The sequence below is a fragment of the Podarcis cretensis genome (assembly GCF_951804945.1).
Source record: "Podarcis cretensis genome assembly, chromosome: 1".
Taxonomy (NCBI): Eukaryota; Metazoa; Chordata; class Lepidosauria; order Squamata; family Lacertidae; genus Podarcis; species Podarcis cretensis.
In genome coordinates this window covers 20828717-21117074 of record NC_137170.1, presented here as the reverse complement: position 1 = coordinate 21117074, position 288358 = coordinate 20828717, and the positions used below count along the sequence as shown (strand labels likewise).

Below are 288358 nucleotides of genomic sequence, written 5' to 3'. Positions count from 1 at the left end.
TGACATGTTGGACTATATGCAGGCCATAGATCCATAACATCCACCCAGGTATTCTGCTTGCTGGTTCCAGGCCTGATTGCACTAGAATTTTTGGTCTACTAGATGCGCGTTTATATGCAAGTCAACCGGATTCAAGATACATTGAGCCAAGAATTCCAGAGAGCCAGGAAAGTGGGCTACAAGCCGAAGAACTCTGCTGAACACAACAGCAAAGTTGGAACTTGGCTCAAAACAGGACTTTTTAAAAGGTGATGTGGAGAATCCATTAGTGAAAGCGTCCCTTCCAAACCCTGCAGTCACGTTCCTCCACAATACAGATAGGTAGCCGTGTTGGTCTGCCATAGTCAAAACAAAAAAAATTCCTTCCAGTAGCACCTTAAAGACCAACTAAGTTAGTTCTTGGTATGAGCTTTCGTGTGCATGCACACTTCTTCAGATATCTGAAGAAGTGTGCATGCACACGAAAGCTCATACCAAGAACTAACTTAGTTGGTCTTTAAGGTGCTACTGGAAGGAATTTTTTTTGTTCCTCCACAATGTTTATGATTGAAGCGCCAAATTGGAAAGGGCTCAGAACTGAGAAACAAACATGAAGAATTTGGGAGGCGAAGCTTGTAAGGAACGTTGGCTACGAATCATTTTGTTAAGTGCTGCAAACTGAGTGGAGGGTAAGCTGATTTATTGATGATCCCAGGAAGGGATGCCAAAAGGACCGCCTCAAACTAACTGATGAAGGATTGGTGAAATAAATACCTTTATTTTCTAAGCCATGGAAGGGACCGTAGCTCAGTGCTGTAGCAATGCTGTGTCTGCAAAAGGTCCCCTCACAGAGTTACCATTCCCAGAGTTCCCTGGGAAGAGGGATTGATTGTTATATCATGGTTAATTGTAGCTCTGCAAACGGCATTGTAGGAGATGATATAAACAGAAAGGATTGTAAGTTGTCTTTATAAGCAATGATGGCAGCAAGAATATTGTTGTTGTTGTTGTTTAGTCGTTTAGTCGTGTCCGACTCTTCGTGACCCCATGGACACCAGGCACTCCTGTCTTCCACTGCCTCCCACAGTTTGGTCAAACTCATGCTGGTAGCTTCGCGAACACTATCCAACCATCTCATCCTCTGTCGTCCCCTTCTCCTTGTGCCCTCCATCTTTCCCAACATCAGGGTCTTTTCCAGGGAGTCTTCTCTTCTCATTAGGTGGCCAAAGTATTGGAGCCTCAGCTTCAGGATCTGCCCTTCCAGTGAGCACTCAGGGCTGATTTCCTTAAGAATGGAGAGGTTTGATCTTCTTGCAGTCCATGGGACTCTCAAGAGTCTCCTCCAGCACCATAATTCAAAAGCATCAATTCTTCGGCGATCAGCCTTCTTTATGGTCCAGCTTTCACTTCCATACATCACTACTGGGAAAACCATAGCTTTTACTATACGGACCTTTGTTGGCAAGGTGATGTCTCTACTTTTTAAGATGCTGTATAGGTTTGTCATTGCTTTTCTCCAAAGAAGCAGGCGTCTTTTAATTTCGTGGCTGCTGTCACCATCTGCAGTGATTATTGGCAAAAAAATGGAAGCAAGAAGAATTACCGACAAAAGAAGAATGGAGGATGAAATTGATGGACTATGCAGAATTAGATAAACTAACAGGTAGGATTCGAAACCTGTGGGACCAGAGATTCTTAGAAGACTGGAGTAAATTTACGGACTATTTGAAAAGTAATTGTGATGAACAGATTACACTAGTAGGTTTGCAAGAAGTTTTGTAAGGTGAACTATTTCAAATTTTGCAAAAAAAAAAGACAATGAGGAGAATTATTAGTTAAGGATATTAAAAGTAATATGAAATTAAGAAATGCATAATATGTGATAAATAATGGGGAATCATCAGAGGCGTTGACAGAAGTCCAAAAATATTGTATAGGATGAGAAGTTATGTTGTATGAATGTTAGAATTAATATGTTAAAACATTAATAAAAATGTATATATATAAAAAATTGTACCTCTGCAAACTGCAACTCCCATGATTCTTTGGGGGAAGCCATGATTGTTTAAAGTGATATAATACTTTTTAACGTGGTATAATACACGGCCTTAGTTAGCCCCAATATCCACCTGGTAAGATGGGTCACTTTTATACATTGTAGAACATCGTATAAATTTCCCCAGACACTGGTCCAACAGTCCAGCAATTTTTCAGTTAATATGATTTCTTTACCACCCCAGCCAAACTTTGAGCTGTACCACAGGGTGCCTGTTCCCTTTTTTTCTACTGAGGAGAAACTTGAGGAATTCCTCCTTTGCAAATTCTAGTGTGAACTGATGTGCTCAGCACTCATGGATTAATGAGCATATTGGATGGCAGTTAAGCTGAGGGTAGGATTAGTGTGTAGATTAGAAGCAATTAATACTAAGAACAGGACTCTTCTGTGGTGTCTCCCCAACTGCAGGATGCCCTTCCCAGAAAGGCTCACTTCACACCAATTTCATCATCCTTGCAACACCAGATGAAGACATTTTTATTCTCCTGGGTATTTGCACAGTTCTAATGGTATGGCCGGGACAGGGGTGGCGCTGTGGGTCACAGAGCCTAGGACTTGCCGATCAGAAGGTCAGCGGTTTGAATCCCTGCGATGTGGGTCAGCTCCCGTTGCTTGGTCCCTGCTCCTGCCAACCTAGCAGTTCGAAAGCACAACAAAGTGCAAGTAGATAAATAGGTACTGCTCCGGCGGGAAGGTAAACGGTGTTTCCGTGTGCTGCTCTGGTTCACCAGAAGTGGCTTAGTCATGCTGGCCACATGACCCGGAAGCTGTACGCTGGCTCCCTCGGCCAATAAAGCAAGATGAGCGCTGCAACCCCAGAGTCGGTCACGACTGAACCTAATGGTCAGGGGTCCCTTTACCTTAATGGTATGGCCTTTGGTCATTGATTTTTGTTGTTTGTGCTTATTGTTATTTTACGTTTTGGGTGGTTTTTGTGGGTGAACACTTTTAGTATATTTTCTTCATTACTGTATAAGGAAATCTGTTTTGAAATGTATGGTGTCCTGCAAATCGCTTCAAGGCCCCATTTGCATGAAATAAGATATACACTGAATCAATCTAATCTGATCCAAATTTTGTGTTGCAGTTCTCGGCTCAGAAAAAGACGCTACTGTAAAATGTATTTTAAGAGGAGAAAATACATAGCTTAGAAAAGAAGTTGTATGGAAATGCAAACTTCATGGGGAAAAAATATGTTCAAAACATTTTTTTTTTTATTTAACCAAATGTATATGTAGCTTACTAGAACAGAAGATGTCTAAATATTATTTATAATGCTAAATAAATAAATAAATAAATAAATAAATAAATAAATAATATGCTGCTTACTTGCCAAAATGGCAAATCCATCCATTCCTACTAATGATTTAAGTATATAGTTAAAGGCTAAGAATTAGCCCCACAGTTGGATTTCTATCAAGCTTTGGCTTGGCTTCTGGTCTCAGTTTACATGCCTTTAGGATATATCAGCTCTATGACAACCAAGCCCTGAAATCCCCAATTTACCTTCTTTTCTTGGAACTACTGACACCCCCTTTGCAGCAACAGCAGTAACTTAGCAGAGATTCACTATCTTAAAGGACAAAGAAGAAAAAAATACTAAAGTGTGAAATGTTCATCTTGATTTGATGCTCCTGTGCTGGCAACAAATGCTCAGCAATATGAAAACGCTTTCGACCCTGGATTCTTTCTGGAACCGTGCATTTGTGCACTCCTCATTTGTCTCTCTCCACCCCAGGGAGTGCTGTGGTTTGGCTGGCATTCTCCGTCACAGAGTGTTGAAGAACCACAGTAAATAATTTGAAGGAAAATGGGGCACTTTGGGGCATGTTTAGTGGGACCTCTGCCTTCCTGCAAGTGTCTCTGGTGTCTGGATTGTTGAGATCACCAGCAGTGAATATGGAAAGCCACCTTATGCAAGGTTGGACTATAAGGATGTAAGGAGATCCCTGCTGGATCAGGCCAAAGGCCCATCTAGTCTAGCATCCTGTTCTCACCGTGGACAATCAGATACCCAGGGAAAGTTCACAAACAGAACCTGAGCGCGCAACAACACCCTCCTCACCTGCAATTCCCAGCAACTGCTCTTCAGGGGCGTGCTAGTTGCGTGTCAACCACCCCCTCATTGAAATGAAACACACAGGACACCAATATTAGGTTAATGTTATTGGGCAAATTTTGGCCACAACTTTATTGATTACAGAATGTGAGCGGTATTGGCTTAGGCACTGAATGGACCTGACTATATCTGACTCCTGCCTGTTGCACAGGGATAAACCACCAGAAGGGGGAGCCCCCATTGATGCAGACCAACTTGAGCTCCCCCATGTGTTCCTGACGGGGTCGTGTCATGGCCCTAGCCCCACCCCAGGCTTCAGACAAGATCCACAGCCCTGGATTCCTTTAACGGAATACCCTTAAGCTTGGAGGGGCAGGTGATGGCCACACCTCACTTCCCCTATCAAAAGGTCAAACAATGCCTAACCGCGAAATCTTACAAAGTTGTGACGATTGCTACGAGGTAGGCGAAAACCAAATGGCTAGAATATAAAGCAAGGGGTCTTCCTCACCAGCCCCAACCTATTTAAATCATAGAATCATAAAACTGTAGAGTTGGAAGGGACCCTGAGGCTCATCTCGTCCAATTCCCTGCGTCTCAACTAAAGCATCCATGATGGATGGCCATCCAACCTCTGATTAAAAACCTCCAAGGAAGGAGAGTCCACAACCACCCAAGGGAGACCATTCCACTTTTTTCATTTTAGCTTGGGGTGTCAGAGATTGAATCTAGGACCTTAGCTACAGCATGTGCCTAACTTCTCAGATATGGCACCAGATGTAGGTGGAGTTCAGGGACCTCCTTGGGGAGGGCCCTTCTGGCATCCCATAGCTCAGTAAAAGACAGAGCTTGGGCAGATCCACACCATACATTTGAAGTTCTTTCAACTCACATTCAACCTGCAGTCCAAGCGTCCAAATAGGTGCCTAAATAAAACTGATTGTGTGCATTGGTAACCTCACATCTTGACTACTGCAATGCATTCTACATGGTGCTGGCCCACGAGGTCAGTCCAGTTCTGCTGCTGGTGCAGAACACATCAGCTGGGTGGCATGTGGGGACAAACGACCACTGGCAATATAACACCTTGTTTGTGGGATTTGCACTGGTTGCCACTCTGCTACCGGGCCGAGTTCAAGGTGTTGGTGCTAACATATAAGACCCTACGCAGCTCAGGAGCCAGTTATGTGAGAGATTGTCTTGTCACTTATATACCCAGTAGTTCCCAGTAGGTCAGCAGGAAAGCTTCGTCTGCAAATCCCAAAGGTCTCAGAAGCTCACTCTGCAGTAGCTTGGAGCTGGGACTTTAGTATGGCTTCCCCTATAAAAGAGCCTTTCTGCAACAAGTGCCCACTATCTGCACTTTCCTGAAACAACTGCAGACATTTTTGTCTTGCTGAATAAATGAGTCTTTGCAATGAGTCTCTGTTTTGTATTCTTTTACTTTTGTTTTAAATGCATCTGCTGCTTCTTGTGGTTTTATCTGTTTGTTTGCTGTTTTTATTGTACATCACCTTAACACGCTTGCGTAGGAGAGAAGAAGAAGAAGAAGAAGAAGAAGAAGAAGAAGAAGAAGAAGAAGAAGAAGAAGAAGCAGCATATTGTCAGGGGTTCAGGAGCAGAGGCACAGGGGAGAGAGGAAGCGGAGAGCGAAGGGAAACAATCCGAGGGCAGCGTAGGGGAGTATGACAGTGGGCCGAGAGATTCCATGAGCTTCTCCAGCGATTCGGAAGACTCCCAGAAGGGGGCACCGATGGCCAGGGCAAGGGGGGTCCCGGGAAGGACGCACCAGAAGCAAGGGGCCAGCGGCGACTCCCAAAGCAGCAGCTGGAGATCGGGACCAGCTTCCCCACCAGGGTGTAGCGGGGGGGAAGAGTCACATGTGTCAGGGCCGGCTTCCCCTCCAGTGGGGAGAGAAGATGAGGCAGGGCTGACCACGCCCATATCGCTGAGTGAGGGAACGGAGGGGAAGTCAGACCCAGCCAACCCCCCCGAAGGGGGAAGCAGTGACAGGAGCAGTGTAACGGTCAGGAGGAAGGTTGCCGGCTGGGCGCGCGCGCCAAGTTCAAATGTACAGGAGCGCGGGACAGCAGGGAGGTCGGATTGGGAGCCAGGTCCTAAAGCATGCCGGAAGCAGGGGGAAGAATCCGGGGAATCAGCATCAGAAGAGTCCAGAAAGGGCGACACCCCAGAGGGCAGAAGGACCCAGAGGAGAAAGGAGCAGAGGAGGAGGTGGAGCAAGGCTAGGGTCTTGAACTGGTGTCGAGGGGGAGGAGATTCAGATGGAGCTTCAGCGGTCTAGGGTTGAGACGTAGAGCTGCACGCCGCGGATTGGAAATGGAAACTGAACCTTAATAAAGACTTTTGTATATAGTAAGAACTGGCGTTGGTCCTTTGTGAGCTGGGACCTTGGGCAGCTCTGACACATATGTTCAAACATAGAAAGGGCAGTGAGATCTTCAGATCACTAGGTGAGAGATGGTGGGTGTTTCAGCCTTCCAGTATAAATATCTTAGGCATCATAAGAGCAAAGCTAAGGGTTAATTATTTCTCCTTAGGGTTTTTAATTCAGCTAGTGGGTGTAATATCGGGGGTCACTCAAGGTGCAAGGATAATTAACAGCTCTGCTTTCATCCAGAGAACCCTGACTGCAAAGGGCAGACGTTGCTTAGCAACTGGGGAGAACCAGTGCGGCCTTCAGGTTTCTTGTATATAAATAGGATGTCCAGTATGTGTACTAATTCCAGTTGTGCTCTTTGTTTCTGGAACAGTCAACAAATGAGTTCCAACTTTATTAAGTTGCCTTTCTCTCCCTTGTCAGAATCAAATTGAATGCACAAGTTTTAACCATATGGATTGTACCACCCAAATCTCACTCACCGATTTTTTTTCTCAGTGGCCTGAGAAAAGCTGCTACTCTCCTAGCTGTAATAAACAAGTTTGTCACCAATTCTTGTTTTCTGTCACATACTAACAGCACAATTCTGTGTGCTCTTACATACCCTCCAACATTTCTCTGATGAAAATAGGGGCATCTTATTTCATCATCATCATCATCAATCCCCACCCATTTGACTGGGTTGCCCCAGCCACACTGGGTGGCTTCTAACCTATATAAAAACATAATAAAACATTAAAAATTCCAAAAAACCCCTCTACAGGATGGCCTTCAGACGTCTTCTAAAGGTTGCCTAGTTACTTATTTCCTTGGCTCAGGGGCCGCATAACTCCATACCCTCCAATATTTCTCCAATGAAAATAGGGACATCATAAGGAAAAGTGGGACATTCCGGGATCAAATCCGAAACCAGGACAGCTTCTGTAAATCTGGGACTATCCCTGGAAAATAGAGACATTTGTAAGGTCTGCACCTACAGGGAAGTAAGCCTGTTGTCATGGACTGGCTGGATACAGAGGAGTGGTGGGAGGCACCGGTTGGGGAATCCCAAGGGAATCCCCAGGGGAAGAAGGCTTAGAGCCAGGGGATTGGTGGTGAGACACTGATGAGTGGTCAGAAGGAGAAGAGGGAGCAGACTGGGAGGAGGTGGTGTCGGAAGCTGATGCTCACCTAATACTATACCTCCCATTCAACTCCCACACTTCATACACTTCCTTTCTCCCATCCAGGCCCCAACTACAGACATCTTCAAGCTGGATTGCTGGATGATATGTGATGTGCGGCTTGCAAGGTGATTGAGCGAGTGGTTGCTGAACATCTCCAGGCATGCCTGGAAGAAGCAGACCACTTGGATCCCTTCCCGTCGGGATTCAGGCCTCATCGTGGGACTGAAACTGCCTTGGTCACACTGGTCGATGATCTCTGGCAGGTTAGGGACAAAGGTGAGAGCTGTTTCCTAGTTCTGCTGGATCTCTCAGCAGATTTTGACACCATCGACCATAACATCCTTCTAGACCTTCTAGAGGGGCTGGGAGCTTGGGGGCACTGTTATACAGTGGTTCCGCTCCTTCCTCCTGGGCCATGTTCAGAAAGTTGGGGGGGGAATGAGTGTTCAGACCCCTGGGCTCTCACTTGTGGGGTGCCTCAGGGTTCTGTCCTCTCCCCCATGCTTTTCAACAACTACATGCAGCCACTGGGAGAGATCATCAGGGGGTTTGGGTTGGGTGTTCATCAGTATGCGGATGATACCCAGCTATACCTCTCTTTCAAATCAGAACCAGTGAAGGTCCTGTGTGAGTGTCTGGAGGCAGCTGGAGGATGGATGGTGGCTAACAGATTGAGGTTGAATCCTGACAAGACAGAAGTACTGTTTTTGGGAGACAGGAGATGGGTGGGTGTGGAGGACTCTGGTGCTGAATGGGGTAACTGTGCCCCTGAAGGACCAGGTGCGCAGTCTGGGAGTCATTTTGGACTCACAGCTGTCCATGGAGGCACAGGTCAATTCTATGTCCAGGGCAACTGTTTACCAGCTCCATCTGGTACGCAGGCTGACTCCCTATCTGCCCGCAGACTGTCTCCCCAGAGTGGTGCATGCTCTAGGTATCTCTCGCTTGGACTACTGCAATGTGCTCTACGTGGGGCTACCTTTGAAGGTGACCCAGAAACTACAACTAATCCAGAATGCGGCAGCTAGACTGGTGACTGTGAGCAGCCGCTGAGACCACATAACACCGATCTTGAAAGACCTACATGGGCTCCCAGTACATTTTCGAGCACAATTCAAAGTGTTGGTGCTGACCTTTAAAGCCCTAAATGGCCTCAGTCCAGTATACCTGAAGGAGCGTCTCCACTCCCATTGTTCTGCCAGGATACTGAGGTTCAGCGCCGAGGGCCTTCTGGTGGTTCCCTCGCTGCAAGAAGCCAAGTTACAGGGAACCAGGCAGAGGGCCTTCTCAGTAGTGGCACCCGCCCTGTGGAACGCCCTCCCATCAGATGTTAAAGAGAAAGACAACTACCAGACTTTTAGAAGACATCTGAAGGCAGCCCTGTTTATGGTAGCTTTTAATGTTTAACAGACTATTGTATTTCAATATTTTGTTGGAAGCTGCCCAGAGTGGCTGGGGAAACCCAGCCAGATGGGTGGGGTATAAATAATAAACTATTATTATTATTATTATTATTATTATTATTATTATTATTATCCACAGCTGAATTTAATGAGTATTTGAAAATGTTTGCATTCCCATTTTAGTAGGATCATCCACACAACATTCCCCTCAAACAAATCCTGTCCTGCTGCTCCCCCCCCCCCCCCCCGCATTCAGATTTCCCTGATCCAGTGAAAATCCTGGTAATTTTTGAAAAATGTGACTCCAAACTGTCAGGGACTGGGCAGAGAAGGAAGACGACACTGGAGAGAGGGGTGATGTCAGGGATTGAGAAGAGGAGGAGGAGCGGTGGAAATCGCCTCCCCCTCCTGACCCTTCCAGGGAGAAGGAAGAGGAAGAGGAAGACAGTATAGATTTACAACAGGGGTTTGTGGAAGGTCACAGCTCAGAGGCAGATGAGGAGAAAAGTTGGGAAATAATGGGAGAGGAGGAGCAGGCAGAGCTGGAGCAGCAGCTGGCTGACACGTTATCACTAGAAAGCATTCCAGACCCTCTATCTCCCAGAACCCAGCAAGCCTTAAAAGTAGGAGAGCAAAGAGCTCAAAGGCAGAGGGCACTTAGCGGTACCATGATGATGATGACGAATGATGGAGTGGGAGAGATGGGGGGGTGGAGATTCACTCGGGACAATACCATTATCCAAGAGGCTGGGCTCTATAGCTTTTCTGTGTAAAGTTTGAAATCAAAAAAGGAATGTAAGCAACTTTTCCTTGTCTTTATACTTTCCTGGGCAACCAGCCGGGAGCCTCTGACAGTACCCTGACACAAACCAAGCCTCTCTACAGCAGATACATTGCCTTGATTTTTTTCCTGGGGATGGGTCAAGCATCCATGTTTGCTTCTCCCCTTACAGAACTCTAAGGGCAGAAGTGCTCCCACAGCAGTATATTTCCACCGATCCTGGTGTCCCTATCCCCTCAAAACAGATTTGTGCAATTCAGGAACACAGAAAGAAAGAAAGAAAGAAAGAAAGAAAGAAAGAACTAATGCTTTCTCCAGGTCTCCCTGCTTCGTGTTTTTCTTTTGATTTCATTGTATTAATAATAATAATAATAATAATAATTTATTATTTATACCCCGCCCATCTGGCTGGGCCTCCCCAGCCACTCTGGGCGGCTTCCATAAAAAGCAAAAATACAATAAAATATCACACGTTAAAAACTTCCCTGAACAGGGCTGCCTTAAGATGTCTTCTGAATGTCAGGTAGTTGTTAATCGCTTTGACATCTGCTGGAAGGGCGTTCCACAGGGCGGGCGCCACTACCGAGAAGGCCCTCTGCCTGGTTCCCTGTAGCTTTACTTCTCGCAGTGAGGGAACCGCCAGAAGGCCCTCGGCGCTAGACCTCAGCGTCCGGGCAGAATGATGGGGGTGGAGACGCTCCTTCAGGTATACTGGACCGAGGCCGTTTAGGGCTTTAAAGGTCAGCACCAACACTTTGAATTGTGCTCGGAAACGTACTGGGAGCCAATGTAGGTCTTTCAAGACCGGTGTTATATGGTCTCGGCGGCCGCTCCCAGTCACCAGTCTAGCTGCCGCATTCTGGATTAGTTGTAGTTTCCGAGTCACCTTCAAAGGTAGCCCCACGTAGAGTGCATTGCAGTAGTCCAAGCGGGAGATAACCAGAGCATGCACCACTCTGGCGAGACAGTCCACAGGCAGATAGGGTCTCAGCCTACGTACCAGATGGAGCTGGTAAACAGCTGCCCTGGACACAGATTTGATCTGTGCCTCCATGGACAGCTGTGAGTCCAAAATGACTCCCAGGCTGCGCACCTGGTCCTTCAGGGGCACAGTTACCCCATTCAGGACCAGGGAATTCTCCACACCTGCCCGCCCCCTGTCCCCCAAAAACAGCACTTCTGTCTTGTCAGGATTCAACCTCAATCTGTTAGCCGCCATCCATCCTCCAACCGCCTCCAGACACTCACACAGGACCTCCACCGCCCTCACTGGTTCTGATTTAAAGGAGAGGTAGAGCTGGGTATCATCCGCATACTGATGAACACCCAGCCCAAACCTCCTGATGATCTCTCCCAGCGGCTGCATGTAAATGTTGAAAAGCATGGGGGAGAGGACAGAACCCTGAGGCACCCCACAAGTGAGAGCCCAGGGGTCTGAACACTCATCCCCCACCACCACTTTCTGAACACGGCCCAGGAGGAAGGAGCGGAACCACTGTATGACAGTGCCCCTAGCTCCCAGCCCCTCAAGACGGTCCAGAAGGATGTTATGGTCGATGGTATCAAACGCCGCTGAGAGATCCAGCAGAACTAGGAAACAGCTCTCACCTTTGTCCCTAGCCCGCCGAAGATCATCAACCAGTGCGACCAAGGCAGTTTCAGTCCCATGATGAGGCCTGAATCCCGACTGGAAGGGATCCAAATGGTCCGCTTCCTCCAGGCGTGCCTGGAGTTGTTCGGCCACCGCTCGCTCAATTGTATTGTTATGCATTTGTTGCTTCTTTAAAAAAAAAAACCAGCTAGAGAGGTGGGGCAGCTGGATGCACTGTACTCCGAGGGGCTGAGGCTCCAGGCACATATCTCATCTTCATTTCCCAAGGGAAAAGAAAGTTCTTCTCTGCACAGTCTGCCCAGCCACCTGATCCTTTGAACTGTTATAAAATGTGAAGGGATCCCTTCCCAGATCCCACTGCTATTTAGTAAACTGGGCAGGGTGGTTGCACTGGGTAGAGATAGAAACCAATGGAGCAGGAAAGCAGTGCCAGGGACAATGCGGAAAGTGGGGGGGGGGGGAGTGCCCAGGCTGGCACAGGGGTCCCTGGAGGGCACCATGCCCAGCCCCCCCAACCTAGCAGTACTCTACTCCTACAAGAGTCTGGCTGTGGCAACCTGCTCCCCACCTCCCAGTCTCCCAGATCCCAAAGAGGTATGAAGAGAGCAGAACAAAGGCAGACAAGGCGAAGGAGCCTCAGATTGCTTGGAAATGGACCAGGGGAGGAGGAGATTTAGGGAGCTTTGGCAAGGCCTTCAGTCCTCATAACTGCCTCATAGGTGCTAGATCTACCAGGAAGAGTTGCTGTGCTCACTAGGCCTGTGTTCCCTAGCTTTGAATGCTGCTATTGGGTTTGCACCAACATCATGTTTATTTCACTGACTCTGTGTGAGTTGTTGCTGACTTGCTCCTGGCTCCCACCATGACAGGCAGATTGCAGCTCTACTTTTTAAAATTATTATAAAAATATATACAACTTGTTATTCCTAGCTGGTGAACAGAAAGTTTCCTGAATAAATATATTGTCTGCCAAGTAAACACACATATGGAGTTTTGAGCCAACCAGTGGGTGGATTTTATAATACAATACTAAATATTTGGAAATCACTTGCTTCCAGTTTTGCTTCTCCGTCAGCATTAGTCATTGGCTTAGGTCTGTGATGCAGCCACTTAGACAACACAGAGAGAGAGAGGGGGGGGGGATTTCCAATTTGTCGAAATGTAGCATCTTAGCCAAACATAATGAAAGGAATCAAAAAGGCAAGCAATATCTGGAGTACAAACTGCAGGTTGAAATTCAAGAATGTGTTTAGAGGAAGTCCCTCCCACATGCATGAGTCTGCTGCAGAGTAATTTACATTATTGCTGCTGTTATTGTTTTACTAAGAGAGTGGCTTTTTCAGAAAGTTGTTGTTGTTTAGTCATTTAGTTGTGTCCGGCTCTTCGTGACCCCATGGACCAGAGCACGCCAGGCACTCCTGTCTTCCACTGCCTCCCTCAGTTTGGTCAAACTCATGCTGGTAGCTTCGAGAACACTATCCAACCATCTCATCCTCTGTCATCCCCTTCTCCTTGTGCCCTCCATCTTTCCCAACATCAGGGAGTCCTCTCTTCTCATGAGGTGGCCAAAGTATTGGAGCCTCAGCTTCAGGATCTGTCCTTCCAGTGAGCACTCAGGGCTGACTTCCTTAAGAATGGATAGGTTTGATCTTCTTGCAGTCCATGGGACTCTCAAGAGTCTCCTCCAGCACCATAATTCAAAAGCAACAATTCTTCGGCGATCAGCCTTCTTTATGGTCCAGCTTTCACTTCCATACATCACTACTGGGAAAACCATAGCTTTTACTATACAGACCTTTGTTGGCAAGGTGATGTCTCTGCTTTTTAAGATGCTGTCTAGGTTTGTCATTGCTTTTGTCCCAAGAAGCAGGCGTCTTTTAATTTCATGGCTGCCGTCACCATCTGCAGTGATCATGGAGCCCAAGAAAGTAAAATTTCTTCCCCTTCTATTTGCCAGGAGGTGATGGGACCAGTGGCCATGATCTTCGTTTTTTTGATGTCCAGAAAGTAAGTTTTTTTGATGTTTCAGAAAGTAAGATTTATTTATTTATATACAACATTTAGAACCTGCCCCTTGCCCAAAGGTCCCAGGAAGAGAAAATGTACATATTGAAACAGTGTCGATATAATTAACCATAGAACCAAAACAGAAGTAAATCCACAACCGCGGAGAGATTTTCTCCATACTTAATACTTCAAGCAAGATCAAGAATAATTAAACAACAATATTTTTTGTGCCAATACAAGGAAGGGTTGCAGCACTCAGTGCTTTTCAGTTTAGAGAAAAGTCAAGTAGGAGATACCATGATAGAAGTTTATAAAATTGCACAAGGCATAGAGAAAGTGGATTAGAGAAAGGTTTTGCTCCCTCATAACCAATGAAGGTGAAGGCTGGAAGATTCAGGACAGATAAAGGAAAGCACTTCTCCACACTGTGCATAAACGATGCAACTCACTCACAGAGGAAGCAGTGAGGGCCACCAACTTGGATGACTTTAAAAGAGGATTTGACGCATTCATGAAGGAGAAAGCCAATAATGGCTATTAAACATGATGGCTATGGTTGGAGGCAGCAATGCTTCTGAATACCAGTTACTGGAAGCCACAGGAAGGGAGAATGCTCTTGTGCTCAGATCCTGCTTGCTGGTTTCCCACTGAGGCATCTGCTTGGCCACTGTGAGAACAGGATGCTGGACTAAATGGGCCATTGGCCTGATTCAACAAGCTCTTATGATATGAGTTTTGGCCAATAAACAGCTGGAGACTCCTGAGAGTCTCATGGACTGCAAGAAGATCAAACCTATCCATTCTTAAGGAAATCAGCTCTGAGTGCTCACTGGAAGGACAGATCCTGAAGCTGAGGCTCCAATACTTTGGCCACCTCATGAGAAGAGAAGACTGCCTGGAAAAGACCCTGATGTTGGGAAAGATTGAGGGCACAAGGAGAAGGGGACAACAGAGGACAAGATGGTTGGACAGTGTTCTTGAAGCTACCAACATGAGTTTGACCAAGTTGCAGGAGGCAGTGGAAGACAGTAGTGCCTGGCGTGCTCTGGTCCATGGGGTCACAAAGAGTCAGACACGACTAAACTACAACAGCAACAATAGTCTGTGTTGAAAGGTTCACATTCAAAACATTCTCTGATTGCACGCTCAACTCCTCCTCCTCCGTCTTCCCTCACCTTTCCACAAATTCTCATTTGCCCTGGGGCAGCAGCCACAATTGGTTTGCCCAGTGGGTCCCTGATGTTTTCCAGATGGGAGAGGGGCAAGGGGAAGTTGGCGCAGTGCAAATGTATCAGTGGAGTCTGCCCAGTTCTCCTGCTATTGGGTTTGCACCAAGCCAATCTCCCCACTGCACCACCCTTCTAACTCCTGATAAGCAACAGTGTCCCACCAACCGGGAAACAGGCAACTGGGAAACTCTGCCCCATCCTCAAGCCACTTCTGGCTACAGAGCAAACCTGTGGTCTCTGTAGTCAGGAGATCATGGACCACTGGGAGTTTGTACCTCCTGCCTCACAGCAACAAGAAGACAGAACCTGGGCCCGCACATCAACCAAAGATGCTTGCTTCCCCACTTCACAATGGAGAGAATAGAATGCTCTGCTTCAACTGAACTGCCTGTTGTCCTGCAACTGAAGAAGTACGGGGAGGCCCATCTCAGCTTCCAGCCAGAGGAACAAGGGTCTGTTGGGTCAGATGCAGCAGCTCTGTTCATGCCAGACCACCATCAAGGGAAGATAAGCCTGGCCCTAAATGGATGTACACAAAGGCCTGCTGACAGCTCACTACATTGTTCTGGTGCTGTCAAACTGGTCTCCCGCCTGTAACTTTTCCCACCACTGCCCTTCTCTTCTTTTTATTGTGTGAGCCTTCTCTCTCCTGCCCTTAGAATTGATGTGAGCCACTTTGGGAAAAGACAGTGTTCAGCTGAAAAATGAGATGAAAATATAACTGCATGAATTTGACAAATACTGCGTCCCATCCAGATGTTACATGAGGAGTCAGACACATGGATTTCGTAAGTGGAATTCACTCAGGGCCAGACTACACATGAGGTAGAAGATCTGTGACTTGACTGCCTTACTTGTTTAAAAAACTGAAATGGTGGTGGTTGCTGTTGTTAATATTGGAGGAAGGAGACGTTTTATCCATTTCCCTCACACTGTTTTCCTGTTAATAATCCCTCCATCTCCAGCTGGTGTTTACTGTTTGAATGGGGGAAATACAGACCCTCCAAGTGTCCCTATTTTCCAGAGACATCCCTGATTTAGAGAAGGTGCCCTGGTTTCTGATTTGATGCTGGAATGTCCCACTTTTCCTTAGGATGTCCCTATTTTCAGTGGAATAATGTTGGAGGGTATGGAGTTATCCGACACCTGAACCGTCTGATGGCAATCCTGTATAGTAGGGTTGCCATGTGTCCTCTTTTCCCAGGACACGTCCTCTTTTTCATGGGTAGAGTCATCATAGTGATCCATAGTTAAAAGTAGAAGTCGGCAAATGTGTCCTCTTTTCTGCTCTTCAAAATATGGCAACACTCTAGGGAAGTTTTTTTAAATGTTTACTGTTTTATTATGTTTTTATATATGTTGGAAGCTGCCAAGAGTGGCTGGGGCAACCCAGTAAGATGCGTGGGTTATAAATAGTAAAAATATCATTATGGAATGGGATGTGCCTATTTTCAAAGGAGAAATGTTGAAGGGTATGGAAATACATGGAAGCAATTTAATCGGGGGGGGGGGGATGCCACAGAAGACACCTCTCTCTCTCTCTCTCTCTCTCACACACACACACACACAGTGTCCCCCACCCCCTGAACATTTTGTGCATACAGTTGTATTTCAGGAAACAAAGAATGATGAAAAACTAAGCACACAATATGCAAGCCACAAGCTTCTGGGTGCAGAATTTTGATCCATTTCCTTAACGCAGATTACGTATAGCCTTGTAACCACTTATTGATTCATGAACTTTGCTGTTGACTAATCCAACATGGAGCTTTGGGATCAATTCTGGGTGAGCCTTGACTCATTAGCCTTCCCCTCAGTGCGTCTGGCACACATCCCCCTTCTGATATAGGTTCATTCAAACCACTCTTACGCCTCTGGCTCGCTGGCCTTCCTGTTTCCTGCATCCATACAACAATGGGGTCATAACTGATTATAGCTTCAGTATTGTTATATTAAACAATTCTGTCCTTGCCCTTACAGTGGTACCTCAGGTTACATACGCTTCAGGTTACATACGCTTCAGGTTACAGACTCCGCTAACCCAGAAATATTACCTCGGGTTAAGAACTTTGCTTCAGGATGAGAACAGAAATTGTGCCGTGGTGGCACAGCAGCAGCAGGAGGCCCCATTAGCTAAAGTGGTGCTTCAGGTTAAGAACAGTTTCAGGTTAAGAACGGAGCTCCAGAACAAATTAAGTTCTTAACCCGAGGTACCACTGTATTTTTAGTTTTTAGATTATGTTCGGGTTAATCAGGAGGAAGTAGAGACAGGAAGCATCATAAAAAGAATTTAATGAAAGTGGTTGGTGATTCTGTGCATAGTCATAAGGCCATTATTTTGTGCTGTAATAACCATTAATATTGTATTCATGAAGCTGTGACAGCATGTTTACATGTCTCTTCTGGGAAGCTTAAGATGTGTCTGGCTTTTTGACCTTCATTCACTTTCCATCTATTTGTAATTTATGACTGGTTCTGTTATCGTTTTCTATTAGTTACTGGATGGTAACTAAGGTCAGGGGTTGTTGTTGTTGTTGTTTAGTCGTTTAGTCGTGTCCGACTCTTCGTGACCCCATGGACCAGAGAACGCCAGGCACTCCTATCCTCCACTGCCCCCCGCAGCTTGGTCAGACTCATGCTGGTAACCTCGAAAACACTATCCAACCATCTCGTCCTCTGTCGCCCCCTTCTCCTTGTGTCCTCCATCTTTCCCAACATCAGGGTCTTCTCCAGGGAGTCTTCTCTTCTCATGAGGTGGCCAAAGTACTGGAGCCTCAGCTTCACAATCTGTCCTTCCAGTGAGCACTCAGGGCTGATTTCCCTGAGGTCAGGGGTGGGCTCCTCCAACTCCTAATGCAATTGTTTTTTTCCTGCAAACACCATAGCAGCCAGAGAAGTATGATTCACTCTAAGATTTCCAAATAGGAGGAACCCCCCCTTTTTTTTTAGCTTCTACACTTGTTGCAGGATGTAGGGTTCTCTGCAAAAGACAACCTTTGCCAGAATTTTCAAAGAAAGCGGGAGTATGTTTGTTTAGTGTATGCTTTGGCTATATAAGAGATCCATGCATGCAGTTCTAAGGTTGGCTGCCACAACCTTCTGAGCTGTTGCTCATCAGGGTGCAGAATTCTGGCTTTCGTCTCTAGTTATTACCAAAATGTTGCCATGTGGAAGGCTCCTCTTCTTTAATCCCCACTTTTTTTTTTTCATGCCTCCCCAACAGCCAGTCGGCATCCTGAGGATGCTCAGTTCCCATTGGACAGTTTGTGGATCACCCTCTTAGGATTTCCACCGCTAAAGAATGTTTGTATTTTTGCAGAAATGTAGATTTTCTCCAGTCCTGTCGACACTTCCCTTTTGTATGTGAGTAGTGCCTCTTAGTTGCATAAATGCGCAGCACTTGGAGAACTGAGTTCACTGTTAGATTATATAGTAGCCTTCGCCAACCTGATGCCCACTAAAGGTTTTGAACTACAACTCCCATCAGCCCCAGACAGCATGGTGTAGGCTGCTATATATGATGGCAGAAAGCGTGGAAATTCCATTTCTAGTTCTGCTTCCTCTCAAAGTGGTGCTGTGCATTATGGGCTCACCTCAGCAGCGGCCTTTCCAGCGCTTGCCTCCGGAGAGAGCTGTCTGTTCACATTCCTTCAAGAACTTCTATCCCCCACTACAAAATAATACATGTGAGGACCAGCTTCTTCTTCGTCCAGAGAGGTATGTATCTTGGGAACCAATGAGTAAGAAGAAAACAAAGTCCACTTCCCTGGAGTAACAATCAGTGACTTGCCATCTTTAAAAGGTCAGGCCTTTTTTTGTTGTTGTTCAGCCATAACATATTGTGTGCAAGAAGTGCTTCAGATTGGTGGATTCTTCTTTGCCTGAAGTTTGGAAGTGCTGTAGATTCCTACCTTGACAAAGATCACTTATGAAGTCCGGCTGACCTTGGGGTGCTGAGTTCCACGTTCAGACCCACATTCAGCAGCACAGAATGGTGTCAGCAAGGGGCTTGAGGGCAGTAGGTATTGAGATTATTAATATTGCACTTGCGGAAGCTACTGGGTGAATAAATACTGACTCTCATGCTGAAATAAAAATTATCCAGTCCAAAAATATGGTTCAAAAGCTTTACTCACAGGACTTAATTTCAAAACAACTTAAAACAATAAAAACTGCAACCAGTTAGTTTCATATTTCTTATATAGTGGTACCTTGGGTTATAGACGCTTCAGGTTACAGACGCTTTAGGTTACAGACTCCGCTAACCCAGAAATAGTACCTTGGGTTAAGAACTTTGCTTCAGGATGAGAACAGAAATAGTGCGGTGGCAGTGGGAGGCCCCATTATCTAAAGTGGTGCCTCAGGTTAAGAACAGTTTCAGGTTAAGAACGGACCTCCAGAACGAATTAAGTTCTTAACCCCAGGTACCACTGTACTGATCCCAGCTTAAGGCATACTTCATTAAATATATGTTGCATTCTGTGCTAAAAATCAAAGCGCTCTCTCTCTCTCTCTCTCTCTCTCTCTCTCTCTCTCTTCTCCATTGCAGCCTCTATTAGCCTCAGGCTGGTTGCTGGAGACAGAGAATCGCACATCCATTCTCTTTGGTAGCTTAGAACAAAAGGAACACCACACGCAACATGGATGCCTACCAGATTAGTATATGCATAGACCTGAAATACTATTTTTTTCTTGTGACTGTGAGCTAATGACCTTGTGACAGAGCCACAAAGATACAGTTCCGTTACACAACACCATTAATGATTAAGCTGGTAGGCTCTTCTTCAACTTCATGGGAACTTCCAGCCATGCTTCACAGTATGTAATGCAAGCACATTATGTAATTCCCATTTCAACATACATTAAACAATTATATTGGTTAATGACAAACCTATGGCCTTTCTTATGTCGTTTGAGTCCATCTCCCATCAGCTCCCAGCCAGCATGATCAATAATCAGGGATTATAGTTGTTGGAGTCCCACAACATATGGATAGCCACAAATTCCTGACCACTGTTCTAGGGCTTGAATTAGGATCCTTGTGGTGTGAAACAGGGATCTAAACTTCCATATACTGTTTATGCTTGGTTCTGAAACCCCTTGTCAAGCACAGAAGGAAACCGCTGTTTCCGTTTCTCATTTTTCTCAAGGAGTCTGAGTTGGAGAACACCAGTTCCATTTACCTGAACTTGTATCAAGTTGCTGGTGATGGAAAGAGAATGAAGTGAAGCGTTTTCTCAACATTTCAAACGCATTTAAGATTCAAGTGCACTTGAAACTCCTGTGCTCCTGTGGTGAGTTTTACCCCTCTGGTTTCAGGTGCTGCCAGTAGACACTGGAGAGAAATGTTGCATAAAGACTGACTCCATGAACAGCTTATTGTGGTCTCCCTGAATTTGCTCTCAGGCATAATAACTTCTACTGTAAGATAAAAAAAGGTAAAGGACCCCTGGACGGTTAAGTCCAGTCAAAGGTGACTATGGGGTTGCGGCGCTCATCTCGCTTTCAGGCCAAGGGCAGCCTGAAATTTCTGCTGTACTTTTTGCACAAGCCTAAGACATTTTACAAAGCACAGGGTGCCATGCACACACACCCATTCCTTGTGCAGGATGTACCCAGTCTGGCAGAATCCTATCTTACCTCAACAGTGGCAATGAGATAACATTGCTCAAGGTAACCGAGGGCAGCAGGCTAACTGATGGGATCCAAGCGAATGGTGGGAGCTGTTTGGCAGGGCTGGCCGGCTCTGCTTTTGCAAACCACAAATTGTTGTTCATCTAAGGTAGGCACCCTCAAACTCGGCCCTCCAGATGTTTTGGGACTAAATTCCCATCATCCCTGACCACTGGTCCTGTTAGCTAGGGATGATGGGAGTTGTAGTCCCAAAACATCTGGAGGGCCGAGTTTGTGGGTGCCTGATCTAAGGAATCGTCCACACTTACCTTTCCTCTGCATTTCTCAGCACAGGTTTGGGCTTTCTAGGTTCATGAAAACCCGCTCATTATAGTTAAACCAGAGTAAACAGCAAACTGCTGAAAACTAATTTGCTGTTTGCTCCAATTCAGTAGTAAAGATTGGGTTTTCCTGGGGAAAGTGGCAGGGCAAAAAATAGAGCACTCAGACACAGACCAGAAAAACGCAGACCTGTACCTAGAAAGTGTGAGGCAAAATGTAAGTGTGGGTGAGCCTTAACACTCAGGAAACTTTACCTACTCAGCCCAGTGCTCTGCGGGTCAGCACCATGACAACAACAGCATCAACCAAAATGATATCCCACTCTTCTACTAAGTGTACCCAGAGTGGCATATAACAACATCCTAAAACCCTAAATGTCAGTACAATAAGCATATTCTAAGCAGTAACAAAACCAACACTTAAACCGAAAACATGAGATCAGTCAACCATTTGACTTCTTGGAAAAACCAAGGCAACTGAGTGACTTGAAAAGTTGGGGACTCCCTCGCCCCATTTGAGATGCCTTGTTAATGGAGTGGCCCGGCTGAGGAACATGAGAGTTTGCCCAGAACTGCCGCAATTTGCCTAGTTATTAGGGTTACACACATAGCTGATGCACACCTCTAACAAATACTATGCCCAACGTAGCTCTCAGCAAGAAGAAAAGAGAATACCTTTGACTGCGCACCTTTAAATAAATGATGTCCTCCTCAAGTGATATCATAGTAACGAAATCATTTTGCCAAAACTAGGAGCACTATGGGAACTGTAGTGCGAAAAGAAAAGAAAAGGAGGACTAACCATCCTAATTATTGTTGGGCATCTCAAACACAAATATTGAACCTCACAAAAATTGGGGACACCACTAGCTTAATCTCTGAGATCTCATTAGCCTCCTTTACAATATGCATTTCTGCAATTACATTGTCCGATAGCACTCCACCTTCCTCCCTTTACGCTCCCAGCCCCATGAATTTTAATGTGATGCTCAGCACTTATAAAAAGCTAGAATCTTCAAGATTTCCTTGTTAATGGATGTTTTATGTTCTCCTCTCTTATTTTTGAAATGTGTTAATGCTTTACTTATGCAAGCTACAGGATGCGCCCTACCACAGGGATGTTTTGGTGAATACAGCACTCATCACTGCAAAGTATTTTGGAGAGTTTGCTGCAAAGTTGCCATTCCAATTCATTAGAGCCAAGGAACATAATTACCATTGGAACACCCTAAAACTTTCACTTCTTGACATTGAGAAGACAGCTTTTAATGGATGACCGGGGCCTCTCAGCTTGTCAAGTAAAAGTGGTTCTGCGATTTTTATTTATTGCTTATAATTCAATGGACGCCAGAGTGGGCAGAGGGCATAAAAGGGAAAGAACAACTAATTAGGATGGGGTAAAACAGGAAGCTCACGGTGGCAGGATTTGTTGTTTTTAGTACTCTCCCTTCCTCATTTTCCCAGTCTTAAATTCAATGGTCTGCAATTTGCAGCATTGTTCTATTTTAAAAATTGTAAGCCTGTTTTCCCCACCTTCCTAGTCTTCCATGATACCGCTAGATTATGTCAGTTAAGAATTCTAATGCGTATCAGTTTTGTTTCATTGTGCAACTTGGAGTAATTGGTCTGGGTGGAATTTCACTTGTCCATCACAGTGGACATGAAAAGAGCCACAAACCTGTTGCAGGACTTCAAAGCACATTGCATGTGACATCATTCTGATGCCATGGAAACAGAAAGGTAGGCGGCACTACCCACCTGTCAAATGTGACTTGCAAGGCTGATCCTGATAAGGATCTGGCCCACTGAGCCAAAAAAAGTTGCCTGCCCCTTATCTACGTTAACCGTGTGTTAACATTCTGGTGCTCACCTGGGCCCCACTGAAATAGGTGTGTGCAGGGGTGCCAACTCATGGGGGTTAAGCCCTTGGGGGGGGCATGACCCTGCAATGTCCCAAAAAATCAGAGCTGGAGGAAGCTTAGTGGAGAGCTGAGTGTGGTGTGGCTTCAGTGGTCAGCTCCTTCTCCTCCTCTGCCAGTGGTGGTGGCAGGAGGAGGAGGAGCCACTGCCCAATGAAGCCGTGCGGCTCTGCCCCCGACTCCTCCCAACATCCTGATGTTGCATGTGTGTGATGTCACAGGTGACTTCACGCATGCGTGGCGTCAGATCCCCCAATCACCCTCGCAAGCTGGTGCCTCTGAGTGTGTGTCTTTCTTTTTTTGTTCATGGGGAGTGGGTGGATAGTGCCATTATATGGTTTAGTCACTAGATGGCACTGGACTCGGTTGCATCTGAGTGGAACCAGGAGTTTCCTATGTCTGTTCTATTCTTGTTTCAGCAAGACTGTAAAAGTTCTTAGACAGGAAGCTGTCATCTACCGAGTCAGACCACTGATTTGTTTAGCTCTGAGTAGCCGCAGTTCTCCAGGGTTTCAGACAGACATCTCTCCCAACCCTAACTGAAGATGCCATGGACTGAAGCTGGGATTTCTGCATGCAAGGCAAATACTGTGCCACCGATGTGTCCACAGAACCCTTATTTTCTCTTCACACCTTTATGAACAGCGGAGCTTAGATGAAATGCTGTGAGCTTCAGAGTTAGACTGTGTGCCCAACAGGACTCCCTCAAAGAGCGCCTGAGCACAGAGGGACTCCTCAGACCTGTCAGCTGTGTCATAAAATCCCCATGTGGTTGAAACCTGCAAAGCTCAGAGAAGATGTTAGCAGCTGAATTTAACAGCTGTCTAAACAGCCCAGTTTGCAGGCAACATTCCCTTGACTTTCCTGCTTCACTTTATTCTCCTCAGAATAATATCTATTAGTTTGTCAACCCTGCTGGCTGCCACACAATTAAAATGCCACTTGTCATTTTCCGAGTGTCTTTTTTTTATTAAAAAAAAATTCCTCTCAGGATTGAAAGGATTGCAACTTAATTGCTTGGCCTAAATTCCCTTGAAATCATCAAGCTTTCACTTTCTATCTCTTCAGAGCCACTGAAGGTGGCTGTTTTGCAAAAATATATTCGTTTCATATTTCAAGTGCGTGCTCAAGAGCTTGCTCCTTTATCCTCTCTAGTGTATGGTGGTTTCTATTGTTTCTCATTTATTTATTTCATAATGCATAGACCTGAAATACTATTTGGCAGAGTTGGCTGTCTGCCCCGGGCAGCTGCTTTTGAGTTTCATGCAAGGGCAAGAAATGGTTAGTCTACATGTAATGTTTTTCACTGCCAGGAAGAGGGAGAGGCATTTGTGGGTTTCTCCCAGATAAAACCCATTTATCTGGGAGTAATGGGCGGCTGTCATTGAGTAATCTGGATCATTTTCTAGGGAGCCTTGTATACCCCCTTCCAGCAACTCCTGCAGCCAAGCTGGTGCCAGTCATATTGCTCCCTTTCCTTGGGACCGCATCAGTGAGTCCGAGAGGGGGGTCTTGTCACTGGGCAGCCCAGGAACCCCATACACAATGCCCAGGCTTGTGCCCTGGGGAGATCACTTCAGTGTTGCTAACCCAGCAGTTTGACTTCTTCACCCAAAGGTGCACTCCATTGTCTCTTGAGACAGATGGATGCCATCAACATGCCATTGGACCTACGCAATTGCATCTAAGTGGAGTTGGGAGTTTCCTGCACCAATTCTAGTCTTGTTTAAGAGAGGCAATACGAGTAAGAGCTCTTGGAACATAGGAAGCTGTCATATACCAATTCAGACCATTGGTTCATCTCACTCAGTATTGTCAACATGGCCAGCAGTGGTTCTCTAGGGTATCAGTCAGGGCATCTTTCTCAGCCCTGGGGGAGCATTCTGCCCCTGAGCTACAGCTCTTCCCCTTCTTACTTAGCTTCCTGACTGGCATGTCCTCCAAGCTTTCCATGAAAATTCCCACCCAGAGATATTAATGTTTGCATATTACCTGTACATTACTGTCTTGATATAACAGATCTGGGGAACTTGTGGCCTTCCAGATGTTGACGAATGCCAATTCCTATGAGACCCAGCCATCATGTCCCATGACCAGGGCTGATAGGAGAATGAATCCATCAACATCAGGAGAACCACAGGTTCTCCAATTTCAGACACATGTGTACTATTTATAAGCAATGCTGTGTGCAAAACTGTATACTGATAAATCCGTTCCCAAGTACAACTGGTACACATGAAACATCTCTCTGATTCCCTGCCTTTCTTTCTCTTATGCTGGTTTTGAGCCATGAAAGCAGATGCAACAAGGCAGCACGACATTCCTTCTGCCTGATAACAGAGCACAAGAGCTCTCTTCCTTATAAAGTGTTGTCGTCTTAGGCAGCCTCCTGCATCACTCTGTCGCAAACCCAGATGAGTGTTTGACCATTAATAACTTGATAACCAAGCCAGCCTTGCCTTTCCACTGTAGCTCAGAAACATTGGCAGGACCCAAGTAAGGCAACATTTATTTATTGGGTGCAACCGTGAACCAAGCGACGAACATCTTACAGTGTTCTTTGCTTGAGGAATTTCCCCCGACACAGATTTAAATCTTACTAATTTTATTAGATACAAGCGAAAGAAATGGCACCGAGCTTGTTTAAAGGGCTTCGGGCCAGACACTCCACACTCCATTACGCTGCACAGCTCAGTGGAATTCATCTGAGCTATGCCAGTGTAAAATTGATCCAACGGAGAGGAAAATCAGGCCTGTTAACAACCATTCCTCATTAAGAATTTCTCTTTCCTGGGTTGAACAGTAGGGGAGAATCTCGGCTTGTGCAAACGGGTCTCTTTCTGCTGTGGTGAGGTTTCACAGGAAAATGAAATAGGAAGGGACTGAGGTAATTTTTTTTGCCAAGGAACAAGAATGGGGCCTCCACTCCCCTTTCCCCTCAACCATTAAACAGAACTAACTTGCCTCAAGCCAAGAATGTCCCCAACTCCATGACCTTCCAACTTGTATGTCTAAATACCCTTGTATTTCTGAATTAATGTGTCCTGATCTGCCTGAATAGTTTCCTAGTCTTTCCTGTATGGTTGGCAGGTTGCAAACTAAATGAAAAAATAATGTGCATTTATCTTTAAAAGGAATCGATGGCACAAGTGATGAGATAGCTACGGCTGCTGGGTTTGTACCTTCTAACTGAAGTCCTTGTTCTGCAGTCAAATTGGCCCTGGTGAGTCACACTGATGCCATGCATGGTCCCCCCACCCCCACCCTCAACTGGTCTCTGGATGTGTGATTCAAGGAAAGGCATTGAAAGACATTTTCTAAAAGGCCACAGAATTTCCTGCACAGGAAAGGAAGTGAAGGAGATGGATGGATGGATGGATGGATGGATGGATGGATGGATAGCAGAAAGATAGCAGATGATGATGATAGATAGATAGCTAGATGATAGATAGATAGATAGATAGATAGATAGATGATAGATAGATAGATAGAAGATAGATAGATAGATAGATAGATAGATAGATAGATAGAAGATAGATAGATAGATAGATAGATAGATAGATAGATAGATAGATAGATGATAGATAGATAGATAGATAGATAGATAGATAGATAGATAGATAGAGATAGATAGATGATAGGTAGATGATAGATAGATGATAGATAGATGATAGATTAGATAGATGATAGATATATAGATAATGATAGATAGATGATAGATAGATAGATAGATAGATAGATAGATAGATAGATAGATAGACGATAGATCTAGATAGATACCAAATCTTGAGGGGCCACACCTTGTTGGGCCTCTCCACAGTGGAGGCATTTCATAGGTGGGCCTTAAACTTGATTGAAATGGATCCTGATTGTACCAATCTGTACCATGCAGAGAAACTATCTGCTTATTTTTTGTTACTCCATTTTTAATTTTCCAGCTTGTGCTAAAGGCAGACAGTGCTTCTTCCACTCCCATTATGCATTTCCCTTCCTGCACCATATTTAGCATAAAACCTACCCTGCTCTTAAAGTGAAAGTGTGCGCAAGCACATGCACACACACACACACACAGAGAGAGAGAGAGAGAGAGAGAGAGAGAGAGAGAGAGAGAGAGTACCCAGTTCTGTGTCATTAATTAAAAGTCGTGTGATGTTGATGGAAACAGTTCTGATTTGTCTAGAACCATAGAACCACAGAACAGTTGAATTGGAAGGGACCCCAAGGGTCATCCAGCCCAACCCTCTGCAATACTTATGATTTTTCTTAATGAAGAAGCCACAGGAGCCAGCTTTTAATACACTCCTTAGAAACTTCCACAATCAAGCAGTATATAAGCAGCTGCGGTAAATAAAAAATAAGTAAATTAGTCTCAATGTGCACAAACTATGCACATTTAAAGCAACAGATGTGGCCAGTTCCCACAGCACACACTTGCTCAGTCTCAGCGGATGTGAAGGAAGCCCTGGAGAAAGACTGGCCTTCCATCGGACGTGTCTGAACAGACCTGAAAGGAGTTGATGTGCCCTTTCCACTTGGGTCAACAATATTCAGATGCAGGAAAAGGAACATAAAACAGACCCAGATAGGCTATATCAGGGAAGTCCTGGTCGATCGTGTGATCCTGATTGATGGCCCCCCCAAAAAATATCACCAATCTTGGGGGTCTCCCTCCCCCCAAAAAGTTCAACTTTGGTCAATACAATGGGTAGATCACTGCCAGTTGTTTCTTTTAGTGGGAGTAGATCACAGTCTCTTTGAAGTTGGACATCCCTGGGCTATATAATGCCATCATCCACCATCATTTTATTATTCAGGCTGAGCAACAGGAAAGAAATGTTACTGAAACCTTCACTTTCTACCTTGTGTCAGTTCCGCTTCAATGTAGGCTGCCACCCTTTCTAGTTAGCGCTCTCTCTGTGCTATATAGTCTGCCAGTTTCCCCACAGGGATAAGCAGGAAGAAAATCAAACTGAGACTGAAGTCTTCTAGTGAGTGGGAGAGACACTATAATCCCACTGCTACCCGATTCCTCCTGGATTCTGCCAGCACTGAATTTCCATGGTGCCCACTGTTTCTGTACTCTGCAAGTGGGTGGTACATTTTTACAAGGCCCGTAGAGTAGTTGGTTCCAGTTATTAATCATGACTGTGGATTTCCACAACAACAACAATCAAATGCCCCTTAAAGATGAGCTTTTAGTAAACTCATTAAATCATCAGTGATGGCAAAAATTTCCATATTTGGTGGTGCATTGGGAAGGATAAATAATGCATCAATTTCTCGACAGGCAAGGGCCCATCAGCTACTTGCGTGCAAACTTGCTGCCAAATATATACAGAACATTTCAAAGGAGACTGGGTCATGTCATGTAACGGTTCCCACCTGTGTGATTTCACTAGGAAAATCGGTGCCAGAACTCATCATGAACTCGCTCTCTTAGAATGGCCATGGTGGCCACCTGAGAGGTGCCGGAGCTGAGTTCTGGTGAGTTCCAGCTGAAAGAAAGCTCTGCTTCCCACATACTGGGCAGTGTTGGGGTTACAGAGTGCTTACTTAACATATTCAGAATCTATGGCTTCCACAATGTCATAGAATCATAGAACTAAAGTTGGAAGCACAATTCAAAGTGTTGGTGCTGGCCTTTAAAGCCCTAAATGGCCTCGGTCCAGTATACCTGAAGGAGCGTCTCCACCTCCATCGTTCAGCCCGGACACTGAGGTCCAGCGCCGAGGGCCTTCTGGCAGTTCCCTTGTTGCGAGAAGCCAAGTTACAGGGTACCAGGCAGAGGGCCTTCTTGGTAGTGGCACCCACCCTGCAGAACGCCCACCCATCAGATGTCAAAGAGAAAAATAACTACCAAACTTTTAGAAGACATCTGAAGGCAGCCCTGTTTAGGGAAGCTTTTAATGTTTAATAGGTTATTTTATTTTAGTGTTTTGTTGGAAGCCGCCCAGAGTGGCTGAGGAAACCCAGCCAGATTGGCGGGGTATAAATAATAAATTATTATTGTCGTTGTTGTTGTTATGGCTGATAGGTGTGGTAAACCAGTTGATGACTGTTAATGACTGCAATTAGTCCTACAGGAAAAAGCAAGGGATAGTATGCAGATGACCAAAAATAGCTTTAGCATGTATAATGAGACAAGAATCCAATATCTCTATTCAGACCCGGTCTCTCCATAGTTTTCAGTTTAGTAATAAGTTGTAATTCAGCAACTTCTCTTATAAAGACTTGAAAGAGAAGTTGCTGAATTACAAACTTAGTTGGTCTCTGAGGTGCTACTGGACAATTTTTTAATATGTTTTAAATTTCTTTATTGAGATTCCTGCATTGCAGGGGTGGACTAGATGATCCCCTTGGGATCCCGCCCAACTCTCCAATTCTAGGATTCTCCATTTACCTACCGAAAGCTTTTCTGTGTTCAGGCTAAAAAGATCGCTGCAATTTGATTCACTCAGGAAGCCTTTAACCGGAAAACAAGGGTCCTGCATGTGTAAAAACAGATGTTGAACAAGTACAGCAATAATTGAATTTATTTTCTTTTTCTTTTCCTTTATTTAGGGCCTCTGGTAAAAAAATATAAAAGTGGAAGCAAATTTGCTTCCTAGTCCTTCATTATCTAGAGCCTGTTGCTGTTGTGCATTGCCATTAATCTAAATGGGATATGGAAGATGGTATCTTGACCTGTATGAGCAGAATAAACATGAGGCTCGCCTGGGGGAATACTCTTTTTTCCAATCCCCTGTGCTCTCTCCATTATTTTTGGAGATAAAAAAGGAAGCTTGTCATTCTTCTTGACCTTATTTTTTACTGTTTCCTACACAGAAGTCTCCTCAGCAGCCTTGCCTCTGCAATACAGGAATCTTGCCTTCAGCACATCCCATGTCTTGATAATAATTAAGAGTTGGAGTGGTTCAGTTAGGGTTTTAATGCAATTAAAATATGTGAATTGAAACACAGCCATCTCTCGAAATTCCCATTTCTCTGAATCCTGCAATTCAATATAGGAAAATGCACATATTTGGGGGAAGCATGCAGAAATTCATCTCTTAGTGAAAATAACATGCAAAAATACATGAGGAAATTGATTGTAGAAATGTGTGTGTTGGGGAAAATATGCACCAAAATGCATATTTTTCAAGGGGACTTCTAAAAGAAAATCACAAACTGATGTGGAAATGTGATGAACTAAAGATTGGAAAAGTGAAGAATGGAGAGAAATAAAAGTGGACAGATCCGCCCAACTCTAATAACAGCAGACACTTTCACTAGCATGTGTGTGGAGCTAAAGTGACAACGTGCTTGATGTCTAAATTTCTCCATAATTCTCAGTACCAAGACCCATGAATACATCACTTATAATGAATTACATGGTCAGGACTCCTTGACTTTGGCCTGGCAATAATAAATGTCTCCTACATCTATGTCATCTGAGTTTTGCAGCCCAGTGTTTCTGACTCATCCTGTTCAAGAAGTTTGAGAAGCATTTTGAGTGAAGAATGGAAGGCCGTGGATGCAAACTGAAGAATCACTCCCTCAGGCTAGTTGCCACAGCTATGCGCAAGGCATTCAACCTCTCGGAAGCAGTGGAAACAGTCGACCCGCCATAAGTGTTCCAGCAGGATTCAGAAAACAACCTCTTTCCTTTGGCAAATTTCCAAAGAAGCACGCCATTTTCAGGCTGTTTTCAGCTGCCTTCTCTCATCTCCCCTGGCAACAGTGATGGGGAAAACAAAATTATCCAGAGACTACTTGGAATACTCTTTGCCTGGAGGGACCATGAAAGGGAGGGGGGTTGTTTCCTGACTTTGAAATTCTTGTTGAAGACCAAGAAGGAAGGAAACGAAGGATGCTTCCTCTGCTTGACAATCCAAGAGTTTCAGAGTCATCCCAAAGCTGGCATGGACTTAGACTCAGGTGTATAATTAAAGTCTTGTTTACTTTTAAAACACACAGTAAGTATCAGGAAGCAAGAGGCGGGGGGTAAGGGTTCTTTCGACTGAACTTTCTCAAGGAGACAATGAAAGACACTGCAGACATGAGACATGCCCTGGGCTGATCAGGTAGGAAGAACAAGCAAGCATCTGGCTCTCTTGTTGTACGTACCTTCCAGTGTCATCAGCTTACCATTTCTTGGCAAGGGCACATACTCGTTTTTGCCTCCTTTCCCCAACTCCCCCCATTCCTATAGCAACACACACATTTAAATTTGCTCATGTGGGCGATTATAAAAAATAAGATTCAAAAGTGACAAGAAACAGGAGTTTCTTCTGGGTGGATCTCTCTATGGAAAGCAATGGGCTAAAAACTGAGGAAAGTGAGGAACAGTTAGCACAGCTGCTCCGAATACAAGTTTTCATCGCTTGAAGGATGGACTGCTTCTAGCCATATCCACCCCCATCAACTGCCCTTGGAAAAACTGGGACATCCCATTTTTCCCTTGCGAGAGTATGGCAGCCATTTTGTATGAAGCGATTTTGGACCGAGATCTCTCGTTGAAAAAAGCCCAGTGTTTTGTATTGATTGATGTTTTCTTTTTTCTTTGGTGTGAGTTGTTTATTTTTGTTTTTCTTTTTTGTGTGTGATTTGGTTATAGAAAATGAATAAAAAAATGTAAAAAAGAAAATAAAGAAAAAAACTTTGTCGGGGTCTACAATCTCATGCAGTGCCCCCAAATACAATTTTGTGTGTGTGTGGCATGTCTGAAAAAACACTTTTTCTGAGACCATGATCTCATGTGGGTCACGTGACTCATGCAGGATTTTGGACCTGGAAGATGGCATCCCAGATTTGGGCCACATCGTGTTGGAGGGTATGCCATATCTAGTCATGACTCTTATACCAGAGGTATCCAAAATGGTGCTCTCAAGATACTCCCAGAATCCCTGACCATTGACCATGCTGACAGGAGCAGATAAGAGCTGTTTTCCAGGAACATCAGGCAGGTGCCATGTTCACTACCTCTGAGAACATGTGCTTGCCACCAGGCTATGACCTCTGCCTGCAATTCTGCATGGTCAAGGACCTTAAGGATGTAACATAAGACGAGCCCAACTAGATCAGACCTATGGCCTATCTAGACCAGATGCCTGTGAGAAGCTCACAAGCTTTGGCCTGTTCCTCACAATTGCTTCCCAGCAACCAATAGATGTTTGGCCCTCACCATGATCATCCAAGCTGGAATAAACAAATGTTACTTCTTCAGGTCACATTGTAGAGAAATTCTTCATGCAGTTCCAGAGAGGTAGCCATGTTGATTACATGGTCAGACTCTGCAAGTGTTCCTATTTCCCAGGGACAGAACTGTATGTACAGAAGCCGTTCCGGTTTCTGATTTGATCTTAGACAGTCCCGCATTTCCTTAGGACGTCCCTGTTTTCATTGGAGAAAGCCACTTCCGAGCTTGGGAGGAGGTGGGATTGCGGGCTTCACGCCCACCCCACGTGCGCGGGGGCTGTTTCCAACCCCCGCGAGATCCAGGGGAATCCTCGGCCACATCATTCTCCCCGCCAGCCAATCGGCTGGCTGGGGTAGGGGGCATGGTTCATCCTATTTAGAGTTGGCACGGCCGAGGCTCCCCCTCTTTGCATCCGCGCCAGCTCGAGTGGCGGTTAGGCATTGGCAAGGGAGGGTTAAGTGTACGTGAGGGGGGGAGGGAAGCGCCATCGCCTCCCCCCACAGAAAAAGGGTAGACCGATAAAGGACTCCGGGGGGCGTGGCGCTGTCCGAAGCCTATGGAGGTGAGGGCCCAAGGCACGCCCCCAAGCAGTGACTCCGGGGGAGTTCCTAGTTGATGTGCCTCAGCAGGACTCCCTCTACTGGTGGTTAACCCTTGCTGGTCTTCATGCAATCGGGCTGAAGCCGGCTAGTCGATAGGGGCTAATGCCCAAGCCAATACCGCTCATTCCTGTAATCAATAAAGTTGTGGCCTATTTTGCCCATTAACCTTCATTCTTGGTGTCCTGTGTCTTTATTTCTTCCTGGGAGGAGGCAGGAACTCGCCACGCAAATGTTGGAGGGTATGTACGGTACATAGTTAAACTATGGAACTCACCATAGCTGTCAACGTTTCCCTTTTTTAAAAGGAAATTCCCTTATTCCGAATAGGATTCCTCACAAGAAAAGTTGACAGCTATAGAACTCACCCCCACAGGATGCAGTGATAGCTACCAACTTGGATGTCTTTAGAAGAGAATTGGACTAATTTGTGGAGGACAAGGCTATCAACAGCTTCTAATCACAATGGCTGTGTTCTTCGTAGACTGTCAGAGGCATCGTGCCTCTGAAGACTAATTTCTGGGAATCGCAAGTGCTGTTGTGCTCAGGTCCAGAATGCAGGCTTCCCCCAGACATCTGGTCAGTCACTGCGAGGACAGAATGCTTAACTGGATAGATCACTGGTCGGATCCAACAAGCTCATCCTATGTTTCCATGAAGTCCTGTGTCATGGTAAATAAATGTGTTCATCTTTCAGGTGACGCAAGACTCTTGGTTGCTTTTGCTTCTTTATGCCTACTTCTTATTCCTTTATTATTATTTTGAAGGTCCAAAGTGCACAGTACTGGCTACGATGAGATAATGTCTCATAGAAAATATTACCGCATCCGCTGCTGTTAGACAAATAGTGGTTGATATTCTACTAATAAGGCTTACTAACAATTTGGAAGTGTGTGTTAGGGACCAGTGCTGAAATGCATCTGACAGTCCACTGGATGTGCATCACCGGATGTCCACAGATGTCCTTCGTGCCCCCAGGAGAATCCTAATAGCCCTATCAATATGAGACAAATGGACTCTGAAGTCGCCTGCCATGTGTTCCCACACTTAATAAGCTGTGAAACCTACTTTCGCAATGCCAAAAGGAATTAATGGATCTGCCATGACAACCTCTCGAAGCTTTTAAGAAGGCAAGCCCTTTTTCTTTTTTTAACTTGTGGAATGTAGAGAAAGATAGAACCAGTCAGAGGAGAGATGTGTCTGAATAACTGAGATTGCAGTGATTGAGGGCCGGGGATTGCACAGTTGGCTTACCTTCCTGGCACGGAATGGAACAGTTATCAAATTCCGAAAGGATTAGACCCTTTGGCTAAACAAGCAAGTGGGATATTCCAAAGGGGTAAGGCTACAATTTCCCCATTACTTTGTTTAGAAAGAAAGAAGAAAAAGAACAATACATCAGTACAGAGGTGCATCTGGTGCCTTCATTATACAGTTTTTAGTGAATGCTGAAGACACACCTTTTTATTCTGACTTTTAACACTTGAGGTTAAAACGTGATGTTTCTAAGACCCACCTGCCTCCTTTTTGTGGTTGTGAGTTGCTTTGAATTGTTTTTAATATTCTTTTTATTGCTGTATCCCACCCTGAGACCATACAGTGAAAGACTGGTAATTAATTGCTGAGTAATAGATCTACAGATTATGATCTGTACAAATGAAGCTATTCAACAAACTAAAGCAATTTGCACCATTGATAAAAGATATCCATCAATTGTTTAATAATATATATTTTCGTATCCCACCTTTTCCTCCAAGGAGCTCGAAGGTGGCCTACATGGTTCTCCCTCTCCTTATTCAATCTCCACAACAACCCTGTGAGGTAGGTTAAGCTGAGAGATAGTGAATTGCCCAAGGTCACCCCATGACCTTCATGACCGGGTGCAGATTTGAATCCTGGTTGCCTAGGTTCTAATCCAACATTCAGTGGCATCTTTGCACATTAACTTGAGACATTCCCAGAGTCCTTTGGAGAGTCCTTACTCTTCTTGGCTCAGTTGTAAATGGATTTGACTAGTTTCACCAGCTTAGCCATAGGGATTCAGTCCACCATAATCAATAGCTGCCATTACCTTGTCTGAGATATAGCATAGGGCAAGTCTGGGATTGCTATAGAAACAATGCACATCTAGGATAAGCCAAATATCTAGAAATGACAGCTGCATTCAGTTTTGCCCCTAGAACTGGACACCACTTGGCCAACAGAAAAACTGTATATCAGGTCCTCCCTTAAAGAGGGCACGTATTGCGGTGAGACCTGGACCACCGACACCCTATACTGTGGGTGGGAACATTTGGTAAGCCACAACACCCAATTGGTAGGTTCCTCGAAGCTGGGTACAATCTGGCCAATGGGATGCAGTCCAAACGGTTCAATGCACGTGACCCAGAGCTTCCTCTTTCAGCACGTGCATTCAGAACACCCACCCACCTCTCCCTAATTTTAGGGCATTGTGCGCTTGACCTTGCTATGCCGTTGTGTGTCGTCTGTCGTTGGGACAGGGGCACGGCAGGAATTTCCCCCACTTGGCTGATTGGCTGTTGCCATTTGGGTTTCACCTGCCACGTAGCAAATCATCACAACTTGTAAGGTTGCGGATAGGCTCTGGTTCAGGTGATAGGGATGGGAGAACACTTTTGCCATCCCTATGTGAAGGGTATTCCGTTAAAAGAATCCAGGGACTCAATGGTTTTGTCAACCCCTGTGAGGGGGTTGTGCCCGTGCCTGAGTTCAGGGGGACATTTGGGTGGAGGAGTTAGCTCGTTCCCGGCTTTCCGCTCATCCAGGTGTTCACCCTTGGCTGACCTATGCTAGTGCCCTGGGTCAGTGCTACCTGCATGGCAGGGAGCTAGTCGAACCAGAGCCTATGCAACCAGTCACTTTCTGTAATCAATAAAGTTGTGACCTAAATTCTGCCAAAAACCAAACCAAAAATTTGAGTCAAGTGTGAATTTATTTGGGGGGGAGGTTTCTGGGTCTGAACACGCAATTAATTTTGGCAATTTAGCACAGAGATTCCTATCTCTCATACAGGGAAACATTAATTCAGAGCTGCAGATGCACATAGCTGAATTGGGGCCTTTTGCTTGTTGCAGTCAGTAGTCCAAACTACTAATCTATGATGCTTCAACTCCACAAAGGTTGGTATTGCCTTTCTCAATTATCAACATGTTTGAAACGTTTCTATGATGCTTGCCAGAGGAGTGGAAGTTGAAGGCAACTTTGGCAAGAGTTTGTTTCCTATGGAGGAAAGCACTGTGGAGATGTTTGTTGTCTTTATAATAATCTGTCTATCTCTGCACATGGACAGAATGAGAACAGAAACGTCAAGAGTCCAATAGCAAACACAGCTGGCTCTGAAACAATTCAGGTTCCTTCAAATCCAATGGGCTTTTTGGAGTCTAGCAGGAAGTCTAGGTGTGCTGAAACAAGCACACGGGGTTTTCCTATTTATAGGCAAAAAGTGGAGAGAGGAGTCAACATTAAATAAGGGGAAATGGATCTTGTTGCACCCCTGCCCACCAGCTCTTAAGAATTTGTAAGTGTGGTGCATTTAGGTAATTTTAGACAGTGGTCTTCATGGTCTCATTGTGTGTAGTTCTTCACTCACTTCAATATGTAACAAAACAGCCATGCAGCACTGGGGGGCGGGGAATGACTCCTGCTCAATCTGTTGAGTGTGGCCCTGGCCGTTCACCCAAAAGCCCTGCCCCAAAGGCACTGCCGTTGTAACCCTCACCTCCAGATGATGGACTACAGCTCCCATCATACCCAGCATAGCCAATGGTCAGGAGCAGAAGTTCAGAAACAGCTACAGGACAGGATGGTGGCAACACCTGGTCTATAGCAAAGCCTAAAAGAAAACCCATTTCTACCATTTACGTAACACAGCAGCATGGCTCCCAAGACCACCGTATGCCATAAAGGATTTTTATGTCAACATCACATAATAATGCTTAGTTTTTCAAACTGAAGCTCAATTTTGTGAAGGTTTTTTTAAAAAACCCAAAAACCAAACTAGAAGCCCCATCCTACTATCTACTAAGAAGTAAGTCCCACTATTTCAGTGGGGCTTAGCTAGTCTAAATTAGTTGACCTTACTTAAATATTGTTGAAATTAATGGAACAGGTCAGTCACAACTTAGGCTGAAGCAAAAGGGAACGGGAACAGTTCCCTCTCCTCAGGAAAGAACGCCTCCCTTTCAGAATTCCCTCCCTGCAGACTGACTTATTTATTTATTAGATCTGAATACCACCCATCTGCAAACCACCAGATAAAAGCACAAATAAATGGTAACAGGAACAACGAAACAATAACCCAGGGCAGAAAGCGTTCATACCTTCAGCATGTTTTGCCCTCACTCTCAATGAGCTTTGCCTCGTCATAAAGCCAAATCTGATGCCATAGCAACCTTATACTATTCACGGGATCCCTGACAGGCTGGGAATACTATCTGTAGAAGGAAGATACAGTTTTTTAAACAAAAACAAAAAACACAACAGTGTCAAAGCAAGTACTGAGGGTTAGTGAACAGCATCTTAAGCAGTCAAGGGAGGGAATTGAACACCTGACCAGGGCCAGCCCTGTCATTAGATGATGTGAGGCAGCTGCTTCAAGGCGGCAAATGTTGGGGGTCAAGAAGCAGCAATGAGGTACTGAAGGATGGAGCCGTGTGTGCTGCGCAGTCTGTTTCCATTTTCCTATACCAGCTGCTGTTTACAGCTCACTGCCCTATTGCCAAAACTGAAGTGAGAATTAGCTGACTGTCCAATTGGCTTCTGTACATTTACTGGGAGTGGCAGGGGGTATCTTGACCAAAATGCCTTAGGTTGGCCCTGCTCCTGGAAAGGTAAAAGGTAAAGGACCCCTGGACGGTTAAGTCCAGTCAAAGGCGACGATGAGGTGTGGGGCTCATCAGTCGTGCTGGCCACATGACCTGGAAAGCTGTCTGTGGACAAACTCCTAAAAATAAGCCCTCCCTTTAGCACACACACCAACTGCAAACTTTATATTGTTCCACTGACCTGGGTATCACTGGTTTTCTATGGGCATGGTCTAAAAAGCGAAATTGGCCACCTTTATGTTTTTCCTGAGAAAAGAAAGAGTTACATTTAAGTCTGTCTGGAAAACCACAGTGAAAAAGATGCTTGCATAAATAAAGATTTTTATTATTATCTTCTGCTTTAAATTTTTTTTTTTACAAAAATCACGTCAGAGCATACTTAGTCCAGCACAGTGAAGTGACCATACTGGGCTGCCAAATTAGTTTATCAACATCCTGGGAGTGATTTGGGTGTTATTTATTCCTGCTATGAAGTCAAATGCCGGTGACTTCATCATGCCAAAAGCAGTTGCATTAAAAGGGGTGGGTGTGGAAGTGTGTAATAGTCTCAACGACAGAGGGAGCAGCTGCTTCAGTACTCTTCGGAAACCACAAGAAAACTCCTCAGAAACATTCACAAAGGCACTCCGCAGCCAGCCCCAGTGCTCCCAGAGCCACCCAAGTCTTTGCTAGAAAGGTATGTACTTCTGCTTTTCTCTGACTTCATAACTCTGTTAATGGTGGAATTTCCCCAAAAGTTTTCTTAGCTCCCGGTTGCAGTTACTAATGAACTTTTCTTTTTCTGTGTTACAAAAATTCTGCTTTATTTAGAAACATTGGAAGCTGTCTCATCCCAGGTTAGACCATGGGTCCATGATGTTTTCAGACAGGGAGCACTCTACCTGGAGATGGCAGGGATCAAACTGGAGACCTTGCGCATGCAAAGCAGATGCTGTACCACTGAGCTACAGCCTTTCCTCAGTGTGTCCCTTTGTTCCCAAAGGGCTTGTTATTTCTACTTACTGCATTGCAGTGGCAGGTTTTCTCAATGAATGCAATTACTTGTTGGGAGTCAACATGCACACAGACGCGCACACAGTCCCTTTGCCTCTGACACAATGGATGTGCACACACAGCTGATTTAAGTAGTATTAAAGTTAGGGTGCCAAGGCAGGACTTGCCAGTGGGTTACATAAATGTCCGAGGCATGGGTCACTAAAGTTACAGTTCTAAACACGATTGTAAAAGGCAGTGAGGCCCGCTGAACACAGGGGGACTTACTTCTGAGTAAGCATGCACAGGATTGCTCTGCTAGTTACTAAGAGGTGATTGGCTGGTGATGACAGCCAGTTTCAAGGAGTTGTGGACCCTTCATGTTTGGGATGATGCATGTAGAATGATGATCTTTAACTGCTGGATCAGGACCCATATGGGTTGTGCTTGCAGCATTGCCAGGACCATTTCCTTTTGTTGTCCTTTAGGTTTTCCTTTTTTTCAAATGAGAGAGACAAGAGGAGGAAAACAGAGAGATAAAAGTGTAAAAATAATTGAAGTGGCTCCCAAGTTGCAGGCTGGAAAGACAGATCCTAGCTTTGAAAAGGCTGCAGAAGACAGTTATGGTTATGAAAAGAAACAACAGTTGCGTGTGTAGGTCCCCAGGCCACCCCTCAAATAACTTCACACATAACACGTAATTTTAGTTTTGGTTTTTGGGCACTATTTTGGCCACAACTTTATTAAAACACAAAATCAGTGAGTGGTTGTTTAGACATTGGTTATGACTATCTGTCCCCCCGCCTGGGACAGAACTGACATCCCGAGGTCCGATCGGTAGCCAGTAGAAGAGAAAGTCAAACTGGGGGTGATTTGAGCTAAGCGTCGGACCCACGCCGCTCACCCCAGCAGCTCCCCGAAAGCTTGCCTGCCCGGTCCTATAACAAGGATTCCCATAACAGGGATTGGGCGGCCCTGGTCCCATAACAGGGATTGGACGAAATCATGGCAAGCCCCAGGATTCCTTTAACGGAATTCCCTTCAGCGCAATAGGAGGGGCAGGCACCGCCTGAACCCCTCCACCACCAGCATATTATAACCAATGCCTAACCGCAACCTTACAAGTTGTGACGAATTGCTGAGTAGTAGGCAAAAACCAAATGGCACAGCCAATCACCAAATGGCAAAATTCCTACTAGGCCCCTGCTCCAAGGCAGATGACCCCATGACAGGCAAAGCAGGGTCAACCGGAAAGAGGGCGGGCGGGCGGGTGATCCGATGCACTCTGCAAAGAGAAAGAGAAACCAGAGTGCACCAATATTTAAAGACTATGGTCCCTCCCACCCAATTTGCAACATAGAATTTGCCCCAGCAACCCGGTTACCCAATCATGATGCCAGGCAACAATTATTAACCTGCCTGGCAACAAGAGGCCTGGCCTGGTGGCCCACACCGCAACACGTGCTCTCATTTATTGGAGAACACGCTTTATCTGGTTCCTAGTGCAATTGCTTGTTGTAGGAAATGTGACATAGGGAGTAGACAGGAGCGGAAATACCCTAGCGTGCGTACTTGGGAGTAAGTCTCGTTGACCTCACTGGAACTTAGCTCTGAATAAAAATGCAAAAGAACATGTTATGAAACAAAGTGACAACTAGGTAGAGAACTTTATTTCTCCTTATATGCATACATAAATGTCTCTGGGCTGGTGGACTAATATGTTTTACTAATATATTTGCAAGTTGGCAATAGCACTAGTACATGTGTCTGAGCAGGTGAGCAACTAAATTTCATGAATATATTTGCAAGTTTGTAATAGTAGCAGCAGTACTACTACTAGTAGTATATGTGTCTGGGCAGGTGGGCTAATAAATTTTATGGAGTTTGCAGTTGTAGTAGTATTAATGGCAGGGGCAGTAGCAATAGCACTGGAACTCCAGACCACCACTTCATTGTTGCCATTTTCCAAGTGAGTATTTGCCTGCAGCATATGTGTTTTGTGCAGGGCAGCTGTGTGACAAATTACAGTGGTGCTTGCTCCCCAATGCAATCTGCAGAAACTGGTCCTACCTGGTTTCAGGACATTAGGTGTCCTGTGTGCTCTCCCCAAGTCCCATTCCTTAACTCATAATTCCCCTTCCCTGAATTGCAGTTGTGTTGGGACTCCTGCTTCTGAAAAATATTGCAATGCTAAGCTGTCTCCAAGCAGAGTTCCCCACAGTGATGATAGTACCAGTCTAGAAGAAGATAGTTCTAGGGAAGGAGATACTACCCATGCTGATCATACAAGTCACTTTGAATTGGTAGCCATCAATATGAGGTCATAAAATTCTCAGTGTGGCTTGCAGATAGCTGCTCACCTGCAGAAGTCTGGAAAGGCCATGAAATGTGTGTGCAAAGTAAAGGTAAAGGTAAAGGGATCCCTGACCATTAGGTCCAGTCGTGGCCGACTCTGGGGTTGCGGCGCTCATCTCGCTCTATAGGCCGAGGGAGCCGGCGTTTGTCCGCAGACAGCTTCCGGATCATGTGGCCAGCATGACTAAGCCGCTTCTGGCGAACCAGAGCAGGGCACGGAAATGCCGTTTACCTTCCCACCTATTTATCTACTTGCACTTTGATGTGCTTTCGAACTGCTAGGTTAGCAGGAGCAGGGATCGAGCAACGGGAACTCACCCCATCGCGGGGATTCAAACTGCCAACTTTCTGATTGGGAAGTCCTAGGCTCTGTGGTTTAACCCACAGTGCCACCCACGTCCCATGCAAAGTAGCATTTCCTTAAAAGATGGAGAACCTGTGGCCCTCCAGATGTTGTTGAACTCCAGCTCCCACCAGCATGGTCAATTGTCAGAATGGTAGGCATTGTAGTCCAACAGAGGGCCACAGGTTCTCTACTCCAGTTTTTAATTGCTAGAAGGGAAAACAAAATCAAACGAACAAAAATCCCACACTGATATAAAGAAATGGAAAGAGGGGGACACAGGGCCCATGAGACAAGATGAAGCAACCACCTCAGGCAACAGGGTCCACTGTGGGCAGCAGATCCTGATGTCAATCTCTTCTCTGTTCCTGATGTAGATCTTCCCTGCCCCTCATGTTCTTTGGTGGGGAGGCATCATTTTGGAGGTCCGCTTCAGGTACTGAAATGTCTTTGGCTGGCCTAGTGTGGGTGGGCATAAATACCCCATTAAATCTCTAATGCATGTTCAGCTGCAAAGAACCTATTAAGCTGCAAATAACCTTTTATGTAAGGGAAAAACTCCTACGTAAAAGCTTCTCTTTCCTGAGGGAATCTGCAGGAAGAAATAGATAGGGTTTGTTTTCCTGGCAGCTTTGTCTTCTATTGGGAGTATGGGAGATGTGCTCAAGCTTGATTACGAAAAGGATCATAGAACTGTAGAGTTAGTCCAATCCCCTGAAAAGCAACAATCACAGCTAAAGAATTCCATTTAAAATCCAACCTCTGCTTAAAAACCTCCAGTGGTGGAGGGTTCACCACCTTCCAAGGTGGTCCATTCTACTGGTCCCAACTGGGAGATTCTGGAATCAGACAGTTGATGAGAAGAAGGACCGTTTCAATTGACCTCAACTCTCACTGGAATACAAGTGGCAGCCTTATACCAGGCCAGAACATTGCTGCACCTAACTCAACACTGTCTGCATTGACTGGCTGTGGTTCTCCAGGGCTTCAGATGGGACTTTCATTGTCCTAGTTGAAGATACCAGGGCAGTGAAGTTAGGAGATTAGGTGGTATCCACCTAATCCATCAGTACAAGCATTTCAACTTGCACAACAAAGCAACATTTGTCCTGCGAGTTCCTCCAACCTTCTACAGCAGAGGACAGGGAGACGAGTGGGGGAAGTTCCATTGTACAAGTGGAAACTCTTCCATTGAATGAATGAGTTAGCTGGATACTGCTCTGTGTCTGCAAAACATGTGAGACATGGTCCATGCCACTGAGATATGGTCCTTATATTTAGTTATCTCTTCCCAAAGGTTTTGGTTTTTTTAAGCTGCAAAAACCCACTTTTATTCAAATTTCCAAAGGTAATTTTTAAACCACATGGAAACTGTGGGCAGGGGTAGGGGGGAAATTGTTTCACTTCACCCTTAAAGGCAAAGCTACTTAACTTGCACATTCCAAACCAATACATAAATTGAAACACAACCGTCTTTCGAAATTTCCACGTCGGTGAATTTTGCAGTGCAGGTCTCCAGCCAAGTAGTGTGTATAAAAATGCATATACTAAGATAAAATGTGCATAAAAATAAAAAATAGTAGGGAAAATATTAATAAACAAAAGTACATTATATTAGGGAAAATTTCTTTGCAAAAATGTATATAAGGCAAAATTTAATTTTAAAATTTATATATTGTGAGAAACTTCCATTGAAATGTCAATGGAGAGAGAGAGAGAGAGAGAGAGAGAGAGAGAGAGAGAGCTGTACACTGTCCTGAGATCTTTTGATAAAGGGTGGTATATAAATTGAATAAATTGTGTGTGTTCAGTTCTCCACATTTCTGCATCAGTTTGTAATATATATCACAAACAGATGTAGAAATGTGGAGCACTGAATAGTGGAAAAATGAGAAACGGAGAGCAACTGAAATTGACAGATTTGCCCAGTCCTAATGGTGGATGTTTTCTGATTTTGTTAGTTTCCAAAGACTGCTGAGGCACCTGCCATTAGGCCTTGCTTCCACTTCCTGTAGGTGGGCTCACTTGAGCTGTGTTCTTATTTCAGTCCCATTTGTATACTACCCATACAAATGTATCCCAGAGCAGTTCACAATGAGAATTTGCAAGTACTATACAGTCATACCTCAGGATGAATACGCTTCAGGTTAAGCATTTTCAGGTTGTGCTCCGCAGCGACCTGGAAGTAATGGAACGTGTAGCATGGGTTGTCAGCACCCAGGGCAAGGCAAGTAATTTGTGCCCCCTAACCCATGGATTTGCACCCCCTAACCCGTGGATTTGCGCCCCCTAACCCTAACCACCAGATGTTGCGCCCGGTGCGACCGGCCCCACCTGCACCCCCCATGCCACGCCACTCGCGCATGTGCAGACGCTCAAAATGACGTCACACACATGCATGGAAATGGTGAAACACGACCTGCGCATGTGCAGTCGTGCAGTCACGTGTTACATTCGCTTCAGGATGTGAACGTGGCTCCAGAATGGATCCTGTTCGCATCCAGAGGTACCTCTGTAATGCAATTAAACTACTGCAAAAAGCAGGGGTTAGCAAACTTTTTCAGCAGGGAGACCATCTGCGGGCCGGATTTAGAAAGCGATTGGGCCAGATCTGGCCCCAGGGCCTCAGTTTGCCTACCCATGGCATAAAGCATACTGTATTTTTTGCCCTATAGGGCGCACCGGCCCATAGGATGCACTTATTTTGGGGTGGGGGAATAAAGAAAAAAAATTATTATGCCCCCCGCCCATCCCCAAAGAGCAAAGAAGCCATGACAGCAAGAGGGATGGATCCCGCTCGCTGTCCTGGCTTCGTTTTTAGCCTAGGGGCTGGGGGTCCGAGAGCTTGCTTGCGGGGCTGGGGGCGGGGGAAGCCCGAGCTTTCCCCGACCCCAGCCCCCAGAACAGGCTGCTATCCGCAAGCCTTGCAAGCCTTGCGGAGTTCCCGCCGGGCTCCCCAGGCTTGCGGATAGCTTCCAGAAGCCTGGAGAGCGAGAGGGATCGGTGCGCACCGACGCCTCTCGCTCTCCAGGCTTCAGCGAAAGCCTGCATTCACCCCATAGGACGCACACACATTTCCCCTTCATTTTTGGAGGGGGAAAAGTGTGTCCTATAGGGCGAAAAATACGGTAGTTAAAATTAAAGCACTTTCCAAAGTCATCACAAGCCTCAGACCACAGAATGGGCAACTCAGTTACTGCCCTTTAGATACCCCGGTAATTTCCTTTCCCCTCTGATCTTAAAACGCCTGCAGCAGGAACACTTGACGCAATCAGCAAAAACATGTTTCATAAACACAGGAGGCAAAAAGTGCTGTTTTGGAAACCTCGGGTTGTGCCCTGGAAGCCTCTTCTCTTAATCCCAGATGTGAAGATGTAATGATAAGGAAGAGCACTTCCTATGTTCTCAAGTGTGGAAACGCCAGCAGGCCTAAGAGCATTCAGTGAAATTAGTGCCAACAAGTCTACTTTAACATCCCAGCAATGCAAGATACAGTAGTACCTCGGGTTAAGAACTTAATTCCTTCTGGAGGTCCGTTCTTAACCTGAACCTGTTCTTAACCTGAGGTACCACTTTAGCTAATGGGGCCTCCCGCTACCACCGCGCCGCCAGAGCACGATTTCTGTTCTCATCCTGAAGCAAAGTTCTTAACCCAGGTACTATTTCTGGGTTAGCAGAGTCTGTAACCTGAAGCGTCTGTAACCTGAGGTACCACTGTACTGAGACAGGTGGTAGGGATTACGCAAACTCAAGGACATTGTCTCCAGCAAAAGTAGCTCATTCACTTCAGTTGGCTGATCAATGAGCAGGCTGAGTGCTGCTGAGCTTACTTAGCGCCTTGCTGAGATTAATGATATTGGGGTAAATGATCTTACAATAATGAGAGCTTCTACCAGGTGTTTCACTCTGTAAAATAATAATAAAAAGTTGGATTTTCTGAGCCTGGGGGTCAGGGGGAACCCAGAAGTTGAGCAGGGAAAACATGGGAGCAGAATGTTTTGTAATAATAATAATAATAATAATAATAATAATAATAATAATAATGTACTGTTTTAGTGTTGTTAGCCGCCCTGAGCCCGGCTTCGGCTGGGGAGGGTGGGATATAAATAAAAATTATTATTATTATTATTATTAATAATAATAAAAATTTATTTATACCCCGCCCTCCCCGACCAGAGCCGGGCTCAGAGCGGCTAACACCAATAAAATCACAGTAAAAAACATGATAGGGGAAAAAGAAAAAAAGGAAAAAAACCAATTTAAAATACAGATTAAAATGCAATTTAAATTGCAGCCTCATTTTAAAAGTAGCCGATAAATCAAGACCATAAGGGGAGGGAAACATAAGGGTCAGACTGAGTCCAAACCAAAGGCCAGGCGGAACATCTCTGTCTTGCAGGCCCTGCAGAAAGATGTCAAGTCCTGCAGGGCCCTAGTCTCTTGTGACAAAACATTCCACCAAGTCGGGGCCAGTACTGAAAAGGCCCTGGCCCTAGTTGAGACCAATCTAACCACCTTGTGACCTTGCAATTGCCTCATGAAAAGTATGTGAATCTAGCATGGTTCTCTCCCCCCCCCCCCCGGCTGCCACCCGCATTGCTGCCACCCCCAAATGGCCAGTTTGGAAGCAGTCAAGTCTCTACAGCATCCAAGAAGCCTCTCCAAAGAAACTTGTTGATGAGACATCTCCATTCCTTTCTCCTCCATGCCAAACAAATGATGTCATGGTGACCTTAAGCACCTTCAATCAAATGTTTGCATTCTGGAAGTAACTGAAAATATAATCAATTATGCTTACAAGTGAGCCAGTCTTTCACCTGACCTAGGTAGCATTCACCAGTGAAAAAAGAAAATCTGGTTTACTTCGCTCTTATGCCCTTAACAGCAGCTTGACATGCAGAAATCAGCACATGAAGCTTCTAAATGCATGGACATAAACATTCTTACTTGGTGATATGTGCACATCAAGCAGCTATTAAAGACACGAGAAAAATACAAAAAATGGTCAACACCACCCCTTGGCAGATGTGTCCAAATACTTTCCCTAGATTCCAACTTTAGGCTCTTTGGAGAGTGTGGACTGCTAATGGGAGGCAATGTAATATTATCTGAGTGTAGAACCCAAACCATTGTCTTGGCTCTTTAGCAGAAAACATTGGGAGTTTTGCTCAGAAAGTTTGTTTTGGAGTTGAGGTGCTTCCAGGGCTGAAGCCTCTGAGCCATAACCAGGCTTCACACCTGTGTAAACCAATGAATGTAACCTTCTCCTTGAGATTACTAATGGGAGCTGAATACAATAGAGCCCCTCTGGTTAATGCTGGCCAGTGGAAGATGTCAAAGGACAGACAACATTCTTTCTCTTAGAGACTTTTACAGGCTGGTGTGTGTGACTTTAGGCAGGAAACAAGAGGCAGATGTTTGTTCTGCTTTTTGCCACAAGCTGCATCTCTCTGGCAGAAGAATGCAAGTTGTAACCAGAAAATTCTGCTTTGTCTACCTGACCACTCCATTCTCCACCTCCTGAAGGAGATTTTCCTATCTCTGGCTTTTAATTTCATGTGATGACTTATCAAGTAGCACTTATTTGGGGAGGAACAGCCTGCCACACTGGGGAAAATGCTCACAAAACTGCACTGAGAAGGGGCACGCTCCCTGCCAATTTCAGGCAATAAAGTGGTGTATCCTGCAAAAGAGAAAATGATGAGTTCCCCTGAACCTCGGCATAGCTCATTCCTCCTATGAAGCTGGTGATTAACAGCTTAGCTTGTAATGAGAAGCCTAATATGTGAAGCACCATCCATAAGTTGCTTCACTCTGTTCTGGCACCTCTCAGGTGGGCACCATTGCCATTCTAGGAGAATGAGGGAGGTGTTCATGCTGAGTTCCGGCACCTCTTTTTCTAGAAAAGTCGCACTGGTTCTAAGTATTAAAAAACAAAGCCCCAAGTTGCTTTTTTCCATTCTTTTTTACTCAGCTCACTCTTGAAAAAGCATGTTTTTTAAACCTTCAGAGCGTGTCTTTATCATGGACTGTTTCTAAAGCATGTTTTACAGTACAAAGTGCTTTACAGTCCTTGTTTCTGTTTGGCCTCCTTTACAGGGATGATACTTTGTATTTACTTCCTCAGGAGGAAATAGGTAAATCTCACTCCTCAACTGCTATAGTCTTGATAATTATCTGCCCCTCCTGTTGATTAAAAAAATCTGCAGGGTAACTATAGTAGGCCCTGACATTTGAGAAAAATTGAGACTTAAGGAAAATGGCAGTGGCTTCGCTTAGTGTTACATGCAGTCAGGACACATATGTGTTGCTATCCATCTGTGAAACTTGGAGCTCATTCCATTCACCAACTCTCCTGCCACTCCCCCCCCCAATTAAATCCCTAGAACTTTCCCTTCCCACCCAACTAAGTTCGCTTTTCAGCTTCCCAGCCTGATTTCTTCATGCAAATCCAGGATTGTGATGTGGCACTACAAAGCCTCCAATGGGGCATGCGTGATGACAGCCTTACATTTTTATGTATATAGGAAGATACACACACACATTCATTCATTCTCGTTTGTATTAGGGCAGGGGTCAAATCCAGCTCTATCAAGTGAAGCCACCAAGTTACCGTATTTTCCCGTGTATAAGACTAGGTTTTTTCCCTAAAAAATAATGTCAAAAATTAGGGGGCGTCTTATACTCTGTGCTACCTCCCCCCATTTTCTTAAATCTGAGCCCCCCAAAATAGGGGGCATCTTATAGATGGAAAAATACAGTATATGGCTTCACTAGGCGATGAAACAAATGTATGGAGGGCAAGGTTATAAGGATGACTATGTACTTCCTGAAGTATCAGAGGCAGCCTGCTGGGGAACAACAGCAGGAGAGGGCTGTTGTCTTCCCATCATCTTTGTGGGCTTCCCAGAAGCATCTAGTTGGCCACTGCAGGAAAGATGATGCTAGGCAGGCCTTTGGTCTAATCCAACAGGGCTCTCCTTATTTCCTTATCCTTGGTATCTGCAAAGGGTGAGTGAACTGCCTCTGCCTTTGGACACTCCCCGCTCCACCAGACATTAGAAATATATTAAATTGGATGACGTGAAGGGAAGCAAAATGGCAGGCAGACAAGTCCTACAAGTCACAGGGGAAATTGCCCTCTTTGATAAAGATCTCCGGCGCAGACAGACATTTTTCTGGCACACTGTCAGAAAGGTACGTTATGTGGTCATTTGGATGGCCACATAATTGTATTGTACAAGAAACCCACTGCCTACAGTATTCAATTTATCTTTTGAGCTAGTTGCATGGCAGCTTCATCAGACGATGCCAGTGGCATCTCTGCAGTTTACTGCTTCTTTCCTGATGCAGGCAAAAACTATTCTGCTTGTTAAAAAGAGATCAGGAATTATTTTCATCAGATGAAGCTGATGTTGCTTTCCATTAGGATCAAGACTGTTTTCTTCTTTTAAAAAAACAACCCCAGAAAAGACCCAGAAACATAAACAACCTAGTTTGAAGCATAGGCTCCTTTATTTTTCTTAGAGGTTTCTGAAATCCTTGCTGCAAAATAGTGAATGGTGTTGCATTCTGACCTACAGGCCTTCAATAACCTGATTGTAGGATTGCCTTTATACTGAATAAATCTAGTGGTACATGTAGTCCAATATTGTCTACATCAGAACTGCGGAGCCTCAGCAAGCATGGCCAGGGATGATGGCAGGTGTTGTCCCACAATACCTGGAAAGCATTGTGCTAAGAAAAGGCACCTTGGGAGCACTATGAATCTCGTCAACCCTTAAGATTATCTAAACCAGGCAAAGGCAAACTCAGTCCTCCAGATGTTTTGGGACTACAATTCCCATCATCCCTGACCACTGGTATCTTCCCTTTTTTTACATTTCCAGCATGTATTTGTACTAGTTCTATACATTCTTGCTAACTTACTAGGAGTCAAATACCACCGGTACATCATTTTCATATAATTTTCTTTCAGCGTACAACATGCCACAAATTTCAAATCTGTTTTCCATAACCTTTCCCAGTCTGCCATCTGGATATTATGTCCCAAATCCTTTGCCCAGTGTATCATTACAGATTTAACCTGTTCATCTTTCGTATAATAATAATATAATAATTTATTATTTGTACCCCGCCCATCTGGCTGGGTTTCCCCAGCCACTCTGGGCGGCTTCCATAAAAACCAAAAATACACTAAAATATCACAGATTAAAAACTTCCCTGAACAGGACTGCCTTAAGATGTCTTCTGAATGTCAGGTAGTTATTTATCGCTTTGACATCTGATGGGAGGGCGTTCCACAGGGCGGGTGCCACTACCGAGAAGGCCCTCTGCCTGGTTCCCTGTAGCTTTGCTTCTCGCAATGAGGGAACTGCCAGAAGGCCCTCGGCGCTGGACCTCAGCGTCCAGGCAAACTGTACATTTTCGGCAACAATTTAATGTTATTTTCTAACCACTCTTTAACTAAAGCCGTTCTTGTTATCCATCTTAAAAATATCATTTAATTGGTGAAACTGTAACCACTCTGTTAATAACTCCCTTATCTTGTCATAACTAGCTAGCTTCTACTTTCTTATCTTTACTGCCTTCCCTTGCCCTTAACCTTGAAAGTAATCGCGACTGCACACATGTTGTTTGGTCCTTTTCTCACAGTTATCTTGCAAACACAATCTTCAAATTCCAACCTTCACTTGCTCATTCTTTCTCACGCCCATTTCAACCTTCTTTAATTCTTTAATTCCTTCATAATTTTATTCTTCTACAGTCAGGGCCTGCCACAACTTTAGTGTTTCAACTGCAACATCAGTTCTTATCCACCTAGGACAGATGATCCAATTCTGTTTCCCCCCCGTTCAGTGAATCCCATATGTTTTCCCCACAGTAGCTCTTCCCTGCCTTCCTTATTTTGCCTAAATAATGCTCTTAAGGTTCAATCAAGGCCGGATTTAGGTTTGATGAGGCCCTAAGCTACTAAAGGTAATGAGGCCCTTTATATGTCCAGCTGTCCTTTGTCAACAACAAATTGTCGCTTTTTTGTGTGTGTTTGAATATATGCTATATGGTAATTTATGGACCTAATAGGTATCTAAAGCCATTTGCACATAACAAAATATGTATTTTATCAAAGTAATTATTGAACTGATATACAATTAAGAAGTATATTAATACAATTAAGAAGAAGAATATTAATAGTGAAATAATTACCAGTGACATTTTAGGGAGCAGGCTAGCAGGCAGGGCCCATTACTTACACCATAGGAGCCTACACAACACAAAACACTTTTGCTGTATGTAGGTTTTATTTGTTTTTTAACTTATATTTGGAAATGTACATCCGGCGTTTTTTTTCCTTTAATTTTTTGGGGGGCACCCCAAGAGAGTGGGGCCCTAAGCTGTAGCTTGTTTAGCTTATATGTAAATCTAGCACTGGGTTCAATTCAGTAGCATAGTAACATTTTTGTTATCCCAAGGTCTCTGTGTGTCAGACATGTTTGTTGTGGGTCAATAAAGAGGCATCCTAATCAAGTAATAATAGATAAGGCCAAGTTTTTACTGCCAAACTTTATCTGAGTTACTTACTTGATACTTTCTGTGGCGCCATCTTACCTTAGGGATACCTGCTGTGGGTTAATCCCCTGGACCAGCCTGAACTACTATGGGGAAATACACAGCTCCTAGAAATAGGTTGCTAAATTGAATGGAATTGGCACGAGAAGATTTGACCTGTTCTCAGACAGATACAGTGGTACCTCGGGTTACATACGCTTCAGGTTACATACGCTTCAGGTTACAGACTCTGTTAACCCAGAAATAGTGCTTCAGGTTAAGAACTTTGCTTCAGGTTGAGAACAGAAATTGTGGACTTCCGGGTTAGCGCCTCCGGCAATGGCTGAATTCCTCTGATCGGGAGGAACTTGTTCCGTGGATTTTAGGGTCTGACCGCCACGGCGAAGGCGGAGACCCACTAAAAACCACAGGCGGGAGAAGCCTGTGGATGTGGGATTCGGCTGGCACCTTTTGCGCCTCCCCTACTCGCGGGGAAACCCGTTTCGGGGATCCGGAGCGACGTGGGGTGAGTGGCGCGGTGCTTTGAATCGACTGCTTTTTTCATGGAGTGAAGCCGCATTGCTGTTGCCGGAGAGCGCTGACTTTTTCCTGTGGACAATTTGATCTTGAAACAACTACCTGTGAGTAGAACGGAAAATTGGATTTTTAAACGTCTTAATTTGGCATCGAACGGGGGAGGTTTTAAACAGGAAGTCTGCGTCCCCTTTTTGTAAATAGACTAAAGCAAAGAGGTTGCAAGCTAAAGTCTTGGAAAGTCTTTTGTAAAAATTAAATTTCCATCGGCTAAAATTGTTAAACCCCCCTTGGAAGCAGGAGAAGAGGGGGGAAATTTTAGATCGTCTAAGCCTGCAGGAGAGAGAGCGAAGAAAGATAAATTATCACCGTTTTGAACCTGGAAAAGGGCTGCCAATAAAAGTGATGTTCTGGGAAAGTTCATTGACTGTGAATAAAACCTATGTGGACAGATAGCTAAACAAGAGAAATATATTGTTTCCATTGTTTCCTTCTGCGCTCAAAAAGGAGCAAAAGTAACTGAAAATTGAAACTAATTTTGTTGCTGGATCTGCGTTTAAAAGGATTGATACAAATAGAAATTGTTTCCTCTAGAGGGAGTCTTTGAAACTGTTACAGGAGTGGATCTTGGGAATTTCCCAGCTGCAGAGATAAAAGACCGTGAGAATCAGGGATTGACCTTGAACAGGTAAGAATGTCGACAGAAGAAGCTTTAGTGACTGCATTTTGTAAGATAAGTGCTTTATTGGATCAGCTTCATAAGAAGACAGATGTTATGATTATTAAAATTGATAATCTGGGACAAGATGTGACTGACTTGGGACAAAAAGTGAACATCTATACAGAAACTACGACATGGCAAGTTGTGGAGAAGGCGAGGGAGGAAGTGGTTGTTGAACCTCAAGTAATACAAGTGGAGAGAGCCCCAGCCTTACAGAGGCAATTTGATGAATATAAGTTGTTGCCTTCTATGACTGAATTTAGAGAAAGTCAGATTTTGAGGATCGGAGCCTCGCTTGGACTGGAGAAGGAAAGATGGACAGATCCCCTTATACAGGGATGTTCTGGCTTTTGGGATTTGGATTTGGGTCAGGAGGAGATCAGAGTTGTGGGGGCCTCCAGCTTTGGAGGGATTTTGAAACATGTCCTGAAATATCTTTTGGACTTTAATTTTGACTACGAAGAATGGGCTGACCTGTTGAGAAGGAATAAAGACATTGTTAGGTTGGAGCTTCCCCGAGATCTACTCCTCAGCGCCAAAGGAAGGAAATTAAGAACAAGATCAGCAGAAGATAAAGTAAAGCGTATGTATAAATATGAAGAAGATCCGCAGAAGAGACATGGAAAAGAGTTAAGAGCCTCGGACAGAAGATCACCAGGCTGATGGACCATATGGAATTGACAGAAAGGACTGGCAGAATCCGAGACCAGGGAGAAGAGACGGTGGAAGAAGATTGGAAAAAAAGTTTAAAAGTTATTTATAGAAATATTGTAAAATTAATAAGTGTTAGAAAAACGTTGGAATGAAATTACATGGCTTTAGTAGAAATGATATAAGGAGTTAAGTACAAATAAGCTTTATGGTATTAATGGTAAGATAAGGATAAAATAAATTAAGATAAGAATGGATTTGCTGAAATAATTAATAACTAGAATATAAAAAAGGGAGGTGTGAGGAGGTTGATGAAACAAGTAAATGAAAGACAAAGAAATGGAAAAATTGGGTGTGTTCTTAACTGTTTTTGCTTTTATTTTTGTTTTGGATGTATTGGGTTTTTTTGTTTGTTTTTGTGTATTGTAGTGTATTGATTTGTTTTGCTTAATTTTTTTAATTTTTTTTCTTTCTTCTTCTTTCTGTAATCTTTAAACTTTTAATAAATATCATTTAAAAAAATAAAAATAAAAAAGAGAACAGAAATTGTGCTCTGGCGGCACAGCAGCAGCGGGAGGCCCCATTAGCTAAAGTGGTGCTTCAGGTTAAGAACAGTTTCAGGTTAAGTACAGATCTCCGGAACGAATTAAGTACTCAACCCGAGGTACCACTGTATTGGGTTATCTGATCATCACAATGCTTCCGATTCCTTGTTAACCTTTTGTAAGCGAGGCGGGAGGAAGAAGAGTGATACATCTCACACTGTGGTGTTTATAGTTATATCCACATTACTTAGCCCCCAAAGAATGACCATCAGCGAGTGAAAACATGCTGATATCTATCACTCGAAAAGCCCTGTGGCTTCACGTCTGTGCCGGTGGCTGAGAGAAAAGCACAGGCAATGGAGCTGAAAATTTGAAGCACCAAACCATGAGATTGCTCCCAGAAAAATGCACTGAAAGAAAGTCAACAAAATCCATTCCATTCCTATACTGGCCTGATTAGAATGAACAAAACTGCATTGCTATTTTTTTGAGAAGGTGAGGGGGATCTGATTCCACACCATAATAACACTCGTCAGAAAATAAACAACAGGTAGCATTTAACAGGAAGCCACAGTGCAGCGGCAAAGCTATGCAAGGAATCCAGGGCATGCCTGGTCCAGCCCCTGGTATCTCCAGCTGAAAAGTAGCTGGGAAAGGACTGCTCAGTTCCCTGGAGAGCTGATGCCAGTCTGAGCAGACAGAACTGGGAGAGATGGGTCAGCACAAATCTCCTTTTAAGTTGTAATATTCCAAGCTTGTGATACCACCCTCCCCCACCTTGCTGTGGCAAAGCATCATAGCAAATGTGCCAACATCACCTCATTACTCCCACTTCATCCAAAGCTCTTGCACTCCTCTGATACAGTGGTACCTCGGGTTACATACGCTTCAGGTTACATACGCTTCAGGTTACACACTCCGCTAACCTAGAAATAGTGCTTCAGGTTAAGAACTTTGCTTCAGGATAAGAACAGAAATCAGGCTCCGGCAGCGTGGCGGCAGCAGGAGGCCCCATTAGCTAAAGTGGTGCTTCAGGTTAAGAACAGTTTCAGGTTAAGTACGGACCTCCGGAACAAATTAAGTACTTAACCTGAGGTACCACTGTAAATTTAACCTCCTCCTCCCTCTAGCCTGCTATTTGCCCTGGAAAGGAGGCTATTGTGGGTGCAAGTAGCAGATTTATTCTTGGTTTTATAGCAGCTTAGGTGGTAAGTTCTTAGGGCAAATGGCAAGAGGGGAAAGGGATTAGATCCATTTTCTCCTGTATTATGGTCTTATTTCAGAATTGGGGTGACCTTTTGCTGTTACTCCTTTAAAAAAAAAATCAATGTAACTACTATCGGATATATCCCATAATGTCCAGTTTGGCCTGAATGCTTTGATCAGTTTTTAAATCTTGCTTCCTTTCTGGGGATCCGGGCCAAAAAAAATTGTAGGTGGACAGAAAGAAATCCCCTCCACAGTTAGCTGATGCCAGGAAGTGCAGCGTATTGATGGGCTGAGCTGCCGTCGGCACGCAATTGTGCACTGACCTTTGCCTCCCCCACAACAGCTTTCAGAACTGTTGTGATGATAAATGGGACTCCCATATGGCTAGGCATGGCTCCAGGAAACAAAAAACAAACAGAACAGTGAGGCGAAGCCTGTTAATTACATACAGACTGGATCTGTGCTAGCAAGGTCTGTGAAGGCACGATGAAAGGCATGCATGCAGCCTTTAAGGAACTACTAGGATTAAATCTTATGACATGTTTGGGGACCTTTGGCCCTCCAGATATTGCTGAACTACAACTCCTATCAGCCTCAGCATGCATGGCCAGGGATGACGGGACGAGGAGCTGCGCGAGGAGGTGGAACCTGGCCTGATTTAAATACTCAAGAGTGGACCAGAGTGAGACCTACAGCTCAGTCTGGTCCACCCCCAGGGGCAGAGCCAGTCAAGTAGCCCTCCCACAATTGGCCAATTTGGGGGCAGGCTACAATAAACTTCCCCGGATAGCGTGAGGATCATTTTAAGTGTCACACCATCCCACAATGCCGGGTCGGTTAAGCAGACATCTGAACAAGACTTTATCTGTCAGTTTGATTCCATGGGTTTAAGACTCGGTCACATTCCTAGCCTAAAGTTAGCAAAGCAAAGCTGGATTTGTACAATGGGGCAGGTGGGAGTTGGGAATTCAACAAGATCTTAAGGGTCATGTGTTAGCTACCTCTGGTCTAAGTGATTCATACAAATAAATCACGGGCTGTACTTTGGCATTAACTCTCACCCTTGTTTAGGAGATAGCCATTTTTGTGCATATATTCATCATGAAGAAGTATCCAGTGCATCCTTGAGAAAGCAAGAGAAAACAACTGCTCTGACATCCTCCCACACTTGCCAGGTGTCTTCTTTCTAAGCAGGTGAAGCTTCTGCTTCTCATTAAACCCGCAATAGTATTTATTTTCACAAGGAATCGCCATGATGAGATGAGATGAGAAAGAGCAAAGAGGGCTACTGGATAAGTGCATCACACAGGGTCAGAGACATTCTTTTCATGCAACCCTCTAGTTTTATTGGGATTCTTTGCTAAATATTTATAAGAATATCATAAGAGCCTTGCAAGATTAGGCCAAAAGCCCACCTAGTCTGACATCCTGCTTTCAAAGTGGCCAGCCAAAAGCCTCCGAGAAGCCCACAAGCAGAATTTGTCATTCCCAGATGGAGATACAGTGGTACCTCTAGTTAAGAACTTAATTCCTTCTGGAGATCTGTTCTTAACCTGAACCTGTTCTTAACCTGAGGTACCACTTTAGCTAATGGGGCCTCCTGCTGCGGCCACACGATTTCTGTTCTCATCCTGAAGCAAAGTTCTTAACCTGAGGTACTATTTCTGGGTTAGCCGAGTCTGTAACCTGAAGCGTCTGTAACCTGAGGTACCACAGCTATCTTGGCAAGCAGCCATCTCCTTATCCTCCATGAATCTGTCTAACCCCCTCCTGTAGGCATCCATAGGTGCCAACTCCCAGGAGCCCAGCTCATTCCCCACCTCCTCATGTACAGAACGATCAGGGGTCAGAGAAAGTTGAGCATGGAGGGGCTTCAGTGGCCAGCGCCTCCTCCTTTTGCCATGGAGGAGAAAGAGCGAGGAAGCAGCCTCCAGCCAGTGGCAGCAGCAGTAGGAAAAAGAGGAGGCCGATTGTGGAGATGGGCGTGGCTTCAATAGTCAACGGTTCCTCCTGCTGCTGCTGTCACATAAGGGAAAGATGGGAGAAGCATCCACTGGTGGTGGCAGTGGTAGGAGAAGGAGGCCGAGCACAAGAAAGGAGGAGCTGTTGGCCATTTAAGCTGCACTCCTGCCACGTTCAGCTCCACCACCTTGCTATGGTTTTGCCTGTCACTGTATTCTGGGCCGATGAGGAATTTATCCTTCAGACTAATTGAGCCTGTCTGTGGGTTTTGCCCTCCTCATAGTAATTGTCACAACTTGGGCAGATTAGGCATTGGGTGTAGCCTTAGTCATGATCAGAGGGGAGGTTGTAGGCCTCTGCCTGCCTCTCCAAGGGAACGGGGTATCCTGTTAAAGGGACCCAGGAGAAGGTGCTTCTGTCCAAGAAGGTCTTCTGCCCAGGCAGGTGCTAGGGCCACAGGGTCCCAGCAATCCTGATGAGGTCACTCCTATTTGTTGTATGCATGCCGTAGGACCCCCTTCCCTCAGAATCAATAAAATGGTGGCCTAATTTGAACCGAAGAACGTTGTCTTGTGTGGTCTTGTCAGGGCGGCGGGCCCTCGGCGCCTGGGCACACAAAACTTGTTACTACAAGCAGCCAGTAACTGCCCCTGCTAAAAGGTTGAAAGGACAGGCTTTTTATAGACTCAGTAAAATTAAATGATGTAATGGCAGGAACACTCCACTTAACATTGTCGGCACCTTTTTTTGGTTGCCCTGAACAAAACTAACCTCACAACTCAGCTGGAGTTGAGTAAACATACAGGGGTTAGCCTGGGAGTCCTTCCCTGACAGCTTGTTTTGTTTTGCTTTTTTATATTCTAACTGCTTCTTTTGGGGTTGTGTTTGTCAATTTTAATATAAACACATACAGGGAAAAGGCATAATGACACGAGAGAAGACAAGTATCGAATGAGAAAAGCAATATCTGTTTGCTGGTGTGGAAACTGGTTACTCCTTAATTCACTTCAGCCATCCTCATGTTGAAACAACAGATGATAGAAACTGAGAGGTGATTTGTCATCTATATTAGTAACAAAATGGAGGACATGTGGTTGATCCTATACTTATGAATTAAAAACTCATTCTTGGGGCAACAATCCTTACATTCCCAAAACCTTAGGTTGTATCCCATGTACATGAATGTTCAATCGGCGCAAGGATTTCAGCTTGTGCAACAAGAGGTTGTCCCCCCTCTTTTCCCCCCACATGTCCCCTAAATCTGTTGCCCCAACTCTCTGGAGCAGATTTAGGGAGGGAGCATGGGGGAGGGAGGGAGCATGGGGGAGGGAGAGACCCAGGGGAAGAGGAAGGGGGGGCAGTCTGCCCTGGGTGCCATCACTGAGGGAGGCGACATTTGGTGTGCTGCCCACCCACGACTCCCAAGCCTACCCCGAGCCATTGAGGGAAGGGCCAGAGCTGCGCAACTTTGCCAGCGTCCTTCCCCCTTCTTTTTGACAGCTCAGAGGAGGCTTGGGAGTCACGGGGGGCGGCGCACCGTTGCCCCCTGCTCCTGGGCTGCTTCCGGGGGGAAGCCTCCCCCGAGCTGTCAAAAGGAAGAGGGAATGAGCATCTCCACCCCCATCTTTCTGCCTGGACACTGAGGTCCAGTGCCGAGGGCCTTCTGGTGGTTCCCTCACTGCAAGAAGCCAAGTTACAGGGAACCAGGCAGAGGGCCTTCTCGGTAGTGGCACCCGCTCTGTGGAACGCCCTCCCACAAGATGTCAAAGAGAAAAACAACTACCAGACTTTTAGAAGACATCTGAAGGCAGCCCTGTTTAGGGAAGCTTTTAATGTTTAATAGACTATTGTATTTTAGTGTTCTGTTGGAAACTGCCCAGAGTGGCTGGGGAAACCCAGCCATATGGGCAGCGTATAAATAAATTATTATTATTATTATTATTATTATGAAGGAAGGCTGCTGGGAAAGTGGTGCAGCTCCCTCCCACTCCCCCCCCCAGGAAGCAGCCCGCCATGGGCAGCTTGCTCCACCACCCATGGGTGGCTCTCTCTGCCCCCATGGGTGTCTTGCCCCCAGGACACTTGCCACGGTGTCCCCCTTGGATGCTCCCCCCCTCCCCATGGTCCCACCCCTGGGTGCACAGTGGCTAGCTTCGCCTCTGGAGAGACCACCATTATGCAAGCTGAAATCTTTGCACTGACGGGACACATTTGTTGAACCCAACACACTTTGCACACAAATAAGCTATCGGGTATCTTAGGGGAACCCCGGGGTATGCAGAAGAACTAAAGGTATTTAGGGGAGAAAATCCCTCAGCTACCAAAAACATTCCAGTGAAGAGTTTTCAGTTCTCTGTGCAGGAATGTCCAGGCAAACCTGCCCTTTTCCAGAATGCTGGACTGCATCCCACGCCCAATTCTTGGTATATTTACTGTAGTTGTGAAAGCATCCTGCCATTACGTGGTTGATGCAGTTGGGCTGTGTGGAACTGCCAAAGGAGTCTCCTTCCATTTCCTTTGTCCTTGTTATGTTGCCATAAATAGGTGAGAGAGGAGAGCATCTCGTGCACACGACAGCTGTCTTTGTTTTGCTACTAATAAATTTGTCCACTGTTAAAGGTAAAGGTAAAGGTACCCCTGCCCGTACGGGCCAGTCGTGTCCGGCTCTGGGGTTGCGCGCCCATCTCGCTTAAGAGGCCGTGAGCCAGTGCTGTCCGGAGACACTTCCGGGTAACGTGGCCAGCGTGACGAAGCTGCTCTGGCGAGCCTGCACCAGCACAGCACACGGAAAAGCCGTTTACCTTCCTGCTATAAAGCGGTACCTATTTATCTACTTGCACCCGGAGGTGCTTTCGAACTGCTAGGTGGGCAGGAGCTGGGACCGAAAGACGGGAGCTCACCCCGCCACGGGGATTCGAACCGCTGACCATGAGATCGGCAAGCCCTAGGCGCTGAGGTTTTACCCACAGCACCACCCGCGTCCCTTGTCCACTGTTAGTTGCCCCCAAATCAATAGAGATCACATGCAATGTGTTTCTTTGGCTTTAGTTTTAGTAAGCAGCGTTAAAAAAGAAGAAGTATGTGCCGCTTAGTTTTATGTACTGTTTAAAAATCCACAAAGTTTTTCCAGTTACCAAAAGGAATTAAATTGAAATATTTGACTAGGAGAAAAAAAAGTGTGGGGGGGGGGGGTGTTGCGAGCTGCTGGGACTGTTTACATGCTTGGGTAAATCTGTTTGTTTTAGGAGGAGACAAGATGCAAAGGGATCCTGGGATCCTGTGCGTTTAATATTTGTGCAGAAGACAGAATTTCAGCAGGTGAAATTTGTCAAATAAGGGCAAGGAATGCTGCAATTGTTGTAATTCTCTCTTCCATGCAATAATGAACAGCAGCAGAGTAACCCTGCCTGCTTTGCATCTGTCCTCTCTGGTTTCTTTTATAGCCTGTGTGATTCCCTAAAACCTCTCTCTGCCTGTCAGTTTTTAACTGTCTGCTCGTACTTTCTTTTCTGTCTGGTTAACGGCAGAGACAGACTTATACAGTGGTGCCCCACAAGACGAATGCCTCGCAAGACGAAAAACCCGCTAGACGAAAGGGTTTTCCGTTTTGGAGGCGCTTCGCAAAACGAATTTCCCTATGGGCTTGCTTCGGAAGACGAAATGTCTTGCGAGTTTTTCCGACATTTTCCCCCTTCCCCCCCCTTTTTCTAAGCTGCTAAGCCGCTTATCCGCTTATCCGCTAAGCTGATAAGCCGCTAAAAGCCGCTAAACCGCTAATAGCGCTAATCCGCTAAGCCGTCAATGGGCTTGCTTTGCAAGACGAAAAAACTGCTAGACGAAGAGAATCGCGGAACGGATTCTTTTCGTCTTGCGAGGCACCACTGTAATCGGTTCAAGGTACTGTGAACACCCTTTGATACCACTTTTTAAGGCACATGTGACTGCAGCATGGTAGCAAACAGAAACTTCCTTTACTATTTTGACCAGGAGCACTTTTTCGGAATGAGAGTGCAACCCAAAATCGTGGCACCCAAAATGGCTGCAGTTATCCTTTGTGAAAAAACAGGACGTCCCATTTTTTTCTGGGGCACTTTGCAGGTATGAAATTGTCAGCTCTGGGCAGCTGTGAAGTGGAGAGACTTCTAAATGTCACAATCGAAGGTGCAAACCAGAAGTCCATTGGAAAGGAATTATGTGGCTTTGGGGCCACCATCAATAAGGCCCTGCCCATTTTGTGTTCCAACCTAACTGATGGTGGAGCATATGGGCAGGATTAAATGGGTGAAGTTGGCCCACTGCTAATCTGGACCCCAGTTGTTTGGGACTTTAAAGCTTAAGGCTAGAACTCTGAATTGCACCCAAAATTGGGCACAAAACTTGGCTGCCTGCTATTCACTTTTCCTGGCAATGCCTCTCTCTTTCCGGCTTCTGGGAAAGGAAGTGCCCTCAAGGCCACTTAACATTCTCCCACCTAAAGCAAGCATCCGGGGGATGTTTCACTCCCCAAAAGAAGGAAGAAGTAGTGACAGCATAGATAGCTAAATGGTTGTAGCACAGCAGCTTTTGATTCACAGCTATGCGCAAGCATGCCTTCCTGAAAATGGTGGCTTCCGCATGTTTTGTTTTACAAATCCCATCTAGAGACATACCTAGGGTCCCTTGTGCCCTTGGCAAGGAGCTGTATTGCTGCCCTCCCCCTGGAAAAAAACATCACTTTACCACACATCTTTACCATAATAAATTATTATAATAATAATTTTTTTATTTATACCCTGCCCTTCCCAGTTCAGAAAATCGGGCTCAGGGCGGCTAGCAACAAATTTAAAACACTTAACTGATGCAACAGAAAACAGCATAAAATACAATATAAAACGTGAATAACAATAAATTCAGAATTCAAAAATCAATTTGGGGGGAAATCCATCCAATAAACATTAGATAATCACCAGGGCTAGCTGGCTAAATTAGTCCTATTTGGGCCAGTGAGGAGACATGGGGAGAATTAGCTGTGGGATCCCAGAGCAGCTAATCTTCATAAAAAGGGGACGGGGAGGGAAGGAAGGGGAATAAAAGATCAGGCTAAGTTCAAATTGAAAACCACTTCTCCCGCGTTTGATCTCGTTATGGCCGTGGTGGTGCGTCACCACACATCATACACCCCATTAGTCTCATAGGTGATTTTTGTGCCCCCCCCCCAGGCCTTAACTGCCAGCAGGGGCTAGTTTCTCCCACCCCTCGGTTAGCCGTTGCTTCCATCAGCCCCAGCCAGCCTGCTTAAACAAGGCCATTGCAGTACATTTAAAAAGGTTGTCCCTGTTGGCTATTTGCAGTATGGTAGCGCTGCAGAGAGCTTGCTGGGGAGACCATGCATTAAAAAGGGACTCAAAAATAACTTAAACAAGGTTTTAATTACAAAAAACAAAAACTCCTTATACACTAAATACATTAACAACAAACCAGACCCAACCACCAACCCAACCCCCAGGGTAATGGTAGAGCTAGGTGCTGCTCCTTATATACTCCATGCAAATGCTGACACACCTTAATCAATGCAACTCAGCAGCACCTGCTATGTTTCACAGCTGTAAAGCTGGGTCTCGTTATCTTGCTCTGGCCCTTGCTCTGGCCCCTTAAAGACATACACATTAGGTGGAACAATGATGAACCTTTACATTTAAAGTAATCATTCAACAGTCCCAAGGCTTGTTCACAGTGTTCTTTTTGATAGATGCCTGTCCCTTTCCGACACTGACTGCCGGCTGGGAGTGTGTCACCTATGCACAACACATCACCGTGTGGGGACTTAGCCTACAAACCCTGATCAATCTCAAATGCCTCAGCGCTAGCAGTCCAGCAACAAAATGCATCTTTCATCTTAGCAGCAGTTTTTCATCTTTTTAATGAACTGCCCAGCCTGACTGTAACGCAACGCTTTCCTCAATCTGTTCTGATGGGGTCCCCTAGCCTTCCACAGCAGATTGGGGGTGGTGCAAGGTGTGTGCAGCGGGGTGTGTGTGTGGAGGACTCCTGTTGCACTGGTGAAAATCCTTGCACTGGCTCCTGCTAGTTGATTATGCACCTCAAAAGCCAGCTTGGTGTAGTGGTTAAGAGTGGTAGACTCGTAATCTGGTGAACCAGGTTCGATTCCCCGCTCCTCCACATGCAGCTGCTGGGTGACCTTGCACCAGTCACACTTCTTTGAAGTCTCTCAGCCTCACTCACCTCACAGAGTGTTTGTTGTGGGGGAGGAAGGGAAAGGAGAATGTTAGCCGCTTTGAGACTCCTTAGGGTAGTGATAAAGCGGGATATCAAATCCAAACTCTTCTTCTCCTCTTCTTCAAAAATCTGGCCCTTGGTTTTTAATTGCATATTGAGCTTCTGCATATTGCACCAAAGACTGGTCTAAATTTACCTCCTTGTTTTCCAGCCCCCACGTGGACCACTGTCATGGCCGAAAACAACACAGCTCTTTATGATGTCACAACTGCCTGGAACTCTGGGGTGAGCCACAACACGACAAATAACTCCTCCTGCGGCTGGCCGCAGGAATGGAACTGGCTACTTGACATCCAGCCAGTCTTCCTCTGGTTTCTTGCCACGGTGGGAATTGTGGAGAACATCTTTATCCTCAGTGTCTTTTGCTTCCACAAGAGCCGCTGCACGGTGGCCGAAGTTTACTTGGCAAACTTAGCAGCTGCTGACCTCCTCCTCCTCTGTGGTTTGCCTTTCTGGGCAATCACGATAAGCAGTAACTTCCATTGGGTGTTTGGGCTGCCCCTCTGCAAAGCCGTCAATGCCAACGTTTCTATGAACTTGTACTCCAGCATTTACTTCCTGGTGATGGTGAGCATTGATCGCTACCTGGCCTTGGTGAAAACAATGTCTCTGGGACGCCTGCGCCGGCCTTCTTGTGCAAAGTGGAACTGCCTCGCCATTTGGGTCTCTGCGCTGTTCTTGAGCTCTCCTGCTCTCCTCTTTAGAGCATTGGAAGATGATGAAAAAAACAATGTCACCGCCTGCATTCTGAATTATCCATCAATTGTGCAATGGACAGTGATCACAAACACTTTGCTGAACACAGTGGGCTTTGTGATGCCTCTCTGCATCATAACCTACTGCACAGTGCAAATCATCCATGCTTTACAAAACAGCACATTTCAAAAGATCAGAGCTATCCAGACAGAGAAAAAAGCCACTGCCTTGGTTCTCTTCGTCCTTCTTCTCTTCATTGTCTGCTGGCTTCCTTTCCAGATCACCACGTTCTTGGATACGTTGATTCGCACTGGGGTTATTCTTGATTGTGGGGCTGAACAAGCCAATGATGTGGCTAGCCAGATTGCCGCCTACTGCAGCTTCAGCAACAGCTGCCTTAACCCAATTCTGTTTGTCCTGGTAGGCAAACACTTCCGAAGGAAATCCAAGGAGGTCTACTGTGGAATGCTCCAGAGAAGACCTAGCGCAGCACCATCCATCCAGACAGTGACAACCCTGGAAACTCTCCGAACATCCTTTTCAGTTGAAAACCACCGGAAAAAGTCTGCTGTTAATTTGCAATAGCGCCACTTGCTTGTTACCATAAGGAAAAAACACACATAAAGTGTTGAATGTAGCAGGCTTAAGCAGAGGGTTTGATATGGTGCCCACATTGGATTAATTGGTGGATTAATTCATTGCTGATGAAACTTTGGAGAAAACAGATATCAGCTGTAAAGTTTGCATTGACCACCTGCTCCAGCCAATGAATAAATGCTATTTTTATTTCTAGGACTGAAATCTGTATACATATACATTTGCACTTTCAGGAGCAATCTTTCTTGGGCCTTTTTCTGTCATTTGAACTTGTGCAATTGCTCAAGCTAAGGGAGTGATTTCGGTGTGTCATTGATCCAAATCTTGGTCCTTGGTGCTATCCTGCTTCTCTTGGTACCTACACTATTCAGATCTGCAACACAGAGACCTCATTCAGATGAGATATTTGTGCAGGAAAAAATATGCATGGCTATTATTGGAATGAAATTCTAGGGCTCATCCAAAGAACAGCACCCCATTGCTCCTGGCTGGGAGAGTTAGAGGCAGCAAAAAGCCCCAGAAGTGTGTCTTGGTGCAAAATTAGGACATTCTGTCCTGATGCACCCCATGCTTTTGTCCTGAGACATTTGCACATTTGTGCCATGGACACGGCAGCCATTGACTGCTGCAGGAGTGGGGGTACGTGTAGCACTTATTATATTGTTGGATTCAAAATCCCCTTAGTCCCAGCTAGCATAGGCAATGGTCAGGACTTGGACTACTGCAATGCGCTCTATGTGGGGCTACCTTTGAAGGTGACCCGGAAACTGCAACTAATCCAGAATGCAGCAGCTAGACTGGTGACTGGGAACGGCCGCTGAGACCATATAACACCAGTCTTGAAAGACCTACACTGGCTCCCAGTACGTTTCCGAGCACAATTCAAAGTGTTGGTGCTGACCTTTAAAGCCCTAAATGGACTTGGTCCAGTATACGTGAAGGAGCGTCACCACCTCCATCATTCTGCCCGGACACTGAGGTCCAGCGCCGAGGGCCTTCTAGCGGTCCCCTCGCTATGAGAAGCCAAGTTACAGGGAACCAGGCAGAGGGCCTTCTCGGTAGTGGCATCCACCCTGTGGAACGCCCTCCCACCAGATGTCAAAGAGAAAAATAACTACCAAACTTTTAGAAGACATCTGAAGGCAGCCCTGTTTAGGGAAGCTTTTAATGTTTAATAGGTTATTGTATTTTAGTGTTTTGTTGGAAGCCGCCCAGAGTGGCTGGGGAAACCTTGCTAGATGGGCGGGTTATAAATAATAAATTATTATTATTATCAGGGATGTTGTAATTCAACAACCACAAAAGACTGCCTCCTCTATACAGATGAAAAGCTGAGTTCACAGAAATGCACCAGTGCATCAAGACCAGTTTCTCCTCTGTAAGTTCCTTGTAACATGGGAGAAAGGATATAGAGTAGGGGATAAGAGAGTCAACTGATTAAAATATTGCACCCACTGACAACGTGGAATTAGGCAAGCCACAATTCTCTTCATCATAGTCCTGTCCCCCATTCACCCCATCTAAAATATGAGGATAATAAGCTGCCCTGTCTTACAGGGTTGATCTGAGAGAATGTATGGGAAATGCTTTGCCGTTTCTGAAGTGCTATGTAGATGGCAATTGTCACATGCCACCCCAGTCTCTGTGAGAAATCCCACAGGTTCCAGGCGAGGGATTAGCCAAAGTTGAGTTTCCTTAACTTTGAGGGATGGCGGACATTGTGGTGTATTCAGGATATATGATTTATTTGCACACATGTATAACCTGAGCCTAAGGTGGAGGGGCTCACAGCATTAACTCCCCAAAAGGTTTTGCTTCTCCCATAGTCAAAGCCTAGGAATTAAACACAAATCAAGCATGGCTCTGGCTCAGCTTCTCAGCCTGCAGCCTGCTCTCAGCTCAGCTCAGCCACAACTCTGGCTCTTCAAAACAAAACAAAACAAAACAAAACAAAACAAAACAAAACAAAACAAAACAAAACAAAACAAAACAAAACAAAACAGAGCAAGTGCATTTTAAAATCACAAAGGATTTTAGACACAAGCTGAACTTCAAAATAAACGAGAATGTTCTCCAAAATGTGCATATGTACGAATATATCATCAGGACATTTGCTGTATGGTATTGTAAAATACGTTCTTCTACAGAATAAAACTCTTGTGCAGCTTAAACTGGAAGTCCAGCATTTGTTTTGTTACTGCAGCAGATTGGAGAAAAGGTGGTTAGTTCAGCAGTGAAATGCAAAGGGAAACCTGCAACAGAGTGTTGTTGTTTTTCCTCATTTCTAGCCACACCCTCTTCTAGGAAATTTCACCTCACTTCAGATTTCCATCTTTCTGCTCACAACTGACAACCATCACTACTGAGCATGCTCAGTCCTCACTGGATGTGTGTGAGAAAGGCATTGCTCACTTAGGGTGTTCCTTATATGATTTATTGCAAACCTCAGGTGTCTCCCCCTGAGCATGATGGGACAAAAAATTGGGTGTTGAGGAGGGTCAGTTGAGGAGTGAGAAATGTCCCAGTTTTCATCTGTGGAATGTTGGAGGTTAGGCCATTGGGACTCACCGCTTGAGTTTGTTGGGAATTCCTTGCTGCAGATATGTGGGATTGTTACATTTCACATGTTTGTTTACATTCCAGCACAGAGAGCTGGAGTCCCGTGAGCGGAACATCCGCTCTGTATTGCTTTTGTTTTCTCTCTCCCTGAGAAGAACAACAAGGAGAGAGGCCATGTTTTCTTTGCCCTGATTTATGTATAATAAATGCGTAGTTTAGTATTGTATCCACGCCTCAAGCCTGATCTTTTGTGTGTTTACTCTGCTGAGTAATGTGTACTCTTGCATGCACAGCAGCTTGAGTTGCAGACACATGTCGGAGGAGGATAACTGATGGATCTCCGAGAAGGAAGACACTCTGGCTGGGGCCAAGCCAGCTGGCTTTCCATCCCATGGTTCCGACAGAGTTTGCTATTATCGGGATAGAGCTTGTGCTGTTATAGGGAACAATGTTACACACTAATAGCTTGAATTTGTTATTAGGGGGAATGATGCTTAGGCTGTGCCTCAACAGTGGGAGTCAGTAATGCTCCTGAATACCAGTTGCTGCAAACTGCAGAATGGGATGTCTGGATCCTGCCTTTGGGCTTCCCTGGCAGCTGGTTAGCCACTGTGACAACAGGAGATTGGATAACATGGACCATTGGCCTGATCCAGCAGTGCTCTTCTTAGGTTTTCAGGTCTTGGCTTTGTTAATCTCATGTGCTACCTGAGAACCAAACGAAACAGGACAGCAGCAGCTGCATGAGTGTAAATACAGAGCTGACCTAGTCACATAAAACGAGAAGGATAGGAGCCTCTGCACCATAGAAGGTCAGATTTTGCACCCATTGTTTCTTTGGCCCAGCATCAGGCATTATGTGAGTTTTATAGTGGAAAATATTCCCCGTAATTCCCCCCTTCCCTCATGAAAACCCCAGGCACAGCTGAAATATTTCAGTCATGATTCTTATGCAGTGAATGTTCCCAGCTAGGAATGCTTTATTCCAAAAGGAGGCCAGAAGTCTTCTCAACTAAGACAGGTTGTTTTTGTACAAATATCTTTGAACCTGGAATAATTGCTAAGCGCAGGAATGTTAACAGTCAGTGTTGGCGATGGGGAGACATGGCAAGCCTTCTCACGAAGGCCTCCTCTTCAGCCAAGCTTGCCTTGTATGAGTTGTTAAGTGGGATGAAACAATTGCATCAATCACGGATGCATCCTGCAGCCAGAAGACCTACTACTAGAACACGGTGGTACTGCCACCATAGCTCTTGAGGATAAGCATCATTCTGAGAACTGAGAACCGAAAAGGTGAGTTGGGTTTTTCCCATAGTCAAAGCTGTTGCTTGTGCAGTGGTAGTAAGTCACCTTGTGCTGGAAGTTTCCATGATGCATGACAGAAATCGCTTCAAAACAAGTGTTTTTCCAAAGTTTTAAAGGAACCTGTCCCAGATCCATGTGACTGCATGACTGTTATGGGACATGTTCTAGGGTGCACACATTTCATGTAGAGGCCTTTTGCTCTGTGTGAACTGAGACTACATTCAAGAGCACATCCAGTGCTTACCGGAAGATGGCAGAAGAAGAAGAAGAAGAAGAGTTTGGATTTGATATCCCGCCTTTCACTCCCCTTCAGGAGTCTCAAAGCGGCTAACATTCTCCTTTCCCTTCCTCCCCCACAACAAACACTCTGTGAGGTGAGTGGGGCTGAGAGACTTCACAGAAGTGAGACTAGCCCAAGGTCACCCAGCAGCTGCATGTGGAGGAGCGGAGACGCGAACCCGGTTACCCAGATTACGAGACTACCGCTCTTAACCACTACACCACACTGGCTCTCTGGCAGCTGGATGAGCACACAATTTGCAAGCAGAAGGTCCGAGATTCAGCCCCTGTCATCACCATGTAAGACTGGGAAGGACTCCTTTGTTTTTATCCCTTCAGGCAGAAGAAAAAGATTCTAACAATCCTTAAAGAGGACTTTATTGATAACGTCCAGTCACATTCCTGTTTTCAGGCTCTCTTCCTCCTTCTACCTCTTTCTTCAGTTATTGATTACCACTAAGGACGAACGTCTCAACACTCAATGCACCACTGTATGTAGGGAAACTGAGAAGGAAGCTCCTTTCTCTGCTCTCCATCACTTTAAGTGCTGCCACAATTCTGCAGGTGGGATTTAATTACGTGCCAGCAAATTCAGGTTGGGCAGTTATCGTTGGTTGGGAAGCCTTGTGCTTCCCCTGCAAAACTCCTCTTCCTCAGGACTTCGGACTTTATGCTATAAGGAAAATAACAGCTAAATGTGTGAGGTAACACTTGTTTTGATATGGTGTCACCTAAACTCCCAGCAAACAGATCAGGATGAATACTCAATAAACAGGTTGTCTGGAAGTGCCCTGCGTGTGGATGGGTTATGTGACTGGAGCTCTCCTTTGCACAGGAAATCATCCCTAACTGGGGCTACAAGGGTAGTAACTCAGAGTAAACTTTCGTTCCAACCTGTAGAAGACCTGTCAAACTTGCATCTCTCTCCTTGAATACAAGCTTGCTCCCCACGAACTCAGCAGAGGACCAATGACCTCCCATTCAGCATCACCAGATTCAGCATTTGCCATCTGCGGGAGTTGTCATCTTTCATGGTTGCACCATTCAGTCTCTCAGAGTTCAAGTAAAGTTGAAGTGCTCAGAAGTCACACAAGCCCAGCGCCTGGTGCCACTTCGCTGTTTATCTCCTTCATTGAGTTGCTTACATTCCTGCCGTGCTGAGATCCCTCCCGTCTGTTCTTTCCCCTGGATTTCTTGTTCTGTATGAAAGCTGCTGAGGGACTTTCGTGGGGGAAGTTGCTCGTTTTTGCAACCAGGTTTTCTGCATGCTTGGCTTTTACAAACAGCTGTCTCAATAGGGTGGCCATTGAAGGAGATTAACAAAATGGAGAACGGCACTTTGTCATAAGCCCCTAGAGCAGGGTTCAGCAAACGTTTTCAGCAGGGTGCCGGTCCACTGTCCCTCAGACCTTGTGGAGGACTGGACTATATTTTGGGCAGGGTGAATGAACCATTTTCGCCCACCCGCAAAGAGGCCTGAAGATGCTTCTCTTTACGTGTCCCAGTTGTCGTCCCAATAGCCGCAGTTGGGCTTCTCCAGCCAGCCAGCCGCCGTTGCGGGGTAGGAGGCTTGGTTGGCTGGCAAAGACAGAAGTAGCAGCCCTGGCGGAGGAGCTGTGGTCGGAGGTTAGGATATTGTTCTGTTCCACCTTTAGAACAGGCATGTGGAGTTGCTGTATGTCACATGTCTGTTTACTTCCAGCACAGCCTGCTGGGAACTTCATTGTGTATAGCTTTTGCTTATGCTGTTTGCTTGGACACGAAGAGAAGCAGACATGTTTTTCCTTTGTCCTGTTGCTGAGTACAATGCTTGTAAATATGCTTACATATGCCTCTGTCTGCCCTTCTGTTGCAAAGAGTTCTTATCACTGCTGGTTTGCGTGCTCAGTCTCTAAAGGTCTCTGAGGCTTGAGTTGCAGTTTTGATGCTGTTCCGAGAACCGGAGTTCACCCGGCTGCCGGCCAGTGGGCTGGAGCCAGCTGGGGGCCTGCCAATTGCCCCCGTCTCCCTGGAAGCATCCCAACAGGGGAACCGGGGCGTCACAGGAGCTTTTACCCACCACCTGCTGCTGCTGCTGCCCCAGAGGCACCGCAGAGAAGAAGACAGAGCCGCCCACCAACCTGCAAGTGGCAGCCGCAGCCCCCGCAACAACCAGCCTGAATGCCATGGGAGGAATGAAGGAGGGAGGGAGGGAGGGAGGCAGGAGGTGACAAAGAAAGCTTGCGAGGAAGCGGCATGGAGAAGGGGTGCAGAGAAGGAAGGAAGGAAGGAAGGGCAAACAGAGGGAGAAGGAGGGAGAGTAGGAGGAAAATGCAGCAGCAGCAACTGGCATCACACGCCCCCTTCACAGCACCTCCCTGCTGAGGCAGGCAGGCGGGCAAGCCGACTCTCGCCGTCGACGGCGCCCGGGGTGGGACAAGATTGCTCCGTCCCTGAGGAGAAAAGTGCCGCAATGTGAGGGAGAGGGAAAGAACATGCGCGCTGGCGATCCATGTGGCAATTCCGGGACTGTCTGCGGGCTGGATCTAGAAGGCAATTGGGCCTGATCCGGCCCATGGGCCTTAGTTTGCCTACCCATGTCCTTGAGCATAAACCATCATGTTTCTATGATGGCATTTCAGACAACTTCCTTCCTTCCTCCCTTCCTTCCTGATGACCCCCTCATAGCTTCAGCAAGCTTGGGTCTGAAGCAGCAGTCAGTCGTGGCTTCCATTCTCTCAGTGCATCCTCCTCCAGCCAGCACTAAGATGGTTCTGCCTCTCATGGCCTCCGCCAGGTGTTCTATCTATTTCCTCCATCATCTTCCCAGCAGCCTTTGCAGAAAACAACCCTTTCACATCCAGCATTCTCCCTGTCTCTCTGTGGCCTCCATTTCAAAAGCCTCCTGAAAAAGGCACTTTTTTCACACACCCTGCAATCTTGGCAGCCTCCCCCTTTCTTCTCTGATGCTGAATGTCTCACCTTTTGTATTTGTTGTTGGGTGGCACCTCTCAAAGTCTAGCTCTTGGGGAAGCTGGCTTGACTTCAAACCCCATGTTCACTAGTTTCAGAAATTATGGGCAGAATCTGGCACCTAAGAATTTTAGGGGATCCTGGCTCCCTGCAAACCCATAACAGTACCTATATGCTTTCCCTCAAAAGGTAAATAGTGACTACAGGGGGTGACATTTTGGTCATCTAGCACTGTGATTCTGATATGATTCAGCACACATATATTCTGCTGTCCCACCTGCAGAATATGGAACACTAGATCTCCTGATGTTATGCCTGAATTTTATTTGCCCTAAGACCAGAATCACTGAGACATGGAGGAAATGAGGCACAGAGTGCTGATGTTAAAGCCTTTTGCAACTTGCACATGGAAAACCCTTTTGGACGGAATTGAGGAATGTGAGCAGAAAATCCCTCTGATGTGCAATACTCATTCTAGTGAGTCATCTGTGAGCAACAACCCGCCCTGCTCAGCTAGAATGCTTCTGTCTGTGACCATGATAAACGATTCCACAATTCTCATTCCATTTCTTTAAAAATAAAATAAAAAAGCACAAAGACAGAAGGAAAAAGAGTTGCAATACTGGAATAATATTTTTTTAAAGGACTAGATAAATGAATCCTTCTCCAGTTTCTGGCATTCTTCTGCACTGGGATCTGAAAATCAACTCTCGCACAGGCTGACTGAATAGTCTTTCCTTATAAAGCTGCAAATGGGAAAACCTGCAGCCACCATCAGGCTATCCTGGACCTTCTTTCCTCTCTGGAGCCCTTGTCTGTGTTGGTGCTCATTTCCCTCTTTCTCTCTGACCTTAAGGCAGCCATACGGGAACAATAAACTTCAAAAGGAGACTGTAACATGAAACTGCTGCATTACAATTCATCAAAGGACTCAGTGTTATTACTGACAGACTGAAACAGCTCAAAGCTTTCATTTAAATGTTAAAATAACACTTCATGTGCTCACTGGCTCACCAATGCCAGAATGTCTGTGTTATCAACAACTGTGTTTTGTTTTGGTGAATAGCAATCGCTACTAATATAATTATCACTGTCTGTGCTTTTTTTTTTTTTTGCATTTTGTTTCCTTCTGACCTCAGTATTTCCAGCCCCAGCCACATGTATGTATGCCTACAGCTCAGGATAATGTGTCATTGAATCTGATGAAGTGGGCCATAGTACACTAATAAATGCTTCAATCTATTATTATCAAATGACTAACAAAATAATTGTTAGTCTTTTGATAATCAAAGACTAACAATAGAATCCTTAGTCTTTTAATAACCAAAGACTAACAAAAGGGGTTATTAGTTAGACTAATATTATTTTGCTGCTTTCGCATGCATACTTGTGTTTCTGTGTGTGAGGCGAGGGGGGAATAAGTTGGCAGCCTCCATTTAGTGAGTGCCGAAAGATTAAGAAAAAGTTTCCTTGCCCTGAAAACCAAGAAGCAGGCAAGATCTGGCTTTAAATGATAAACAGAAAATGATAAACAGAAAAATTTGAGTGGATTTTGTAGCCCGCAGTCACCATCTTAGATTGTCTATGCTTTCTTCCTCTTTCCCCCATCCCCTTTTTAAAATTTTGTGTTGTGTCTTTTACATTGCAATTCCATGGGTAGGAACTACCTTTTTAATCTTTGTGCAGCTGCTTAGAAACATGTAGATGGATTTATAAATGAATAACAATTCTCACGCTCGTTTATAAGTACTGCTCCTAGTTTCCTTTCTCCGCTTTACAACTGTAAAAAAAAGTAAAGGGACCTCTTACCATTAGGTCCAGTCGCTAACGACTCTGGGGATGCAGGGCTCATCTCGCTTTATTGGCCGAAGGAGCCGGCGTACAGCTTCCGGGTCATGTGGCCAGCATGACTAAGCCGCTTCTGGCAAACCAGAGCAGCGCATGGAAACAGCATTTACCTTCCCACCAGAGCGGTACCTATTTATCTACTTGCACTTTGACATGCTTTTGAACTGCTGGGTTGGCAGGAGCTGGGACCGAGCAACAGGAGCGCACCCTGTCGCAGGGATTCAAACCGCCAACCTTCTGATCGGTAAGCCCTAGGCTCTGTGGTTTAACCCACAGCGCCCTTAACATCCAATACAAGATGAGAGGGCTCTCAGCCATGTTCTCTGGGATGCAGTGGGAAAGAGCCGGCCAGCAAACCTACTTTCATGTGCCTCTGTCCAAAAGTAAATCCAAATACTCTCCCCAGTAAGATTTTGGCGCTCTTCCTAGTGTGCAGAGTGGTCCTGCTGGCATCTCGGCTTGTGAGCGCCTGTTTCCAAGCTAGTGGGTCACCTGCTCCTCTCGCTGCCACAAATCCTCAGATAATAAAAGGTTTAGCATCGGCATGTCAGTCACTGTAAGTTCACACAAATTGAAGTCGGCGGAGCTAGGCTTACATGTACCGGCAGAGTCTCTGTCAAAGAACAGAGGCAGCAATGCTCTTTATACCGTAGTTCATTAGTGTTTTAAGGCAGCCGTCTGATTTGAAAAGGGCTAGTTAGACCAAGCATGAAATCAGTATGGAAAGAGTGGGAAAGGAGCCCAGATTACCTAGCATTTTCCATCATTGCTTTGGCTTCTTGTTGTGTCCTGGATGCACTGTGTCTTTCTGAGAAAAGACCATTGAAGCTGAATAAAGAAGCAATGGGTGTTGACTGTTGTGAGGAACTATAATTTGAGCCTCCCCCACCCCCCAGAGTCAAATCAAAAGAGATTGTGGTGAAATAGAAAAAGAGGCAGAGATCATTTCTTTGCAGAGCTCGCAATGCCAGTGTTGGTAAAGTGCTAAGAGAGTCTCATGTAGACCAGGGTGGAATCTACACACATATAAAAAAACGCTTTGAATTTTTTATTTTTTTAAAAAAAACTGTTTTGAAAAATACATTGAATTTGCCATAGCTCACCATTGCCATCTAGTGTCATGTTTGTAGACTGCATTTTACAACACACTTGTAAACATTTTTTTTGCAGCTGTATAGCTGAGTCTCAGGTGTGGGGAAACCTTTGGTACTCCAGATTGTTGCTGAACTACAACTCCCATCATCCCTAGCTATGAGCTATGTGGCTGATGGGAGTTGTAGTTCAGCTCCCCATGCTTGATATAAATGGTGGAACACTATTCTGTAGTGCAGTGTTTCCCAACCTTGGGCCTCCAGCTGTTTTTGAACTACAATTCCCATCATCCCTGACCACTGGTCTTGCTAGCTAGGGATGATGGGAGTTGTAGTTCAGCAACAATCTGGAGGCCCAAGGTTGGGAAACACTGCTGTAGTGGATGGCATGATGGGGTGCCACCTCTCACCGGACCAACAGGCCTATAACTTCCAGGAATCTCTTGGGATCACTTTTTTAAAATTGTGTTACACAGACTATTTTCCAATTCTCAGGTATGGAAGCTCATGGACAAGTTATGTTTTTTGTTTTTGTTTGTTCACATTTGAGTTCTTTGAGAACTCTCACAGGGAGGTAATCTGCTAACATCTGCAGATCAAACTGAGTCAAGAAAGTTGGCCCACTATGCACGACTCGTCCCATTTCATGATTCACAGCAGAATATGGATTGGAAAGGAAGAATAGGATGTTCTTGTACAGGGAAGCAAGCCAGCCCTGTTTTGAAAAACATAATTAAAAATGCTCTGTACGCGTAGCTGTCATTTCACTCTGCAGACTCCTGCTTTGACATAACCATTCATATAGCAGACTAAAATAAATAAGCAAATGTCCTTTGCCCAAAAGAGTATGGAAGTAAGTGTCCCAACATATTTAAGTCAATGAAATAAATCTATACAAGGTTGGTTCATCAGCAGGAATGCCAAGCACAGAATGACTGGCTCACCACAAGAAGTGCTCATAGAATGAATTACTCATGAGCAGCCTCATGCATTGTTGCAATGCAAGCCGAGACTCATGGGAAAACAGCGAACAGGCTCCAACCAGAATAAAGCCAATCTGGAGGAACTGCAGTGAGGAATGGTAAGGTAAAGGTAAAGGTCCCCCTGCCCGTACGGGCCAGTCTTGACAGACTCTGGGGTTGTGCGCCCATCTCACTTAAGAGGCCAGGGGCCAGCGCTGTCCGGAGACACTTCCGGGTCACGTGGAGTGAGGAATGGACTGCTCTGCAAATGCAGAGGGAAGTAATAGTACCACTCTATTATGCCTTGGTCAGACCACACCTGGAATCCTGTGTCCAATTCTGGGCACCACAATTTAAGAAGGATATTGACAAGCTGGAACGTGCGCAGAGGAGGGCAGCCAAAATGATCAAGGGTCTGGAAAGTGGAAACTAAGCCTTACAAGGAACACTTGAAGGAGCTGGGTATGTTTAGCCTGGAAAAGAGGATATGTGATAGGCATCTTCCAATATCTTAAGGGCTGTCACATGGAAGAAGGAGCATGCTTGTTGTTCGACAGTGGAACAGACTCCCACGAGAGGTGGTGGATTAGCCAGTGTGGTGTAGTGCTTAAGAGCAGTAGATTCGTAATCTGGTGAACTGGGTTTGCATCTCCGCTCCTCCACATGCAGCTGCTGGTTGACCTTGGGCTAGTCACACTTTTCTCTCAGTCTCTCAGCCTCACTCACCTCAGAGTGTTTGTTGTGGGGAAGGAAGGGAAAGGAGATTGTTAGCCGCTTTGAGACTCCTCAGGGTAGTGATAAAGTGGGATATCAAATCCAAACTCTTCTTCTTCCAACCTTGGAGGTTTTTAGCAGAGGTCGGATGGTCCCCTGTCATGGATGCTTTAGCTAAGATTCCTGCATTGCAGGGGTTGGACTAGATGACCCTTGGGTCCCTTCTATGATTCTATGAGTTCAGCAACCATGACCTTTGCAGATTCAGAGTTAACGCATTTCATATGCTTATCACTGCTGTGTGAGGGAGATCATTTTCATTTAACTTTAATATGTTTCTTCATATTGTTGTTGGAGAGGGTTCCAGAAGTCGGTTTGAGTATAGGGAGGCTTGAGCCAAGGAGACGGTTACTGAGCGCCCTCTACTGACTAGAACCATTAGCTGTCAAGGAAAAAAATGGAAATCAAAGTTTCTTAGCAGCACGACGGGTGCCAGAGATCTGCGGGCTGTTTGCTGTAGAAACCTTGCCACTTTAAGGTTATGGAAATTGTAGGGATTCCACAGGGAAACTGTTGTGTAAGACACATACAAGAGCTACAAAGAACTCCTCAAAATTAGGATACAAAGATTGGTACAGTATTTTCATTTCATTTCCTTATTTGAACTTCCAGCCTGCTCTTCGTACACATGATCAGGGTGGGTTACAGAAGTGTATTGAAAGCATTGTAAAATAACTTGTACAGTGGTACCTCAGGTTACATACGCTTCAGGTTACATAAGCTTCAGGTTACAGACTCTGCTAACCCAGAAATATTACCTCGGGTTAAGAACTTTGCTTCAGGATGAGAATAGAAATCGTGCTCCGGCGGCACGGCAGCAGCAGGAGGCCCCATCAGCTAAAGTGGTCTTCAGGTTAAGAACAGTTTCAGGTTAAGAACGGACCTCCAGAATGAATTAAGTACTTAACCTGAAGTACCACTGTACATTAAAGAACAACAAAAAACAGCAAATTGAAAAGAGTTGGAAAGGTCCACAAAAGCAATCTAATACAGCTCCCTGCAGTGCAGGAATCTTTTGCCCAACACGGGGCTCAAACCCACAACCCTGGGTTTAAGAGTTTCCTGCTGTAGTGACAGAGCTATGGATCAAATAGCACAGACAAGAAAGGGAAGTGGGGTGGGGTGGGGGGCTCTTTAGCTAAATGAACCGGTCTTTCTGCTTCCAGCCCCCAATGTGCTTCTGAGGCGTTTGGAGCTTACACTTCACAAGAAGCAGCATCGGCGAACAAACCTCGGCTCGGATGACGACGTGAAAGACTCTGAAGCAAATTGCCTTTGAAGGCCCACTCTCTGGATGTCAGCACGGATCGTCATATTAAATGGTACACGGAGCTTGAGGAAATGCTGTGCGGGCTGCACTAGGGGATGCAGGGAAACACGATCCACCACAATTGCCTCCTGTCAACCCAGCAGTTGGGTTAGGCCAAACCGACAGGGCCCTGTTCAAGCTACAGTGCCGAGGAAACATCCCACCCCCCAAAAAATGACCGTTTTTTGCAATCCTTTCCTTGTGGCTTGCATTGCCCTTTTTAAAACAAATAAAGTTGGAATCTGCCACCTCGGTGGTCCCATTCTCAGGAAAGAAGTTGCAGGATACAAATTTAGGAATTGCTTTGGTTTGGATTAGTTGTCCGAGCAAAAGTTAGTCAACTCACACCAATGAGGCATACACACCAACTCCTCTGTATCATAGACTCCCACCGCTTAAATGAAAAGTGTCTCCTTCTGATTTTCACTGATTTTCCCATCATATCCCAGGCCTTTACTGAAGGTTCCCCAAGAAAGGCTTTTGGGGTACATGGGCGCTTTCATGGAGAGTAAAAGAAAAAGCCCAACTCTAATCCACTGGCTAGTATCTATTATTATCATTATTATTATTTATTATACTACCCTCAGGTGGCATATAAATTTAATAAATACCCACAGGTCTCAGGGCGGTTCACAGAATAAAACCACAATATAAAAACACAAAATATATAATCAAAATCAAAACAGTATCTATCAACACACTTTAACTTACCCTGAAGTTCCGCACTCCGGATAACTGCTTTAGCATTTTAGTGGCTGTCTTCAGGCAATGAAAACTGGTTATCCCTGAAAGGTGTAAATTTGTAGTGCCTGCTTTTAAGCGCAAGACATGGGAGGCCATAAGTAAGCGCAGCGATGAAGCTTTGCTCTCTCAGTTAATCATATCCCCATGTTGTGTGCATCCCCCCCCCCCCCCGCAAAAAAGGTAAAAAAATCAAATGACTTATGGGTGATCACCTCAGTCGCTTGAGTGCAGTTAACTGGTTCAGACATGTCTACCTTAATTTCTCATTGATAACTAGCAGCTGTGTGATCACAAGGGGATGTGGAAACTCAGTGGTGTTTTACAATGTCTGTTTACACATTCCTGTCACCATCTGAGGGTGCAGTCATGGACCAAGGCACACATTTGGGATCCAGCCAATACTGCAGTGTGCTAGTCCTTTGGGCACGTTGTGGGCCTGGACTTTACAGTATATTTGGGAATCTAGTATTTGGGGTGACTTTTGCTAAGAGTCAAAGGACTGGTTTTGGTTTCCTTATCATATAATTGTAGCGTTCCTGCTGATTTGGACGCTACCAAAGAAAACTGCAGGAGACAGTGGAAGACAGGAGTGCCTGGCGTGCTCTGGTCTGTGGGGTCATGAAGAGTAGGACACGACTAAAGAACAACAAAGGGGAAAAAAGATTGGCTATGTGCATCAGACCTTTTTACAGTTCCAATGATAAGTGGACACAAGAAAACCCACACAAAACATCAGTTTAGACTGTTTATTTTGATGACAGTAGCTGACAAAAATCATGAATTAATTGCATCGAACAGAACACCGTATTTGTGTAAGGCCTTTACTAGTCGATATACATCAAAATTGGTACCAAGAAACTATGCTGGAAGCATAGCTGGGGGTGGGGGGAACTACAGTGTTTGAAGCCAAATAAGGGTAAAAGAAAAAGAGGAAAAAGGACTACAGCAGCTCTCTTCCAGAGTAGCTTCTAGTTTTCATATGATTCTACAGTTTGGTTTTGCATTTATTTATTTTTTACAATATCAGGCTATATACAAAATTATACCACACAAAGTGAAGTACATGTGTACTAATGAGTTCAACTTGATTTCAAAATGTAAACACAAACCAGCATTTGCAAAAAGTTCCATTTCCTGTCAGAATCGTAAGCTGTAGAAGGCTGGTGATGGACGAGGCAAGGTTATAAACAACAGCAATTCAAGAGAACGTATACCCGCATGTTTGTCACTGTTGAAAAATACTCTATTGCTATGAGGCCTGGCATGTTTCACATGTAAAACAGATTTCTACTAAATTAACCACTTCTTCCTATTTTACAAATACAGTACGTAGAAAAAGAATGAGGTGTCCCATTGGCAGGCTGTCTAGCTCAAGTCCGTTTCCAAGAGATTCGGATACTTTTACATCAGCAGCTGCTGATATATAGAGCTTCAAGGATGCAGCTTACGGTTTATAATGTTCACTAAATGGTGGTTAATGCAACGTAATATTAATCCAAAATCAAAAGAACACCAGCTCACAGCAAAGCGTTAGGGACAGGCAAGAAAGATAGCATGTGAAGCAGAGAGGGAGGGAAAGTAGCAAAGAACTAGCCTGAGTAGTAGTTGAAGAAGCTGAAGGGATGGTTGACATGATAGTGGCCCACTTTCAAAGTGTTAATTCCTGCCTTGAGGTGAATGTGGTGCCGTAACCCATTCTACCAGCCCTGCAAGCCAAAGGGAAACCTTTTCTGTGTCACTTTCCTCATAGTCAAGGAGGACTGTGGTGGCAGTTGGTTTTTAGAAGGAAAAGTGGGATTTCTAGCTAGGAAAGCATGTTCACAGGATACCACAACTGTGTGCAAATGATGCCTGAGCAAAACTGGGACTGTGCAAGACTTTTGATGTGAATTCATTGGAGAAGAGCCATAGCTTAGCATAAGAACATCTGCTTTGCATGCAGAAGGTGCCAGTTTCAGCTACTGGCATCTCCACTCTTCGAAAGATAGATGGACTTGGTATGAGGCAGCTTCCTATGTTCCTCTGCCATTGCGAAACAGACGACCCCACAGATCATCTATGTGAAGCAAGTGGGTTTAATTGTACATATTATTTTACACCGACATAGAACACCTTGCCTTCTGCAAAGTAGCAAGTTGCAAAATGTTAGTTATTTGGTTCTTATATGTTCCAGAAAAAAATATGTTCTTGACACTTCCTTCTGTTGATCAAGGGAAACAGATAGGGTATCAGCAACTACCAGAAGGATGTAGACACATATTGCAACCTGCCTGAATCAGGACACTGAATACACAACAATGGTTGCACGAGTTAACCACTCCAAACCAGCTGCATTAGGATCCAAATGCAAGGGCTTGCTTGTAGCTTCTTTTCCTCTAGAGAAGTTTTCAAAAGTTGGTTCAAAATCTGTTTCTACACCTAGATCAGCACCCAATGGGCCATTACCATGCTAAAATCTCACTGACTCATTACCAGTTTTCCTTCTCATCTTGCAGACATTAAAGGTAAAGGTAAAGGTACCCCTGCCCGTACGGGCCAGTCTTGACAGACTCTGGGGTTGTGCGCCCATCTCACTTAAGAGGCCAGGGGCCAGCGCTGTCCGGAGACACTTCCGGGTCACGTGGCCAGCGTGACATCGCTGCTCTGGCCAGAGCCAGAGCCAGAGCCAGAGCCGCACACGGAAACGCCGTTTACCTTCCCGCTGGTAAGCGGTCCCTATTTATCTACTTGCACCCGGAGGTGCTTTCGAACTTCTAGGTTGGCAGGCGCTGGGACCGAGCAGCGGGAGCGCACCCCGCCGCAGGGATTCGAACCGCCGACCTTTCGATCGGCAAGCCCTAGGCGCTGAGGCTTTAACCCACAGTGCCACCTGCGTCCCAGACATTAGACTACCACAAAGGCTTTGGCGTAGTTGGCTAGAGGCTAACGAAGGAGCTCCGATGAGAAGCTACTCGAGTTGAATTGGCACAAATTAGCTTTCAACCCTGGTTCTTCTGCGTTTGACCATTTGTGTCACGCAGTCAAGAGATTAAGGACAGATCTAGACCAAGTGGCACCACTTATTTAAAATGTGTACTTTAGATTAATGCATCTTAGAATCATAGAATCATAGAGTTAGAAGAGACCACAAGGGCCATCGAGTCCAACCCCCTGCCAAGCAGGAAACACCATCAGAGCACTCCTGCTTAAAGACCTCCAAAGAAGGAGACCCCACCACACTCCTTGGCAGCAAATTCCACTGTCGAACAGCTCTTACTGTCAGGAAGTTCTTCCTAATGTTTAGGTGGAATCTTCTTTCTTGTAGTTTGGATCCATTGCTCCGTGTCCGCTTCTCTGGAGCAGCAGAAAACCTTTCTCCCTCCTCTATGTGACATCCTTTTATATATTTGAACATGGCTATCATATCACCCCTTAACCTCCTCTTCTCCAGGCTAAACATGCCCAGCTCCCTTAGCCGTTCCTCATAAGGCATCGTTTCCAGGCCTTTGACCATTTTGGTTGCCCTCCTCTGGACACGTTCCAGTTTGTCAGTGTCCTTCTTGAACTGTGGTGCCCAGAACTGGACACAGTACTCCAAGTGAGGTCTGACCAGAGCAGAATACAGTGGCACTATTACTTCCCTTGATCTAGATGCTATACTCCTACTGATGCAGCCCAGAATTGCATTGGCTTTTTTAGCTGCCGCGTCACACTGTTGGCTCATGTCAAGTTTGTGGTCAACCAAGACTCCTAGATCCTTTTCACATGTACTGCTCTCAAGCCAGGTGTCACCCATCTTGTATTTGTGCCTCTCATTTTTTTTGCCCAAGTGCAATACTTTACATTTCTCCTTGTTAAAATTCATCTTGTTTGTTTTGGCCCAGTTCTCTAATCTGTCAAGGTTGTTTTGAAGTGTGATCCTGTCCTCTGGGGTGTTAGCCACCCCTCCCAGTTTGGTGTCATCTGCAAATTTGATCAGGATGCCCTTGAGTCCATCATCCAAGTCGTTGATAAAGATGTTGAATAAGACCGGGCCCAAGACAGAACCCTGTGGCACCCCACTAGTCACTCTTCTCCAGGATGAAGAGGAACCATTGATGAGCACCCTTTGGGTTCGGTCAGTCAGCCAGTTACAAATCCACTGAGTGGTAGCACAGTCAAGTCCGCATTTTACCAGCTTCTTTACAAGAATATCATGGGGCACCTTGTCAAATGCCTTGCTGAAATCAAGGTAGGCTACATCCACTGCGTTCCCTTCATCTACCAGGCTTGTAATTCTGTCAAAAAACGAGATCAGGTTAGTCTTCTTTTGCCTTTTCTGCACAGCACTGTATTGAGAAATGTGGGGTATTCTTATTGGATGGACATGTTAAAGGAAGTTTATGATGGGATGGTTTGGTCTATCTGTTTACTTCACGAGAAGCCTGTAAGTGCCACTGTTCCTTTATCTTCAGTGCATGTGATGGAAGAGCAGATAAAGCACCTGCAGGGTCAGCAAACCTTTTCAGCCGGAGGCCGGTCCACTATCCCTCAGACCTTGTGGGGGGCCAGACAATTTTTTTTTTTTGGGGGGGGGAATGAACAAATTCCTATGCCCCACAGATAACCCAGAGATGCATTTTAAATAAAAGGACACATTCTACTCATGTAAAAACACACTGATACCTGAACCATCCGCGGGCCGGATTTGGAAGGTGACTGGGCCGGATCCGGCCTCCGGGCCTTAGTTTGCCTACCCATGACCTAAAGGGAAACTGGCAAATAAGAAACAGCATTGCTTTGCCTCTGCAAAAAAGGCATCACAATACACAAAGCGCAACAGGCTGAATAATAATAACCGTAAACATTTTATTGGTTATTTCCTAACGTAAAGGTTCTAGCCCAGTATGTGCAATATATACAGTTCATATGTACGGTATATACAATAAAATGTTTACAGTTATTATTGTTCAGCCTGTTGCGCTTTGTGTATTGTGATAACTGTATTTGCGTAGCAAGGTATTGAATATGTTTTGCAAAAAAGGCAGCAACACACCAACGTGCTATTTCTGCAATAAATATCAATTAGCATTTTGATTTAAGTCCTTCGTAGTAATGTCTGTTTGTTAATGGAAGCACTCCCAAGAAGGCAGTCAGTCTGATTATTCTTATGCACTGTGGGTCTAATCTTTAAGTTGTTCTAGGTCCAGCCATCTGTATCAATTACTACCATTATTTAAGCTGCAAAATACTGCCAACAGTGCACTCAGGACAAGTGAAACTGTGTTTATTCCCAACACATCAGTAAATGTATTGACTTTACTTCTTCTCAACTCATTGTCATCATGTTAACATAGCAATCAGCAATGTGAAGTGGAGAAAGATTACTTTGCATTAAGTGCTGTTAGACAAGGTGCCCAGAACATCCATCCTAATAGCTTGGTGAAGTTCGTAAGTAACTTAAGTTAGGGATGGGCAATATTTTTGAACCAAAAATAAATAATCCAGGGTCATAGTGTCAAATGGCATGCATACAGAGCCATGGTATCCCAAAGGAAAGAAAGATGGGGAATGAATGCTGTAAACACTTGTAGCCAATGTCAGAAATAAAAATACGAGCCTCAGAAGAGTGGGGTAGATTGCAATTTCCCTTGTGCATTAGAGCAGGGGTGAGGAACCAAAATATCTGGAGGGTCAAAGATTCCCTACCCCTGGTTTAGCGACAGCTGATTGTAATGTTATTGCTTAGCTTACTGGTGCTTGTTCTTTGCTCTATTAGCACCTATCTCCAAATATCTCACTCATTCACCCAAACACTAGCTGGATACCTCTGCCCAGAGGACCTTTATTCAAATGTACACATTGCTTTTAACTATGTTAAGAAAGCAGCTTTTAAATGACAGCAACTTATTTCATTGCTGAATGTCTCCATGAAGAACCCCAAAATGCAGAGTTTATTTTGAAGAAGCTGCAGTTGCCACTGTGTGTCAGAAAAGAAGCTTAATATGAATCTGCATACCCTTCTCAGGGTACAATATTTCTGAGCTCTGTTTCCAATGAAAAAGTGTACACAAATTAGGTTTTGGAATCAATTAAGAACATTAAGATCACAGTAGAACAGCAGCTTGTCAAATCAATCAAAAAATATTCTGATATCTGAACAAGTTTTAAATAACTTTGTTGTGAAAATTGGAAAAAATGACTATCAAGATGTAACTTGCATAGCATTTAAACTGAATGAACTCATGTCAACATATACAAGTCCCAATATTCCTTTCACAAGACACCTTTCCCCACAAACTGTATTCTCTCTGTGTGTATTCAGAACCAACTGCTCACTAGACCCCTTTTTCCTATGCAGCAATAACTGAATAACTGCAAGCACTGCAATCCATTTTTAATGTCACTGATGATCTTGTAGTGTTCTGCCCCTTTAAGTGATTTGCATAAGTTTTAAAACTACGTAAGGACAAAATGCACATTTATTAACAACTATTTTAAAAAGGCAATATACAGGCAAAATTCTTTAAGGTGCAACACAACAGAACATGTCTGCAACATTCAGATTGCTCAAATCTCCACAAAAGGAGGAATTCATTATGAAGGGGAAACAATTAGTGTCCACAGTTGTCTGAAAACAATTTTCTGACCAGGTATCAAGACAGATTGTCCTTGTTGCTAAGTGCCACATGTGAGACACTCACAATTAGCAAAATAATTGAAATCCCCTTTTCCTTTTAGTATCCTGTAGTGTCCATGTCTCACGCCAGACATCAACCCTGTTACAGAAGGGCACTAATGTAACCCTTTGCTTTTTTAAACATATTTCAATCATGGTTGGGGAACCCCTTTATATACAAGTAGACTGATAAGAATGGGAAGTGTGGTTGCTTCAAAAGAAGGACAAAAATACCCTGCCAACAACAAATATCAAGATACCACGGAGGACATAGCGCCCAGTCTAAAGCAAGCATTTTTCCTGGATTTGGCCGTAATATTTTTTTTGAAGGTGCCACTCCATTTGGCACTGACCAAACTTGCTTTCAGGTTTTGCCATCAAATTGCTTTCCAATCGCTTGTGTTCCTGAGATAAGCATATTAAAAGGATACGTCCCATCTAAAGCTGCCATGAGGATAAACGATTTATGCTTCCAGTTTCCCAGTGTCTGTACGTCAACCACGCTTTTAAAGCTATCAGTCCTCTCCAAGGCGCCACTTCTGGGACTCTTCCTGACGCACGTCAGGCCTGATTTGGTTTCTCATGCCGCCCAACACATTTGACGTCGCCTCCGTTGCCATTATGAGAGGTTTCACCACAGTTGGCGGGATCTGGCGGAGGACACCTCCCACCGCTCCAGTGACTCCTTTGTTCTCATGTTCTCGAGCAGCAGTTTCATAGATGGTATGCGCCGTATCGGTAATCCCCTTAAGAGAGTCCCAGACACACAAAACAGAGTGTTAAGAACTGCACCATCTCCCTTTAGTGAAGTAAACTGCTTGGGGAAGGGGGGGGCGGTGGGTTGGGTCATCAGTCTTTATAAGCCCCAGAATCCCTGTCAATTACATCCCATTATTCACCGCAATGAAACAGGGAAGCCCTTCCCACAGAGCAGCAAAACGGTGAATTCCGTTCTTGCAAACCCACACTGGCTAAGTAGCTTGATGCCCACGTGAGTCGCCTAAGCTCCAGAAGCTGGTTACAAGGCAAGTAGATACAACCAGTGGTGAAATGCAGTGTGTGGCCTGCTGGGCCGCACATTGGGCAGAGAAACAAAACGTCAAGCATGGATTTAAATCTGTTTCTAGTCGTTGGAAAGAAACCAACGACAGAGCAATCAGAGCCAGCAGTGGTTAGGGGTTCCAGCGCGTCACAAAGGGCAGCTGAAATGCCACATTCCACAGATACCAAGCAACTGCAACCCTCTCTTGGGTGTCCACCTGAGAAACCAACATGGAGAAAATACCACTCCCCTAAGGAGAATTAAAATTATTGTGCAGAAAAATGAAGGATATATAGCCTCATTAAAGCCATAGCAATATCCTAAAAATGGCATCTATCCCTCCCTCAGTGAATGCAATGCAGATGGCCAGAAGACAATGGTAATGCTCCTTACCTCTTTTACAACACTGTATGCTTTGGCCACACCTTCACGAAGGTCCACAGGTTGATGAGCCAGGCGGTAGCGAGAAAGTCGTTTGATCTTCTTTGTCTCAATTAAACTAGGCCCGGGGGAAACCATGTCATAAGCTGTTTCTGCAGCTGCCTAAGTATCAGTTTCAATAAATAAATCAAAAACACATTCTCTTATCACGTGTGGTGAGCCAGTAAAAACCTAGATATGGCCATAATATCCAATTATTTGTACATTATGATAAACCTCGTAGCTTTTTAAAACACAAGCCAATGCTAAATATTAAGAATACATTCTCATCTCCCAGGGCTCCTTGTAATCTATCTATCCACTCCTGCCGATTCCCAACATACACTAAGACATGGTCCAAAAAAGAGCAAATTATGGCATTCAAAGGGACCAATTAGAGCACACCTTCATTTTCTCTCAACTAAGTTAATTATTGACATTCACTTCTGTAGAGATATAATATTTCATGGGGGTATTACTGTGGTGTGGATAAAATCAGTCTTTCATCTCCAACCCTACGCTACCTAGGCTCTGCTGACATGATTTCCATGGGGAGCTGCAATACGCATTCCCACAGTCTCTTTACAATATAGAAGCCCTCCTCTCTCACACAACGCCTGTTGCATCTACAGATATTTTGCCAGCAATGAATAGACATGACTTCCAAAGGGAAAAAAACCCCAGTGTGTTCAGATTTCAGCATTCATGCCTAACTCTTTAAAATGCTATTCCAAATACCAAGCTACCGAAACATCACAGGCCACACCTTCCCTCCTCTTAATTAAGGATGAAACAAGAGAGATCTCAGTTAGCAATGTAATTGTAGGCTTTAGTTGACTTCTGAAACCATTTTCCAAAATCTTGTTTGCTTCAAATAAGATTAGAACTCCTTTGCCTATCCCCATCGATAAAGGGAAAACATACCTGTATGGTCTGAACCATTCTGTTTGTCAGTTCCAACGCTGCCATTGCAGTAGATGTACCAAAAGAAGCTGCACCTCTCTGAAAGCCTCTTACAATGCGGCCGTCTTTTCGGTATTGTTCTATTGGTAACCACACCAAGTCTTTTAGACCCTGCACTGTAATTAAAGATAGCATGCCATGGATAATCGCTCAGGAAAAATATTCATTCATATGAATGCATGTGCATAGAATAAAAAACAGAGAGGCTTAAAAAATACTGCAGGAACGTACCTAATTGAACCAATGAATGCATTGGCCCGACTCCTCCTAGAATACCTGGTAGCTGGTTTTTCTTGATGTCGTTAATCCATTCTGAGATGGCGTAAGAGAAAAGCTTATCCACACCTAGCAACCTGTGTGTGAACAAAAGTAACATTTTGTTACCTAAAGAATGATAGGAAGGTATGATGGAGAGACTACATCACTTATTGCTACTAAAATCTGTGAATTACTTTGGCCAATTACCAACCAAACAGTTCTGCTAGAGCAAGCACCGTTGGCTGCACTACAGAACTTCCTTCCCTCTCCATGTGCACCTCTAAATATGTTTTGGGGTTCCCCCAGCTCTCTGGGGCAATTTAGGGGGCACACAGGGGTTTCACAGAAACAGGAGAGGGAGGGAAAATTCAGCTTTGCAGCCCAAATGCTTGAACTAGTGAAATTGTTCTGTTTGTCTTTCCTTCACAGCAAACACAGGGCAGGAGTCACCTCACCAGCCCCGTCAGCAGAAGTCCTGCTCAAGGACTTCCGCCCTCTTGCTTTCCTCCCCCTGTGCACCCCCCCCCCCAAATTGTCTTAGTGGTTTCAAGAGAACCCGCAGAACGGTGCACAGGGGGAGGCGAGTGGGGATAGTTCTGTATAGCAAGTTGTAATGCTTGTACAGATAGAACCATTGGAAGAGTGCAACACTGAATTCCACCCACCATTACAATGCTCGGTGTTGGTTTTCCTGGAGCAGACAGTCTAACACACAGCAACTCCATTAGAACAACTGGGGAAACTTACCCATGTCTATAGCAAAGCCTCTTCAGTTTCAATTCTGAGCAGTTTAACTGAGCAAGCCCAATCAGAATCCCAGCTAATGTACCCTGAAAGTTAAAAGGGTCAAACAGTTCATAAGCAGCAAATAAACACCAAAGTATTCTTGACTGCTTTTCATCATTTCTTTACTGAATTAACTATATTTATAAGCTGCCTCCCAAAATAAAGTCCCTGGGTGTTGTATAGAAAAGTAATGCTAGAATAAGACTTCACAATAAGCTTCAGAAAGTCGACTGGCGCAAAAGTCAAACACAAAATATAATAAAAACGGGAAAAAATACAACCAAAAGCATAGAAGCTGGCATCACCATCAAGTTACAGGAGGTTAGAAGCCACCAACCATAACAACAGGGACTAAAGTACATGATCTTAAATGGCCTGGGAGAACAAAGGCAGTCTAGGCCTGGCATTGAAAGGACAACTTTAGCTTTCCTAGAGTAAGTATTCCACAGCCATCACTATGAGGGCCCACCAATGAAATTATGCCTGTTTTGCAGTTAGGTATGTAAGTTTTACCAAAAGGTCTTTCACTACTACCTACTGCAGAATGCCATCTGAAATTTGATGGCATATTGGGTTCTGGCTGCTTTAATGAAAGTGAAACTTTAATGCAAGTTGCCTGCAGTGAACAAGAATCTCCTCCAGGTGACAAAGCAGAAAGTTGGTGATTTAATTTTTTTAAACCACAAATGACCCTCAAAATGGATGTGTGGGCGAATGGACTGGTAAGAATCTTTGCAGGCTACCAGCTCTTCTGGACTTATTTGCAAGACCGTAAGTTTAGCAATCTTTTGATTTATTTGAAGATTTTGAGCATAAACGTTTCATCTTTCCAAAATAAAGAAAGAACTATTGAATGTGACACTCCAAAAGGCTAATTTTATCAACAAAAGTCAACAAACCTGATCCATAGAAACATGCTTGCCATGGTAATCAAGACGTATTGGAACTTCTGATGTAAATCGAAATTCTCTAAAAGGAAAAATATGTTGATAACATGTTACATAGAAATAAAGATTGGGATCAACAGATAAAACCTAAGATGGTAAAAAGTAAAACTAATATCCCTGAGCTCCATATTTTTTTTAGGATCACTAACCTCCACCTATATTTCCTAAATCCCCAACTTCATAGGGGATTTAAAAGTTGCCAGACCTACTGGTCATCTTAATCTCACAAGATACAGTCTCATACTTCTATTCTTTTTGATAATGTTTATACTCAGAAAAGTCACCTTTAGGAAAAATAAAGTGCAGTTCTACTGTGTAGCATTTTTAAGGAAACAGTCATACCTTGGATCTTGAACGGCTTAGTTGCTGAACGTTTGGCTCCCGAACGATCGAAAACCGGAAGTGAGTGTTCTGGTTTCTGAACGTTTTTTTGGAAGCCAAATGTCCGAAGGGGCTTCTGAGGCTTCCGATTGGCTGCAGGAGCTTTCTGCAGCCAATCAGAAGTCACGCTTTGGTTTCTGAACATTTTGGAAGTCGAACAGACTTCCAAAACCAATTCTGTTTGACTTCCAAGGTACGACTGTACTACATGCAAGCAAGGCTTGGTCCTGTGAAGGAAACTTGTATTTCCTACTATCTTTTTACTTTAGCATCAGATGAAAACAGTCACATAATATACACTGTGGGGGAAGTATGAATACGATGAGCTTAAACATCAGGTGGGCAATCTTTTTACCCCCAGGAGCTACTTTCCAGTGGATGGGACCAGACTCAGTAGTGAGTGTGGCTAAGGCTGAAATCCCCTGCACACCTTTTTACGTTAATGAGTGTTTGTTTAATACACACATCCTTCCCAACGTTACACAGAAGGCACAAAGACAAACAACTGCCCCCTTACATGCAGGTGCATTTACGTGCGCACACGCAATCTTCCACTTCTCTCTTTTTCACACACTAACACACACTAACCACTCACTATCAATGCAGTCAAGATCAGGGGTGCTATTAAAAGTGCAAGGACTGTGATCTTTACCCCACTGCCCATGGATAGCCTTACATATGCAGGAGGTTCCTTATATATACATGCATATATGCTTTGCTACACATATAGGGTTCTGGACTGGGGCTACCGATGGAAGAAGTCCACTGATTATAAAATAGATGCTTCTGGACTGCAGAAATTAAGAGTTTACCAAATGAGTGAAATAAGAGGTGACTGTAACTTCTCTAGACTAGAGCATCTCATGGATCTAAGGTGGTGGTGGTGGGGGGGGGGAATCTGTGGTCCTCCAGATTTGCTCAACTACAGCTCCCATCATTCCTGCCCATTGGTCATGCATGCTGTGGCTGATGGGAGCCGGAGTCCAACAGCACCCGAAGCCACCTGTGATCTACGTCTCAAGGTACCTGAAAAAGATTGGCTGGTCACTGAATGGTGCCTCTTCGTGCACAAAATTATGGTCATCCCCATTGAGCATATCCACAGAATCGACACTTCCGTTCTGGCTCGCTCGCTTGTGTAAGGAGAAAGAAATGACTGGACTTGGCTCTTTGAAACTGCTGTGGTGCCTGGGCAAGGTACATGTCACTTCTGCACCAGGAGGCTTCTTAACTGCAAACAGATAAATAAACGAATGCTGAAATCTAAGGCTGCCTGCCAATGAAAGAGTTATTTGTTTGCAGCTCTGCTGTCCATGTATATGTTTCTATGAATTCATTACCAAAAAAAAAGGACAAATCATTTACCCTCGGGATCTGGAGTCATTAGGACTTCTACTTCTGTAGACAGGCTAGTGAAAAAATCCTTCAAGAAAAACAGGGCATCCTGAAACATAAAAGTAGCATATAAATCACAAACAAGTGAAACCGCCTTATATACCAGGGTGGATAAACTGTGGCCCTCCAGATGTTACTGAAATACAACTCCCATTACCTTTGGGTGATTGGCTATGCTGCCTGAGACTGATGGGAGCTGTGGTTCAGCAACGTCAGGATAGACACAGCTTGACCATCCCTGTTAAGACACTTTTTTGAGTTCAACAGAAGGAAGGGATAAGAGAAAGTGTTTTCGCATTTTTATATACATCACACATGCCTATAATAAGCCAATCTTCTGCCATGATAAAAAGGGGAATGCAGAGAAAAGGAATGGATTATTCTGACACAGGCTGGCTCAATTCTCAATGGCTCCCATCAACATCTATGGGTGAGAGTAAATGGGCTGCCAGCCAGGCAAGTTGAGAAAGAGCAAAACAGGCCCTCAGGCAGCTACTGGCTCCATGAGTGGAAGGGTTAGGTTGAGTTGCAGTGGTTTCCCATGAGCCCCTTTTACTTTCTCCTATGCTTTCCATTCATATTGAGGAAAATAAAAGTGCTGCATCTAGAAGCACTGTTGCAATGAAGGCAAAAGATCCTTACTGCCTGTCAGTGAGTGGACCACACAAGCAGGTGCAAAGATACACTATGCACAAGGCACAAAAATACACACTGAACATACATCCCTGGAGGAACCTCCATCCATAAATACCCTGCCCACCACGATTATGAGATTTTCTCCAATGATTAACAAAAACATTTTGGCTGTAAGTTGTTTTGGGTTACCTTTGGCAAGAGAAAACAACCAATAAATTCAATAAATAGCAACAACAACCATCTGTACTTCATAAATGGTTCTCTTTCTTCCACCGAAGCAAGCTACTTATGCAATAAAGGTAACTTTGCACAACTATAGTTGCAAACTTAATCAAATCACAACTTTGCAATTCACACCCACAAAATGTTTACAACAGATTATAGGAATGAGTGATTAAGGAATCATTACACTGCATAAGATATATATATAGATAGATAGATAGATAGATAGATAGATAGATAGATATAGATATATATATATATATATTCTCCTAATAAGTGTTGCTTGCTAAACCAACCTGGTCAATGTTGAGACGAAGTGGCATTAATGACACTCGCAAACAACACTCCTGGGGTGATCTGCCCGACTCTGGACGAACATGCAAAGCTTTGACCGTCAACTGAAGTAACAAGTGAAGAGAGAAAGAACAGCTGAATAAAAATGAAAGTATATTTGCGAATTGCTCTGACAGCATATATAAAAGATAAATAATCTTTACAGCAGAATCATTACTGATATGTTTCTAACTGGGTGTTTTGAACTTGTGTCAAAATTAGGTAAAGGTAAAGGTACCCCTGCCCATACGGGCCAGTCTTGACAGACTCTGGGGTTGTGCGCCCATCTCACTTAAGAGGCCAGGGGCCAGCGCTGTCCGGAGACACTTCCAGGTCACGTGGCCAGCGTGACATCGCTGCTCTGGCGAGCCAGAGCCGCACACGGAAACGCCGTTTACCTTCCCGCTGGTAAGCGGTCCCTATTTATCTACTTGCACCCGGAGGTGCTTTCGAACTGCTAGGTTGGCAGGCGCTGGGACCGAGCAGCGGGAGCGCACCCCGCCGCAGGGATTCGAACCGCCGACCTTTCGATCGGCAAGTCCTAGGCGCTGAGGCTTTAACCCACAGCGCCACCTGTCACTCTAATTCAATGCAACATGCAGTAAAGGTTGCAGCCATTGTGTATGTGAATTTTTATGGACTGTTTTTCAAGTCCCAGTGGAGGTCAGACACAACTTTAGTGGAACACAAACTTCTATGCTGCATGTGGACGCCGCATCTATTCTCAGCCCCATCATTTCCACATTTAGCAAGTTGTTACACGGCCTTACCATATTAGAATGTGCCTTCCTAGGCATCTCCTTACTGCAGTAGAGGTAGAGAAATTTATTCATCTGTGATGTAGCCAAGCGATCTCTGATCTCAAGATCTTGAACCACAAACACTTGACGAGACACGGGTTGCTCCAGCAGGTTGACCTCACACTCTGCTTCACCAGATGGATATACCTCATGCTGGAATTTGACCTTATAACCAGGAAAGGCAAAAGGCAAGAAGTCTATTAAGATGTGCCCCCCTTGTAGCATTTGCAATGCTTCTTGATACAGAGTTGTCACTTATAAGTTCAGGTGGCTTCAGTGGCAAGGAGTGCCTGTTTCCAGCTGTGGCCCATTCACCAGCTATGGCCATTCCACTCTCTGCCCTTTCTAAGTTCAAAAGGTCCAAGTATATACTGCTATGGCTCACAAAAAGGTCCTTAGATTTTAGAGCCTGAGGAAAAGGTCACATTGCCTCTGTATTTTTGTAATGCTTCATATCCTATAAAGGTAAAGGTACCCCTGCCCATACGGGCCAGTCTTGACAGACTCTGGGGTTGTGCGCCCATCTCACTCAAGAGGCATGGGGCCAGCGCTGTCCGGAGACACTTCCGGGTCACGTGGCCAGCGTGACAAAGCCGCATCTGGCGAGCCAGAGCCGCACACGGAAACGCCGTTTACCTTCCCGCTGGTAAGCGGTCCCTATTTATCTACTTGCACCCGGAGGTGCTTTCGAACTGCTAGGTTGGCAGGCGCTGGGACAGCGGGAGCGCACCCCGCCGCAGGAATTCGAACCGCCGACCTTTCGATCGGCAAGTCCTAGGCGCTGAGGCTTTAACCCACAGCGCCACCTGCGTTATCCTATGGATGCCAAACAAATGGGCAAATACGGTCCCCATCAGTTGTAGAGAACTTCCCAGCAATAAAGAAAAACTGTCGCCATTTCAGTTATTCTTACCTTACTTAACTGTATTTCCATCAAGAAATCTGGGTTCCTTCCTCTTCCACCACAGACTGTGTTGCGCCCATGCCTTGTTGGTGTGTGAGAAGGAGAGCTCTGAGGACTACTGGAATAGGAGAAAGGGTATTATTTTTCCATTTAAACTTTAAGTTTGGCTTGCAACAACTGTTTCAGTGCTCAACTGGTCATTTTTTGGTGCTGTATTACAGTGGTACTTCGGAAGTCGAACAGAATCCGTTCCGGAAGTCCGTTCAGCTTCTGAAACGTTCTGACTTCCAAAGCACGGCTTCTGATTGGCTGCAGGAAGCTCCTGCAGCCAATCGGAAGCCTTGGAAGCCCTGTCCGATGTTCTGCCGAGGTGCGACTGAATTATTATAACTTTTATTCTCAGTGTATTCTCAACACTACTCTGACATTTTGTAAGGCGAAGATTTTTATAAATATTTTTATAAATAGTAAACAAACTGAAGAGCAAAGAAAGAAAAGAAAATCAACTTGCTGCCACTGTTAACCAGACTGCATTTTCCTCTTCAAAAGAACTCAATAGACAAGCATTCTATAAGTATTAGGAAAATGTAAAGTGGCTTTTTAAAAAACCAAACCTTTCAGAATACACTCACTGAAAGTACATTGTCTCCTTTTACCACCAACAATTAATCACATGCTTCAAGGGAATGCCAGGTAGGAAGAGAAAAAAACCATGTTTGAGTGCATACTTTTAAGCTGCCATTTCCACTTGCTCAGATGGAGCTCCAGGGGAAACTGAATGAGATGATGTCCTGACACATAAATAATATCCATTTTATTTATTACAATTATTAATATCCTGCTTTTAGGATACAAGTTACCCCAAGACAGCATATAAGAAATCGTAAATCATGTTAGGGACGGGGGGATAATAAAAGCTGCAGTGAACGGTATCATTTTTAAAAAAAATCCAGTTCCTCGCAGAACACCTTGTCTGAAGGTGTGGAGGAGGGGAAAGTCTAGCTGGAACTAAGCTAAAGTGGGATTTTTTCCCCTTTATGCACTAGCCCAGTGAGTTTATGTTCTGAAGAAAAATGCATCTTTTTCCTATGTAAGAAGGTAACAAACAATTTTCTGCCATGTTTAAGAAGTGGAATGCAGAGAAAAGCAATGGACTATTCTGAGGAAGAGAAAATGAGAAAGGGCAAAACAACCCCTCACTTGGACACGGGGTTCAGTTTTATGTTTTGAAGACAAATGCATCTTTTCCCTATGGTATGAATTAATAAACTAATACCAGAAGTACTTACATGTAACTCTTAGCTGGAGATGTAGGGGGTGCATTTCCAAAGTCCTTTCCCCCATAAAGGTGCCAAATGAGTGAGATTTCTTTCACAACGTAGCGCACCAAGGGGATAGGAAATCTCAAGGGACCTTTGTTTGTGTCTGCTTTGTTTACCGGCAGACTGAAATGGTTCTCTTTTATCAGGATCGCATCATCAACCATCGTTTTCACTACTGGCTCTTCTACTTTATCCTAAAAGGTTACAGGATATTAAGTGCATGCACATTAAATGCTATTTATTTTTTTAAGTTATTAAGTTTACTGTAGGTTTGTAAATAGGCACTTGCCTGTGGCCAGTGGCAAGAAAGAACGGCCTTCAAAACAACCAATTCTGCTAATTAGAAGGTAAGGTAAAGGTAAAGGTACCCCTGCCCGTACGGGCCAGTCTTGACAGACTCTAGGGTTGTGCGCCATCTCACTTAAGAGGCCAGGGGCCAGCGCTGTCCGCAGACACTTCCGGGTCACATGGCCAGCGTGACAAGCTGCATCTGGCGAGCCAGAGCCGCACACGGAAACGCCGTTTACCTTCCCGCTGGTAAGCGGTCCCTATTTATCTACTTGCACCTGGGGGTGCTTTCGAACTGCTAGGTTGGCAGGCGCTGGGACTGAACGAGGGGAGCGCACCCCGCCGCGGGGATTCGAACCGCCGACCATGCGATCGGCAAGTCCTAGGCGCTGAGGTTTTACCCACAGCGCCACCCGCGTCCCATAATTAGAAGGTAGCTGGAGACTAACATAGGTAAAATTTGGGGGCTAGCATTTTCTATTGATTTAGCTTGACTCTGCTTTAATCAAACAGAAGGGCTCCTTTCCCTTGCCCTAAGATAACTTCTAATTCTAACATTAAAAATACTGAAAACAGCACTTCTAATGCATATATAACATATAGCAGCAGACTTCATGCTATATTTTGCACAACATGGCAACTACCCATTTCTCTATATATACAGCATGCTGGAGTTATTGCGCAATTTGAGCAACTGCCTTTAAGGTCGTTTAGCAATTGCATTATCAACCTGCTCTGCATGGATTTGTCATGTCACATTCCAAAGGATGACCCAGTGAGAAGCTCTCCAGATCCAACACAGACTGTCTTCATGCAACAGTTGTTAACCAAATCAGTTAACCTATGAGTTTTAAAAGTATTTTTTCCCCTCACATTAGATTTCTTATTAACATTAGGTTTTCCTTACAGAGACAACAGCTTTTGGTGCAAAAAGAATACAGAAGTCATCATTTTCAGAAGGTACATCTCCTATCGCTTCATTAATCATATGGGGAGTGAATGAAGCATAAGTAGGACTTGGCTCCTGAGAGAGGTTCCCACTTTCATCAGGAAACAGGAAAAGATCTGAGCAAGTTGGTGCTGGCGTTTGTGTCTTTTCATCCAAAACTCCTGGGAGAAGAGAAACAAGACATTTCTATCAGGATTAAGCAGGTGAAGTACGAGCAGAAGGCATTTAACATACAGTTGCCAGATTTCAAACAGTGAAAATCAGGACAGAAAAAGTTTTGCCCAAAGTTGTTCAGCTTTTTTTTTTGGCAAATCTGCAAAAACCGTTTTTGAGCTACTTTTAGGGAAAATCGGGGAAAACAGCACTGCCCACAGATTTTCATGGAAATATTTCTGATTTCCACCCAGACACTGCTAGAGATAGCAGTATTCCGCATAAGTCTGGGAAATTCCAGATGTATGGCAACCCTAATTTAACAGGATTCATTTGAAATACTGTTTTTAAATGGCATCTCTTTAAAAACAGAAGAAACCTGGAAAGATCTACCATTAGTTTGTGGCTTAGAGGGGGAAGTAAATTGCTGGGTTTCAATCTCTTCCATAGCATCACTCATTAAATCCCGTAAAATCTGTTGGTCAGCTTCTGCCAGGACTGGACCTTGGGATGATGGCCGGCTAGAGAAATCTGCCTGGAAGATAAGAAATACACCAATCTAAACTTATAAAGGAAATACAGTGTAGTTCTTTATAAATATCTGTAGCTGTGATGCATGCTAACTTAGTTTGTTACAAGAGTGTTGTTTCTCAACTTAACAAAAGTGATCTAGACCAGTGATGCCTTTTCATACCTTAACATTTTGCTTGGTCGCTCCACAAGTATTCTCTATCTTTGCAGGTGGATTCAGATCACCGTAACTTGCAATATACTGGATAAGATTCATTAACGCAGCACAGGAATCTGAGCATGTTCTAATGTGGATAACATCACTGGAACAATGGAGTTCAAAACGTGGCTTACTCTAAACAGATAATAATTCAAAATCATGTCCGACACCAGCAGAAGATGCACTTTTCTTAAGTCAGTCCTGAATGTATGATCAAGGAACCAGACATGTGTTTAGAAAATGACCCAGTATGTTTAAGAGCCAAATCAATTTCAATCACACTTTTTTGAACAAATATCTCAAAGTCCAAAGCTTTATTATAGGTAAAGGTAAAGGTACCCCTGCCCGTACGGGCCAGTCTTGACAGACTCTGGGGTTGTGCGCCCATCTCACTTAAGAGGCCAGGGGGCAGCGCTGTCCGGAGACACTTCCAGGTCACGTGGCCAGCGTGACATCGCTGCTCTGGCGAGCCAGAGTCGCACACGGAAACGCCGTTTACCTTCCCGCTGGTAAGAGGTCCCTATTTATCTACTTGCACCCGGAGGTGCTTTCGAACTGCTAGGTTGGCAGGCGCTGGGACCGAGCAGCGGGAGCGCACCCCGCCGCAGGGATTCGAACTGCCGACCTTTCGATCGGCAAGTCCTAGGCGCTGAGGCTTTAACCCACAGCGCCACCTACTATTACTTAAAAACACACACACACTCCAAAACTTAAACCACACATAATTTAGCTTTTATATTTTAACTCAGTTCCTTACTCTCTCTCCATCAGATCCAGGTTTCACTGCCCTTATAGTCAGTTCTAAGAGTCCCATGTCCATAACTCGAACATAATCTGAAGAAAACAAAATAATTATCTGCTAAACTCCTGAATTGTTGCTTATGCCTCATATTTAAGACCGCAAATGCCCTCATGATGATGGACTGTTTTACGACTGAAGCTCAAGCCCTTTCTAAACTACAGAAAATGAGCAGACAGCGCTCCCACCCCAGCAATGTTTCTATCTGCTTTTTTTTGTCTTATGAATGGGAATGATTTTAGAATGACTATTTTAGTGGCCAATTTTGTCTTGTGCTTCCATGGACAACTTTACAGTTGTCCAGCAATAAATCCAGAATTCATTAATATACTGGGATGCAGGTTGGCTATTTGATTCTGATATGTTGACCATAACTGGACAACAATCACATGCATGGGAAATTCAGAACGACAAAGCTTCTTTCCTCCATCATGCTACATCAGACAATCGTGTCCCGCTCAGCTAACAGTTGCTTAACATAAAAGCACCTTTTAATATCCTTACTAGTTACTTGGAATTGTATGAATCCCTTTAAAAGCTGAAATGCACTTACCTCTTTGGAGGTTCACTGCAACATTACACTTGTCAGACAGATGCAAAGCAGCCTCATCCAAGATTATTCTATAACAAAAATGATGTTTTTTAAAGGAATTACATGTTCCAACAATTTTGTAAGTGTTGAAAGAAATATAAGTTAAATGTGGGATTTGTTAAAGTTCTTAACAAACTTTACCTGAGAGTAGAAGATGATTTATCCAGTGCCACACTACTTGAAATGCTAAATGTTTCAACGGTAAGAAGTGATCTAGTTGGCAAAAACAGAGGCCTACCCAAAAATAAAAAAATAAAAATATTTGAAACATATTTGGAAAGCAAGCAGTTCAGAAATTCAAGTGACCATAAATAAACTTGACAAACTGAATATTAAAGCAACTGGTTCAGGACAACAGTTGACTTAATAGGCTGATACAAACACTTTATTTGTTTAGCTTACCTATAATTCAGGGCACAACTCCAGAGATGGACGTGAAAAGTTGTAACAGAAGCTGGAGGATTATATCCCAACACAGGCTCATCAGAAATGTTCAAAAAATACAAAATCTACAATTACAAAAGTGTAAAGATAGGCCCACTGTATTCTAATCAAGTAAGGTAACATCAGCTGTCACTGAAAGATTTTGCGGACTATATAAAAAGGAAAAGAGATGGATAATATTTTACCCAGAAGGATGGGGATTCCCAGTTATACAGGACTGAGGCACACAAAGCAAGCTTACAGGAACTCCAATACTCAGTAGGAATACTCTAAGTTAGAACATACACCCCCCCTCCAGAATGATCTCCAGATAGACCATAGAACATTTAGCAAATTAACATACCTGTTCATGCCAGCTTAAACCTGAAGGAAGTACTCTGTGTTGAAGAGTGGCTCCTCTTAGTCCAACAGCAACTAAAAACTCCTACAAAAACAAGTTCATCCAAAGTATTCATGTAAATACTTTCAGAGCATATACAGATATAGATATATAGATATTAATTTCTAAATACAAACCTTTGTATTGGTTTCCAACTTATTTGATTGTATCTTAACTGCAACAGACAACATGCTTAAGCACTCCACTCCCACATCATCTGAGGAAGCTCTACTGAGACCTTCTTCTTCCGAAAAGTAAATAGTAGGCTCTAACCAATGGGGTGGCGTTGCACTTGGCAGCCTTACTTCAGATGGACAGACAACTCCATCCACCACACCTGCAGAAAGACGGCTTTGTGGTTAGATGGTCCTTCAAAGACATTTTGAATTGAGATACAAAAAAAATCCACATATTTTACTCTAAAACTTGCTAACATCTGGCTGATGCTCTAAACACCCAAACTTTGTTAAGTAAAACTGCAGGGAAGATTTCTAAAATCTTATCAATCGTCAACAATTTCTTCTGTTATGTATACTGACAAACGGAAATACTATACTTATTTTAAAAACAGAACAATGCATTTTGGAGTAGTTCTCTTCTAGGAAAGGGGCCTTCAGAAATACCTGCAGACATCCAACACAACTTTCTTAATGTACAAATAGAAGGTTTTGCAACCATAGGTGTACTTAGAAAAAACTTTCTATATGTCAGCTCTGAATTGGTTGTCATTAGCAATTCACCCTCCTGTGTTTCACATAAGCACCAAGACTAGCTCCTTAGACATATTATGAGTACATTTCTTTCCATATGCTTACGGAATGCAATTGTGGTGGATAAATTGGACTGCAGCAGACTTACATTTGTAAAGAAGTAATAATTCCCAATTTGGATTCATATATTTGTAATTGGGGGGAGGACTGAAAGGCAAGTGCTCTAGAATATTAAATCAAATCAAATCAAATCAAAATTATTTGTGGAACATATATTGGAAGGAGGAGTTGCTTCTCACTGATCTTCAAACTGTAAGGCCCACAAACCCTAGCTGTCAAGGTTTTGTATAACTTGCTAGATGACAATCACTCATTTTCTCCCTTACTCAACCCCTTACCTTTTTATAGCTTGGAACACAAACATTATTTCTACACTGACATTTCATACCTTGATGATATAAGCTGAGGCTACTGGAATGGAGACAGATGTAATGCTGGTCTTCAAAGCCTTCATACTTTGTCACACAGAACAGCGACCCACTACTGAATTCAAACCAAAATTCCCCATGTTTGTCTTCACATACACTCCCATCGTCCTGCTGGAGAAAGAATCAGAGAATTATAGGTTGTCTGAAAAGATTCCTCTGCTTAGTCCACACTTTATCTGAAGGAATCCCATCCTTTAAAACAAAAACCAACATCATCCTTAACATACTATGAACGATCAACGTGCTACCATAGTGGTTTATGCAGTATAGTCAAAATAACAAGTCTAGTCAAGCTATTATGGGTTCTCTCACCCTAGATGTCATACCTTGACATCAGTGAATATTGACACTAATCCATGGTTAATGTTCAAAAGAACTGACAGAAAACTCTGCGTGTTCCTGTTCTGGGATTCAGTTTTTTTCTTTCTCCGGGAACAGTAGTTTGGATCAACGGTGGAAAAATATTGGAGTGTTTCTTCCTCAGACCCACTATCATCATCTACAAAAGGCAAAGCAAAAAACAAGTGAATCTTTAACCATCCACAATAAACAGCTTATCACAGAAAGTGAAACCACATTTTTTAGAAAATAAGGATGCTAAAAAATAAGCAGATTTTAAAATTTCCCTCAGTAACAGCAAGTAACCCCTTTATGTATAGTTTCTCCCTCTATCAATTCAGTAGCTTCAGCTGTATTAGAGATACACTTGGACTTTTATATGCTTAAATATAATAATTTAGTAAGATGTTTATAGTATATTACCATAGTGAATAGTAGATCTGAACTGACTGTCTTTACTGAATGTGTTGATCAGCTGGCTGGCCACTGAAAGTCCAACACCGTAAGAAATATTTTCAAATGTTTCTACAGGAGATGGAGCTGTGGGTTCCCACAGTAATAAATCATTACTGATCCTAGAAAGGGGAAAATACCGGCATATATTAATCTGAACCTGGAAGAACTTGAACAAAGGCAGGTCTGTGATCTGGAAAAATGAACTGATAATGGGTTTATTTTATTTTATTTAACTTAACGAAATGTATATGATGCTTGATTACAGTAAAGCACCTAAGTGGTTTACAAGCAATATTTAAATTACCGATGCGAAGCTGAAAACAAATACTTAAAAACATTTAAGAGAGAATAAAAAGTAACAGGAAAAGATTGAAGCACATCAGCTACTATGTATCTGGATGGGCTTGCCTAAGCAAAAATGTCTAAAGCAGGCACCCAAAAGACTACATTGAAAGCACCTGCCTGATGTCAACAGGCTGGGCAGACTAGAATACAGTCAAATCTTGGTTCTTGAATGGCTCCCTTTTCAAACGTTTTGGCTCCCGAATGCCGAAAACCCGGAAGTAAATGATCCGGTTTTCAAACATTTTTCAGAACCCGAACACCCAACGTGGCTTCTGCTCGAGTGCAAGAAGCTCTTGCAACCAATCGGAAGCCGCGCCTCGGTTGTCGAAGGTTTCGGAAGTCAAGCGGTCTTCGGGAACTGATTACCGAGGTTTGACTGTTTGGATTTCTTACAACTATGGAACAGGCATTATGTGGAACTGTAAAGGGGCTAAGAAAGGTTATCCTAGCCCAAAGCAGGAAAGGTGGCATTAGCTGTAGGGTGGAAGTGGTGGAAAGAGCTTTCCCCTGCCTTCTGCTCAAAAAAGGCCTCCTCTGGATCCAAATCATGGGTCACGCAAACCATGAAAGCTAGTGCTTATACTTACCGATTATATAGCTTTTCATAAAAGGTCTTGTTTGGGAATGTTAAATACACATTTGGTAACATGAGCTCCAGTACATAATGAGAATTGCTGATTGCTTTATCCTGAAACTCAGTCATCTCCAGTGCGTCTCCTGGCATCACCATCTAGAAATAAAAACATCATTTCAGGTATAATCTGTGGTTATTATTAGCCTTCCTCAAACATGTCTCAGTGCATTATACAAAATGCAGTGACAGAGCAGCTAAAAACAACACAGGAAATAACAACAGAGTAAATAACAGCATATTACTTCATATCGTTTTTAGATGCTCATGTAAGTTACACAGGCTTGCCTTGGGGAAATGGTTTGCCATGATTTGTTGAGACCATGCCAACTAACCAAACAGTGTAAGTTGAGCAATTTAAGATGGCTAATTATTTGTTGAAACTGAATACAGCAACCGGATGCAAAAAAAATGCCATATGGATAAGCCCTTTGTGCTTACTTCTTCATTCTCAAACATGACTCGACGTGAGGAAAAGGGAGATGGCTTTGGTCTTCTAAGATCACACACATCCTTCAGGGAGTGAGATCCTCCTTCTTCCTCTTCTTGAAAATGACCATCAACCTCCTCTTCATCCTCAGGAGCTATCCTTTCCAGAATAGAGTGCACAGCCAGTGGGTTTATTTTAAGTACAATCCTAATAGTCAAACAAGAGGAGGAAACTGTGACTAATTCCAGAAATAGTTACGCATTTTGTGGCAATGAAAAGGTTGTCATAAAAGTTTCTACAGCTATATCCGACACACACAAAATCTATTTCCATGTTATATAAATGTACTTCCCCTAAGTAGGCGGAATATGTGTATTAAGAGTGAGGAAGACCAGTCTCCTGGGCAGCACTGAAACACTAGACGTGACTATATAACTGATTTTAAGAAACTGTACGTGCTTATAATGGTGGAAATAAGAGTACTTTTAGTAACCCTTAGTCCTGCAGTAGAAAGAGACAAGCATGGGTTTATGCTGGATTAATAAAACCTCCTCCTGAGTGTTCTCATTTTATTTTAGATATTTAATATCTTTTCCAAATGAGACCCACACTGCTGTCTTTTCATTATAGTTCTGTTATTTCTGCTGTTTTGCTAAGTACTGTCAAAAATAGTTTTTAAATGTCTACATATTATAGATGTTTTTAGTAGTGGTTATGATGGCCTTGGGTCTATGGAAGAGCAAGAGTGGTCATATTCAAGCCATAATCATTCATGGGGGGAAAACACCATTCCAACATCCAGAGTACTTAATTACCAGACCAACACAACCTAGATTTGATTTAACTCTGCTCTAAACGGTTACAGTTTTTTCAGCAGCAGCACATCATAAGCGGTTAGGATTTACACAGAGAACAAATAGTATTTTGTTTTACCGTGGCCAGTCAAAGTTGTCTGATGAGATCATCTCTCCAACTACACCACTGGAAACTTGAAAAAATTGTACAGCTGATTCCTCTTTCCCTTCTTCAAATGATGCTATGGTGAAACCAGAGAAGATTATGTTGTGCATGCCTAGGACTAACTGCATAGCCATTTAATCATGAAGAGATTACATTCTTCATTTAGCAGTGACACAAAATCAGCCTTTTTGAAACAATTTTTCCTTTTCCATCACAAAGAATGGAAAAGTAGCTCCTTGTTAGCTCTGAAAATAATTTAGATAGTGAACTCCTCCGGCATCAAAAGAGAATTGCAAACTACTATGATTACTGAAAACCAAATATCTCTAATTATCATGTAACAGTTGTGTCTCAAATGCCAAAGATTTATTGGGCTTTGTCTAAAGTTGCAAAAAAAAGAAGTAACAAGCAAATTTCCCTGTAATCTCATATGCTATATATATAAAAACTGTCTTCCTTTCCATTCTCTCCGAAGAAAATCTGAATATTCCTATAATAACAGAAACTGGAACAATAAATAAGTATCATCTTACTAATAGGTCCCTCATATTGCCCAGGAACAACGTAGCTACAACCAGGATTTTGGGTGGGTAGGTGCAACAGTACTAAGTGGTGCTGAGTACCAGCAACCCTTTTTTTCACTTCCCATGCCAGCCATTTTGTGCTGGCATCCACTGCACTTTTATCGATATATGGCACCTCAAACGAAAAGCACTGGCTACAACCATCTATTGCAACCAATAGAGATCCCTTCACTTACCAGTTAGCTCTTTAAAAGTGAGCTCTAATTTAACTTGCTCTGGAGTTGGTCCTCCTGTAAACTCGGTTTTGAGTTCCATATCTGCAAATTCTAAATGAAGAATTTCTTTCTGAAGCGACTTCTTGAACCAAGGTCCTCGTTCTGGGTCTGACCGCAGGTCAGGAATTGGGAAGCGAACTGAGAGCTTCAAAGCTGGTGCAGTCACTTGTACCGACATTTTGCAATTTGCAGGAGTACGGGAATCGTCCAGGAAAACTTCAGCAAATGCCTTGTGCTGAAACAATTGCAAAGTAAGGGGAGGGCAAACAAATATTTTTAGAACAATTCTGAGGGGCAAAAAACACAACTTAAGGGGCAACATCCAATGTCACATGAGTGGGTTTTCATAAATTCAATAGAGCTTCCCATCCCACTCTTCCTGCCTACAGCCCACTGCACCCCCTTCCAAATTTTCTTTGGAGCACACACACCAAACTTTCTGGAGTGGATTTTGGAGGTGTGCAGGGAAAGGAAGAATCTATTCCAGCAATGGTGTCCATTCTGCTGGCTAACAGACACAGCTGAATTTCACATCTTACAAAGTTTTGGATCGCCTCCCACCTTCAAGAGAAGCTTTGATGAGGATTCAAGCACGGCAGTCATAAGCAGTTATTTCCACAGTCCATTGCATTACAGCAAACATGTACAATTTAGTCGAAATTATAGAAAACAGACGTTTTTAATGCTTCATTGTACATTTCAAACATTCTTAACAGTGTTTGTTGTTTAATGTGGGAGCATTGGCTAAAGTCAATTAACAAAGGTCTAAGCCAAACAGCTGTTCTATTGCAAAAAATGGTTCATCATAGATCAAATACCACTGGTATAACTTTTGTTCCATCTCGCCTCCCTAAACTTTTCAATGAAGTTCACACACTGAGTTGCAATTAATCAACTTCTGAGTGGGACAAAACCATGCACTGTAAAATTATTTATTAAATCATTAACATGGAAGTGTGAACCTGACAGATAAAAGCTGCCACATGCCATCTTGTCATTTTCCTTTTATCAGTGATAAAATTACAATTACTTTACCAGGCTAATGTGTTTGTTGTAGGAGGTGTACATGTGTGATGCCATCATCTCCACTGTGGTTAACTTCTGCGGCTGAAGCAGTGAATTTAGTCTGTCTACAATGCTGATATCTAATTCACAGAAAGCTGGACTCAACTTGATTTGTAAATCTGCTTTCTGGGGGACAGAGCTCAATCTCCCTTGGCTACCCTGTCACAAAAAAGTAAAATAAATAGTCAGTGGCAAAATACAGAATTTTCTACAGAGCAACATACACACAACTTGGAATAAAGATTTCAATTGTTTTTATTCAAAAGATAAGAAGAAATAATATATTCTAATCTACCTGAGGCCCTCTGTTATCCGTGTGCTTGTAATGGAGCTGAAGGCAGGAGAGAGGGTGCAGCTTGTTTCCTTGTCTTTCAGAATTAAACATTAGCAGCTATAGCAAAATAAAGGGTAGTGATGAAATGCAAGTATATTTCACAAGCAATTAAAATCCCTGCATTGTAGGGGGTTGGACTAGATGACCCTCAGGGTCCCTCCCAACTCTACAATTCTACGGAAAGCAAATACATTGATTAGGGAGGAAGACAAAATTATCTACTAGAAGCTCACCTCATTTAATTTGTTTCTCTACCAGATGATCTGCTGTGGTCTAATCCATTACAGACCTTCAGTATTTTTTGACATTTTATGAGTTGTCTAGAGAAACTTGCAGTGATGCAACAATTGTATTGCCAAGATGCCATCTCTCTTTACACTACCAGCTGGATGTGTAAAGAGAGAATATGGAACTTTGGGAAATTTAAAAGACAAAGGAGAAGTAGTCCAGCAGAACCAGTGGTCTTCTTATCATGCTCTGGTCAGTGATGTCAAGAGCATCCTGAAAGGGATGGAGTAATTCTGGAGTATTATGCACCAGGGGCATCCCTAAACCCCATCACCAGGGTCAACAAAAATGACCTTTACCTGGAGCCAACTTTTATATATCCTAGTAGCTGTAGCCTTGCGCTGACAGCAGGCCCTTTGATCCAATGGAGGCTTCTGCCAGCAGAAATGGGAGGTTAATTTTTTTTGCTGATTCCCTCTTCACCTGCAGTGCTGTGCCACCTGCCACACTGTTCTAAATAGTCCCCAACACTCTGGAGCAGGTTTTGGGGACACGCAGAGGGGGCGGGTGGGCGGGCTGAGGATAACTCAGCAAAAATCACCTCTCTCCATTCTGTTGACAGAAGCCTCTGCTGGAGCAAAGAACCTTCTGTCAGCACAGGCGATAACACTGGACATAGCCCTCGGGATGAAAATATATCATTTGCAGCTGACAAGAGAAACTCTTGCTGAGCTACAGTGCTGATAAAACATGCACTCGGGCTATCCAACTGCTTCTTTAATACCAGAACATGGAGTGACCCCAATTCCACAAACAGTACCTATGGCACATAGTACAAAAGCTTGCAATATGTGAGATCCTTCCCACTAACCTGAAGGAAGAGATATTTAATCTCCGAGCCTAATTTAAAGTGAAATTTCCAATCGAACGGCTCAAGTTACTGAAAAATTCCAGTTGTAGCACAAAGCGCCAGGTTCAACTAACTGGTCCCACTAGCGGAAGCCCATGCAAGGATTGCCACTAGTGCAATGTGGTCCGTCCCCACCCCTGCAAAATTGGCCCAGTGTGGAGGTGTCAGAAGGACCTCCAGAACAGCATGTGAAGGGAGGAGAGGGGGATTCATTCTGCCAGTCTAGCTGAAATTCTTGTGCTGATTGACCATCTGGAAAAGTGTGACATTGAATTCCTCTCCAAATAAGCATTCCTATGGAACACTTGGCCAATGAACTCAGTTTACGTGAAAGCAAATATTCACAGGACAGAACTATTGGAGCATTAAAAGTTTTTGCAATGCATTTTAATAGCTTGTGTTAAGTCATAAGAATTTCTACCTCTGTATAGTGAGGTATGTCAGAATGAGAGTCCATGGAAAAGAGGCACTCCAGAAGTTCCATCTGTCCAATATATAAATCTGTACTCAAACAACGGGAAGCCGATCTCTGTCTCTGTTCATAGGACACTTTGATGTCTGTGCCTATAAACCTATGGCGAGAAACAGTGGTATAAAACTGCATAAACTGAACACCTATAGTCATTCTGCATTGGAAATTATTTAAAATATTATAAAAATACAAGTCATTAAATTGCCAATATCACTGAAATAAAACAAGGAGAAAGATGCAATTTTGAAATCTTATTCCAACACATGCTCATGCTTAATTCCTTGCAAAACATACAAAGATGTGTTAAAACTGCAAGGTACAAGATAAATAAGGAAAATAATTTATTTATGTAATACCCCCACACTAGTGACATCTTAATTCACATTGCCAAACAAACATCCATGTCCTTCCTCCATTGTAGGAAACTTTTGAAATTAAATGCAGTGATTTCCAATACAACATTGCCCTAAACCAGCTTTCTGGCAGCTGATGCACACACAAGGGTAATCATTATTTTCACTCAAGAAAGAGGTTCTGCGAATGCTACAGGATGCTGAACCCTCTACTAAAGTCAATGGCAAACCTCACTTCTTGTAGGAGTTGTGTGCACATTGGAGGGCAAATGAATTTCTGAAACTGAAATTATTCAAGAGATCTGCTTGTGATCACACCAATCTATATTTTTCATGGTTCAGTACGAATCTTCTAATGCCTATATAGAAGCCTATACAGTCGTACCTTGGTTCTTGAACAGAATGTGTTCCGGTTCGACTCCTGGAACTGTTCAAAAACCAAGATACGGCTTCTGATTGGCTACAGGAGCGTCCTGCAGCCAATTGGAAGCTGCAGGAGCCATGCTGGATGTTCAGCTTCCGAAAATCGTTCGAAAACCGGGACACTCACTTCTGGTTTTTGATCGCTTGGGAGCCGAAACGTACAAGCTCCAAGGTGTTTGGCAGCCAAGGCACGACTCCATAGAGAAATAACAGCTGTGCTTACACAAAGCAGCAACCATCAGTTAACTCAGACATCTTGCAAAGACTCATCCTTTCCCTGATCCATAAGATTGGAATCTGTTTAATATGTGTAAATTTCCTGAATTCCCATATTATTAGATTTCATTTGCTTTTCTGCTGCTGTCTTACTGGCTTTAGGTTGTATTGGTGTTTGAATGACACTAATTGTCCTTACATTGTACGCTGCTTAGAGCTCTTACAAATATTAAGCGCTTTATAAATGCTTTTAAATAAATAATTAATCCTGCATAGAGAGAAAAAGAATTCTAACTTATTTTGTGGTGGTGACTTGAAGTGCACCAGGCACAACCCCACCAACCTACAGTGTCTACTGCTGCAATAATTAAGGGATGGTGGGAACTACCCCTTTATCTACCAGGTATACCTTAGCCTCTCAAGTATGTTCCAACAACACTCATATCAAATATTTACTGAGCAAGCTCATGTTGTCACAGAATTTATGCATTTTGTTTGCTATGTTAGCAGATGAATAAGCAAAGTTATACCTAAGGTGATCATGTGAACAAGCCTTTGCAAATACTTCTCGGAGGGACAGAAAATCTTCTGTTGGAAACTTAACTGGATCAACCTTTTCTATGCGGGTAAAAAAATCCTGTGCCATTGGTGTAAGTGGACTGGCGTTCAGTGACGTTTCAGGGGGTGGCAAAGGATCAATATGAAGTACCGATACTGAGAAAGCACCCACTGCTAGTCGAAAAAGAAGTTCAGGCCTGGATTCATCCACTGAGACAGATCTGGATGGAAGAGCTAAAGGGAAGGGAAAAAATGTTTAAAGGTAATATACAGTAGGTTTCAGCGTATGTATGTGTATAAACACACTTTTTTATATATAGTGCAGTCCCAATGAGTTCAACAGGACTAATTTACAGGTAAGTGTATGAAGGATTGTATCTCTGACTAGTACAAAAGTTGTTAAGTATTAAATTTGCTACAAAGATACAAAATTTTTTTAAAACGTCTCCATTTAAAATAATAAGTTGCTCTGATTTGCAGAACGTATTTTGACACAAATTACAAATAAGAATAACACTTTCAAACATATGGTGGATTTCAATATGCTCAGATCTCCTTACAGATTACAGATAATAAAACGTGCAAAATTAACACCGACTTCTTGCTTAACGTTCTGTTCTGAATGTATTCCCACAAAAGTAATACTCTCCTTTTAAACCAAGGCCACAGAAAGATGTGGAGACTCTCAGGCCCAGGGGCCAAAAATGGGCCTCTCTTTCTGGCCCTTGGGTCTGCCACACCCTTATTGGTCCTGCAGACTTTTGCCAGGTGGGAAGAAAGCTGGAGACACGAGCCCCACCCCACCCAGGACACAGATGAGTCATTGGTTTCATTGGAATGCTCTGTCACAAGAGACTAGGGCCCTGCGGGACCTGACATCTTTCCTCAGGGCCTGCAAGACAGAGCTGTTCCACCAGGCCTTTGGTCAGGGTGCAGCCTGACCCCCCTCCTCTGGCAATCTGCACAGAATTTTGCTTACTGGTTGCCATCAATTTGATTTTAATTAATTTTTATAATAAAATGTTTTTAGAATCGTTGGATTATTTTGATTGTTGTTAGCCGCCCTGAGCCCAGCTTCGGCTGGGGAGGGCAGGATATAAATAAAATTTATTATTATTATTATTTATTATTGTTGTTGTTTGGTTGTCTTTGCTTTTGAGGAACCACTGGAACCCTTGCCTTCCTTGAAAACATTGGCGAAAGGGCTGGGATTGGAATCTAAAGTGCCACTGCCTATTTTGGATTCGAAAGGGGCAAAAGGACTGAAATTGAGAAGCGTTTGGTGAAAAACGACTGGCTGTTTGTTTGTCATCTCTCTGGGTTAGCAAAACTTTCCTTTTATCCTTTTATTCAGTAAGGACATCTTTCCTGCTCTACATCCTCCTGAAGTGTTTCTGCTTGGCTGAAGTGTGTCCTTGAACTGATAATGTCTCTTGGTTGCCCGGTGTGAGTGGTAACCACTGACTTATTCATTCCTGGAAAGCAGTCTTATTATACTAAGGTAAAAGGGGGTGGCGCTGTGGGTTAAACCACAGAGCCTACGACTTGCCGATCAGAAAGTTGGCAGTTCAAATCCCCGCGGCGGGGTGAGCTCCCGTCGCTTGGTCCCTGCTCCTGCCAACCTAGCAGTTCGAAAGCACGTCAAAGTGCAAGTAGATAAATAGGTACCGCTCCGGCGGGCAGGTAAACGGCGTTTCCGTGCACTGCTCTGGTTCGCCAGAAGCGGCTTAGTCATGCTGGCCACATGACCTGGAAGCTGTACGCCGGCTCCCTCGGCCAAAAAGTGAGATAAGCGCCGCAACCCCAGAGTCGGTCACAACTGGGCCTAATGGTCAGGGATCCCTTTACCTTTACCTAAAAGTCACATTCGCTTCTGACCCCAACCACCTTGACTTATTTACTTACAAGTCCTTCGCAGTGGAGCTGAGTGGATGACACTAGGTGTAAAGGATGAACCTCTTATGTGTGGCGGTTCCTGTTTGTTTTGATCAAAACAGTCTCCCCAGGCTGGCTGCTGCTAAAAGGAAAAAGAGAGAGCTGGTTGTTACACCTGTACATCACCTCAACTTAACTAATGTAACAGAAAATGAACCTCAACATACAGTGGTACCTCTGGATATGAACACTTCTGGTTGCGCAAGCATCAGGTTATGAGCTGCGCTAACCTGAAAGTAGTTGCTCCCGGATGTGAACTTTGCCCCGGGATGCGAGCAGAAATCGTGCGCAGGAGGCATGCTTACACTTAATGGCGCCTCATGTTACAAACAGTTTCAGGATAAGAACAGACCTCCGGAATGAATTAAGTTCGTAACCAGAGGTACCACTGCATATTATCGTTATGACATGTCATTTTGTAGTTCCGCTGTTTCCATACTTTAAAAAAACCCACTCAAAGGTTGCTACATGTTGCCTACAGGGAAAGATCAGTGGTCCTCTTTACCTAGTGCCATAGATGTGCACAGCAATTTGCAGAGGACAAGTTTTTGCCCCGAGAAGCTTGTACCCTAACATGGCTTCCCCCTGGGTCTAGAGAAAGGAAAGCAGGGGAAGAATATTTAGTTAATTCAGTAATATGTACTTAGAAATAGTTTCAGTAGGTCATGGGAATTGGGGGCTGTGCTGTGCCAAAGGCTTCACAGGAAAAGTAGCTTTACAACGTGGGAGGACGTAGGATACTAGTTGCCACCGTGAGATCAATATGTGCATCTAAAGGGGAAGGGTCAAAACTCAGTGGTAGAAAGCAGGCTCTGCATGCAAATGGTCCTAAGTTTAATTCCTTATATCTCTATCAGGACTGGGAAAGATTCCTGCCTGACACATCCTACAGCCTCTGCCAGTCAGTGTAAACAATACTAAACTAGATGAGCCAATAGCCTGACTTGGAGTGATGCTACTGTTCATTTTGTCAAATATATATTTTGTCAAATATAGTCAATACATAGAATTTCGCAGAGCTTTAAACTGAAGCATTTCTTGGTTGCATTGTCAAATTATCTCACCCACCGGCACTGGACCTATTGACATCACAGCAAATGATGTCACACATGACATCATAGTGTCATGGTGAATTAGCGGAAAGATGTGAGGTTTCAATGTAGCTATAGTGCCTTCATGGAGATGCTGTTAAAAAAAAAATCATCCTGTAGCAGACACTCTTTGGGATGATGGCTATAAGGGTATGAAACTGGAAGGAAGACAGCCATGCACAACAGAGATTAGTGCCACTGTTTTAAAAAGCCTTTTAAAAAGGCTTTCAGACACGACATATTCCCCTCCCTTCCTGCAGATCCTGGGGACTGAACCTGGGCCTTTCTGCATACAAGCAAACTGCTCTACCACTGACCTATGACCTTTCCCCTCTTCATTTGCTCAAAGACAAACAGTTAAAGACAACCTACCACTGCAGCGCCATGGGGAGATCCTGCGGGCGTATTAGTGTATGTACTAGTCAAAGAAAGGTCTAAATCCATAGTAGGTGGGTCTCCAAGCGGTGGCAGAGAGGAAAGACTGTGAGACATCTCCATGTCAGCCATTGAGAAAAACACTTCTTCCTCTAATAGGAAAAAAATATATATCATCTTGTGTGATCTGTTCACAATGAAAAACATTTAGGTCAACTACAGCACACCAAAGCATGAATGAGATGGTAATGCTTCTTTTGCCTATCCCACCTTTCCCTGGAAGGTGCCTGCATCACCTCTCATTCCGCCCCCGCCCCCACTCTCAAAAGCAAATTTACAGGGTGCTGCAGCGAGAAGGGAGAATCTGTGACCATCACCTACCGGCTCCATCCTCTAAGTCAGCAGTTCTCAACCTGTGGGTCCCCAGATGTTGTTGGACTACAACTCCCATCATCCCTGAGCTCTGGCCTTGCCAGCTAGGGGTGATAGGAGTTGTATTTCAAGAACATCTGGGGACCCACAGGTAGAGAAAGGCTGCTCTAAGTTGAGCTGTACTACAACCAAGAGCAAGTCTTGCTCCAAAGCAAAGAGGAAACCAAAAAGCACCCTAAGATGTTCAATTGCTCACCCCGGCTTGAAGGAGTTCTGGCTGCCTCCGTCTCATAGAAACTCGGATCAGACTGTGCTCCTGTTGGCAATGTGTCTTTTCTTAAGTAGCGTTTGAGCTCCATCTGAATCCGATATTCATCTTCCTGCTGCATTGGCCGGTTTCTCCTATCTTTATTGCACAATTCTATTCTGCTAGGATTCTCTGTAATTGAAAACAGGGTGTGGCAACTTGACCTCCACTTCAATTCCCAAGCCCCAGAGATATCCAAGCACCAAATAATTCCCCCCAAACAACACCTTGTTTAGCTGTAATAAAAATCACACTTTTAAAAAAATGCTACCTAAAAGAAAACTAACTCCAAGCAACACTTCCATTTCACAAAGAAAGGCACTCAACAGAATTTGTGTGAACATTTTGAGCCCTTTAGGTTAAAATGTTTTTCTCCCAATTTCAACCTAAATTAGACGGAGGGCTATTTTAGGGTTCGTTTGGGGGTTTTTTAGAAGACAGGAAGAAATATGTTAGAAATTTGTGTACAAAAGGAACAATCTGGCATATAAGGAGGGAATTAAAATTTCCTGATTTGAGAATTTCTCTGTTTAAGAAAAATCTATCAAGCATTACTTTAAAATACACTATTTACTTTTTGGCCAGAGATCTTGAATCTTCTTTTGTTGCCTAAACAACTAGCCCTCTGCATGGAAGTGTATGAGGAAGAAGAAAGGGAAACAAACATTTATCATGCCTTACGGGCTTTCAAAAAAATCACAACAACACTAATTGATGAAGACTAGATAAAGTCTGCATGAGAAAAATATGTTACTAATATTAATCACAATTATGGAGCTACTAAACTGGTTTCAGATCCTTTTGACTATTTCCAATTCTTATTAGCTGCTTTCAGAAGGAGGAACAATACAAATCTACTTATGAGAAAGTTCCCCCCAACGTAAGATTTTCTTTAGACTTTTTGAAATAAAAGTAACGCTTCAGTAATTTAGGGCCAATCTAGTCAAAGCGTTTTAAAAAACCTTGGGTTTCAAAGGAAGAGTTCTAAGCATGTGCTTTCCCCTTTGCAGTTCAACATATGGGATTTAAGAGTGTTTAACTTTAAAGGTACACTTTTGATACTGCCCTTAGTCTAGAGATTATTCAAAACCTTGGAAATAGTGCAACGTGTTTAATGCAGTGCTCAAACTCTTTCTAACCACACAAGGCAATGCAACTTTGGCTCACCTGGTCCAGCGATTGCTGCTAACATATCCAGCAGAAGATGTACCTGTCTGGGTGACAGGAATAGGTGTATCGAATCTATCTCTCCATCTACATCCAACTTAAGAAGAATAAAGAATATATTCAAGAAATATGGATCAGAAGAATTCTTTCTTTCCAATTCTCGGATTATGTACTGTCTCACCATTGAACCAAAACAGACATTTCATTCCCAGCTTTAATTCCTTATTATTATTGGTCTGTATACACACTATATTCACCCAAAGACTGATAGGGTATCACAACACAACATTTAAATTGTTCTGGATACCAGTATTAGGTCCACACTTGGATGCTTATAATGCTTACTTTGACATCTCTGCATTGAACAAGGGCCATTTGCATACTCAGAATCTACAAGGCAGTTTGTGCTTCTGGGCCTGTTTGTACAATTGCCTGACAATTTTAAATCTGCAGCTGAGGTTTTCAATATTGGACTGGACACCTGTGAGATCTCTTCCCAGATCCTCGCCTACTACCACAGAAAGGTGAGCTTGAAAGGCTGATTCACACTGTAAGTTTTTTAATTCATCTCTTTTAAATGTTTGTAACCTGCTATACAGATACAACACATGAAACAGGCCAGCCATACAATCATTAGTAATGAAATTAAAAACACAACATTCAAAATAAACAGAGGCAGAATACTTGACTAACCCTGGTAGCTAAGATTGCATTGACAAAATGTTACAAAATGTACTGGAATATGCTGAAAAGACCTGGACTTTCAGTTCAACAGTAAAATATGCTCTATATTACAACAGCACTGCAGCAGTTCCCAACTGCTGACATATAAAACTCTTGGCAGTTGCAGTATATGTCAGTTGCCAGACATAGCACAAAATTGTATGAAGATGCACAGAGGCAAACCACTGTTTCCTCTTTAGTCGAATTCCATCTCATTCCCACTCTGTAGAAATCAGAGCATATTCTAATACCAACAGACTTTCTACAATAAAAACGAACAATATTCTGGGTCTTTATGACAGGATAAATTCTCTGTCTCTTGTTTTCCTTTGACCTAGTAATTTCTTCTTTTACTGCCTGCTCCTGCGACAGATGCCACTGCCAGCATATCCTGCCAAAAGGAAGCCCAAAAGAAGCTCTAAAAAGTAACCAATTCCTTCCAAATGGCTTCCAAAACATTTCATCTCACCATCTTTAAGCAACAGGGATCACTTAACTGAGTGTATCTTAGAGACAGCATTAGTTGTCTGTGAGCAGCAATTCCTCAAAGGATTGCTTATGTTTACATCAGAAGCCTTATCGCTTTCCTGTTACATGTAGACTTATGTAATGATGCTTTCTTGTTTTGGTTGATTTACACAATGAGCTAAATCCTAACTTGTCTGTTCATCCAAACCTAATCCAAGTTCATTATAACTTGTTAGGAGCAAAAATACTTCATGATCTATACCGTGCTTTGACACTGGTTTATGAATCTTGGCTTGCACTATCTGTGGTTTGTTATTATGCCTGAACTCTGCATCCAAATTTAATCCTATTTATTTACTCATTTATTTCTCACCTTTCCTCCAAAGAGCTAAAGGTGGTGTACATGGTTCTCTCCCTTTCCATTTTATCCTCATAACAGCCCTGTGAGGAACATTAGACTGAAAGATAGTGACTGGACAAGGTCACCAAGTGAGCTTCATGACTGTGTGGGGAATTGAACTCTGCCTGGCTACAGAAATGGAATGTGAGAGAGACGAGAAAATCAAACCCATCACATGGCTAAGAGATTCTTCCCAGGTATCCTTTCCCCACCTGCCTCTTTACTCACAAGCTCTCTATATCTCTGCATCTTAGCTGCCTAGTTCCACAGTAACCTTCTGAGGAAATTATTCTTATTTCTCTTAAAGGACGAAGGGCACTTTCTCCCAATTCTAATAATGATATATATATATATATATATATATATATATATATATAAACTGGGGTTTTTCCTCCCTCTTACCAAGTTGTTATCAGCAGTTCAACAGATACAATTACAGTTTCATCTAAAAGCTTCCCCTAAACACCAATGCCAACCCCATACCCATTTCCCACTAAAGTATTTTTGCAGCAACCCGTCTACCTCCTTTTAGATCCCAAGGACTCCAGTTATTGTTTTTCTGCTTGCTCACTAATTTGACTACTGAAAAAAATGAACCATTATTGAAAGAGCAGGCACAAAATGAAGAAATTTTGTTCAGGACTGTTGTGGGGAGAGGACTAATACAAAAAGCTAGCAATCCTTCATAGGGAGGTACTTAGGAATGGGGAAGAGAGGGTCATTTTTTGACTTTGTTTTGGCTCAGGGTCATCCTCCAAGCCACCAAGGATTTTGGAGGTGATGAGTTTCTTACTTCCCCACCCTGTTTTTGCAGGTGGCCAACCATTAGAGAACTGGCGATCCTTTGGACCCCATAAAATACTTTCATATAGCAGCTATCCATTCACAGGGGCAGTGCAGGGTTGGGTGGAAGACAACAAACCACCAAAGGCGACAGCTGTATATTAGGTTTGCTTGAATGTGAGCTGGATTCCAGCCTCTTCAATGTACAAAGTATGACTTAGCTTTCTATCAGAATGCAGCCACTGATGTATTAGGAAATCAAACAAAAACAAAGGTCACAGGGTGAATACAATCTGTGCCTGGCCATCAACTGACTAAAAGGAACATTCAGTAGCAGCAGGAGCACCTGCATAAAGAGTGGCAGAGTGGCAGCTTCCAGGTGCCCACACTATGGTTACCTTGCTTCTGTCCTGGGCTGGCCTTTATGCTGAATCCAGGAGAGAGGAAGCAAAAACTAGCATGCAGCAGTTGCTTCCATGCTCTGGAAATTTTCTAGATGCTTATAAATGTCAGTTGTGGAATTGCCTGGAGATCTAAACATGCCTACCCTTCTCCCTTTTTCAGGCCCACCAAATTAGCCAGGAGAGCTCAGCTGTGTGCATCAAGGAAAAAGAGGAATAGTGAATAAACCAAGGTATCACCTCAAGCCTTGGTGTAAAGGGGGAAACGCATGACTGCAATTTTTGTCTACAACTGAACTCCTGCCCTGGCAATCTGAACACATGTCTTTTACCTGTAATGCATGAAGCTACAACTAACCTTTGCTCCTGGAAGCACTTCATTTTGCTTTAATGTAAGGCTCAGTTCCATCCTTCCAATCAGCTTACATATTTGCACAGGATCAGATGGAGAAACCTCTGGCAAGTTTCTTGCTAATTGTGGGTGTGGTTCATACACAATTTTTGGGTTCCAGCTAGGTGAAAGCTTTGGTTCTGTTGCCTTTAAAAGAAATACAAGGAAAGGCATTAATTCCATAACACAAATTGACTATTTTATACTCTTAAATATGGCATCTCATTTTAATGAACATACTGATTGTCAAACTGCACTTGATGAACTCCTAGCATTACTTTGTTACATCTGTATCTTCTTTCCTCTAAAGACCTCCAAGTAGCAATTTTAGATTAGCAGCAACTCTTGACTTAGGCTACACTGAAAAATAGCAATGTTGCTCACTGAGCAGCCTTGACAGACTAGGGATTTGAACCTGAATTCCCACAGTCAAGAGAACATTCTAGCCACTAAAATCACGATGGGTATCCTCATTCAGAATTCGTTTACTATAAAATTGTAGGGCACAATGTATAAATGGAATTAACCCAATGCTATAAATCTTGCTCAATTCAGCCCTCACAGAAGCAGAAGCAGAGATATACAACACTGCAAGGAGCGAAATAAATCTGAGAGTAAAGAACAGCTGGGCACAGGGTCACTTTCTGGGTTCATATGTCCAAGAGATAGCTAGACGAAATGCATGGAAGCAACTCATCGCATAGCAAAATATATTCCAGTACAGTGGTACCTCAGGTTAAGTACTTAATTCGTTCCGGAGGTCCATTCTTAACCTGAAACTGTTCTTAACCTGAAGCACCACTTTAGCTAATGGGGCCTCCTGCTGCCACCACACTGCCGGAGCCCAATTTCTGTTCTTATCCTGAAGCAAAGTTCTTAACCTGAAGGACTATTTCTGGGTTAGCGGAGTCTATAACCTGAAGCGTATGTAACCCGAGGTACCACTGTAAAGGTAAAGGGACCCCTGACAGTTAAGTCCAGTTGCAAACGACTCTGGGGTTGCGGCGCTCATCTCACTTTACAGGCCAAGGGAGCCGGCATTTGTCCGCTTCCACAGACAGTTTTTCTGGGTCATGTGGCCGAATGACTAAGCTGTTTCTGGCGAAGCCAGAGCAGAGCAGAGAAACGCCATTTACCTTCCCGCTGGAGCGGTACCTATTTATCTACTTGCACTGTGTGCTTTCAAACTGCTAGGTTGGCAGGAGCTGGGACAGAGCAACGGGAGCTGACCCTGTCGCGGGGCCTCAAATCGCTGACCTTTCGATCGGCAAGTCCAAGCCGCACAGTGGTTTAAACCACAGTGCCACCCGCGTCCCTTAAAATATATTCTACGTTTCATTAACTATACATATGCATATATGTAGATCTATTTTTTTTTTACCAATTGTGTAGCTGAACACACTGGAGAGGATTTTGCTGATGCCAGAAATTCATCCCAGAAGAAAGAAACACCTGTGAGGTGTAACAATTTGTGAGCAAAAGCTGTGGGCTGATGCACATTAATTCCAGAGCATTCATCAGCAGTTTCATCGTAGTACATCGTTCTAGAAGGGTGGAAATAAAATAATGAAATACTTCTACAGCCATGTTGGACAGCGTTCCATTATTGGCACTAGTAAATCTAGAAGTAAGATTAGTAAAGGTAAAGGTACCCCTGCCCGTACGGACCAGGCGGGGTTGCGCGCATATCTCGCTTAAGAGGCCGGGGGCCAGCGCTGTCCGAATACACTTCCGGGTCACGTGGCCAGCGTGACAAGCTGCATCTGGCGAGCCAGCGCAGCACACGGAAACACCGTTTACCTTCCCGCTAGTATCTACTTGCACTCGGGGGTGCTTTCGAACTGCTAGGTTGGCAGGCGCTGGGACCGAGCAACGGGAGCGCACCCCGCCGCGGGGATTCGAACTGCCGACCTGACGATCGGCAAGTCCTAGGCCCTGAGGTTTTACCCACAGTGCCACCCGCGTCCCAGAAGTAAGATTACCTTTCAATAATTTGGTTGCTGTTTACTTCAATTATTCAAAAGTAAATTTTTAATTTTAAAACCCACAGTGAGAGTATGTACAGCATGATCCTAAGCCTGTTTACTTAAAAATAAATTCACTGAGCCTTGCTCTCTAATTGGAATTGCAGTCTTAAAATCCATTGTAGCACTGTGACCCAAGAAGTCAGCACCCCCATGGAGAATTGAGTGCTAGAAACCTATTTCACTCATGCTGTAGCTATTGTCTATTCAGAACCTGATCTGATGTGCATCCAAAAGCCCATTTCTTCACATGCATTCCCTAGTAGCAGTTCCTCGTTTATGAAATGCCCTCCCTGGTGAGGTTACAAACATTCCTGTTCACCCACATATTTAGTGGCTGAAATATACTGCTCCTAGCAACCATGAATGAGGAGATTTGGCTGTTTTAAAATGCTTTACTGTTTGCCAGCTTAGACTCCTTAGGGAGAAAGGGCCGGACAGATATCAAATAAATAAAAAAATAAAACGAATTCTCACACACAAGGACAAGATAACATTCTAAACTCTACTTAGAAGAACAATACTACTTACTTCTCAATGCGGATTTCAAGTGCTGTCCCACTTTTTGAGTTATCTGGCACATGTTCAATTCGTAGAACAGTGTCTAAAAAGGTGACTTTCACTCTCCTTAAAACTATAGTGAAGAAAGCAAAATGGAGGGGGACGTGTCACATAGAAACATGAATATAAAATATGATTTCAGCTATGCAGATATCTGTTGGCTATACCAATAAAGAGAAAATAACATAAAATACTATGAGCCCTCTTCCCCTCCTCACGTATGCAAGAAATTATGTAGAAGGAGCAGCTGGTATGTGCAGCCCTGAAACCACCTAGCTCTTCTTTTCCTCCCCAGGACAGGAGTAACTTGGGACTATGGTGCTGGGGAGAGAAAGAACTGCTGAAACATTGCAGGGAACACACAAGCTGGTTTTCCTTTTTAGATAATGACTGATGCATTTTGGTCCATGCATGCAGACTTGGGGGAAGACTTGTGGACACAGCAAGATTTGCATATTGGTATATCATGGCCCAAATTTTAAAGCTGACTACTGTTACCATCAAACAGGGAACTCTTCTAACCTGAGCAAACTGCACATGGAATAAATTATCAAGGTCAACTCAGTTGGCAAAAGATCCCTCAGCTCTACGTAGCGCATCTTGATACAGTATAGTGTTTTGCAAGCTCAAAGAGTCCGCCGTACCTGTTTCAATTGTTTCAGCAAACTTTTCAAGCCCTTCAAAAGGCTGGGAACCTTCTCCTTGTTCATCTGTCAGTTTCTGGCTAAGACATTCTTTTGCAAGCTGCATACTACTAGTCATGAAGCTTGACCAATACATGGGCTCTGAACCAGAAGCTAGAAAAGAAGAGATAAGCCTCAGGTGCTTTGTCATAAATGGCCTTCAGCAAATGTTCAACCATAACCAAAGCACACACATACAGGGATAAATTAGAAGCCCAGCTTCTGTATACAAGAATGAGAAATTCTGTGAATGGTACCTCCGAGCTGTGGGTTACACTCACAACAGAAGTATCAGCCTCCCCAGGAAGAAAGTATTATCTGCTTCTCTATAATGTGCTGAAGTTGGGGTCACCCCGCTGCTTCGAAGAAATCAGTACTCACTGTGGGATGTCCCAATAGTCCACTAGTCAGAAAATTAAATAGGCATGACTTGTGTTCGTCAATGATCCTTCTTAACTTACTTAGTCGGGGTCTTGGCTTGAAGACCATCTCTAAGCCCTTCACTTCAAGTGCACAGTTATCTTGAAGTAACGAACCCCAGGGTACAGAAAGCGAAATTGACTGAATAAATCCCTCAGTGACTTCCAGAGGAGCATCTGCTGATTCAAGAATCTCATTAAGACTCTGAAACAAAGAGAAAAAAGAATCAAGAATTGCTTTGCATATTGCATAAGCAGCATATGATCATTTTTTGTTGATGCCCATGACATTTTATATCAAAAATAATGTAACTTCCCTTCAGTATTAAATACTAAAGTGAATTGTGGATCCATGGTTTTGGTGAATATGTTATATGTCATATATATATTTGTGTGTGTGTGTGTGTGTGTGTGAGAGAGAGAGAGAGAGAGAGAGAGAGAGAGAGAGAGAGAATGAATGTATTTTGAGTAATTAATGTGCATAATAACTGGCCAATGTGCATATTCCCCAGGCCTTATGGGAAATGTGCACATAAGCACATTTCCTGGTCACTATACATAACCCCAACAAGCCTTAGGGGAAGTGCATATCTCAGATGAACTTTGTACATTCTCCAGCCATTATGCATAATCCACAACAGGCTTTGGGGCATGTACATAACTTGGCTGTGTTTTGTACATTCTCTGGCAATATGCACATTCTCCAATCGGTATGCATAGTCTCCAGGAAACACTACCTTTTTCCTATTTCTTGTTTAGAAGTGTGCAATCTGCACTCTGCAGGTTACTTCTGGCAGTTTTCTCCCATCTTTTCCTTCATCTGCATTCAAGTTATCACCTCAACTATTTCATCACTCCAAACTCCCTGAAATACCATGCTGCCAATTTATCCCTAGTCAGTGTGGAAGTATACCTGGAAGCAATGATATTCACACATGAAGTTGTCTTATTGCAGAGACACCAGGAAACCATCCAAAACCATAAGCCTCCCCAAGAGGACCAACTGAATTGCCCCCTACCAAGCATTAAGAGCTGCTAACAGCCTCAACTTTACCAGTAGTAATCTAGATCTATGGCAGACTCTATGGCATCAGGCTGGGCATACACACAGCTACATGTGTTGGGTCGAAAATGCTTTGGGACAGCCTCATGGCAGACATTAAGGCTTGAACTGCTCCCCTGTGGATGCAGGAATCTCCCAAGACCTAAAAATTTTGGAGTCATCAAGTCCAAGACCACCTCTACCAATCAGGAAAGTTATGTTAGTAAGCGGGGTAGACAGACAATACAAAGTAACAGAATTCAAATATCTATCCAGAGAACACAGAAAGAGAGGATGCTACCCTGATAAAGTCTCAGAAATCTGGCTCCCTGGCTATCAAGTCTATGCTGATGCCAAATTACAAACCCACTTGGGCATTGCTGGGGGAGACGGAGACCAATATCACCTCCCTCATCCAAACAACACTGATATAGGTAGGAACATCCTCCATATGACAATGATGGTACTTCACTAAACTATACTGACTACATATTTGCTAATACGTACTCACCGAAATATGCTTGCATTAATAAAGTTCACATCTGAAATCAGGAATGGCTCTCCAGATGTTCCTACACTACAACTCCTATCATCCCTGAAGCTTGCCCATGCTGGCTGAGCTTCATAGGAGTTGGAGTCCAACAACAGCTGAAGGACCACAAGTTAGTCACTCCTGCTGCACATGCTATGACAGGGTAGGAATAAGCCAATAGGCCAAGCTGGTGGCCTCCATATTATTATTTTTTACTACAATTCCAATCAGCCCCAGCCATGATGTTCAATGGCCAAGGATGATGAGTGTAGTAGGTCAAAATGATCTGAATGCCATCATGTTGGGGATAGTTAATGCACAGGTAGCCAAAACAGTCCCCTCCAGCATTCTGCACTATAACTCCATCAGCCCCAGCAAGAATGGCAAACATTCGGGGTTCATGAGTTTTACTCCACAACATCCAGAGGATGTTAGCTACACCAAAATTAAGGGCACTATATATAAATCTGAAGCCTGCTCCTTATCTCACCATGCATAAAGTTCCAGAGAGCACTATTAAGTGAGCAGTAATATTATTTAATTCTCAGTGACAGGGATTATGAACAAACTTGAACACAACTGGTACCTGTCAATACGTCCCCATTCAGTTTCACATCTGTATCACAATGCAGAAAATATTAGATTTTAATTCAATTATATTTTTCTTAAAAAGGCCTTTCCCATTTAGTGCAGGCTGTAGATTTTCAAGAAAGAAACTAAGTAACATCTGTTAAAATACTGAATAGGGAGGTTCCAGTGTGTTGGTTTCCTAAGCACTGCTTTACACTACAGTGGAAAAAATGCTCAAGAGACAACCTATTGTTGGCTGATCCTACCAATGATCTCTTTGAGTAATCTGGGTCAAATGTGATCACAATGAATAAACCTCAAATATCTACAACCAAGTGTGCCACATAATCCCCATACATTCCAGAAGACAAAACAAAACAATGGGTACACCTGGAGAGAGACATAATCAAAAATTCCCCCACCACAGAATACCAATTCCAGGACTGTAGCATTCAGGTGCAGCTCTCTATTATCACAATGAAATTATCCAGCTAAACTATCACAGCAGACATGACAGACAGTAACTGTAGAGAAACAGACAGAGATGCCCCAGATGATATGGAAGGTAACAGGTGAGTAATTTATTCTGTCCTGATTCACATGCCTCTACTTCAGTGGGGGGGGGGGGGTTCCTCACAGTTGTGGGTGACTTCTGGTTTTTAAAACTTTATGAGATGCATTTATACATTATAAAGAGAAACATTTGTACTATTTAGGAAGAGAAACATTTGTACTATTTAGAAAACAGGAGGCATGCAAAATAGTCAACTCAAAACTGAAGAATCAGCATATTTAAAAGGCAGTTACTAATTTACTTATTCTTTCTAGCATAGCTTGCTGAAGGGAGCAAAGGTCCTGGGATGTCCACTAGAGGATATTTAAATCAAAACATTCAAGGCTACCTAATGGCTATAAAAACTGAACTGTGCCACAGGGTCATATGAGAATAATCTTTATGCTTACAAAGTCAGTTACATCCAAACTCGAACTGCTTACACAAATGCTGAACATACCATATAAAAATTGTTATCAGGATTCACAGCTAGCCAGTGTTTTAAAAATGTATGAACACAGAAAAATTGAACATCATAAAATTAAGCATCTTCAAATGGTAAAGAAAAAAAAGTTTTAAATTGGTCTCCAGATCACCTGGAGAGAAACAGAGCAGACTACACCCCCCCAACATATATTTATACAAAATATATATAAAAAATCCTTCCAGTAGCACCTTAGAGACCAACTAAGTTTGTTATTGGTATGAAAGCTCATACCTATAACAAACTTAGTTGGTCTCTAAGGTGCTACTGGAATGAATTTTTTTATTTTCTTCCGACTATGACAGACCAACACGGCTACCTACCTGTATATATTAACACACAAACATATAAACTTTGGGAGTACTGTACAACAACAAAATATTGTGGGGTGGGAGTGACGTGGAAAACTGAGTTGACCAATACCAAGATGAAAGCAACCACATAACCAAAAGAATGTGCTTCCTGACACTTCAGTGCAGCCGACAAGCTAGTTTGTAGAACTAGCACTCCATACCCCAATAGCCACTTAGCTAGAAGTTAACTGCTGACACATACGGACCCGAAATTTCTATAGTGTCAATGAATTAGCAACTTTAAGATTATGAGCATGTTTAAGATTACAGACTGAATAAGACACCTGTCTCCTGGCAAGAGGAGCAGTCTTTTCCCTTCTACTGATTTTCCCTTTCCCTCAAAAAAAAAAAAAAAAAAAATCTGATCAAAGCCCTCCATGTGTTGTTTAACTCCCATAAGCTCCAGCAAGCATGGCCAATGGGCAGGGCTGATGAGATTTAACATGCAACAACATCCGGAGGACACCAGGATGGGGAATGCTGCCGCAGACGATCTATTCACTTCAACGGGAATTTCATTATTGTTATTGGAGTGGGTAGGGAGAAGCATTTAGGTTACAAGTCCAAGTGCTTGGAAGTGAAATGCAGTGTTCACACAGAAAAAAAGATGACTGCTTGTCAACTTTGGATCACCCCAAACCCTCATGCATTGAAAATTGCTCAATTATTGCAGCAGTAACAGTGAATCAGGATACAGGAAGTTTAAACAGTTGGCTAGGGCATATCTGTCAAAGTGAAAGGACAGCTCTTGACACTTGACAGATAGCAAGCTCCTCAGAGGGGATGTATGAGGGGTAGGCAGGAGAAGATGTCATGCCGTAGGGGCAAAAAAAGCTAATTCTATTCCAGGTTGCATCATCAGAAGTATAGTGTCCAGATCCATTCCATGCTGCTGTAGTCAGACCACACTTGGGAGTACTGTGTCCAGTTCTGGACACAATTTAAGAATGATATTGACAAGCTGGGATGTGTGCAGAGGATGATGGTCAAGGGTCTGGAAGCCAAGCCTTATAAGGCACACAGTTGAGGGAGCTGGGCATGTTTAGTCAGGTTAAGAGAGGAGATATGATAGCCATCTTCAAATATCTCAAGAGCTGTCGCATGGAAGACGGAGCAAGCTTCTTTTCTCCTGCTCCGGAGGGTGGGACTTGAACCAATGGATTCAAGATACGTGAAAGGAGATTCCGACTAAACATATGGAAAAACTTTCTGACAGGAAGAGCTGTTGGGCAGTGGAACAGACTCCCACGAGAGGTGGTGGGCTCTCCTTCCTTGGAGGTTTTTAAGCAGAGGTTGGGTGGCCACCTGCATTGCAGGGGGTCGGACCAGGTGACCCTCGGGGTCCCTTCCAACTCCACGTCCCTACTGCTCCTAAGAGACGCATGAAGCACCACTTACCCACTTGTCTAGGGGCACCTGTGCCAAGGAGCCAGTGCCTTGGTAGAGGTCCAGGGTGAGCTGCTCCAAGCTGAGCTTCTCCTGGAGGAAGTGGCCCAGGTACCTCTGCAGCAGGTACCTGCAGGCCCTCTTCTTGATGGACTCCGAGAAGGGCCAAGGCATGGCGGCTGCGATACACGGGCTGGCAGGCGAGGGGTCGGAGCTGCGGGGTCCGCAGGGAAAGGAGCCACCGGCTGGGCGAAGACGAGGAAGGGGCTGTACTCCTCCAAAAAGAAAAGGCTGGTTATGAGGGCTGGGAAGAATGAGGGGAGGCCCGGCCCGCGGTAGGCCAGGCTCCTCTCCCCACAATTCCTACTCAGCGCCGTCCAGGAAAGCGGCAAGTCCTGAGGGAATTCCCGCGCGGACGATAACAAGAGGCTCCATCGCCACCGCCTCCTCACGCAGCAGCAGCCGCAGCCGCCATCTTGTCAGCGCAACCCCGCCTTCCCGAGTGAGGGAGGCAAGGGGCGGGGCTTACGGCGGCACAACAAGCCACGAGGGTCTCTCTCCCTTCTCATTCGCTGCCCTCACAGTCTCCTCCGACTGAGCTCGTCGCGGGGCCCGCTTCTCGCCCGCCCACTCGCACTCCGCCTCCCTATCAGCGCGCAGATTGGAGCTTGGCTGGTTGTTGTGCTCATTTGGTCCCGCCCACGGGAGCGTAACTACGCTCGGTTGGACGTCCATCCCCGCGGGAGAGCGTCGTCATCAGTCCCGGCGCTGGGGGGACGGAAACATTAGGGAGGGCGGGGCGAAGGAGGCGGAAATGACACAGGTTTCCTCCTCTGAGCGAAGTTGGGGAGCCAGCGCGTGGGTCGCCCAAGCTTTCTGTATAGAAACATTTCCGCATTTCATTACAATCTGCATGTCTCGCTGTGTGGCTTTTTTGTGGTTGAAATAGATTTTTCAGACTTTTATCATGAAATCATTTGCATAAACAGCAGTAACTTAAATAACGTGCTATCATCATCAATATTTATTTGCCGCCTAACACAAAACCTATCCATGGGGCTTACATGCACAATAAAAAGTAATGAAATATAAGAATACAACAATATCCATCGTCCTTTACATACACACGCAAGAAGCAGCGGTGTTATTATAATTCCTCATAAACCCTAAATCTGGTGCTGAAAGGATGATGCTGTTGGCACCGGGTGAGCTTGGTTCGGGAGAGCATTGGGACGGGGAAATAAAAAAAGCCCTCTCGTCATCTCCAAAGAGGAGGATACATGGCGGAAGATTTCAGAAGATGAACTCAGGGTCCAAGCAAGTTCAAGTTGGGAGAGCCATGCCATTAGCTCTACATCGGGATCCTCTGCCCTGTGGATCTCGCTGCTTGAGGCAGTCGCCTCAATTCGTCTAATGCGTGGGCCGGGTCCTGCCTGTGTGAAACAGCAGAACAGCACTTCCCTCCTGAAGTTTCCAGCAACCGGCATTCAGAAGCATCAGCGTATGTTGCAATGAGAAACATTTGTTTATTTGATCTCTGCAAAACAGCAACAGCCAATGCGAGGGTTCCCCTACTCCCCCACCGCCTCCCCCTGCGGCCGTGCGTCCCTCCTCCTCGCCCCGCACGCTCAGTCGAGAGCCGGAAGTGTCGATATCGCTTTCAACCGAGTCTCTCGGCGCTTTTGCCCCGGCTCCTGTCCCGCCGATCGTGGGCGGGGCCTCGGCACGTGACTGGGGAGAGAAAAGGCCGCGAGTGGGAGGAGGGAAAAGAGAGCGAGAGGGGCCGGGCGCAAAACAGCTGAGAGAGGGAGGAACAGGGCTGGCTGCGCAGCCTCTCGTCTCGCGAGAACTTAAGGTCGGGATAGAGCGGCTCGCGGGTGGCGAAGAGCCGGAGAGTAGGGACGGGATGGAGTAGGGGCAGGTACGTCGTCGGCGTCCGTTGTTTCTCTCGCTCGTCCGCTTGTTAGATTGGCAGGTGGAGCTGTGTGCGCGTGCGTCGAGTTGTGTGGGGGGGGGGGGGAAAGCTTCTGAAAGCCTCCCGAGAAGCGTGAGGGGGGGGGGAGGCTGGGTGAAGGTTGCCAACTGACCCCCATACCAGCCTGTGCCTGTGCCTGTCAGGCGACAGCTTACTAAGGCGCAAAATATAACTATATTAAAATAAAACCAGCAGCGGGCGAAGCTCTTCTCCTCGTGGAAGTGAGCACGGTCCCCTTCCTTCTGTTTAAAAGAGGCCGGCTGGGAAGTTGGCAGCCCTTCTTCCCCTCTCGGAACTAGGGCCTGCGCTTGTTTAACGGGGACGTGCTTCTCTGCATGTCGTGGGATTGCGGCATCCTCACGTGTAGGGAAGGGAAGGAGGGAGGCAAGCAAGCAAGCAAGCAAGCAGAGCGTGGGTGTTTTGAGAGGGGCGGCGAATCCTGGGTCTTGAATTTCTTTTTGGACAGTTCTGTGGGTGGGTGAGTAGGAGCGAGCTCCTAAGGGGTGAGGTCCCTTCGGTTCTCCTCACCCCCCAATAAAATATTTGAGAGGACCGCACTCCCCACCCCAAAGTTGATAGGCATTGCCATTCGAATTGCCACATCTTGTGATCGGTTATGTGGTGCTTCCCTGTCCCCCCCCCACCCGATATTTTATTCAAGTTGGCACCCCTGGGTGCGTGGGTGGGTGCTTGCCTGAACCCGCAAGAGTTGGTCCTGTTACTGTGTACGGTCACTTAGGCAACTCATCAGGCATAAACTTGAACAAAAATAAATCCTGTTTTGAAATGGGGGTGGGCAGGCAGGAGATGTATGTCTTATGGGGTAAAGCTGGAGAGCAGGTGGAATGGATTGTACAAGGAATCTTCATCATCATTTATTTATACGCCACCCGAATCAGATGTCTGTCTTATCCAACCTAAGAAACGGTATGGCTAACAACATCTAGTGATTTTTTTGTGTGCGGGGGAAGATGTTTCTGACATGCATAGGTGGAAATGCAGACTGATGGTAGAAGATAATTTTTAGCAGGAGGAAGAGGCACTGAGTAGAGAGTTGGCAAATTAGCTTTCTCAGAATCAAAACGGGTACCAAGATGTTCCTTTCTTCAAGTAATGTTCCATTATGCTTTCTAGAGTGATGGTGGTTTGTAACTACCAATGCCTGGTAGAGAGATCCTAGCTGAAGAGGAGGGGGGAAACAAGGAGAAAGGATATGGAGTTTAGTAGTAGAGACCTGTGAAATGGTGTAAGGCAGAAAGGGGAGAATTATAGCATGTTTTGATGGCACTGAACATGACAGAGTGCAGAACTTCTGGGATTTTTGCTCTCATTTTAGGCAAAATGGCTAACAGAGATGTGTAGTCATCTTCTAAGTATTAAAAAAGTCAGTTTCTAGACTAAGGTATTGCAGCTTCTCAATACTGTTTGGATCAAAACCTTTTCCCTGCTGACATTGCTATACATTGTATTTATTATGTGAAAGGCATCCCAGAGGCAGAGGGTGATGATATATTATTCTAACTTCTTAAGGTGCATATTGAATGCGCATTTTTTTAAATAAAAAAAAAATTAATTGGCCTTTAAGAAGTACTAAGCATTATGCATTTGTATTAACTACTGTAATGCAGGCTGCAGGGGGTTGTAGCTAGTGCAGAATGCACCTGCTAGGTTAGTAAGTGGGGCAGCTCAATGGGACCATGTGTCACCTGTCCTGAAAGCTCTGCACTAGCCAAATTCAAGATGTTAATACTAGCATCTAAAGCTCCTAATGGCTTGGGATCCAAGTATCTAAAAGAGCACCATACTCATTGTCAGTAATCTTGCATTCTATGATCTGCAAGTGATGCCTCCGCCACTGGGTATCAGTTGTGATAGGGCCTTTTCAGTGTTGGTTCCTTTTCATCATAGCAAGATGCTTCTTTCTCCCTCATTACTCTGACTTTCAGGGGGGAAATTAAAAACATTTCAGTTTGTCCAGGCATTTGATGGCAAGACACTATTCTGGCAACCTTTAGATCACTGGTTGAGAATGCTTTTAACTTTTAAATGTTTTTAAACCATTTTTAGTTTTTTTTAATTTTTTTATCATTGCTGTGTCAGCTGCCTGGATTATTTCTGGAGGAACAGCAGAATACAAATTGAATAAATGAATAAAATAAATTTCACTTTTCTGTTTCTGCACTTTTCTGCTATGGTACAGTACTCCCTCCCCAGTGAGATCCAATAGGTCCCCAAATGAAGCATTTAAAATGATGTCTGAAAAGTTTTATTTTCCCGCTAGGACTTCTCGTCTATGGAGTTTGCTGGTTTTAATTATAGTAACTTGAAGAATTATATTGCAATTTAGTATTTTGTTACAAACTACTTTGCAGCCCTTCAGTTAAGGAAGAAAAACAGAGTATAGGTAAAATGACAGCTGCATGAAACGCAGTGTTAGCCATTTGGACTTCTTAGGCCTGATAATTGATTTGGATTATTAATAAAGTATTTAAAGAACCCATGCTTTTGAGGGGTCTGTATGCTGATCTTCTAGATATATCTTGGAATTCCAGAATCCCATTGTCATTGCTGTATTGTAGAATCTTTTATCTTGCATTTTTTTTTAAAGCCTGATATGCAGAAGTTTCAGTGCCTTCACTTGGTAATGGTGGGGGTTTGTATTTTTATTTTTTTATATTGATATACTACATTAGTGGGTTGCTATTCATAACAATTGACTGATGATTAAAACACAACAAACTTAAACTCCCTGTGTGTATGAGCATTTGTCTTGCTGAGCATAGTTCTGAATATATTTTTATTTTAAAAATTGTGTTGTGTGTGCAGAATGGAGATGGACTGCAATCCCATGGACCTATCCAATAACACAGGGGTTGAAGACAATTCTGAATTCAAGGATTTTGAAGGAACAGACGTGAAGGACATGAGATTAGAAGCGGAAGCTGTTGTGAATGATGTGTTGTTTGCTGTGAGCAACATGTTTGTCTCTAAAAGCCTCCCATGCGCAGAAGATGTGGCGTACATCAACGTGGAAACTAGGGAAAGGAACAGATATTGCCTAGAGCTCACAGAAGCGGGACTTAGGGTAATTCTTCCTTTTGTGAAGATTAGTAATAAAAGAAATGTTAGCCAAAGGCTATTGGGTAATCTACTTTATCACAAAAGCAGCCCTCTTCAATTTTTATTTTTTGTACTGAGTGTTTCAGAATGTTTATATTTATATAGAAGATGCTAACAAACCTACCATAACAACAACAACAATTAATTACTTGCCCATCTAACTGGGTTTCCCAAGCTACTCTGGGCATCTTCCAACAGAATGTAAAGAACACACAGTGTGTGTGTTTCTCTAATTAAGAGAAAAGATTTTTGGAGTTACCAGTTTTGACCCTCCAATCTTCTGCAATAGGGTTTCTTTTTAAAACTTTGCAGGGATCCTGACTGGCAGAAATGCATCAGATAAGGTGTTCCATGTCACTTGGTTCATGGTAGGAAGGCCCGAAATCTTGAATTTCTGATTACTAGGCAGCTTTTTTGTCCCAGATGCCTTTTCACTAAAAGGTGCTATCTATAGTTTGCCTAAATAAAACGTCCGTTTTCTTTTCGTGATCAATGTATTGAAAGATTCTGCATTTAATACTTTACTTCATCTTTTAATTATGGATAACAGTCTTTCAACATATAATTATACAGTACTGGAAGGAAAAAAATTAGCAGGTGCAACTTGTCATGTCATGGTTCTGCAAGGAGCATGAGCACCTGCAAGAATACTTTTAAATGTACATGAACTTCCATGTTGAAAGCTATCCATCCATGAATTAAAGCAGGGGTGGTGAACTTGTGGCCCTGCAGATGTTGGTCTTCCAACACCATCAGGCCCTGACAACATAGCCAAAGACTGTACTCCAGCAGCATCTAGAGGACCACAGGAGGTAACCATCCTTGATTAAAGAAATGAAGTCTTCCTTCTCTGGTGATCCACAGCTTTAAACCATTGCAAACAAACTGCATAATGATCACCCATGAAAGAAAGCACATATTTTCCACACATATCCACCACTGTAGACAGCTTTTTCTCCATGAAGGTTTTTATTAAGAATGCAACTGAAGTCTTGTCTGTGCCTGTTTGTGTACAGTAAGTATTAACTGTGAACTGCACGAATTGGAACTTGCAGTCATAATACAAGTCTTTTTCCAACTAATCACTCTGTAGTACTATAATCATATACTATTAGTGTGCATCTCAACTGTCATGGTTACTCTAGCTGAAATAACACATATGGAGTTCTTGTTTCCTTTTTGACTCAGTTCCCCCCCCCCACCCAATATTAATATCAAAATAGGGCTGGGAGATGTCAGCTTTTCAACATCGCAATGTATCACCAGCCAAATATCACAATTAGGTGATACATCGTGATGTTGAAATGGAGGAACAAGCTGTAAGGCGCTGGGGTGAAAACACTGCCACTCCTGCCAAGAGATGTGAGGCGGTTTCACCCCACGGGGCCAGGGCCAAAATAGCTTGTTCCTCCCACCAAGCGCTGGGGAGTCCCTCCGCCCCCAGTGCCCAGTGGAGGGATTCAGGAGTGGTGGTGGGTTTACTCGTGAAATTTCTGGGAAAAGCCACCATCACGCTCTGGCCCTCATACTGGTCCTTGGTCATACTGGTCAATATTACTACACCAGTTTTACTAGACAAGTTTTACTGGATAACTTTCAGGTATAATGTATTCAGTACCATTTGTAAATAGTTCTTGGGATTGTAAGATCTTGATAAACTTTACAAATTCCATAAAAGGGCGACTCACTAGAACAGTTTTTCGCGTAACAGCTGGTTTGGTTTCTTTATCAACCTTTTTGTTTGTGTGTGTGCACTTGGTTACTTAATTTCTTAAGTATGTTATTTTCTCTTTTTGCAGGTGGTTGGCTATGCTTTTGACCAGGTGGATGACAGCGTACAAAATCCCTATCACGAGACTGTCTACTCTCTGTTGGACTCTGTTAGCCCAGCGTATCGAGAAGCATTTGGAAATGCTTTGCTACAAAGACTAGAGGCTTTGAAAAGTGATGGGCAGTCGTGATTGAATTTGCAATCGAAGTGGGCTTCAATAACAGTTGCTGCTGGATCTAAATAGTTTGTTCTGAGGCCTGATGGTAGGGGGGGGGGAATTATTAACCTGAACTCTTTGCTTTCAAAAAATCCCTTGTTCCATGACTTGCAGTGACACCAACTTGTAAACTATGTCCTTGATACTGTTGTTCGGAGTTAGTTACCCAATTTATTTTTAAGGTAACATAGTTACATATATAGTTACTGTTCTTTGTTAAACTTTCCTTTAGATAGTTACAATGTAACACAGTATAGTTTTGGTCTCTGATATTTAACTTTAAAATTCTTCTAACAACTTTTGTATTTGTTCAGTAGTATGCTTCACAAATAACTTGGTTTTAAGAAAACCAAATGTTTGCCATAGCTAATTTAATGAAATGGATTTTGTTTCATTGAAAAGTTTTGTATTTAGCTCAACTTCTTGTATGTGGATTTAGACATTCTCTAGCTCATTCATTAGAGTGGTAAGACGAAACATTAAATAAAACCTCTCTTAGGATATGATCCACTAAAACGTTAGGCCAGTACTTTTCAGTAACCGAACAACAGTGTGCAGTATTTGGTGTAGTCTTGAGGGTAGCAAGCAGCAATGCTAAACAATAGATACATTGTTGGCATAATGAATGTATTCATCAGCTGAAATACAAATGGGATAAGCACAGTAATGAAAAAAATAAAAAGCCACATTCTGCATAAAGCCCAATCCTGCATTGCTTTTGTTAAACTATTAATACTGTGTAAAGAGAACTATTTGCATTGCTTTGAATGTTTACATAATGTACAGTATATCTAAAAGTATTTTTGAATCTTTATTTACTATATTACATGAGTATTTCTGCAAAGCCCCAACTATGCTGTAACTTACAATGGTTCATTGTATTGATTCAAAACCAAAGAAGGAAATTGGTATTTGAATTGGGAGAAGAATAGGTGGTCTTAAGTACAATACTAGTTACCTTCCAGTGCTGTAATCTCAGTATATTTTCTTGGGATAAAGGTGGTTTAAAAAAAACAACAATCACCCACAAAGCTATAGTAATTGTGCATTGTGATAGATAATACTAAGAGATGTTTTAATTCTCAAAGTGAGTGAATTTACACAATCGTCAGCTCCTTGATGGATGTAAATTTATATTTTGCAAACCTGAATCAACATGAGTGGTGCTGTTTAACCTTGCTGAGAACCTGATCTAGGAACTGAAGGAGTACCAGCTTTAGTTGAAGCATTTATTACAGCTTTGTCTTATTTCAGCTAATTATAGGATAACCAAGAATCTATAGTAAAACCTGTTACGAAACATTGACTGTTTCTTACTGTTTTAAACGCTGAAATGTCTTGCTTTATCCATATATAGAAAATTAGACTAAAATGTGCATTTCATTTTCTAAGAAAACTGGGTACATGTGCACTTACAATCTGGATTTGTAGCATGGAAGTTAAGAAAACGAGGAAATACGTGAAGAAAATGTGCTCTGTCCATTTTATCTGTACTTCCTTGAATAAGGCAGCCGTGTTTATTTTAGCAGTTATACGCTTGAAATAAAAGATGCAAAGTGGTCTGCATAATGAGTTTGCTTTTTAAAATACAGAATAAAATAAAACAGTGGACAGAGGGGTTTTTGGATTTCTGCACCAAACTCGCAGAATTTTGCTGATTTACCTAAACCTTCTTGGAGAGGGGGAGAAAAAAAGTCTACGCGCAATCTGGGCATTCAAGCGCTAGTCCGCTTTATTCGCGTCTTTGTTTTCACTTTATTCCATTGGCCACGCCCCCTCTCCTCGAGGAGGAAGCCACGCCCAGTTCCCTCCTGTCCGTCGTCTGCGTTCTGTTTTCTCCCCAAGGCTCCGCCTCTTCCTCCTACTCCTCCCTTTCCCGGCGCGCGCGCGCGCGCCCTGGTTGCCTAGCAACTCCTGCGCTTCCCTCTCAACCGCAGCCATGTCGGATGAAGAGGAGGCGGTGGCGGAGGCGGAGGAGATTATTCGGAGCCAGAGGATCTTCCTGAACCACTTGGACACCTACGGCGGCAGCAACATGGGGAGGGTGAGGGCCGGAGGCGGATAGTCGCCGAGCGTCAGTGGGTTGACGCGGCCCGGTAGCCAGGGCCGCCTCACCCAGGAGGGAAGCTGAGGCAACCGCTTCGGGCGCGCAGGACCCACAGGGGTAGCAGGTTCTCAGCAGTTCCTGATGTAGCTCTTTATTTCCCACCCTCTTTCCCTCATATATATCTTCAATCACCCCATTCTTCTTAATGTTTTAACGTTGTATTTTAATCTTGGTTTTTTTAATTGTATTTTTTTCCAAATTTTTTTTTATTGGTTTTCACAACCTTATAAACAAACAAACACATAAGACAAACAAACATAAATCATAGCCTTATTGAAAAGTACACTTATTAACATTGTTAAGTGACTTCCTCGCTTCCCCTTGTTTGAATTTCATTGCATATCCTTTTAACGGTTTTCCAAATCACAGTTCTTGTAAAGTTTAACTTAAACATTAACAACCTTAGATCTTCACATTATAAAATTAAACATATCAATTCATCACTTAACATAAATAAAATCCTAAGGCAATTAAGTATCTGCAAGCTGTTTTCAGTTAATTTAACTTAACGTATTTAACTAAGTAATCATTAAATTTAATCCACTCTTCCTGATACTCCTCCTCCTTCTGGCCACGGACTCTTCCAGTTAGGTCGGCTAGCTCCGAAAAATCCATCATCTTCATCTGCCATTCTTCTATCGTGTTTTTTAAATTGTATTTTAATCAACTTGTTTTTATTATTGGTTGTTAGCCGCCCTGAGCCCAGTCTTGGCTGGGGAGGGCGGGGTCTATTATTATTATTATTCCTTGGAAGGGCACCCTTTTGTGGTTTGCCTCAGGTGTCAAAATGTCTTGGGGCCGGCCCTGCCAGTGGCCCACCTGGTCCATCATCCTGTTCTCGCAGTGGGCAACATAGGTGCCAACTCCCTGGGTGCTCGAGCATCCACGAAATTCCCCGGGGCCAGGCACCCACACATTTCGGTGCTTGCACGCCGCATGCACCCACAGCCCCCAGGCACCCGTGGTTGTGGGGCCAAGTTGGCACTCCAACCAGACGCAAGCAGGAGTGCTCTCACCACCTGTGGTTTCCAGCACCTGGTATTCATTCAGAGGCATTGGGGGTTGTACTCCCAGCTACACTGTGGGGTGGGCAAGGTTGAGAAGCGCTGATCTGATGTGTGAAGAAACTACTTTTTATCTTTTAATACTTCCTTCCCTCCACACACACAAAAAGAACCTGTGTGTGTTTTCCAACTGCTTTCGGGGAGGTAAGAAAAAGTGAACGTGAGGTGTTACGCCTGGTTGTTTAAAATAAAACGCAACACACGTGAAACATGTTGGTTCGTAAAAGAAAGGGGGTGGACAGATCCCAAAGCCCACAGCTGGAGAATGTGAAACCGTGTGTGCTGTTTTGCAGATGTGGGTGGCGCTGTGGTCTAAACTACTGAGCCTCTTGGGTTTGCCAATCAGAAGGTTGGCGGTTCGAATCCGCACAATGGGGTGAGCTCCTGTTGCTCTGTCCCAGCTTCTGCCTACCTAGCAGTTCGAAAGTACGCCAGTGCAAATAGATAAATAGGTATTGTTGCGGTGGGAAGGTAAACAGTGTTTCCATGCGCTCTGGTTTCCGTCACAGTGTTTTGTTGTGCCAGAAGCAGTTTAGTCATGGTGGCCACATGATCCGGAAAGCTGTCTGTGGACAAATGCCGGCTCCCTCAGCCTGAAAGCGAGATGAGTGCCGCAACCCCTTAGTCACCTTTGACTGGGTTTAACCATCCAAGGTTCCTTTGCCTTTTAGTCCTGTTAATGAAAATATTGTCCAGCTGTGGATGTTGAAGTTTCAAAATAAAATGTCTATCATCAGAGTGACTTTAAAGGTTATTTAAAATATATACATTTGTTACATTTCTATCCCAGCCTTCATTCTTCTACGGAGCTTCTGGCAACTTTCATGATTCTTCTCCCTTCCCTAATTTTGCCCTCACAGCCATCTTATGAGGAAGGTTGAACAGAGGTATAAACAATGGTTTATTGTTTCCAGAATGTGTCACAATGAGCTTTGGGTTTGTGTGCTCCCATTTTCCCCTGCTTCATATGCATGGTAAGGAAACTGAAGCTCTGTTCATCATTTAACAACCTAAACTTTGATTTGCACTGTATTTGGACACAGCAAGAAGGATTCAAGTTCTCTCTTCTTACACGTGAAGGGGGAGTGGACAAGCCCATAGCTCACGGCAGCATGTTGTCATAGCAACACACCATAGTATCTTGTTATGTCCAAATGAGCACAATTATGAAACAGAAAACTGATTACCACATCACTATGAATGGAATTCTCTCACACTATCTCACTGATCATTTCTTGTATACTTCAAGTATCTAGCGAGCTGTACTGTTGGAGCCTCTCTGGAAGAAGTAGCAGAGGAAGAGGAAGAAGAAGATGAAGGTAGATCAGCTGTTGAAATTTCACCTCTGAAACCAAAGGAAGGAATATACCAAGTAGTGGGAACTCTTTCACAGGAGACTAGTACAAAACCAGATTTTGCTGTGGAAGCATATGGAGTGAGTTTTACACTTCTTTAATTTACTAAAATACTTGGGGATATAGGTGGTCACCTTTATTAAACGGCAGGAAAAGAAATCAAATCAAAAGAAGGTAGTATAATGTATAGCCACATAAACATTTGATAACGCTAATTCTGTAAAACCTAAAAGCTACAGTCTACAGTAGCTAAAGTTTGTCAGGGCTAACCAATGAGACTTAAGGTAGTTATCATGACTGAGAGCCTGGCTTTGACATCTGCCATGTGAGAGCAGCCTGAGTCTACCTTTTGAGAATTCCAAACACGGTTAAGCCAGCAGTCAGAACACCAGAGTGGATCACAATCTTTCACACTGTAAAAGAAGAACCCTCAGCCACCTTCAGCTATATCCATTGGTTCGCCCTGCTTATCTCTCTCCCTCTTTATTCACTGCTTAAGTTTACCCAGTCAGTGCAATATCCAAGTGCCAGCAGTCAGGGAAGTTAGATGGGATGAAATGGCAATGGAGATAAAAGCCACAATGATCTAATAAGAAATTGATTTTTTGATGGAATATATATTCTGGAGGGAGTAAAAGCAGGCCCTATCTAATTATACTGTAAGGTCCCTTCAGGATCCTCCTGGAGTGAACCAACCAACCCAGCAGTTCAAAAGCATGCCAGTACAAGTAGATAAATAGGTATCGCTGCAGTGGGAAGGTAAACAGTTTCCATCCACTCTGGTTTCCATCATTATGTTCCATTGTGCCAAGTGATTTAGTCTGTGAACAAATGCCAGCTCCCTTGGCCTGAAGCAAGATGAGTGCTGCACCCCATAGTCGCCTTTGACTGAACTTAACTGTCCAGGTCAGGGGTCCTTTACCTTTACCTTTTTTTATAAATCAAATAAACAAAAATCCTCATCACCCCAACCACAGCTTCCACTCTGTTAAAATTGTTAGAGGATAAAAAATAGAGGATTTTCTTCTTCTTCTTTAAAAATGAAGGATTGATTGCTAAAAGTTATTACTCAATATAGGGAAATAATTCCTCCTTATAGCTTTTGTTTGTTTTTAGACATCTTCTCGAGAAGAGCTGCTAGCTCGCCTGTTAGAGTGTGACATTATTATTTATAACATCACTGAAGATGTAAAACAGATTGAGGAAGCAGTCTGGGCAGCTACTGGTTAGTATAATTTGTTCTTAATCTGAAATGGGTATGGCACATTCATCAACTTTGGGAAGTGAAGCAGTAGATCTAGTGTGATTCAGCAGACTGAGACTTCAGATAGGCGCTACCTGAGTTCAAATCCTTCAGCCTTGAACTTACCAGGTGGTACAGTATTGGGGAAATCTCAGTTTCTTATCCTCTTGTTAGAAGAGCATAGTTTGGCTTAGCTCACACATACAATTTTAATCATGCATGTTGGGTGAATGTTCACCCAAATGACTGTGCTGGTTTAAGTGGTGTGGTCAAGTTGAACAGGTGCACAATATCTGAATTTGAAATTAGATGATTTGCCTATTTCTGATGCAGTTTATGCCCATCTCTGTGGCCTAATCCAAAAGACTCTGCCGGGGATTGACTGTGTATATCCCAGCAACCAAGGTGTAGAGCCCTGGAAAACATGGGCAAATTGCCATTGGATGGGAAATGGCTGTGTGTGGACTAATCTCAGACTAAAGCATTCCAAATGGCTGATCTGTGCTATCACTGAACTTCTTACAGGGCCACACGTATATAATCTTATTAGCTGAATCATAGGAGGAATCCTGTACACAACTTCCATTTGCACATCTGGTTTTTATTCATTTTATTTTGTTTTTTCATAAAAAATATATACGCTTGATTGTAAAAAACCCTCAAAGTGGTTTACAAAGCAGGTTACTCATTTAGATAGTGATCCACATGCTGAACCATCTAGCTGGATCAAAATTGTGTGTAAAAGCTCAATGTCTCCCATTCTGAGCCTCCTCCACCCACAGGCTTCTGAAATATCTTTGGATGCATAACAATGGTTTGCTGTCAGGGGTGAAAGTGAGAAGTCTTGATATGTGTGTGTAAGTCTTTGTACAGCATTAACCCTAATGTGGGGAAAGAAAACATTTTGCCTGCAGAACATTGTCATAAAATGTAATTAGAGGATTTTTTAAAAAAACATTCAGTAACATATACACTATAATGTAATTACACAGCAATACAAGCGGAATCATCAAAGTTTGAGAAGCAGAAAGTGTTCATTCTGCTTTCAACAATAATGACCTGGGCAAGAAGCAAACCTCTTGATCCGGTGAGTGGTAGAAAAAGTCAGGAAACCTCTGACATTTATTGACCTCAGCAGGTAAACCTGCACTTGAATTATTTGCCTTCCATAAATTGTAGTGACGGAATATATGGTGCAGGCTCATTTCTCAAACTTGCCTGGCACAGTTCCATTTTTTTATAGTTTCTAGCACAAGAAGCAGGGATTAATTCTTAGTATTCCATACAATGACTGTTCAATTAACTAATATTAGGAATGCAATTATTTACTTTAAAAAATCATTTTGCTTTGTCAAAATAAAAATTGAATGATACCAAAGGATACAGTTTTAGAATTTTTTTATTTTTGCTGTCTACTCCTCTCCACCCAGGAAGATCCAGAAATACCTTTCACTGAAGAAGACTATCGTCGAAGAAAACCCCATCCTAATTTTATAGAACACACTAATGCTGAAAAAACTGTTACCAAACTTGGAAAAATCGTAAGTGTTAATGGAAAATAAATTATATATGGTTTTTTAAAAGAAAGATGCAGAGTGTATCTACACTACAAAATTATATAAATTTTGTGATGGATTCTGAGACTTGGAGGGGGGCACCAGCCAGTTTCTGAACACCACAATCCAAATTATCTCCCTCTTTGTATAAGGCAAGGAGGCAAAACACCTAATCCTTGGCACCTAATCCTATGACCTGCAGTGTTAACAGTGGACTATTGCATGGTGGCCGAGCAGTTGTAACCTAGGTTTGTTGGCATCTGTCTGTCTTGAGAGACAATGGAGTATGCCCCAGGGATGAAGTGAAACCGCTGTGTTAGTACTGAAGTTACCTATCTGGGGCGCAAGCCTTTGCAGTGTTTATGGAGGTCCTGGGCTGACCAGACGTCAAGCCCCCCACCCCGGCCTCACTGATGTGGACCAAAGGAAAGCAGAGCAATATTTTGACACCAGCTTGGTTGCAGGAGTTGCTGGAAGGAGGCGTACACGATGCCTTCCAATCACCTTAGTAACTCCATTTCAGATTTGTGTAGAGTTTACTCCTTTGCCTTTTCTTATGCTACTTGTCATCTTGGAATTGTTGCGGAAGGGCTGGGTATAAATGGATTAAATAAATAAGAAAGTGAATAACTTGCCTTAAATTAGGTTTGTAAAATGTTTTTCATTTTTTAACACAATACCTTTTACTCTTATCAACAGGCGAAAAGCAAATTTAATACGTATGTTGTTGCTTCTGGTGTTCAGTATGGAGCTGAAGAAAAGCTTTTACACTACTTCTTTAAGGTAGATATATTTCAAGGTAATTTGGATGATAGTTAATATTGCAGGACTTGTCAAAAAGTGATTCAATACATTCTCAAATCGGTGAGCATGCGGAAAGATGTCCTCTATTGGAATTAGATGCTAGACTAGATGGATGTTTGATTTGGTCCAGCAAAATTGTTCCTATGTAGTAAAATGAAATGGCATTAGGTCTTTACAAGTTTAGCAGAGGATTTACTTCTGGTTCAGAAAACCATGCACTGATATGAGAATTCCTTAAAATACAACTAGCAGGGTGCAGACTTCCAGCTGCCTGGACACCAGAAAGAAAAGGAACTAAGAACTGTGGTTTGCCCCTCACAGAGCTACAATTCCCAGCACTCATAACAAACCACAGTTCCCAAGATGCTGGGGTGAGGGAATGTGCTTTAAATGTGTGGTGTGTATGCAGCCACCGTGTTCTCCCCTCTGTGTAACAGATGAAGGAACAGCATAAGAACTGAAATGGTTGAGCTGTAGATAGCAGCTTTTCCTGATCGTGCTACTGGGTGCATTAAGGCTGTTCTTCAGCTTACTTATCAGTCACTAAATAAGGCACAGTCAGCCTAGGAAGAAAAAAGGTAGACATGGAAATACGGAAAGAGATAAGAGGGAGAGGAGAATGTTGTGGCAAGCACTGTGTTCGAGTTGGGAAATTTAAATGAGTTGCTGTATGGAATCTATGCTATTCTCACTGAGCATTTTAAATTTGCAGTTCTTACTGTGCTCCTCTGTCAGCAAATCTGTTCTTATACAGGAATAGTCCCTATTTTGTCTTCCAAGGGGACTTTTGAGGAACGCCTTTTAGGAACGTCTTTAATTTGAGTTATTGGAATTGCCATTCTCAGAGATTTGGGTGTTAAGAGTGCCCCAAGAGTGTCCTATTTTCTTCTTTGAAATATTGGAGGTGTGCTGCTATTCCTAGTTTCTGAATGGAGGACTGCAATGGAGCACATGAGAGACTTTCCCTATGCCGCACAATAACTCCATGGTAGAGGCAGAACTTGTACCCATGTCTCACAGGTTGACTTTCTATGGCCAAGTATGGTATGGCCTAAATCTGCCTCCTTTAAAATATAAAATTTGGCAGGTGTGGAAAAACACTAAACAGCATCGGAATGCTAAGTTACAATTTAATGAAGGAGCAATGAGTAGCCCTGAACAAGACCAGGGCCCCAGCAGGAGCCATTACTGAATTCCCCTTTAAAATATTCTGGCCTAATGCTTCAAGCACCACTGGGCACCTGAGACTAGCTGCCATTGTAATTTTCTACAGTGCCCTTAAGTGACACTACACCAGAGGCACTGGAGGAATTATAATGGCAGCTAGACTCAAATAATTGGACTACTACTGCTGTCATTACCAGGGCTTAGCAATTGAGGAAGGGGTTCCATCAGGGCCCCCTCAAACTGGGCTTTAGGAGTTTTGCATAAGAATTTGTTCAGTGTTAATTAGCATATGTGTTCTGCGTCCTAAAAATGCAGGGAAATATGCGGTCTCTTGTGTTGGTGAAGATGCATCAAGGGTGGCAGGTCACAGGAACATGTGCTTTTTCATTAGGCACCAAGTTGAACTCTTTCCATATACCTGTTGTTTTTGTCCATGGAGTGTTCCTGGCAGGGATACTGGAGGGCTTGCCTGTTCCTGCTCTTTCCATATACCTGTTGTTTTTGTCCATGGAGTGTTCCTGGCAGGGATACTGGAGGGCTTGCCTGTTCCTGCTCCAGGTGGATCATGTTTAGTCAAAACCCTCCACTATGATCCATCTGGGTCCGTCTTGGGTAGCCCTGCACAGCATAGCTCATAGCTTCTCTGAGTTATTCAAGCCCCTTCGCCACGACATGAACTCTTTCACCTTCGTCTGTGAAAACTTGCAAAGCTGTAGAACTCAGATCCTATAAAACATGTTGTTAATTTGACTCCTCTAACTGATGAGGTAGCAACTGGAGTGAGTGATTCCTCATTCACATATACTAAAGTTACCAACTTAGGATACTCTGCAATTATTTTTCCAGTTATCTTGGCTTGGTGAGACTCCGGCAATACCAATTTTTGGAGATGGACGAAATGCTATTCCAACCATTCACATTGTTGATTTAGCAGCGTAAGTATACTTCTTAGCCATGCCTCACTTCAGGGTTAGAATCATAGTATCGTAGAGTTGGAAGGGACCCAAGGGTTGTCTGGTCCAACCCCCTGCAAAGCAGGAATCTCAGCTTCCATCTTCTTCCTTAATGAGAATCAGTATGCCTTTCTGTTCAGGTTCCAGGAAGGATGACTTTTAAAAATTGATTTCATTTCATTTTTTGAGACAACCTAAAAAGGAATCATGCCTAATATTGTAAAATAAACTAAGACTTCATTGTCCTTAGCAAGAGGCAAACTTTCATGAACTGTATTAGTACCTTTCTCATTTTATGTTTTTAATAATAAGTTCATGGAAGCTTCCATATACCTAGTCAGTCCCTTGGGCCCTCTAGTCAATACTGACTGACAATGACTTTCCAGGGTTTTATGCAGGAGTTTTTCCCAGCCCTACCTGGAGATAATAGGTCTTGAATCAGGGGCCTTTTGCCTGAAAAAAGTATGTACACCATTGAACTATGGCTCTTCCATAAGCATATAATAGTTCCAGTTAGTCACTATGGAGCAAGATAAATTTCTTTAAAATGAGATAGAAGCCATTACAGTGGTACCTCTAGTTACAAACTTAATTCGTTCCGGAGGTCCGTTCTTAACCTGAAACTGTTCTTAACCAGAGGTGTGCTTTTGTTAATGGGGCCTTTTGCTGCCACTGTGCCACTGGCACACAATTTCCGTTCTCATCCTGGGGCAAAGTTCTCAACTTGAGGTAACTCTTCCAGGTTAGCAGAGTTTGTAACCTGAGGCATTTGTAACTCGAGGTACCACTGTATTGTTATTTATTAAATTTGTATACCACCCTTCATCTGAAGATTTTGGGGTGGTTCACAGCATAAAAATACAAGATAGAAACACAAAATACATAATAAAAACAAAACAATGCCCCACCTCCAGCTGCTATCTGACTACAACTACACCCACTGATTTTTGTTCCTGCCATATAATTTGTATTTTAAGTCTCCTGCCTTACATTTTGAGGAGGGCTTGGGGAAATACCTTTTTACATTTGTGCTCCCTCCAAGTCCTTTGTGGCAGAGTCCAACCAGATCCTTGGCAAACCTTCCATTTGAAAGGGTTGAGCCATCCTGATATTCCAGCTGCATGGGTATGTCTCAGCCGTGACATGTGAGGGACATCTTCATTTAATGCCAGCTAGTTTAGACTGACTGGGTTAGATCCAAAATGCCCTTCTGCAAATTGCATGAGTCATTCCGTTCACAGAATGGCAGCGGAGGCTTCCAGAAATTTAAGGGAAAGGCAGCTTTTGCCAACTTTTTTCTCCTGTAGCCCCCTCCCATGCTAACCCTCTGGAGCAGATTTTTAGGTAGCTGCAGAAGGAAGGAGGCATCATATAAACTTGTCTCCCTGAGTTTGCAGAATTATAGTACTTGTATTCTGTATATTTATTCTATATTAATGTTAAAGATCCAGTGACTGACAACTGTATCTTTTGTTTCCTCCACTGCAGAGTTTTACAGAATATAGCAGATCATAGGCCAAGAACTCATTACCTTATTGCAGTGGACGAATCAATACAAACTTTTAGTGAAATAGTGAAGGTAAAGCATTTTAAGACTTTTGACTGTCATGTGTCTCTCTGTTATTCTTTCTTAAAGACTTTGAACCTCTGCAACAAACCTTGAGGACTGCAGTCCTAAATCAGAGGCAGGAAACCTTTTTCAGCCTAAAAGCCACATTCCCTTATGACCTACCTTCCAGGAACAACTGCTTGCCAATATGTGGCATATAATATATATTGAAGGAAGAACAGTTCTCACATCTACACTATCTGACTGTCCCCTTAACCTAGGGCTGCGACATATTTAGCAAATACATCCCTAGTCTTTGATCTGTCTGTATGCATAGGACTGAGTGGTGGGTCGTGTCCAGCCACAATAAGGCTAATCTGCTGTGGATGCATAACAAAATTTGGCTGAGCCCTGTAGTCCTAGGGATAAACACTGATTGCTAGAATATGTGTAACACCTTCATTATGTTATGAATTACTCGATTAACTAATGGTCTATGATGAGCACCAAGCTTCCCAAGCTGTATTGAAATAATTCCTAAAAGCAGTTTTATATGAAAAATTATTTGCAGGTCAATATTTGTGGGCAGTGAATACCCCTTATACAAAACTGCCAGAGAAGGGCTGTTGGAGATTATTCTAAAAAATGTTTCGTATTGGTCTTTGTAATATAAAGTTGACATGGAGTGCAATCTGAAAGGGAGGGGAAAGGAAAACTGAAGGTGGGTGAACAGTGTTTTCCTGTGCTTTGGCAGTTTCATGCAGCAGAGTGAAAGGAGTGTCTTCATTTTTCCTCTTTCTGTGGTTTTTATTATTATTATTATTATTATTATTATTATTATTATTAAAAGTTGTACCTCCCACTGATCACCTTGGAGCCCTGGTGTTAGAGAAGAACCACCTGCAAACCCTTCTGCAGCCTCACATAAGATGCATTCTAAGTTAGATTTCTACTTAATGTGGGCCTCTTTCTCCACAAAAAAGGAGCTCCAATGGATCCTCTTGCCCCCTCAGGGCCACAGCATTGCAGCAATGCTGAGCAGGAAAAATATGTTAACTGCAAAGCAGGTGGCTCAGTCCACTATGACAGCTTCCAAAATTTGCAGCAATTTTGTACAAAGGAATACGATGCAGTGTTGCAGGGATAGTTCTGAACAAATATTAAGTTTTGGTGTACTGTGCTTTTTTTGTTGGCACCTGACTACTCGATAATTGGTTCTTATTGTTATGGCCTTATGGCTTAAATCAATTAATAATCTATTTTTATTCTTCTTTCTGTATGTGTGATATTTATTACTGCTGCATTTAAAACTTATCCAGTATTTTTCTTTAACAGTGCATCAGCAGAAATGTTGGTCCAGGAAAAACACAGAAGGTTCCAAGAGAAAATGCTTTCCTAAACAAAGATTTAACGGTATTTGTTTAATCTTCCAATATTTTCTGCCAGAGAAGATAACAGCACTCTTTAATGCTAATGGATTAAAGAACCCTGACATGACTTTAGTGTTGACTGCCTTGTACTGCTTTTCTTTTTTACGGGGAGGGGTTTACAGGACTGGGTTAGGATTGGGAGTCACAGCAACTGCTAGTTATAGTTTTAAAAAGATGTATGCAGTGCCAAATTATATGTTTAAAATCAGGTCAGTAGTCAAGCTTTTTAATCAACAGGGAGAATGAGAGAGAGAAGAAGTGGACTTACTGGAGAGAATGTGGGAGTCAAAATAAATGAATGGCTTTCATACTTTATGAGCTTATTTTTTGGTCCAGTTAAAGGTCTTTTTTAAAATTTACATTGTAAAGCCTTATAGAATCTGGGCCCTGATTATTTCAAGCAGCACCTTCCCACATATTCTAGGTTTTATTCTCTTGTGAGGTTGGATTATCATCTACCAAGGACAGGGCCTTCTCGGATGTGGGCATGGAGATATGCTCACACTTGAGAAGCTCATCTAGCTTTTTCCCTGATTGTGTTTCGGAAACAGCTTAAAACATATTTTTGGTGTTTTAATGATTTTAAGTGCACTGCCATGATATTGTTCTTATGAGTTGGTGATGTAGAAATACTCTTATTTAGAAATACTCGTAAATATGTATTCTGCCAAGCAGTTCAAAACTGAGATTTTCCATTTCTCTTAATGTATATTTTACTATTTTTAATTAGTTTTACAATTGTGGTGTTACACTTTGTATTGTTTTCATCAACGCTGTGTTGAAAAGTCATTCGTAAATACTGTTAATAAGAGTGCATCATTCTAATAAATAATTGCACTTTCTTTAGCAAGAACAGTTGGATGAATTACTTGTGAACTTGCGAATGGAAGCTGTATATTTGAAGGAGAATTTCAACATTAAGTGGGTTGCTCAAGCAGGAATAGTGGAGCATATTGATCAAGTAGTGAAGGAATACAAGCAAAGTCGAGGCTTACTGGTAAATAAATAATATTTTATGTTATTTGACAATACATAGGTGGGGCAATATATGCTCTTACAATAGAAAATGTGAAGTATCCCAGGAAACCATAGTATTTATTTTTTGGAGGGATGTGGGTGGCACTACGGTCTAAGCCACCAAGCCTCTTCGGCTTGCCAGTTGTTAGGTTGGCAGCTCAAATCTGCGTGACGGGGTGAGCTCCCGTTCCTTTGTCCCAGTTCCTGCCAACCTAGCAGTTTGAAAGTATACCAGCTTGAGTGGATAAATAGGTACCACTGTGGCAGGAAGTTAAACATTTCTGTGCTCTCTGGCAATCATCATGACCCAGAAAAGCCGTCTGCGGACAAACGCTGGCTTCCTTGGCCTGAAAGCGGAGATGAGCGCCACACCCCTAGTCAAATTCTACTGGACTTAACCATCCAGGGTTCCTTTACCTTTACCTTTACTATTTATATATTGTAAGTTCTTGCTAGCAGGGAGTAAGTTTCATTGGACTCAGTAGGGCTTACTGAGCAGAGTGGCTGTTTCCTTTCATTAAAATCGGGGGTGGGGGAGAGAGATACTTTGTGCCAGGTCTGAGGCTAATGTAGTGCTGCTGATGGAAGGAAGGGTGGTTGTAGTCAAGGAGGATAAGGTACAACTTAGTGTCCCCTTTCCCTGTGCTTTAACCATTCCACCGCCATATCTCCGCTTGTGGAACAACAACACCAGCATTGTTTTCCTTCAACAATTCCACTGGCATATTTGTTGTGGTGGCACTATATATTCCGTTTCACCAACTGGTCATATTTAAGAATAGGGTTGTACCCTTTGCCATTCATTTTACTTCTGGCCATGGGATGCAAAGACTAGCTATTTTCATAAACACATTTCCATGTCTTCTCTTTCAGCCTGTCAAGATTTGTATTCTTGGCCCTCCTGGGGTAGGAAAAACTTCCATTGCAGAAGAACTGTGTAAACATTACAAGGTGCACCATATTAAAATAAAGGACGTGATTGCTAAAGCCATAGAAAATTTGGTAAGCAGGTTACTGTTTCATTGGAAATAAACTGAAAAGTTGTTAGGAAAATGTGGGCAGGAGACATAATTACCATTGGATGCAGTTAAAAATAAGTTTTTTACGGTTCATTACATAGCTCCAGACTGTGCATTTTATCTTTCTTGTTCTGATGCTTGATATAATCTCTTCCTCCAGTAAACGACTCATTGGTATTCTGCTGCACTATTTCAGTAGAAATATTAGAATATTTACAGACCTATTGTCAAATAATGAACTTCACTATAGTGCCGTTCTTAGCCTTATCGATACAAGGATCGTAGATTTAAGATAATATATTGATCCAGTTTCAGATAGCTTATAGACATTTATGAACATGGTCCACCAAAAGTTAACTTAGTTGTGCTGAAACAGGCTTCATTTTGACTTGATTCTGTCATCAGTTTCCAGCTTAGGCTTCAACCCTTTGCACACTTACTGAAAGTAGTTGAATTTAGTGAGATGTGCTTTTGAGTATAAAATATGGATGATGGTGCTGTTATTCGACTGGGAAACTCCTCCTTTCTGCCTTGCCCTCTAGGGCAAATCAAAAAAAGAAAGTTTGGGACATTGGCCACAGCTTTACTGATTATAGATGTAACTAGGCTTTGGCTCAGATACTGAGTGCATCTGCCTTCTCAGCCTCCTGATGGAGTGCTGACGCTTGACAGGGTCAAGCCTGAGATTATAGGTCCTCCACAAGACATAGGTCCACCAGGATGGCCCTCCCATGCCACTGCAGGAGCAGTCTGCATTTGAATGAGAAAGATGAAGTAAGATTGAAGTGGAACAAAAAAACGAAAACGCAAAGTGGTTTGGTTTTTTTTTTTTTTTTGCCAAGAACAACCAACAACGATGTCAGTTCAATGAAAAGGACAAGGAATATCAAATTAAAGAAATTATTTGTTGTGCTAGTGCATTATTTTTAATACATGGCAAGTGTCATAACAAGACTTGTCCAGATTGCAGATCTACTTAAAGGGTAATTCCATATGGCTATTCAGTATTCATGGATTATATTCATTCAGTCATCACTGACTGGAAAGCTGGTGCTCCAGTGAAAATGTGTATGAAGATCTTGTCACAATACATTAAAATGATGTGGAAAGACTTTATTCGTTTGTTTATTTATTATTTAAAAGCATTTCTAAACTGCTTAATATTTAAAAATCTCTTAAGTGGTATTTAAAAATATATAAAAACAATTAAACAGTATCATAAAAACAGAAACAAACAGTAAAACAATATTATAAAAAGAAGAATTAAGTAATAACAGGTTCCAGTCTTAACAGATCAGGGAAAGGATTTGACAGATTTCTTCATATGTTAATTCAAATTACCTAATTTTCAAATTTACAGATCTTCCTTAATTAAAACAAATCTTTCTCAACCAATAAACAGACCAAAACACAGCTATTCCTCAAAACTCATACTTCTCCAACTAAATATTGGAGGAACGTGCAGAAAAAGGTAAATATTAGGTGAAATGCGCACAAAAATAGAGATGAATTTTCATGCAGACCTTTTTAAAGAATCACAGATTGAACTAAGAACTGAGTTAAGCCCACTGGCTCTGTCCCAAGCCATCTTTGCATTATTCTGCCTTCCTTGCTCCGGCTCTCTGGGTTTTTTGTTTTTTCCTCTTCCCACCAAACCCCTTTTCTTTTCTTTTCATTTCTTCCTCCTCTTGCTCCCCAAGTGCGCATCGGTGGACCTGTACATCGCTGGGGGCTTTATTTTTGTATTTTAGCTCTATTTTATATAGCTAGAGAGAGATATCCCCACACCCTGAAATATCCCAGTGCAACTCCCAAATCAGCCATGTCAGACGCTGCTGTGGATACCAGCTCTGAGATCTCCACCAAGGACCTGAAAGAGAAGAAGGAAGTCGTGGAAGAGCCAGAAAATGGCAGAGGTGCCCCCGAGAACGAGGGAAATGGGGAGCAGAAAGCCGACAATGAGGTAGATGAGGAAGAAGAAGTTGGTGAGGACGAGGAAGAAGGTGAAGAAGATGGTAATGAGGCTGAGGGATCCACAGGGAAGCAGGCAGCTGAGGATAATGACGGCGATCCCAAGAAGCAGAAAACCAATGGAGACAATTAGGAGGCAGAGTAAATTTAAAAAACACACATTTAAAAAAAAAACTTAAGAGGATTTTTTTTAAAAAAAAAATGCCAGCATGACCAGTTCACCTTTGAAGCTCCTGTCATAAAATGTCCCCTCCTCTTCCTCCCCACTACCCCCTTTTTGCTGTGCTCACTTGTCATCAAGTGGGGGGGGGGGTCAGCCCTTCTCCCAATTCTGAGTGGAATGAAAGTGGGGAATGGTCTCCACCTTCTTTACCCATTATGCCACTTTTTGGGGGAAGGAGGGTTGGGAACGGAGAAGTTAAGTTACTTCCCCCCCCGCCTCTTCTCCCCACAGAAAACTTCAAGGCCCACTTTGCTTTCTTAAAAGTAACTTTGAAGGATAATTTGTATTTTTTATTAACAATTTATATTTTTGTATATATTGTGATGAGGTCAGTCATTTATAATGCGATCCCTGGTTGACCAAGGGGGGGGGGAGCTTTGAAGTGTGGTGGGTTTAAAAAAATATTTTTCTCTCTCTCCCTCTGTTCCCCAAAAACAAAACAAAAAACCGAAAAGAAAAATTTGAAATATTTCCTGACTTTACTTGTGGTGTGACCATGTCCAAAACATTTATCTCAAAAGGAGAAGGAAAAAACAGAACCTTGTAAAAACAAAAATAAAAAACGCAAGTTGAGTCTTTATTCTGAGCATTCCAGTAACTCTTTCTTTTTCTCTTCTGTGTATGTACTTTAGCTGTACCATAACTAGTGGGTTTGTATGAGATGGCAAGGTCAAAGATAAAAGGGTCTTTCTTTCCTTTTTTCTTTTCCTTTTTCGTTCTTTTGTCTACAAAGCTGCTGTAAAATTTTTTTTTATTTATTTTGCCTGTTTGATGTATGTGTGAAAACAATGTTGTCCAACAATAAACTGGAATTTTATTTTGCTGAGTTGTTGTAACAGAAAAACAACAACCTAAGAACTGAGTTAAGGCCAGAACAATGAGTAAGTGAGAGAAACTAGCATTGACAGATTTGCCCATTCCTATTTTTGTTTGCAATAAGTACTAGATTAATTCATTAACTCAAATACATAACCCAGTATAGAAACCATAAGCTAAAAAACCAATGTCATGCAGTGGGGTAGGAGGAAAGAGAAATCGAAGCTGGAGTTGCTTTAGAGTAACTTTGGCAGGTTTGTGGTTCCATTCAGAGTGGCTCAGCTTAGTTGCTGTCATTTTTGTGTAACTGAGGCAAAATTTGTCCAGAATTTGAGTGGCATTTTCTTTCCTATTACATCCCTAGGAGAAAATTGTTGCTCCTAAAGAGATAGTAGAGCCTGAAGTGGTGGAAGAGGAGGAAGAAGAGGAAGAAGAGGCAGAAGAAGAAGGGGAGAACATAGAAGAAGCCCAGGAATTATTAGATTCGGTTAAAGAAAACATGGAGCAAAATGCAGGTGAATCTTGTTTGCGATGAAAAGATAGTCTAGTTATTTGCATGCAGCTTATGTGAAATGCATGTCTGCCTTCTGAATCTTGTTAAACCTAGTTCATAAGATTTCCAGTCCAATACTTAGCATGACATACAGTGTCTTGTTAGTGAATTCGGGGAGAGGGCAGCAAAAAACAGGATGTCTCACGTCCCCAATTATAAAAGATTATGCAAATTTAATAATGTTTCCCTGTAAAACTAGGTCGTCTGGATGATAGCTTTGTGGTTAGGTTCATGAAAGAAAAGCTAATGTCTATGCCTTGCAAGAACCAAGGATATGTTTTGGATGGGTTTCCAAAGACCTACGACTTGGCAAAGGATCTTTTTAATCGTAAGTAAGAGTCCTCTACTGTACTTGTTGTTACTGTACATTTCACTATGTAACAAGTGCTAGTGGCCACATTTACAATAAAGTAGTTTTATCATAACTGTGGAATTATGCTGAAACAAGTGTGTTCATGATTATAACTTGAAATATCTAATCTCCATTGATGATCACTAGTGTTGTTAAGTTACTAGCAGCTCATATATGAGAGATACGAGGGTTAGAAAAATCCAGAAGATCAAGATGGACAACAAATTCTGCACTAAGGGCAACACTGGAAACACTGGAGAGTTGCAACTACGTTAACATATTTTATTGTTTGCCTTTGTTTCCCTGTTCTCTGGGTTTAGTGTCGTGGCTTTCAAGTGGATTTAGAAATTACGATATCTGAAAATATAGTGAAAAAGTGCAACTCTGGGGTGGGGAGCGTAAACAATTTAAGACTACCGTATTTTTCGTCCCATAGGACGGACCGGCCCATAGGACGCACCTAGTTTTTTTGGGGGGAAATAAAGGAATTCCCCCCCCCCTTTATTTCCCCCCCCAAACCAGGTTGGGGAATCCAAACCAGGTCGGGGAACAGCGGGATGGCGGCGCTCCGCCTCCCCGCTGTCCCCCAAGCTTGTGGGGCTGGCGCTGGGGAGAAGCGTGCTTCTCCCTAGCGCCAGCCTCAAAATCAGGTCGGGGAACAGCGGGATGGCGGCTCTGCGCCTCCCCGCTGTCCCCCGAGCTTGTGGGGCTGCCCGATGTCTGCCCGAAGCGCGGGGTGCCCTGCTTCAGCGCGCCCCGCGCTCTGTGCAGCAGGCTGCTATCCGCAGCCTAGGGAGCCCTGCGGGAACTCCCACAGGGCTCCCTAGGTGCGGATAGCAGCCTGCTGCCCAGAGCGCCCTGCGCTTCGGGCAGAAATCCGCAGCCTAGGGAGCCCTGCGGGAACTCCCGCGGGCTCCCCAGGCTTGCTAATAGCTACCTGAAGCAGTGACCACTCTCGCTCTCCAAGCTTCAGCAAAAGCCTGCATTCGCCCCATAGGACACACACAGATTTCCCCTTCATTTTTGGAGGGGGGAAAGTGCGTCCTATAGGGCGAAAAATACGGTATTTTGCTGTTTCCCCTCTCCTAAATTGATTATTTTGACTGTATCTTATACTGTGGTGCTGTTTCCCGCTCTGAGATAAATTATGAAAAATAAATAAAAGATTATTCCTAGGGGCAGGAAGGGTAAGAACAAATAAGAGATGACGTAGATCTGTGAGTACTTTCTCCATCTCATTAAATTTTGGCAAATACAGTCAACTCACAACTTACTGTACATCCTACAATTTCTTTGCCAAAATTTAAAGAAGCAGGAGATTCAGTCATGGATCTCCCTTATCCTGTTCTGTTTTTGCCCTCTGGCAGAGATTTCCCCCCCAGAAATGTATTACAATGCATTGAGGACACTATTGTGCCCTGTATACACAAACCCTAGTTGGGAGAATCTGCAGAGCCTCCTTGAGGATCTTGGGTGATTGAGTGTCTGCTTGTATGGAGAAAATCAACAGATCAGACCTCATTTGAAATAACTACATATGGTAGCAAACTGGTTGAGGGATATCTGTAACTTGTGAAAATGCCATGGTTTGTGAAAATGCCGTACGTCATGGTTAGGTACAAAAATGAAAATTAGAGGGAGGAGGAGCACGGAGGAAAGATCCTATGAGCCTGCAGGATAGGATGTGTTTGGGGCATGGTTAGAGAACATAAGAGAAGAGTCCTATCTCTGCTTAGTGATACTAGACATTTTTAGTACTGTAATCTTTAGTGTGCGAGTTTCTATTGATGACATCTTAATTGCGTTTTTTTTAAAGTTGAAGACGAGGAGGAAGAGGATGATCTAAAAGGCAAAATTCATCACTATGACAAAGTAATAATTTCTGGTAAGTTTGCTTTGCTTAAGGCCAAACTAGATGTGATGGTGGCAGTTCCAAGTATTTAAACCAAAATCTGCCCTGGTTATAGAAGAGGGTGGTTGAAAGTATCCCATTTTTAACAACAAAAGAACGTACACTGATTGAAAGTACATCCCTCTTTCTGCAGCTTCTCTACCTAACTTAACTAACCGTGTGGTATTCCCAGAAGATTAATTCTCATATATGTTTTTCTCCACAGACTATGTAATTTCCTTGAATGCTTCAGATGAATTCCTGAAAAATCGAATCATGAATCTCCCTGAATCTGTTGTTGCTGGAACTCATTATGCTCAGGACCGGTACTTAAGATCCCTGAATCTTTTCAGGGAATTAAACACAGAAGACGAAACTGTTCTCAACTATTTTGATGAAATAGAAATACATCCACAGTATATTGGTATAGTTGAAAGTGCATTTAATTTCTTAATCTCCCTTCCTTTCTCTTTGAGAAACCAGCTTCAGGGAACTACCAAGAGACGAGAGACACCATAGCTCTCTCTCTCCTGAAATCCCCCACTGAAAAGGGGAGGGGGGAAATCTCTGAAAAGGTAGCTTCAGTGAACCAAGAGGCCAAAGTACTGCGACTAATAATCAGGGCAATTTTCTAACAACTCACACTGAAATCTGTAGGAGCAATATTTATTTGAGATAGTAAAAAGAGCACCAATTCAAAGGTCCTGTAACCCAATGCAGATTTTATTTTATTTTTTTAAGATAAGTCAATAATTTTAGCACACACACCAAGATAATAAGAAAATAGTTCAGTTTAGGTTGGAATACTTTTTGCTCTTCAACCAATCTTAAGGTAAGATTGTTGGAACTTTCCAGAAACTAATCAGGAGACGGACTCTTATGACAGGCTCAACCACAAGGTGTTGTCTCTCATGGCTTAAGAATGCACAGTGACTCTGGGACTTCAGTACCCGCCTCAAGATATGGACTGTAAATCCCAAGGTGTTAGCAGTTAACTCAGGGTCCCAAACAGCCTCATTTTGCTGAAAAAATGCCCAGCTTTGAATCATCACAACTCCAATTATTGTCATGTTTAAGATAATAATGTAGGACAACGATTTTAACTAAGTAAACTTGTGCCTGTGGTGTAACTAATAAGTTTCCTTATTTTTCTCTCTCCATACTTGAAAGATGTATCAAAGTTTGAAGGTCTGGAGAACAGAGTTATAGCGAAAGAAATCATCAAAACTATTGGCGAGCCTCGAAATTATGGTTTGACAGATGAAGAGCTGGAAGAATTTGAACGAAAGCAAGCTGAAGAACGCCTTGCAAGAGAAGCTAAAGAAAAGGCTGATTTGGAACAAAAAGAAGCTGAGGAAAGGGCTCAAAAATTGGCAAACTGGGAAGAATGGGTAAGTAAATCCCAGATGCTTGATAATTCTAACATAAAGAGATTGCCCCCCCCCAACACACACCAAAAAATGATAACATGGCACACACAAATGCCTATTCACACATTGCAGGTGGGAAGAAAAGAGGAGAGGGAGAGAATTCTTTACATGAGGCACTGCCACTGCTTCTCTCATGTGACTTTACAGGCAAAGAGATACAGTAATAAATTACTGAAAGATTTTAGATGGTTTTCTTCTGTGTATCTAGTAAATATACTCAAGAGCAGCATTGGCAACACAATGAATAGGCTGCACTGGGATTGCATAACATATTGATAGTTCCTATTTAAAGTGAATGCAGAAGTTTACTTTGAGATGAATCGGTTTGGTCTAAATAGCAGCCTCATATCTAAGTATCCAATTCCTTCTCATGTATCCTTCAATTTTTGTTATAATTGATTGTATGTAAGTCACACAGGGAATGGCTGAATGGGATATAAATGCTATAAATAAATTCTAAACTTCATGTCGCATTTCTGGAGCAAAAAACTCAACACCGCCCCCCAGGCTTAAAAATTTCTCAATATTGTGTCTACTTACCTCAGTCTATGGTGTTTTTGTGTACACCATAGTACTTGGAATATATTTCCAAGTACTTAAAGTTTTAGATTAAGGTACGAATAAATAATAGCTGAATAGGGGAAGGAACTATAGCTCAACAGTTGTACGTACAGAAGATATTACACACACAGCAAGTTCATATGCAGAACTCCATGCAAACTGTGTGTCCCATCGCATCACACATGAGGATTGATTATACATTTATCTTTTTTTATTATTTTTACGAAGAACACAGAATGCCACATACATGTGTGATTGCTACATGGAACAATCCGCTTACAGTTGGCATGGAATTTTCCACATGGAATGGCATTTGTGTAGAAAACATCACAGCAGACCTCAATCATTTGTTATTGTGTTAACATTTTCTTTGAGGCATGTGCATAATGGTTTAGGTATGCAGTGTTAAATTTCATAAATGTGTATTTAGATCTATTTAGAATTTAAGAACTAAGAACCAGGAATACAAAATGGAATGCATTTCATAAAGTCAAATTTCCTGGACCTAAATTTGTTTTAGGTTTTGTATTCTGTTTAAGCAGAACCTAAATATATATTTATCTCTGCATTTTTTAAGAATAAACGTTTGGAGGAAGTGAAGCGGCAAGAACAGGAGCTTCTGGAAGCTCAGTCCATTCCGTTGAGAAACTACTTAATGAAGCATGTCATGCCAACACTTATGCAAGGCTTGAATCACTGCTGCATGGTTAGGCCAGATGACCCTGTTGACTTTCTGGTAAGGAAATGCATTTTCCCAGTATTTGTCTGTCTGTCTTTTTCAATTATAGTAAAAAAAAGTATGTCCCATTTTTTATTACATAGTTGTGAATTCTAGACATGCTACATTGTTGTCATAAAACCAACAAAGATCTTTGTACTGTCCTGCCTTTAATCCATCAGTCACTGTGGGCAACCTACAACTTCACCAGTAAAACTCATTTGAAGCCCAAATAGTTGGATTTTGAAATTTGCTTCATTTGTTCAACTGTGAAAAATCAAACTGTGCACTATAGTTGATTCCAGGTTGCTTCTTTCTTCTTTTTTTGTCAATTTTTAAAATTAATTTTCACAAAATTATAAACAAAGAAATAAACATATAAACATAAATCATAACCCTATTAAAACTACACTTAATAACATTGTTAAATGACTTCCTCACTTCCCCTTGGTTGAATTTCCATGCATATCCTTTTAACGGCTTTCCAAATCATAATTCTTACCAGTCTGTTAACATCCTTATACTTTTCAATTCGAAATTAAACATATTCAACATCACTTAACTTATATTAATTCCTAAGCCAGTCTGTTACCTGCAAGCTATTTCCAATTAATTTAACCTAACAAATTTTGTTAAATAATCATAAAATTTTGTCCATTCTTCCTGATACTCCTCCTTCTTCTGGTCACGGACTCTTCCAGTTAGGTTGGCTAGCTCCGAAAAGTCCATCATCTTCATCTGCCAATCTTCCACCGTTGGTAATTCTTGGGTTTTCCACTTTTTAGCTAGTAAAATTTGAGCAGCAGTTGTGGCATACAAAAGCAATTTAACATCTTTCTTGGGCAATTCCAAACCTGTTATTCCAAGAAGAAAGGCCTCTTGTTTCTTTATAAATGTATATTTCAACATTTTTTTCAATTCATTATAAATCTTTTCCCAGAAGTCTTTCACCCTGGAGTAGGTCCACCACATGTGATAAAAAGTTCCTTCCTTTTCTTTGCATTTCCAGCAGTTATGATATATTTTTGCTAATTTAACAAGAGTCAAATACCATCTGTACATAATTTTCATTATATTTTCCTTTAACATAGTACATGCAGTGAACTTTACCGCTTTCTTCCACAGTCTTTCCCAATCCTCAAACATTATACTATGTCCAATCTATCATCACAGATTTAACTTGTTCATCTTTTGTATGCCACTCCAACAATAACTTCTACATTTTCGATAAATTTTTACCTTTATTATCCAACAACTCCGTCTCCAACTTGGATTTTTCAGAAGCAAAACCATTTTCCTTACCCATTTTATACAATTCATTAATTCTTTTTGGCTCACTCTCCAATCAGTTTTCTTTGCCCCCAGTAGCGCTGTCACATAGCCAAATCTAACTGGTTGCATAGTGTTGCAATATCATTCTAATTATGGGTTTTAGGTGAGGGGTAGTACTTCTGGTGAGGAACATGTCGTGCTCCTTCTGGGGTAGTTGGTTTACATTATTATTATTATTATTATTATTATTATTATTATTATTATTATCCCAACCCTGCACTCCGCTCTGGCAAATTGAGTGGGTGAGACCAATAGTGAGTCCAGCGGTCAAGAAGCAGTGCACAGGAATGGAAAATGGTGAACAATCGCACAATTTTGGAGGGTTTCAATAAATGTTAGTATAAGCCACTGTTCAGTGCTATATGTACGGAAACAAACCTATATTACGGTATTAAAAATTTGTAACTCTTTTTTTGTAAATTCTAAATCAACAGGCAGAATATCTCTTCAAGAATAATCCTGAATTTGACTAAGAAGTATACAACCTCATTGCACTATCAGGTGTAGTTTCAGATTATTATGTTTCCTCTTTATCACTGTAAAATAATACTGGAATAAAAAGTTTCATGATTGTTCAAGATACTTGTAATTTGTGGTTCGTTTCATATTATCCTCTTACCCTCAAAAGTGCTCTGACAGCTGAGAGCATAAGAAGGCCCACATTTGTATTTAGAGCAGAGAAGCCGCATGCAATAAAGTGTTAAGCACTGTCTCCACACCATTTTATTTGCTCTAAATCTGAAAGTCCCTTTTCCTGAAAAGATCAAGTTTTGGTTGCACATGCTTATATGTAGCATGTACTTAAGCTCCAGAAGGAGTGGGCATGAAGACTTTGCAATTCCCTTTCATGTTGTACTACAGGTTCTTTTTACAATGCAATCCTATGCGACTTTATTCAGCAGTAATTCTCACTGGTCAGAGGAACTTACTCAATGCAAGTGTACTTTGGATTGATAAAAGGGGGAAAAATCAAACTTAAACCATCTATGACTTTGGACAATTGCCACAGAGTCATACTAAAAGTAGACCCATTAATTTCAATGGTCATCAATTTTAGTGAGTCTACTCTTAAGTATGATCTGGTTGCATACAGCTTCCCCCTTCTTTCCCTATTTGAGCAAGATATTGGAAAGGCTGGAGCCCTCTTACAGTGAGGGGGGAAAGTATTTGATCCCCTGCTAAATTTTCCCATTTGCCCTCTGATGAAGAAATGACCAGTCCATAATTGTAATGGTAGGTTTATTGTAGCTGTGAGAGACAGAATAACAACAGGAAAACCTCCAGAAACCTAGAAGACAAAAGTCAGAGATTGATGTGCACTATAATGAGTGAAATAAGTACAGTGGTACCTCAGGTTAAGTACTTAATTTGTTCTGGAGGTCTGTTCTTAACCTGAAACTGTTCTTAACCTGAAGCACCACTTTAGCTAATGGGGCCTCCTGCTGCCACCGCTGCATGATTTCTGTTCTCATCCTGAAGCAAAGTTCTTAACCTGAGGTAATATTTCTGGGTTAGAGTCTGTAACCTGAAGCATATGTAACCTGAGGTACCACTGTATTTGATCCCCTATCAACCAGCCAGATGTCAGGCTACCTGGTATCTTCACTGTATGTCACGAGCTGAGATTAGAAGCACCTGCTATGAGAGGTTTTACCTGTAATCCCAGCTTGTTACAGTACCTGTACAAAAGACACCTGTTGACAGAAGCAATCAATCCAGCAGATTCCAAACTAGCCACCATGACCAAGACCAAAGAGCTGTCCAAGGATGTCAGGGACCAGATTGTAGACTTGCACAAGGCTGGACTGGGCTATAAGACTATTGCCAAGCAGCTTGGTGAGAAGGTGACAACAGGTGGTGCAATAATTCGCAAATGGAAGAAACACAAAAAATAACTATCAACCTCCCTCGGTCTGGGGCTCCATGCAAGATCTCATCTCGTGGAGTTGCAATGATCAGGAGAACGGTGATGAAGCAGCCCAGAACTACATGGGGGGAACTTGTCAATGATCTCAGGGCAGCTGGGACCATAGTCACCATGAAAACAGTTGGTAACACACTACGCCTTGAAGGACTGAGATCTTGCAGAGCCCGCAAGGTCCCCTTCCTCAAGACAGCAGATGTACAGGCCTGTCTGCAGTTTGCCAGTGCACATCTGAATGACCCAGAAAAGTGGGTGAAAGTGTTGCGGTCAGATGAGACAAAAATCGAGCTCTTTGGCATCAATTCAACTCGCCGTGTTTGGAGGACGAATGCTGCCTACGACCCCAAGAACACCATCCCCACCATCAAACATGGAGGGGGACATATTATGCTTTGGGGGTGTTTTTCTGCTAAGGGGACAGGACACATTCACTGCATCGAAGGGACGATGGACGGGACCGTGTATCGTCAAATCTTAGGTGAGCACCTCCTTCCCTCAGCCTGGGCATTGAAAATGGGTCGAGGATGGGTATTCCAGCATGACAATGACCCAAAACACCCGGCCAAGGTAACAAAGGAGTGGCTCAAGAAGCACATTAAGGTCCTGGAGTGGCCTAGCCAGTCTCCAGACCTTAATCCCATCAAAAATCTGTGGAGGGAGCTGAAGGTTCGAGTAGCTACACATCAGCCTCAAAATCTTACTGACTTGGAGAGGATCTGCAAAGAGGAGTGGGACAAAATACCTCCTGAGCTGTGTGCAAACCTGATGGCCACCTACAAGAAATGTCTCCTGGGAACTGTAGCTTAATAGTGCTGGGAACTGTCTCTGTAAGGGCTAAACTACAGTTGCCAGGAATCGGGGGGGGGGGGCAGGTGCTGTAAACGTAGAGTGGATGTGACCATTTTCCATTGTTTTGTCTTCATCAGGCAACAATCCAGGGCGGGTTTTAGTTTTGATGAGGCCCTCAGCTAGTGAAGGTAAGGGGGCCCCTTTATATGTCCAGCTGTCCTTTGTCAACGAGAAATTGTCACTTTTTTGTGTGGGATACAGTGGTGCCTCGCAAGACGAAAATAATCCGTTCCGCGAGTCTCTTCGTTTAGCGGTTTTTTCGTCTTGCGAAGCATCCCTATTAGCGGCTTAGAAAAAGGGGGGGGAGGGAAAAAACTCGCAAGACATTTTCGTCTTGCGAAGCAAGCCCATAGGGAAATTCGTCTTGCAAAGTGCCTCGAAAAACGGAAAACCCTTTCGTCTAGCGGGTTTTTCGTCTTGCGAGGCATTCGTCTTGCGGGGCACCACTGTATATGCTACAGTGGTGCCTCAGGTTAAATACTTAATTCGTTCCAGAGGTCTGTTCTTAACCTGAATCACCACTTTAGCTAATGGGGCCTCCTGCTGCCGCCACACCGCCAGAGCACAATTTCTGTTCTCATCCTAAAGCAAAGTTCTTAACCTGAAGTACTATTTCTGGGTTAGCCGAGTCTGTAACCTGAAGCGTATGTAACCTGAAGTACCACTGTATATGGTAATTTATGGACCTAATAGGTATCTAAAGCCATTTGCACATGACAAAATATGCATTTTATCAAAGCAATTGTTGAACTGAAATACAATTAAGAAAAAGTATATTAATAGTGATTTTTTTTGGGGGGGGGGGAGGGCCCAAGAGAGAGGGGCCCTAAGCTATAGCTTGTTTAGCTTATACGTAAATCCGGCACTGCAACAATCCTATCGTTTACAAACTTTTAACGGTCCTCCTATAAAGTGGATTAAATGAGTGATAATTATGCGCTAAGCCGGTGGCTCGCAAGGAATTTACACCAGAATGCAAACAACGTCTCCGAGCGCGTAGTAGATGGATCTCCTCCTGTTTGCAGCTTAGGAAAGGCAAACAGCAAAGGACGGGTTAACTGCAATCTGCGCGCCACCAAGCGAGTCCTTGCCTCTGGCGCCTGCGCAGCAGCCGCGCCAGCCGTTGGCAGCTTTCAAAAGTTCGAACTCGCCTGCCTGCAAGGACTACACTTCCCGCCAGCCAACGCAAAGGCCTGGCGCATGCGCGGGAGTGCACGTCTCTCGACGCAGGGCGGGCGCCGCCGTTACGTCAGCGCGCCAACTGGCCCTGCACGCCTCTGCTCCCCCTCCCCTCCCTCGCCCCAGAACGTTGCTGTGGTAGCGCCTGGGCGCCATGTTAGGAGGCCGGAGGGGAAGAGGAAGGACTAGAGGAAGCGGCGGCGGCAGCAGCAACAACAGCGGCGGCGGCGGCGGCCACCAGGCCTAGCAAGCGGCTCTCCCCCCTCGGCCAGAGGGCCCAAGCCAGGCCTGTATCATGCTCGCGTCGCCCGCTTCCCAGGGGCAGGAAGAGTGACTGTTCCGGGGAAGAGGTGGCGGCGCTTAACCCACAGCCGGAGAGACGATGCCGTTGTAAGTGGAGGCCGGGTCTGGCGTGAGGGGGGGGGGGCGGGTGGAAGAAGCCCCGGGAAGCCTGGCAGGGGACTTCGGAGGCAACCTGAGCGAGCGCTTCCGGGACCCACGGCTTCCCCTCCTCGCCGTGTAGGCCCTCCGTTTGAACCCGCCTCGTCGGCCCTCATTTCCCTTGGCGCACAAATCCTCTCCCTTCCCACGCTCTCTCTCTCTGTGTGTGTGTTTCGGCGCCTGAGGGCCTCGTTCCTCTCGCTCCCCCCTTTTTTTTTTGCCCTGGCGCAGAACTTCGGAGGAGGAGGGGGCGGCCTCGGCGGCGCCTACGACCCTCAGCCGTAGCCCCACAACAAGTGGCGGCGGGCATTTCACGCCTCGCCTCACACTCGGCCCTCTTGCCGCTTTCTCAGGCCTTGGGGGGGGGGGGGGTTGTGAGCGTTTTGTGGGGCAGAGAGAGGACGCATGTGCGGCGTCTCGCGGGCGCCGAGGCCTATCTGGGGAGGTGCGCAGGCCCCGCCGCGCGCCGGAATCAGCCGGATGGTGGCAAAAGTCTGCCAACCAACTGCTGGAAGCGCCATCGCCGCCTCCCTCCCGCCGGTGTTGCGAAATCCCTGCCCACCTTCTTCCCCGCATCCCCGCCACACGTTATTTGAAGGGGGGGGGGCTGGCTGGCGGGAATTGTAACGCGAACGAAAAATCCTGTGCTGCTTAGGAGATCTCGCCTGAAGCACACCTGCAGCTTTTTAAAGTTGCACGCCTCTTGTTGAGTAATACCTGGAGAGCGCCAGCTTATTTTGTGGCCTTAGCCTCCCCCACCCCGTCCTCCTTTGTTTTGTTTTCTCTCCAACTAGAGGTTTTCTGTTTGCCGCTGAACATCTCGCTATACAGTTCTATGTAAATGTGTTGCCACTCGTTTGGTTGCACCGTGTTCCTTGTGAGGCATTGTCATGCTCGCGAACGCATTTTTTTAATTAAAAACAAATTGTATTTGGGGTAACTGGCACTGTGTGCACACCATATATTTAAAACCCATTCAAAGCACAACACACACCCCAGAAAAGAATTCTGGGAACTGTAGTTCTGCTCCCAGTCCCAGAGCTGCAATTCCCAGCATGCTGAACAAATTGCAGTTCCCAGGATGTAGGTGGGGGTGTATTTTTTAAATGCATGGTATGTGCACAGCCCAAGTCTACATTTATATGTGTACAGCTCTTTTCTGATACACAATGTTTGCTTGGGGTCGAACTGTGTGTTCTAGTTGCATTCTATTGCAGAAACCCCTGGAGAGTCTACAAAATAAACGTTTGTTTTCATTGTGTGAACTTTGCCATAGTTGTGTGCTGGGTATGTTAGGTAAATAATCCTTGACAATTCTTAATAGTGGGTATACGTTTGTGAAATGTATGTTTTTTAATTGTTTTTGGGAACAGTTGTTTCAGATTCCTTTCTGAATGTCTTGCAAAAACTAGTTTAACAAAGTTGTAAGATCCTGAATGAAAAACTAGTTGGTGACTTGAGGTGATGATAATGAGCACATTCCCTCTTTTCTAATATGGATTTGTTTCATGTATTTTTTCATTAACATTTACTTTTGAAAAAATTAAGAGACTATCCCCTGCAGCCAGTGTTAGAAACTCAGATATATAAGCTAGGCGCCAAATGGCTCTTTAAACCAAAATGGAATGTCTAGTTGCCATTGTGGGGTAAGGTGGCTCTAAAGTCTTATTTTTCAAATGATTGATTGACTGTGATTGATTATGAATTAAACATCTGACAACCTTGAGCTAACTTAAGAACTTTGAGAACTTTAAGAAGAAAAGTCACTTGATCCAGGGACAGTCCACATACATATTGGCCTATTTCTACCTCTTTTTCTTATTTGTGGCTGCTGCTGCTCAGGCTGCACAGAAAAAGCATTTTGGTTCCTGGAATTCATTCTGATTGTGCAGATAAAATCTAACTGAATTCTATAGGATGGGGTCTTAGTGTGTGAAAACAGTGATCCCCAGGCATGCACCTCCAGGTGGTGGAGGTGTGAGGCGCTATCCTGGTGCCCAGGCATCTTTACTTGGTCACAAGTGGTTGATAGCCAGCTGCAAAATATGCCTGGCTAATTTTGAACATTGCCTGCAGCAGATGAATAACTTACAATGAAATATTGTAAAGTTTTATCTGCCTGTTTGCCAACATCATAATTCTGTTTGAAAGGACCACTTTAGAAAAATAAAGAGCTATACATACTTTTGCGGATCAGGCTATATCCAAACCCTTATGAGCTCAGTTAAGTGAGAGAAATTGAGGGTTCTTTCAAAAACTTACCAGTTTAATACATGATATAAATGTGGAGACTAGTTTTTAATTTGATATAATATTTGTATCCCGCTTTTCCATCAACAAATGTTGAGCTCAAAGTGGCTCACAATAATCACAATAGCATTTAAAAAACCAACATTGTGGTCACTAATATCAAACACAATAGTGTATAAATAAACAAAGAAAAACAAATTCATCAAAATAATAGAATTCAATAAAGTAAAAGTAACTCCTGGTACTGCAAGGCTACATGGAGCCTTACTCCAGAATAAGCTGATCTACCTGGGCTTTCCAACTTCTGCATTCCCCACAAGAGCTTTTTAGTGTTTTTTGAGTTTCCATGAGGAAACTTACACTATGGAATTTCCCCTCCCTCTCTTCTCCTTCTCCCCCCATCTGCTCTATGGTGTTTGATGGACTTGGATCCAACCTGTAATACCCTTCAGCATGTACAAAGTAGGATTTCCCCGTTTTCTAACAGCATCCCTCCCGCAACATACTGCAAACTGCTTATGAAGGTTGATTAATTTGCTAACAAAAATGTGTTTGCGAGTACATGTATGTAAGATACAGTTTAAGAAATATACTCTTAATGTTTTTAAAAAGGTTGCTGAGCATCACATAATACATCATTGGAATTTTTATTTCTCTTTTTTCCATTGTTTTTAAACACTTTATATAATAAAGTGTCTTCTCGTGCCTTGTTTTTGCTGTGAAGGTAGTGTTCCCCAGCAGTCAATGTTGAATTTTCTTTGGAGCCAGGTTGAAGGCTCTTTGGGATGGAGCATAGTGGTGCTTTTCAATGTTTTATTTAGATCTTTGAGTGCCATAACAAGGCAACATGGGGTGAAGGAACTTTATAACTTTTCCCAGTACTGACAGAATACATAAAAGGGAAGTACTGTAGGATTGAAAGCTTTCATTATGGTTGTGTCCTTGATTAATAAAATCATAAGGATCAGAAAAGATAAACTAGTGCCGTCTGTTTCTTTTGCACTGGAACTGGAGGAAAGGTTGTTTGGGTTGTAACAGTGATCAGCTCCATTCTCCCTCAGTAAGTAAGCATTGCACTTTGTGGAAGTGTATTGCGGACCTAGAATCTTTTGGGGAAGTTTTAGTTTGGTTTGAATTTTAGAATCAAATGCAACTGATTAAAGGGGTAGTACACTATGCATTTTGAAGGGAGAATCCATAGTTTCTGCATGGTGCTTAAACATCTGATTTGAGTGTCTTTGTATTGTTCTTGGAATTGATCTAACCATATTATAATTAGTTTTACTGTAACCTTAGGCTGAGCTCAGCTTATATTGGGATGTGTAATGTATGGTCAGAGAGAAAAACCCTCCCTTCGTGGTAGGATTGGGGGCTTGACAACCATAATTTTTTTTGCTCACTACAAGTTGTAGACTTGAGTGAAAAAAAATGGATCACTGATGAGAGTGGTTTATTTGTTTTCTACTATAAAACTTGTTGATGATTAAAGTGTGTTTAATTCATAATTAGTATGAAAGTATGGCCATATGTAGAATAGGGTTTTTCCATTGCCTTGTAACTCCCAAAGACATTGAAAGATTTTATTTCTGGAAGCTTTGAAAATATTAGTTGTGATAATGATTGGCTTTCGGGTTTTTTAAATGCATCGTTGTTTTCCACCCTTTGCTTCTTTTAGAGACAGGGCTGGATAAAAATCATTTAATCTTCATAATAAAAGTCTCTCCTGAGAATTGGGGCCTCTCAGGAAAGGCTTATTTAGGATGTGTTTGTTTGCTGAAAATGACAGAAATCAGGCTGGGCCCACTAAGTTTACGTCTTTCTTCATAGCAGTATCATTTTAGTTCTAATGAAGATGATGCTTTGAAAACATATGATAGGTCAACTGGCTTATTTTTTGACTTGTCACACAAATACACAAGTCTAGTGATGGTTATAGTGTTTTTTATTACTGGATTATATGGAAAATAAATTCTTCATTTGCAGCTTGTAATGGAATTTAAGCCATTTTGAATATCTTGTGGGGCAGAGCTTCATAAGTACAATTCAAGTCAACAATGTATGTGCATGTTGTACAACTAACAGTGATGTACAGAAAATTTTTCAGACCTTTATTTTTTTGCAGAGTTTTATCATTAGCATATGTTAATTAGTAACAACAAGTGGATGCTAGTTGCAGATGCAGTATTAGACATGCAGTATTAGACATGAAACTGTCAGTTTCAAAGTTTTTAGCTTTGTTTACTGACTGCAAGTAAAATAAACTTGCTAAATTAGGTCACTTTGGGGGCATCACAAATGCAAACTGGAATCCCCCCCCCAATCCCCACAGTACTAGTAATTACAGTCATACCTCATGTTACGTTTGCTTCAGGTTACGTGTTTTTGGGTTGCAGACCGTGGGAAACCCGGAAGTACCGGAACGGGTTACTTCTGGGTTTCGCCGCATGCGTCAAAGTGCTAAATCGCACTTCGCGCATGCGCTGAAGCGCCAAATGGCACCTGCGCAGACACAACACTTCAGCTTGCGAACGCTGTGGGTTGTGGACGTGCCTCTGTCACGGATTATGTCCGCAACCCAAGGTTCCACTGTATATTATAATTATTTTTAAATGGTGGTTTCTCTTCTCCAGATTAGTACACTGTAGACACATGAAGCTGAGTTTAGTTTAGTTCCTGGCTGCATATCCGTCTAGTTCCTATATTTTTGATCCAAGAGAATTATTATATGCAGTAGCCCAAAGTTTATTTTACAGTATAGCTTCTTATTAAGGCTTCTCATATTGCTCTGTTTCAAACCTTTGTGGGAGCTGGGCAAAGAACTGGGAACTAGTAAGCAGGCACGATCAAAAACTTGTGGTAGAGACTATAGATAAAAAGGATATGGTAAATGCAGAACTACATTGAGTTGCAATGCGGAAAAAGGATTTGATTCCCAAAAAACTTTTACATTGAAATAATGGATCTAAGGCTGCAATCCTGAACACTGTTACTGGTGAGCAAATCTCATTGAAGTCAGTAGGATGTACTTCTAGGTTAAACTGGCTGTGGATTGTTCTGTATTCAGTAGAGGTCCTTGAGCATTAAAATGGTTAGCCACTATTAGTGATCCCTGATGGTTTGGCATTTACCATGGCTAATCTGGATAACTAGCATTCCAAAAAAAGGTAATCAAAATGAAAGTATTAAATGTCCAATATTTACTAAAGAGGTCACCATCTGAAATGAATCACCAGGACTAAGTTTCAGTGGGTTTACTCTGAGTAAAAATTAGTCAACTGTTTTGGTATGTTTGGTTTGATCACATAGCTAATACTCCTCATTATGGCCTGATGTCCAGATTGTTTTTATTTTTAATAGCATATCAACTATGGAATACATTGGTTTGCTGTGATACTTTTTTTGTGTTAACACTGCACTGATAATGATGACTGAAGAAGGGTCATGGCCTTGCATGCAGGAGGTTCCAGGTTCAATCACCAGCACTTCCAGGAAGAGCTTAGAGCCCTCAGTTTGAAAACCTGGGGAGCTGGTAGGGGTCATTGTAGACAGTACTGAGCTAGATAGACCAATGATCTGTCTCTGTATAAGGCAGCTTCCAGTATTCATATGGAGCATCAATGTTGGTAATTCAGGATATGGTAGCGTAGAACTTTAGATAGTGCTTTCCAGAGGTGAGGCCATGTTAGTCCCTTGAAGCAAAAACAAGTACAGCTAACTCCCCATTTATGCACAGTCTGTTTGTGTGCGACCGCACATACACACGGTGCCTGGAACTCGAAAGTGGAACGTAGAAATGGAGAGCACCCTGGAGAGGAGTCCTGGCTTGTGAGGTGACCCTCCTCAGAACCTGAAGAGAACCTCTGTGTGAGCCAGAGCATTGTTGAGGCTGCTCAGCTGACGCACAGGGAAGCAGCAACTGCTTCTCTACCCCACACATTAGCTATTAGACAGGGAGGCTGAGCAGCCTCAACAAGCCCCACTGCCCCTTGGGCTCTGGGGTAGGTCTCTTTGCAGGCCACTAGGACTCTCCAGGGTGCTCCCAGTATATGTGATTTCACTTAGACTCTGGCTACTTGGCACAGTGCTGCAGAGATGTTGCTTTGAGCTAGATGTGTCTAGATAAGAAATTGTCCCTACTTTAGTACTAGCACCTTTATAAATGATATAAATATAGAAACAATGAAAATATCAGCTATTCTAGAATAGAAATAAAATGAGTTTGCGTTACCTATGCTGGAATCCAGTGTTGTTAGAAATAGTGATGGGAAATCTCTGTTAAGAAGAGAGGGAAGGAGAAGAAAGCAAGGAGTGATTATTCCTGAAGCCTGTTCCTGATTTCAGCTGAGCCCATTATTACAATTACACTAATATCTACAGTGGACGCTCGGGTTGCAAATGTGATCTGTGTGTGTCTGCTCACACGGTTGCGATTCGGCACTTTTGTGCACGTGCAAAGCGCGATTTGGCACTTTTGCCAATGCACAACTGCCAAAACCCGGAAGTAACCCGTTCCAGTACTTCTGGGTTTCAGCAGTCCGTAACCCGAAAAAACGCAACCTGAAGCATCTGTAACCCGAGGTATGACTGTATATGGTTTTCTTCAGAAAGTTTGCAGATGGGGGTTTATCCTAGTAAGCTTAAGTGATGTGTGCTAACTTTCTCTTCAAGTGTTTTTCTTTCAGTTGAATTATTGAAAATATTGTCTGCTAGGGATCATTGAGAAAGGGATGGAAATTACAACACATATGTATGCCTTTATACAAAATTATAGTGTAAGCATGTTTGGAATACTGTGTACAGTTCCGGTTGCCGCATTTCAAGAAGGTGTTGAAAGGGGCAGACAAAGTTATCAGCAGAGTGGAGCAACTAACCTATGGAACTTAATACTTTAGAGAAAGTGGGAATATGATTGAGATTGATAGAATTATGTATGGAATGGAGAAAGTGGATAGAGTATTCATTACAATTCGTTATATATTGCCTTTCAAGATACAGATCCTTCTAAGGTGACTTGTAAGTTACATTAAAGTACCTTTTTAGAAATCACAGAAAGCAATATCTGCATGTAAAAAGTTGTCGGAATCTTTCTCACAGGGCAGGTAGACTAGCTGTATATGTGAAAAGGTGAGAGGGCGGTTCATAGCTAAGCTACCTTGAACTCAGTCTTCTTTGCCTCTCCGCTGGTATCTATCACAGGGCAGTTGAAGTGCATGGTCCTGTGAGTAGTGGAGCAAAAGTCCCATCTTGTGTCATGCCTTAAGATAGTCTTCAGCTGCCTTCCTCTTTTACCTACAATATTTCCCACAGAGCAGTTGATACTAGAATTTTCTTCATCAGTAAACACTGGTTCATCCAATGACTGACTGGTGAGAGAAGTGGGACATACAAAAGTACAGTATTTTTTCTTGTATAACATGCCCCCATGTATAACCCGATTTTTTTCTTTTGGACTACAAAAAAGGGGGGATTGTCCATAGTTGTAGAGCTTGGGGGGGTCACCACCATAAATCACTCTACAACCTGCCCGCCACTGCTCCTTCTCACTGCCCTTAAACCCTTTCATTTTATGTATCTTCACAGTTAGATATTCTAAGATTATAATATTTTTTCATTTTTTTCCTCCATTGGTTCACCCCTAGCTCTTCTGCATTTTTCCAGTTACCTACTATAATCTGTCTGGCTGTAATTACCATCAATTTTACCCATTTACATTCCTCTTTTGTTTCTAACTTGGTGCTACTCAGGCTAATAAGAACCATTAATTTAAATATTTCCACCTTCCTACCCACAATTCCCGATATTTCTATACCAATCTGTTTCCAGAATTCATTAACTAGCAGACAATCCTACCACATATGACTGTACGTTCACATCACTCCACATTTCCTCCAACAATTCTTACTTCCAGATTTTGTAATATGATATAACCTTACAGGTGTGTAATACCATTTCTGTACCAACTTCAACTCTTGTTCCTGGATTACCCAAGAGGTCGCAACAAAGGGTGGTTGCCGAAAGATTCTTTCCCAATCTTCATCTAAAATCTGTTCCTGAATATCTAGCTTCCAATATTATTTCAAACTTTCCTTTCTCTTTGTCTAATAACACGTTATAAAATTTTGAAACTATTCTAGCCCTATCTGTCCTATATCCTTTCACTAATTCTTCGAAGGGTGTAATAATTCCTAATAATAATTTAGCAGAGAGGAAATTTGTCCTTTCCGTAACCAATGAATCTTATTCCAAGTACCACAATCCTGTTCCATCGTACCTTCTGTTCCCCAGCTCTTCTCCATCTCCTCAGTTGTGATCTCCTTTAATTTATCCCCTACCTTCTTTGGGATGAGCTCCCTTAACGGGGCCATTTTATCATAATACCACATTTTGGTAAGGGGAGAGAGGCCAGGAAAAAGCTCCCTTCTCCGCTTCTCCCATACCCAAATGGACCCCGTAAATGTTCATATTTTATCTACTTCCCTTTTCCTTTTCCTCCTATCGAATATTCTTATTTTCCCTCCTACTACTTCCACATTCTCCCGCTCATCCGGGATGACTACTAGTCATGAGAGTTAACTACTACCTCCAGGTTCAGAGGAAGCGTGCCTCCTAATACCAGTTTTTGGGGAGCAGTGCAGGAGAGGATTACTGCCCTTGTGTTCTGTTTGTAGACAAGGCATATGGGTGGTCTCTGGGGAACCAGGATGCAGGATTAGATAGGCTGAGTGCCAGTTGCTGGAAACTGAGGAGGGGGAAGTGTTCTTGTATTCAGTTCCTGCTTGCAGGTTTCCCACAGGCATCAGGTTGGCCACTGTGAGAACAGGATGCTGGACTACATGGGCCATTGGCCTGATCCAGCTTGGTACTCTGATGTTCTAAGGCTTCATGTTTTTCTAAACAGTTTGCAGTTACAGTGTGATCACATCTTACACAGGGGTTATGTTCTGGGGATGGCGTGTATACACAAAAATGGGTGTACTCAAACTGCCTCCTTGAAACCATATCTGTGTGAACACAGAAAGGGCCTTGTCCCCCAAGTGGAAATGACACAGAAAGTGCTTTTAAGCTCTCGTGTCTTGTTTGCATTTAACTTACAGAATTTCAACCGGATGACCTTCAATTACATATGGTTGAAATTGCATGAGTGAAATGCATACAGCATGCAATGGTACTGTACAACTGAGTCTGCAGTCACTGAACAAAGTAGGTCAGTTTAATTTCATATAGTCGTCAAAGGACCACACTCTTGTACTGTGTTCACTAATCTGGAAGGTTTGCTTATTTACCATAGTTTAATTACTCTGATTATGAACAAAGCAGAGTTGTTGAATATTGTTAAAAGAGGTTGTTAAACCAATTTAAGTAACTATGTTTTTATAGTATAGAAACAGCTGAACATGTGCCCAAGTAAACACTTTCATTTTTTGTATTATTATTTTTTACTGCAGTGAATGGATTTGTTGATGTTGCATCTCTTAATTTTGTCTTACTTACCTTTATTAGTCCAGTTACAACCCAGGGATCACAACAGACACAGCAACCACAGAAGCATTATGGCATTACCTCACCTATCAGTTTAGCTGCCCCCAAGGAGATTGACTGTGTTCTTACTCAGAAATTAATTGAAACCCTAAAACCCTTTGGTGTCTTTGAAGAGGAGGAGGAACTGCAACGCAGGTAAATAAGACATTTATTGATACATAATATACTGTGGAGAGGTGACTATCCATACTGGGGTTATGGAATCACAAAACATTGAAAATAGATCTTCAAATTATTTCAGGTCCCAGTAATAGAAATGCTATACAATTCTGAACAATAGCTCGATGTTCCATTAAAGTGTGTCTTTTAATTTGTTCATGAATCCAAGTTTCTGGAATGTCTAGTGTTCATTGATGGGTTATTGTTGCAGCATAGTTGTTTCTGCACAGCCAGCTCCCATGTCATGCTGGTAACATCCAGGAATTGCATAGCACAGGTGAATGACATGATTACCTTCTTTGTCAGCAATGTGTCAATAACACAATAATCTATTCTAAGCTGTATGCAGTGTGAAGTGGGAATTGCATTAATTTTTGTAAACCACTCCAGAAATGTTTTAGTTTTACTTACTGCTTGGAACCTCCCTTTCCTTCCTGTGGAAATCCCTAAGGCACTTACAAAACGGAGGGGGGATTTGTACTCACAAATATTTGTGTGAGAGGGTATCATAGAAATAGTAGTACATAATATTTTCAACAAGTGGGACTGCAACAGAATGATGCAGCATATCGTCCCTCCTGAAAGCAGTGCTCCTGTTCTGAGTTCCAGTCAACCATTACCCCTAAACCAAGAACATTCCACCTTTCTTCTCCACATGCCCCTTCTTCTCTCTCTCCCTCCCATTTACTGTTCCATGTTTAATTTCCTTCAGACACTCTACATTCTGTGATGACTTAGCATGTTTAGTCCTCATTGGGTTATTGAAAAAGGGTGGCCCTGTCCATCCCCCCCCCCCCCAATATATATTGTATTTTCGAAAGTCTCAAATACCCAAGTGTGCTTTTATTTCCCTCTTGTTTCTCAGTGTCACATTTTGGTTACAATTCTAACAGCGATCACCACCTGAGTTTACTAGTAAAAGAAATAATAGACAACTATTGACTTGGGAATGGGAAAGAATAGAGCATTAAAAAATGATGCAGTTGTGTGAAATTTTATAAATGAAATCTTAACTGTATCCAGTAATTTTGGTTTGGGGGTTCTTGTATGCTCTTCTCACTCAGTAGCAGTTACAAAATTGGGGAAATGCTGAGTATTTATCAAAATTCCAGATAGGTGTTTTATCTTTATAGTAAAGATAAAATACTGCAAGACTTTGAGCTGTATAAGGTGCTGAATTTTGCTGCTTAAGTTAATGTTTGGAGGAAGGCATTATTTTGTGAACAGACCATATCAGGTATGTCCCGTCCCTGTCATTGTCCCCTCCTGCCCACTCTGCCCAGCATATGATGGGGTAGAAAAGGAAGCCTTAGTAATTTGGATCCCTTGTCTTCCAAATACTATTTGGCCAGTATTGTAGCTTACTCTAGCCACTGAGCTTGTGTAGGCAGTGCCTTTAGCTTCTTGGATTTGTGCATGGAACCTGGCTATAAAAGTAGGTGCCAAATATTCCACAGATGAAAATACTTTCTTCCAAATATCTATTAAATTATAATTTGAAATAGTGGTTTAATTGATAAAGTTTTGAAAGACCTGGTTCAAATACTAGCTCAACTATGACACACTTTTGTTGACCTTGGGCCACTTATCTCAGCTAATCTGCTTTGCAGGTACAATGCCAAAAGGCCCCTGTTATTGTGTCTTTAACTCAGTTTGTTCTGCATCTGTTAGCTGCTGGTGGTTATCTCCATTTCTTGGAAAGCTTCACTGGTGGGTTTCTGCAGCTCAAGCTGCTGTGAAAGGCACAAGAGCAGGTTAGCCCATTTTTTTCTGGTTGCCATCCTTGTTGGGCAGCTGCTGTGAGGAATATGTGTGATCATGTATGCCTCACCCTATTCCTTTGAGAAATGGTGGGATATAAATTAAATAAAATCAGTAATTTCTGGACTAGCTTTGACAAATTACTTGAAACATTCTGATCCTCTGCTACACTCTTGAGTTCCCTTTTCTGTGATAGGGAGTTTAAGTGCCTTAACCCAATTTCTTCATTGTGTGTAATTTATGAATGTGTTCCATCAACAGAATTCTAATTTTGGGGAAACTAAATAACCTAGTAAAGGAATGGATACGGGAAATCAGTGAAATTAAGGTATGAATTTCTTTATTCATGCAGATGTACATTAAGACTTGTATCTTTAGCTACAGCAGAATGTTAAAGCCACTGCATTTGACATTTAGCAATTGACATCAGTGGGAGAAAGATTATTTTATTTGTGATCCTTTAACACAGTCTTGCATACATCGATACTTAGCTGTTAAGCAGCGAAATATGATGTTTAATTAGATTTGTAGAATATGCAGTTTAATGAGTGTCTGCTGCATCAAGCTTAAGCAACTGACTGTTTCTGTTGATAAAACTAGCAGGATGCTATTGCAAATGGTGTGACAGCAAATTCTCATAGTGGCTTAGCAGTGATAACTAGCTAACTTTTTGCCCTTACCTCTTATCAGTGTGCCACAACGGAAATAAGCTCCTATCAGTAAGCTTGAATCCAGCGTCTAGAGTTTGAAGTGTGCTGCTATTTCACTGGTTCTGCATTGCTTATAAAAATTCAAATCCTGTGTTTGCTCCCTTTTAGAATCTTCCACAGTCTGTAATAGAAAACGTTGGAGGGAAAATTTTTACATTTGGATCATATAGATTAGGTGTACATACAAAAGGTAATGTGTCCCTAATATGTACCTAATATTTTATACATTTATAAAATATGTTTGCTTAGTGCCTAGTTGGTAGCCAATAGAAGTATAAAAATCTACTAAAGAGCCTATAAAACCTTTTACGATTCTGCTGCAAGTGACATCAATGACTTGCTTGGACAGGAGACTTGCCCTCACACAAACATGTGATTAGGAGAGGATGATGACTAAAGGCTATACGATAGCAATCATAGCAACAACTGGTTTCTGTGACTAGCCGTACCTCCAAAGCACAACGGTCCCATAGGTAGTTCTGTCTACACCATTTAATGTGATTCCATTAAAATTAATTATTTTAATGTGATTACATTGAAATAAATTATGGTTTTTGCACCACCACAGTTCAGTAGAATGCCACTCCTGAAATGCAGTCCTAGGACAGCAAAAGGAGCTCATCTTAAGATGAGGGAATGTTCCTCACAGTTGGACACATTTTGATAGCAACTCATTTGTGTTTGTGGGGGGCTACTATAAGTGCTGGTATAATATTAGATACGTTTTTAAAATGAACTTAGAATGAATTAAATTCTGATTAAATATTAAAAGCCTCTGCAGACACACAGAAACTGTTAGGATCTGATGCTAAAATAAAAGCATGCTGGGACCTGACACTTGATGGTGGCAGGGTAGGTGTTGGTATTAATGCAACAGAGCTCTCTGTCTGCCCTTCCACAGCACACCTGCGCCTTGAAAGGCAATGAGATTAAAAGTATATTTCTGCCTTGTGTAGTTCAGGCCAATCAGAACTACAGAGGATGGTACGGTCCTTCAGTATACCGTATTTTTCGCCCTATAGGGCGCACTGGCCAATAGGGTGCACCTCATTTTGGGGGGGGCACTAATTTTTTAAAAAAATTATTTCCCCCCCCCCAGCTGTGGGGCTGGGGTGGGGGAAGCCTGAGCTTCCCCCAACCCCAGCCCCCAGAACAGGCTGCTATCCACAAGCCTTGCAGACATCTGTGCGAAGGCTTGCAGACATCTGTGCAAAGCACGGGGCGCGCTCCAGAGCGCGCCCCATGCTTCGGGCAGCAGGCTGCTGCCCGCAAGCCTTGGGAGCCTGCATTTGCCCCATAGGACGCACACACATTTCCCCTTCATTTTTGGAGGGGAAAAAGTATGTCCTATAGGGTGAAAAATACGGTATGTTATTGTTTGTCAGGAGTAGAGTTGGGGCTGCCTTTTCTTGGTGGCCATTGTATACTTTATGTAATCTTTAGTTGTCTGGTACACTAATGTATTTATTTGCATTCATCTTTAATGCAATATGGTCTAATTGCCACTCCATAATAAAGATATCCTCAACCAGTGTCTGCTGCAAGCAGGTAATAAATTAAGAGTGAGGAGAGATATGAGAGATTTTAACTCGCATGCTGTGCTAACTCTGGTATAGATAAGAAGCCTAGCATGGAAGCTCCGTTTTAGTTTCATGTAAACTATTGAAAATTGTGAACTGTATTTCCTTATATTAAAAAAACACTGCTGCTTTCCAAAAGTAGCTCCAGTGCAAAACAATAAGTCAACTAAGTTAAACTGAGCCTTGTTTTAACTTATATTTCCATTATCAATTATACCTTTGTAAGTTGAGGATCATACTTGTGGTGGTTGATTTTAAATGGTAGATTTCTTGAAGTGGAAGTTGTTGTACATACTGAGTGAAAGAATGTACAGTCGTACCTTGGTTGACGAATGGAATCCATTCTGGAAGTCTGTTTGACTTCTGAAATCATTCAAAAACCAAGGTGCGGCTTCTGATTGGCTGCAAGAGCTTCCTGCACTCAATCGGAAGCCACATCGGACTTTGGGTTCCAAAGAATGTTCACAAACCAGAACACTCACTCCCAGGTTTGCAGCATTCGGGAGCCAAAAAGTTTGAGTCGCAAGGCGTTCCTCAACCAAGGTATGACTGTATTTCAATATGATATTACCATTTTTAAGTGCAGTATTTGAAAGAATCCTGTGCTGCAATAATTTCTGTTCAAAACGATACCATTGCTCTGTTGCCTCTTTTCTGATAGGCTTTATGTGGTAACTAACTCTGTTTATTCACGCTTCTTTTAGGTGCTGATATTGATGCGTTGTGTGTTGCACCAAGGCATGTTGACAGGAGTGATTTTTTCACCTCGTTTTATGAAAAACTGAAACTACAGGAAGAAGTAAAAGACCTACGGGTATGTGAATTACTCTGTACAGTGGTGCTTCGCAAGACGAAAAACCCGCTAGATGAAAGGGTTTTCCGTTTTTCGAGGCGCTTCACAAGACGAATTTCTCTATGGGCTTGCTTCGCAAGACGAAAACGTCCTGCGAGTTTTTTTCCTCCTCCCCCCTTTTTCTAAGCCGCTAATAGGGATGCTTCGCAAGACGAAAAAACCGCTAGACGAAGAGACTCGCGGAACGGATTGTTTTCGTCTTGCAAGGCACCACTGTATAAAGAAAGACATAAGTCCCCAAAGCGTTACGATAATTGTACATTAAGAACTGAGTTGATTATAGGCTGTTTTAAATAAGCATAATGTTTCAGTGATGTTGGAAGGTTATTGTAATATCTATTCTATATTTCTATATTTTTATATTTGAATCCAATTTCTGATAGAATTGCTTGCTGTTGTAAATTCTGGTTGATGTAGAATTAGAGTTGAATGGAATAAAAAAGCTATCCTAGCCAGGCCCTTAAATAGTTCCTGTTGAACATCAGGTATGAGTACTAGTCATTGTAAAATATTTATTTTTCAGGCTGTTGAAGAAGCATTTGTTCCTGTTATCAAACTGTGTTTTGATGGAATAGAGGTAAGAGTAATACAGCTTTTGCACCACCATCTGTTCACATAGTCCACCATCTAGTCACATAGTCCATACTGAGGCCATCCTCACATGGAAGTTATTTGTATGAACAGTTGTTTCCTTTTAAGGGACATATACCTTGCAACAGTAACTTGTTTTTTAGTGACTGCTCAAAAAATGCTACTTTAGTCAGGGAAATTGTGGCATCCATTTCAGATTCTATTTCAGATATTATTATTGTGCAGCTTGAAGCAGTAGGATGCATAAAAATTGACCCCACTTGGAATAAAAATGTCCAGACCCATCCACATATACAGTCCCCAGCACACACAGAAAGATGCTGCTGCCTGTAGCAGCTCGTTCACAGTTCATTGCAGTCCCAAAATGTTTGCTTCGGGTCTGTTGCCAAGCGTGAAGTGAGAAAATGTTACTGATTAAATGCTGATTAAATTCTTCCCGTTGCTGCATACTAAAATGCTCCCCAATTTGTCAACAATATGTCTTACATGCTATGTAATACCTTTGTAAGAAAAAGATCATGCTGCAGTTAGCTGCTGCCTTTTGTGTTGCTACTGCTGCTGCTGCTGCTGCTCCCCACCATTAGTCTCATGCATGCACAACAGGTCAAGGGAACTCCAGGGTTCAGGTGGGCAGCCTGGCCGAGTGAGCTGACAGGCAGGTGGTCAAGTAGAGCAAGTGAGCAGACAGACTTTCACACACACCCTGTTGTCACTATTACTGTGATAGAGGGTGAAAGTCTTTCTCTGCTTAGTCCATCGCCACCAGTAGGAAGCGTGCATTTCAAAATGCATGACTGTTGGTGGCAGAGAATGGTGAAGGAGCGAAAGACTTTCCTCTTCTTTCCCCTTTTTTCTCTAAGTGATGAGAGCAGCAGGACCTTAGGATTTGGGTGAGCTGCTAGAGGAGGGGAAGTTTTGGGCAAGCAGTGAAGGGATGGGGATTGGGCAATGGTGGGAGTAATGGGTAGGCAAGGGTGGGGTTTGAAGGAGCTGGGAACTTGGCAGGTGAAATGTAATTGGAAGGAGGGCAGCAGTCCTGAGTTCATTAATATGATGCAAACTTGTGTCCTTGGCAAATCCTTACTTTACTATGAGGGGTAAATGAGGATTCTTTTTCTTCTGTCTCATAATTAATTATAAAGCAGTGATGATGCAGCATTTTAAATTTGCATCCAGTGTCCAGAGAAGCAGGTGATCCTGAAATCACTGGCTATACAAACCGAGAAACTAAGTAGCACTGTCTCTACAAAGTACATTTTATGGACTTTAAAAAAAACAACCAACAACAACAGTTCATAGACTTAATGACTAGCATAATAATTGAATGATAACATACTTCCCTTCTTTGTTCTTGCTTATTTTAGATTGATATATTGTTTGCCCGATTAGCACTTCAGACTATTCCTGAAGACCTAGACCTTCGAGATGATAGTCTTCTTAAAAATTTAGACATTAGATGCATACGAAGTCTTAATGGTAAGTTATATTATTTTATTTGGTTTTTTTTATAATTGAGAAGATAGCTTTTTTGAAACTTCATACAAATACCTTCTGTGGCAACAGAAGATACTGCATATTTCAGTATTGCATAATAGTTGTTCAGCATACATTGATTAAAAATGTAATACTTGTTAAAGTGGCTGTCAAAACACTGTTTAATAATAATAATAAATAATAAATTTTATTTATATCCCGCCCTCCCCAGCCGAAGCCGGGCTCAGGGCGGCTAACAACATCAAAACAGTGCAAGAGGTAGTTTTAATGACATTGTTGCACACTGCAAGAATCTGAATTCTGCTGACCTTCCTTTGCAAAGATAATTAGTCTGTTCAATGTTAACCATAGGCAGAATTAAGGTTGATTGATGTAAAAGTGTGTGTGTGTGTTTTCCCATTCCTTAATATGGCTTGAGGCAAACATACATATCAATCTATGCAATTTCAGCTCTTAATTTTGTTCAGTTACAAAGTATATGAATTTGTGTTTAAATTAGACAGTTCATTTAATCTGTTTGGGTTGTATCTAAGAGTTGTCACTCAGCTGTTAGAGAAATTGAGAAGAAAGCAATCTTGGGGATCCCCTGCACGCCCCTATTATTATATCTGTGTCCCTCCCAGTTCCACTGATGGAAGCCTTATTGTCAGCTAAGCAAAACGGCTAGATATAACCCTGTGTATCCCAGTCCCACAAACAATTTGAGATAACATAACGTAGTGCAATAATTTGCAATGGGAGTCAAGCAAGGGCTTGACAAAGGCATAAATTCTCATTGATATGGAATGGTGGAGGTGCTGTAACTATGCCTTACTGTGACAATTGTATATGCTGAATTACCATCTTTCAGGTTATAGGTAAAGGTAAAGGTACCCCTGCCCGTACGGGCCAGTCTTGACAGACTCTGGGGTTGTGCGCCCATCTCACTTAAGAGGCCAGGGGCCAGCGCTGTCCGGAGACACTTCCGGGTCACGTGGCCAGCGTGACGAAGCTGCAGCTGGTGAGCCAGCACCAGCGCAGCACACGGAAACGCCGTTTACCTTCCCGCTATAAAGCGGTCCCTATTTATCTACTTGCACTTAAGAGTGCTTTCGAACTGCTAGGTTGGCAGGCGCTGGGACCGAGCAGCGGGAGCGCACCCTGCCGCAGGGATTCGAACCGCCGACCTTTCGATCGGCAAGCCCTAGGCGCTGAGGCTTTAACCCACAGCGCCACCTGGTACCTTTCAGGTTATAGTATAGCACAATATTATATTGTGATTTTATGTTTTTGTTGTGCTTGTTGAAGAGAGAACCTTTATTGTGCATAGCTTTGTATTGGTTAGGCTAAGAAATAATTAGGCTAAAAAAGACCCCTCTTCTGAAAAAAGCAAAGTAATCCCAAAACTCTCCAGTTTTGTCTAATGTCTTTTCTTTAATATTCATGATGGAAAAATGGTTTCTGTTTTCTAGGTTGCAGAGTAACCGATGAAATTCTCCATCTAGTACCAAATATTGACAATTTCAGATTAACACTGAGAGCTATCAAACTATGGGCTAAACGTAAGTGGGGTTTTACAAAATGGATTTTTAAAAAATGCTTATTTCCAGTTGAATGAAAGTGACTAAAGTTGTCTTGTCTTTTATCTCTACAACAACAGGGCACAACATCTATTCCAATATACTAGGTTTCCTTGGTGGAGTTTCCTGGGCTATGCTAGTAGCAAGAACTTGCCAGCTTTATCCAAATGCAATAGCATCAACTCTTGTACATAAATTTTTCTTGGTATTTTCTAAATGGTATGTCTTTTTAGATTACACTAAAATAAAATTTATTATAGACCCTGAATTTTAGTGTTGTTTCTATGACATTCCTTCAGATGGTATCAGGTTAACAAGTGTACTCATAGGAATATTAATCACCCTTCCGAGAAATTGCAAGACACTTGTCAGGTTTTATTTTATAGTCCTCTGTGCAAAACATCTACTTACATTATGTGAGGCACTTAAACACATGAGCTCTTGTGGAGCTCTGGCCTTTTTGTGTGGCTCTATCCATTTTAGGGCTAATTGAGCAAAGGGTCACAGACGGCATTCATACCTAGTCTGAACGGCTTGGTGTGTTAAAATGGGAACTCTTTAAGGTGAACAGCATTTGCCAGTTCATGTATGATGTGATTGTGCTACATGTTTAGGGGAATATTTGGGATAAGTGAACTGCCTGTCTTCTAAAGCACAAAAAATATTTTGCATAACTGGAATTATTTCCATATACAAGAATTAACAAATTTCTGCATGTGCTCTCATATAGAGATGAGATTTCAAATTAAAAGCGCAGAGTTCATTGCACAACACATGCTAGCTGCCCATAATCTGAAACCTTCTTGGAACCTTTGAAGATTTGATTTTTCTAATGTTAATTTGCTGAATTGGATTGATAGTAGCACCTTGGCTCATGTGCTGCTGCTGCATGGTTTCTCTAGGAAAAACTGATACGTTTGGGGGAGCTGTGCCTGTAAGAATACTAAATTTAAAATGTACATTGCACCTATGCACTATTGGTACACAAGGTTTCAATAAATAATGTGGTTGTTTAACCTGTTCCAAATACTTCTAAGGCCTAAGACAAATGGGTAGCATAGTGTGTGTGGAGTATAATCTAGAGTGGCACTTCAAACTTGCAATAAGGTTAGCTTCTTAAAAAGAATAACTTTTTATGGACAGAATAGCTGACGCATTGAAGATACCATTTTTTTAAAAAAATACTTCCTATCAGTCCTAGGATCAGTTTGCACATAACACCAGTGTCCAAGTAGCAGGGGGTTTCTTAAGCAAAGACACAATTTATAGGGAGACATTCTACATGCATTTGCCAAATTATGTGGAGTGTCCATACTATTGGTATCTTGCTGCTGTCTGTTGTTACCCATCCTGGACATGAGGAATGAGATGGATTCCAAATGTTAAAATAATGTTCCCCATAAATATTTCTAGCATAACAATAGCCCTAAAGAAGTGTGCTCTAAAGGTGTATCCATTTGAAGATGAATGGCTAAAAACCAAACCTTAAGCATTTGTCAGTTAAGTGCTATGAAAGTTGTTTGGATTGAAGGGAATAAAACAAAATCCATTCCTTAAGAAAGCTGGTTAGGCAGTTTTCTTTGAAAAAAGCTTCGTCTGATGCTGCGTCTGGTGTATAAAATGAAGGCTCACATTCAAACATGCTTGTTGTTATAAATAAGTGCTTTTCTTACTCAGTGCTACAATCTCTCTAAACAGGGAATGGCCAAATCCAGTGCTATTGAAACAGCCAGAAGAATGCAATCTTAATTTGCCTGTATGGGACCCAAGGGTTAGTGTATTATTTTTTCCCCCTATAAGATCAAACTGCTTAAAACAAATTGCTTAAGCCCTAAGGAATCTACCTTTGTTACAAATACAAATACTGGTTAGTTTTACAGCACTTCTATACTTTCTCTGTAAAATGTAGGCTGTCACTTAATTTTGTCCCAAGTTTTTACTTGAAGCCTTCTCCCCCCACCCCCGTTTTTGCCTCGGGATTTCTCTTTTTTGCTGTAAAATTCCCCAAATGCAGTCTTAAAAATGTGAATACAGTGGTAACTCCGGTTGCGGACAGGATCCCTTCCAGAGGTCCGGTCAGATCCTGAGGTGTCCGCAACCTGAGGACCACTTCTGCGCATGCGCAGACTGCTTCTGCACATGTGCGTGGGGCGAAACCCAGTAAAATACTTCCAGGTTTGCTGCGCACGCATCCCGAAGTTTATGTAACCAGAGGGTTACGTAAACGGAGGTTCGACTGTATACTTAAATTGGGTATTGCATCCGTTTATTCACTCTATGATTTCTGTGATGACCATAGAAAGTTGGGCCAGTACTGTACACTTATGCCATAGATGTCTACTCTGTAGGCAGGTGTTTATACTAAATCAAGAATAGTAAGTAGCTTTTTGCCATTAGTTTTTCCCATTTTTCCTTTAGAAAACTCAAGTTACTTTCACGGGACTCCCAGTAATCTTCTATCTGGCACTGATTAGGGCCACATCTCCTTAATTTCAGCAGTACTATAGGATTACTTGCACCTGGGCTCCTGCAAGAATTACACGTCATGTATTATAAAATAGGGTATTTTTCTCCCTATTGAATGTGGCTATCACAATCGAGTTCTGGGCTTGCTGAAACCCAGTTGGATATCAGAATTGTGACTACACAGTGCGTGGAATCGGAGCCTGTTGGTTGACCAACACAAGCAAAAATTGGTGTATATGAAGACTGTACAGTTTGTTTTCAATAAAAAGTTTACTTTAATAAAAGCCCACATCAGATGTTATGATTGTTTTTTGCCTTGTTATCCTTTGGCATATGAGCAGTATGTAACGCAAGTCCTTTGTACTCCAGTAGCTAAAGAAAACCATGTAAGGAAATGGTAGGGTTTCAACTTAAAATAATTACAACTTTAAAAGTATTGACATGCATCTGCACATTTCCTTCCTTCATCAAACATACTGTTCTAAATAAAGGATATGTTAAACACATTTGATCCTGTTGGGTGCTTAGTTTTTTATTTTTACTTTTTTGAATTGGCCTCTTCATGACAATTAATATACTACAGGAAAAAAATGCACTACATATTTCAAAAGGGTTGCAAACCGTAGTGTGCCTGGTAATAAAGTTCTTCATGTATCAGTCAGGTATCACTCCAGTTTCATAATTATAGACAGGCTAGCATTCGGTAAAGGTGCAATTGGAAAACAGATAATTAAGTTTAATCTGCTCTTAAAAATATGTCACTTTTCCTGAGTTTAAGTAGGCTGCCAGTATTAATTACCTCATGGACGTCACTAGTGATATATAACATAGGGATTTTTTTTTCAGTGGACAGATCCACATTTTTTAACTTAAATGTGATTGAAGAAAACTGATTGGCTGTTATTATATGTAGGTAAACCCCAGTGATAGGTACCATCTTATGCCTATAATTACACCAGCATACCCCCAGCAGAACTCTACCTACAATGTGTCCGTTTCTACACGTATGGTGATGGTTGAAGAATTTAAGCAAGGTAAGGAATTCTGAACATCTATTCCCGAAAGAATGAAAATAACCCTCCTTAGATTTTGTGTGTGTTGATAGTTTGGATCCAGGCTTTGTGCTAATGCTTATCTAGTAGCTTTTTCTAATTGTAAAGGCTTTTAGAAATAGCATTTCCAAACTAATTGGAAAGCAGCAATTCTTAAGTGTGGCTTCTTATCCAGCTTCAGCTTTTCTGGGTATTGCAGTAACCCAGTACTCTCTTTGCTTACAGCAGCTGGGAATAAATATATGGTAGTTTGGAGATACTGGGGAAAAAATGGGTTCTTGGAAACTTGTTCCACTGGTAAAATGCTGGTCAGAAAGGACGCTTAAAACAGTTTTAGTACTTGGAAAGATGGTGTATTGTAATTATTTTAGCCATAATTGAACACGATAAGCAAAACTTGTTTAAACGCCACTTGTACATAGCCCGTATAAATGAGGTGTTTAAAAAACGTATTTATTTGTTTGCTGCCTTGGGCTCCTTTGGATGGAAGGGCTGGTAATAATTTGAATAAATAAGTAAATAGTTCAGTGATACCATTCATAATGTCCCAGGTTCAATTCCCACCACTTCCTATTTAATATATATATATTTTTCCATTTGGAAAGATCAAGGCAGAGAAAGAAGCTTTGGTCTGAAACTTTAAATAAACTGTAGTTTGTTATTTCTTAGTACAGAGTTGTATACCACCATCTAACTTAAATTATGAACAAACTTTAAAAATTATCTCCATATGGGGCAGGCTGATAGCTCAGGGATACAACACTTTCTTTGCATGTAAAAGGTTCCAGGTTCAGGATCTATCATTTCCAGGTGAGGCTGGAAAGCTTGGAGGGCTACTAGGCAGTCAGAGGTGACATTGCTGACCTAGGTAGGCTAATGGTCTGACTCATTTGGCTTTCATTGGGTAGCTGTATTTTCATTTATATGCTCTTAACTCCTTGTGTTCAGTAAACTGTTGTTCCGATGATGAAGAAAATAATATATGAAAAGGCTGAAATGTGTTTTTATAATTCAGGTCTTGCTATCACAGATGAAATTTTGCTGAGTAAGGCAGAGTGGTCCAAACTTTTTGAAGCTCCAAACTTCTTTCAAAAATACAAGTATGTATTTTATGGCATGAAAGATGTTTTATGAGTATCTATTTTAACACTTTCACACTCATTTAAACTGGCTAACTTTACTAGCACTAGTTATAGTGGACAGATGTGATAACCCTGTTTTGCACGACATTTATCAAATTTTACCTAAATATGATGGGACATGTATGCATTTCATTTGAATGTAAGATATTTGTGGCTTCTAATCATTTACTAGTAAAACACTTTTTAAAAGTTACCCGCTAAATGCAAGCACTCTCTTCTGGAGGATTTCTTGAGACTTGCCAGGTATTTTAAGAGTTCCTAATAAGAAGAAAGCTTCTTGACTGTTTCTTGTATTTGGGTGAAAGTTGTAACATAGTTTATTTTATTTATTTTTAAACTTACCTTATTTGCCCTTGGTTGAAACTGGTCAGATGGCCACTCCAAGCTGAAACTTAAACATTTTCTGTATTGGGTGGTTATGTATTAATCTAAACAAAATGACAATGCAGCGTTTCACCCATTAAAAGAAGACTGATGATCATGATAATGCGTCTGTGTTTTGATTCCTCTAACTCTTTGCATTACAAATGCTAGAATCTTAAACAAATTTTGGGAGGCTAATCCACTTTGTGTCAAAATGGAAAATGAGCGTGCACACCTCTGGTATTCCAAGGAATATTGAAGATGTTTCTCTTAACACCTCATTTTGACAAAGTGGAAGGAATGCTAGGACTAATTTATCATGAAGTAAACCTTTCTTACAGATAGGTAGCCGTGTTGGTCTGCCATAGTCAAAACAAAAAAAATTCCTTCCAGTAGCACCTTAAAGACCAACTAAGTTAGTTCTTGGTATGAGCTTTCGTGTGCATGCATTTCGTGTGTGTATCTGAAGAAGTGTGCATGCACACGAAAGCTCATACTGTGTATCTGAAGAAGTGTGCATGCACACGAAAGCTCATACCAAGAACTAACTTAGTTGGTCTTTAAGGTGCTACTGGAAGGAATTTTTTTTGTTTAAACCTTTCTTATCCATCAGTTATAAATGATATGAGTGTCTCAATGGTCATAGATTTCTTAATTCAGGTGCCGCATAGATTAAAAAAAAACAAAACCTAATTGCAGTAGGTTTTCTGACCATCAAGGAAGTAAAATGGATTTGGTATACATTTAGTGTTATCCAGATTTTGAAATTGAAAGGTTGGATAGCTAGGTCATGAATACTTTGCCCGAAACATAATATTCAGTCTTCTCCCTGTCTGGTTCCTATATGTGTTGTCACTTATATAGCAATATAAGCAGAAATTTCATTACAATACAGGTATATGTGAAAGAAGTTACGTTAAAATCCATGATATTAATTTGAGAAGATGTTTTAGGATCCTGCCAGTGCTAAATCACCTTCTCTTCTTCCAGCCGATGCATGAAAGATTAGCATACACACATTATTTAATATTAATTTCCTTTGGTAAAAAAAAACACAACAACATTGTGAGAAAATGAATCAGTGGCTGTAAAAAGAAGGCTAATGAGTCAAATGCAAAATGTTGATGACTAGGTGTTCAGTCAGGAAAGGGAAGCCTGTGGCATTCCAGAGATTGCTAGACTATAGCTCCCATTATCCCTGATCATTAGCATTGGAGGCTGGAACTAATGGGAATTGCTGTCTAAGAACATCAGGAGGATCAGTGGTTTCCCATCTATCCATTAAATTAAGGCAGCAAATAGCAGGCCAGCTAACAGTTTCCATCAAGGAAAATATTTGTAATGATATATGATATGATATACTATGATATATGATAAATCCATGTCCCTGACTCTTGACACCATTCAAAAGGTCAGAATCCAGAGAGTTCCTTTAGCGATGCCCAAGAGCTTGTGTATACCAGTGGCACTCTGGACAGCAGCTCCCCTTGCAGTAAAGGATGAACATGAACTAGTCTGCTTTTCCTCAATTGATTCACCAAAAAATTCAGAATAGGAATTTCTAGATGTCGCCATATGATCACTTTAGAAAGGTCTGTTTAAAACAAACAAACAAAAAAACCTTTGGGTTCGTAATTACTCTAGTAATTATTCTGTAGACTTATTAAGACATTTATATACTGCTTAATTATTCACATTTCTAAGCTGTGTACATAAAACCAATCCACAGAAAATGGGTCAATAAAGCAGTACAAATTAATCATAGAACCAAGTACAATCTTAAAATGCCTGCTGGAACAAGAAAGTCTTGAGTCATGCGCTCTCAAGCTCAGCAAGGAGGGTAGCCTGTCTAATCTCAGTTCAGAGGGCGTTCCACAGTCTTGGATAATGATTTGATAAATCCTGGGTTGTAGAGAGGGAAGGAGACCCTGAGGGTCATCAAGTCCAACCCCCTGCAGGAATCTCAACTAGATCATACATGGCAGGTGACCATCCAACCTCTGCTTTAAAACGGCCAAGGAAGGAGAGTCCACCACCTCTCGTGGGAGTCTTGTTATAAAAATTTGAAGCCCCAGCCCTGACTACAGTTTTGGACTCCAGCTGAAAAACCTACATGCCAACTAATAAGAAATCCAGCTGTATTGCTTGTCAGAGTTGTCTGCATTTCTACAAATTATGCTGACTGCAATCTACTTCAATAAACTGTTGTGCACACTAGATCCATAATTTATCTAGATCAGATTTTTTTGATCAGGGTGTTTGGTAGCTACACATGGAGCTAAGGAAACCATGTTTGTTCTCCAAATGCCAATTTCTCATCTGTGTGCTTACAGAAACCAGCTAAAGCTTAACTCCAAATGTTTATGGTTACAATAGAAACAGTTTGATTGGCCTATTTAGGAGACTGGTATTTAAAGTTGCAGTCAACAAAAAACACGCTCTTAAGAATCACCATAATTTTAATTCCACCAGTATTCATATTGTAAGATGGTTTTCAGAAAGTGTCCTTTGCCCTTCAGATAGCATTGCAAATTATTTCATACTGTGACATAACTTTAAAAAAACTGCTTCTAGCATTTTAAAAATTATATTTATTATATTCTGTTGGTATATTATGAGTTATATATTAATTCCTGTGAAAAACAACAACAATTAGACTGCTACTGTGGGAGGAAGAGCCACTTAATGATGACATCCACTCAGAAAAGAACCTGTACATATTGGCACCAAGATGCTCAAACCTCCATTATATTTAATTTGTGTGTATGAAAAGATTCCAGACCTTGGCAATTTCCCCCTATTTTTATTTTAATACTAACCTTAAGAGCTGTAAACTGGGACTTGCTTAAATTGCTACTTATAACAATCAGTTGTTAACGTGCATGTTTTTGCACCAGTTTCTAAGAATGGAGTTACAGGTTCTGATAAGATTCTGCTTTCTTACAAAGAACCTTTCTGAAAAACACAAGTTTTATTCTTTTTAACATGTCCAACAGGCCCACATTTGCAAATTAATATTCCCAGTCCTGGGGTGTGTGCAGGATTGGCATGGAGCAGAACTCTACAAAAATGGGTGCTCCTGCAGGAGGAAGAGAGACAGTATTCTCAGGGATCAAGTAAATCATGTTTGCTCAATAGAGGCCAGTTCCCCCTTCATTCCTATAGCCCTCTGTCCACAAAAATCTGCTCCCAAGTGTTGCAGCACCCTCTGTAACAGCTGAGGGCCTCATGGAAAAAGGCAAAAACTGCCACCCTCTGCCCATGGGAGTGTCCAGTTTGTGGAGCAGGAGCCTCTGCTGGATCCAACTCACAAAAGTGGATGAACAGCAGATCTAGATCCAACTGCCTGTTTGCTTTGTAATGCTGCTGTGGGGGCAGTATATGCTGGAGCAGTTGGTGATGTTGAATTCTTCCACCTGATTCTCCCCTGAAAATCTCCCTTGATCTGGCAGTTTTGCAAGGGAGGAAGGGTGGTATATAAATTGTAGAGAAAAATAAATATTGAGCTGCGGCTCTTCCGTCTTTTTAAAGTCTAATCGGCACATGCGGAGAGTTTGCTAAATTCTGCTTTCTGCATTGCACTACTGCATCCTGCCACAGGTGTTCTGATAGACCACGTAGAAATCATGTGCCCACAAATGCAGTATTTTATTTCAATAGTAAAGGGATAGCGTTGTTGGCACACAACTGAACGATACTGCCGCTTCGTACACAGCAAAACACATTTGGTATTTCAGATTGGAATCTGTATTTAGGATTGAGGTGTCACTTGAGCCTTGCAAAGGCTCTGCTCATTCATGTAGTATTCCAGGACTATTTTGATTCTTTACCAGTCTTATCACAGTTCTTGGTATGGATCATGGGGGTGTCTAATATTTAGAAGAGCATTTCTTAACAGTGCACTGTAAAAATAACACCTGCCTGCTTCGTTTGATTAAAAATACATTTATGTTACCCTTCCCAATAAAGTCCCCCCACCCCATTATGATTTATCCCTGTTTGCTCTCAGTTACAGTTACGTGGCTGGTGAGTGTATTTCTGCTGATTCTACTAATGTTATTAGTTAATACATTTTTGACAAATACAACTCTTTCAGATAAATGTTAACAACTTAATAACTTCTAAAGGTCACCTGAATTTTAATTGTAGCTTAGACATAATGAATATTCACTTCCCATTGACTGAAGCTATGAAGGCATTGTTAATCTTACAATGAGATTTCGTTTATTGGAAATTCATGAGGTGTTGAAAATATACCAGTTATAATCTGAACTTTCAAAATCAAGATCGTATAGTATGTTTGTTTTTTTATCTTCAAAGGCATTATATTGTACTTCTAGCAAGTGCACCAACAGAAAAACAGCGACTAGAGTGGTGAGTACGTGGCCACTCCCTATGCCTCCTTCCCCTTTTAAAGTTAACATTTCATTTGGATCATTCTTCTTGTTTTTATTTTGATTATATGTTTTGTGTTTTTATATTGTGATTTTATCCTATGAACTGCCCTGAGACCTGTGGTTCTTGGGGTGGTATATAAATTTAAATAATAATAATAATAATTAGTGCATATTCTAAGGATGTGAAGATGTTTCAGGCTGCACAAGTCACTCTGAAGGAGCAGTTGGATTCAGGACCACCTGTCTTAACACAGATGCTAATTAGAGATATCAGGAACTCCTGCCTTAAAATATAATGGAACGGGAAGGGCATGCTAGGCTGAGCTTGATGAAGCACTTTTTCTGAGTTATTAATAGGCTAGCAATTAAGTGTTTTCTCAGTCTAATCTGTGACTTGAAAGCCTTGCAAACCAGGGACTGAGGGAAAGTGCCATGAAGGCCATGATATTTTCTCTCTCTTTCTTGAATGCTATTTTACTCCAAAAAAAGTAGTATAAAACTTTTAAGTAGAGCAAATATTTTAGAATGATAATGCACCTTAAGGTTTGACTTGTAGCTCACTAGAAATGCAAAAGCTGTGTTATAGTTTACAGCCTTTGCTAAGCCATTGTTGAACCTGCTGCTGCTGCACAGGCTTCCTTAAAATTAAGGGGCACAGAGAGCTCAATCCCTATAACCTTAAGTTAACTCCTAGATACCTGTGTATAGTATCGTAGTATTAGGATTATGGGGAAGAGTCTATGTTGCAGCATTTCCCTTCTTCTCTTTCTAGTATAAGCAGTTCATTCAGTTTTTAAGAGCGCTTTTGGGGCTATTCTGAGAGTTTTCAGTTCTGCATGCCAAAATGTTTAATATTAATGGGATGGCTGGCAGTGGGGCGGGGGTCAAAATCCAGAAACAAATTGTAGGTTTAAAGTTTTATTTCATAGAATCATAGAATCATAGAGTTGGAAGAGACCACAAGGGCCATCAAGTCCAACCCCCTGCCAAGCAGGAAACACCATCAGAGCACTCCTGACATATGGTTGTCAAGCCTCTGCTTAAAGACCTCCAAAGAAGGAGACTCCACCACACTCCTTGGCAGCAAATTCCACTGTCGAACAGCTCTTATTTAGGAGTATAAAAGCAAAAAGGACAAATGTTTACAGAAGGTCTTTTAATCCTTTTAACAGAACGAGAAAGAAGCATTTTTTGCCCATTCCCCCTACATCCTTTTTGCCACCTCCCACACTGTTTGAAGGGTTTCCCCAACCTCCTTGAGTTGTGAACGGAACTCTGTTCATGGCATCTCTGGATACTAACCCATAGTACACATAGTAAAAATTATTTCATTACATGTGTACTTACCTCCCAGTTTTTGTGTGTGTTTCCAGTACTAATATAATTGGAGCTTCCTTTTCTCAACTAGAAAAAGAGTATCTTTACTTGCAATACTCAGTATTAACAAGTTTATTTTTATTCAGGGTTGGCTTGGTAGAGTCAAAAATCCGTATTTTGGTTGGAAGCTTGGAGAAGAATGAATTCATCACACTGGCTCATGTAAATCCTCAGTCATTCCCAGCGCCCAAGGAAAATCCTGACAAGTAAGGCTCTTAATAAGACTGTTGGCAGAAACTTCTTACTGAAAGTGAAGGGGTGGGAATCAGGCTTACTGTTAGTATTGTCAAATGCTTTACCGAGATTTACACTTCTTTTAATATAAAAACATCATTCAGAAGAGGAACTCTCTTGTTCTTTGTCAATACATACAGGAAATGGAAACCATTAGAAAGATTGATGCTGTGCATGTTAAACAATATATAGTTTAAACTACCTCTACTGTGTTACAAGTGCTGGTTTAGATCCAGAAATGTACTAGCAGAAAAAATATATAACATTTGTGCTGAACTGTTGCACAAGAGCTAGCTTGAAGACACTAGCCACATTTGCACATAATGGGAAACTAAACTTTCTAGGCCTTGTTTGCAAAAGGGCACCTCTGGTTCTACCTTCCTGTTATAGATCAGGCACCAGACAGTCCCAGCTGAAAACATTTATTGTCGTCAAAACAGTCAAATGCTGTTGTGTATCTATTTTTGGACAGGCATTGCTTGTTGCAAATTACTTAAGACCAAAATCAGTGGTGCAGTTTATACACCTGAAAGGTAAAAATAATAAATGGGGGGGGGGGGGTTTGCATCACATTGAAGAAAATCACACTAATGAGCTGGAATTCTAATGTGGATCTAAAACTCAGATTGGCAAACTTGGCCTTCTATTGAACGTTACATTTAGCATATTCTCTTTTGTAAATCAGAAGTAGATCTATTATGACTTAAAGTGAAATATTCCTAAGACCATGACGTTTCTCAAGTTATTCAGGTTTTTTGTGACTGTATTATGGCATCCAATATGATTTTTTCTGTGGCTGGCCACTGAAGAGTAGCAGTAATTAATTAATACTAGTTGGAAATGGTTGGTTACTGAAAGGTGTATTTTTAGAATTTTCTGCTGTTTTCATTTGTGATGGTAGTTTTTACTTTATTTTTATTTTTTTCCAGGGAAGAGTTTCGTACAATGTGGGTGATTGGGTTAGTGTTTAAGAAAACTGAGAACTCTGAAAATCTGAGTGTTGATCTTACATATGACATTCAGTCTTTTACTGACACTGGTAAGCTTGACTCATGGAAATTGTTCTATCTCTAAAAATATGACAGCTAAGTTAATTGTGATTTGCCTTGGATCACAGATGTCCTTGCAGTTACTGACAACTGCTAGCAAAATATTTTCCTTCAAAACAATTATTTCAACATTTGTTGGTATAAATGGTCTGATCCTGTGACCAGGGCCAGTAGTAACCATTGTAGCAAAGTTGGTCTCACCCTGTGCTGCAGCTTCCACAGTGGACCAGTTGTCTGTATCCCATCTGAATCATAACATGCAAAATAGTCACATAGCAATATTAAAACTTGTTGGTTCTCTGTGATCATCATAGTGGCAGTTAGTGAGGGCTGAAAAGGCAGAATGCTGTCCACTTTTCGACATTGCAAAAAAGGGTTAACTTGCAAAGAAGCTTTTCTTTAAAAGATAGAAATGGAGAATTGTGAAGCAAAAAAAGACCATTAAGAGGCAGCCTGGATAGAAAGAGCTCTAAAGTTCAGGCTTCTCTTGAGAGAGATTCCACTTCTGAAGCATTGTTTATCATAGCAAGGCAGTACAGGAATTTCCATTCTTACACTAACATCCCTGTGTTAAGGTTCACTGACACTGAACTTCCTTCTTTCCAACTTCCATATTGCATTGGAGTTATAGGAAGGTGTCATGTTTTCATAGTGGAACACTAGTCTCTCATCTTGCTGTTAATACCACCTCCCACTTCCAGTGCCAGTTCACACTGCAAACATATGACTTCCCAAACAGGAGTTTGCAGCTCCCCCACAGTCCTTATAGCTGCCAAACTAAGCCATGGTTTGTTCTTGGCTACAGCTTGTGGTTAGTGAGGAGAGATCGTAACCACAAGACCAAATTCAGACAACATGCCAAGCCAAACCTTGGCTTAGTGTGACAGTAAAAAGGTCTGGCAGGGAGTAGCAAAGTGGCTAAGAGCAGCTCTTTGGGAATGTTCTTCTTTGCACTGCCTTGCTAAACCGTAAGTTGTTGTATCAGGCCCATAATTTTGCAGAAAAAAATGTGTTTATGTAAAGAAGTCTATATGATTATTTTGTTTTGCATAAAGCCCTTGTGAAATGCTGCTGCAGAGAATTTCAGGGCCAGGTTTTCGGGGGACCAGAGAGGGGGCTTAGAAAGAGCAGGGGGAGCTGCAATGTGTCCTGTGATTTGGTGGTGCTAAGAGAGGAAAACAGATTTGCAGGAGCAACCACATTGCTGGTAGCAGTGTTGAAGTTTAAAGAAGGCAAGAAGGAAAAGAGGCTTCATGCAACATTTCTGCAGAATTACTTACACCACCTTGGTTATTATCTCTGTTCCCCCAGTTGTGATTGGGTAGGTACAGCTTTTTGAACCTGAACTATGAGCTACAGCAAAATCCTGTTAACTTGCTAGCCATGTGAGGTCAGTCAGGGAAGGTGGATAACCCCGTCCCTTAGCGTCTGAGCAATGTGTCCCTGCCTACAGCCAAGAGGAGGTGCTATACACGATGTAACAACTCTTTTTCTTTGCCATCTTGGGATAAACTTTGAGGCAAAAATAGTAAAAATCACATAATGCCTTTTGAAAAGTTAGGAGAAAGGCATTTGGCATGATGATGCGGCACTGTGCATATTCCTTTTTCTCAGGATTGAAGAAAGTACCGTTTTTCATTCCAAAAGCAGAATTCTCAGGAATGCAAATTTCTTTCAGGACAGGCAAGTAATGGGCTTTCTCCAACTGTAAAACATCTTAACGGTCTTCTCGTTATATAGTTTATAGGCAAGCAATAAACAGCAAGATGTTTGAGATGGAAATGAAAATTGCTGCAATGCATGTCAAAAGGAAGCAACTTCATCAATTGCTACCTAGTCATGTGCTTCAGAAAAAGAAAAAGGTAAAGCTTCAAATGAACTGGCAAATATATGTGTGTATACTCTTAATACAAGCATATTCTAGTATCCCAGATTTCTGATGATACTAACTTGTCATAAAATATTTGTAGTCATAATTATAGGATACCCAAATTCTCTGTAGGCAACCCACTCTTCTTGTCTTCTCTGACATGATTCTGGGATTGACTTGTAGTTTGGGTGGTAACTGCTCAGAATTCCTGAAGCATTTCAAGTTAGTGAAACTTGCTCATTTTTAACAGTGGACAAGGATTAAAAGGAGCAATGTTTAAAAAAATCCTCAGAGGCATCCGTAGAGATACTGCTTTGACACCTGTCAACAGTGATTTTAGCCTTATGCAGCAAGTCTCAGACTTGCTGTAGCAGGTCTGTTGAACTTGTGAGAAAATGAAGTTACCTTACCCCAAGTATTATTATTATTATTTTTAAGTACCAGCTCATCTGGAATACCCTTTCACATAAAGTCCAGAGATGGGCATTGCATAAGAAAAGGCAAAGAGGAGGGATCACTGACCTACTGCAAAGTTGGGTGTACGGAAGCATCTATGTCCCTATTCAAATGTTGCTTATGAAGCAATCTCAACTTTGTAATAAGACACTTGGTCTTTTCTACTCCCCCTCATAGTGATAAGAAAGCAGCATCTGATCCAGTTTGTGCAATGTTGCTTGCTTGCTTTTTGGCCCCCCAAAAAGGTAAATTTTAGGAAATAATGGAGAAGTTTCTGATGTGGTGTCAGTTAGACATGCCTCACTCAAGCCCACATCAGGCATTACTCTTGTCAGTGAGGGGAGGGATTTGCACATGTACAAAGCTTTCGTATTGATATATAGGAGAGAGTGAATTAAAGATAACAGGCATGGTATGAGCAGACTTCTCTTTCTCTGTAACCCATCCCCTTCCCAAATCTGCCCTGAAGGATCTCCCACTTCCAGGGCAGATTTTGGCAGTGCGGGGGGAATTCCTGTTGCACCATCGTAAGTCTGTCCTGCTGACAGGTGGCCATATAGGATGTCACTATTTTTCTGCCAAATTACAGTAGAGTTTCTTACTGCTCCTGAATAGCATTTTGTGATTTATGGTCTCACCGATTTCAGCATTCGACAGAAGGGGTCAGATTGACAGCGCTGAACGACAGCAGCCTAGACTTATCTATGGATAGTGATAACAGCACATCTGTGCCTTCTCCTACTAGTGCTATGAAGACAAGTCCATTGAACAGTTCTGGAAGCTCTCAGGGGTAAGAATTCAGCTATCTGATGACAACATTCTCTAAACCACATTTATCTCAAAGTAAAAGGAAACAAATGCTTGCTGGGTTTGTTTTCCTTGTCTCGGCACATTTCCATCTATGCAGAACATCCATCCCTACTTTCAAGGTGTACTAATTAAGCATCGTTGCTCCTTCTTCCCATGCTACTGTTTCAGCCACCACAACCATAGTGCTTTTACAAGAACTTCCTGGTGCTAGAGTAGTTATTCAGACAAAAGCAAGCATTATTTCTCTTTATGTTTTGTCTCCTATCATTGATGGCCTGTCTCTTCTAACACTCTGTGCAGAATTGCCAATGAGGGTGCTTCACCAAGTTGATGCTTTCTGATGGATTGAAACTTATATGCTGATAATTGTGATTCGAGCACGTACAGATTGTGGCCCACCAAACTGAATGCAGCCCCTCAGCCATGTATTCTGGCTTGCCAGGTTCAGCTATCCTGTTTGTACACCCCTAGGGAGTTAGTAAATCCAGGAGGCTTATCAAGCCTCTCTAGATGCTGCTGAACTATTTGACTTGGTGAGTTGCGAGTTGTGTGGGCTTGCTTTAATTCATGAATGTGTTGTGTTTTCTCAAACAAATTATTTTAGCAGAAGCAGTCCTCCTCCAGCTGTGACGGCAGCATCTGTGACCAACATACAGGCTTCTGAAGTCACTGTGCCACAAACAAATTCCAGTGAAAGCTCAGGGGGTAGGAACATAATAATATTATGCAAATACTACCTTTCTAAGTTGGTTGTCAATTAAGTCATTTTTTTCTCTCTTTAAAATTGTTGGTGATTTGCCACTTGGCAGAAACTTATTTGCAGTACAAATATTGTCATATACTTTGCAACTTGTATTGTGAAATTACATGCTGATAAAGCATCCAAAATGCAAACAGCAGAATTACTTTTGGAAGTTCAGAATCTTTTAAAATGGTCTTTGTGCTCTTCACAATATGGTTACACAATGATTGCACAGCAGCTAAGCGGCATTGTTCCTCTGACAAAATCGAAGTTATTTACCAGCTTTATTGTCCTTGTCACCCACCCCTAAAATATTTTGGCAATATGGAAACAGAAAATCTTATCCTGCCCTAGAGTGTGCATGTAATAAAACATGTGAATAATAACCCATTATTTAACCAGCAGTCCAGTGCTGGTCAGTATCTTAGTGCTAGGGAATGTGATACAATGGTTGTCTTTCCTCTAGACAGTAACATAAACAAAGTTACGCTTTTGATAATGTCAGGTCCTCAGTATTAGGAATTCTCTGTCATGGCACTGAGAGCTCTGCCAAGGAGCCCCAGATTTGAAACTCAGCATAAATACTGTGAATTATAAATTCGATGTATTGCATGCCTTCAGATGGCAGTATTTCCTGCCGTGGAGCTCTGAGCACTGAAAGACAGAACTCATGGCCGTTGAGCCTTCAGTCATTGCTTAAAGCTCAGTAACAACGAGGTTTAGAACCTTTTTAATGCAATACCAGATTTCCCAAGGGCAAGATTAAGTACTGAAACCCATGTTTTGTAGTATGATGTATTACATAAACGCTTGATTCCTCCACCCCACCAAGTAGCCATTTAATGTTCTTGTTCAATGCAGTTTGACCTTGAAAACTGAAATGTCTTTGAGCAGAGCTGTACATACGTTGTGATTCTGTGGGAGTGCAAAAGAAGTATAAAGTGTTGATTCCTGAGAAACTGGGCTCTTTTTTGATTTTAAAGAGAACTGGTAGCCTTTTGAGACATAAATATATGTTTTAAAGTGTGCGAGCAATGCTTGTTGAAATCTCAGGTGCCAGAGAGGTGTGTTGAATCAGTGATTGAGGATGGCCCATAGTGTCCCTCAGCCACATGATTTGGAAAGCTGGAATAAATGGTATAAAACAGCAAATTTGGGTAACAAATAACATACAATATGAAAACACTGGAGATTTGCACAATTTGAGAAAATTATCCAGGCCACAAAATTCCTCAGTGTAGGACTTGGATTGCTTAGGCACAGAACTCTTGATTTATTTATTTTTAGTTCTAAATGTACAGCCTTGCTCGTGGGATTACGTGCTGAATATTTGATTTCATGGTAATTGTTACAATATATTTCCCAAGGTTCTTCAAGTGAAAGCATTCCTCAAACTGCCACACAGCCAGCCATCTCTCCACCACCAAAGCCTACCATCTCTAGAGTAGTTTCTTCAACCCGTCTTGTCAACCAACCACAGAGACCTTCAGGAAACGCCACACCGAAAGTAACTAGCCCTGTAGCAGGTGTGAAGAGGACATCATCCCCTCATAAAGAAGAGTCTCCCAAAAAAATAAAGACTGAAGAGGTAATTTTATTTACTATTGATTTGAGTTTTTTTTTGTGTATGCTGCTAGGAAGTGGTACCAGAACTAGAGGACTCAGTCCTGGGAACAGAGTTTTTAAATAGGTGGTGAATTCATTGGTTGCCTATGACAGCCAATGAGATTTCTTTGAACAGTTCAATACAAGTGAAAATAACATAGGAATTAGCAGGCAATGCAAGCAAAAGGTTTTACACAGTTCAGCCTTCTCACAACAAGTTGCTTTTTCCAGTTATTTTAGACATCCTGTGGAAGATTCCTAGGTGATTCCAGAGTTAGCAGGGTTAGTGAGAGGGATGTATGTGTTATCTGCACATAACATGTTTTGGGAGATACCCATGTAGCAAAAGTTGCTCCCAGTTCCAGTCAACACACAGCTTAAGGCCTGAATAGTTTACTGTTGCAGTTTGTAGGCGATGCAGATACAGATATGTACAAGTGCAAAAAATATCTCTGCAGCTCCAGCAATTCAAGCTTGTAACAGAATCTGTCTCACTATCAAACACTTCTGGTCAGACTCACTCATTTGATCAAACCTGCATTTGTTGCGGGGTGGGGTTGGGGGGTGGCCTCTTGCTGAGATGAAAGAACTTTCTTGGCTTTAGTCTGGATTTAGGGCAGGGGTGGGGAACCTTTTGGGTGGCAGATCCTAATCAGGACCAGCCGTGCAGGCCAAATCCTACAGGTGTGTGGGATCATGTGCCTGTCACTCACTCAAATGCCATCATTAAGATGCTGAATGATTGACAGCGGCGGGGCTGCCCATCTGTCAAAATCCTTCTTTGCAAGCCTTCCCTTTGTGAAACACTGCTACCAACTATTTTCCTTCAGCATATTGTTCTTGGACTCCAACGAAATATTTGAATCTACTTGTGTCCTGTTCTCAAGAAGCCTCTCCCAAGAGTCAGAGGGTGCACACTGGCACAGGGAGCAGTGAGAGATCAGAGAAAAATCAGGCGAAGGCACTTCCCACGGCTTAGTTTATGGAGAGCACTTCTCCCATATTTTTATCAATTAACACCAGAAATACTTTCCATCCAATTCAGGGAATCCATATCCTTGTGCCTTGGGAGAGGCTTTTCAGGAGGAGGGGACAGGAAAGTTGCCTCACATTCATTCTCTTCAGTTGACATTGCTCTAATTCCAACCGTGTAGGTTAGTCTTGCATCATGGCCTGCTGTCCTTTTTAAGATGTTAATTTTTGTTCTGTTTTGTGACAGGAGGAAGTGAATGAAGATGCTAGCTGTCTTGATACGAGTGATCACGATAAAACAGAAACTAAGGTAAACTTCTCATACAACTGTAGTAGTAGTAATAATAATAATAATAATAATAATAATAATAATAATAATAATAATAATTTATTATTTGTACCCCGCCCATCTGGCTGGGTTTCCCCAGCCACTCTGGGCGGCTTCCAACAAAGATGAAAAATACACTAAAATGTCACATATTAAAAACTTCCCTGAACAGGGCTGCCTTCAGATGTCTTCTGAATGTCAGGTAGTTGTTTATCGCTTTGACATCTGATGGGAGGGCATTCCACAGGGTGGGCGCCACTACTGAGAAGGCCCTCTGCCTGGTTCCCTGTAACTTGGCCTCTCGCAGTGAGGGAACCGCCAGAAGGCCCTCGGAGCTGGACCTCAGTGTCCGGGCAGAACGATGGGGGAGGAGAGTACAGTGGTACCTTGGTTTACGAACTTAATCCGTTCTGGAAGTCTGTTCTTAAACCAAAGCGTTCTTCATCCAAGGCTTGCTTTCCCATAGCAGCGGGGGACTCAAATTACACTCAACGGGAAGCAGAACATGTTCTGCTCCTAAGGCAAGGTTCACAAAGCAAGACACCTACTTCTGGGTTTGCAGCGTTCTGAATCCAAGTTGTTCATAAACTAAGCTGTTCTTAAACCAAGGCACCACTGTACTCTGATTCCCACAGCTTCTGAAACATGATGCTTGTACGTTCAAGTTTTTGGGCTACTTTGTTTTCTTGTTCCTCATGGAGATACTTTGCATAATGCAGAGAGGCCTAAGTGAGGGAAAAAGATTGGTTTGGGAGCAAAAAAACAGGCTTGAAATTGCATTGATAAATCCATGTTTACTTTGAAAACAGCAGTTAAAAATTAGCATTTTCCATTTCTGACAGCTTCAGCATATTAAGAACATAAGATACCTGTTAGATGAGGTCAAAGATTCATCCAGTCCACTATAGCCAATCAAATGCAACAACAGAATTACAATTCATCAATCACTTTAGTGGCATCACTTCTAGGTTAAATTGAGACAAAAGATTTTTATCACATTACATGTGTTAATTAGCTGCCCAATGCCATGGTTCCTGTGCTATCTCTGACTGTTTCTTACAAATGCCATGGTTCCTGTGCTATCTCTGACTGTTTCTTACAAATGGTTCCCTGCCCCCTCCAGGTATTAATACAGTCGTCTCAGCAATTATCACCAATCTTGTGCTGTTAAAGGTGTGCCTGTTTAATATAAATTTAAGCTGTAATCATTTTTGTCATCCAACTCCCACCGTACAATTTTCTTCTTTATATACCTGCCAACTAAGATTTCACTTCATGCATCTGTCAACGTGAAATCTTGTGCCATGATAAATTTGTTGGTCATTAAGATGCAACGAGACTCTTTTAATTGTTTGGAGCACCCGTGTTGTGTAGATACTGTCATTTTAATGCTGAATATTTGCCTGTTGTTTGCACTTGGCCAGCAATAGGTTGTTGAACCTAATCCTGGAAGACCTGGAAGAGGCAGGAGTTTACAGTACTTACCCTAGAATGCTTAAAATAGGTGGTATGGAAAAATCTCAGGAATAGTGTGTAACTATTTCTATCCTCCTTGACATTAATAGCTCATTCAGTGGTACCTCGGGTTAAGAACTTAATTCGTTTTGGAACTCCGTTCTTAACCCGAAACTGTTCTTAACCTAAGGTACCACTTTAGCTAATGGGGCCTGCCGCTGCGCCGCCAGCATGCAATTTCTGTTCTCATCCTGGGGCAAAGTTCTTAGCTCAAGGTACTACTTCTGGGTTAGCGGAGTCTGTAACCCGAAGTGTTGTAACCCAAGGTACCACTGCATTGCCCTTTTCAAAGGCACCATCCTCCCCACAAACAGTGCCAGGGAATATGAGAGAATCACTGTTTTCCCCTTCACCCTGCAGATTAAACAGGGTGAAATAGCAGTGTATAAACAGGACACTGTGTAAAATACATTACCACAGCAGTAAGTGCAGGGGGGAAATACTATTACTTCCAAACTTAGGTTTCCGCATGCTCTGCATGTTAAGTGAATAATAGAATCATAGAGTTGGAAGGTACCCATAGGGTCATGTAGTCCAACCACTTGCAATGCAGGAATCTGAAATAAAAAATCTGTGATAGACGGCCCTCCAACTTCTGCTTAAAAGCCTCTAATGAAGGAGGGTGCTTGTGGAAAATGCTGCAGCACCACTGTTATAAAGGTAAAGGTACAAAGGTAAAGGGACCCCTGACCATTAGGTCGAGTCACGGACAACTTTGAGGTTGCGGTGCTCATCTCACTTTAGTGGCCGAGGGAGCCGGCTTACAGCGTCTGGGTCATGTGGCCAGCATGACTAAGCCGCTTCTGGCGAACCAGAGCAGCGCACAGAAACGCCATTTACCATCCTGCCGGAGCGGTACCTATTTATCTACTTGCACTTTGACGTGCTTTCGAACTGCTAGGTTGGCAGGAGCGGGGACCGAGCAACGGGAGCTCACCCCATCGCGGGGATTCGAACCGCCAACCTGATCGGCAAGTCCTAGGCTCTATGGTTTAACCCACAGCGCCACCCACTGTGTGATAATTAAGCTTGTGTGCTACCAGCTGTAATATAGCATCAACTCTTAAACGCCTGGTGCTAAGGTTATGTTGGATCTTGCTCATACCATTTTTGTTTCTGCCTTTTCAGGAAGCACTTGATACAGATTCAGAGATGGCCTCTCAACCAGAAACCCTTCCGACAACAGTATCACTGCAAGCTCCTCAGGTACTCGAGTTTCGTTTCATAGTAATAAATCGCACAAGGCACCAATAACTCCATGATAGGTAGAGTTTGGGGGATGCTGCAAGTGGTCTAGAGACCTGTTCCACACAGCCATGGATGAGAAGCTGTTGTTTGCTATCCTCCTGGATAGTTCAGTTGGTAGAGCACGAGACTCTTAATCTCAGGGTCATGAGTTCAAGCAGAAAATTCCTGCATTTCAGGGGGTTCAACTAGATGACCCTCATTGTCCCTTCCAACCCTTCAGTTCTATGACTCCACCTGCAAGCATTCATGCATTCACCATAGCATGTCACTTGATTTCTCAACCTTTGTAGACATCCTAGCAGAAGGGTAGATTGACTGCATTTCTCATTGTGCCAGGATCCCCTGCCCACCCAAATGGCAAAGAGAGGAAGGGTGAAGGACCATGAGTTTAAGACCCAGACAAGACTTATGTAAATTTTATGCAATCCTCCTTATTTTCATTACCTACAAGGCCAAAATAAAGAGGTTGGGCGTGACTGAAACCATTATGGCAGTGGGAGAATTTAATAATGCAACACACTTGGCATTGTTGGACATGTTCCTAATTCCATTTGTGCTTGAAATTATGTGTCCTAACACTTTTTTCTCACTTTTCCACTCCATCAGAAAATGCCCAGTACAGACCTTTCAGATATTCCTGCTCTCCCTGCAAACCCTATTCCGGTTATCAAAAATTCAATAAAACTAAGATTGAATCGATAAAACCAACCTCAGGGGTCCATAAACAGTATCTGCCAATTCAACCTATTGTCTTCTAAATGCTGAAATGGAGAACAGAGAGTGCAAGACGAGAATGTGAATGCAGATGGATTTAGGTGTGTTTTCTGCACTTCCCTTGCTGGGCTATAATCACTTGATCTGGAAGTCCAGGTTAGTATGTGAAGTCAGGAGTACTATTAAATGTGTTAGCAACAGTTTTACATTGAATACTTCAAAGGATTACTGCCTTTCAAAAGGAACGGGAATACTATTTCTAGCCATATTTGACACTGATTGGATTTATGTTGATGCATTGTTTGGAACACACACACATACACAAAAACAGAGCTTAAACTGGCAAAAGAATCCCTTAAAATGCACTTTTATGTACTTTTTTATTGAAATATGACTAATTTTAGCGTTTCAGCTTGATAGGTTTTTTTATTTTTATTGGAGATATTCTTCAATATCTGCAACCTTCAAATTAGAGAATGGTCTGTTACCAATAACCCAGAGTAAAACTTTAAAAGAAAATGTCAAATCTTGAGGTTATAAGTTTGAGAAAACAAGTATTGGGTATTTGGCGGGGCATGATTAAGAAGTGGTCTATTTTTTATTTATAGGATTATTTTATGGTGCATACAAATCAGCTATCAAAAAGCAAATAATTTTTCATTCAGCTAATCGGATCCCCTCCTATTCCCTTCCTGTACCTGTCATCATATTTCTTGGGGGGGGGGGAGCTTTTGCATTTAATTTGTGTTTCAGTTTGTATGCCTAAATTTGGACTAATGCCGTCCGTCAAATGCTGGTATTTCTTTTAACTGGTCATGATGGTGGTTACAAAAGCTCTATAACTCTGTGGCCCTTCAGGCACAAGTGCCACGCCCCCCCCCCCCCATGACTGAAATGGAGTAAATAAAGTGTGCCTGTGAAGCATTTAACTCTGTCTTGATGGCCTTTTCATCACTAAATATAAGAGTTTTGTACACTCCATAAAAGTCCTGTCTGCATTACAAACATCTCAAATTTTAAATATATATATATGAAGGCAGATCTTTCTTACCCTATAGGATTTTAAGTTTATTTTATTTTATTTTTAGGTAGCTCACCTGAAAGTAGTTTTTACATTCTGAGCGTTTTCTTTTAAATCACAATTCTAGCAGACACTTGAAAACCTGATAAGCTCTCCTTGCCCAGTTGTCTTCGTTTTGTTCTGTAGAGCTATAAAAATGACTAGCGGCAACTTTGTTTAAAGAGGTATGAAAATCTCACGTGACTAAGCAGCAGAAAGTGAGGAATGCCAGTGATTATCAGATGGAGATAACAAGCTATATATAACTTTTGATTCAATCAAAATTAAGTGGGGATGGTTAAATTGCTCTTCCCATATTTTCTGATCAGCATGTTTAATGACTTCCTTCCCTGCATTGTGCTCAATCCTCCTACATGTGCATTTCCATGTTAAAGTAAAATTAATTGCTCTTCCCCTTCCCCCCATAAGTTAATTTTCCAAAGCCAAGAGATTGCAGCTTACTCTCCCGACCTCCCCAGTTGTGCAGTAACCAAGATTTTATTTTCTGCCCTTTTGTCTACGATGCTTAGTATACAAAATTCTTGCCCTTGCCCTGTACAGCCTCCTGTGACCCAACCTTCGCTGCCGTAATATTACCTTGCACCCTCCCTCTCCCCCGGGACCCAGTCCAAAAGGTTTAACTAACAGTTGAAGTGTACAAACTGTCTGTGTATTTTGTGTAGCTATGGAGTTTAGATCGAACTTGCCAGGCACAAATTTAGTCTCGTTTTGTTTACACATGAGGATTTATTTTTTTTTCATTTTATTAAACGTTTCATGTATCTGCACCCAAGTTTTGCCAAGCTGGGAACTTGGAATCTTTTCTGTATAGTGACTTTTTAATTCTAGTTTTCATAACCTGGAGATCAGACTGTTGCTTTCGCATGATGTACGTAGGTGTCTCATGACTGGAGTTGCTTTGTTTTATAGTATCTGTACTCCTTGTATTTTTCAAGAGCTATTTTGTAAACAGATGGTGTATTTCTCCATGGAAAACAATAAAAAAACAGCACAATCCCACAGTGGCTTGGTTTCTTTCGAACGTGTAAAATAGTGGTGTCTCAAAATGGTCAAATTGACTTAATTGTCTCTTGCTAGTTGGAAAACTATGTGAAAAGAACGATGCCGAGAAAAGTATTCAGTAAATAGAAGCTGGTTTTAAAACCATCAATTAACAGTGTGCTCAGTTTGAGTCTGTTAAAAGGGGGGAGTAAATTGCTATTTTCCGACCTACTTTGTTTTTCAAAAGACAAACAATAGGGTACTTATTACATATTATCACATAGTGTCCAACTTAACCTTGCATGGTAGAGTAGGGGGAAAGCACATGAATACAAACAATTGAAGGGGGGGATTTAATTTTAAGCTTGAAGAAGCTGCTTCTTTTTTTGTATTTGAACCAATCAGTAATGTGGCTTTGTAAGTACATATCTCTGTGGGAGAAGCATTGTTACTTGCTTTATTACCAGCAGATGGCAGTGTTTTCTTTGGTTTCAGTGGATCAAAACTCAAAATGATAACAAAGAACTGCTACAAACAGTGCCTCACTTAACTTAAATTGCCCATTGGCCTCTAGGCCAGAATAAAACAGGTGATTTTTTTTTTTTTTTAATTGTTGTGCAATCACTTTAAGTAACAAGCTGTGTTAATGTAAGCCTCAAACAGTATTTCATTGAAATATCCCATCAAATGTCTGGTTGCACCTGAAATTAGCTGGCCATTCTTTGGTCAATTTATAAAAGCTGCACAGAACCGAGTTACCCTATTCCAGGATTTTCCCCAAATTTAGCTCTTTTGTGCAGCATCAGAAGCTACACGGCGGTGTCTCTGAAAGCTGGGTGAATGGGAGTTGAGATTGATCGCCTTGAGAAACCTATGAACACAGTTGCACAAGAAAGCACCGCCTGTAGTTCTTTGTATCTGATTAAATTTTGATTTTAAATATATTTATTTAGGGGAACTACCAAGTTCCAGTGCATTTTCATTTACCGTATTTTTCGCTCTATAACACGCACCCAACCATAACACGCACATAGTTTTTAGAGGAGGAAAATCCGTAGACATGCCACCCATAGGCATTCCCTCCATAACACGCACAGACATTTCCCCTTACTTTCTAGGAGGAAAAAAGTGAGTGTTATGGTGCAAAAAATACGGTACTCCTGACTAGTACCATTTGCACATCTCATCTTTTACACTGGGTGTATATATTTTAAAACACATACCTCTCTTTAAGTGTACATTTGGAGAGTTTCTATGTGTAAAAATCTCCAAAAACTGAATCACCTTGAAGCATGATTCTTTCTTGGCTTTCTTACCAAATCAGGCAAATTATTCAAAGATTTAAAGTCACTCTGTTCTTCCTGTTATAGAATACCTCCTCTATTAACAATTATTTTAGTTTTGCTTTAATCATCTTTAAAGCATTAGTTTGGTATTCAGCAGAAACAACATTATCACAAGTTTGTTGATTGAAGCAGATGCAATTTGAGAAGGTTCAAACTAGTATTTGAAATCTATACGCATCAAACATCTGTCACTATCATCACCAAAAGAATAGTGCCAACTTTGATATCAAACTTCAGAGTCTATGCCTTGTTATAAAAAGATAACACAGTGAACCACTGCTGGATGTCCCATCTGTTTTGGTTGATATTTAAACCCTTAATGACTTTTAAATGAAGTTTAGGCATGTCAGTTTGTTGATACTAAATTCCGCCATGTTTGGTGCTCACACTTAGATGAAGGTTAGGTCGTGGCAGAGCTGGCTGCTTTCCTTTTTCTATCCGTGCATCATACTATCCAAGCATTCGGTTCTACAGGGAAATGATTTTAATTTGCTTTTAAGTACATTAGGAATTCCCTGTCTGTTTCAATAAATATATAACAAAATGAACTTTAAAGGCAAAGTGAGAAGAAGCTGAATTCAAGTAAAATTGTTTTGTGACGGATGCAAAAGCTGCACATTAATTAGTCTGTGGAGACATAACATCTAGCAAATTGCTGTTCAAAAAAAAAATAAAGAATTTGTACCGGGAGAAGAGTTTTTAGCTATAATTAGGAAAGAGAAAAATTAAGGAATGGTAAAGATGTGGAACTTTACACCACGTACACTTTGCAAACAGATATTAAAGGGCTGATGGAAGGGGAGAGGTCAAGAGACATATTTAAGTAGGCAGTTTACTAACTAAATGTAGCTTCTTGGCAGTGCATCTGTGCACATACATCCAGAGATGTAGCTGGGGTGGTGGTGGTGGTGGTGCAGAGTTGTGGCCCCTTCCAACTCTGCATTTATGAATCGGGGAGTAGGGAGTAAATGGGTAGCAAAACAGCCCAACTGCCCTCCTATTTTGGACTAACCGCTCTACAGTAGTAGCATGACACAGTCATTCATTTCAGCCTATGGAAAGCATTACAGCAGCAACTTGAGGTTGGAAGGAAAGTTTTTCTAACAGCAGTACTGTGAAAATGTTTTACCAGGGCTGCTCTGCTGGGGCTGGGCGATATACCATCCAAAACCAGTCCATATCATGAAATTGGTTTCATAATTTTTGACCTGGCAATATATCGCAAATTGGGATGTGTGGTGTGTGTGCTATGCAAAGATCACAATGTGTGGAAAAACTGTGAAGCCAGCCAATGTTTCTCCCGATTCCTGCAGCGCCTGTAAACTCTGCCAGCTCAGCTCTCCCCTGCCTCCTGCAACAGGCAGCAAATCGCAAGAGCAGGCACTGGCAAAAATTGCGATGCAAGAAAAACCGTGAAGCCAGCCAATGCCTCTACATAGCTCCATTCCAGATATCATGTTATATTGCAGTGTTTAGCTGGTGATTTATCGTGATGTTGAAAACCAGACATCGCCCAGCTCTATTTGCCACAAAGTTGATCTGCTGAAGGTTTGGGTGATCACGGATCCCACCCTCTTGCAGGTCTAGAAGAAAATAACACCATTTCTCAAGTTGGAGTGATGGTGTGGGCCAGCCTGGAAATCTGCCAGAAAGCTATAAGGTAAAGGTACCCCTACCCGTTCGGGCCAGTCTTACCAGACTCTAGGGTTGTGCGCTCATCTCACTAGAGGCTGGGAGCCAGCGCTGTCCACAGACACTTCTGGGTCACATGGCCAGCGTGACGAAGCTGCGAACCGGCACCAGAGCAGCACACGGAAACGCCGTTTGCCTTCCCGCTAGTAAGCAGTCCCTATTTATCTACTTGCACCCGGGAGTGCTTTCGAACTGCTAGGTTGGCAGGCGCTGGGACTGAACGACGGGAGCGCACCCCGCTGCGGGGATTCAAACCGCCGACCATGCGATTGGCAAGTCCTAGGCGCTGAGGTTTCACCCACAGCGCCACCCACCAGAAAGCTATACACGCATGTAAAAGTGCTACGGTAATTGGCCCAGTTACAAATGATTTGCATATATCTTGTAAAAGGCAGTTGAGAAATGATGTGCTTGGACATAGGACTGCCTTTCTGTGTTGGTGGCAGGGGGAAGGGGCCACTGGCCTGCAACTTTACATTTGCAAAAGCAAAGACAAAAGTATTGCCACGGTTGGATCAAAAAGTGCTCTTCATTGCTTATGGGTCAGGTCTCGTTTTTGCTCTCTTATCTCCTTACTATGTTCCACCCATTGGGTTCTGGAATAATGCACACTTCCTGGAGACTTTGGCAAGAGCCTTGATAAACTTTGCATTCTGCCTGCAGCGAAGTTGTTAGTTAAGAGACTGATGATGAATTTGTCTGAAAGAGACAGTTTGGACGGGCTGTTGGTTCCCCACGAGTGGAGAGAGAGAGGCCACGCTTTGTTATCACTGGCAAGAGAAGACCCGGCAGAGAAATTTCCCTGCTTAGACATGGTGTCCAGGTTGCAGCCTTTAGTGGATCCATGGTATTATTAATAATCATACCTTTTGCTGTTTTCGGCACTCCCTTTTAATCTGAGATAGCTCTCCCACTCAGTTTTTTATTAGCTGCTTCCACATATTGGACAAAAAGTTTCAATTCTAGAGGTTAACGGACCCACATACTTTCTGTTTACTATTAGAGTTGTAGCAATCTTTTGGTTGATGTCTTGTTTTATGGGGAAATGCAATCTTTTCGATTAATGAAGTTTGGATGTAATAAGTTTTTGGTCCAGACTATTGGAGAAGACACTTTGAAACAGCTTTTAAAAATACCTTTTGTTGTTTTTCATAGGGGATCTATAAGGGCTACCCCCCCCCAAAAAAAAAAAAACCTTTTGAGAAACTCAGGCTAGCTTTCCAATTCAAGAAGCAGATTTAAATTGTCGTGTTTCTAAATACATTTGCAAATTACATCAGTGGCAGGCACCTTGAAGGCATCCCGCCTTCCGCATAAGAGAAGGACTTCCTTCTGACAGCGTGCATACTTTTGACATGTGCAACATCTAAAACAAAAACATTTTTCGTCTTGACTGATTTATATTGTGGGGGGAATTTTGCTTGCTTTTGAAAACGCCTGCAGACAAAAATCTCTCCAAGTAGCTAATGGGTTTAAATCAGGGGTGGTGAACCTGTGGCTCACCAGATGATTTGAGCTACGATTCCTTACTCCCCCCCAACCCTTGGCCATTGACCATGCTGCCTGGGACTGATGGGAGTTGGGAGTCCAGCAACAGGGAGGGCCACACAGGTTCCCCACCCCTGATTTGAAAGAACGGGGATATAGCTCAGTCCAGGAGAGCATGGGACTGTTAATTAATCTCAGGGTTGTGGGTTCGAGACCACATTGGGCAAAAGATTCCTGCATTGCAGTGGGTTGTACCAGATGACCCTCGTGGTACCTTGCAACTACAATTTTATGATTCTATGAGATACGCAGGTTAAAAGGCAGCACAGGTGTATTGACCAAGTTGAAATCATTTGCAACAGGGATTAGGAATCTGGGTTCCCAATTCCCATTATTATTATTATTATTTTATTGATTACATTTGTAGCGCTCGTTTCGACAACACGTATATTAAAAATGGGAACAATACAAAGAAGGTTAGCATTTATTAAATTTGTTTACTGCCCTTCATCTGTAGATCTTAGAGGGGTTCACAGCATAAGAATACAAAATAAAAACACGAAATGCACAATAAAAATGATCAAAACAAGCCAATAACCCCCCCCCACACACACATACACTCCCCTCCCACAAACACATTTTAATCAACCAAAGGCCTGGTTAAATAGGAACATTTTTGCCTGGCGCCTAAAGGTGTATAATAAAGGTGCCAGCTGAACCTCATTGGGAAGAGCATTTCACAGATGGTGAGCCACTTCAGAAAAAGGTCTGTTCTTGTGTCGCCACTCTCCAGACTTCTCGTAGAGGAGGCACGCGAAGAAGGCCCTTAGAAGATGAACACAGAGATCTGGTAAGTTCATATGGGGAGAGGCAGTCCTTGAGGTATTGTGGCCCTGAGCTGTTTAAGGCTTTATAGATCAAAACAAGCACTTTGAATTGGGCAGCCAATGCAGTGCATCTCCAGCCAGCATGCCCAATGGTCAGGGTTGATGGGAGTCTACAACATCTGGAAATGAACAGGTTCCTCACCACTGAGGTAAGTCGTGAATTTTCAAAGGTGCATAGGCCAGGGCATTGTAATACATACTTACATTTTTGCTACCTTTTACAATGTGCTTCTCTGGATGTTCATGACATACCAGTCTATCCCAAGTTTCTGCTAAAGAAGAAAAGAGATCAAGCAATGAAGATTCAGTCTGTTGCCATTAACTCTTTGGAACCTCATTTCCCTCCTTGACATTTTACATATTTGCTGGCATTTGCAACTAGGTTTGTCCTCAGCAACATACAGCGACTACAGAAGGTGGGTTTTTATTTATGGCAAGGTCCAGTAACTGCCTTTCCCCAGCTTCTTCCTGTATCTTCCTGTCCCAAAATCTATAAATGCCTGGTTCTGTACACAGCTGAATATGTATGAGTCTTTATTTAAACAACTTTGTATATGTTTTACTGATAAACCTAGGTGCCGAAATATGGACAACCCTGATATGAGCAGCGGTTTTGTCCAAGCGACTGTTCTGGCACTTCGCCATTCCTCCTCGCCTGCCCTCACACTGGTACACATACACAAACCCCTCCACTGTCTTTCTCATATTTTGAACTTTATATAAGCACCTTCCATCATCTGATCTCAAAGCTTTCGGCAAACATTAATTAAGCTTCACAACAGTCCCAGGAGCTAAACAAATATTGGACCATTGGAGTTAGATGCATATTAGATGGGTAAAGGAAGATATGAGAGGTTGCAATTTGACCAAGGTCACCCAGGGAGTCAGCGGCAGGGCTGGAAAGTGCACTGGAATGGACGTGGAATCCCTAATTCTCTCTCTTCCTTCCCTCTGTCCCTCCCTTCTCCCCGGATTCTTGAAAGTTGCTAGTTTATCTCTCCGTGCATATGAATGAGGTGGGCTCTGTGCATGCAGAAAGCCAGGGGCAACATGGAATTCAGCTTCCTGATACTGTGGTTGCATGATCACCGTGCGCTTTACGGTGTAAAAGTGGACAGGGCCCCGCCCGCTAGGAGCTTACAATCTAAAATTCAACACAAGAAATAATGGAAGAAGTGGAGGGGAAAGGAGGCAGGAGCAAGCGGGGAAGCAGTATGGAGCTGTTTTCGTTACACGAGCTTAGCCTTTGCACAGGCTGAGTTGCAATAGAATTTGGGGACTGAGCAAAAGATTTCACAAATGTAAGTGGGTTTTGAAGTGAGAGTGGTGGCATTCCCCAGGTGTTCTGCAAAACAGTTCCAAGCCTGAGATCATCATTAACCAGTTTCTAGTTCTCATGAGTGCACCAGGCACTCAAAAGTCTGGGTTTTTTATCAGATCGTATATACTAATTCCTATCCTCACATTTAGAGGGATGCGGGTGGCGCTGTGGTCTAAACCACAGAGCCTAGGGCTTGCCGATCAGAAGGTCGGCGGTTCGAATCCCCACGACGGGGTGAGCTCCCATAGCTCGGTCCCTGATCCTGCCAACCTAGCAGTTTGAAAGCACATCAAAATGCAAGTAGATAAATAGGTATCGCTGCGGCGGGAAGGTAAATGGCATTTCCATGCGCTGCTCTGGTTCGCCAGAAGCAGCTTGGTCATGCTGACCACATGACCCGGAAGCTGTCTGCAGACAAACACCGGCTCCCTCAACCTATAGTGCCAATATATGAGTGCCGCAACCCTTGGGTCGTCTGCGACTGGACCTAACGGTCAGGGGTACCTTTACCACATCACCTCTGTCCAACAGATTCTAGGCAAACCTGGTGTTTTCAGAATACCAAAAAATAATAATCTGTGACCCTCCAGATGTTGCTGGACTCCAACTCCCTTCAGCCCCTGCTAGCATGGGCCAATGGTAAAGGGATGATGGGAGTTGTAGTCTGACCACATTGGGGGGGGGTGTCACAGAGTAGTTACCCAACTCCCCTGTGAGGAAAGAGTGCAGACTTTTTACTATAGAGAAAGGGTGAACAAGAGCAGACACAATGGAACTTTATAAAAAGTATGCATGGAGAAAGCAGAAAAATAAAGATTTTCTCCCTCATAGCTCTAGAACCCATGGATATCCAATGAGGCCAGATGTTGAGAGATTCAGGACTGATAAAAGAAAGTAATAAAAATTATTATAAAACGAAACAAAACTGTGAGAGCAGAATGCTGGACCAGATGGGCCATTGGTCTGATTCCAGAGGCTGTTGCGTTAATGAGCAACATAGGTCTAGACTGAGTGCATACCTGCCAAGATCCCTGGGGGAAAAGGGACAACCTGGTTTTTCTTGCGAGATTGCGGTGGCCATTTTGGGTGCAGCAATGTCACTCTGCTCTCTCGTTTCAAAAGAAAGCTTTTGGGGAGTGGGGGTGGGAGCGAGACGTGGATCCCATGACTTGCTCGGGAGCGTGTGTCAGAAAACACACGTCCCAGTTTGTGGTTTCCAAAGTTGGGTGGTATGTGAGTGCTTCATAGGGCAGCATTCACTTTCCAGGTGACGAGGGGGCATCTCTCTTCACTTCTGAAAGCTGAGACTGAGTACTAAGAAGGATCCCAAAGTGCAGCTGAGGGATAGGAGGAGGGTTGTGGCTCAGTAAGAGCAGATCACCTGCCTTGCATGCAGAAGATCCTTGGTTCAATCTCTGGTGTCTCCAGGTATTGCCAGAAATCCTGGAGAGTTTCTGCTCAGTGTAGGCAAAATGGCACCGTATGAAGAAGAAGAAGAAGAAGAAGAAGAAGAGGAAGAAGAAGAAGGAGGAGGAGGAGGAGGAGGAGGAGGAGGAGGAGGAGGAGGAGGAGGAGGAGGAGGAGGAGGAGGAGGAGGAGAAGAGTTTGGATTTGATACCCCTCTTTATCACTACTCTAAGGAGTCTCAAAGCAGCTAACAATCTCCATTCCCTTCCTCCCCGACACCAAACACTCTGTGAGGTGAGTGGGGCTGAGAGACTTCAGAGAAGTGTGACTAGCCCAAGGTCACCCAGCAGCTGCATGTGGAGGAGCGGGGAAGCGGTTCACCAGATTATGAGTCCACCGCCCTTAACCACTATACCACACTGGTATGAGGGAACCTCCTACTCTTTTCCACCGTCTAGAAATAAAAGTGAATCTTATGGTCTTTCTTGTCTGGGGTGGCCTGCAGAAATTGCTTGACCCTCTGTCTGTGAGGACTATTTTGCGTTTTGTAGATGAGGCTCCCACTCATCCAGCTGAAGGGGACACTGTGTGTGCATGCGTGTGAGAGGCGCACTGGCGCTTCTCTGTAATTACTCCATACATAATCAACTCCGACACCCTTCTCTCTTCAATACGCCACATCTAATTATCGAAGGCTTCCCGCGGAATGTGTGAAACTTTTTGACCAGGCCACCGCAATGGAAGTAAACACTCTTTGGTCTCGAGCTGGCGCACCACCGCGAAAGCTATGTGGTCAGAGCTGGAAGTTGGCCACAAATGGCTGCTCAACATTTGGCACGATCGAGCCTTCAAAAGAAAGCAGGTGCCCTTCTGGCATTTCATAAAGAGAGTCATTTCTGAATTGCAAGAGACTTGTATTTTGCATATTAGCACAAGTGCCAATATAAACCCAGCTGTGTGCGACATAAAGTGAAATATATATTTCAAAAACTAGGACACAGCTTTTCTATGGAGTAATCGCAAAACATTTGCATATGGATAAGCTGCTTCTTTTAAAATGTTAGCTTTTCTTTGTTTGGGGAGGGAAATTTCCCCCTCCCCTTCCCCTCGTAAACACGGCACATTTTAAAAATGTTTATCCAAGGTGACAATACAATAGCCCAGACGCAAGCCAGCATAATGTGGGCAGGTGTGCGGCAGGTTTTGCTGCTAAACGCTGAAACCTGCACCTCTGTGCAGTCTTTGCTAACCTCCATCTTCTTTGCTCATGAGAACATAGGGACAGCCTTCTGGATCAGGCCGGTGGCCCATATAGTCCAGAATCCTATTCTCAAAATTACCAACCAGATGCCTAAAAGAAGGCCACAAGCAGGATCTGAGCACAACCGCGCTCTCCCTGTAGTTTCAAGCAAATGGGTTTCAAAAGCGTGTTGCCTCCAGCCATGGAGGTAGAACACCCTGGCTGAGAGCATTCTTCTCCATGAATTTGTCCAATCCTCTTTTGTCCACGAATTTGTCCAATCCCAAGTTGCTGGCTATCACTACCTCCTGTGGTACAGAATCCCATTCCAGTCTGAAGGAAGGTCTCCTCTTCAGTAGAATGCAATTCATTTCAGGATTCACCTCATTATGTTCCCGTTGCTCATCCTTGACATGGCGGTCCAGGTGATAACAAAGAGGAACTTCATAGGTTGCAGCCTTGTAGAGATAAAAATAAGGACCCTGGCACATGTGTCATACTTCTATCCAATAGTGGCCTATTAGGACTTCTGGGGCAGAAGGCAGGGAAGCCATTTCTCCCCAAAAAGAAAGGAGCAGATGGACTTCATCCTGTTTGCTGAGCTGAGCTCTGCAAAGCTGCATCCAAGAAGGTGGGAAAACAGCAGAGGCATCCCCCTTCCCTGCAGGATGACCAAGGAGGAGAGCAAAGCAGCTGTCCAGAGTGTCAGAATTCAAGAGTCACCAGGCTGCCCTTTTGGCTTAAGGTCACAACCACACCATAGATTTAAAGCAATCTTAAACTGAGGTTACCAGATTTTTTTCAATGAATCCGGGGACACTTTTCAACTTCAATGGATTTTGTATGGAGACTGATTTGCAAATCCGGGGACTGTCCCTGGGAAACGGGGACGTCTGGTAAACTTATTTTAAACCACTTTAATCATAATGGAGACTCCCTGGGAACTGTAGCTTGAGAAGGGTGCTGGGAATTGCAGCACCGTGAGGTCATCACCCTACAAACTACGTTTCCCAGCATTCTTTGAGGAAGCCATGGCTGTTGAAGTAGCGTAAGAACGATTTCAAGATATGGTGTGTGTGGGTGTGGGTGTGATCCACACTTTAAACACACACACACACACACACACAATAAGACTTTCCTGGGATATGGCTATTGTGATAAATTAACATGTGTAATTAAGGTAAGATGGGTAATATGCAGGGGTGGGGTCACATTTTTCTTTTTATTTATTTATTATTATTACTTTGCTATAATAATAATAATAATAAATAAGACTTTGCCTCCTAATTGACAGCTGGTGTTTCTGCAGCTTTTCCTCTTCTTTCCTGAGAAGGTTAATTCTTGTTCTCAGATTCATCTTGTCCATGGATTCTAACTAATAATAATAATAATAATAATTTAAAAATAAGCTTTTCATTGTTCATAATCCTTAATATCTCTGAAAGAAAAGTGGAATATAAATGATAGCAATTAATGAGGAAAGTGATTTTAATAACAATGTTTAGGGCTGCATTCTTGCTAGGGATGGCTCCAGAGGGAAGTGGAGAGGGAGAGAGATTTGTGTGCATGTGCTTTGGGGGAACTTAAAACTGAGGTGAGGACACATAGCTCCTTCCAAAGGATAACTGTGGAAATTTGAACTGGGTTTCTGAGTAAAGGAAATAGCAGTAGTAAGAGGATTCCTAATCAGAAATGAAAGAGTATAAGACCAGAGTGCTGGCGTGTGGGCCATCAACTCTCTCTCTCTCTTAATTAAAAAAATATCCATGTGTTTATACTTTCTGAACCCAACAGTTATGAGAAGGAACTGGCCTTTCACTGTCGCATCTCAGAATTTTTTTAAAAATGTACAAAAGTACATACATCGTCTCTGTTTTCAGGTCATAAAGACATCTCAGCATTTTACAGACCATCGCTCAGCAGTAAAAGCACACGGCTTCCAAACCGAAGCTCCCAGGTTCTTCAGATCTTGTGGGGCTCCAGCTTCCACCAGGCCCAGTCAGCATAGCCAACGGATAGAGATGAGGTGGGAGATGGGAGTCCAATAACATCTGCAGAGCCACAAGTTCCCCATTCCTGGTCCAGACAATACTCTATGGATCAATGGCCTTCTATCAGTATAAGGCAACTAGCTTCCTCTGTCACTTGGCTGCCCGGATAGCTGTCCCCATCTTTTCTGGAACATGCACCTCCACCCACTGGTTGGCCAGTATCCTGGAGTCTTACAGTGAGATACGCAGGGGAATTTCTGAAGATGTGTGAAGCTACCACTTTGCTGCACCTCAGCTGGTTTGAGTCTCGTCATCAGTGCCTGGAGAGCTACATGTGTGTATTCACACATGGGGATTGGTGCTTTAGTTTAGTACTTTAGGAAAGAACTGCATATCCAGATTTTGTCACTGTACTCCCATGATTTTCCAGCTTAAGGGGCCTGTGAACAGGGTCCCCCCAGTATCAAATAATATGAAAATGAGCGCTATATTTCATAATCATAGAATTGTAGAATCAGATGGGTCTTTTAGTTCAACCCCTTGCAATGCAGGAACCACAGCTAAATTAGCGTTCCAGAGGTTTATTTTATTTCCATGTGGAAGCTCAAATATAATGCGGAAACACAGCGCCAGGGAAACGCCAACAAACTGGAAGAGGCTGCCTTATGAATACAGCCTGGGTTCCATTATGAAAGGAAAGCGGAATTGTGGGTGTAAGGAAATAAATAATACACATTGACAACTGGGCAAGTACCTATCGTGGGTGACACTTTCTCAAGGTTTCTTAAAGGAATAGGAATGCAGCTTTGATTTATCCTGAGTGTATCGGTTCTACCACTCTTCTGGGCTGCAAACAAACTGTTCTAACACTGTTCTAGGATCTCACAATGGGTCAATGAGCCTCATTCCTGCGCTTGGAAAGACAAGCCTGTGTTCACTCTCCATTAGCTGAAGTGCAAAACGTGCCCACAGAGCATCAACAATCCTATCTGCATTGACTTCTGTTCTTTTAAATAATTTTGATTTGTTGGCATTGTTTTTGGGTTGGGTTTTTTGTTTTTGTTTTCTGTATTTGGAGGATATATTTTTTTTAATGCCTTTCTGCTAACAGGTGCTTGGTTTAACAATATTCGTTCTCTTTTCAATTCTGGTAGATTTAATAGCATAGTAGCTAAATGGAGTTTATATAGCTTATCTTGTATATATTTAGAGATAAGAAGTTCATTTAGGGATTAGGGAATGCTTCTTGTCTATGCACCATTAAGCACAGCACATCTGCTACTGAGCTGGCAATCAGCAGAATATTGAGAAAAGTTATAAAGAAATCTTTTTGTACATTCTAACACTCTCTCTCTCTCTCTCTCTCTCACACACACACACACACACACACACACACGGAGCGGGGGACATTTGCATACAGGAGGAATCAGATCAGAGCACTGCAGCTCAAATCCACAAGGAGAGCACCAAATTCATAAAGTTTTCAGGAGGAGAAGCGTGCAGGGGGGGGGCAGGTTGTGGCAGGAGGAGGGGAGAGAGAGAGATTATATTTGAACTTTCTTTTCAGGAAAGTGGGTCAGTAAGATGGATGGCAACAACAACAACAGCAGCAGCAGCAATGCAATAATATGTATATTTCTTGGAAGGGGGGGGGCGAATCTAGGGTTTCCTTTGTAATACCATAACAGGCGGCTTATTCTGTTTTGCAGGCTGCATGATGAAGCAGAATAGTAATAGGGGAAGGGGAAAACAAATAATAGATCAAGGGTTCCCCCGCCCCTCTCTTCCCTGGTTAGTTCGTATTCAGATGATGCAGAGGGCCCCTAGCAATGGCCTTTATGTAATACAGAAAGGGAAAGAGCTACAATAAACCCTTTGGTCCTAGACTCCTGAGAGCCACTTTGTACAAGCCATTTTGTACTAGGTGTTCCAATACCTGAGTACAAAATCCATGCATAGCATCTTTCATGAATACCACCACCAGCTGACCAGGAAAACAACAACAACAAAATAATAATAATAATATTTTATTTATATCCCGTCCTCCCCAGCCGAAGCCAGGCTCAGAGCGGCTAACAACAGTAAAATAATACAGCATTCTAAAATCAATTCATTATAAAATTGGTTCAGATCAAACTGATGGCAACCATTGGGCTAGAGTTCTGTGAAGAATTACCAAAGGAGGGGGTCAGGCTGTGCCCTGGCCAAAGGCCTGGTGGAACAGCTCTGTCTTGCAGGCCCTGCGGAAAGATGTCACGTCCCGCAGGGCCCTAGTCTCTTGTGACAGAGCGTTCTCAACAACAACAACAACTGGCCTGGCTTTCTCCTGCGCTGTTAAAACTGCCCGCTGTTGTGGGGCAGGCTCTTTTGCTGAAATGCTGTTCACAGCCTGCCGATGAACATTATCACCCGCAAACGGCTGTAGACTGAGCAGCTGAGAACGGCACAGTCCAAAAGTTGGCAGATCTGGTAGCAAAAAGGGGCATTGGTATATAAATCATGGCTTTCCCCTTTGAAAATGCGAGACGTTTTCTAGCTGTTCACCCTGTGTGCATTTTGAAGGGGAAAGCTGCAATTCGTACACACACACAGAGAGAAAGTTTGTCAACCAGTTAATGGACAAAAGTCCTTATTAGAAGGAAAGACTGTGTCCAGTACCCTCTCACTCCTCCTGTAGTTCTGAGGAATTGCCTCCACATACTGAATCCATTTCATGCAGAACATCACGAGATCATATCAGCAAAATATACGCAAACAATTAAAAACAAAATCTTTCCCACCCCATCAACTGCAGCAAATGAAAGAGTTACATACTTGCCAGGATAACACCAAGAAACACACATTACCCCAAATGCCAAAACAAGAACTGTGCAGCTCAACCATATCTCTCCATCGCTGTCCTAATATTTATACTCTAGCTCAGGTGTGTGTGGGAGGGCTATTTCAGGATTTGAACTTGATGGGTCTACTGGATGGGGGTCACATTCCAATGGGGCGTGGGGCAAGGTGGAATAAAATAAAACAAAAAGCCACACAGCATTTAATAATAATAATAATAAATTTTATTTATATCCCGCCCTCCCCAGCCGAAGCCAGGCTCAGGGCGGCTAACAACAATAAAATAATACAACATTCTAAAATCATTTCATTATAAAATTAATTCAAATCAAATTGATGGCAACCATTGGGCTAGAGTTCTGTGAAGATTGCCAAAGGAGGGAGTCAGGCTGTGCCTTGGCAAAAGGCCTGGTGGAACAGCTCTGTCTTGCAGGCCCTGCGGAAAGATGTCAAATCCCTAAGGGACCTAGTCTCTTGTGACAGAGTGTTCCACCAGATCGGAGCCACAGCCGAAAAAGCCCTGGCTCTAGTTGAGGCCAGCCTAACCTCTCTGTGGCCCGGGACCTTCAAGATGTAAATTCCTCTGTGGGACATACCAGGAGAGGCGGTCCCGTAGGTATTTCCAGCCCTCTCCCCTCCAGCACTGTGGCTCTGCCTACTCTTTCGAAGGAATCCCTAAAGAGCAGGCAGCGGGGTTTAATCTCCTGATCTTAGTGCGAAGCCCCACAGCTCTAAGACTGGAGGTAAGAGTAAAAGGCTGCATTTTCCCTTATCCCCACTCCAGCACTGGAGAAGGTGGAGCTGCTGCCTCTTGCTCTTATCTCCCATCTTAGTAATGTCCACCTTAGAGCTAAGACCAGAGATAAAGAGATCCTACCACCTGGTTTTCAAGGTCTTATCCCCAGTCTCCATAAAAAGGATGTGGAATGATTGGCAAGTGGGTGGGGCTCACCAAGACAGGCCCAGTGAGTCATTTGAGGGATGCAACGGGCTGGATTAGGCCTGCCGCCTGCAGGTTCCCCACCAATGCTCTGCTCTGCTGAGCCGTGCCATCTACACCAGTCTTTAACTCAACGTGGTAGAAGCTCACCAGGTTCTTAGGTGGTGCCCAGCCTTGCTGCCTGAGATCCTTTGAGCTGGAGGACCCAGGAACTGGAACCCCCGTCCTTCTGAGTGCAAATCCTGTGTCCTGCCTCTGTGGGCCAAAACTAGATGTGATGCCATTCACGCAATCGGCAATTTTGTCAATTGCTTTTTACAAGGTGCAGGAGCCCTGGGACTCATCTACATTAATAAAGAAACAATGATTTGAATGCACTATAAACATGAGACACCAGATGGCGCTAGAGAGCAGGAAATTTTTATATGCGTTTTTCCATAGGTGTTTTTGTTGTTGTTGTTATAGCGATCTAATTTCTGACTTATTTATAGGGTGATTTTTTTCTCCTCTGTGTAGATCCAGCCCTGGTCCACACTGGGACCACAGTAGGCAGCAAAGGGATCAAGTCCCTCTAGCACCTACCCTGAAATACTCCCTACCATGCCAGGGTTCTGAGCTGAAGCAACTCCTGCAAATGGTTTACTTTAAACAAACACACACACACATTTACAGAATTGCCAATTGTCCAGACTGGTCCTGATCTATGGAACATTGTGTTTGGGCAGTGTAGTTAAAATTGATTTTGTAAGAAGAGACTGCTGGTCTTCCATCATCAGTGGTGACCCTCTCGTTTTCTGAGACCACCAGTTTTATGTTTTAAGAAAAGCACCCTATAGCCTGCGCCTTTCTAGAAACAACTTGAGAAAGTTTGGGCAGTGAGTAGATCAAGCTGAGGCCCTGATGCAGGGAGCATGCTCACACCTTGCCCACAGAGTTTAAGAACCTCGATGTTTCAGCACAATCCTCCGTGCAGCAGTGTACTGTTGAATGCAATATTCAGCATCAATATCCGAGCATCAGTGAATATGATTCGACTGCAGGTGTCACTGTTACATCTGAAATCAGAGCTTGCTTTTTGACGGCTGCTATCATTTGGAGTAATTTTTTTGTTCCCTTCCTCACATCACAACTGTGAAAGCATCGGGAAAAGGGGGGGGGGGATGAAGGAAGGGGCAGTGTGTTTTTGTGCATGTGTGTGTGTGTCCTCTCCCTGTATAGGTGTACGCATGCACGATATACATACATAAAAACATCTCGGTCACTACGTCAGTGCTTTTACATTCACAATTTCTATACCAGAGTGGGGAAAACGAAGGTGCTGGTGCTACTTTTAGGATGGATTTTTAAAATTATTATTATTTCAAAATACTATTTAAGGAGTGGTACCTGATGTCCCCCCTCCCCCCAAAAAAAACCCAGTTTGTAAAGTGATGATATTGTGGGATTAAGAAAAAGCCATTTTTAAAAATGTATACTTGATGCTGTAGCACAGGGAGGAAAAAAAAAAATCTGGTCTGTAAGAAAACCAGAATTTGCAGACATGGTTTGTACAAATCCATTTTTATTCCTTACTGAAGTCTCCTCTTTCCTCTTCTTCTTTTTTATAGCATACACCAAAAAGACACCTGTGTAAGAAATAGATCGAATAGACAGGCAGAGGGTGAAATCACTCTAGGGCTGCTCAGCTTGGGCTGGCTTTTCTTGTGTGGGGCTAAGTCAGTGTGGAGAGATTAAAAAGAGAGGTTTGGGAAGGGAATATTTTAATTTATTTTCCCCAGAAGTGAGTTCAAAAGGTACGTCATTCTCCAGAAAAACCTCTAAACAAATCTTCTAATTCTTTACATAAAATCTCAAATCCACGATGCTTGCTTATTTTCTGGTAGTGTGGCTGCAATGTAGCAAGCAGTCGTACGGTGCAATTCTGTACATGTCGACTTGGAATGAAACCCCACTGAGCTGAGCGGGATTTACTCCGAGTAAAGATGGCACAGTGGACTGCAGCCTAACAATTTTAATAGGCATACTTCCACATGATGAAGTAAAGGCTTAAATGCTAGATTATTGTTTTGTTAATAATACTGGGTGGAGCCTGTGTATTCCCCTTTCTCCAGTCTCCGAACATGCCACCCTGGAAAACTCTTCCAATTATTCTGTGACTATTATATGACGGATCAGTATTCAGCCTTAATGTTTTTGAGACTGTAGTTGGTGCATTTGTTCCCTGGCCTTCCCAGTTTGTGGCACTGCTCCCAGCATACTTACTGGTGTGTTGTTGTTTTTTTAAAAAAATGTCTTTTCAATTGATTTCTATTAGTTCCTCCCAAGTGCCAAAGAATTATTTATTTTTACACTGTGGCCCACTTTCACACCTGCATTCCAGGATCTTAGTGGTATATTTGTTTGACATACTGCGACTTTTCTCATTTCGAGTGAACAATGCAATATACATTATGCTGGCATGTAACAGTTACATCCCGTCTGTGAATAATTGTTCTGTGCCCTCCTAACTGAATGCAGAAGGTACTGTAGGACAGTCTTCCTCCTGTTTCGTTCTGAGTTTGTGTTTTGTTTTTCAACCCACAAAGCAAAAAAATATTTCGAAGGGGGTTAGAGAGGGCCAAAGGGGATGGGAAGAGCAGGCCTGTAAATTTTTGACTCTGAATGGCCTGTGTTCTGTGACCGCAGGGTAAATGCAAATCTCTGTTTTCAAAACACAGGCTTGTGAATTCTTATTAGGGGTTCGTGACTTTGCCTCCTAGTGCATCATTCCATATTTATAAGTGTCGAAGGAAATAGACTCCTTCCTCGTTCAGGTGTGTTCAGCTAAACGCTGCCCCTTTAATCTTAAAGAACAGCTCATCTGCTACGTTTTCTTCAATTCCCAAATTGTTAAGGGAATAGAAGATAAAAGATGTACGCTCACAAAAAAGAGAGAGAGAAAGCTGTACTCTTCTACAAAGATCTTTTTAGTGTCAACTTAAATGCACACAAATAGCAGATGATGATCTCTTTTATTGGGCTAACATTTATCCAGTAATATCCACACACTTTTAAAACCATTTGAGACCTTCTCTTCAGGTGTTCATTTGAATAGAAATAGCTGAACGAGTGTTTTTATAATTGATCCCCTGAGTATGGAATGTCTAGTGCAGCATAACCAATACCACCCCCTCCCCAATTGCTGATTCCCCCCCCCTCCAAATTGCTACTATGCAGAATTAGGATTTTCGTACACTTTAAATATGAAAAATTAACCTCCCAAATGCCAAAATCCCCCACAGCGCAATCTACTCAGAAGTAAACCCCATTGTTTTTCAGCGGGAATCGTCACTCAGGTGAATGAATACAGCATTGCAAAATTGGTGTTATTTACTAAAACGCTTGGCTCTTGTAAGTCCCTTCTTAATTGGCAAAAAAACAACATCAAAATTTAGTTTTCTCTTCAAATCATTAAATGAATAGAGAGGTGGCCCTAAAGGTTAAAACATATTTATTTGTGTGTGTACAGAATTTCCATGTTCAAGAATCCTTAACTTGCTTCATGCCGGGTGGGGGGTGGGGGGGAGAGAGAGAAACAACCCTTTATTTATAGCAAAGGATATGGTGTCAACAACACTAGTAAGGAGGAAACATTTTTTTAAATCTTTCATTTAGCTTGCATTATGTGGCATGTAGTTTCAATTGCCTTTCTAAACTTCCACTTGTGCCTGGCATTACCTTCCAATCTGTTGTGCTGTTAAAAAAGGATGTCAATACCTTCTCTTTTTAAAAAAAGTTTGTTTCTTTTTTTATTTCATTTTTTAAAAAGAATCTCGATATTCTATAGAACGCAGTATCAAAAGTTGAACAGGCGCTTTCAGAAAGCGCCGTCCCCTTTGAAGGCAACGCGCAGTCGTTAGGTGACGCTTGAATTATCCTCTTCTAGCAAGGCTTACCTGAATAGCATTTAAAAAGTAACAGAGGAAGATATGGTAATGAGCATGTGATAAAAACCAGTTAACATTTGTGTGCCATAGTAAACGCTTGAGTATAAAGAAAATACTAGCTGGCCACTAGAGAGATCCACTTATGTTCATGATACAAGCACTACAAACCCTGGTTCTATCAAACTATCATCAAGCATAAGATCCATCTTTAATTTAATCCTGCCAAGTCAAGACTCATTTTATTTGCGACTGTGCAGGGAGAAATTACTCTACTCCGTTCTTGCCTTGAACTTCACCCTCGCCCTTCTTTTTCTCTCTGAGCTTTTGAATAGCACAAGAGCTTACGCTCCCCTAGTACCGATTCTCTATTTTGTCTTTGAGCGAGATTATTCAGATCAACCTTCACAAGGTTCCTCAATGCGTTTTTTCGGCAAGGAAGAAATTATGCATTCCTTTCTCTCTTGACTACATGTCAGCATGCTGCTCGGACACAGATCTAGATTAATGAGCATGAAGAAAAGGCAGCATTTTGATCCTTGGTCCCCCTCCACCTCCTTAAGCCGTATATCATCATCATCATCACCATCATCATCATCATCATCATCACCACCACCATTATTTCTATTTTTCCAAAACAGAAACTCAAAGCAACTTACACCAATGACAGAACCTCCCTAAAATCACCCAGCCACACAGCTACAATCGCCTTTTCCTTGCCTCGGTAATTCAGTACTTGAAACCTGAAATGATCAATGAATATCTCAGCATTGCTTCTCTCTCTCTCTCTTAAAAACCTATGTGGCTGCAGTGATAGGTTTGAAAGTGAGTCTACAAATATCTGGTGAGATTCTCTAAGTTCTAGAGGTGCCTTGGCAACAGCACCTCTTGGCAGTTTGGGGGATGGAGCAGGACAGCAAGAGGAAATGTATTTATTTATTTGTGTATTTAAATCACTCATATGTCACCTTTCTGGGCAAAATCTTCCAAAGGTGGTTTACGAAAGATAACTAAAACCGGAAAACACACACAACCCACCCACCCCACCAATCACAAAAGCAAAAACGGCAGCAATTTAAAGCAGCTTAAAAACACAAGCCACATCACTTTTAATAGAACACAGTTTGAAGCAAATTCATTGCTAATGAACAAAGGTGTACCCTTCTTCTCAGGGAGAGTTCCAAAGAAATGGGGCCACTATTGAAAAGGCCCTTTCTCTATTGCTAGCCAGTCTGACAGATCTTAGAATCGGTATTATAGAGTTGGAAGGGACCCCAAGGGTAATCTAGTCCAATTCTCTGTGATGCAGGTATCTCAGCTAAAGCATCCAGGACAGATGGCCATCAAACTCTGCTTGAAAACCTCCAGTGAAGGAGAGTCCACAACCTCCCAAGGGAGACCGTTCCACTGTCAAACAGCTCTTCCTGTCAGAAAGTTCTTCCTGATGTTTAGTTAGAATCTCCTTTCTTGTAGCTTGAAGTCATTCGTTTGAGGCTTACCATCCAGGTTCTCTGATGCTGATCTTAAGGTAAGGTTACCAGATTATTTTCAATGAATCCGGGAACACTTTTCAACTTCAGGAGGAATGATATGATTTTGTATGGGGACTGATTTGTAAACCCGGGGACTGTCCAGGGACATCTGGTAACCTTATCTTAAGGCCCAGGCAGATAAGCTGCCCTCAAACCATTTAGAGCTTAAAAGGTTAACACCTACAACCATAAATTGAGCATGGAAATAAACATGCAACCAATCAGCGGCGTAGCGTGGGTTGTCAGCACCCGGGGCAAGGCAAGTAATTTGCGCCCCCTAACCCAGGGCAAGGCAAGTAATTTGCGCCCCCTAACCCGGGGCAAGGCAAGTAATTTGCGCCCCTAACCCCTAACCTGCCGCCGCTGCCAGCTTCTTCTTGCTGCTGCCTGGGCTGGTCGGGTGTGGTTCTCTCCTGCGCTCAGCGCTGCGCTGGGCGGCCGCTGCACTGTCCCTCCCCCAGATAGTCCCTCCTTCGCTCTCTCTCCGCTCCGCACCGCACCGCACGCCTGGCACCCTCCCCCTCCACAGTGGGCGGCGACCCGGCAGATCGGATCGGATTCGCACAGCCAGCACTGCAGTGAGAGAGAGTGAGTGAGCCAGGTAGGGGCAGAGAGCTGCGAGTGCGAGCGCGCCCCCCCAAAAATGTTGCGCCCGGTGCGGCTGGCCCCCCCTGCACCCCCCACGCTACGCCACTGCAACCAATGCAGCCAATAACAGTACAGTCATACCTCGGGTTACAGGCACTTCAGGTTGTGTTTTTTTGGGTTGTGGACCACCCAAACCCAGAAGTACCGGAATGGGTTACTTCTGGGTTTCGGCAGTCGCACATGTGCAGAAGCGCTAAATCGCGCTTTGCTCATGCGCAGAAGCACTGAATCGCAACCCGCATCTGTGCAGACGCGGGTTGCTAATGCTGCAGGTTGTGAAGGTGTATCCCGCATGGATCACGTTCGCAACCCGAGCGTCCACTGTATGTGGCTTGCATGGTCTGAATGCCTGGATCTCACACGCATCCTGCTGGCTGCATTCTGTATCAGTTGAAAGCTGGTATGCAACTAAACTGTTGTACCAGTGCAAGGATCAGCACTAGTGCAGCACAGTTCCCTCCCTGCTCATCCCTCATGATGTTCCTAAATCTGCTTGGCGGGTTGGGGAAAAACCGAGAACAGATTTAAGGAATGTGCAGGATGGAAGAGAGGGAGAGAGAACATTCTATTCAGCAAGGAGAAATCCATGCGCCAGTGAAATATTCCTTTAAGCCCTGCTTTGCATGTGGCCAAAAGTCTCAAGCCATTATGATGGGCAGCTGCAACGCATTTTAAAGAGGACACACAGATTTGCACATGCTGATTTGTATGTATAGATGCAAATTTAGAAATAATCACTGTAATGTAAATAGGATTACTGCACATCTCATCATAATGGGGAGTATGGGGGAAGAATCACGTGAACTCTGTTCATCCCTAATACGCCGAACAAACCCCTGGGCTTGGAAGTCTTTGATTATAGGCACATGTCTTTTGCACGAGGCCCTGGTTGGTGGATATTGCAGTTCTTGTGAGTAGTCTGCCTATCTCTGAAATAGAGGGATATCCTCTGTAAAGTAGGACACATGGCCTTCCAAAAAATGCTGCTAGATCAGGGGCAGTGTGGCAAGTTAAAAACCTTCCTAAATTTAGCCACCTGGAGCTGCTCAGAGTGCTGGACCAATTTGTTGGTTTCTGCTCTCTTCACTGTGCAGCGAAAGGCTTGTCACAAGACAATGTTTACATTCCAATCAGAGTTGCTGTTGGAGTTTCTCACGGGAAAGGAGACTGGATGTGACATACACTGGTTTCCTGTTTTTCACTGTTCTCACAGTGAGTGATTCTCTTTGTGCTTCAGAGGAGAGAGGATGCTTTCTCTGCTCCGGCAGAGGCAAGATGTTTTTCTGTAATCTACCAGCTTTGAAATGTAAATAAAGCAATATAGAGTATGTGCACGTATTCCTCATCATTCCGCTGTGCACGGGACACTGCAAATACAACATTTTTGGTTCTGGGCCCAGAAGAACGCAATCAATCTTGGGAATGGGCTCCAGTAGTCGGAACAGCGGCAGAGGGACGGATCGGACGCTATCTCTGCGCGTCAGGATGATTGATGAGGTATGTGCTACTGCTCCGGGCAGCCTGCCAGCGTCTAATTAATGGCTTTATGGCTGGACTTTGCGATTTTATGTCCGTTTGCCGGGCACAGGCAAAGGATCAAAGGATCAAGTTCCTATGCTGGGGAAATCGAAAGTAACTTTTAAAAGTGCTTTTGGGCTAAAGCAGCTGCAGCAGTGAGGCAGCATGATTTAAGGCAGCAGAGAGAAAGCACTTTTGAACTTGCCTTTGGAATGAGGCTTGAAGCAGCAGAGACGCAGCTTGTATAAAGCAGCTTGATTTAAAGCAGCAGAGATGACGCAGAAGGCTAATGCCAGAGTCATGATGGCTAGCTGCAGAAGGCTGGCTGATGCAAATGGGGAATCTGATGTCAATCAGCCAAATGCTCAGCTCAGAGTAGCCTGTGATACTGCCATGATTCAGAATGAAGCAGACCGCCAGGGTGATAGCTGCATGGGAAAGGGGGAGTCTTCACAGACGTCATCCCAGAGTGCAGTGGAACCACCAGATGGCGCCAAAGCTTTGAAGGCACTGAAATGCTACTCGTGTGGACGTCTAGGCCATATGAAGAGGGAATGCAAATATCCCAGGGCCAAAACAGAGCAGCGCAGTGGAAGCTCATCGCGTGGAAAAGGCCAGAGCAAAGGCAGAGGTCCAGTGACCAGGACAACGCAGTCCAAAGCAATGGTCTCACGCTTCACTCCAAAAGTTGCAGAGGTCCAGAAGACGTCTAGATCTTTCTTCATTGTTGATTCGGCTGCAACCCATCACATGTGCAACAATAAGCGACTGTTCTTGTCTTTTACACCGCAAGAAGGTGCGATTCACCAGGCGGATGACCACACAATCCCCAGTAAAGGCCACGGAACTGTTGTTCTTCACAGTTTGGACTTATCGATACAGAATGTACTTTATGTGCCAGATGCCAAACATAATCTGCTCAGCGTTGGACAGCTGAATGAGCGGAAAATTGACGTTTCCTTTAAGAACAAAAGGTGCATCATCACAAAGAAAATGATTATGTATTGTATGCTGAATATGTTGATCGTTTATATGTTTTGTATTATGATGATGTTGTGCAGGATGACACTTGTTGCATTGCAGGTTCTAACAAAAGTTTGCATGCAGAATGTATTCACGATTTTCATCGAAAATTTGGTCATTTGCATTTTGAGGCAGTATCTAAAATGCCTGCCTTGGTTGAAGGTATGACTATTAAACCCTGCAGGTACCACATGAAGTGCAAGGCATGCGCAGCAAACAAGGTGAAAATGGCTGCGAAAGGTAAGGTGTCTAGTAGGCAAGCTACAGAACCATACCAAATTGTTCATGCTGATTTGGTTGGACCACTAGCGCCCTCTTTGGGTGGAAATAGGTACTTCATGGTTCTCATTGATGCATTTTCCAGGTATATTTATGTGTACAATCTCAAGCAGAAATCAGAGGCTTTTCCTAGGTTCAAGGAATTCTGTGCTTGGTTGGAAAATGTGCATGGTAAGAAGGTAAAGACTCTTTTCAGTGATCGAGGGGGGGAATTCACTTCTTAGCAGTTTGAAGCTTTTCTGTCTGAGAAAGGAATTCAACACGATTTGTCTAGTCCTCGCTCGCCATGGCAGAATGGACTTGCAGAACGAGCAAATCAGACATTGCTTCAAGGGTTAAAAACTTTGCTACATGATGCAAATCTTCCAGAGAGTTATTGGGCCGAAGCTCTCTCATGTTTCACTTACAGTTATAATCGCAGGTTATCTTCAGCAATTGGTTGTACCCCCTATGAGAAGATGTTTGGCAAGAAACCATACATCAAACACATGAAAATTTTTGGTTCTGACATGTGGGTTCACTCACCACAAAACTCCAAGTTAGACAAGCGTGGTTTGCATGGTATCTTTCTTGGTTATGAGAAAGGTTCTTACAGAATAAGGATGACTGACTCTAAGACTATTAAGCTCACAAGAAGTGTTGAGTACAATACCAAGTGGGGGGAGAATGTGGGAATTTTCCAATGTTACCCTGATGACAGTGATGAGACTGACTGAGGATAGTCAAAAGCAACCACAGCAACCCACACCCACTGATGAAAGTTCTGATTCTGAGTCTGAAACTGAATCAGGTGATTCAGAGGATTTCAAGAGTGCGAAAGCCTCTATGCGACCCTCTGAAAGCTCTGATCAAGAATTGGAAGAACCATTGTTCACAATAGGTCACTTTTCTCCTAAGAAGGAAAAGGAGAGTGTTGAAGACTTAAGGCTAATTCGCAGGTCACAAAGAGCCACAAAAGGCAGACCTCCAAAGAGATTTGCTGATGAGTTTGCCAAGATAGCAGTAACAGCTGTTAAAAGCTCCAAGAAGGTATTTGAACCTTCAAGTTTCCAAGAAATCCAGGATTTGGATTCAAAGGAAGCTGAGCCATGGTTAAATGCCATGAAGGCTGAGCTTGATTCCTTGGAAAGGAACAAAACATGGGAACTTGTTCCAGTAATTCCAGGAATGAAACTGCTTGGAAGCAAATGGGTCTTCAAAGCGAAGACTGATCGAAATGGCAAGATAGTCAGACACAAAGCCAGATTGGTAGCCAGAGGTTTTGCACAGGTACCAGGTGAAGACTATCACGAGACCTACTCACCCACAGTGAGGTATGAGAGCATTAGGCTTATGCTCAAGCTAGCTGCAGAGGAGAATTTACACATGAGTCACCACGATGTGAATACAGCTTTTCTGTATGGATCTCTAGATGAATCACTTTATATGCTTCCACCTGATGGCGTACAGGTAAAACAGGGATATGTTTGTGCTCTGAAAAAGTCCCTTTATGGTCTCAAACAAAGTGCACGGTGTTGGCACACAAAACTCACTGAGGTATTGTTTTCTCTAGGTTTTCAGCAAGGGAAAGCTGATCCATGTGTATTTGTCAAAGAGGAGGGGCAAAAGAAACTGTATTGTTTGTTTTATGTTGATGATTTATTATTCTTTTGGAAAGATGTCACAATGTACAATAACGCCCTAGCTCAACTGAAAGAGCACTTTGACATGAAAGATCTTGGAGAGGTAAACAACTACCTATCTCTTGAAATAGAGAGAGATCAAGATGGTAACATTCTAGTACACCAGTCACGGAAAATTGCTGATGTGTTAAGCAAACTAAACCTGATGGATGCTAACCCCGTAGACACACCGATGACAACAGGTTATCAGGTAGATGACACTGAAGAAGCATTTTCTGACACTACACTGTACAGAAGTGTGCTAGACAAGCTAAACTTCATTGCCAGATGTTCAAGACCAGACATTGCTGTTAGCTGTAATTTGCTAATCAGACAAGTCAACAATCCTACTGTTAAGGATTGGAAAGCTCTGAAACGCATAGCGCGGTATTTGAAAGGCACTATGCATTACAGACTGAGATTTAACAATCAGAAGTCTGGTGGTCTTGAGATATTTGCAGATGCAAGTTTTGGAAGTGACACTACAGACAGGAAAAGCACGTCTGGAGTTTGCTACATGTACAATCAGGGTCTATTTGATTGGTCGTGCAAGAAGCAAACAGTTAGCTTAAGTACTTGTGAAGCTGAACTGAATGCACTGTCTTATTCACTTAAGGATTGTGAATGGTTGTTACAATTGTGCAAAGACATGAAAATTCCTGTCAAATGTCCAATCCAGGTTTACCAGGACAACAAAGCATGTTTGGCTTTGCTGAATTCTGAAGGTTGTAAGCAAAGCACGAAGCACTTGCAATTGAAGTTGCAACATGCTAGGGAATGTATTCAGAAGGGACTCGTAACGGTGTCCTATATGCCAGGTAATGAAATTCCTGCTGATGTATTGTCCAAGATTGTATCAAGGGATCAACACTGTACCTATGTGCAGAAGTTGGGTTTGTACTGATATTGTACGAACACGCTGCCCAGTGATGTTCACAGAAAGGGGGAGGATGTTGGTTTCTGCTCTCTTCACTGTGCAGCGAAAGGCTTGTCACAAGACAATGTTTACATTCCAATCAGAGTTGCTGTTGGAGTTTCTCACGGGAAAGGAGACTGGATGTGACGTACACTGGTTTCCTGTTTTTCACTGTTCTCACAGTGAGTGATTCTCTCTGTGCTTCAGAGGAGAGAGGATGCTTTCTCTGCTCCGGCAGAGGCAAGATGTTTTTCTGTAATCTACCAGCTTTGAAATGTAAATAAAGCAATATAGAGTATGTGCACGTATTCCTCATCATTCCGCTGTGCACGGGACACTGCAAATACAACACAATTCCCCCCCCCAGTGGGGAGCCAACAGCCAACTGCGGGCTCTAGTAGGACACAGCCCTCCCATCGAATTCCCCTTGGCCTTGAGCCAAACATGCAAATCTGTGATTCACAGGATTTGGAACATCCTAAAGCGGAATTCCATTTTTTATTGTATCCTTCATTTGCTGTTTCTCATGCAGAATAAATATGCAGACCTGCTTTCATGTGATCTGAAATGCAGCCTGTCTCGCTAAATAAATTATGGTGTGAGGCACAAAAATAGCTTCCTGCCTAACCTCCGCTTCTTTGGCAGCCCGACCAGTTCATGCAAAGTTTATCATTTAGAGGAGTGGCACACGTTTGTCTTTGCTCACAAACAGGCCCCTGGCATGCCTTGGGTTTGGCCCCCACCCTTTTTTTAAAAAAGTTTGCAAATATTGAAGTTCATCAAAACATTTCACAATACCAGCCCCTACTATTTGCAGTCCATTTTGTGCTATTGGCTGCCTGAAGCTGGTTTAATTTTAACAGAACCCAGTTCCTAATGCTGAAGAGACAAGCTGTTTTTAAAATAATAATAATAATAATAATAATAATAATAATAATAATAATAATATAACAATAACAATAACAATAATATTAATAATAATACAATATAATAATAATAATAATAATAATAATAATAATAATAATAATAATAATAATAATAATTTATTATTAATAATAATAATAATGGCTTGTCTCTTCAGCAGCCAACACTGCCACAGCATTGATGTCAAATTAAGTTCTGGTCTAGTTCTTGCACATATTGCTTCCCTAGATTACTGAAATATGTTGACATCAGAGCATGTTCCCTTCAGGGAATTTTAGCATGTCAGATGGATCTGTCTGAAGTCTTCAGCAGATATCAGCAATGGATATACTTACATTTTCCAGAATGCATTTGGGGAAAAAATATATTTTCCTTTATGCTGTAAGAATGCAAGAAATGCTCTGCTGGATCAGATCAAAGGACCATATACAGTGGTACCTCAGTTTACAAACTTAATCCGTTCCGGAAGTCCGTTCTTAAAACTGAAACCGTTCTTAAACCAAGGCACGCTTTCCCTAATGAGGCCTCCCGCCACCGGTGCCCTTCCACCGTTCGGCTTCCGTTCTTAGACCGAGGTAAAGTTCGCAAACAGGGATACTACTTCCGGTTTTGTGGAATTTGTAAACCAAATAGTTCGTAAACAGGGCTGTTCTTAAACCGAGGTACCACTGTAGCTAAGAAACTGGATGCCAATGGCAGTGGCAGATTTGGGGCTCTCAAATTTCAGCAGCACCCTATGAGATGCTAAATTTGGTCCCCCCACCTCTCATGCTCCATTCTACATGATTGTTACACTGTTCTCCTAAAACCACCTCTGCCAATGGTCAGGGCCATTTCCAGGATTGTATGGGTTCCATTTTGCCATGTTCTAGAGGGTGCCCCCTGGCTCTCAGTCCCAAGATGTTAAAGCCTTTTAGCAAAGCACTTACCCAAGAGAGCAGGGTTCAAGGTGCAGCGTAGTCTCAGCAAGCCAAGATCAAGCAGAGGTCCAAGGTCAATAGCGTTGGGTGTTCAGGGAAGACACATGACAGCAAGGAGGAAGGAGCCAAAGCTCAGCCATTAGCAAACTGCTTCCTGGTGGTCTCTATCCTATGCCAATGCAGCCCCTGATGGGCTTACTCAGTGGGCAGTGGGCTGTTGTTTACATTTCCTATGATGTTCCTAACTCCAGGGCATTGTGGGAAATTTAAATGGTAGCTCCCACTGGGGAACATGGAACCTATCCAAGAAACCTTCAAGTTTAGTAGCGAGGAATTGAAGATCTTGCTTCTATTATGGGAATAGCAACCGCAGCAGGAGATTTTAAATACAGTGGTACCTCTGGTTACGTACTTAATTTGTTCCGGAGGTCCGTTCTTAACCTGAATCTGTTCTTAACCTGAAACACCACTTTAGCTAATGGGACCTCCTGCTGCTGCTGCACTGCTGCGGCGCGATTTCTGTTCTCAAACTGAAGCAAAGTTCTTAACCCAAGGTATTATTTCTGGGTTAGCAGAGTCTGTAACCCGAAGCATATGTAACCCGAGGTACCACTGTATATATTTTAAACAGTGTGTGGGGCAGTGTACAGAACAATCACAGTCGATGAGGAGGGGATATTTAACCCGTCCATCCCAGTCACTATTCTAAAATAAATTACCCTTAGAATTAGCCTTAGGGCTTGTCCACAATGGAGCAAAATGTGGATTCACACTGGCATGTCTCCCCATTAATATAGGGGTGCCCAGACACCACCCTCCCCATCTCAGACCTTTCCGGTCCCTGTCCCCACTCCACCAAATCAGACGGGTTCTGGTGCAAACAAAGCCTTAAAGGTAAAGGTAAAGGTACCCCTGCCCATACAGGCCAGTCTTGACAGACTCTGGGGTTGTGCGCCCATCTCACTTAAGAGGCCAGGGGCCAGCGCTGTCCGGAGACACTTCCAGGTCACGTGGCCAGCGTGACATCGCTGCTCTGGCAAGCCAGAGCCGCACACGGAAACGCCGTTTACCTTCCCGCTGGTAAGCGGTCCCTATTTATCTACTTGCACCCGGAGGTGCTTTCGAACTGCTAGGTTGGCAGGCGCTGGGACCGAGCAGCGGGAGCGCACCCCGCCGCAGGGATTCGAACCGCCGACCTTTCGATCGGCAAGTCCTAGGCGCTGAGGCTTTAACCCACAGCGCCACCTGCGTCCCATTAACAAAGCCTTAGAAAATAGCAAATTATTTCCAGTGGGTGACAATAAACAGAACTGGCTGGTTGGTAATGTTCAAAATAATATTTTAATATATTGATGTCTTCATTGTATATTATTTCAAACTCAGTGCGAACAGCCCGGAAGACTTTAATTAACTGGGAGGTCAATAAATGTACATAAGACCAGCCAGATGGGAAGCCAGCAAGCAGGACCGAAGGACGAGAGCAACCCTCCATCCCCAATGGCTTCCAGCAACTGCAGAGCACAACCACAATGACCAGCAGCCGTTGATAGCTTTTCCCTCCATGAATTTGTCCAGTCTTCTTTTAAAGCCTTCCAAGTTGGTGGTTATCCTGTGGCCGTGAGTTCCATAGTTTAGCTGTGAGATGTGCCGACGAACAGCCCTTTCCCATTCATTTTGCTCGTTTCAGATGCTTCCAGTGTAATAAATGGAGTTCCTTCCAACACAAGTGTTGTGTATTGAGTCAAAGGATTTTATATCTGTATTATTATTGTCTGTATTTGCATTAGGGTAAAGTAACTGCCTTTTGGTTCCAGAGGGTACAGCTACTATTGGTTCATTTAAGCTGCTGTATTTGGATCCTCTGTCCTCTGCAGGACTGTGATTGCCTGATATTGTTCCCTCCAAAATGTATCCTTTCTAGCTAGTTCCCTGTCCCTATAAATGTAGCTCTCCCCTCCTCAGGTCTCAGTCTTGTTGCTTTAATAAAGAAGTGTTACTAGAGAACTGTCTCCAGCATATTATGTCAAGAGAGCTGAAATCACAAACCCCACGTCACAACAACAAGTTTTTTTTAAAGAAGAAGAAGAAGGAAGCCACATCCATATAAATGCATTCCCAAATTCTCTTTAGGAATTGTGTGTGTCTTTTGAGAGATGTGTTGTCAGATCAGACCAAAATGATGCTGGCTGAGCTTGAAGTGTGTGTGTGTGGGGGGGGGGGGAGCCATATTTGATCTTTTCTGCTGATTGAGCTGTCCAGTTGACTGGAAAGGGCTGACAGCAGAGAGGGCCCTGGCCTGAGCAGAGCAGCTCCCCGGCCAGCTGGTGAGGCTATGGGCTGGAGCCAGGTAATTATCGCCTGGTGCAGAGATCAGAAGCCTCCGAGAGACTGATGCACTAATGAAACACAAATGGGACATCTGTGTTCAGGAGTTCAGCAAAGCATAGAGAGCAGAAGTTTGCCAAGCGCCTATACACTTTGGAAAGCAGAAATGCTCTTCACTCAAGCCAACAGGAACCAACTGAGGAGCAAACAAGTTAAAGAAAGAGAGGGTTGTGGGTTTTTTTTTGCCACCTATTGTAGTTTGCTTTCATAGGCACGGTCAGTTTTAACACTTCATTGGTTTCTCTCTCTCTCTCTCTCTCTCTCTCTCTCTCTCTCTCTCTCTCTGTGTGTGTGTGTGTGTGTGTGTGTGTGTGTCTAATATGGTACTGCAGACCCTGCAAGTGTCTGGGACGGTCCCAGTTTTACAGATGCCATCCTGGTTTCTGATTTGATCCCAGAATGTCCCGTTTTTCCATAGGACATCCCTGTTTAGGAAAGTTTTTAATATCTGAAGGACTACTGTATTTTAATATTTTGTTGGAAGCCGCCCAGAGTGGCTGGGAAAACCCAGCCAGATGGGTGGGGCATAAATAAATTATTATTATTATTATTATTATTATTATTATTATTATTAGTTATCCAGGCAAATTGTGTACAAAAATCATATGCTAGGTTATAGCATGCACAGAAATGTGGACAGAAACTTCCTCTTGTTATAATAATAATAATAATAATAATAATAATAATAATAATAATAATTTATTTATACCCTGCCCTCCCTGGCCAGAGCCAGGCTCAGGGTGACTAACACCAATTAAATTACAATAAAACATAAGGGGGGGACCAAACAAACAAACAAAGAAAGAAAGAAACCAGTTTATTAAAATACAGGTTAAAATACAATTTAAAATGCATCCACATTTTAATAGTAGCCCATAAATCAAAACCTTAAGGGGAAGGAAACATAAGGGTCAGACTGAGTCCAAACCAAAGGCCAGGGGGAACAGCTCTGTCTTGCAGGCCCTGCGGAAAGATGTCAAGTCCCGCAAGGCCCTAGTCTCTTGTGACAGAGCATTCCACCAAGTTGGGGCCAGTACTGAAAAGGCCCTGGCCCTAGTTGAGACCAATCTAACCATCTTGCGGCTTGGGACCTCCAAAGTGTTGTTATTTGTGGACCTTAAGATCCTCCGTTGGGCATACCAGGAGAGGTGGTCCTGTAGGTACGAGGGTCCTAGACCGCATAGGGCTTTGACTGAGGTCGCTTAACTCAGGCCCCACAGAGACTTTCTGGGTGGTGTGGTGGACTATTACTGAAAGCAGAATGCTGGAAACCCCTCTTTGGCTCCCTGACCCTGTGCAATATTTTATGCATTTATTTATTTTAACCAGGAAGCATCCTGCTCCAGGAAGCATCCTGACTGCTGGAATCTGCACCCAGCTGATGTTTCAAAACAGTCTTCAGAGCCAGCTCTACATGTTAACACATTGTAGTAATATGACCTAGAGGTCACCAGAGCTCCTCTTCCTCTCTTTGTTTTCAATTGCACCAATATAACATTTCCTCTTTAGATGCCCTCTCTATTTCCCTCTTGTCTCCTTAGCTCCCTTGTGTCATGGACTCTGCTACCCTCCCATGTCCAAAACTACATGTGCACAGAGGCCACCCATTCCCAAGTCCCATGTGTGATTTCCCCACCTCCATTCCCACCAACCTCACCTTTCACTTCAGCTCCTATCAGTTGTACTGTTTGTTAACATTGGTTGACTGCCCCTGTCCTCTCAGCGGTTAGAACGCTGGTGAATGTTTGATGGTGTTGGAGCTGCGCAGAGGCAAAGGCTAAATTTGGCTCAGAGAGGCGATGGACATACCACTCAGCAGCACTCCCCAAACTCTCCTATGAAGGTCACGCACATGGAGTGCTTCTGACGATCAGGAGTGGATATTTAATTAACAAGTCTACAAGGGGTACTGAGTCTATAATTATGGAGAAGTCACTGAGGTTGTCTTTGTACTGCTCAGTTTAGGAACTCCCCTCTAGGACTAAATGGCAAGAATTTCTTGTCAATAAAAGGCCAGCCCTAATGCACATTTTAGGTTTGGTGCTCTTTTTTTGAAAAATAATAATCAGTCATCATTCCACTCTGCAAGATGACCCCTGTATAACAACAACAACAACAACAACAACAACAACAACAACAACAATAATGTAATGAAATAATGAGGTGAAATAAGACATCTTATCAAAGGAATGGAACAGCTTTTGCATTCTGGAAGCTTGACGGTTATCATTTGTCGTGGTCAGAATTTCATAAGCAGTATAGTTTTTAGTTGTCCATTGGTAAATTTAACTTGAGAGACTCTTCCCTCCCCATTCCATACAGGGCAAATGGGACTCACTCGTTTAAGAGACAGTGGCTGCTTCACATTTAAGATTCACTCTGTGCTAACTGTATCCCAGCTGTACACAAGGATGCATTGGAGAAGAGAAAGGAGCCTGTGTCTTGTCCCTTCCATGGATGGTTAGGAGAATATTGACATACATTATATCATTAATCCTTTTTTTAAAAAAATAATATTTACTACTTTTAAAACTTACAAGAAGGAAAGAGAAGAAAAAAAAGAAAAAAAGAAAAAAAAACAAGAAAAAGAAAAAACAATACAATACAATATATAAACAATATAAAACACAACATTAACCTAAACAAAACAAAACAAAAACAATTTAAAAACATACATTATACCATTTCAGTACTCTATCTTTCATACCCTTGTTTCATCGACCTCCTCTCACCTCCCTTTTTGTATTCCACTTCTATTAATTGTTTCAGCAATTCCTTTCCATCTTTCTCTATTTTCTGTCATATAAATATCTTAACTTATTTTTACCCTTATTTTCCATTAATACTATAATGCTTATTTATGCTTAACTCCTTATAACATTTCAACTAAAGCCATAAGATTTCATTCCAACATTTTTCTAATACTCAGTAATTTTACAATATTACTATTTCTGAAAATAAACTTTAAAACTTTTTCCAATCTTCTTCCGCCATCTCTTCTCCCTGGTCTCGGATACTGCCAGTCATTCGTCAATTCCAAATAGTCCATCAACCTGGTGATCTTCTGTCCGAGGCTCTTAACTCTTTTCCAAGTCCCTTCTGCAGGTCTTCTTCATATTTATACATGCACCTTACTTTGTCTTCTACTGATCTTGTTCTTATTTTCCTTCCTTTGATACTGAAGGGCAGATCTCGGGGAAGCTCCAACCTAGCAATGTTTTTATTCCTTCTCGACAGGTCAACGAAATCTCCATGGTTAAATCTAAAATCCATAAGGTATTTCAGGACATGTTTCAAAATTCCTCCAAATCCAAAGGCCTCCACAGCTCCAATCTCCTCATGACCCAAGTATTATATCATTAATCCTTACAATGGGACTCTGAGGCAGGCCAGTACATTACCTCCGTACGGCAGACGCCATGGCTTGCCAAAAATGCCTTAAGGAGCTAATAGGTGCTGTTCCTCCAAAGGGCACATACAGTTCTCTTTCCTCCTGCTTTTTATTCTTACAACAACCCTGTGAGGTGGATTAGGAAGAGAGGGGGAGGGAGCGAAGGAGCAGTCAGCTTCAGAGCTGGGTGTGGATTTATTTCTGGGTGTCTCTGGGTTGTCCTACCCCAATACTCTAACCACTACACCACTCAAGTCGCTACAAAGACCAAGCTTCATAGGAGTGGATTTTCTTCAATATGGTAGCTCCCTTTTCAGCTGCCATGAAAATGCTGCCAAGATCCTCTGCAGTCTTGGAGGAACCAGCCATACAGTAGGTTAGATTTCCATATTAATGTACCTCCAGTGACTGAATATATAGTCACAAAAGTTGGGTGCCTCCCTCTCTCTCTCTCTCTCTGCCGAGCGGTAGCAAGATTTCAGGAAGTTACAGGCACTCACCCAGGATCTGTGTTCCTTTGGAAAACTGTCATAGCTTTAAGAAATATGGTTTATTCACCTATTTACACCCTCTGTCTGCACGGAGGGAGTCCAGATCTTACAGCATGGCCATTTCAAGAGGGGCTTGTACCCCATGGCAATGCAGCTATGGAGTCCAAGGTATCTCTCCCAGCCAGCCTTCAGCCAGTCTGCCCAAGATGGATCCCAGTCTTTCTTCTCCCTTCTTCCCAGCATTCCTTGCTCAAAAACTCTATTTTCCTGTCATTTCAAACACACACACACATCACCTTGGCAACATCTGTCTCCCCAGGCTAAAGGATTCCTCTCAGATGACCCATCAACCCTTTTTGTCTTGTCAACAGATTTGTTCTTTGCTAGGCCAGCCAGACTGGTTTGCATAAAGCAGCCCAGGGATTCCTTTTCAGGGACAGTTCTGCAGCTGGTACAGTCGGACTTTGGCTCTCGAATGGCTTAGTTGCTGAACAGATTGACTTCTGAACACCTCAAACTTGGAAGTAAGTGTTCTGGTTTGCGAACGTTTTTTGGAAGCTGAATATCCAACACAGCTTCCACTTGAGTGCAGGAAGCTCCTGCAGCCAACCGGAAGTCACACCTTGGTTTCTGAACAGCTTTGGGAGTTTGAACGGACTCCTGGAATGGATTAAGTTCGAGAACCAAGGTACCACTGTACTTTCATCCATATCTCAGTTAATCAAAATCCTACCATTTATCAATTTCTAGAGTTTAAGTGGGTCCCCTCCAAATCTATATCACCTGGAGCAGAGGTGTGGGCAACCTTTTTCTGCTAAGGGCCACATTTCCTCAGGAAAATCTGTTAGGGGCCATATACTGAATGCGGGCAGGACCAAAGCCAGCAGCAGTTAAAAGTAGGTGGCACTCTATTTTTTTTCTCTCTGTCCCCCTCTCCCTGCTTCCTATTCCTCCTAGCATAGGACAGGTTCCTCTTACCAGAAATCTGAACTTGCAGAGTGATTTTGAAGTTAGGATGAAGGCCACACACAAACAAGAAAAATATGCTAAGACCACCCTGGCACAGAGAAAACTGTAGACATCTGAAATGACACCAACCAGTTTGTACTGTAGCATGAGCTCCCAAACTATTGTCTGCCGACACCGGTGGTCCACAAGATTCATTTAGATGGTGCATGGCATGTCCAAATTAAATATTGTTGTTGATTTTCAATTGCATCCTTCTTTCTTCTTTTCTTTATTTTATTTCTTCCTTTATTTACAGACATCTTCAAATAAATGAAGGGCTGTTACTCAGAAGGAGGAGCAGGCTCGTTTTCTGCAGCTCTGGAGGGTAGAACTCAAACCAAGGGCTTCAAGTTACAAGAAAGGAGGTTCCAAATAAACTTTAGGAAGAACTTTCAGACAGGAAGAGCTGTTTGACAGTGGAACGGTCTCCCTTGGGAGGTTGTGGACTCTCCTTCACTGGAGGTTTTTAAACAGAGGCTGGACAGCCATCTGTCAGGGATGTTTCGGCTGTGATTCTGCACTACAGGTTGTTGGACTAAATGAGCAACCCTGCATTTCTACGATTCTCTTGAAGCCTTATTATATTATAAGGACCCTGAGCCAAGGCTCATTTGCCCGCTTCCCCAGGACCTCAGAGGAGACAACTCACCAGGGACCAGAGTTCTTCAGAGAAAATAGTTTATTGAGATCTGCGCAGAGGCTGCCAGTGGAATCCCTTCTCAAAGACTGGCCGCAAATACATGGCATTTGGCAGGCATTCTTATACTGTAGGTACACCTTTCTCCACCAATCACCAATCGCCAACCTATAGGTACACCTTCCTTCCACCAATCACCAATCGCCAACCTAGCATCTTACCTTAGGAGGATAATCACGTTAAGCAAGTTCCTCACCCATTTCCCTGTCTTTTGTGGCTACGTGGCTTCTCTTATTCTTTACTTGACCTGTGTCACAAGCCAAACCTGCTTAAGCAATCTTTATTGGAATCTAAAGCCAAAGCTGCTCAGGCAATCTATATTGCAATCTATATTGCGACAGGGCTAAACTCTCCCTTCCTTCACTCTTATTTGTTACATTGTATTTTATTGCATTACGATTTGAATTCTGCAGCATGCAGATTGTAATACCATAAAATACAATGTAGGAAATAAAAGAGGCAATAAAAATATAATTAAAAACCATACAGCACCCAGCAAAGTGCATTACAGTTGCTACAGCAGGCTGAAAAATCATGAAGGGGGTCTGCCAAGATTCTCAGCAATTTTCAAGTGGTCCATGGGAAAAAAGTTTGAGAACCGCTGTACTATGGAACTTTGACTAAAACGCTGCCTACTTAGACAGTGGAACCTTGGTTTTTGAACGCCCCCATTGAAGAACATTGTAGTTTTTGAATGCCATAAACCCGGAAGTAAATGCTTCAGTTTTCGGAAGTCGAACATGCCATGCAGCTTTCGTATTGAGTTTTCCGTATTGAGTTTTCCATATTGAGGCTTCCATATTGAGTTTTCAGTTTTCGAACATTTCGGAACTCGAACGGTCTTCCGGAATGGATTACGTTCGAAAACTGAGGTATGACTGTACCTGGAACTATTGACAAGCCAATTAGATTGGCTTGTATGTAGCCTCAGAAGCTCGTCTGAGAAGGTAGCACCCTCCAGTGCTTTTTAGGATGCCCTGTGAAAGAAAAGAGTTCAAAAAGACAGCTTTCTCCCACGCCCAACTAAAAAGAGAGAAAAAGGACTGTCTTTGTGTCTTTTCATTCTCGAGGCAGCCATTCTAGTAGTGATTCTTCAGCGATTCCTGCCCATCAGGAGCAAACTGTGTACGCTTGAGGCTTGCCAGTCTCGTTCTGGACTCAAACCGCTTGCTTCTGCAGAGAGGGCACGCAGGCCATGCTGCTAGGGCTGCCTTGCCAGCTCTCTGGTGCTACAGACGCTAGGCCAACACTGAAGGCCAGGGAAGATTTTGGCTGGTTTCTGCAGAACTGCTGAAAGCAAAGGAAACAAAAGGCATATATGGCTGGTTAGCAGTCTTATTCCTTGTGTTTTCAGAAGAAGTATTCTGTACAATTGAGAAGGCTTGTGTGATGTCTTGGAGTGGGGGAAAAGGGTCTCTGTAGCAGCTCTGCAGAGAAGGCAGTGGAGGAGAGGCCAGCCATATGGTTTCAAAGAAGATGAATGTATCTTAAAAGGGGTTCCTTTTACAACCTTGGGCTGGTTACTGAAAATGAGCCCAACCAAGAGAAAGTTAGCGATCTTCAGTCCCATTTAAGCCAGTGGAACAAGTCTGCTATGTATTGTTATAGGCTGGGGAGGATAAATAGTAGGATATTGATTGTTTGGAGTATTGGAGGAAAGATTGCAGGCCGGTGGAAAAATACAAGCTAAGCTTTCTTTCCAAACCAGGGCTTCGTCTGGGATAACATGACAAAAGGTGTTGATGGCCCATTTAAGAGGTATCTTGACCCTGGACAGGCAGAAGGTTGCCAGGGTAATTGGGTGTGAGGTGACAGGAAAAGAATGTCTTTAGGAAGGTGTGTTGGGGAGAAGAAGGGAGAGAAAAAAGACTGAGATCCATCTTGGGCAGGCTGGCTGAAGGCTGGCTGGGAGAGATTCCTTGGACTCCAGTGCTGCACTGCTGTGTGGAACAAGCTCTGATTGAGATGACCATGGTGTAAGATCTGGACTGCCTCTGTGTAGATTGAAAGTGTAAATATGTGAATCATTAATGTTTCTTAAAGGTACAATACTCTCCAGCACATCTTGATTCCAAAGGAACACAGACCCTGGGTGTGTCACTTGAACCACCTAGAATCTTGCCATGACGAGGAAGAAATTGTAGGTGGTATCCAACTTTTGTAACAGTATTTTGGAAAGCTGTTCACTATGCATTTCGACTCCTCTTAAGATATCATAACCAAATTTGGTGTGATGGTTCCTGAGATCAAGGAACAGTTTTTGGATGCAATTAGGCATGATTTTGAATCAAGATGGGAGACTGATCCTTTCAAAACTGACTGGTTTTAAGCAGTGCAGTTTTGAAAGGTTCAGTCTGTCAACTTGGTTAAAAAATGACACCGGGTTCTATCCAAATATAGGAAGAAAAATGTGCTCCTTGATATCAGGACTGCCATGCAGAATTTGGTTGCAATATCATATAAGATGTTCAAACACATAGGGACCAAACAACTTACCAAAATATATAGCTGAATGATTGACTGGAAATAGGCAAATACCTTCAATAGGACTTCTCAGGTAGCTCTTTTGGGTGCTGGCTTGTTGATTCTCAATTAGGCAGCCAAGAAATGTTATCTACATTTCGTATTTTCCCTTTCCTTTTTTTCTGAATTTTTCATTGCCCTAGTGTAGGAAGGTAGAGCAAGAGGCAGTCAACCTCGGCAAGCAAATCATTTCCCTGTTCGCTGGCTCAAATGCTTTCTTACGGGGGCTTGTTGAAAATGGACGTGCCATATTTTTAATCCCTTTTGCACAAGTCCCCCTAACCAAAACACAAAGCTGGTCCAAGATATTTGCTTGCCTGGGGTGAAGGAAAACATGGCGTTCCCACCATTCTACGTACAAAAGCCAACTTGACTGGCTCTTGAATCCTATTAGAATACTGGCAATGGGATCATGTCCTCTGCCATGCCTGAGGGCAGTAGGCTAAGGGATGAAAGGATCTATCCATTTCTGTTCTCTTAGTTTCTTGTTTCTCCAAGCTTAAATTCAGCTCTCGACATTTCTGTAGCAATCTGTGAATTTTTTTAAGTCCTCATGAAAATTTATGAGCATTTTAGTGCAAATTTCTCCCAATTTGCATGCAGTTTGGACTACACATTTTTGCAAGCGATTTTTCTAAAACAATACATTTCTGCATGTTATTTTCACTAATCTGTTCATTTTTGTGTGCACTTTCCCCTAATATATGCACTTTTATAAATGGAGAACTGCATTGCAAAATCTGGGTGAGTGGAATTCTGAAGGGTGGCTGTATTTCAGTTCTCATATTGTTCTGGAAAGTGTTTCTATGATAGATTTGTCTTTAAATGCAAACTGAATCAAATTGATCCGCCAACCCTAGGCGCAGAGCAGACCACAAGACACACACTGCTCTTCCATCCAACAGAGAGATCTAGCTGGGCACTCAGGAGCAGCTGACAAGATCTGCTGCTGCCTTTCCACTGCATATCCTGTTTGAGGTGGTTGCCCCACAGTGCCTAATAATAGGGCTGGTTCTGTCAAAGATCCCTCTGAAAGGAGGAATTTCACTAAACAGATTTGGTCAGTTGCTGATGAGAGATGGTTTGGTTGTCAGCTGTCAGAGTTGTGCAGTGGTCATCTGATTTTCTGTTCTCAATAGTGTCAGTGAGGTAGAGTGAATGCCAGAGTGGGGAGCAAGGGAGTATGGTCCATTGCAACTGACAGGTAAAGCTTGTAATCAGAGGGGGATTTTTTTTTTACCTGGGTTCTCCAATCCAGAAAAGCAAGCACCTTTTAGTTCTCTCCTGCTCCCAAGCAACTTTAAAAGTGCCTAACCCAAAAGCCCCTAGACCAATTTGTCTGAAATTTTGCTTGCTTCTTACTAAGGAACACCTCTCTCATGCCTGCTTTTTACAGACCAATCACCCACAAAACACTGGGTGAGATGAAGTGAATCCTTCTTTACCCACCCTTTCCTTGCAGAAAAATCACTGCAACTATCCTTCTGAAATACGGAAGGTGTCATCCTCTCAGATGAGCCCACCATGCCTGCAAATTTCATTCACTTCTGTGAAAAAATCAAGAAATTAGACTCGTGTGTGTGTGTGTGTAATTACATGAAAATAAGTTGAACTATTTGCCTGTAATTTAGCAAGCTACATTCACTCTAGAGAGCTCATCTTGTCTGAAAATTTCATCCACTTCTGTAAAAAAGAAAACAAGTCATAGTCATTCTTAGATTTTCTACTTGTGACTGTGGTAGGGAAATGAATTGTCATCCCCCCCCCCAATGTGGGCTTGACCTCAGACCCCAAGCCAAACCAGACAGCCTCTGAAGCACCAAAGTGGACTCTTTATTTTTTGCAAAACTTCATATCAAAGTCTAAATCGAATCTTCTGGTTGGTCCACAATCCAAATACAAACCCCTCTTGAAATTGTCATTATATTCATCATCTGAGGTCATGTTCTTCATGTTGCCATCTTCAGACCTATGATTGCTTGGGATGCCCTTTTGGTTGTGCTGCAAAGGCTGTGGAATTTATTCGTTCAGACCCTTCACTTGTGGTTTCAAGATGAATGGAAAAAACTTCTTTATATCACTAGGCTTTTGATGTGGTTGAACCTCTCCAAGGGTTTGAGGCTTTAGGATTACTTCTCTCCTTCCTTCCCCAGCTGGTCTCTCCCAGATCACTTGCTTATTGAGCATTTGTCCCGATTTTCTTGCACAAAGCTTATGTGGTGGTTAGACTATGCCCTGTCTTTGTTGTGTGTTAATTCCGATTTGTTTGCTGGGAAGTTAAATGAAAATGAGCATTCACCTGGATTTGTTTGTATGTTGGTTATAGGCCTTCCCAGTAATCATTCAGTCATCCCACACTTTTCAGTACATTTCTCTGTCACTCCAAACTACAAAAAGTTACACACATTCACACCTGCCCTCACCTGCGTACACCCATACATACACATATATGAGGATTTTTTACAGTAGGGCAACAGAGTGCTTTAATCCACTTTAATTGCACAAAGCTAAATATTTGGTATGTGCTTGAATTTCTCCTTCAAAATACTGACATCTGAAGGCAACCTTTGACTGAGAAAAAGTTGTTATCGTGTGATACAAATCTATAAATTTAATACACAATTTAATTGCATGTACTAGTAGGGAGTCCTCTACGTAACAGCAGCACTGGTTCCCTAAAACAACAGCAGTGGCCATGACTACTGTACTTCTTGCTACTCAACTACAACATATTTCCCATCCCCTGTGCCCCAAGCTTCTTCTCCTTCCCTCTCTTTTTTTGCCTCCCAGGTAGAACACCAATCTCAGTTAGTGTTACCTACATTTCCAGCTGACCTTTATTAATCAGTAACCTGTATGAGTGGCTGAACTGGCATTGACACCATGTGTTAGCAAGGCCAGCCCCAACATTAGGCAGAGTGAAGCAGAGGTCCCAGGCAGTAGATTTTTGGTGTCATGAAAGGGCAGCAAATTGCTAGCATATTATTATTGTATTTCAATTCCCAGAAAAAGGTGCTTGTGGGATTTTGCGCTTTGGCTGTCAAAATAACTTGACAAGCCTTAGGTACTATGTCTTGGGCTGGCCCTGTGACTCAGGACCAATGTTGCACATGTCCCTTGTCTGGATTGGGACTCAATCTGGCAAATAGGCTTGGTATTTGCTGTCATTGTTTTCCCTCCACAGATGATACATAATTGATTACATTCCGACCCCCTCCATTTGCATTGAATTTCCTTGGCACTGACTTGGATAGAGTTGAATAACTCTATGAAATTCTCTATGAAATTCTCTATGAAATTCTCTAATAACTCTATGAATAACTCTATGAAATAATGAAATTGTAGTTTATTAAGTTAATGACATACATAATTTCATCACAGTGGATATTGAGATAAATTATGTCATTTCTGGCAGAAGGCGAAATGCAGTGAAACGAAAGCAGTGCTGCCTGTGATGGATGCAGGGCAGAAAATTATGCCTTTTCATTTACTTATTTGTTTATTAGATTCATATACCACCCTTCATCAAAAGATCTCAGGGTGGTTCACAGGATAAAAACGTGAGATAAAAGCAGAAATAAATACAGTGGTACCTTGGGTTACATACGCTTCAGGTTACATACGCTTTAGGTCACAGACTCTGTTAACCCAGAAATAGTGCTTCAGGTTAAGAACTTTGCTTCAGGATGAGAACAGAAATTGTGCTCCGGCAGCGCGGCAGCAGCAGGAGGCCCCATTAGCTAAAGTTGTGATTCAGGCTAGGAACAGTTTCAGGTTAAGAACGGACCTCCAGAATGAGTTAAGTTCTTAACCTGAGGTACCACTGTAGTTAAAACAGAAACAACAAACCAATACCCCCCAACACATTTAAAAGGCCATAGAATATTAATCAGCCAAGGGCCTGGTCGAAGAGGAACGTTTTTGCCTGGCACCTAAAGATATATAATGAAGGTACCACAAGAACCTCCTTGGGGAGAGCATTCCACAAACAGGAAGCCACTACAGAGAAATTCCATTCTTGTGTTGCCATCCTGTGGACCTCACATGGAGGAGGGCCTCAGAGGATGATCTCAGGGTCCAGGTAGGTTCATATGGAGAGAGGTACTCCTTGAGGTATTGGTCTCCTGAGCCGTTTACTTCCTTTTGCATTACACAAGTAGTGTTTTACATGAAGGCTTTTCTGCTTTCTCCTTCTGGCAGCAACCCAATCCCCTCAAAATCAAGTGATCCTCTCAAATATATAGGTGCCAACTCCCCGGGGCCCTGGGTGCCCGAGCACCCACAAAATTCCCCATGAAGGGGCCGGGCACCCACAAATTTTGGTGCCAGGGCCATGTATGCTGCATGGTGCCCACTGTCCCGGACATCCGCAGTCGCTGGGCCAAGGTGGCATTCCTGCTCTCAAACATGTTGCATAAGGGGCTGCTATTGGAAAGGAAAAGGTCACTCCCTTTCCTCCCCACTCTTTCCTCTGTGCTCACATAAAAGCACATTATGACCACACACAGACCGCTCTGAATCCTGGTCCAGAACTCATAACACCACAGTCTATAAAATGGGAACAAGAGGAATCCACCACTTCAGAGATGTTTTGTGAGGATAGGTGGAGTATTCTTAACCCACTCAAATCATTATCATTAAGACTTTGTGCATGTGGAATATATTAAAATGTTCAGGTGACAGCTTTCTTTTCTGTACTGTTTTCTGGGGGTGGAGGGGGGGAATGATAAAACCACAAGGTGGCTTTTATATCTTTCTTAAGTGCAGATGATTTGTAAATTCCATATGAGAAAACACACACACATACACACACACACACACAGAGAGAAACACACACCTTTTAACTAGTGAGCAATTTAAAGACTAATAGGATTCATCCATAATTACATAGTTAAGTAAAATTTATGTATGGAGGAATTAACTGATTTCCCTCAGGGCAATATAAACCATAGAGACAGCACTCTGGTTACTGAGTGCTGGGCGGTTGGGGGGGGGGGGACAAGGAGAGAAGGAAGGAAGTACAGTCTCAATGTTTAAAATACTTTCTCATCCTGCGGAGTGCTGTTAGGTGCCTGGGAACTGAGAGGCGCACGCATGGAAGTTTATTTACTGATCCTCAAATGACTGATATAACAGATCTTTGCTTTGTTTGGAATGGAAAACTTGAACAGCTTGTCCGCACCTCTCCGCTCGGACATTAAATCAACATGGCTCTATTAGTGTCCGTAGGATGCCAGCTGAGCCATCTCTAAGCCTGTCACCGTGATGTCTTCATCTGTAACCAGAGCAGACGTGAGCTCCTGGCAGCTTCGGGAGGTGACAACAAATCCAATTAGCTCCTCTCCATGGCGCCACAATGCTACTGTGAAACGGCCTGACAGGGAGGGTGGCTGCAATACCCTGCACAGTGGGGCATATCCTTCATAAAGGGGGAGAAGAAGGGGGGGGGAATCGCTACCAACACTTAATTGCTGGAATGACTTTCTAGGCGCCTGTTGGAACCTTTACGCACAATCTGGTCAGAAATGTGAGCTATCCTTGGGGGTTGATTGTTGCTGTTGTTGCTGCAAAGTGGGGCGTGGAGAGGGCAAAGGGTTTGTGTGAAGAGGAGCGCCACAGGCCCTGTGCAGATAGTTCTGTCAGCGCATATGCATCTCTCCCTCTCTCTTTCTTTTTTAAAGTAAGGGGTGGGGGACGTGTGTGATCTCTAAAAAAACCGTAGGAAGAAGCCCAAGTGGCTTTTTGTTCCCGTTTGGTCTCAATCCACACGGAGATGACACCTAGCGATGCTGTCTGTGGCAGGAGCTCCACATTATCTGGGGTTGAAGCCAAAAGACAGACGCAAACCCACCGCTCCAGATTTTGTCTCTCTTGGAAGTGGGGTGGGGTGGAGGAGTGAGAAAAAGGAGTTGGAAAGAAGACTAGGCCTAGCGAAAGCTTTTAAATGTGGCACGCGAGAGGAGGGTGGTACCGTTCCAAAGATGAAACTTGGCTGTCTGCGCTTGGACAATTGCTTGAATGCAGGCCTCTCTTTCAAACAAATTAGCTAGCAGGAGAAGACACTCTGCACATTATTTGAAAAAAGTTGCAATTTCCCCTTGAGGCACAAGATATTAACTTTTTGTGATATCATTTATTTCTCCCAAAATCCACTATGCACCAGTAAACTTTTAACTTATCGTTTACACTTACCAGTGCATTCCTCAAGTATGCTGCATACTTGAGTTTAATATTTTTAACAGATATGGCTTCCCTCAAAGAATGTTGGGGGATTGTAGCATGACAATTTCTTTTAAAGAATCAAAATTAATTCTTCATCCAGCTAATAGAACCACGGCATCCGGAATTCCTGAAGAGAGCGAACAGCTGTTAAACAGGTTTGTGAAAATATGCCCCTCAACAATATTTTCTCCTACTTGAGTCTTCAAGGTCTGATTTTCATGTTCTTTTTTTATATGCTAAGGCCTCTGTGTGGTAAGTTTAGCATCTTATTTGAATGTGACTTCATCTGATGAAATTAGGTATTTATAACTGGAGAAGCAACACTTATCCCGAGGTAGTAATCACATCACAAAAGACCTCAACATATAAGGTCTTATTAAAATGAAATATTCACTACACTACTGTTGTGCTAAACAACAACAACAACCCAGTAACCTTGTGGGTGATCTTAAAATCTCATAAATTAACATGAAAACTGGTCTGTGCTGGGAACTTGGAAAGAAAATGGACAAAAAAAATAGTCTTTTTAATGTCAGAAAGGTCTACTCCTCATAACTATTTAGTCTGCCAGTTGTGTGTATTTGAGAACTCTTACTGAAAAACCTTCCGCTTTGGACATTTTCTGCCTACCTCCCAGCAGGCTTCTTTATAAAGGAATGATTTCAGGAAAGTAACATTGGGAATTGGTTCTGTCTCTCAAACATTAAGTCCAGAAGCAAGAAGCATATTAGAGAAGGTTATTATGAGAATCTTATTGTGGCAGCCTAGTCAACTACAATGACCATAATTTTGGGACAAACACAAAGAGTAACACTGGAAAGTGCTTTTTCAAGAAGTGTTTCAGCAAAACCTTATTTCCTCCAGCATGTATTATCTCTTAAATATACATTTCTTGCCTCACAGGTATAACATCTTATTGTCTGATTCTATTTAGAGTTTTAAATTGCAATTATGATGCATTGATGTACGATAGTGTGCCTCCGACGTATTTTATTCTGTACTTACCATTTTCTGTATCCTACTTGGCAAATCTATGCTTTTTTGTATGGCGTTTCCGACAATATTTTAGAAGGTATCGACCAGATGGTAAGACTCGTTTTCAATCCACAGTAGGAAGACAATCCTTAGTAGGTCTGTCACAGCCTCAGCATATCTCAAGCTCGCCAAACCTGTGCTCATCAACCTGGGAAGGTAGCCCATCTAGGAGAAGGAAAACTCTGGTTCCCTACCCCTGGCTTAGTGGACATACCAGTCAGGAGACTAAACAAGAACTTTAATGCCTTTCTCCAAGAAGACCAGACGCAGCAGACTCCACCTACATACACCTATGTCCAGGGTCACCTAGTGGCTAAACAATATAATGACATTATCCCCACAGGAATGGTGTGAGCCAGTCTTTGCCAACCTGATGTCCTCTAGATGTTTGGAAGTACAACTCCTACCAGCCCCAGTCAGCACACACTGTTTGGGATGGATGGGGATTGTAGCCTGGAGGACAACATGCGTAGGGTAACGTAGATTGGGCTTGCCTAGGCAACAAATGGTGTTAATTAATAAATACCTAATAAAATAAAGGCTAGAATAATTTGTAATAATAATAATAATAATGCACCTTGCTGCAGTAGTATGTTATTACATAGACAGAAATCTCGTCCCAGATTTACTGGGCACAAGATCCAGGCATGTGACTGGTTTACTGAGCAACCAAATATTCAGTGAGTCTTGGAACTACTGGTTTTATTTTTGGAAACAAACGCAAAGCTGCCAGGCCCAATTATTTTCAGCAAACATCTTTTCCCCGCTACTGAAATGCAGAACAGTTGAGTTTTGGCCTGCTTGGTAAAGTATGGCATGGCTTTCAAAGCTTGCTAAAATTATCATGGTTCCTAATGTAAGCTGCTGAGCCAGGGTCCCAATGCACAAGAGATAAAAGATGCCCTGCCTATTACTCTCCGAGACACCTTCTTAACCTGTACTTAGCAGCTGCAGCAATTTTAAAGCCCAGCGCACAATGTAGCACAACTGGTTGCTTCCACTCCAGAGAATGAGAGTGAAAGAGAAGCTGTCAGTTCTACAAAGATTAAAAGCCGCAGTGGAAAAATACTACAGCGTAATGATGCATCGTAGTCTGTATTCTCTTCAGTTCTTACATCTGTGTGGGTGACTCCATTGGGAGTTAATGGAATGACAGCAGATTTATGCCAACAAATCTGAGAGGAAGAATCTAGCTTACGAGGTACAATGCAGTTGCCCCAGAGTAAGATGCTGCCAAAACACGACGGCGGGGTTTCAGGGAATGCTTGAACAAAAAAGTGGAATAATTTGGCTGAGTAACTTGTGCGGATAAGAGTAGCTGGTTTCTTGCAGCTGAATATGTGAACTGTGGCCATTGGAAAAAGCACCTGCGCCATCTGATGATCTGCAGCGATTCATTCGCATGACATGAATAAGGAACCATACATTTGGGAAGAAGCGCATAGGAGCAAATGAAATATTGGAGATGTATGATTTGATTTCTTTAATTTTGGGAGGCCGAGGGGGACGGACACAGGAAGGTGAGAGGTTTGGACTGCAGGGCTGACCCAAGGCATTTTGCTACCTGAGGTGAACCACAAAATGGCACCTCCACCGCTCTCTCCCCGCCTCCCACCTGCAACCAAGGAAGAAGGGATGAGCAAAGAGCTATGTCAGGAACAAGGGATGAATAAAGATCTAGGGGGTCAGTGAATATCTGCATCAGGGATAAAGGGAGGGGAATCAAATCAACCTTACCTAGTGGTTGAAGTGGGAATGAAAGACCATTGAGGGGTTGCTCTAAATCATGCTGGACAGTTGCAGACTCCTGGAGACCCCAGAGGGCAGCCACTGCCATTTCCTCCCTAGGGTGGGAGGAGACCTGCAGCCCCTGCTATTCGTCCAGAGTCCACTGTCGAGGTGCCATTGGATGTGTGTGTGTGTGTGTGTGTGTGTGTGTGTGTGTGTGTGTGCGCAGAGGAGGCAGCAGATATGGCTTCCAAGTAGCATGCCATAGTTTAACTATGTGTGAAGAAATACTTCCTTTTTCAACTGCTTGTTACTTTTGCCCTATGTATCATTTCTCAGTTGGTGACACCGCTGATACCTAGGCAGTTATCTTTCCACAAGGGCCAACATTGATGCCAAAATCCAGCATCGCCTGAGCTCTGCGGGTGCGGCTTTCTCCCGACTGAAGTGCAGAGTGTTTGAGGACCAGGAAATTTGCAGGGAAACCAAAACGCTTGTTTACAAAGCTATTGTACTACCAACCTTACTATATGCTTGTGAAACATGGACCACTTACAAACGCCATCTCCAGCTCCTCAAAATATTCCATCAATGGTGTCTCTGAAAAATTCTACACATCACTTGGAAAGACAGGCAAACTAATATCAGTGTACTGGAAGAAGCAAAGATCACCAGTGTTGAAGCAATGATTCTTCAACATCAGCTTCGTTGGACTGGTCATGTTGTGATCGTCTTCCAAAGCAACTACTCTTTTCCGAACTTAAAAATGGAAAGCATAATGCTGGTGGTCAACAAAAGAGGTTTAAAGACTGTCTCAAGGCAAATCTAAAAAAAAGTAGTATAAACACTGACAACTGGAAACACTGGCCTGCAAGCACTCCAGTTGGAGAACAGCCTTTACCAAAGGTGTCATGGGCTTTGAAGACACTTGAACTCAGGATACAAGGGAGAAATGTGCTAGGAGGAAGCACATTTGGCAAATCCACACCATGATCAACTCCCACCCAGAAACCAATGTCCCCACTGTGGAAGGACGCGTGGATCCAGAATTGGCCTCCACAGTCACTTACGGACTCATTGTTAAAACCATGTTTATGAAAGACAATCTTATTCGGCTATGAGTGAAAAGAAGACTTTTTTTTTTAATAGAATATTTATTAAAGTTTTCAAAAAATAATACAATGTGAAATAAAAAAGAAAAAATAACAAAAATACAAAAATACAAAAATAATTAAAAACACATAGAATTTCTGTTACTTATTTTCTTTTAACTTATTTTCCAGACCTCCTCATACCTCCCTTTCTTGTATTCCAATTCAAATTGTTAGTTCAGCAAATCCTCACCATTAGTTTTTACTTATTTCTATACCTCTTTTTTTCATTTCTCTTAAGCATTACAGCTGGAAACCACTTAATTTCTGTCCAACATCATTCTAACATTCATGTGAAAATAAGACTTTTGCCCTATGTATCGTTTCTCAGTTGGTGACACCGCTGTTATATTAATATTAGTTTATTATATTTGGCAAGTTGGGTTGAGAAGCAGGGTGTGGGTTTTTACATTTCATGTTGCAGTCCTTGAAGGCTCCCCATTGAGTTTTGTGGAACAAGGTATATTGCTCCCTCAGGTGCTCTTCCCTCCATGTTGGATAGGTGTGCGGATGAGGAAAGAATAAGAAAATGCCATCCCTCCCAAATCTCTCAAACCTGACAGTCCACCAGCTGATTTGTTACAAAGCAGACTTCTCTTTCTGGTTCAGTTTGATTGCTAATCTCATGTTTCTGGAGGAACACCTTACTTTTTCAAGAACTTGTTTTAGCTGAGGCCCTCGTTTTGCCAGAAAGCCTCCCTCCCACGGTGCTAATATCACAACAGCAGGATTTTGTGCCCTGCAGTATGTCCGCCCAATCTCAACACACTTTCATTTCCCCGGAAGCACCTTTAGGAGTATTCGCAGGCAGACTGTCTCTCCCTGGATCCTCCCATGCATCTTTGCAGACATCTAGGTAACATGCTGGAATCCCCAGGGAAGACTTCTTGGAAAGAGCAACACGAGAGTGTGAGTCAGAAAGGAGCTGGCAAAGATGGAGTGGGAGCCAAGACAATTCCCTTCCCAGTTTTTGGCCAACCCCCAGTAGTGCCTCCATAGCTGCCATCTGGCATTTTCCTCTTTGGTACAGTACCCCCTGCCTCCCCAAGGCCCTGTGGCCCCTTCAGGCAACATCTTAATTGCACCAAGAAATCAGCAGCTTGCAGAAGGTAAAAGGGAGTTAGGTGCAGGACGACAACTTAATGAAACCTTTGCATACACTTTTGAGGTCAGCTCTTGAGATTGCCATGGAAAGATCAAAGGAGCTGACATTCCAAGGAAGTCGGATGTGCCATTTAATTCAGCCATTGCTAGTAAGTGTTGGCTATCTAGGGTCACAAGCAGGCAGTGAGCACTCCAAGGCTTGTGTGTGTGTGTGTGTGTGTGTGTGTGTGTGTGTGTACAAGTTGCACTCAGTGGGTCTTCCTTCTCTTGAAGGTGCCACTATCCACTTGCTTCCCCTCTTCCTCTGGGCCCAATCCATATAACTGTCCAACGGGATGTGGCCTAGACACCCACTGCTCAGATGTATCACTCTAGTCATTGTTAGGGTGCTTGGGGAGAGCAGGTAAACAGGCAGTGACAACAAGGAGGATGAGCAGCAGCAGGAGGAAGATGTTGAAAAACTTGCCCCCTCAGAAGAGGCTGGCCCCTCTCCCCGGCTCCCGGGGCTTGTTTGCTGGTGATCTACCCTGGCTGGCTTCCTCGCAGTCCAGGAAGATCTTGATAGGCGACATCTCCCTGCGTGGAAGATGCACACCCCCTTCCCCCTTGCATACCAGCAGGAGAAAGAAGAAAGTCAGAAAGTCTGTTTCATCTACGGTTTATTTCTGACTGTGTTGTTGTTGTTGTTTAGTCGTTTAGTCGTGTCCGACTCTTCGTGACCCCATGGACCAGAGAACGCCGGGTACTCCTGTCCTCCACTGCCCCCCGCAGCTTGGTCAGACTCATGCTGGTAACCTCGAAAACACTATCCAACCATCTCGTCCTCTGTCGCCCCCTTCTCCTTGTGCCCTCCATCTTTCCCAACATCAGGGTCTTCTCCAGGGAGTCTTCTCTTCTCATGAGGTGGCCAAAGTACTGGAGCCTCAGCTTCACAATCCGTCCTTCCAGTGAGCACTCAGGGCTGATTTCCTTCAGAATGGAGAGGTTTGATCTTCTTGCAGTCCATGGGACTCTCAAGAGTCTCCTCCAGCACCATGATTCAAAAGCATCAATTCTTCGGCGATCAGCCTTCTTTATGGTCCAGCTCTCACTTCCATACATCACTACTGGGAAGCAACTGCCAAAGACTTCCTTCACAAAAACAACAGGAAGGTCTCATATTACACAAAGAACAAATCCCTGTGAATTCACTGGAGCTTCTGGTCCCACGGTCAGCTCCACCATGTGATGTAAACAACGAGCTGCTAGTTTGCAGCTGCGTAGTACTCATACCCCAACAGAAGAGTCTCTAGAGAATGGCCATGGATCCCTTGCAGGGCGATGGGTCTGTGCTAGGTCCCTTTCCATGCCTGACACCAGTTTTGCAAGCAGGAGTTTTGCACAGATCTGTTACCCGAGAGCTTTAATCAGCGATACTGGGAATCAGGGCTTTTTTTTCCAGCTGGAACTCACCAGAACTCAGTTCTGGCAACTCTCAGGTGGGTGCCCTTGCCATTATAAGAGAACAAGGGAGGTGTCAGTTCCAGCACCTCTTTGTCTAGAAAAATAGCGCTGCCAAGAACCATATCAAGGACTTTATATACTGTATGTTCAAAGCATGATTTCCATTTTGTTGTGCTTTAGGGGTTCCCTTAGTGGTCAGGGTCTCGGTTCCAAGAGGTAAAAGCCTCTTAGCAAAACACTTACTGCTTCCAACTGTGGAGGCAGAGCACAACCATAGTGGCTAGCAGCCATTGATAGCCTTCCCCTCCGCAAATTTTTCTAATCCTCTCCGAAGCCCCCACTGCCTGCTATGGGAGCGAGTTCCATACTTTGATTATGTCTTGTGTGAAAAGGTACTGTCAGGGGCTCAGGAGCAGAGGCACAGGGAAGAGAGGAGATGGAGAGCGAAGGGGAAGAATCCGAGGGGAGCGTAGGAGAAGAGGACAGTGGACCGAGGGATTCCATGAGCCTCTCCAGCGAATCGGAAGATTCACAGAAGGGGGCGCCAGTGGCCAGGGGTAGGGGGTTCCCAAGGGGAACTCCCCAGGAGCAAGGGGGCAGCAGGGACTCCCAGAGCAGTAGTTGGAAATCAGGACCAGCTTCCCCACCAGAGCAGAGTGGGGGGGAAGAGTCCCAAGGATCGGGGCCAGTGCATTCCCCACCAGGGAGAGAAGATAAGGTAGGGCTGACCACGCCTCCATCAGAAAGTCGGACAACGGAGGAGAGGTCAGATCCGGCCAGTGTCCCGGAAGAGGGAAGCAGTGACTGAAGTAGTGTAACGGTTAGGAGAAAGGTCACTGGGCTGGCGCGAGAGGCAAGTTCAAATGTACAGGAGCGCGGGACAGCAGAGAATGAGGATTGGGAACCGGGTCCTAACGCCTGCCGGAGGGAGGGGGAGGAGCTAAGCGACTCAGCGTCGGAAGAGTCCAGAAAGGGCAATGCCCCAGCGGGCAGGAGGACCCAGAGGAGAAGAGAGCAGCGTAAAAGGTGGAGCAGGGCTAGGATCTTAAACTGGTGTCATAGGGGAGGAGACTCAGACGGGACTTCGCCGATCTAGGGTTTAAGACGTAGGGCTGCACGCTGTGGCTTTGAAATGGAAACTGAACTTCAATAAAGACTTTTGTACATTACTACAGCCTAGCGTTGGTCCTCTGTGAGCTGGGACCTAGAGGCAGCTCTGACAGGTACGTTGTGTGAAGTCTCTCAGCTTCCATCCCTTCTTCCTATCTACAGGCAAGCAAACACTTAGGGCTGGGTATATGTCTGGCAGGTTCTCAGAGACTGTCCTTTTCTTAGCATTCACAAAAGCCATCTAGCATGAACGCTAGTAACATCCAGATGTCGCTTCTGAGAAAGATCGCAGAAACTGCCGTCGCCAAGATCAGCTCACATTTTACATGATGCTCTAAGGTTACATCTCACACCTTCCAAAAAAGAAAAACATGGATCCATGATAGCATCTGAATGGTTTTTAGGAGTGCAGTCAAAATGTCGTATCAGGGAGCTATCTAATAAAAGGAAGCAAAAGTCACCAGCATCTCACTTCAGTGTTGACTGCATCAATTTTTCCAATGGTCCAAGAGGCCACTGTGGATTAGGGCCAGCGTTGTGGTTTCTAAGTTGACGTGCATAGACATAAAATAAGCTAGGGTTAACCTTAGCAAGAATGCAGGTGGCACTGTGGTCTAAACCACTGAGCCTCTTGGGCTTGCCGATCAGAAGGTGAGCACTTTGAATCCCCACGACGGGGTGAGCTCCCGTTGCTCAGTCCCAGCTCCTGCCAACCTAGCAGTTTGAAAGCACACCAAAAAGTGCAAGTAGATAAATAGGTACTGCTCCAGCGGGAAGGTAAATGGCGTTGCCGTGAGCTGCTTTGGTTTTGGTGTTCCATTGTGCTGGCCACTTGACCTGAAAAGACTGCGGACAAACGCTGGCTCCCTCGGCCTGTAAAGCGAGATGAGTGCCGCAACCCCAGAGTTGTCTGCGACTGGACTTAACTGTCAGGGGTCCTTTACCTTTTTTTAACCTTAGCAAGAAGAATAGTTGAGAAGATGAAGTTATTGCCCCCTATAGACACACACACACACACACACACACACACACACACACACATATTAATGAATGCTGTATCAAAACTGAGAGAGGGATATCCAATGAGCATTGGATTGGACAGGTGGGAGGGAGTTTCAACTGCTCCCATTGGCCAATGGCTGTTTCCTTCACTCTGCAGTTCTCACGCGTCTGAGTCAATGGAGAATGTGTGTGTATGTGTCGGACTGACAGACAAGCCAACAGATCAAACACGACACATCAAAGGGAAGAAGAAAGACAAGAATGAAGCAATCCGGCATTACACTCCCTCAATGCTGGAAAACAAAGCTGACAACCCCCTACACACGGCCATTGCTACCATCCAGAGACCGAGGCTGTGTATACATGAGTTTGTCCCAAAAGAACAGGAAGAAGGAGGAGGGGAGTTTCAGGGAGGGGGGTGGAGAAAAGGTGGTCTCTAGTGACTACATGACCAGTTATTGCACTATTCGTGCTCAGACACTCTGAGGGGCTAATTAGTGCTTTTAATATGCAAATCAGAGCCTGAGCAGATTAAATCTAGGGGAAAAAACCAGCTGGTGAATATGTTATTTTAATTATTGCTCCAAAGAAAATATGGACATATTAAGATGACGACAGAGTCGGCCCTCCATTCTACCTGCAGTTGCAAAGTTATACCATAGTAGTTTTCCGGCAATGCCACCAACAGGAAACCAGTGCCACTTAAGAGGCAAGGAACAGTGAACCCAGCAGGAAATATACAATGTACCATGAATCCAGTTAGAATAGCTTGCAAGTTTGGCAATGGAGTTTCTAAACATAACCTTTTCCTAAGGATGTGGGAAAAATTGGATTCTGTTTGCCATTAAAGGTGGACCTATCCAAATCCGCACTTTCTGAAACAAAACACAAACTGAGATGCAGCAATGGTGCAAAATTCGCATTTCTCCGAATTCTGCAATGCAGCTCTCCAGTCAAGTCATGTGTATAAAAAGATGGGGAAATAGCATGCAAACATGCATTATATTGAGGGAAATTGCTGGCAAAACTGTGTATATTTGTCAAAACTGCACACACAAATGTGTTTGATAGGAGAAACTTTCGCTGAAATGTTGGTGAAATTTCAGGAGGAGTTTTACATAAAGAAAATGAGCATGCAGAAATACGGAGAACAGTATTTAAGACTGGGGAAAAATGAGAGAACTGATGTAGACATTTTCATCTACCCCTGTCCTTTCCTGGTTACTTTTAATCTCAAGGACCCTGGGGCCATTTGGGATTCCCTTGTAAAGATGAGTACTATTTTTTTTTAAAATGCAGAGCAGAAAACAAAACAACAATTCCTGCCTTGTTTTTATCTGTTCTAGAATAATTTAAGTGTGATCAAGGTGCATTGTATATCAATTCATGTTCTGATCAGCCCCATCTTCACTTTTTCAGAGTACAAGGAATGAAAAATTCATTTCCCCCCTACCTCTGCCAGCTTTCTCTGACAGCAAAAAAGGGGATATTTGCATGTGATCAAGAGAAAAGAGGCATTTGATGACTGGGGATGGGGGGGGGGAGAAAATGTGGAGAAGAATAAAAAATATACGTTTAATATGAAAGAAGATGTGGGTGGCGGGAAGTATTAAACACTGTATGGGAGGACAGAATCATATATGCTGGTAGCAAACTCAATCCTCTAAGTGCTGGTCCTTATATAGTCCAATCAGAGCCACCCTGCATATGGCAATAGTATTTTTATTATTAATAATAATAATAATGATGATGATGAGGTTGATGTCCCATCCATTTTGGGCTGCTTCCAGCAAAATATAAAAACATTAATAAAATATCAAACATTAAAAACTTCCCTGCCTTCAGGTGTCTTCTAAAAGTTGTGTTGTTCTTTATCTCTTTGACATCTGATAGGAGGGTGTTCCACAGAGCGGGCGCCACTACCAAGAAGGCCCTCTGCCTGGTTTCCTGTAATTTCATTTCTCACAGAGAAGGAACCACCAGAAGGCCCTCAGAGGTGGACCGCAATGTCTGGGCTGGACAATGGGGGGTGGAGATGCTCCTTCAGGTATACAGGGCTGAGGCAGTTGAGTGCTTTAAAGGTCAGCACCAACACTGCGAATTGTGCTTGGAAACATGTTGTTGTTGTTTAGTCGTTTAGTCATGTCCGACTCTTCATGACCCCATGGACCAGAGCACACCAGGCACTCCTGTCTTCTACTGCCTCCCACAGTTTGGTAACTTTTATACGCCTGTTGTCTTTGTCCATGGAGTTTTCTTGGCAGGAATACTGGAGTGGCTTGCTGGTTCCTCCTCCAGGTGGATCACGTTTGGTCAAAACTCTCCACTATGACCTGTTCATCTTGGGTGCCCTGCTCGGTATAGTTCATAGCTTCTCTGAGTTATTCAAGCCCCTTCGCCACAGCAAGGCAGTGAAACATACCTGGAGCTAATGTAGAATCTTTAGGACCAGTGTTGTATGGTCCCGGCGGCCATTTCCAGTCACCAGTCTAGTTGCCACATCGCCAGTCTACTGGTGCATGCAGGCTTGAGCGAATTCCAAGCCTTGCAAAAACCCAAGAAATATCTGGTAAAAGAAACACCCTCAGCGTGGAAAAGCCTACCCCACCCCCAGCAAAAACAACAACAACAGCCCAGTGAAGACTGAGCATCAGTGAACATGGAATGAAGGCTGAGTATTGTTGGGGCGGGAAGCAAGGGGAGTGAGAACGAAATGGCATTCTGGAAGAGGGCTTGGCTGGCTGAGCTGGAATCTTGAACAGGGTCTTCGCACAGCAACATTTGGCTGGAGGCCCCACTTGCAACAAACAATTTCATTCCCATGCATGGGAAATTTATAAATCTCCATTCCTACAAATGAACCAAAACAGTCTGTACAGTCATACCTCAGGTTACAGCTGCTTCAGTTGCGTTTTTTTGAGTTATGGACTGCCGAAACCCGGAAGTACCGGAACGGGTTACTTTTGGGTTTCGGTGGTCGCGCATGTGCAGAAGTGCTAAAGCGCGCTTTGCACATGTGCAGAAGTGTCGAATCGCAACCCGCGCATGCGCAGACACAGGTTGCGAATGCTGAGGGTTGCAAATGTGCATCCCACACAGATCACGTTTGCAACCTGAGCTGTAGTGGAATGCCTAGATTATGGTCCTACTTGCAAAATCCAGGTTGGAAAGGTAAAGTTAGATTTCCAAGAAATACGTTTCCTCAAAAGAAGGCATATGTATGCTCCGCAGGCCCCTCACATAATTCAAATCAGCACAGCTTTCCAACATGCCTGAAGGAATTCAGAGCAACTTTCTTGTGTGTCAGATGCTGAGAGTATCCTGTAGCCTCCAGTGAAGTTAAACTATATATATGTGTACACACACAGCAGATCAATTCTGTCGGTTGTGAAACTCTGAACTTTTCAGAGACTGAGGGAATAACAGCTAATTATGCTCACTTTGAACACACACACACCTCTTTGATCTCCCTCGCTCTGTTCTCTGTCTTGTTTGTCCACTTCATCCTGAATTGTAATAAATTATTAGGACTTGTATAAAGGGCTGGTTGCCTTCAGCTGTCCTCTGGTGGTGGAGGAATGTTAGGTTGCTGGAATAATGCGTGTTCTGAGCCTTTTCCCTCCACCCCTATAAACATATAATGTTCAAGCTTTCAGAAAATAGATTGCTACCATTACCAACTTTGCTTTCCAGTTATGGAAGGTCTGCTTAGACATAGCATGGCATAGCCGCTAAGCACCAGTGGGCAGTTTAAGCATCTGTTGGTTAAAGGACCTGGAATATGAGTCTCAGCTACCCAGAGTTCCCAGGATTCTTTGGAGGAGGGGGGGAGTCAGGTGTTTTAAATGTGCTTTAAAGGTACGGTGAATTTGCAGCCAATATTATGTTCTTTTTAAAATGCTCCCTCTATTAAACAACAACAACAACCCCAGAAAACATCAGGTAGAAAACCAACACATTTAAAGCAATCTTATTCCACTCTATCAGCCATGACCCTCTTCCGCCCACCAGAATCCTGGGAACTCAGTGCTGGAAGAAACCAGCACTGGGTTGTCCAATCTGAAGGTGGGATGTGTTGTGCCAGTGCTCACCTTGCTATGGGATTCTCTGACCACATTCCCCTGTGCCACCTTTTCACCTTATTCAAGGTGTACAACTCTGAGCTGGATTTCTGCTGGTTATTTTACTAAACACCCCCTTTATTCCTGCTACCACCCCCAGTCAATATTTTATCTAGACGCTGCACCCCTAACGTAGTCAAGAATGAGGCATGGGCTGTCATACAACTCATTTATTAGCTATAAATAAGACAGGGTTTCAAGATAACTGTGTGCACATACACATCTTGTGAAACACCCTGAGACCTTTTGATGAAGGGCGGTATAGAAATTTAGCAAATAGTGATATAATAATAATAATAATAATAATAATAATAATAATAATAATACAGTGGTACCTCGGGTTACATACACTTCAGGCTACATATGTTTCAGGTTACAGACTCCGCTAACCCACAATTTTGTTGTTTAGTCGTTTAGTCGTGTCTGACTCTTCATGACCCAATGGACCAGAGCACGCCAGGCACTTCTGTCTTCCACTGCCTCCCGCAGTTTGGTCAGACTCATGTTTGTAGCTTCGAACCCAGAATTACCTCAGGTTAAGAACTTTGCTTCAGGATGAGAACAGAAATTGTGCTCCGGTGGCGCAGCAGCAGCAGGAGGCCCCATTAGCTAAAGTGGTGCTTCAGGTTAAGAACAGTTTCAGGTTAAGAACGGACCTCTGGAACAAATTAAGTACTTAACCCGAGGTACCACTGTAATAATAAATTTTATTTATACCCCACCCTCCCCGGCTCAGGGCGTCTAACACCAATAAAATCTCAGTAAAAAACATAATGGAGGGGGGACAATTTGAAATACAAGTTAAAATGCAATTTAAAATGCAGCCTTGAGTTGGTATCATTACACATGCAGGTTCTCTCAAACCCTTCATGAAGGGCAGCTATCCAAATGTCTTTGCCATTCACATATGATGTCTGTGTCTGTCTCAGTTCTTTATGTGAAAATGAGCATGAGGGAAAGGAGAGAGAAATGCACCTCCATGCACACCTTATCTCAATGTTCACCTAAAACCAGAAGCTTGAAAAAAACAGAAGAACCCGCTGCGTCAACTGCACCTGCGCAAACGCATTCTGTCTACTGAGTTTCTTAATCCTTATATATATATGTGTGTGTACAAGAATTACAAGGCAGATTTCCTCAGTTTTATAGCAGCAAATGATTTCTTGTCACTGATGAACACACAACCTTTCTTTCCTATAACTCTATTCTCTGTAGAACAATACCCACGGGGTCAAAAGTGAAAGACTAACACTCAGAGCCCCACGCTGAGCAGTGTGGAGAGGGCAGGTTACCACGCTGAAATACTAGCCTGCAAATGGTACGGAATCTATTACCTTGGCTCTTGAGAAGTATCCCTTACAAAGGGAGAGGGGGAACTGACTGCCCCATGATCCTTTAGTGATTATCTCTTGGCACTCTGCATCTCCTTGGAGCTCTGTTTCCTCACACGCTTTTCACAGGGTCTTGCCAGAGAGGTCTGCTTGGACCTGGCCCTGTTGCTTGAGGAACAAACGGAAGTGAGATAATCGGGGATTTCCCTCTAACGGGAATACAAAGACATGAACTGGATCTCACACATGATGTAGGTCATTTGTCTGCCCTTCATTCTCAGACTCTTCATCTCACTTGCAGGACCCACCCACACACACACACACAATAGCACAAAAGATCTAGAGATACTGATAAAATGCCTTGTTCTCTAGCACTGCCGTGGTCTTCCATTTTTCCGAGCGCTGTCAAAGGAAAAGATGCTGCTGCAGAAAATTACTGAGATAGTAAGGGTTTCCAAAGTTGTTTGGCACAGGAAGAAATCCTTCGGAGGTGCTATGTTTTAGGGATACCAACAAAACTTTAATGGTATATGTAAATAAGCACACAAGAAAAAAAAGAGAGATGCTTCTGGTTAGTTTCACTCCCCCTCCCCCTAGGGATGGACTGAATTGACAAGGTCCATTTCACCCACCTCAAAATCATTTATTTTGCTTCCACTGCATTTCAGGAGTGAGGTGAACATATTTGGAGAGGAAAAGCCGCCACCATTTTGTCACCCTCCCTCACCTCCTACAAAGCCTTTTTCTGAGGTGCTTTTTTATCATGGCAGCCATGATAAAAGCAACAACAGCAGTTGCTTCTCTTGCCACTCACAAGGAACCACCATTATAGTGGATAGCTGAATATCGACAGAGAAACACACACTTCTACAGAATAGGCAGATTGTTCCTCTGGCAAGACATCTTCTTTAGGAGATGCACTTTTAAATACTCTTACAAAGAAACGGCAGTGGTTGAAGGATACTTGTTGAAAATAAAAAAGCTGTAGTGTGGTTTTCCATGCTATTCTTATGACAGAAATGTTAGGAAATCTTTTTAACGTTTGCATTCCCTTCTCTGATTTCTGTTCCTGACCACAGAGGAACACACAAACAGCAGCAATTTTCACTTCCTTCTCCATTTTCATTTGAAATCTCCAACATCCCTAGTTGGGAGGGGGCCATTTCAACAAATGTTGTTGTTTTTTTTTTAAAAAAGAGGAATGCAAAGAGCTTCAAATAGGACCTTTCCAAACTGAGTAAATGGGGAGTAAGATGGCTAATGAGATTCATTGTAAGGAAATGATGCAAGCCAGGGCAAAATAAAAAAAATAAAAAAATCATAATTTCACATATATGCTCATGGGGTCTAAACTGGCAGTGACTGACCAGAAATGCAACCTTGTGTTTGTAGTGGAAAGCTAGATGAAGATGACAACCCAGTGCACAGCAGCTGCGAGAAAAACAAATTCCAGGTTAAAGATAATTTTGATTGAATTGAAAACGAAACTGCCAATACAGTGGTACTTCGGGTTAAGTACTTAATTCGTTCTGGAGGTCCGTTCTTAACCTGAAACTGTTCTTAACCTGAAGCACCACTTTAGCTAATGGGGCCTCCAACTGCCACTGCGCCGCCAGAGCATGATTTCTGTTCTCATCCTGAAGCAAAGTTCTTAACCTGAGGTAATATTTCTGGGTTAGCGGAGTCTGTAACCTGAAGCATACGTAACCTGAGGTACCACTGTATCAGAATGCTGTTAATTAAATCTATGGTGTGGCCACATTTGGGATGTTGTGTACAGTTCTGGTTGGCTCACCTCAAAAAGGATATTGTAGAGCTAGAAAGGTTATGAGAAAAGGGCAACTAAACTGAGCAAGAGGATGGATTGAAACGGCAGGATGAGAGAGTGCTGTTGTTTTCAGGTCCTGCTTGTAGGTTTCCCACAGTCATCTGGTTGGCCTCTATGAGAAAAGGATGCTGGACCATTGGCGTGATCCAGCAGGCTTATCTTATGTTCTTGTGCCTGAATACTGCCTCATATAAAAACCTCCTTGCACATAGAAAACAGCTCTGTCAAGGGAATAGATCTGTCAAGGGACTTTAAAAGAAAACCCATAAGGTGTGGGGTTTTTTTTTGGTTTTGTTTGTCTTGTTTTGTCCCGTAAGGGACAATAGAGACTTTAAAAAACACTGGGAGCCATTTATGTTGTATCTACAGAAACAATGTAAAAACATGGACTCACTAGCAGGATTTGAGTAAACACATACAATTATCAAAATGAATATAGAAATTACAAAGATGATGTTATGATGATAAGAGCAAAATCTAACGAACTTTATATTAAGAGATAACAAAACAAGCAGGAAAAGTTGATATGTTAAAAAAAAAAAAAACAACCAGAGGAGGAAGCTGAGGGAAGTTGTGGGGAATTGTTTTTCTTTGGTTATTTGATATGATGTTATTATAATAAAATGTAAAATTCAATACAAAACTTTTTTTAAAAACCCCCATAAGGGATGCATTCAGATGTGCGATCCCTCCATCACCTGTGATCAGAAGTGAAACAGTCCAGCCACAGCTCCCGTGGATGGTTCTGCTAATCTTGTCGCTCGGCTTGCAATGCTGTGTTGCCATATGAAGTGGCAAAAGTAATCATGGCCACTTCAAATTAATAAAGAACACCTGCCTAGCAACCACAAGGGACAAAAAACCGTATGGAAATCACCCATTCAATTATTATTATTATTTTTTCAGGAGGCAAAAGAACTCAGAATACATTATGCACCTTCAAAATATGCTGTCCCCCCACTTTGCAGCAAAGAGCTGAACGTAGTAGCAGGCTGGTGAAATCAGAATGGCTGTACCTTTTTGCCTTTTAGAGCCCCCCCCCCCCCCCGTTCTTGCCACTGAATACATGTCAGCATACATCTACAAGCACAAGCGTTTTCTCTGATAAGACCTCTGTTTCCTCTCACGCTAAGGGATATATAATACTTCCTGGGAATTGTATTGTTATTATTATTATTGCCTCATATTACAAAACTATAGAAAGCATCACTGTATCTCCAACTGTGAACTATTTCATGCTCTAGCATAGCAAAGTGTCTGCAGACAGAGATAAGGCACCGTTTCCTATTTTCCTCTACAAAATTAATGATCTAAAAGTACAATAAAACTATCATCTCATGTCACCAGTGGGGATACTGGAACTGACTTTAGCTTTCTTTGTTGGGGGGTGGGAGGAATAGAGTAATGTGAATGTGCTTGAACTTGCAAATAGTTATGGGAGGAAAGAGAGAGATCTGAAATTAAGGAGAAAGGACTGACAGAAAGCATTGCTGTGAAGGAGGAGGGAGCAAGTCGTTTTCTCCCGGTAAAACTCACCTTTTATGAAGGATGAGGATGCTTCCAAAAAATGGCGTCCCCATGTCACATACTTTCCCTCTCTCCCTAGAACAAGTAGGACGATTTACCCTCTGTTGCGACCTCATTGCACAGTGCATTTCTTCCAGGGATGGCCCACCCATGAGGCAAGCTGAGGCCACCATCTTGGTGGCAGGATCCACAGGGGAAGCGGACCCAGCCTCCAAGGAACGCATTGCCCACTAATGCTGTTGTGGTGGCAGTGACAGCTGTGAGGCGCTCCTTGGAGAACAGATCTGCTGCCTCCTTGGTAGCTGTGGCGATCACACAGGGTCCCCGGACGTTTAACAGTCTATTGATCCCTGTGCCACCACTGTGCTCGCTTCCCCGCTGCCACCAACCAGTTACTCTCTGGTAAAACACTGAGTCCAGTCAGTTGTTAGAAGTGAACAAAAAAACCCCAAGTTTATTTTACAAACATTAACAAGCTTATGGTTTCTCAGATAATATTCCTGTCAGTATCTTAACTTTAGTTTCTTTACCTTCCTAATACCTTCTGGCTGGTTATCTCAACTGTTTGACTGACTCCTCTTAACAAATTCTCTCACTCTCTCACACCAGACTAGCCCAGCCCACAGACTTATCTCCTCTGTCTCTTCTAACTCCAGACTGTCTTCTCAACCACCCTAACTCTAACTCCTCCAAAAAAAACACAACCCCAACTCTGTTCTTAAACCTTATACACAGTTAACTCTGCCCCCTTGGGTTCCCATTGGTTAGTCATTTTACAATAAGTTAACCCTTTCCTTATGAACCCAGTATGATGTCACACACCTAGGAGGGCAAACGCCACAGTAGCTCCCCCCCCCGCCACCTAGTCTACAGCAGCATCTTGCAGGTGGGAGCTAAAAGAGGGATGGGGAACCTCAAGCCCAGGGGCCAGATGTGGCCCCACACGCCCTACTACCTGCCCTCTTGGGACTCTCTCCATCTCCTTCCCTGTCACAACCTCTATCAGACCTGCTAGTGTCCCCCCCCACTCCTTGCTGCCTCTTGCTTGTATGAGAGGACAGAAATGTCTGAGTGCATGTAGGCTGTCTGAGTGCATGTAGAAACTAGCCTGCTGTAGAAAGCTAAAAATTGCACTTGCTGCTCTGGTCACTTTTGCATCAGGCCCAGCCAACCGCAGGGTTTCACAGAAGGCAATGTGGCCCTCAGGCTGAGAAAGGTGCCCCAAGCCTGAGCTACACCTACTAGAAGTCTTCATTCTATGTTACTATCAAAGGTGCAGAAGCCATGTTTTCTTTCTCAGTGGGCCACTCCTCATGCCCCAAACTGTCTACCATGGGCCTTGGCTGCAGGGTGGAGAGATCTTATCTTCAACACACTGTTTCATTTATATCTTGGGAACAAAGGGAGTGCTGGAAACTAAGAATTGTAGAGCTGGAGGGCATCTAGTCCAATGCCCTGCAGTGCCAGTATCCTGCCCACCAGTTAGGGGAACAGTTGGGGTCAGAGGCGCCAGCTTGCGAGGGCAAGGGAGATGACAGGTTGCACGCGTGTTGTTGAGCGCTTGAGCATTGTGCCACCCACCCTAAGCCAGGCAGAAGCTTCCCGGCCTTTGAGAAGGAGGCAGCGGAGGAACATTTAGGGGATGAGCCTCGTCCCCCCAGTGCACTGACCACACGCCATGGTGGCCCACTGCGATCCCTGGGTGGGCTTGAACCACCAACCTTCTGATTAATAGCCAGCACACAGACTCATTGCACCACTGGGTACACAGCAAGAGAATAAATAAAAGGATGCTAAGGTGGGGAAGAGAGAGAAGAAAGGGGAACCCAGAAAATGGATCTCTTTCCAGTCACCTTTTCCTCACAGTTTCTGAAAAGTCATAATTCGCCTGACCCAGCACTGCTGAACGTTTGATCTATCTACACCTTGGGCCTGGAAGGTGTCACATTCGTAACGCTGGAAGGTGATCAGGTGTCTACTGCACTGGGGTGCAGCCCTGTTAATCCGAAACCTGCAACTGCCCCGTTTCTTCCCAGATGTGACATTCCTGTCCAAATGCACTTAACAACAACAGCCACAACCCCACCGTACTGTACCAATGCAAAAGTTTCATTTGAAAGATGCCAGCTGTGGTCCTGCCCCAGGTTTATTCGCGTGGGACCTTTACTAGGTCAACTTAATACTTGACTACTGCTTATTATCCCATCAGTCTTCAGGGACAACACATGATCTAATTGCCCAGCATTTATGTTGCCTGGCAACCATAAATACAGAGTAATAATCCTTAAAGGGACAGTGTAGAATTTCATGCCCCCGCAGTGAAGTACACTTCATTTCCCAGAGCACCCTGTGTTTTTTAATTCAGTGAATAAAAATGTGTAATGAATAATTAATTATGTGCTTGGAGGCACAATAGCTGCCTACTTTTGAATATTCATCAGCAGCATTATTAATTCACTAGGAATCCCAAGGAGCAGTGGGATAGGCTTTTAGCCTAGCTGGAGGACTTAACAGATAGTGCTTTGCAACATGAGCGAACTTTTATTTTTTTAAAAGCAGACTTTTCTGGGGAGAGATTTTTTTAAAAGTTTAATTTACATCTTTTGGAGGGGAGAAAAACCCCCATACACTACCACTAGTTGGTGAAACGAAGAAACAATAGCTGACTCTGATGCTCAAGATGGACTTGGTTATTAGGTGTATATTGGCTAAAGCTTAAATGACGAGGTGCGAGGACTGCCTATTTCAGGGAGGGGTAGGATTCAAGTAACTATAGCAGCAAGCAGAAATTTAGCAGGTAAATCCTTACCTACAATTTCATCTCTGTTCTAAAAGTTTTATCGGCTGAATTTCTGCCTGCTGAAGCACAGAAGCCCTGTCAAAAGACAGCACTGGTAATTCTGTGGGGTGCATTTGAAGGTGAAGGTAGATTTTTTTAAAAAAACAACAACAAAAAAACCCCTCAGCTTTGCAAAAGTGTTAATCTCATGCAGAAGAGTCTGCTCATCTTCCTTTCAGTGTGGGTATTCATCCTGACTACCCAAACCAGCAGAATATTCATTTAAGACATGATCAATATAGTCCAATGTGGGTTGTACGTCCAGGAGTGCTGAGCAACATTTGGAAGGAAAACACCGCTTGCCTCCAATCAGTGTCACCGACTTGCGATTCTAAAAATACCCGGTCAGTGGGCAAAATTGGGTGGATCAGTGGGCAGGGCCATGTGGGTTTTGATTGGCCAGAGGAAGAGTCTGATGATTTCTTTGCAGGTCAGAAGGTGGAGCCTCATGGAGTTTTGAAGGCGGTGCCTAGTAAATCAAGGTGTAGTGGTAGCAGAAAAATAAATAATTGGCCTATTTATTTTTGAAGCTTTCTGGATAGGTAAAGAGCCTGAAAGCTGGGTCTCCCCCATCACAATGAGGAACATATGAAGATCATACAAAAGACACATCTAATCCAACATCCTACTTTCATAGTGGTCAACCCAGGGCTGGTGCTATCATTAGGCTGCCTATGGGGCAGACCTTTGAGAGGCAGTTTTATACAGTTTTATATGGATTATTCAAAATCAGGGCTTTCCCCCCAGCCGAAATTCACAGGAACTCAGTTCTGGCACCTCTCAGGTGGGCACCGTTGCCATTATAAGAGAACAAAGGAGGTGTTCATAGTGAGTTCCGGCACCTCTTTTTCTAGAAAAATAGCACTGTTCAAAATAGTTTGCGTGCTAAAACGTTTTCTTTTGCATTTGAGAAATTTAATCAAAGATGGTTGTATTACTTATTCTTGAATAAATTTAGCAGCCTTGAGGTTTTTTGCTTTTCTTTTCTTTTTTCTGCAAGGCATCTGTTTTTGATCTTCAAGTTTTTTTAAAAATCAGGGGTGCAAGCAGGTAGCCCTGCCTAGGTCACAAAATAGCCTGGCACCAGCACTGGGACAACTAGATACCTGTGGGATCCCACAAGCAAAATGAGAGTTCTTGTGGTTGCCAGCAATTGGTATTTGGAGACATGATGTATCTAATCCCAGAGGCAGTACAGGCAACGACCCATTTACTCACATCCGAATGGCTCGGGACTGTGCGTGTACTCATGGCGCTGAACCCGGAAGTGACCTGAAAATATCACCAAAATGTTACTGAAAAGGGTGGAAAACGGGCGGGGTGGAACACTTTACATGGGCCCCACTGATGAGAGCAGGGGTCTGGAATGTAACCACCACACAAAACAAGAATTGCCTGTATAGCCGTCATGACTAATAGCCACTGATTAATAGCCTCATCCTCTATGAATGTTATTTATTTATTTCATTTATATACAACCTTTATCTTCCAAGATGGTGTACATCAGAGGTCGGCAAACTAAGGCCTAGGGGCCGGATGCGGCCCACCAAGCAAGTTAATCGGGCCTGCAAACCTTGCGGATCCTGCCACCTGCTCAGTCAGTCCCTGCATTAAACTGGTGCGGCACGGAGGCCTTGCCTGGCGGGTGTTAGTTTCTGTTTGCCACTGAGCAGCTCCTTAGAGTCACAAGGCTCTGTTTACATTCCAGAGACAGTCCAGGCTATTGGAAGTCTCACGGGAGACTAGAGACGGATGTGACGTTACTGGTTTCCTGTTTCCTTTGTTCCTTTGTTTCAGTTGCTCTCTGCTTTCATAGAGGGAGGATGTGTTTGCTCTCTGCATAGTTAGGACAATAAAACTCTTTGCAATGTAGCCCAAACCTCTCGTCTCTTCCCTGTGCTGGATTCTCTGCTGAATGGGGGAACGTGCCTTGGAGCCTCATCAAAGGCTCAAGGTCGTTAATTATTTGTCGGAGGCGATTCTGGAGGACTCGGCTGGAAGATGAGCTTTATCATCTTGGCCAAGTGGAGATTCTGACAGCGGGGACTGACTTCTGCAATGCTGGCGTGGCATTGGATTGGTTGCAGGAAGCTCCTGCGGCCAATCCGAAGCCGCGGGTGCCTCTGGGCAACGCCCCTTCCTTCCTGCTGAGGTGGCTGCGTATGGCCAAGAGCCGAGTGGGAAGAAGCGGCAGCAGCAGTGGGGAGGCTGCCTCCGTCGCCCAGGCCAGTGGCATGGGCTCTGTGTCTCGCAGACCCCTGGACGAGGCAGAGGATGATGCTGACGCTGTTGAAGACGAGGTGGCAGTGTGAGTGGTGGCGGCGGTGGGGGTCCTTTCGAGAGGGGTGGTGCTTTCAGGAGGGGGTGGTTCCAGCCCCCCACAAAGTCTGAGGGACAGTGGACCGGCCCCCTCCTGAAAATGTTTGCTGACCCCTGGTGTACATGGTTCTTCTCCTCCCCTTTGCATTTCATTCTCACAAGAACCTTGTGAGGTAGGTTAGGCTAAGAGATGGTGACTGACCCAAGGTCACCCGGTCAGCATGACAGCCGAGTGGGGATTTGAACCCTGCTCTCCCAGGTCCCTGTCCAACACTCTAACCATTATGCCACACTGGCTAATCCTCTTGTATAGCCATGCAAGCTGAAAGCCAATGCTGCATCTTGTAGTGGCCCTCATAAAGGTACCTCTTGGGCTTTGTATTCTGAGATCAGTGGTGGGTCAGATTCACCTTGACATAGAGTTGGAAAGTACCCTCGAGAGTCCATCTGGTCCAACCCTTTCAATGCAGGAGTCTCAACACATGGTCTCCCATCCAGTTTGAAACCATGCCGGATCCTGCTTAGCTTGGCAAATGGGCTAGCAGTTTTATTGCTTCACCACTGGTCATCTACAGACAAAGGTGGTCAACACTGATGGGGAGACTGAATCTGGAACGAACACACACATCTCTAAGAGGTCAGATGGTTTCTGTCAAAGCAGAAAGCACTGAATGTTTGATGCTTTGAACAATGATGGTATAGGCTGATGCCAATATTTCTATATTTGTTTACCTGGCATCCTGATATTTTCATGCGGGCATCTCAGGATGTAAATACTTTATCAGCTCCACCAAGCATCCCCTTTCTACATTTGATTCCAGCACTTAAGGAACTTGAAGTATTTTTCCAGCCCTGTATGGACAGCTTCTGCTTTGAAGAGGGTTATTATTACTGTATATCTGTGCTATTTTTCTAGAAAAAGAGGTGCCGGAACTTACCATGAATTGCAATGGCACTCTCCTGAGAGGTGCCAGAACTGACTTCCCTCTGTAAAAAGCCCTGCTGCACAGTGGTACCCCGGGCTGCATACGTTTCAGGTTACATACGCTTCAGGTTACAGACTCTGCTAACCCAGAAATAGTGCTTCAGGTTAAGAACTTTGCTTCAGGGTGAGAACAGAAATCGTGCTCCGGCGGCGCAGCAGCAGCAGGAGGCGCCATTAGCTAAAGTGGTGCTTCAGGTTAAGAACAGTTTCAGGTTAAGAACGGACCGCCAGAATAAATTAAGTTCTTAAACCGAGGTACCACTGTATATTATATCGTCTTCATTCTAGTCTTTGGACAGTTAAATTGTATGTGACCTCTATTGCTTGATGTACAGTAAGCCTGCAACATATGTTCACATTTCTTACACGGTCGTGCAACCTTATGCAGGCAGTGAAAAAATAAATATATAAATTTAAAAAATGGAGGAAATCAAAATATGCAGTGGAAGAAAGTGAGAAGGAGGAGGGAGAGAGGGAAACAGCAGTTGGCAATCCTGTCAGCCACTGTATTCACCCTGGGAGGGTGTTTGGGCAGTGTCAGAGAGTTGGAGAGTTGGAGACAAAAGAGTTGGAGACTGAGATACAGCCTAGCGAGAGCACAGAGAGCAAGGGAAGGTGATCAGGAAGGTAGTCAGAAAGCAAGGGGAAGGTGATCGGAGCAAGTGGAGGTGGTCTGAAAGTGAGGGGAACAGCTTTGTGGGGTTTTTTTTACAGATTGTTTAAGGGGCCTTCCTGACTTTGTGCATTTGTGCATGGTTTCCTGAAACCTCCCATTAATGTGGACTCACTGGTTATTATTTGGTTTGTTTTAGATTGTTTTATTGGATTTTAAAGTTGTAATGATAATTATATGGTTGTATATGGACATCCTGGGACCTTATGGTGAAGGGGACATAATAAAGCTTATCAATCAATCAACCAACCAATGCCCTGCTTTTCAGCCACAACTGGCACCAAAAGCAACTTTCAATTTAAATCCAGACAAAGTTACAATTTATTTTAATTTTATTTACACTAACTGTTTCTATACTAACTTTCCTCTCACCCCACAACAAAAAAGGCCCTTGGTTGTTTGCAACACATTAAATTTCAGTACAATGACGGAGTAAAGACATGCCACAGTCTTGATAACATTACCGTTATCAAAATTGAAATACCTTAACAGCTTGAGAGAATTTTTAAAAAATGTCTTAGCCACCTGCCTAAATAACATCAGAGAAGGGAAGGGTCTAACCTCTCTTGGGGGAGGTAGTTTCACACTTTGGGCTGCTGCCACCAAAAAGTCCCTGTCCTGCCTTCATTTAGTAGGTGTTTCTGGCAATCTATTTTTGTGCCTGCCAAGTGCTGCCATAGTCCAGCTTCCATGCTCTTCCCTCTAGCTGTGGGAAGCTAGAGAAATGTTCCTGACAAAGCGATAACTGCGTCGACCCTAATGCACCAATGCCCAGCTGAAATGAGCCTTCACCACAGCAAGCTTATCAGATCTGGTAGAAATGCAGAGCCCAGGGAGTTGAAATTGCAAGAAAGCAGATTTGGGCAAAACCTTAGAAATGTGCTAAGTTTTTATGTGTCACGCTAAGACCTTTTAATTCAGTAACACCTTTGGTAACTAAGCTGGCCTCTTGGGTGGAGCTTATCTTTTAGTGGAGTGCATATGACTTATCTTTATGATGATATTGGTTGACCATTTTAGATATTTTGTACTATACATTGTTTTAAATTTTCTGGTTTACCTGAAAATTGGGTCACCTGGAGACTTTTTTTTGGTATAAAGTAACTACAAATGCAATGAATAAGTGAATAAGTGATTGCAACTTGCATTGAGCAGGGCTTGTCTTGATGACTTTCAAGGTGCTCTTGAATGGTGATGATGACTTTTACTTGTCGGGATGGAGGATGATTGAAGCCTATTGTGCAAACATTCCTTTCATCCTTGGTCTTGCTCACATTTTGCCTTTGGCCCTGCCTAGTCTGGAACATAGACCCTGGCAGGATGCTCCCAAGGGAATGCAGCCCTTAGGCTTAAAACTTTCCCCTGCTCTTAGAATCCTAGAATTATAAAGCTGCAAACGACCCCTGAAATTCAGGAATCTCAGCTAAAGCTCCCATGACAGATGGCCATCTACCCTCCGCTTAAAAACCTCCAAGGAAGGAGAGTCCACAACCTCCCGAGGGAAACCATTCCACTGTTGAACAGTTATTACTGTCAGAAAGTTCTTTCTGAAGTTTAGCTGGAATCTCCTTTCTTGTAACTTGAAGCCATTGGTTTGGGTCCTACCCTCCAGAGCAGGAGGAAACTTCATCTTCCATGTGACAGCCCTTGAGATATTTGGATATGGCTATCATATTTCCTCTTTTCTATGCTAAACATACCCAGATCCTTCAAGTGTTCCTCATAAGCCTTGGTTTCCAGACCCTCAATCTTCTTGGTTGCCCTCCTCTGCACATGTTTCAGCTTGTCAATATCCTTCTTAAATTGTGGTGCCCAGAATTGGACACAACAAAAACCTTAAAGCTTGTTGTCTGCCCACTTGAACCCAGCCAGGTTCAAATGCACTTACCTCATGTCCTCTGACATCCCTTTAGTAGAGGCACTATCCTTTGTAAAACCAGACATGTGACCACTCTATCTCCCTTAGACATCTTATAGAAAAGCAGATAAGCAACACACACACACACACACACACACACACACACACACACACACACATCTATATACACAGCCCAGTATTTTACCATAACAATTGTAGGTTCACGGATTGTTTCTTTCTCTGCAGCACTGATGTATATACACCTTGAGCAACAGTACTAATAATATCCAGCTTGTTCACAGGTTAAACAACAGTCATTTTGCTCAGCAATTCAAACTTCCATTGCAATTTGCCAGGCAGCCAAGTGCATGGGCTACAAAGCCATTTATTGCAGCGATTTGCATTAAAAGAGGGTGTCATTGTATTACCTCGTAGCTTTGGCTGAAATTAGAAGTAATATCTACATTTATCTTTCATTCCTAGGAGTATAAAATTGTGCTAATAATAACAATAATAAAGCCAGTTCCTAAAAGCTTAGCAAACTCTGTGCCGATTTCCTCCCTCCACCCCCTCCACCCACCTCATTTCCCCCCTTCTGCTCAAGTAGGGGAGTAGAGAGATCATGAATAATAAATACGGAGATAAGAGAACTGAAACTGGGAAATCAATTTACTGCAAAATATTTGCATATTTTATTAAAAGAAACTGTGCATAAACCACAACAGGGTGGAATGATTTATATTTTGATTTGATTTGTATACATTATACCTCTGGGAGAACGGATGCAACTTAGTCATCCCTTCAAGACTTTCCCCCCTCCCTCTAGAAGATTTGTTGTTATGGCAAGGATGTTTCTGCTTAGAAGAGGGGTGGGGAGGGAAGATAACTAAAAAAAGGAGAAGAAGCAGCTTCCAACATGGGAGTTGTCAGATTTCCTGATGGAGGCAATTTGAAGTTTTGTAACATTTTGGCTCCTCACACATATGGAACACCTAAGAGGAGGAGTACCAGGGCATGTGGTTTTGCCTTCAAGTTCTGTCATTTGATTGTCCCCCGCAAGGCTGGCCTGCCCATGAGGTGTCAGGTGGCAGAGAAACCAACCCCCACGGCAGGTTGCCACAAACGGACAAGACAAGGAAAAGTTCTTACCAGCTGCTTTTATTCAATATTCACAGATAGAGGCTTGGGAATGCGGCCTCTCAGAATAATGGCGTTGCTCTGAGCAAAACCCCACCCCCTCCATCTCTCCCACTTCCTCATGCATCATTCTTATCATCTCCTCTACCGGTGCTGCTACATGCCCTCTGCCTTTGAGCTCTTTGCTCTCCTACTTTCTCCTACTCCTAACTCCAGCGGGTGCAGAATGCTGCAGCGAGGCTCCTCACGGGGTCTCTGCCATGGGAGCATATTCACCCCGTGCTTTTCAAGCTGCACTGGCTCCCGGTGGAGTACAGGGTCAGATTTAAGGTGCTGATTTTGACCTTTAAAGCCCTTCACGGCCTAGGACCCTCCTACCTACAGGACCGCCTCTCCCGGTATGCCCCACGGAGAGCCTCAAGGTCCATAAATAGCAACACCCTAGTGGTCCCAGGCCCTAAGGAAGTTAGATTAGCCTCAGCCAGAGCCAGGGCCTTTTCAACTCTGGCTCCGGCCTGGTGGAACGCTCTACCTCATGAGACCAGGGCCCTGCAGGATCAGATTTCTTTCCACAGGGCCTGTAAGACAGAGTTGTTCCGCCTGGCCTTTGGCTTGGAGCCAATTTGATTCCCTCCCTCCCTCTCTCTCTCTCTCTTTTTCTTTTCCTTCTCCTCCTGCGATGAGGCTATATTTTAATATTTTAATGTTCCATTATTTTAATGTTGTATTTTATTTTTGTTTTTAAGTTGTAATCTTTCATCTTGTTTTTATTATTGCTTGTAAGCCGCTCTGAGCCCGGCCTTGGCTGGGGAGGGCGGGGTATAAATAAAAAATTATTATTATTATTATTATTATTATTATTATTATTATTATTACTTTCAAGGCTCGCTGTCTTCTGGGAGAGTGGGGTGTTCTGGAATGCTTTCTAAAGACACTGTATCCGTCAGTTGTCCCTCCCCTTCTTCTTCTCCTTCTTCTTCTTCTTCTTCTTCTTCTTCTTCTTCTTCTTCTTCCTCTCCCATTATTTCCCAGCTTTCCCCTTCATCTGCCTCTGAGCTGTGAACTCCCTCAACCCCTTGTTGTAATTCTGAACTGCCTCCTTCTTCTCTGGAATGGTCAGGCTGGGGAGGCAGACTCCACCATTCCTCCTCTGCCCAGTCGCTGACATCAGGTGAGATGGTCACCTCAGGGGGCAGACCCAGCCTCTGAGAAGTGCACCACCTGCCTGTAGCCACCTGCACCCACTGCTGCCCACTGCTCTCCAGCCTCCTTTCCCTCCCCACCCCACCCCTTTTGCTGATGGGGTGTGTGTTTGGAGGGCAGCATTTTCTGTATTACCTCAAACAGCAAAATGGCCCAGCTCTGATTCCCCTCCATGTCGCTACAGATGTTAGTGCACCATCCCTGTCCAGTTCTTGAGAAACCTGACTGTGCAGCCTCGGTAAGACATCCGCCCACATTGTAAAATCAGGATCTGGGAAAACTGTACACGGTGTGTTGTTGCTGCACAAAAAGGAATGTCCATTTCACAGAAGGACAGATGTACACACAGATGCAGTTATTCCAGGGGTACAGTTCTCCTGTTCATAAAGTGACAAAGTTGGATGCAACAAGGGTTTTGTTTTCAGCTGGAACTCACTGGAACTCAGTTCTGGCACCTCTCAGGTGGGTGCCATTGCCATTCTAAGAGAACAAGGGAGATGTTCATGGTGAGTTCTGGCACCTCTTTTTCTAGAAAAAAAAATAGCACTGGATGCAACCCATGAAGGCTGCAGTGCTATGTACACTTCCTTGGGAGTAAGCCCTACTGATGTCTGTGTAGGATTTTGAGGTAAGATGCCTTAGACTCAGTCAGGCCATTGGTCTACCAAACCAGACATTGTCTACTGGTAGTGGTTTCTCAAGTTCTCAACAGAGGTGAGTGAATCTGTCAATTTTGGCCTCTCTCAAGTTCTCCCCCCCTCTCTTTTTTTCAATCTTCAAGTTCTCTGCATTTCCACGTCCGTTTGTGATTTTCAAGACCTCATGAAAATCAATCACATTTTAGTGCAAATTTCTCATGTCACATCCATTTTTGGACACAGTTTTATCTCGTGTACAGAAGAGTGACTGTGCCACCACTTTCTCCCCTCTGCAATTCTGAGCTGAAAGTTCCTGTCGGAGAACTTTTGACACTACACTGTTAGATTATTTTTTATTGAGTTAGTTATTCTGCAGATTTATACACCGCTGGATTGTTTTTAAAATGCCCTCAAAGCAGTTTACAAAGAGAAAATAATAATAAAATATTGAATGAAAACAGTTAGAAACAACCATTTAAAACATTTTTAAAATAATAAGATAAGCAGTGAACGAAAAGCAGATTAAAACACATAATAACATTCTACATATTGGGATCAGACGACTAATGACTCATGAAAGCAATAGCCTTTTCCTATAATTGCTCCTGGGCACCTGGAACTCAAACTGCTTCTGAACCCGGAAGTTGTCAAACCTAATTTGTTCTGCAAGCTCACAGGACCACCTCTGCTCACTAAGAACTTCCAACCTTCCTTCCTTCAAAGAGTTTATCAGTGTTTCTCAAATTTGGGTCCCCAGCTGTTGTTGAACTGATTACAATGCCCATCATCTCTAGCTTGCAGGACCAGTGATCAAGGATGATGGGCCTTGCACCTGGGGACTCAAGTTTGAGTTGGGTCTCCTTTCTGGGCAGCACTACAAACAGCCGTTATATTGGAACTAACCTAGCCCTCCTCTGAGGCTTCCCTGTCGTCCCCTCTTCCAGCTGTAGTGCAGGAATGGCTAACCTGTGGTCTTCCAGATGTTGTTGGACCCATATTAGCCCCAGCCAGCATGGTCAATGGGATGATGGGAGTTGTCATTCAGCAACACCTAGAGGACTGCAGATTCTTCGCCTTTGCTTTAGCAGAGCAGAATCTGGTTCCTAGCCACGTAGCCAGTGGCAGTCTACCCCATACTAGGCTCATGAAATGAATGTGTACGGGAGGAGGGAGTTGTTTTTGGGGAATGGTTTTGGGCTTCGGCAAAAAAAAACCATAATAACCTTTCCGTGCTGATACATACCAGTAAGTCTCACAACTGTATGTAAGCCAGGAGAAGGTTAGAGACGGCAGTAGCCTGCCAAACGCTGGGTGCATGATTATTTCATCATTTGTATTTTGGCCCAAATACTGTAGCAGCCATTCTGTGTCCCCCTCCCCCCTTCCCTCCACTTCTGACTCAGTGCCTTGCAGCCATGCAGACCTCCTCTAGTATTAATGAGTCGGTGACTTGAAAACTTACTTCAAGTTATAGCACAGCCTTTGATTTTCACAAAGCTCCTCAGAGTGCCTGCAGCTAATTGTGTTTTCAATAATAAACTGTTGAAGAAACCTTGGCTTAGTTGGGTTTACTTCGATCTGACTTAATTAGGGAATTTTAAAAGTGCTATTCTCTGCCACACACATTATTGGCTCTCTCACGTTACTTACAAGAGGACGTTGCCGTGCGGGCCTGACCTACGATTTATGGCTTCCCCACATGCTGTACATCATGCTGTCAGGCCGTAATGGAGGAGAAGAGCATTTCCATCCTTTCGTGCCAAAAGATTTCTACCCATGCAAGAGAGACTCAAAAGCATCCCTGGGTGCAGAAAGGGCCTCTTAATTTGTAGTGGTGAGCTACCAAATCCTGATTTACAGGGACCAAGGTTACCTACCAGAGGATTTACCAAAGGAATATAGATGTGCTACAATGATTTATGACTGAGATTTTGAAATCATTTGCACTCTCTCTCTCTCTTGGCTGCATTGTTTTGTGGTCATAGCATGTGTTGGTGGTCTCTCCTCCTCCACAACCTTTTAAAGCCCATATAAAATGATTGGTTGGTTGATCTATGGCCACTGCAGTGTAATTTGAAATCATGTTTAGACATAAGAGCCTGCTGGGTCAGGCCAGTGGCCCATCTAGTCCAGCATCCTGTTCTCACAGTGGCCAACTAAATGCCTGTGGGGAAAATTGCGCACAGAACCAGAGCACAAGAGCGCTCTTGTTTTCCAGCAACTGGTATTCAGTAGCATTTCTATGGAGGCAGAACATAGCCATCCTGGCTAGTAGCCATTGATAGAGTTCTCCTCCATGAATTTGGCTAATCTTTTAACGCCGGCGGGTGGCACTGTGGGTTAAACCACAGAGCCTAGAACTTGCCGATCAGAAGGTTGGCGGTTCGAATCCCCACGACAGGGTGAGCTCCCGTTGCTCGGTCCCTGCTCCTGCCAACCTAGCAGTTCGAACGCAAGTCAAAGTGCAAGTAGATAAATAGGCGGGAAGGTAAATGGCGTTTCCGTGCACTGCTCTGCTTCGCCAGAAGCGGCTTAGTCATGCTGGCCACGTGCTGTATGCCGGCTCCCTCGGCCAATAAAACGAGATGAGTGCCGCAACCCCAGAGTTGGCCACGACTGGACCTAACGGTCAGGGGTCCCTTTACCTTTACCTTTACTATGTTGGCGAACATCACTGCCTCCTGTGGGAGCGACTTCCATATTCTAACTATGCACTGCATGAAGAGGTACTTCATTTTATCTATCCTGAACCTTCTAACATTCAGCTTCATTGAATGCCCACGAGTTCTAGTGTCATGAGAGAGAAAGAGAACATTCATTTATCCACTTTCCCCATGTCATGCCCAATCATGTCTTGCTCACCTTTTTTTCTAAACTAAAAAGTCCCAAATGATGAAACTTTTCCTTATAGGGGAATAACTCCAATTCCCTTGATCATTTTAGTTGCCCTTTATCCAGTGCTTTTTTCTGGTGGGATGCAGGGGTACGTATACCCCGAAACATTTTGTGAATCTAACAGAAAAAAAATTAGTTTCTTCTCTAGCACAGTGAACCATCAGTTTCATTGCTACCCCCAATGGCAGCCTCATTTCCTGCCACAGTGTTTCCTGAGTCTCAGATGGAAGTGAGCATTTAATGTGTGAAGTAGGAGTTGGAATCTAGCACAGTGATTGGTCAGTTTTGTTGCATTTACTGTATTTATTTTTCCAGATCTGAACTATAAAATGGTGATTTTCTTGAGTCAAAATGATATTACCCCTAAATATTTTTTAAGAAAAAAAGCACTGCCTTTACCGAACCTTTTTGAATTCTAAGATATCATTTTTGAGGTGACACAACCAGAACTCTATAAAGTATCACTGCCGATTTGTATATTGGCATTGTGATTATCGGCCATTTTAATTTATAATTCCTTTCCTAATGATCCCTAGAATGACCGCTCCCCACATCAAATGGGGGCGCCTTTTGCATGATCATGCACAGGCCCCTGGATTCCAGTGCAATTCCTGGTAGTTCGGGCTGGCTTCATCCTCCCCAGCCGGGATACCTGCAGGTCTCTGCCTACCTCAGCCAATCCCCCAATCCCACCTGGGGAGGTGTTGCCAGGGCATTGGGACCGCCCTGCCCACACAACAAAAGGTGAATCTTACCTGCGAAGCAGCAGTCGGCTCCAGAGCTTCTCCCACCCTCCCTTCCCTCAGTTAAGTCTTCTTTTGCAGGTTAACCTCTTCTCCACAGGTACGCAGGCACTGATACGTCAGGGTCACTGTTGAAGGGCCAGAAAGGAATTTTCCTGCATTGGCAGGTTTTGCCTTTCCCGTAGCAAAACGTCACAACTTTGGCAGTTTCAGGCCTTGGGCGGAATCCTTTAGTCTATCTTCCTAAATGGGGGGGGGGGACGTGAAGCGGTGACCCATGCCCTCCTTTCAGGGGTGATACCAGGGTTCCCCGTTAAAGGGGTCTTGAGGGGAGGTATTGGCCATATGCCGAGAGGCTGTCATTGCTCTCCCCTCCAACGGCAGCAAAATGGGGGGTGGGCTCTCTGCTTGAACATATGTTCTCCAGAGCCAGCCCAACCCCCCCCCCCACATTCTGGATAACCCTGAAGTCTCCCAGATCCCCGGTTGGGGACTGGGAAGGATAAACGCCCAATGCCTGAGCCAAGGTCTCCCTACATCCAAAACTTAATAAAGTTGTGGCCAATTTTAATCCCATAGCATGTTGTCTTGAGTCATTATTCTGCTCGGAGGTTGCCTGGGGTTCGGGGGAACTCCACCTGTCCATGCAATGGAATTTGCCTTTTTCACAACTGACCCACACTGGGTCCACAATCAACCCCTCTTCCCTGGCAAACCTTAGAGCTCTGGAAGGTGAACAGGGGTCTTCTAAGAACTCTCAGCACCTTTAACAAACTATAGTGCCCATGATTCTATATGTATGATCCATTGCAGGGGGTTGGAATAGATGACTCTCAGCATCCCTTCGAACTCTACAATTCTACGATTCTAAAGTGGTCTCATTGTGCTTTAAATGTGCAGTTTAAGGTAAAGGTAAAGGTACCCCTGCCCGTACGGGCCAGTCTTGACAGACTCTGGGGTTGTGCGCCCATCTCACTTAAGAGGCCAGGGGCCAGCGCTGTCCAGAGACACTTCCGGGTCACGTGGCCAGCGTGACATCGCTGCTCTGGCGAGCCAGAGCCGCACACGGAAACGCCGTTTACCTTCCCGCTGGTAAGCGGTCCCTATTTATCTACTTGCACCCGGAGGTGCTTTCGAACTGCTAGGTTGGCAGGCGCTGGGACCGAGCAGCGGGAGCGCACCCCGCCGCAGGGATTCGAACCGCCGACCTTTCGATCGGCAAGCCCTAGGCGCTGAGGCTTTAACCCACAGCGCCACCTGCGTCCCTAAAAAAAATGTGCAGTTTAGCTGGGGCCAAAACCACAACATCAGCTTTGCAGATTTGATTTTAACGGAACTGTTCTGAGGGATGATCCCCTTGTTATGATTGAGATCCTCTCTTGGGATGGCCTTTCTGGTAATCTGATTTGAGATGTGTCAAAAGTAGCCACTGCCAGGGATATACCAAGACCCATTCCCCTTATTGCCACAATTAATATAATAACATGAAATAGATTAGTTGTATTCCTAAAAGCTATGTGGGCTTTTCAAAGATATCTTTTATAGCTACCCTTTCCTCCAAGGAATTCAGGGCATATGTTTTTTTTCCTTCCTGCAACCCTGTGAGGTAGATAAAGCCAAGAGATAGTGACTGGGCCCAAGGTTAACAGCAATCTCCATGGCTGAGAAGGGATTTGAACCCAAGTTTTTTTCCATTGTGAGCTTGGCACCCTAACCCATGGGTAGGCAAACTAAGGCCCGAGGGCCGGATCCGGCCCAATCACCTTCTAAATCCGGCCCGCAGATGGTCCAGGAATCAGTGTGTTTTTACAGGAGTAGAATGTGTGCTTTTATTTAAAATGCATCTCTGGGTTATTTGTGGGGCATAGGAATTTGTTCATCCCCCCCCCAAAAAAAATATAGTCCAGCCCCCCACAAGGTCTGAGGGACAGTGGACTGGCCCCCTGCTGAAAAAGTTTGCTGACCCCTGCCCTAACCATTATACCACACTCGTTCTTTTTTCCTGCACCCTATGGCAGTCAATTCCATTTTGGCACTGAAAATCTGGCACGGAAGTCCAACCAACCTCTGATGAGTCTAATTATATATGTGGGTTTTTAAAAATTATTATTGTTATGTAAAAATGTGTTTATCTCAATTATCACTGTGCATTCCGAGGCACACATTTAAAATAAAATCACAGGCACACATGCACACAAAATTGCTATATTTGTCCCCAATAACTTCCTTGCTCATTGCAAGTCTAAAAGTCCTGCTTCTGGGACACAGGCCTGTTTTTCAGAGCTAACATTTAAAGAGAAGGAAGAATTGTGTCAGTTCTCTTAATTACCAACAGTTGCAGAAATCTTAATAAAAAGAATGCTTTATAAGAACTGCCCAGATGTCTTATCTTAAACAAACATCTGCTTGAAAGGGAAGATTCATCTCCTGCCCTTAAAGTATTAGAGAGGAGGCTGGGCTTTTTTCCTCCCATTAAAAAAAAGAATAACCATGGCTATAAGTTGCATTTAGCTCTCTTGAAGCTCCTGTCCGTAGTGTCAAAAAACACACCAAAAAAATAACCCTTGGAAAGGTTAATGATGGCCTTTCTAGTGTCATATTCTACACTTTATGTGTTGTGGTAATTATTATCATTATAGCTGTAAGGATGTCTAGTTATCTTTCTTAATCACATGCTATAAAGAAGTGCCTCAGAACACATATCTATTATTTAATCAAAATTTCACAGTTATTGGCATTTACGCTTCTGGAAGGGCTGTGTTTATTTTCTGTTTGCAGGGGGGAAGAGAGACTCCCAGGAGAAAGGGAGACCTCCGTCCATGCCCACTTTAATCACTGTCGCATCATGTGACAACCTGCGCTATTAATATCAGAGACTGCTAATACATGTTATTAGGTCCCAGTGCCTTATACTTTCTTCTTGTTCTTCTTCTTTTTTTTGCGCTCGAGGAAAAGCACTTTTGTTCACAGATGAGGGCTGTGTGTGTGGAAACAGTGCGATAGCTCGGCTGCCTCTGCGAGGAAGAAAAGTTTGGCAAGAGCTAGGGACCAAATATATATATATAATCATGGCTGAGATACAAGACGTGAAGCTGATGGAGCATAAGAACTTCAGAAGAGCTCTGCTGAATTGGGCCAAAGGCCCATCTTGTCCAACAACCTGACAGGTGCATAATGCCTCCGAAAGTGGAGGCGGAACATAGCATACAATGGCTAGCAGCCATTAATAGCCTTGTTCTGCAGGCTACCATTTATCCCAGGGATGGGGGACCTGTGGCCTTCAGATGTGGTTGCCTTCCAACTGCTATCAGCCCCAGCCGGCATACCCAAAGATCCAAGATGGTAGTCCAGCAATATCTGAAGGTACATCAAACTCAACTCAAACTCTGCCAAGAATGTAAGGTCCAACAAATTCCTCCATTGCCTCGCTGACAATTTCATTTCCCAGAAGATAGAAGAAGCAATAAGGGGACCTGGTCCTCACCAACATGGAAGAACTGGTTGACGAAGTGAAAGTGCAGGGAACCTTGGGAGGAAGTGATCAGTCCTCTTGGGTTTCATGATACAGAGGCAAGGGAAAGCTGTGTGTAGTTGGACATGCACCCTGGATTTTAATAAGGCTGGTTTCAAAAAGCTTAAGGAACTACTGGGTGTTGTTCTGTTTGGTTGGAGGAATGTATCAAAAATCTAGAGAAGTACAAATCTCAAAGCATAGCGGAGTTGTGGTTCACATATTATTTTGGGAAATGCAAATTAGATAGGTTCACATTAAAATTTGAACCCCATCCCTACACTTACATACCCAGAAACAGAAAGGTAAACAAAATGTTGGGGTATAAAACGATGGGATATTAAAATCAGGATATCCAGAGGCATTAAATAAATAAATAAATCCTTCACATACATTATTTCTAATATCTTATAACCACCCTGCAAAGCTGGCCAATGTGATGACCATCTCCATATTCTAAAAGGAATTTTGAACCAAAACTTTAGGCTGCAATCCTGAAAATAAGCCCCCATTGCACTCAGCAGGGCCTATTTCTGAACTGGTTGAGTTGCACTGTAATTCTTTTAATTGTTATGCTACATTTCAGATTTTCCATTATGGTATTGTAAGACTGGGCATGAAGATTCCAGCTGATCCCTGGATCACATTGACATAACACTTTCCCTTTATTATATCTGGCTTTGGTTTCCCACTTTTCATGTATGCAGCCTTCAGGGGTAGCCAATATATTTATTTTATTTTTTTTCCCCTTCTCGAGTCAACGGAATGGCACACATTCCTCCTTTGTCAGCCACTTGGCTTCTCTTCGAAGTTCTTTGAGATGTTTCTGCTCAGCTGCCTAGACAAACACCCCACATTCCAACTTCTTGTTCCAAAGCTGATCTCTTTCGCCAGCAGCTTTAAAGAGTTTCATTCAGGCTGAAAAGCCAAGAGAAAAGGTGCTTGGATGATGATGGTGTTGGTGTGAGCAAACAATCAACATAGGCTTGTCACGCGACACCCATTGGCTTTTCTGCATTCAGCACCTGCCAGTACATGTCCATTGGGGATGAGAAGAGGGAGAACAGAAGACTTAGGAAATCGACAGCGCGTTTGGTGGCATGTACTTGTCATGCCTCGTCCAGGAGGCTTCGATGAAAGGAGTAAGGAGAAGTGGAAGTATCACAGCTCAGTGGTAGAACACATGATCTGCATGCTAAAAGCCCCAGGTTAAAAAAATAAGATCAAACGCTGAGGTCAAAAGTTGCTTCCTTGCTTTTTCTTGCACTTTGGTTTCCCATCTTAAATGTGTAGTGGTTTTCCTTGAACTTCTGGGAGAGCCTTCAACAACCTGGTGGCCCCCAGATGTTTTCGTCATTTCTCCTCTGAAGGAGTCCTCTTTGGAGAATGACCTGGAGCTCCCTGAGCCAAGCATCACAATCTCTGCTGCGGGACCATGAAGCAGTTCAGGGGTATCTCTGGGCCTCAGGCGACCCAACTTCCCACTCAAGATATAGACAGTCCCCTTGCAGAAATGGCCACTGAGTTCTTGGTAGCATAGATGCTTGAAGGTACAGGCTCGGACTACATTGCCCCCTACTTTTAAAGTGCCATGACACCCCTTTAAAACAGGTGTGCCTTACACTTCCCCCCCCCCCAATTCTAGGAGGCATAGATTGATTTTTTTTTTAAAAAAAAAGTGCTGAGAGGAGCTCCCCTTTCCCTTCCTAGAGCTCCCTTTGAAGAGGGATTGATTGCTAAACCACTGTCATTCTGGGAGAGGAATAGGGGTCTCCTAGCAATTCTCACCACCCTTAACAAACGACAGCTCCCAGAATTCTTTGGGGGAAACCTGTTTAAAGTGCTTTAATGTGAATGTGGCTCCAGTCAGTCACCAGTTGCTGACTCGCCTGCCTGAGGAACAAGGACTTCTCAGAATTAAAGGACACCAAATCCTCAGGCACCATG

The 288358-nt window shown here is 43.2% G+C and overlaps 6 protein-coding genes and 1 long non-coding RNA gene across 15 annotated transcripts; 5 read left to right on the top strand and 2 right to left on the bottom strand.

The window, feature by feature from the left end:
- Window positions 1-36717: 36717 nt before the first annotated feature.
- Window positions 36718-37635, bottom strand: LOC307212945. The gene is made up of 3 exons (XR_013837269.1): window positions 37564-37635; window positions 37366-37430; window positions 36718-36794 (listed from the first exon to the last, which is right to left on the bottom strand). It is a non-coding gene; the product is annotated as an uncharacterized lncRNA (long non-coding RNA).
- Window positions 37636-37736: 101 nt separating this feature from the next.
- BDKRB2 (bradykinin receptor B2) lies at window positions 37737-65765 on the top strand. 3 transcript variants are annotated; one of them, XM_079949351.1, is made up of 3 exons: window positions 37750-37860; window positions 55135-55257; window positions 62453-65765. In XM_079949351.1, the coding sequence occupies exon 3, from the start codon at window positions 62473-62475 to the stop codon at window positions 63580-63582; it is 1110 nt and encodes a 369-aa protein (XP_079805477.1). In that variant the 5' UTR covers window positions 37750-37860; window positions 55135-55257; window positions 62453-62472; the 3' UTR covers window positions 63583-65765. The 3 variants fall into 3 exon arrangements, with proteins under 3 accessions (XP_079805476.1, XP_079805477.1, XP_079805478.1); XM_079949350.1 differs by lacking the exon at window positions 55135-55257 and having other exon boundaries at window positions 37737-37860; XM_079949352.1 differs by lacking the exons at window positions 37750-37860; window positions 55135-55257 and adding an exon at window positions 41227-41300.
- An 18074-nt stretch (window positions 65766-83839) lies between these two features.
- ATG2B (autophagy related 2B) lies at window positions 83840-126110 on the bottom strand. 3 transcript variants are annotated; one of them, XM_079947689.1, is made up of 42 exons: window positions 125547-126110; window positions 120657-120819; window positions 120157-120309; window positions 119483-119585; window positions 118309-118471; window positions 116895-117074; window positions 113762-113858; window positions 112544-112726; window positions 111913-112067; window positions 110420-110531; window positions 108487-108748; window positions 106914-107064; window positions 105316-105411; window positions 104991-105179; window positions 103917-104190; window positions 103130-103232; window positions 102208-102403; window positions 101723-101865; window positions 100758-100909; window positions 100322-100494; window positions 99956-100103; window positions 98935-99134; window positions 98762-98842; window positions 98377-98483; window positions 98116-98208; window positions 97936-98003; window positions 97341-97417; window positions 96548-96718; window positions 96247-96388; window positions 95659-95861; window positions 94431-94657; window positions 93151-93259; window positions 92208-92402; window positions 91401-91502; window positions 90217-90295; window positions 89878-90082; window positions 88423-88492; window positions 87485-87567; window positions 86711-86832; window positions 86441-86595; window positions 85490-85639; window positions 83840-84800 (listed from the first exon to the last, which is right to left on the bottom strand). In XM_079947689.1, the coding sequence occupies exons 1-42, from the start codon at window positions 125706-125708 to the stop codon at window positions 84570-84572; spliced, it is 6228 nt and encodes a 2075-aa protein (XP_079803815.1). In that variant the 5' UTR covers window positions 125709-126110; the 3' UTR covers window positions 83840-84569. The 3 variants fall into 3 exon arrangements, with proteins under 3 accessions (XP_079803815.1, XP_079803813.1, XP_079803814.1); XM_079947687.1 differs by having other exon boundaries at window positions 99956-100106; window positions 125547-126109; XM_079947688.1 differs by having other exon boundaries at window positions 99956-100106; window positions 110420-110528; window positions 125547-126109.
- Window positions 126111-127299: 1189 nt separating this feature from the next.
- GSKIP (GSK3B interacting protein) lies at window positions 127300-134186 on the top strand. 2 transcript variants are annotated; one of them, XM_079946802.1, is made up of 3 exons: window positions 127300-127455; window positions 130336-130594; window positions 132429-134186. In XM_079946802.1, the coding sequence occupies exons 2-3, from the start codon at window positions 130337-130339 to the stop codon at window positions 132588-132590; spliced, it is 420 nt and encodes a 139-aa protein (XP_079802928.1). In that variant the 5' UTR covers window positions 127300-127455; window position 130336; the 3' UTR covers window positions 132591-134186. The 2 variants fall into 2 exon arrangements, with proteins under 2 accessions (XP_079802928.1, XP_079802927.1); XM_079946801.1 differs by lacking the exon at window positions 127300-127455 and adding an exon at window positions 127600-128436.
- A 314-nt stretch (window positions 134187-134500) lies between these two features.
- AK7 (adenylate kinase 7) lies at window positions 134501-158306 on the top strand. The gene is made up of 18 exons (XM_079970572.1): window positions 134501-134661; window positions 137038-137223; window positions 138260-138368; window positions 139379-139473; window positions 139817-139927; window positions 140642-140725; window positions 142760-142848; window positions 144355-144445; window positions 145751-145828; window positions 146693-146842; window positions 147736-147864; window positions 151256-151406; window positions 151644-151772; window positions 153613-153681; window positions 153914-154111; window positions 154858-155078; window positions 156256-156414; window positions 158163-158306. The coding sequence occupies exons 1-18, from the start codon at window positions 134557-134559 to the stop codon at window positions 158199-158201; spliced, it is 2193 nt and encodes a 730-aa protein (XP_079826698.1). The 5' UTR covers window positions 134501-134556; the 3' UTR covers window positions 158202-158306.
- On the top strand, window positions 149334-150253 carry LOC307212921 (uncharacterized protein). The gene has a single exon (XM_079970584.1). The coding sequence runs from the start codon at window positions 149704-149706 to the stop codon at window positions 149983-149985; it is 282 nt and encodes a 93-aa protein (XP_079826710.1). The 5' UTR covers window positions 149334-149703; the 3' UTR covers window positions 149986-150253.
- Window positions 158307-161779: 3473 nt separating the features above from the next.
- PAPOLA (poly(A) polymerase alpha) lies at window positions 161780-205037 on the top strand. Of its 4 annotated transcripts, none has more exons than XM_079948432.1 (22): window positions 161782-162070; window positions 171872-172045; window positions 174092-174158; window positions 174649-174730; window positions 176825-176934; window positions 177497-177550; window positions 178929-179040; window positions 180510-180599; window positions 180698-180836; window positions 182316-182388; window positions 183997-184117; window positions 185151-185235; window positions 189961-190014; window positions 191501-191620; window positions 192578-192687; window positions 194438-194559; window positions 195671-195813; window positions 196441-196538; window positions 197943-198163; window positions 199400-199462; window positions 202124-202201; window positions 202850-205037. In XM_079948432.1, the coding sequence occupies exons 1-22, from the start codon at window positions 162063-162065 to the stop codon at window positions 202943-202945; spliced, it is 2220 nt and encodes a 739-aa protein (XP_079804558.1). In that variant the 5' UTR covers window positions 161782-162062; the 3' UTR covers window positions 202946-205037. The 4 variants fall into 4 exon arrangements, with proteins under 4 accessions (XP_079804559.1, XP_079804560.1, XP_079804558.1 ...); XM_079948431.1 differs by having other exon boundaries at window positions 161783-162070; window positions 196438-196538; XM_079948433.1 differs by lacking the exons at window positions 202124-202201; window positions 202850-205037 and adding an exon at window positions 199861-199961 and having other exon boundaries at window positions 161780-162070; window positions 196438-196538; window positions 199400-199490.
- The last annotated feature ends 83321 nt before the right edge of the window (window positions 205038-288358 follow it).

Excerpts from the sequence above, each read along its gene's own strand:
- PAPOLA (XM_079948431.1), top strand. Across the intron at positions 172,046-174,091 it reads GAGGAGGAACTGCAACGCAG|AATTCTAATTTTGGGGAAAC; the intron begins GTAAATAAGACA and ends TTCCATCAACAG. Across the intron at positions 182,389-183,996 it reads TGCCTGTATGGGACCCAAGG|GTAAACCCCAGTGATAGGTA; the intron begins GTTAGTGTATTA and ends TATTATATGTAG.
- GSKIP (XM_079946801.1), top strand. The coding sequence starts at position 128,321 with ATGTCTTATGGGGTAAAGCTGGAGAGCAGGTGGAATGGATTGTACAAG. Across the intron at positions 128,437-130,335 it reads CTTATCCAACCTAAGAAACG|AATGGAGATGGACTGCAATC; the intron begins GTATGGCTAACA and ends TTGTGTGTGCAG. Across the intron at positions 130,595-132,428 it reads TCACAGAAGCGGGACTTAGG|GTGGTTGGCTATGCTTTTGA; the intron begins GTAATTCTTCCT and ends CTCTTTTTGCAG.
- BDKRB2 (XM_079949350.1), top strand. The coding sequence starts at position 62,473 with ATGGCCGAAAACAACACAGCTCTTTATGATGTCACAACTGCCTGGAAC.
- ATG2B (XM_079947687.1), bottom strand. The coding sequence starts at position 125,708 with ATGCCTTGGCCCTTCTCGGAGTCCATCAAGAAGAGGGCCTGCAGGTAC. Across the intron at positions 105,180-105,315 it reads CGGATAACAGAGGGCCTCAG|GGTAGCCAAGGGAGATTGAG; the intron begins GTAGATTAGAAT and ends TTTTTGTGACAG. Across the intron at positions 103,233-103,916 it reads CACTTTTAAAGAGCTAACTG|CATCATTTGAAGAAGGGAAA; the intron begins GTAAGTGAAGGG and ends GTTTCACCATAG.
- AK7 (XM_079970572.1), top strand. The coding sequence starts at position 134,557 with ATGTCGGATGAAGAGGAGGCGGTGGCGGAGGCGGAGGAGATTATTCGG. Across the intron at positions 140,726-142,759 it reads TTTTACACTACTTCTTTAAG|TTATCTTGGCTTGGTGAGAC; the intron begins GTAGATATATTT and ends TTATTTTTCCAG. Across the intron at positions 155,079-156,255 it reads TGGCAAACTGGGAAGAATGG|AATAAACGTTTGGAGGAAGT; the intron begins GTAAGTAAATCC and ends GCATTTTTTAAG.
- LOC307212921 (XM_079970584.1), top strand. The coding sequence starts at position 149,704 with ATGTCAGACGCTGCTGTGGATACCAGCTCTGAGATCTCCACCAAGGAC.